Source organism: Mustela lutreola, chromosome 1 (assembly GCF_030435805.1).
Source record: "Mustela lutreola isolate mMusLut2 chromosome 1, mMusLut2.pri, whole genome shotgun sequence".
Lineage (NCBI taxonomy): Eukaryota > Metazoa > Chordata > Mammalia > Carnivora > Mustelidae > Mustela > Mustela lutreola.
In genome coordinates, this window is record NC_081290.1 from 147,899,462 (window position 1) to 148,187,819 (window position 288,358).

Genomic DNA, 288,358 nt, shown 5'->3' on the forward strand with positions numbered 1-288,358 from the left:
ATTTGTGTTTTTATGAAAATGTGCTACATAGTCTAAGAGAAAGAAACTCAGATGTTTATTTTATATGGAAATTCATTCACTGGAATAGGAGGCTTTATCAGTGGTTATAGGTGCAGGCAGGTTGAAAAACAAGTATGACATGCTCAAACTGAGATGAATTAAAAATTTTTAATTAAGAAGATAGTAAGGGTTGCTCTTTTTCGTGGCGCCTCAGAAGCGGTAGACTGCTTCAGGATGAAGCTGAACATCTCTTTCCCAGCTACTGGCTGCCAGAAACTCATTGAAGTGGACGATGAACGCAAACTTCGTACCTTTTATGAGAAGCCTATGGCCACAGAAGTTGCTGCGGACGCCCTCGGTGAAGAATGGAAGGGTTATGTGGTCCCAATCAGTGGTGGCAATGACAAACAAGGCTTCCCCATGAAGCAAGGTGTCTTGACCCATGGCCGTGTCCACCTGCTGCTGAATAAGGGGTATTCCTGCTACAGACCAAGGAGGACGGGAGAGAGAAAGTGCAAATCTGTTCGAGTTGCATCATGGATGCCAATCTCAGTGTTCTCAACTTGGTCATTGTAAAGAAAGGGGAGAAGGATATTCCTGGACTCACTGATACTACTGTGCCTCAACACCTGGGGCCCAAAAGAGCCAGCAGAATCCGCAAACTCTTCAATCTCTCTAAAGAAGATGATGTCCGCCGGTATGTTGTGAGAAAGCCCTTAAACAAAGAAGGTAAGAAACCTAGAACCAAAGCGCCCAAGATACAGCGTCTTGTTACTCCACGTGTCCTCCAACACAAACGTCGGCGTATTGCTCTGAAGAAACAGCGCACTAAGAAAAACAAGGAAGAGGCTGCAGGATATGCTAAACTTTTGACCAAGAGAATGAAGGAGGCCAAAGAAAAACGCCAGGAACAGATTGCCAAGAGACGGAGGCTGTCCTCGCTGAGAGCTTCTACCTCTAAGTCTGAGTCCAGTCAAAAATGAGATTTTCTAAGAGTGACAAATAAATAAGATCAGACATTAAATCCACCCCCCCCCCCAAAAAAAAGAAGATAGTAAGGGGTTGAACTGAGGAGCAAAACTTAGCAATTTTTTTTTCCTTTTTGGTTCAGTCTTCTGTTCAGAAGTAGATGCCCCTCCATGTTACAACTATCAGAGCACAGTATTGTCTCCATCAGAGTCCAATGCGGGGGCGGGGGGCAGACAAAAGATGAAGAAAAACAGGGAGTATGTTAACAGGGAGATTTTACAGAGAGAACTGGTTACTCGAGGCTTGTAGAACTGAACACAAGAGTGGAATAAGAAGACCATCCAGAGCTGAAGGCAGAAGCAGCAGCTACACCTAGGTCTGGGGAAACAGAAGAGAAGATCTCGGGATTACCATTCACTCCGAGGAGGAAGGGAACCTTTGGATCAGGCCTCTGAGAAGTGTCTGTGGCCTGGGCTACCTCTGAGGGGCTGATCAAGCTGAAGCAATTGACAGAAGCTTGGCCAACACGGTTAGAAACAGCTCCAAATTGAGAAAGAAGTCTTCTTCCTCCACCCATCTTCTACTCTGGCTCTGGGACCGGCAGAATTTAACACCAGCTGGCAAAGGAGTCTGCGAAAGGTAATCAGCACAGTCCCAGCGGCAGCATCAATACAGAAGCTTTGAAAGGGTGCATTTGGGGCTGAGATAAATAATCAGTCCGGTGAGCTATCTAGCTAAAGGACATCGTTTAAGAATTTTTTTCCTTGGGGACTCCTGGTTGGCTCAGTTGGTTAAGCACCTGACTTGGGCTCAGGTCATGATCTCCAGGTCCTGGGATCAAGCCCAGTGTAGGGTCCCTTCTCAGTGGTGAGTCTGCTTGCCCCTCTCCCTCTGCCCCTACTCCACTCATGCTCTCTCTCAAATAAATAAATAAAATCCTTAAAAAAAGAATTTTTTCTTGGGGCACCTGAGTGGCTCAGTTGGTTGAGCAGCTGACTCTCAGTTTCTGCTCAGGTCATGGGTCATGAGATCAAGTCCCATGTCACCCCATGCTCAGTGCGGCGTCAGCTTGAAGATTCTCTCCCTCTACCCCTCCCCCCACACACGAGTGGGCTCGCTCACCCTCTCTAGCTCTCTCTCTCTCTCTCTCTCAAATAAATAAACAAATCTTAAAAAAAGAAAGAAAACAGTAAATTTGGGCGCAGGAAACCCAGGAATAAAAGTTAGTCATAAAATTTAGCGCAGGAATAAAATTTAGTCATTTTATAAAGCTGAACCTTGTGGTAGCCCTGAAAGCAAATCATAGTAAAATGCATTCATTTTTGGCTTTTAAAGTTTATTTTAAATACTTATACTCCATTTTATTTATTTGTTTGTAATAGCTCTATTAAAGTGTAATTCATATGCCATAAAATTCACCCCTTAAAAGAGCATAATTTCAAGGTTTTTACTATAGTCATAGAGACGTGCAAACTTTACCATGATCTAATTTTATTTGTTTTTTATTTTTTTATGATCTAATTTTAGAACACTTTCATCTCCCCTCCAAAACCATACCTATTAGCACTCACTCCCCATTCTTTGCATCCTGCAAAGAAAACTACTTTCTGTCTCTATGGATTTGCCTATTCTGAACATTTCAAGTGAATGGAACTCTCTACATGTGGACTTTTGTAACAGGCTTACTTCACTTCACATAATGTTTCCAAGGTCCATTCATCTTGTGGCATACATCAGAACTTTCATTTTTATTACTAAAATAGAATTGCATTAAAGGGCTATCTCATATTTTGTTTACTCATTCATCATTTGATGGACATTTGCATTGTTTCTAGTTTTGGCTATGATGAATAATGTCTGTATGAACATTAGAGTACAAGTTTAGTGAGGACATGCGTTTTTAATTTTCTTGAATATACCTTACTTAAATAGAATTGCGAAGTGGTGTGGTAGTTTCTGTTTTCTAATGTCTTCAGCAGTGTATGAGGGATCCAGTTTCTCTACATTCTTACCAAAACTTGTGACTGGCTGTCTTTTTGATTGTAACCAAATCTAGTGGATGTGAAGTAGTATTCCACTGTGGTTTTGATCTACATATCCATAATGAATAAAGAGTATCTTTTCATGTGCTTATTGGTTATTTATATGGCTTTTGGAGAAACAAATAGGGATTGTGTTGAGTCAGTAGATGAATTTGTGGAGTATTACCACCTTAGCAATATATATATATAATATAATATATACAATATAATATAATATATATTATAATATAGCAATATAATATGTCTTTTGACCCATGAATATGTGATATCTTTTGATGCATTTGTGTTTTCTTTTGTTTCTTTTTATACTTTTTTTTTAAGTAGGCCCCACATCCAGCATGAGATTTGAACTCATGGTTCTGAGATCAAAAGAGTTGCTCTAGGGGACCCTGGGTGACTCAGTCTTTAAGCAACTGCCCTTGGCTCAGGTCATGATCCCAAGGTCCTAGGATCGAGCCCCGCATCAGGCTCTCTGCTCAGTGGGAAGCCTGCTTCTCCCTCTCCCACTTCCCCTGCTTGTGCTCCCTTTCTCAATGTGTTTCTCTCTGTCAAATAAATTAAAAAGAAATCTTTAAAAGAAAAATGAGGAACTGAGGTTTAGAAAAGTTAAAAAAAAAAAAAAAAAAAAGAATTGCTCTACTGACTGAGCCAGTCAGGTACTCCATTCTTTAATTTCTTCTAAAAAAATTTTTTTAAACAACTTTATAATCCACATATTACATAACTCACAACTTAAATTGTACAATTTAATGATTTTTTTAAAAGATTTTAATTATTTGACAGAGAGAGATCACAAGTGGGCAGAGAGGCAGAGAGAGAGAGGAGGAAGCAGGCTCCCTGCAGAGCAGAGAGCCCGATGCAGGACTTGATCCCAGGACCCTGAGATCATGACCTGAGCTGAAGGCAGAGGCTTAACCCACTGAGCCACCCAGGCGCCCTACAATTTAATGATTTTTAATACAAAGCTATGACACTATCACCACAATTAATTAATATTCATCATCCTTGGGATACCTGGGTGTCTCAGTCATTAAGTGTCTGCCTTGACTCTGGTCTTGATTCCAGGGTCCTGGGATTGAGTCCCTTACCAGGCTCCCACTGCTTCTCCCTCTCCCATTCCCCCTATTTGTATTCCTTCTCTCACTGTCTCTCTCTCTCTCTCTCTGTCGAATAAATAAAATCTTTAAAAGAAAAAAATTAATATTCATCACCCTCAAAGAAACCCTGCATGCATTAGTACTTCCTTCACACTTTTTCCTAACCTCTCACTTGTAGCCTGAGGCAAACATTTATCTTTCTGTCCCTATGGCTTGACCTCTTTTGGAGATTTCCTATAAATCATACAATATGTAGTCTTTTGTTACTGACTTCTTTTTTTTTTTTTTTTTAAGATTTTATTTATTTATTCGACAGAGAGAAATCACAAGTAGGCAGAGAGGCAGGCAGAGAGAGAGAGAGGAGGAAGCAGGCTCCCTGCTGAGCAGAGAGCCCGATGCGGGACTCGATCCCAGGACCCCGAGATCATGACCTGAGCCGAAGGCAGCGGCTTAACCACTGAGCCACCCAGGCGCCCTTGTTACTGACTTCTTTCACTTAACACAATGTTTTTAACATGTATCATTACCTCTCTATTTTTTATTGCCGAATAATAGGCCATTATATGGATATGACACATTTTACCTATTTATCCATCAGTCGATGATGGACATTGGGATTTCTCTCACTTTTTGGCTATTATGAATAATGCTGCTTCGAATACTCATATATAGGTTTTGATACAGATATCTGTGCCTCCTTTAGTTTCTTTTAGCAATGTTTGTAGTTTGAGTGTCTTAAACTTCTTTTCTTAATTTCTAAGATTTTATTATTTTTGATGTTGTAAATAGAATTGTTTTCTTAATGTCATTTTTAGATTGTTTATTGCTAATGTATAGAAATAAAATTAATTTCTGTATTGGTCTTGTATCCTGCAACCTTGCTGAACTTGTTTATTAAATCTTAGAATTTTCTGAAGGATTCCATTTTTTTCTGTTTTCTTTTTTTTCCCATTTTATTTTTTCAAAGTAAAAATGTGTCTTTGGTATGTATCCCATATATACACTTCCTCTATTTTGAGGAAAACTTTTCTCTCCATTTACAACTCTATTGGTCAACCTTTGTTTAAACCCTTGTTCCTCTTACACTACCATTATTTTTGTGTATATTGTGAATTGGTCACTGCAAGATTTGCTGAACAAATCTTCAAGTAAAAGTATATTCATGCAAACTGATGAACAAATGTGGATCAAAATATAAAAGTAATGAGGCAGTTTCTCAAAATTAGAAGTTTGTGAAGAATGATTTTTTTTTTGTTTTTGTTTTTTTTAAACATTTTATTTATTTGACACAGAGAGAGAGAGACAGTGAGAGAGGAAACACAAGCAGGGAGAGTGGAAGAGAGAGAAGAAGGCTTCTCGCTGAGCAGGGAGCCCAATGCAGGGCTCGATCCCAGGACCCCAGGATTATGACTTGAGCCAAAGGCAGATATCTAACGACTGAGCCACCTAGGTGCTCCAAGAATGATCTTTGTATACACTAATTTGTGATAGTCCATTGCCACATGGTGGAAAGAAAGCTAAGGGCATTTCTAAAAGATAGGCTGGATGCCTCAAGAAGACATGACAGAAAAAGATGCAGAGATGATTAGGATCAGCCAACATTGTACAGCACTCTTGGAGTTAAAATCAGGAAAATCTGGACTTATTTGGTGACCCAAACTGAAGAATCTATTTAAAAAAATAGAAATACTCACTGTGTTGTTCTGTATTTGTTTTCAAATTATTACTTTGGATGTCAGATGGAATCACAAAGAATTTTATTTACCTTTTCTCCTAAAATGACCAAAAATCCAGACAAAGCATATGAAACCATGGACATTAAACGAAGACACTGGACATTAGACAACAAACGACAATAGTCACTAAAAGATGGGAAATAGATTATCTGAGTTCAATGATTATCCTAGCTTAATGTTTTCAGAGAGGTTTCAGGCTATGGTATAAGGACAGAGAACTCAAGCAAAGCCCAGGGACTCCCCAAGCTGAGGAGATGGGGCACAGAGTCCGGAAAGACCAAGGCTGCTACAATTCACTGGACAGTTTACAAGAGAGGAGAGAGCTACACAGAGAAAGAACTATGGCAGATTTATGGAGTCCCATCTTACCAATGCATGGATAGGAGGAAACTATCCAAGATCAAGGAAAGAACTACCTGAAAAGATTAGAGAGAATAATGCCCAGTGTAAACAGAGGACATGGAAGAGTCCTGTATCCCACCAGTCAGACTGGAAAACTTTAAAATTCTTGGGACACAGGGTACAATACTCAGAAAGGTTTTGCCTTGGAGTGGGGATCTGAAGCTAAATGCTGCTTTGATCCCATCTAACAAACTTTAAAAGACCCCCCCAATATTTGAATAAATATTCAACCATAGAAGATACACAGACAATATAAAAGCATACTGAGGACACTCAATATTATTTATCATTAGGGAAATCCATGTTAAAATCACAATGAGGTGTGCCTGGCTGGCTCAGTCTGAAGAGTATTTCATCCTCAGTCTTGGGGTCTATATTCTAGCCCTACATTGGGTGTAGAAATTATTAAAACAAAAAGTAAAACTTAAAAAAAATCATGATGAGATGTAACTTTACCTATTAGAATAACTAAAATTAAAATGTATGACCATACCAAGTGTTGGTGAGAATGTAGAGGAAATGGAACTTTTATAAACTGCTGGTGGGAATGTAAAATGAAACAACCTACTTAGAAGACAGGTTGGCAGTGTGATTCTGGCACCAAGTCCAATGTGTGCTTTTTTCACATCACCAAGCAATTTTCTGATACCAGCTAAATGTCATGTAATTCAACTGAATTCAGGTACTATCTACCCAAAGATAATATCAATCCCAGAGGGTGAGGGCACAGTCCTACAAGACTGTCACTCACCTGCTCACCCACTTCTGACACAGTCACAAGACCAGGTGTCACTGGTACTTCTGACCAATCTGCTACAGACCGGAGGTTCTAAAGACTCTTCTCCCTGAGTTTGACTAATATGCTAGAGCTGCTCCAAGAATTCAGGAAACATTTTAATTAGTAGATAATCAGTTTATTATAAAAGGTTAACTAGGGGGGGTGCCTGGGTGGCTTAGTTCGTTGAGTGCCTGACTCTTGGTTTCAGCTCAGGTCATGATCTCAGGGTCCTGGGATTGAGCCCTGAATCAGGCTCCATGCTCAGCGTAGGGTCTGCTTGAGATTCTCTCTCTCCCTCTCCCTCAAACCCTCTCTGCTCTCTCCCTCAAATAAATAAATAAATAAACCTTAAAAAAAATTTTAAATAAAATAAAATAAAATGGTAACAAGGAACAGCCAGATGCAGGAGATGTGTAAAGCAAAGTATAGGAAGAAAGGCATGAAGCTTCCATGCTCTTGAGAGTTCTCTCCCTGAGTCTACATGTGCTCACCAACAAAGAAGCTTTCCAAACATCCTTTGGTCTTTTAAATGGAGATTTCATTATCTGGTATGATTGATTAAATCATTAGCCATTGGTGATTAAGCTCAATCTTCAACCTGTGCCTACTCCCCAGAGGCGGGGGTGGAATTAAAAGTTCTAACCTTCCATTTTTTATTGTTTCTTCCTTAGGTTACCCAGGGACTGCCCAAAAGCCACCTCATTAACATAACAAAGACACCTTTATCCCTTTTTTCACTTAGGAAATTCTAACGGTTTTAGAATCTCTTTGCCAGGTACTGAGAGGGACAAAGACCAAATGTGTATTTCTTATAATAAATCACCATATAACAGGCAATTTCTTAAAAAAGTTTATGCACACATCTACCATATGACCTAGCTATTATACTCCTCAGTAATTTGCCTCAGAGAAATGTGGAGTTCACAGCAGCTTTCTTTTTAACTGCCCAAACTGGAAATAACCCAAATGTCCAACAACAGGGAAATGGATGAACAATGTGTAGTGGGTCCAGACAGTGAAATAAACTCAGGAATAAAAAGACACGAACTACTGGCACAAGAAAGGATCAATCTCAAAGTAATTATGCTGACTAAATGAAGTCAGGCAAAAAAGAGTTCATATTGAAAGAGTTCCACTCATTTAAGCCTCTAAAATGCAAACTTACATACAGCGACTGTTTTAAGCTGTGAAGTTCTAATCCTCATTACCTCAGAATGTAACTGTACTTGGAGATAGGGTCTTTAAAGAGGCAATAAGTTAAAACGAAGTCAGCAGTGTGAACCCCAATCCAATCTGATTAATAATTTCCTAGAAGGAAATTTCTACTCAGATGGGTACAGAGTGAAAAACTTGCGAAGTCATAGGGAGAAGATAACTGTCTATAAATCACGGGAAAAGGCCTCAAAAGAAATGAACTCTAAGCATACTTTGATCTCGGACTTCTAGGCTCCACAATCGTGAAAAAATAAATTTCTGTTGTTTAAGCCACCAGTCTGTGGTATTTTATTATTAGCCCTAGTAGACTAATGCAGTAGCAGAAAGCGCATCAGTAGTTACATGGAGAGTTGAGGGTTAGGAGGGATGGGGGTAAAGGGTTACAAAGGGCAAGAGGGAACTTAGAGGAATAATTGTTATGTTCACTGTTTTGACTGTGGTTATGGTTTCATGGCCATATACATACAGTACACCAAAGAGTTACTGTACACTTTAAATACATACAGTATGGGGCGCCTGGGTGGCTCAGTTGGTTAAGCGTCTGCCTTCAACTCAACTGGGATTGAGCCCTGCATCGGGCTCCCTGCTTAGCAGAGAGCCTGCTTCTCTCTCTCCCTCTGCCTGCCTCTCTGCTTACTTGTGCTCTTTATCTCTCTGTCAAATAAATTAAAAAAATTTTTTAAAAATTTAAAAAAATGTTTAAATACATACAATTTATTGTGTGTCAATTGCATCCGCCATAAAGCCATTAAAATTTATTTTTACTTAACTTTTATACCAGTTTTAAGAGTAGAATTTTCTATATCAATATTGGTTGGTTTATTGAACATTTTTGTATTTTTTATGAATGATGTCTTATTATATATTCCTTTTTTTTGCCTTATTATATATTATTTTAATTCAAAAATATTGATCCTGCATTTTGCAACCGTCTTAAGAAACGTAACTTGAGGGGCACCTGGGTGGCTCAGTGAATTAAAGCCTTTGCCTTCGGCTTGGGTCATGATCCTAGGATACTGGGGTCGAGCCCCACATTGGGCTCTCTGCTCAGCAGGGAGCCTCCGCCCCCCCCAGCCCCCTGCCCCTGCCTCTCTGCCTACTTGTGATCTCTGTCAAATAACTAAAATCTTTAAAAAAAAAAAAAAAGAAAAGAAAAGAAATGTAACTTGACCTTTAGATATCTTTGTCTGATAGTATTCCGTATAAAATAATGAGCACAACATTAAAATTGGAGTCTTTTAAGAATTCTTCATGATGATCTAGGAATTATAAACTTGGGAGTTTATTTCCTCCTCTCACATTAATTTAAAAGTCCATGATTTCCTTTTCTTGAATGGCGTACACTGTCCCCTGCCACCATCCCAATTTTCAGATGTTCCCAGACCTGCTGGCTGATCTTTAGAATCACCTGGGGAAAATGATAAAAGAGATTCCTGTGTCCTATCCCTTGTGACTCTAGCTCAAGAAACCTGGGATGAAGTTCAAAATCCTTGTTTTTAAACTTTTTAATTTTTTTTAAAAGATTTTATTTATTTATTTGAGAGAGAAAGTGGGAAACAGAGAGAGAGAGAACTCACAAGAACCATGGAGAGGGGTAGTGGGAGAGAGAAAAGCAGACTCCCCACTGAGTAGGGGGCCTGACTCTGGGCTCAGTCTCAGCATCCTGGTATCATGACCTGAGTCTAATAACTAAGGCAGATGCTTATTCACCCAGCAAACTATAGTTTGCATAATTATAAAATTTCATTCTAAATATTTTCCTCATTAAGAGATTAATTGGAAATACATAAAAATATTTAATGAATATTTGTTGAAATATTCATCCAAATATGCAAAGAAAACGTTCTTAGATAGTTGGGAAATGCAAAATAATCTTAAATTCTACAAAGCTACAAAGAATTTATAATCCCACTGGAGATCTAAAGTTAATTCTCTGCAATGTGACTTTATGAGTTTGCTTTGGTGAGGATGGGAACTGAGAGGTGGTAATGGAAGGAGAGGTAAATAAAAAGACTGGATATGTGTGGAGGTTTATCTAGAGAGATGAAGGACTCTGATTAGCTGTTTGTACAAGAGCCTCAGGCTACTGTGAGATGGCATAGTCTTTCCAGCTTGGGCAATGCCGTGTGCTCACCTCACAAGGAAGTGACAGTTATGATAGGAAACTAAACCATCATTTGACCCTTTTTTAAAATTTTTCAAAATTAAGATATTTTACTTTATTTTATTTTATTTTTATTAACATACAATGTATTATTTGCTTCAGAGTTCAGGTCTGTGAATCATTAGTCTTACATAAGTCACAGCACTCACCACAGCACATACCCTCCCCAATGTCCATCACCCAGACACCTTATCCCCCCACCCCCAAACCCCAGCAACCCTCAGTTTGTTTCCTGAGATTAAGAGTCTCTTATGGTTTGTCTCCCTCCCTGGTCCCATTTTGTTTCACTTTTTCCTTCCCTATCCCCTATGACGCCCCGCCCTGTCTCTCAAATTCCATCATTTGACTTTTCCAATCATAGTGATAATAAGGTTTCAGGACTACAGTCCAAGCACTGTGGTTTGGAACTCAGTGTTATTCCGTGAAGCACAGATGGGCATTCCCTCTCGTCTCCTCCAGGTATTCATACCAGGCCTGGGCAAGGGTCTCGTGGCATATACCTGCTTTAGTCTGACAGAGCAGTCAAGCAGCAAAGCACCTGGGTAGTTAGCTAAAATGGCCAGAGGGAGATGTTCCGCCCTATGGAGCCTGAGGGTGGGATGGAAAGGACGTAGCCACCTTAGCTGTTGGGATCTCCAACCAAACTTCTTGCAAGATCTTTCTCTAGGTTTGCTCACCTGGCACTTGCTTGTCAGTTGGCACCAGGGACACACCCATTTGTCCTCCTTCTCTCCCTTCCTCCCTCCTTTTTTCTTTATCTCTCTCTCTCTCTCTCTTTTATAAGTTCTTGAATTAAGCTTGAGAGATAATAAGCCAAAACAAACAAACAAAAAAATTATTTTATTTAACTATAGGAAAGTGTCTGCCTTTTTCTGTCAGGGCTAGTGGAGCATGACCTTGAAACACTTTCCAGTGGTAAGAAGAAATATTTGCTGTCTTGGGAGAAGGTGTCCCACCTCCACTATTCATTTGATCCTTTTCATGGAGGTAAGAAAATGTAGAATAACTGAATAATTTGTGCTGTATTAAAATATTTTGGGGGGGTGCCTGGGTGGCTTAGTGGGTTAAAGCCACTGTCTTTGGCTCAGGTCATGATCCCAGGATCCTGGAATCGAGCCCCTCATCGGGCTCTCTGTTTCGTGGGGAGCCTGCTTCCCCCACTCTCTCTGCCTGCCTCTCTGCCTACTTGTGATCTCTCTCTGTCAAATAAATAAATAAAATCTTTAAAAAAAAGTTTCAGAAATTAATGTTAACAAGTTCCTTTGAAAGTGAATTTCTGTAAATAAGGGTCTGGTTTAAAGTCATAGGATCCTTTAACCTCATTTGAACATTGAGCTATATTTGGGGATTTGGCCTACAGAGGGTCTGTCTTGGATTAGGTCTCTAAATACCTAAAGGATTTCCTTTAACAGGCCCAGGGTCAGATACAACAGGTGTTTCACTTCTAATTTTGGAAACAGAAGCAGCCAAACCATAGTGACGCTGTTCTTCACTCATTCAGCAGGAGTGAGAACAGTAATTTTGCCAAGATGTCAAATGTAGGAAACACTGGAGATGTATTACTCTTCTAATACTTCTGATAACAAACCAAAATTTTAGAAGACAACATAGAATTTTGATGATTTCTGATACAAGCTTCTGTTTTCTTAGTATTTAATGAATTTGTTTTAAAATGTTGAAAGTACACTTTAGTGTCAGGTTCTATACTAGAATGTTTATTTAAATGATCATGTTCATTCTTATTTTGATTATACTATTGTCAGTGAATTAAATTTTTATAATGGAAAATAAAGACATGGTAGGTACAATAAAGAATATATCTGGTTTCCTTTTCTTTTCAAAGTATTCACAGGAATTTTGGGGCTTTAGAAGATGGTGATATTACTTTATTAAAAATACATATGTAAGTACATTTAAATAAGATTAAAATCAGATGGGCTTTAAAATAAAAAATATGCTTTGAAATACAGCCACCCAAAATGAAATTATTAAGCATATAAATGTGAGCAAAACTTTGTATTTGAATGCTGTTTTAAAAATTAAAGCAATGTAGAGGCATCTAGGTGGCTCAGTTGGTTAGGTCTCTGCCTTCAGCTCAGGTCATGATCCCAGGGTCCTGGGATGGAATCTCACATCGGGCTCTCTGCTGGGTGGGGAGTACTGCTTCCCCCCCCCCCTCTGCCTACTTGTGATCTCTCTCTCTCTGTCAAATAAATAAGTAAAATCTTAAAAAAAAAGTTAAAGCAATGTAGAGGCGCCTGGGTGGCTCAGTCGGTTAAGTGGCTGCCTTCAGCTCAGGTCATAATCCCAGGGTCCTGGGATCTAGTTCAGCAAAGTGCTTGCTGCTTGGCGGGGAGTCTGCTTCTCCCTCTTCCTCCGACTGCTGCTCTGCATACTGGTACTCTCTATCTCTCTGTCAAATAAATAAACAAAATCTTTACAAAAAGATCAAAGCAATGTAATTATGAACTTTTCCTTTTTTAAAAAAGATTTATTTATTTATTTTAGAGAAAGAGTATGTACACAGGGGAAGGGGCAGTTGGAAAGAATCTCAAGCAGATTCCCCCTTTCCCTTGGAGCATAGAGCCGAACACAGGGCTCAGTCTCAGGACCCTGAGGTCATGCCCCCAGAGGAAATCAAGAGTGAGATGCTCAAGTACTGAGCCACCACGTGTCTGAAACATTTCAACTACAAAACAAGGTTGATAAATTTTCAAACCTGAAGTTCCTGCAGATATACATTTCTAATATGGCCTAAAGATATGCACCAATGCAATCTTAACATGATATATACAGTAGATTCCCCATGAATACATACTGAACATGAGGTTAGCTTTAGAAATTTTTTTTTTTAAAGATTTTATTTATTTACTTGACAAACAGAGATCACAAGTAGGCAGAAAGGCAGGCAGAGAGAGAGGAGGACGCAGGATCCCCGCCAAGCAGCGAGCACTATGCTGAACTAGATCCCAAGACCCTGGGATCATGACCTGAGCCGAAGGCAGAGGATTTAACCCACTGAGCCACCCAGGCGCCCCTAGAAATTCTTATTGAAGAAATAATAAAATATATATTAGAAAAGACATAGTTTTCTTTTGACATATTAGAAAGTCTGCTGCTTGTAATACTAATACTATAGAACCTACTCATTTCAGGAAGCCAATATTTAAGCTCTACAGTTTGGATTTTACTTTGAATTCCTCTGTATGTTTAAAAGGCAAAACATGTTAAGTTTTTTTTTTTTTTATTTTTTTGACAGAGAGCGAAAGAATGAGAAGGGTGGGTAAGGGCAGGGGGAGAGGAGAAGCAGACTCCCCGCTGAGCAAGAAGCCCCATTAAAGGGCAAAACGTTTAAAAAAAAACCAAACAAGCCCTGTTGTAAGTAGTGGCAAACTTGGTGTAATTCTTTCTGAGTGAAATAAGAAATATATATATGCAAAATAATTATTTTTAAGGAAAGAGAAGCAGTAGATTTGATTTGAAACTAGATTTTTCTAAAGAATGATTCTGAAGTCGTTTTCTACAAAATGTACAAAATTTAATATTAGGGGAAGAAATTCATTTAGGTCACAGTAACTTTTGTGTTCTTGAAAAACAGCACAATTAGACATAGACTCTAAACACTGAGGATTCAAAATTAGAAATACCCAGGAAACCAATGCAGGTGTCATTAACTGCTTGCACCCAAAGTACTGAAAACAAATTTCTTTCTTTTTTTTTTTTTTTTTTAAAGGTTTTATATATTTGAGAAGAGAGAATGAGAGAGAGAGAGAGAGGAGGGGGAGGGTCAAAGGGAGAAGCAGACTCCCTACCAAGCAGGGAGCCTGATGGAATCATCCTCGTCCCATCCCGGGACTCCAGGATCATGACCTGAGCGGAAGGAAGTCGCTTAACCAACTGAGCCACCCAGGCGCCCCTGAAAACAAATTTCCAAGACAGAAATGTCAGTAGTTTGCGATGGATTCTTAACATCTGGCCTGCTTTGCTCCCATTACTTAACTTCATGTCTAAACCTATGGTAACCCTACACTTTTCCTCTCTTGCCCCACAAGGCCTCAAGACAGGAGTTCAGTTGATGATTAACCATGTATTTTGATAATTAGGACACCTGACATGGTCGTATTGTAGCAAATGGGTTCTGGTGCCACAGAAACACGCTGAATGAATTCTGGGTTCTAAAGCGTAACGTGTCATTCCACTTTGATGGGTAGAAAGTTGAGTTGGAAGCCTCCAACACCACTGGAACCCATGGCAAATCCAGCATGTTATCCAGCAATTACAACACGAATTTTTCAGAAAAGATATTTTTCAGAAAAGATATTCTGAATATCTGAAAAGATATTCTAATTTTTTCCGACCCGTGATATCACTTTGTGCTGGGGTGGCGCAGCTACAAGGGCGGGGGTGAACAAAGTCTGTGGCAAAGGTATCATCTTGCCCTAGTGAGGGAGCTGTACTTCTAATTTTTCATAGGAATCAGCAGTCCACGGTCGATTTACGGACAGCCTGTGTCGTCCTGCACTGTGCCAGTTCCCTGAGACTTCGTCAATTAGCTCTATTTTCTGCTTAAGCCGTTAAAGCCACCTCCATGGAAACGCCTGAAGAGGCCCGGGCGCGGGGTGGGGGATGGGGGGGGAGGGGAGCAGACAGGTGCGCCCTCTGTTTGGGAATACACACAAAGGGCCGACCTAGCCGCCGCTGTGTCCCTGGCAACTCCACGCACGCAAGGCGCGCGCACTTCTCGCGGCGCCGCGGCGCAGTGGGCGGCCCTCCGGGCGGGCGGGGTAGCGCGCGCAGGTCGCCGCGCGTCGGCTCGCGGACACCCTCGGCCTGCTCGCGGACGCGGTGCCCGGGAAGCGCGAAGCCGGCTCCCGGCGACGGCGGCCGCGGCGCCCGCGCTGTAGGGACTTGTAGTCCGCGTGCCTCCCCGGCACCTCCCCCGGGTAGGTCGGTCCGCGCGTCCCCGCCCGCCGCAAGCCGACTTCCTGCCGCCGCCAAAACTACACCTCCCGGCGTCCTCTCCGCCGTGCGGCCGAAAGTGAAAACAAATTCTGGGCTGCGAGGGTGCTGCCCTCCGCCGGGCGCCCCCATCCGCTCCCCGCCCCTCCGGCGCCCTCCTGAGAGGTGGAGAAACGAGAGGCCGCGTCTTTCTCTCTCGACTTCTTCGGCTCCCAGGGTGGGGAGAGCGCGGGGGACGCAGGCCTCGCTTCCCCTGAGCCGGCCCCGCGCACGCGGGAGGCGGGGGTTTCCTCGCCTCACCCGAGTCGGGACGAGGAAACTTGTGGGGGCGGCGACCCCCGGCAGTGTTCCTGAGCCGGGCAGCGAGGCCGCCGGGAAGTGACTTCTCACGCTTGGGGTTTCTTTAGTTTGCCCCCCGTTACCGCCGGGCGCGTGGTCCCCCGGGAGGCGGCCGCGTGCGCACAGCCATGCATTAGGCAGGGCTGCCCTATGCGCGCGGGGAGCGCCGCCCGCTGCCTCGGGCCGCCGCTGTCTGCCGCCGCCCGCGGAGCCCGAGCCCGAGCCGCCGCCCGTCCTAGGCCGGGGCGTCAAGGAGCCGGGGGCGCGGCCATGTGGGGCTAGTCCGCGCCGCGCCTGGCCTGCACAAGGACCGGCAACATGGAGGCGGCCGTCGGCGCTTCCGACGGCGGGGACCAGGGCGGCGCGGGGCCCCGCGAGGACGCGACGCCTATGGACGCCTATCTGCGGAAACTGGGCTTGTATCGGAAACTGGTCGCCAAGGACGGGTCGTGCCTATTCCGGGCCGTGGCGGAGCAGGTAATGGAGTGGGGAACGGGAGGAAGCTGGGTGGGAAAGCGACGGCGGGCAGCTGTGCGGGCCGCCCACGTCCGGGGCAGCGCGTGGCCCGGCTGGCGTCACAGCGGCCCATTGTAACGCAGGAATGGGATGCTGCCCTGGGTTTGGAAGCTGTAAATCGAAACTTAAAAACCCGTAAATTAACTGGGTGTCGTCCCTCCCGGTGAAGAGGTAATGAGGACAACCTGTGAGGCCTGTTGAGCGCGTGTACGGTTGATTGATTGCTGGGGACTTGGCGAAATGATATTTTTCCATTCTGGTCCGCGTTCACCTCGGTTTTATAAGCACAGCGTTCACGCCAGTAAACCAGGTGTTTACTAGAGGAGGTGGTGCACCAGGCGGTACTCGCAGAGCATTGTTTTTTCTGCTGCTGGACTTTGGAATGTCGGGGAGTCGGCCCGTCGATGTCCACTTGAATTAAGAGCGGAAAAATGCAGTTTGGGGACGTCAGCTTTTTAAGAATATAGAATGTTTTAAAAGAATTGTCTTTGAGTAGATTCCACTCATTGTTATGCTCTGCAAGGTATGCTGAAAATAATTTACTTCTTAAAAATCTGATGTTAGGGATTCTCTAGGCTTTTGACTGAATTATTCCTTGCTAATGGTCAACATGACTTTCTAACAAGGAAGACTTTTTCTTTTAAGAGATTTTCCGCGTTATATAACACCGTGTAGTTGGTATGCAGTCACCGAAATCCATCCTATATTTGAAAAATAGCTGCTGAAATAGTTGGATAAAAGTCTCATATTACTGTGCTGGTGTGTATTTCATACCTTTCACAGTTTCCTTTTCTTCAGCTTAAGATCTCTTCCTATCATCTTTTTCCCTCCCGTGGAGTTTTTATGATTTTTTTTCCCCCTCTCACCTTTTTTTGAATGCTAAGTAGTTTTTCAGAATTTTTGTAAGTCAGTGTTTTACTTAACATCTGTAGTCTGGTCTATTCTTACTTTTTTCAACTTCTAAAGGCGAGCCATTTATTTTTCAGGGCCCTTGCTTTCACATCAATATCAGAAAATCTGTTTTTCATCGAGAAATTGATTTAACTGCTTCAGCTTTGCATTATGTTGCAGGCGTTGTCATTCATACATTCTGTGTATAACTCCCCAAATCCAGCCCTGTCTTTTTCAGTTCATTAGATTTCTCTCATTTTTAGAAATTTAGGATGTTCCAATGTTGTTGTGGGATATGTTCACACACTCCCACCCCAGTCTTTACTATTAGTAGATAAACAATCTGTCCCATTTGTGAATTTTCTGGATCTCCATCTGTCCTGGTGTTTCTGCCTCAGCCTCCCCGGACTCCTCAGCACCTCCGGAAGTGGAACGAAGAGGTGGAAGTGAATTTAGCCCTTATTTACACATAGTGTTAGCTCTAGCAAGAATTTGGTTAGGAAGAAGGGAGAAACGAATGAAAATAAGGGAAGTTTGATGCTTATTTGGCATTGGATTATCCCGATCCTGGTTCATAGTGAAGTATAAAAGTGTGTCTCGTTTCCATATCCTGTGCCATAACTGACAAACTTGGTTATACAGAAATCTCTCTTAGGGAGGATGTCTATTTTTAAGTAGAAGGGGGCAAAGTTAGTGTCACTAAGAACTAACTCATTGTTCACGTCATATTGTATCTCAGGATTTAAATCAGGCATAAAGAAAATGTCTTCTTCAATTATGCGACTGTGATTTTTAGTATACTGAGCTTAGAAAGCTTAATACCATGAATTTTGAGGGAAACTCCTTTCTTTAGCAGACATGAATTAAGGATATAGCCTTCATGGCTAAAGGCACAGTTTGTGTATTGGGGTGGAGAGGGAAGTAACACCAACCTCAGACTTAAAGGGTGTGCTCTATAAAAATAATGTACAAAGGATTTACTTTTTTGCCAACAGTTTTTCCAATAATATCAAAATAATTTATCATTTCTAAGAAGGAGCCAGAGTAAATAATCTAAATGGCAATTTTGGGGAGGTAGGTTGGGAGGTACTTGAATTAGGAGTCTCCTTTTCCTCCAAATTACCTGGTTTAGATAGGCCCTTCCCTTTTTACACTTCTGGACTTGGGCCTGCAGGAGGCCTGACCTGAATCAGCTCTGTGGCCATGGAGCTAAAAATAGGGCGCTCTTAGAGGATTTGCTAAAGCAGTGTGTCTCCGCCTTTCCTAGTGTTTATCACTATCTTGTCCCAAGTAAAGATTGGAAAGTCTCCTATTTTCTAGGTTATTTTCTGGCATATAATAATTTGCAGAGATACTTGTCTTAATATTCACATTCTTCCTGTCCTTGAACTTGCACAAAGTTGTACTTTTTAAACAGTTGTCATTTAACCTTCCTTCTCTTGCAGTGCTTGGCTTTGTAAAGCTCCAGTACTCTACAAGTTATGAAAGTTGCTGAGAATTTTGCTTCTGAGTGACAGGTTCAGATTTCATGTGTTAATAAGACCTTTTTAAGAGGAGAAAAAACAGATATGCTTGTCATTGTTTTTAATGGGAGGTAGGCTTTAATCAGTTATGCCTGCCACCTGTTGCTAGGTAAATGGCTCTAACACTGTCTTCAGTTTGCCAATGGCAAGAAAGCCCCATCGGACAACATTGGTTTACTCAAATAATATCTTTATTCATATTTACTCAAATAATATCTTTATTCAGTAGTGTCTTAGGTAGCTTCTGTGGAAGAAGAGTTGCTAAATGTCACTTGTTGAATTGGCAAAAATATTGTGTGGTGGTTTATTTTTCTATATGGACATTTCTTCTAGGGCTGGAAGCTTAGAATGTGTAAAGATGCTTTTCAGTAGTTTCCAAGATAGCAATATAGGAGTACTTCCTTAAGCTGAAAACCAGCAGTATGCTGAAAACAAACATTGCTAACCTCAGCTAGTACATCTTCAGTGTACCTTAGTGTAAAGACATAACTAGCTCTCTCCAGACAGTCATGACTCTCTGGTTCTGTGAGTATACAGATTTTATTTATTTATTTATTTATTTATTTATTTATTTATTTTAGAGGTACAGAGAGATGGAGAGAGTGCGTGCTAGTGATTGCAAGTGCATGTGGGGGGAGAGACAGAAGGGGAAGGAGATGGGGGAGAATCTCAAGCAGACTACACGGATTGAGAAGTCCAGTGTGGGGCATGACGCGGGGCTCACTTTCACGACCCTGAGATCACAGATCATGACCTGAGCTGAAACCAAGAGTTGGACATTTAACTGAGCCACCCAGGTGCCCCTCAGGTTCTGTTTGTATAAATGAACCTTGAGTGTTATCTAGCGACCTGTAAAATGCAGTTGGATCCTCCCTTTTCCTGAATTCACTGCTCATCTGAGCGTGAGGAAGAATCTCTCATTTGGACCTGTAACTCCTTTTTTTTTTTTTTTTTTAAGTTTATTTATTTATTTATTTGACAGAGAAATCACAAGTAGGCAGAGAGGGAGAAGCAGGCTCCCTGCTGAGCAGAGAGCCTGATGCCAGGCTCATTCCTAGGACCCTGGGATCATGACCTGAGCTGAAGGCAGAGGCTTAACCCACTGAGCCACCCAGGTGCCCCTGGACCTGTAACTCTTTTTTTTTAAATTTATTTATCAGAGAGAGATTGGGGGAGAGAGCGAGCACAGGCAGACAGAATGGCAGGCAGAGGCAGAGGGAGAAGCAGGCTCCCTGCTGAGCAAGGAGCCCGATGTGGGACTCCATCCCAGAACGCCGGGATCATGACCTGAGCCGAAGGCAGCTGCTTAACCAACTGAGCCACCCAGGCGTCCCTGGACCTGTAACTCTTAAAGCTACTTTATATTAATATAAATTCTCTTTTCAGGAGCCTTATTAGTAGTGGGACATGTGGTTATTTTAAATGGTTCAGGGTCTCCCCCCGTCCCCCAACCCTTTAGGGTACTAGGAACACTTTGATTTGAGACACTCAGTAATAGAAAATAATTTAAATCTTTTCTTTTAAGCATGATAGTTAAAGTATTGGAGGCTAGCCAAAAGGGTTCCTAAGTATTTGATTATACTAGTTTCTTTCAAATCAAAGCTTTAGCATTTCAGTAATAGACAAAATGCCCGTTAAGTTATCCTTTCATTGAACTAGTTTAACAGAAGAATACAGAGGCTACAAAGTGAGAGGATTTTGATCATCTTTGTAGTGTGGCTTATTTCAGTTGGTGCTTTAAGATTTTGGGCTGAGGCTCTTGACTGGCTCAGTTGGTAGAGCACGTGACTCTTGATCTCAGCGTTGGTGAGTTCAAGCTCCATGTTGAGCATGGAGCCCACTGAAAATAAAAACAAACACAAAAAGATTTTGGGCCTAAGAGCAAGTTTCAAGGCCCTTGGGATGGTAGAACTTAGCAGCATGTTTGCATCTTGTGTGCTGCTCACTTGGATATTCCTTCAAGAATTGTGGAAGGGGCGCCTGGGTGGCTCAGTGGTTTAAAGCCTCTGCCTTTGGCTCAGCTCATGATCCCAGAGTCCTGGGATCGAGCCCCACATCAGGCTCTCTGCTCAGCGGGGAGCCTGCTTCCTCCTCTCTGCCTGCCTCTCTGCCTACTTGTGATCTCTCTCTGTCATATAAATAAATAAAATTCTTAAAAAAAAAAAAGAAAGAATTGTGGAAGGGGCGCCTGGGTGGCTCAGTGGGTTAAGCCTCTGCCTTCAACTCAGGTCATGATCCCAGGGTCCTGGAATCCAGCCCCTCATTGGGCTCTCTGCTCAGCAGGGAGCCTGCCCCCCCCCCCCCCCCGCCTCTCTGCCTACTTGTGATCTCTGTCTGTCAAATAAATAAACAAAATCTTAAAAAACAAAACAAAACAAAAAACACTAGAAAAAAAAAAGGAATTGTGGAAGCCTGACAACTAAGGATTTGGGAATGAGTACCTTAATTTTTCTGAAACCACAGGGGAATTATATCTCTACATAACATGTAATTCCAAATTATTGGAAAAAAGAAATCTAATTCTTACAAGCTTAAAGGGTCCTGTTGAAGTTGCCTATTCTTGTTTCCAGCAAGTATAGGATGAAGCTAAGCACTATGTGGCAGAGGTTCTGTTAGCCCTGCATTGTGAAGAGCAAAGCTATAGGAAGGCTGGTCAAGAAAGTAAAAAGTATGTTACGTTTACAGTGGTTTCCTCACATGAATGACTTAAAGGAGAAATGGTAGTAAGTACTTCATAGAACGACTTAAGAAGTAGCACTGACTATAGTTCACTTCACCTGTGGTTAGAGGAAGAGGTGGGAGTGAAAAAAGATTTAGAAATTACTAAATGGCAAACAGAGAGAAACTGATTTCTATTGCTTGTGAGGTTATTTAGGGTGTGAAAGAAAGTTCTAGCATGCACCTTAAATTCTCTTAAAAAATGTGTAATAGTATGTTGCTTTTCTTTTTCAGGTGTTACACTCTCAGTCTCGCCATGTGGAAGTCAGAATGGCCTGTATTCACTATCTTCGAGAGAACAGAGAGAAATTTGAAGCGGTAATTTGTAATTTTAAACATGGAATGGTGTCTTGACTTGCATTTACATTTCAGCCTTTAGAAGTGGTCTGGTGGGAGTTTCACAGCCTGAATCTTAATGCAGGTTATGGGGAAAAAAAAACTGCTTTATTGAATTTAAATCCAGTTACATACAGTTGTGATTTTTTTAAAGCTGTTTTGTGGTTTTCATTTCTTTAGACATTTAGAAAGTTATGATAGGTAAGATACAGGCCTGTGGAAGATGAAAGGATGACTTGGACAGAATCCTTGAATATTAAGAGTGAGCTTTGTCTGTCATGGTCAGGAAATTGGGTGTTTTGGTTAATTAATAGTTTTCTATGATTTGTAACTCCCTATGAATTTAACAAATTTCAGACTTGGAGTATAAAAAATATGCTGAGCATAGCTAATACTCAGCCTTTAATTTTATCAGAAGGCATTTATAGATTTTTAATTTTCAGGGTTCATCATTATGAATCATATATCAGAACACTATAATTATGTAAATAATGATTAATAGTTGCTAGAATGTTGTATAACAACTTACTGTAATTTTCTGAGTAGTATGTAGTAGGCTGTGAAATAAGATGCTAGAGTGGCCTGTTTTCTTTTTACATTGAAAGCTTTATAGGATTTACTAGTACTGGTTTTATGACCTAGAATTAGGCCATTGGACTTTTAATGATACTTTTCCCCTTTGACTGCCAAAAAACCACTGACACCTTGCAAATATCTCAATTCTAAAACTTAATAGGTAAACAGTTCTTAATTTGGTTGTGCTTTTTGGTTGGTGTTCCTGTATTCAAGCCAGATGGTAATACTGGTGACATTCTAGATGTATTCTGGGTACCATGTTATAAGCAAGGCAGTAATATATTCCAGGAAGGAGAGTTAACCCACTTGATCAGGAGATTTGAGAACTTGTTTTACAAAAAGGAAACTGGTGATGTGGAGGATAGATAAGAGAGAGTATTAGGGTATAGTATAAAAGGGGGAGGGATGAGGTGAGTGGAGTGCTTTTTACATATTTTAAAGAAATTACAAGTGGTTAATCATTATTATTGGTCCCACAGAGTAAAACACTGTTGACAGTAATGGAAATTGCTGTCATTAGTTGAGCACTTCCTCTGTGCCAGGCATTGTTTAAGTTCTTTGCTTATATTTATTTAGCCCTCAACATTTTTAAGAGGTATGATCAGAGGTTGAAAGTTCCAAGGGGAAAAGTTTCACTTTCTTTTTATAATTTATACTAAGCACCTTCAAAGAATTCTTATTGGGCAAAACTGGAAAAGACTGTCATGGGAAGGAGGGTGAGGGTGTGTGCTTTGTTTACTGACTGTGTTTAGTCAGACACTTTCTAACTGATTAGAGAGGAGAATCTCAGATTGGATGCAGGCTTGTATCAGAACACTACATAGGTCTCTTCCAACTTTAAATGGCTCTGTGGGGTTTTTTCCCCCAAAAGTATAAATAATCACCTCATACAGAATTGTGTTGGTGGGATATTTAAAATATATGGCTGTTTTATTATAAGGATGTGTTGAAACTTAAGATACATTTTGGAAATTTGACAGCATATGATCTAGAAAAGAATCAATCTCAAAAAAAAAGCCATGGATGTTTAAAAGATTTTTATAGACTGGAACATGTACTTTAATGTTTTTATGTATATCAGTTTGCTAAGTTAACTGGGACTATACTTTAAATAGAATTTGGTGTTCAGATGAGTGTCTTTTATAGATTTTTTTTTTTTCAGTTAAATTAGTGTGATGGCTAACAGAAATCACATAGCTTGAATAAACTTTTTGAGTTAAACTGTGAAGCAAATTGTGGTAGAAAAATCTTGTTGGTTCTCCACAGTATCTTGCATTATTAGTTCTCATTTGTTGTTAGTGTGACCTAAGAGACATTATTCATATGTGTAATAGTAAATTAATATTTCTTAGTATATTATCTCTGCATTGGCCATTATAAAATACTCCTCTTAAGTGCTTGTTTCATATATTTGTCTGTTCGTGTCACCGACAATGACCTTGAATTGCCTTCTCCCTCAGTTTGCAAGTCTTTCCTGGGCCCACGGCCCTCTCTAAACAGGTGTCCAGTTGAGTGAGTTCCTCTCTTACTCTGTTCTCCCCAACCAGTTGTCCTGTTTCTGTTGGCTGGTTGGCTTCTATCTTCTCAACGTAGCTTTCATTGCCTTTTCACACCACATTGTGCCTGTCCACATCCTGTCCAGGAAATCTTTTCTGAAATGTTTCCTTTTTAAAATTCTTTTGTCTGTTTATAATCTTCACTTAATGATTTTTATGTATTTTAATAATTAGGTTGTTTACATGTATTACTATTACTGATGTATCCAAGGTTCATGTAAAAGCTTGGTAATTCACAGTGAAAAGATTTTTTGTTTTGATACATTTCTAATAGTTTTTTTTTTTTTTTTTTTTGCAGTTTATAGAAGGGTCATTTGAAGAGTATTTAAAACGTTTGGAAAATCCACAGGTATGCAGTGATTCTGTAATATATTTTTTCTATTTATTATGTATTGAAGTAATCAGCATTCATTAAAATGTGATGTAGTGTATGGAGGGGTTACAGCAAGTACTTTTTTTCATAAACATTTCTTAGTTGCACATTTTATGTAGCATTTAATTGGAAGACAGTTGGAGCTGTGTTTAAGATGTTGCCTCAGTAAGGACAGAGTAAGATTTTTAATCTTTGTCAAAATGGCATCTGAATATAGCATAAAAGACCTACAATAACAGTGGTGATGATTTTCGGGATTCTGTATTGGTATGGATATTGGTCTTGGTGGACAGAGTGCAAGGTTTGATTTCTTCTTTAGGCCTCTGGGATGGTAGGTTCTTTTATGGAGGTTTCATTTCCCATGATCAGCTTGAGAAGAGAGACTGTTGAGAGGAAAACGATGGCACTTCCCAAGTCCCACTGCCTTACTTTTCTCAGTCATGTTGAAGTTAAAAGAATTTTTGTTTTTTTCCTGTTTGAAAAACTAATACTCTTCTCTGTAAAAATCCAAAATCATGAAATGCCACACAGAACGCCTTGTAGAATGTTCTGTCATCCCTAGAGGTAATTTCTGTTGAGTTTACAATGACATTAGCCAAGGAAGAACCTAAGAAGAGGAGTCGGGTAGGGAGGAAGAGAAATAGTAACTTAGGAGCAGTTTATTTGATTAACAGTTGGTGTCTCCATTTGATTCTCTGAAACTAATTGAAGTCCTTGTTGAGTGCCAAGAATAGACAGGCACTCTGGGGATGCAGAGGTAACTGGGGTTTGGGTACTGTTCTCAGGAGTTGCCCTGTAGTGTGGAAAAATACCTAATACAGCTGAGAAAGCACATGTCATAAGTCTAGATAATGATGCTATAGGCATTCACAATTATATTTTTACCTAGGCAAGCAAAAGAAGAGATAGTAGGTTGGCATTTGAAGTCTGAATAGATTCGGAATGAGAAATGCCTAGTGTGAATGGTCTTTCTAGGTAGGGAAAATTGTGAGCAAGGCAGATTCAGAAAGCAGTTCAGTTTGTGTTCAGTCAGGGCAGGCTGTGGGACTGGTCATGGAAGAGCCTTCACTGCTAGGCTCAGTATGGAGCTTATCTTTAGGCTAGCATTTGAAGAGTGTCAGCCATTGACTTTCTGCATCAGAATTACTTAAGGTGGTTGTAAATTCCACTATTCCAGACCTGAATTAAAGTCTATGCCTAGGACCTGAGAATGTGGTATTGGGAAACCTTTCAACTTTTTTGAGGCAAGAAGTGAGTATGTCACTGCTGGGAATCAAAAATAGTGCTTGGCTTCCTTGTTGGCTATCTGAATAGATGGATAAAAGAATATCGGGCAGAGATAGTTTGGAAGTGGATGAGACTCGAGGTGGGAAGACCGTTGTATGGTTTAAAAAAAAAAGTTTAATACATGGAAAAATGTGCACATTATGTGCAGTGTTAAAAAAAAAAAAGGAGTATTGTGTTACTCCAGTTCTGGAGGCAGACATCTCTGAAGGTCTTTTCGCTAAATCCACTCCTGATTCCATTTTTATTTCAGTCATTTCAGTACGGAGTTTTGCCCACATATCATGGTCACAGATACCATTTTCCTGTAGCGCCCCCCCCCCCCCCCCCACTTACCTTAAAGCCTCTTTGATGACGAGGATTGTATATTTTTATTGCTTTTGGGATTTTCATAGTTACCTTTAGTTTGGGGTGCTGAACTGAATGTTAAATTCACATTGCATTCTATGTAACATACTGGAAAGATAAATACCAGAATGTTAACTTTAGTAATATTCTTGGTGATTTAAAAAAATTTTTTTTTATTTTTTTATAAACATATAATGTATTATTAGCCCCAGGGGTACAAGTCTGTGACTCGCCAGGTTTACATACTTCACTCACCATAGCATATACCCTCTCCAATGTCCATAACCCCACCACCCTTTCTCAATCCCCTTCTCCCCAGCAACCCTCCTTCTGGTGATTTTTGTTCCATTATGGAAAGTAAAGGAAGCAACAAAGTCTGTTTATTAACCCCCCCCCCACACACTTTTTTTTTTTTTAAAGTAAGTTCTACGGCCAACATGGGGCTTGAACTCATTACTTAGAGATCAAGAGTCACATGCCCTACTGACTGAGCCAGCTAGGTGCCCCCTGTTCGTTAACTTTTTAATCGAGGAAAATCCCACAATGTTGTTTATAGTAATTTTTGTGTAGCAGTTCAGGCTGTCAAGCTATGAGTTTCTGAGAAAGGGTGGGCATGGTGGGAATGGAGAGAAAAGGGATAGAGGGAGGAAATGAAGTAGTGTGAACCAGACTGACACTGATTTGGGCATCTACAGGAGGAAGAAGGGAAGTTGCTGCGGTTTTGAGTGTGTTCCGGGATATGGGGTCTCCTTCCCAGGGTGCTGGCTGGCCAGCCAGCTTTTTTATTTTTATGACACCTTGCCCCACCCCACCCCCCCCAAATCTAATCAGATTTCTTCTCCAGATGTTTCAGGTACCTTCTGAATAGTAGTTCGTGCTTCTTCTTCTTCTTCTTCTTCTTTTTTTTTAATTAGAGAAAGTGTGTGCGTGCATGTGCGTGGGCAAGAGGAGGGGCAAAGGGAGAGGGAAAAACACTCCCTGCTATGCATGGAGCCCAACTATGGGGGGGCTCCATCCCAAGACCCTGAGATCATGATCTGAGCCTAAGTCAGACGCCTAACTGACTGAGCCACCCAGGCACCCCTGTGCTTCTTTATTAGCAACAGATATGTCTTTTTTCGTTTTTCTTTTTCCCTGATATATGGAATGTATGAAATGAGAAGAGAGATAGTTGATAGATAAACTCTTATGTTTTTCCTAGTTCTCAGAGAAAGCATCTTTATTTTTTACTTAAAATGCCAGTGGAGCATTTTGAAAAATGCCTCAAACTTTTTGCAGGAATATATTTTTGTCAGCTTTATGGAGGTAAAATTGACACATAGTTAAAATCAGAGTTTTTTTACACCTAAAATTCACCTATTTTAAGTGTATAATTTGATGAGATTTGACAGATGTATACAGTTGCATAACCACCACTACAAACACACAGGGACGTTTCCATCACTTCACAAAGTTCCCTGCGCTCTTTTGCTCTTAATCCCTTTCCCCCCTTCTGGCTGTTGGCAACCATTGCTTTTTAAGTTTTGTCTTTTTTAGACTACATAAATGGAATGATACAGTTTGTAGTCTTACGTATCTGGCTTCTTTTACTTAGCTTAATGGAAACACTTGGAGATCCATCCATGTTGTTGTTGGGTTTATCAGTGGTTTGGTCCTTTTTGTTGATGAGCTTATTATACGGATGCTGCAGTTTGCTCGTCTATTTATCATTTCATGAATATTTGGGTTCTTTCTAGCTTGAGACCGTTTTATGATTAAAGCTGCTAAGAATATTTGCCAGTAAGTGTTCCTGTGGACATATGTTTTCTTTTCTCTTGGATTAACACTTAGGAGTGGAATTTCTCTGTCATATGGTAAATGTATGTTTAACTTAATGAGAAACTGCCAGACTTTCAAAATGGCTCTGTGTTTTGCTTTCTCATTGGCAATACATGAAAATTCCAAATGCTCTTGGTCTTTGTTAACATTCAATCTTGTCAGCTTTGAAATTGTAACTTTTCTAGTGGTTGTGTAGTGGCATGTCATGGTGATCTTAACTTGTATTTATTTCTCTAATGTTGAACATCCTTTCATGTTCTTGTTTGCCATCCATATATCTTTGTTGGTGAAATGTCCGTTCATAGATTTTGCCCATCTTTTGTTATGTTGCTAGTTTTATTGAATAGTTAGAGTGCTTTATACTGGATATAAGTTCTGTATTGATATGTAATTTTCAGATACTTTCTTCCAACTTGTTACTTTATCTTTTCATTTTCTTGATAGCATCCTTAGTAACAAAAGTTTATTTTTAGTGACTGTTGAAAAACATTTAAATTACACTTTTTTTATATAGCTCATTAGTTTAAACAGATTTTGCAGAAATGTTTAACTGTCACCCAAAATAAAGAAGTATATTAAACATCTTAAGAAGCGATAAGTAAATAAGATTATAGCCTTAAGGTGGAAGACAGTGGTAGAACATAGGTATTTTTTATAATTTAAAATTGACCCTGGTTAAAGAAGACAAGGTATTATGATAGCCATTGTTTATTTAACCAGACTACAACAGAATTTATTCTCAGGATTAAGGGCTTATAAAGTGGTACATTATTTGAGAGAGAGTATTTTGTTGAAACGAGTAGAATAATTTTCCATTTTTTAAAAGTGATTTAACATCTTTTGCATGAAGTAGATGTAGCTTATGTTTGTGATTTAAGCAAACTGGTTTGAGTGAAGGATATCTTCTACACCGGAATGTCACTTGTAGCACTTTGTTAGAAGCCATGATTGTTAGGCTGAGGCCTATTTTAAGAAATCTATTTTAATATATGGTACGCATTTCATTTTGAAAACCAGAGCCAACTTTTAAGAACTATTGAAATGAAAAATCTTCTGAGGGAAGGAAGGATTATCCTTGTCTGAGATACACGTTGTTTAAAATCTTTTCCTTATCTCAAATTTCTTTAAAGGAAAAAGTGGCAACATTGACTTACCATAGCTCATTTTTGTTAGTCTTGGTATTAAGTCTTTACTAATTTCACAAGTAGCATAGGAATGCATTCTTATGGAAAAAGATGTAATACAGAATGAAGAGTGAAGGGGCACCTGGGTGGTTAAGTGTCTGCCTTCAGCTAAGTCAGGACCCCGCGGTCCTGGGATCGAGCCCCACATCAAGCTCCCTGCTAGGCAGGAAGCCTGCTTCTCCCTCTCCCACTCGCCTGCTTATGTTCTCTCTCACACTGTCTCTCTCTCTCTGTGTCAATTAAATAAATAGTCTTTAAAAAAAAAAATGAAGAGCGAAAATCCTTCTTTTTCCCTGATCTTGAATTCCTGTCTCCACTGTCAGTTTAGGATGTATCTTTCTAGTTCTCATACACCTGCACATACATATACTGAGCATAACTTTTTGTTTCTTTTACCCAATAAGGTATTTTTGGTTTTGTTTTAAGATTTAATTAATTCATTTTAGAGGGCAAGTAAAACAGCATGCCTGTGTGAATGAGCAGGGAGAGGAGCAGAGGGAGAGGGAGAGAGAATTTCAAGCCGACTCCACGCTGAGCATGGAGCCTGACCTGGGGCTCGATCTCGTGATGCTGAGATCATGAGGTCGAGTTGGATGCTTAAGTGACTGAGCCACCCAGGCGCCCCATGACTGACTGACTTCTTATACTTGATAGTCTCATCTTTCCAAGTCAGTTCATATAGGTATACCTCATTCTTTAGATGATTGTGTGGTGTTCCATACATGGTGTGGATGAACCATAAATTATTTGGTTACTCCTTTCCTATTACTGGAATATCCAGATTTTCTTTAAAAAATTTTTCTTTAAACTATTACAGATAGCTACAGTGAACATCCTTGTTTTTGTATACTTGTGTGGACATATGAAATAACTTGTTGAGGATAGGTTTACAGAATTTGAATTGCGGGGGAAAGAGTATGTATGGATATTTAAAATTTTGATATATACTGGCCATTTCCTCTAATAGGCTTAAAGACATAAAGTGACTCCTTTAGGGCTGTAGAATTTCTGTCTCATTTCAGAAAGATTGCTAGGACACTGATCTCTTTGTACTTTCAATCACCCTGAAAATAAGAGTCCTACTCCTTTTATATCTTTTCTAATACCTGTATTCTCCTACTCACATCTCATTTTCTGGGCATGTACATGTTCCAAGCTATGTCCTGGGTTCTTGGTTAAAGATCAGAGTCCTTGCCTTCAGCAGGTTCTCCACTTAGAGATACCACTCCGTGGTCTTTCCATAGCAATAGGAACTATCATATCTATAACTATATCTATATCTATATCATAACTATATCATATCACCCTGTGTTACTAAGGATTTTTACAACAGAGACTTGGGCTAATTATTTAAGTTGATTTTTTTTTTTTAAGATTTTATTTATTTATTTGACAGATCACAAGTAGGCAGAGAGGCAGGCAGAGAGAAGAGAGAGGAGGAAGCAGGCTCCCTCCTGAGCAGAGAGCCTGATGTGGGGCTCGATCCCAGGACCCTGGGATCATGACCTGAGTTGAAGGCAGAGGCTTTAACCCACTGAGCCACCCAGGCGCCCCTCGATATTTAGTTACATATTAATGTCTGTTTTATATAAATGTTTTAATAATACTAATATATTACATTATATATAGTACAAAATATAAACAATATACATAATTATACAGATATTATACATAAATAAAATACATATACATAATTATATATAATACATAATATATTAATAATAATGAGCTTTTTCTAGCTCATGAGGTATAGTCATAAAGGTATGTGTTAAGGTATTCTATAGAGGTATATGTATTATGAAATATGAAAACTTAAGTGCCAACTTTTTTTCTTTTTTTTTAATTTAATTTTTTTTAATTAATTTTTTTTTTCTTTAATACAGGAATGGGTTGGACAAGTGGAAATAAGTGCCCTTTCTCTTATGTACAGGTAAACACTGTAGTAACATTAGGAAATGAAAAGTGAGTGGGAAATTAGTATATATTCCATTCCATTACTAAATTGTTAGAATAGCAAAGCAGTTTTATGCCTTAATTGTGAAGCATCTTTTCTAAGATTTTTTAAATTAAATCAGTTAGGTTTCGATGTTAAATATGTCAACGTTTAGAAATTGTAATTCTCAAAATACCTTTGGGAAGCAATACAGACATTTTTCCAGGCCTGTAAACAATATTACTTATCAACTTGATAGAGGAATGATTTCCTGCTTTCTCAGGGATGGTAGCTTCAGATAGATGGCCACTAGAACAGAGGCAAAACACCATGTTATATTTATAATTACTTTTGTCTAGGAGAAGAATAGGTGACTGCTTTATTTTTTTCTTCTTGAAATGTCTGTATAAAATTTCATCTTCACAATTTCTGTAAATTTGAAGTCTCCTCTTAGAATTGTATCTGAAGTTAACATATATGCAAATTATATTTGAAGTTCTACTTTTTAAAAAGGTACTTTCATACAGGTGTTTACAATGTTTTACAATTAAGTTATGGTATTGCTGTCTTTGTTTACTGCTCTCTCTACCACCTGAGACATTGCTCGGCACATATTAGGCTCTTAATGAATGCATGAATGAACGAATAATGGTTAAGTCATGAAATACATTTTCCCAGAAGTAATTGCTCAATTTTATTTTCAGGAAAGATTTTATAATTTACCGGGAACCAAATGTTTCTCCTTCACAAGTAACTGAAAATAATTTTCCGGAGAAGGTAAGAATTTTTCTAAGTGTTTCTGAAGGATTTAAGTAAAAGAACCACTTGCCACCTTGACCTTCTAAGCTATAGTTTTAAGGTGACCTTTTGAAATATTTTTGTATGAGGGTTATGATAATTTTTTTAAACTTCCTGTTAATCATTATTGAGTCATATTTTGTATTTGTTTTTTTCCACAAATCTCAGTGTTGAACACTATCAGAACATTACACTAGAGGAAAAAACCTCAGATACTAGTGTATATAATTAACTAGACTGTTTTGTATCACTATAAACATTAAGTAGTAAAATTACTTGTGAAAGTAGGTTCTGCCATTGTATCCAAAAATACTTGGGTAATGGTGATATATTTCTCCTTATAAAGATAATTTACTGGCTGAGATGTTATTATCTAGTCCCAAACTGGAAACAACTGAAAAATTATGTAAAGTCTAGAAAGAAAAAAAAAAAACAAAAACCCTCAGTTGGTTCATTGTTATAAGAGAACTTTATTTTAATTAGCTGTTTTGGAATCGTCCAGGCCAAGTTGAAGTGTTTTGTCATCATGCTAATGGTGATAAGAGGGAGGGGAATTGAGTGAAATACTACCTTATAAAAAGGACTTTGGGGGCGCCTGGGTGGCTCAGTGGGTTAAAGCCCCTGCCTTCAGCTCAGGTTATGATCCTGGGATTCTGGGATTGAGCCCCGCATCGGGCTATCTGCTCAGCAGGGAGCCTGATTCCTCCTCTCTCTCTGCCTGCCTCTCTGCCTACTTGTGATCTGTCTGTCAAATAAATAAATAAAATCTTTAAAAAAAAAAAAAAAAAAGAGTGCTTGGCTCTGGATTTGGCCTATCCAATACAGGTTTTGGAATACACCATAATTCAAACAAAATCAGTGTGTCTTTCTCATTGCATAAGCAATTGACTATTTAGAAAGTACTTAAAACTAAAATAGCAGAAAAAAATTTACTTTTGATCGTGCCTCTTAGAGGTCAGCATCTTCATAAGGTTTTGGAGTATTTAGTATTTTATTGTTTTTTAACTGTCTTGTTTTTTTAAATAGTGGAAATTCTATTGTTTTCATGTACGCTGTATATTTTTTGGGATCCCGTAAGCGTTTCCCCAGATCATTGAGAACTTTTTGATTTAATGACATTTCAGCATTGGATATACCATAGTTGACGACACTGAAGCTTTAGGTTGCTTCTAAAATAATTTTTTTTTTTTTTTTTTTTTTTTTTTAAGTAAGCTCCATGCCTAGCATGGAGCCCAGTGTGGGGCTTGAACTCACCACCCTGAGATCAAGATCTGGGCTGAAATCAAGAGTTGGGCACTTAACCAACTGAGTCACCAGGTGCCCCTAAAATAATCATTTTTTTAAAAAATCTTATTTGTGAGAGTATGTGCAAGAGAGAGAGAAGGAGAGAGGGAGGGGTGGGGGAGAGATAGAGGGACAGGGAGAGAGCAAGGGAGAAGAAAGTATGAGCCAGGGTGGGGAGAGGAAGAGGGAGAAGCAGACTCCCACTGAACAGGGAGTCCAGTGCAGGGTTCATTCCAGGACCTTGAGATAATGACCCGAGCCAAAGGCAGATGCTTAACGGAGCCACCCAGGTGCCCCTAAAATAATCATTTTCTATTTGGATATTATTTATTAGTAATTCTGAGAAGTTGGAGGTAAAAGTTGCTTGTAAGTGTCATAAGTGAAGGACTGAAAGGTGTCTTTAATTTTTCTCTTTCAGGTATTACTGTGTTTTTCAAATGGAAATCATTATGATATTGTCTATCCCATAAAGTATAAAGAGAACTCTGCAATGTGTCAGTGTGAGTATCACCGTCGTGTATGTGTAGGAAGTTATATTCCTAAGCTATACATTCCTAATGCAAACAAGTCTGTTTTGTTGCATACAAAGATATGCAGAGAATCTTGGGTTAGCAGAAGTATTAATACTGTAATGAAAACTTGTTTGACTAGGAAAAAATGGAGCTAGTAACTTGAATTTGACTTCTAAATACAGTTATTTTCTGCAGTAATTCATTTTGGTAATAAGCATTTGTATGTGTTTTTAAAGTTGTTGGTGTAGAGCTTGAAAATCTAAATGAGCAAACCAAGCATTTGATTGTTTTGACACTAGAACAGGGTTTCTTAAACTTTGACACTACTGCCATTTTGGGCCAGATAATTCTTTGGAGTTGTTCTGTGCATTATGGAACATTAAGTATAGCGTCCCTGGCATGTACCATGTAGAGCTCTCTTTTTCATTGCAACAAGTAAAAAGCTCTCCAAATTTTGCCAGGTGTTTCTTAGAAGGATAAAATCCCCTCTCCTTCCCCAGTTGAGAATTACCACTTTAGTAGTCCTTTCTACCTTACTCTCCTTTATCATCTGTCTGATGAAGTGCACATCACTCAAACAGAGCATCAGTGCTGGGCATGTAACAGCTTTTTCCTTTGTTCTTAAGCTAGTGGTGACAGTAAAGATATGGGTAATGCAATTTTTAGAATTGAGGGATCTGTTTTAAAATAAAAAAGTGTAGCTGTCTGTATCCTAGTCTGTGTCCTCCTCTTCTAGCTGGTTAAAATCTAAACATTTCAGCTTCGGGAAGGATAGCTCCTGGAGCCTACCTTACCCATACTTCTCTCATGCCTATGTTTTAGATGTTATCAGGGGTGGCAGAAAGGTGATCTGTGAGAAGGTGGTCTCTTTGGGGACTCATTTAGAGGGTGGGTACCTATTGTTGATGAATTTTTAGTTTCAAAAAGATTGCTGCAGTATAATTAAATCAGAGTCCTAAATGCCATCTGTAATGTGTTTTTGAGTATTTGGTAATCTATATTTTTGTGTTTTCTAGAGGTTTTTTGGTTTTGTTTTGTTTTGTTTTTAAAGCAAAAAAGTTGTTTAAATATGCTTCTTTCAGTGGGTGCTCAGAATACATTTTAAAACAGTTGTTTTTGGAGTCGCTTATGAAAAGCTGTCTCTTCTAGGAATCTTAAAGTTTCTTAATGTTTTCTTTCCACATCTCTTAAGGTTGGGCAGATTATGTGACCTTTTTAATTCTCAAGTTTCCTCATCTGTACTGTTAGAATAGTAATACTTTGCTGTGCGTGGAATTTAATATGAACATATGTAAAGGGTATGCATAGTGCCTGGAATGCAGTAATTGTATGCATGTTTAGCCTTTACTGTTATCATACTTGTTTCACGGTTGTGGTACCTTTTTGTGTTTTAAAAATGGCAGTAGCTTATGTAATGGTTTCCAATTAATTACAGAGACAGAAATTCTAGTTGTTTTCTATCTAGATAACTTTTTGATTAAATTGTATTATTGAGCAGAAGATGTCAAAAGTGCCCTAGTTAGGATTTTAGAAACCTGGGCAATAGACATTGTCAATTTTGTGTTAAAACATAACATTAGTTAATGTTGCATAACATTTCTCTTATTAATTGCAGCTCTCCTTTATGAATTGCTATATGAGAAGGTATTTAAAACTGATGTTAGTAAAATATTGATGGGACTAGACACTTCTGAAGTAGCTGATGAAAACAACAGCGAAATATCAGATTCAGAGGATGACAGTTGCAAGTAAGAATGAATTTAAGTCCTAAAATATCTTTATAGTGCCCTGTAAAGAAGTAATTCAATAAGAAATGTGAGGCATGGAGTTGCCTCACATATTGAGGTATTATATACCTCATTGTGTACCTAAAATATAGCAGTCTGCAGTCCAAGATTCTTTTTGCCTGCCTCTGATTTTTATTTAATTTTTATTACGGGACTGTTTTTGAAAGTTGATGTTTTTGGTTGATAGGCTCTATTTCTGTAGAATCTACAAGTATATGTGTATAATAGGCTTAGTCCTGCCTATATGTGTGTGTGTATTGTAAAATTTTAAGGCTAACCTGTCATTTGTTTACATATCCAATGATGAAAAAATGACCATTTTATTTCTGCGACTTACTTTTATTGTTTCCTTACTCAGATAATGCCTTCCTTTTTCTTTTTATATAATAATAATCCCAAATTGGGGTACAAGTATGAGAACAGTTCTGGGTAATGTCTCTGTTTAGGATTGTGAATAAACATCTTTTAACTTAGAATCTCTGAGGCCTTTTCCACACAGGATAATGTAGGATAGTGGTTAAGAGCTTGGGGCCATAGACAGCCAAATCTGGTTTCAATCCCGGCTTCCTGCTAAAGTGACTAGACTTGGGGCAACTTACTAAGTTTACTAGCATGCCCCAATTCTATATAAAATTAGGATATATTAGTATTTCCTCGGAGGAAAATTTGTAAGAATTAAAATAAATAATGTATAATGTGTATAGCCTAGTTTCTAGATACGGCGTCTGACATTTTTTAGTTTTTATTAATAATGTTAAAACCTTTACTCTGTGTTTCGTAAGAGCTCTACCCAATTCCATTCCCAGTCAGGATAATACTACATTATTCCTAGTGTGTGAGAGTATGAAAGCCTACTTGGTGTTCTATAGTGAAACTAGAGAAATAAATGAAATTAAACCTTAGGATATCTAATTCTTTATTGAATATATCTCCTTTTATCAGAAATGCCAGGCATTTGTTGAGTTACATTTTTCTGATCCTTACTGAAAAAGTGATTGACTACCATTTCTTTGTAAGAGAGAGATGAGTCAGGTTAGAATCTGGATCTGCTATTGCACATTTAATTCTAGGATAGACTAACTTTAAACAGAAGTTCTGCTCTATCATTTAATCTAGGCTCCTATCTGATTAGAATGTGTCATTGAGCTTAGAGGAAGTTGAGAGAGCGAGTGATTATCTTGTTATAGCTTATTACCTATTATGGTGTGGAGGGACTTGAGCACATGCCCTTTGGTCCCTGCTCATCATTTTAGCAATAGTTGGGTCTGGCATAGCAGTTGACTGATGAAATAGGTATGAAGTTAAGGCTAGTAAGCTGGAGAAGTTTATGAGGAAAGGTGTGTTCATTGTAAAGTGTAATCTTTCTAAACTGCTAATTTGTAGCCCTTGGAACATGGAAGCCATTTTTTTCCTCCAAAGATTGATTTACTTGAGAGCAAGAGAGCATGCACCCACAGCACACGCAGAGGTGTGCACGAGTGGAAGGGGCAGAGGGAGAGGAAGAATCTCAAGCAGACTCCCCGCTGAGCACAGTGTTTGACAAGGGTCTTGATCTCATGACCCTGAGATAACAACTGGAGCCTAACAGTTGCCCCACTGCCTGCACCACCCAGGCTTCCCAACATGGAAGCTTTTTAAAATTTTTTTATTCTTAAATTTATTTTAATTAATTTACTTATTTTTTTTTTTTAAAGTCTTACTTATTTGTCAGAGAGAGAGAAGGGAGAGAGTGTGCACACAAGCAGGGGGAGCACAGGCAGAGGGAAAAATAGGCTCCCTGCCAAGGAGGGAGCCTGGTGTGGGGCTAGATTCTAGGACCCTGGAATCATGACCTGAGCCTAAGGCAGATGCTTAACCAACTGAGCCGCCCAGAGGTCCCTGAAGCATTTTTTAAATTAACTTTTTGTTGAATTAATAACATTTCTCTTCACTTGTATCATGTCTGGCCTAAGGAGGCTAAGGCTTTAGTTAGGGAAGAATGCTGCATAATTATGGTATGATAGTTAGGCATAGTTTGGGTAATAAGGAGGATGTCACTCTACTCTTGTGCCTAGATTCTTTTTACTTTCATATTGGTCAGTCCTGAAGTGGTGGGAATTATGGGTGATTTAGACTGTAGGTTGCGGTCTCTTAAACATTGCCACATTTAAGGACACAGATTTGAAGATTGTCCTGAAGACTGAGATTGATTAATTAAGGAGGAGCTGTAGGACAGAAGACTACAGTCCCTGACTTGTTTGTCCTGCCATCACTATGTTTCCACTTTTCCAATCTCTTGGCCACTCCAGGGTCTTTCCACTTGCTGCTCTCTGCCTGGAATACTGAATAGCCATATGATTTGCTGTCTCATCACCTTTAATTCTTTATTCAAAAAGGCATCTTAGCAAGTCCTTTCCTCATCTCACTTGTTATTTCAGGCCTATGTCTCAGCGCTATCACTTCTGCTAACTGGCTACCTGGATGCCACCCTACTCTGTAGATAGTACTTACCATCATTTTAGCATACTGATGACTTAGTTTGTGTTTGCGCTCATTTGTTGTGGAATATTTTGTTTAATGGAGCCTCATCAATATACTGAAAGAAAATGTTTACATTAAATGTTTTATAAATTTTTTTCCACCCACCCAAATTTCATAGTTCTTTTCGTTTCTGTGTTTTTGATGATTGAGCCTTACATAAAGGATTACTCATAAAAGTTTTTTATCTATATCTTAATATGGATACATATGTGTGTGTGTGTGTGTGTGTCTGTGTATGGGCGTTTGTATAAATACATCCTTATAATAAATCTTATGTGAACTCCACTGGAATATAGCTTTGACTTTTTGAAACATAATTATGACGGGAGATCTTTATGTGAGGTTAAGATAAGTTAATTGCATAAACACATTTTTGTACTTTTAATTATGGTTATATTTCTTTTGTAGGAGTAAAACTACCACTACTAATGATGTGAATGGAGTTAAAGCTTTGTCAAGTGATCAGGTATTTTTTTTTAATGGTTTTAACTAGTTCTTCCACTTAAGAAAGCACATTAATTTAGTCTTAATTTTTACTTGTACATTTTCTTTTTTTTTTTTTTTTAAAGATTTTATTTATTTGATAGGGAGAGAGAGAGATCACACATAGCCAGAGAGGCAGGCTGAGGGAGTGGGGGAAGCAGGCCCCCTGCTGAGCAGAGAGCCAGATGCAGGACTTGATCCCAGGACCCTGAGGTCATGACCTGAGCCAAAGTAGAGGCTTAACCCACTGAGCCACCCAGGCATCCCTTTACTTGTACGTTTTCAATGGAGTCAGGATCATCTGACTCTGAGAAAATTATTGTTGACTTCCTAATTTTTAAAGTTTTCTTCTTCATTTGATTTTACTCTTACACGTATCTCAAACAAAAATGTTTTTTGTTTTTTTTTTTTTAATTTATTTACTTATTTATTTGACAGAGGGAGATCACAACTAGGCAGAGAGGCAGGCAGAGAGAGAGAGGAGGAAGCAGGCTCCCTGCTGAGCAGAGAGTGTGATGCGGCACTCGATCCCAGGACCCTGGGATCATGACCCGAGTTGAAGGCAGGGGCTTAACCCACTGAGCCACCCAGGTGCCCCCAAACAAAAATGTTTTAAAAGCATTTCTGTTCTGTGTTGATTGGACTTCCTGACTTTGTTTGTTTAGAACCCGAAAAACAATGGGAACTCTCCTAGCCTCCCTTTGTCTAGAAAGGTTCTTAAGTCACTCAATCCAGCAGTCTATAGAAATGTGGAATATGAAATCTGGCTGAAGTCTAAGCAAGGTAAGTTAATCTGTATTTTCCATAAATTTGCTTTGTGACACTTGAAAGTAATTATGTCAACTTGATATTTATACTCATACTGTTTACAGCTCAACAGAAACGTGATTATTCCATTGCTGCTGGCTTACAGTATGAAGTTGGAGATAAATGTCAAGTAAGTGATTATATAGAGGAAGAAAAAATTTTACTTGCAATCTTAATTTACTGTAATAGGAATTAAGACAGTTCAAGTTTGAATGTGTTGTTAATTTGAGATTTCAGAATATATTTTATCACATATGCATTTTAATAGTTGTGAAAGTTTAGTTTTTTGATCCATTAGAGTACATTACCAAAATTTGTATATATATAAAAGCCATGGCATCCCATCATGTGATCTTTGAGTACAATGTCAGTCTTTGAAAAACTTGTTTGAAAGAAGTAACAATAACAAAGTAGATTTTTAGGTATTTTCATTACAGTTGGCAGATTGCTGAAATTGATTCAGACTTGACATTATAGGCCAGTTTGTTTTATGAAAGTCCTCCTAGAAGATTTTGATGGGTACATAATGGTTTTCTGTTGGATTGAGAAAGAGTGAATAGTAATGAAGGGAGTTGTGCCATTCATTTTGAGTAAACTGTTGCTCTGGATTTAAGTAGCTGATTGTTAAAGGGGAAAGTTGGGTTAGATCACTTCTCAACTTGGAGTGATTTTGCAATCCTCACTCCCTATTTGGCAGTGTGTGCAGACAACTTTTGTTGTCACAGCACAGCCGGGGAGGTGCTATTGACATCCACTGGGTAGAGGCCAGGAATACTGCTAAACATCCTGCAGTGCACAGGACACCCCCTCTTACTGCTAACAAAGACTTGTCCAGTCTAGTGTTGATACTCCAAAGCTGGAGAAGCTGGATAATTTTTAAGGTTCCCTGTGGTTTTTTTTTTTTTTTTTAAGATTTTATTTATTTATTTGACAGAGACGAGAAGCAGAGAGAGAGAGAGAGAGAGAGGGAAGCAGGCTCCCCGCTGAGCAGAGAGCCCAATGCGGAGCTCGATCCCAGGACCCTGCGGTCATGACCTGAGCTGAAGGCAGAGGCTTTAACCCACTAAGCCACCCAGGCGCCCCATCTGTTTTTTTTTTTTTTTTAATGGAAAAATTGTTCTCTGTTTCCAAAACAAATAACCTAGGGACATAAAAATTTTATTTGGAGATAATTTTCACAAAAAATGGTTTTCATTGAGAAGTGTTGCCTTTTAAAAATTACTTTAAAATAGCCATTGACAAACATTTTTGCTTGACTTGTGGTAACACTCAGTTTCCTGTGTGGTAGAGTGGTTTGTGGAAAGTATCTGATTGATGAGGATTATATTAGCATCAATGATAGCCTAAAGTATCTGATTGATGAGGATTATATTAGCATCAATGATAGCCTATCTTAAGAACTTTTAATAAAAGTGTTCTGATTCTGAGGTATTTGAAAGGAAAGGAAGAAGAGGATATGATTTATTTATGTTCTTCCTTACGGAATTGTCAGAAATGTGCTGTAATCACAGAACAGAATTCTGGAATCTTTCGTTACAGTGATTTGGAAAACTTGGAAAAAAACAGAAGTGAATCTCGGGCTTATTAGGGCCCCCCTCCTTCTCACTCCCCCTTAACAGAGAAGATTGCTTACGCTGCATCACTAAAACTTGCTTGTTATTTTAAGTCAAGTATGTTTCCTTTGAGGTTGCAGTGCTTTTGGTAAAGTAGATGCTCTTGATAAAGTAGATGGTAAAGCAGATACTTGTTTTAATTTTTTCCTTTTTAAAGTATTTTGTTTCTATACCTACTAGATTATCTCACTTGGGTAAAATTTAATTGATATTTTATTACAGAAACTGCTGTGACTCAAAGGTGATTTTACTCAAGCATTTAAGATGTAGTTTAAACTTTTCACAGATTAACTTCAGAAAGATCTGTTTTATTGCTAGACTGTTGAAGGGAGGGAAGGTTCACTATCCTTTTGTGAGTAATGAAGAATGAAACCTTAGCTTTAGGACTAAATCTAGAAATAGGAAGTTAACTTGAAGGAGTGCTGCGTACCTTGGGCTTATGTGCAGTGATCAGCAGGTACCCTGTTCATTAAGTACTGTTTGACTCTAGGAAGAAACCTAAAGGCTTACTGTTGTCACAGTTTGCTGTTGGGTAGTAACAGTTGTGTATTAGAGAACACGTCATGGATCTAGTTTTAGGGGAAAAAAAAGGTCACAGTTACTCATTTTAAAAATTGAGAAAGTGGGGGTGCCTGGGTGGCTCAGTGGGTTAAAGCCTCTGCTTTCGGCTCGGGTCATGGTCCCAGGGTCCTGGGATCAAGCCCCACATCGGGCTCTCTGCTCAGCAGGGAGCCTGCTTCCTCCTCTCTCTCTGCCTGCCTCTCTGCCTGCCTCTCTGCCTACTTGTGATCTCTGTCTGTCAAATAAATAAATAAAATCTTAAAAAAAAATAAAATAAAAATTGAGAAAGTGAAAAGATAATAGTAATTATAATATGAGGTTCTCTCATTTATAGAGTGGTTGCTGTGTGTTAGTGCCCTTTCTGTATATCATATGTTCCTCATTCCATCTCCATGAGTCCTATGATGTAGGTACTATTATTAGCTCTATTTTGCATGTGAGGACACTGAAGCATGAAACAAGTAACTTGCCAAAGGTCATATTGCTGGTAAGTAGAAAAGATGGGCCTAGAATCCCGGTATGCAGTGCTAGCACCCTTTGTTTGGAACTGGGGCATGCTGCCTCTCTTGTTGGGAGCCTGATAGATTGTGGTCCTGCATCTCTGTAAATTACTTATAGAAACGGTTTATAAAATTTTGGAAGTGTGAACAAAAAAAGGCTTTTTTTTAATGCTAGAGGTCTGGGGGGGTCAGAAAAGTATGTTATACCATTTTGAGCTTGGTTTTGTTTTTAACAGTATACAGTCCTTTTCTCTTTAATTAAAAATAAGATAAAAATTTAAAAGGTGATCATTAATGCAAAGGAAGCAGGTGACTGATTTTTCTTTCTGGAATTGTTCAGCAGGTTAGGTTGGATCACAATGGAAAATTTTCTAATGCAGACTTTCCAGGGATTCACTCAGAGAATGGACCAGTTTTGGTCGAAGAACTTGGAAAGAAGTATGTACTGCTCTTCAACTGAGGCATTTACTGTCTCTTCCATTTAGCCTATTGTAATCATGAGGATTTCTAAATTACCCTATGTATTTGTAAATTAATCAAAGGTATTGCCTTTGTGTAGAAAATGAATTCATTTAGATCTCTTGAAAGAGCAGTTTGAGTTCAGATTTTGTGTTTTGTGTGTTAATGCATTTTAAAAACTTGTTTTATTGCTTACAGTTTAAAATGTGCCATTCTTTGTAAAGGCAGTTTGGTAAATTGACTCTTTTGTAACTGTAAAGTGGGGAACATTGGAGGACAGGGACCATATTCATTTCTAATTTTCACTTAGTACGACATTGCATGTAGTTAATTTTCACTAAATGTTTGTTTGTCACATAGGGTAGTAAAATACTATGGTTGACTTGCTGTTACACAGTCTTTGTAGCACCTTTTGTTTCAGTTCCTGTTGTCTTTGTTAGAAAAAAGGGTAGTGAGTCACACCTAAACTTTACTAGGGAAAATATCAAACATATGCAAATGTAAACATAGTACATTGAACTCCACTGATAGTACATGTAACCCCACTGTAAGCATCACCCTGTTGGAGCAACTGTGTTTGACAGCCTTTTCTAATCAGTTCTCCCTAATCCCCTTTTTAAAAAATGGGTATGGAATTGAATAAAGCAAATGCCAGACAACACATCATTTAATAGACACTTAGCTGCTTATGTATGCCTCTAACATAATATGGACGCCTCCCTGCCTTAGCTGTAGTACCATCAGCACATCTAACAGAATTAAAGTCATTCCTTTTTTATCCAATATTTTCCTTAGATTGTGTTTAAGTCTTTTAGTCTTCCATTTTTTTAGGTTAGGAAATATGCTTTTGATTTATGTCATCTGACTTGATTAGAATTATATCTGGAATTAGAATTAGGATTATACAATGCTTTGTATTTTAATTTAAGAACTAAAACTAAATTCTTTTGTAAGTTAAAAATCCTCATGCAGAATACTTAAGTAGATACTCTTACTAGGAATATTTTTTTTTTATAAATGTTTTTCTCTTGAAGACACTCCTCGAAGAACTTCAAACCACCTCCCTCTGAAAGCTGGAACACTGTATCAGGGAAGAAGATGAGAAAACCTTCCACTTCTGGACAAAATTTCCACTCTGGTTAGGATTATATCAAATTAATCTTTCTTTGGGGGAGGGATATTGGTACTTGGGATTGTTTGTTTATTTTTAAATAGGAAAGTTATGTGATTTTTTTGGCTTTTTGTCACAGACATGGATTACAGAGGGCCAAAGAATCCAAGCAAGCCAATAAAAGCTCCCTCAGCACTACCTCCTCGACTCCAGCATCCTTCGGGAGTAAGACAACATGCATTCTCTAGTCATTCTGCAGGGTCACAGTCTCAGAAACCCTCCAGTGAGCACAAAAATCTTAATAGGACACCTTCACAGATCATAAGGTAACCTTCCTGAATGCAAAGGAAATAGAAATGGAGCAGTATTTCTTTTATCTGCCATGGTACATGCATGCAAATAGTTATAATTTTTTGTTCATTTGTCTGTAGTATAATATTAAAAGTATTGTTGATAAAATACCATGTAAGGATTTTAGTATTTTATAATTAAATGCATAATTCTCATTAAATCAAAGTAATTTTTAGGGTAAGGCATCTTTAGTTTTGAGTAATTTTTTCAAATGATCTGGGAGACCTTATCCTAGCCAAGTCTAGATCCTAGCCAAGTCTATTCTTGCACTTAATAGTTTTCTGGTAGCTTGTGATTTGTTAAATGCTCCCTTTATATAGGAACTTAACCAAAATGGTCCGTTGTCTTTGTTCTGTTAAGTTTGGGTTGTTTGTGACATGTGCCTAATATTGAATTGGGGCTACAGAGTGTATAAGTTACTGTAATCATGTATATTAGCAATCTGACTGAATATCCAAAGACAGATGAACTTTAGGATCATAATTTTTCTGTATAGTAGATTTTATTTTTTCCCTAATCTTTTTGTGGAGTAGTTTATAGCCCTTAGGGTGTGTCTTAAGTTGAGGCTGTCCTTTCCATGCAAACTTAGCCATGTCTCTTCGGCACTGGAGCCCTGTGACCATTGCCTTTCCCATTCCAAGCTTCGTCTCCCCAAGGGCCTGAGCAGCTGTAGCATCAGCTTATGTGTTGGCCAAACTCTGGTCTTCATTTCCTTTATTTCCAGCTTTTGGGCATTCCCCTTTCTTGGGTATGTCCTTAAACTTTTTCTTTCTTTCTTTTTTTAAAATTTTTATTTATTTTAGAGAGAGAGTGTGGGAGTTGGGGAAGGGCAGGAGGAGAAGGAGAGAGGGAGAGAATACCAAGCAAACTTCTGAGTGGGGAACCGAATATGGGGCTTAATCTCACGACCCTGAGATCATGACCTGAGCCAAAATCAGGAGTCCTAAGCCTAACTGACTGAGCCATCCAGGTGCCTGACACATCCAGGTGTCAGTAAAGATAGTTTATACAATGAAGATCTTCAAGACAGGGTTGTAGCTTCCTAGGCTGTCATATGCCAAATACTGTTTTAGTTTTCTGGGGCTTTTTTAGCAAGGTACCACAGACTTCTGGCTTAAAACAGCAGAAATTTATTCTTAACGGGTCTGGAGGCTAGCAGTCTGAAATCAAGTTGGCAGTAAGGCCATACTCTTTCTGAATGCTCTAGGGGCGAGTCTGTTTCCTGTCTCTCCTTTGGTGTTCCCTGGCTTGTGGGTGCATCACCCTGGTCTCTGCCTCAATCATCACATGGTGTTTTCCCTGTGTCTCTCCTAATAAAGATAGAGAAGTCATATTGGGTTTAGGGCCTACCCTCCCCCGATATGATCTTGTCTTAACTTAAAGTCATATGCACAGGTACCAGTGGTTAGGACTTGAATATATCTCTTTGGAAAGTACACTTCAATCATAGAAACACCAGGACCCTCAAGTTCATTACATTTTTCTTTTAGTTTAACAAACTATTAAGGATAGGTAATTATTTTGTGTTCAAAATCCAAAGCTTTGAGAAGTTTATTTATTTTGATAATTCTTCCTATCCCAATTTTCCGAGAAATCTAGTTTCCTTCTGCAGAGGCATCCAGTACTCAGATTCTTGTGTTTCCCTCCTGGGATACTTCACATATGTATGAAAATTACATATATATCCACAAACCAACTTTTCAAAAGTTCTAATAAGAATAAATGATTAAAAATCAGTCAGAAGAAAGATGTTCCCTCATTCCCGGTTAGTGAAACAAATACAGTCCTGAGAATTGGCCTGGGTAAAGAGTGGTCAGGGCCGTGCTTTCTTGGCATGCCCAGCAACAGTGTGCAGTGACACTGAGGGATCATGTGGGTTATCGTTCCTAACAGATAGAATTGGAGCCATTAATCAACTGCTTGTGGCTAAGGTCTGTTGTTTGGGCATTAGACTCCCCTAACATCTGGTGGCATCTTTTTTAAAGCAGGCAAAGGACCTAAGAGTATTAACTTATTTTGAATATTAACTTTGGAAGCCTAAAAATATGAAGTAGATATATGAAGGTCATGGGCAGAATTAAGATTTTTCTTAAATAAAATTCACTTTTTTTTTTTTTTTTTAAGATTTTATTTATTAACTTGACAGAGATCACAAGTAGGTAGAGAGGCAGGCAGGGGGTGGGGGCGGGAAGCAGGCTCCCTGCTGAGCAGAGAGCCTGATGTGGGGCTCTATCCCAGGACTCTGGGATCATGACCTGAGCCAAAGGCAGAGGCTTTAATCCACTGAGCCACCCAGGCACCCCAAGTTCTCAGTTTTTTAATAGATTAAAAAAGAAACATTTTGGGGCACCTGGGTGGCTCAGTGGGTTAAGCCTGTGCCTTCGGCTCAGGTCATGATCCAAGTCCCGGGATTGAGCCCACGGGCTCTCTGCTCAGTACGGAGCCTGCTTCCCCCTCTCTCTCTGCCTGCTTCTCTGCCTACTTGTGATCTCACTCTAATAAATAAAGAATCTTTAAAAAAAAATGTTTTTTTTTCCCCTTGAACACAAAGATCCTCTAAAGAAAATACACATAGACTAGGAAGGGGCGGATTTTATACTTTTTTTTTTTTTTTTAAGATTTTATTTATTTACTTGAGAGAGAGACAGTGAGAGAGAGCATGAATGAGGAGAAGGTCAGAGAGAGAAGCAGACTCGCCATGGAGCTGGGAGTCCGATGCGGGACTCGATCCCGGGACTCCAGGATCATGACCTGAGCCGAAGGCAGTCGTCCAACCAACTGAGCCACCCAGGCGTCCCGGATTTTATACTTTTATTTACCACAAACTCAACTTATGGCAAGTGTTTTGTGGTGTTGTAGCCAGTCTCCTAGGAATAGGTAAAATAATCAGACAGTTGTGAAATGTCATTGTCTTCCTAGGATTTTTTTATGTGTTAGCTATATACTGGATGTATAAAAACACTGGAGAGCAGAAGGCAGTGGATAATATATAGACACTAAGCTTCAAAGAATTTTTTTTTTTTTTTAAGATTTTATTTATTTATTTGACAGACAGAGATCACAAGTAGGCAGAGAGGCAGGCAGAGAGGGAGAGAGAGAGGGAAGCAGGCTCCCTGCGGAGCAGAGAGCCCGATGCGGGGCTCGATCCCAGGACCCTGAGATCATGACCCGAGCCGAAGGCAGCAGCCCAACCCACTGAGCCACCCAGGCGCCCCAGCTTCAAAGAATTTTTGACATTGTAATTGATAACATGGGAACCCACTTGGATTTGCAGTTAAGTGTGCCTTCTCCACTGTTGTTGTGAGAGTGAATTTTACTAGCATATGGAAACAAATTTAGAGATTCCTGATGACTAAATATTTGGAATAAGAGTTTCAAAAAAATCTAAAGTACGGAATTTTATAGCTAATAGTGTAATTAATTTAAGCCCACTACTTTATCTTGACTTTATTTCTTATATTTAACACATCAGTTTTAAAATCTTTTAGTTATAGAATAAAAGAACTGGGGTGCCTGGATGACTCAGTGGGTTAAAGCCTCTGCCTTTGGCTCAGTTCATGATCCCAGGGTCCTGGGATCGAGCCCCGAATCAGGCTCTCTGCTTGGCAGGGGGCCTGCTTTCCCACTTCTCTCTGCCTGCCTCTCTGCCTACATGTGATCTCTGTCAAATAAGTAAATAAAGTCTTAAAAAAAAAAGAATAAAAGTATTGTAATGTTGGGTCTGATGACTTTACCTCTCACTTTTTTTCATTTCTTAATGGTATTGGTCTCTGTCTTTGGAGATAATAAAATATATCAGTAACCAGTGCAGGATTGTCATGTATGCTTTCACTGCACAAGTGCTGAGAAAGAGTAATGTTGTTGTTGAATGTCTCTGCTCCAGCTGACTGCACATAGGAAAGATTTGGTTCTTGCTGTCTGATGGGTTAGGGTGAGGTAGACAGTTGGGGTGATGGGAGATGGTGGTGAGGTAGTGTTAGCTTACCAGGAATGCTGGTCTAAGATTGTGAGGGTCCAGATTTGCTCCTCTCCTTTTTTTTCCCAACTGGGCTTGACATCTGCCCTGTTGGAGTTAGGGTGTGATTTTAAGTGGGACTACATGAGGACATGAAGTGGCTATTCTTTATTTTGGAGGTTTAAAAAAAAAAAATCAGATGGTATCACTGTATCCTCACTTGTTTATTTTTAAAAAGACTTATTGATTTAGCTTTGTGGGGGGTGGGGCAGAGGGAGGAGAGAATCTCAGGCAGATTCCCCATTAAACTTGGAGCCTGCCTCTGGCTTGATCTCATGGCCCTGAGTTCTTGACCTGAGCTGAAATCAAGAATCTGATGCTTAACTGACTCTGCCACCTAGGTGGCCCCAGGTATTTTTCCTGTACATTTGGATTTTCATTTTCCACTGTTGTGGAACTGTTAGACATTATAGAAGTATTATTCATACTGCCTGTAATAGTTACAAGCCATATAAGCATTAGGGTTTTGGTATAGGCTGGTAAACTATTCATGAATTTCTTGTCATCCTTCTCAGACCAAAATTATATTGAGATGATGATGGCAGACTTATCTGCATGCAGTTCTTATCTAGTCTGGCGTATTTTAATTTTTATTCTTTCTAGCTTTCTATCTCTCTCGGCGGTATCAAAAAGCAGCACTGTCTGCTTTGAATGTTGCCCTGAAGTATACAGAAAATGAGAGTGCTCTTGAGATCTAATCTAATAACTTTTCTTTTGAAAGTGAGTTATATGACAGTATTGGACTATGGCATAAAGAATATATATAGTACTTAAGTTTCTGCTCTAATGAAAAGGAAAAACATCTCAGTTACTTCTGTACCACTTGAAAGTGAGTTATATTTTCCTTTTCTTCTTTTTTTCTTGTCTTCCCCTATTGACTCTCATGTTGCCATAAGCTATAGGATCTTCCATTTACCGAACATGTATTAGGCCACCAAAAGTTCTATAATGTCACAGTGCAGCTAAATTAGTCAAATATTTGTATTGCAAAAAAAAAGTTCTTTTATTTTAGGTACTCCATACATTATGTCTTTTTTTTTTTTTTTTCATGACGACAATGTTTTATTTGACAGAAAACCTGATCGTGAGAGAGCTGAGGATTTTGATCACACGAGTCGAGAATCTAACTATTTTGGCCTCTCCCCAGAAGAGCGCAGAGAGAAGCAAGCTATAGAAGAATCTCGTTTACTCTATGAGATTCAGAACAGAGATGAACAGGCCTTCCCAGCCCTTTCCGTATGTATAAGAAGAGATTTTGAATGTTGTTCACAAACCTTTCCTTAATATAGTGTTTATATTAAACTATAGTTTCTAATGATAGACTGGTAATTTTTTTTTAAAAGATTTTATTTATTTATTTATTTGTCAGAGAGAGAGAGAGAGAGGGAGGGAGAACACAAGCAGGCAGAGCAGCAGGCAGAGGCAGAGAGAGAAGCAGGCTCCCTGCTGAGCAAGGAGCCTGATGCGGGACTTGATCCCAGGACCCTGGGATCATGACCTGAGCCGAAGGCAGCAGCTTAACCAACTGAGCCACCCAGGCATCCCTAGACTGGTAATTTTTAAACTGAAAGGTACTTTAAAGATCATGTAGTTGCCCCTCATTTTCATGTTTTTCATGAGGACGATGAGGTTTGAAGATAGTACTTGTTGGCAGAGTTGAGGCAAGTAAATTGGTTAGCTTACTAGTTTAGTATTTTCTCTTGAGCCAAAAAAAATACATATATTTTGTTAGCTAAAGTTATGCAATAGAGGTTCATATTCAGTAACAGGATACGTCTATAAAATCAGGAAACTCTTTTTAGTGTCCTTTACTAAACCCACTAGGACCCAGTTTATAGATCTAGAAAGAATTGTCATTCAGGATGTTTGCTGTGAGAGGTGGTAATCCATGTAATCCTGTGGCTTTGCCCTTGCTCTGTGTGTCAGATGGCAGGCTATGATGGATACTTCTCTGATGAAAGAAATGGTGTCTACCCTTGGGTCTCTTAATTCTATGGGGGGAGTCAGAAGGGAAAACTATTCTCATGTAAAATGAGGTAACTAACTCAGTTTGGGGCACTGAGGGCCCCTGTGCCTGCGATCTTTCAAATATTGGTAAGTGTACCAAGTACCACGTGATTCAGAGTGGTGGACACGTTTTCTTAACAGTGGATTAAACAAAATGTAATGCTACCAGGTATACCAGTATAAAATATTAAAGCACTATGTACTCAATTCTCTATCCTCTTACCTCTGTGGAATCCTTTAGAGGTGTGAGATGTTCAGTTGAAACCACTGATCTGGAATAGTAGTTCAGTCTGGCCACAGAGGTTGGAGCTTATGAATTATTGGAAGATGTGCCCAAATCCATGTGCATTATGCTAAGTATATTTGTCTCTATATGATAGATGTTATTTTCCCATAACATAATGTTTAGATAATAAAAAAGTACAAATCATTTACACTTGTATCCTAGCTTTTGTCCTTTTGTTGTTGTTATTGTAAAATATAACTAGTGTATGTGAATGGTAAAAGTGGTAGTGAATGGTAAAAATACCACTAGTGTAATGTGGGAATAAATTGAGATTTTTTGATGGTTATCACACATAACATTTTTAGACCTGTCTTGGACTTGGTAGTGACTTAGGTCTGTCTTCTAGCAAATTCCTGTCACAGAGGGCTGAGTTCTTGCTCTCAGCTGTGTGCAACTCATAGAGAGCTAGAGAAGGAAAGGACTTTTAGAGATAGTTTAACTTAGAAACCTGACTTGGTCCCTTTGTTTCACCAGTTAGAAGGTTAGATCTCATGCAGAGCTTAAGGGTTTGCTGATGGTCAGCATTTCAGTGAGAAGAATCCTGGTACACTCTATCTGCTAATTTGACTTTGGGTATTTTTTCCAATCACAAAGGTCTAGCCCTATAATGGGCTTTTGAAGATTTGTGTGAAGTGTGGTGTCCTTGGTGCAAAGAACACAAGTGTAATAAGTTGGAAGGTGAAGGTTTAGTCAGGGTGGCTTCCTGAAGAAGGGTTATGAAGAAGTCACTCTACTAATTTAGGCTAAACGTCTGATTGCCTAATATTTTTGACTTATTAATAAGCATATTGCTATAGACTATATAATTAAACAGGAACCCTATGTCCAATTTTTTATAGTTCTGGAAGTATAAAGACATCAGGCTATGAATTTTGATATTTTTAATCAGATATGTGAAAAATAAGATGAATTTTAGGACTTTTGTTCATAACATTTGTGGGTAGATCTTTAAAACAAAGTATTGGATTTTTGTTCATTTTAAGAGCTCGTCAGTCAGTCAGTCAACTTCTCAGAGTAGCAACCCATGTGTCCAGAGAAAATCATCACACGTAAGTGACAGAAAAGGAAGCAGGCGGAGAATGGATACTGAAGAACGGAAAGATAAAGGTATGTTATTTCAGCATTTGAAAGCAGATGCTAGAGCTCTGTGTCTGGTTTAAAGTCATAGGCTGGGAAAGAACCCTTTCTAAATCATTAAGTAGTGTAACAGGCACATATCTCACTTGCAGAGAAACATTGACACAGGCTAAAAGCATGTTAAATGTTACCCTGAAAACTACATTTTTCATTGACTAAACACAGTTCAAATAGTACTTTAGCCTTTGTCTTCATATTTTGTTGTTCTAGCCTCAGACCTATCTACTGGCTGATACTGTCTTTTTTTTTTTAATCTTGACCTGTTACAGACTCTGTTCATGGGCATATTCATTTGGATAAAAAACCTGAGCCAAGCACACTGGAGGTAAATGTTTTAAATAATAATTATATCTCCCTCCCGCCCTAAACATGATAAAATAGCAGGAAGGAGGAGAAGCTGGAGATTATTTCATCATTTCATAACTAAGTATTACAGAAGTAGAAAAGCAGAAAAGTGGGAAAAGATGATGGTACTTGAGAATTCACTCACAAATTATAACCCATATCTTTGTGATGACCTATCTGAATCAGTGGGAAGTAGCTTTTACTTTCCATTATTCTATAGTAGATTGAGATTTTTAAAGATTTTTGAAACCACATTCCCAGTAAAAACTTCCCAGCAGTTTGGTATGATCAAGATGTGCAGGCCATCTTACCTGTTGAAGACCAGATATAATTGAAAAAAATACTTAGTCCTGAGAGGGTTCAGTCAGGTACAGGTGGGGTGTATAGGCAACTACGTATACCACTGTATAGGCAACCTTGATTATTCTAGAATGTGGGTTTTGGGTTTTTTTTTAAGATTTTATTTATTTATTTGATAGAGATCACAAGTAAGCAGAGCAGCCTCTAGAGAGAGAGAGGGGGAAGGAGGCTCCCTACTGAGCAGAGAGCCTGATGCAGGGCTTGATTCCAGGAACCTGTGATGATGGATTGAGCTGAAGGCAGAGGCTTAACCCACTGAGCCATCCAGGTGCTGCCTAGAATGTGGTCTTTGAAATATAAAATTTCATTTTTTTTGTTTCCAAAGAATGTTAGTGATGATAAATGTGCAAGAGTTTCATCACCATCAAAGTCAAAGAAATTAGAGTGCCCACCTGTAGAGCAAGTAAGTGCATTGTTATATTTGACATCTAATGCTTCATTCTCTGGGTTTCTTTCTTTCTTTCTTTTTTTTTAAGATTTTATTTATTTATTTGTCAGAGAGAGAGAGCAAGAGTGAGCACAGGCAGACAGAGTGGCAGGCAGAGTCAGAGGGAGAAGCAGGCTCCCTGCGGAGCAAGGAGCCCGATGTGGGACTCGATCCCAGGACGCTGGGATCATGACCTGAGCCGAAGGCAGCTGCTTAACCAACTGAGCCACCCAGGTGTCCCCATTCTCTGGGTTTCTTATGTTTTTAAAAAATGATCTAAAAACAAAATGGAAAGTAGCTTCATAATTTGGGTGTGGTTGTGATTAGTCTATAATTTTTTGTTGTGTATTTAGAATGTTTGCAGTTTCTGTGGATTTTTTGTTGTTGTTTCTAAATAATCCTAAGCCCAGTGTGGGTTTCATACTCAGAACCCTGACATCAACCCCTCATGCTCTACTGACTGAGCCAGCCAGGTGCTTCTGTGGAATGTTAATTTTTATAACCCCATTTTTTGGATCTGGAAGCCATACTTCTGAATTGATCTCGAATAAGTTTGTATTTGGTATCTTGTGTTACCTTTGTGGTGGGTTGGCTTGGCTTGAAAATCAGGTTTTTGAAGGGAAATTACAAATTTCTGCTTTATTTCAAAACTTTAAAGAGTTGTTTGAATCTTTAACAGTTATTTCGTAGAAGGGAGGGAATGATTTTAGAGGTTAGAAAAATAGACACTTAGAAATCAGTACCATCAATTTACAGATATAATGAAGAAGGAACTTGAGTTCTCTTAGATGTTTTGGTTCTCAGTCTAATATAGGAGTACAATTCTTAGTCTTTCCTTGCTTTTCAGTTAACATCCTTCATGTCATTTGGAGACCAGTTTAGGGTATGTCTTTGTATGAGGAGCAATTGAAAATAACTCATGAATTTCAAAATGATTTCAGTGGCTTTTGCATTCTTTCCTTAAAAGCATAATGTTCAGGTTGTTTTAGAGTTTGTTTTTATCTCTTTCACTGTCTTTTGTGACTTGGTAGGTAATCCCTGGTTAGGATCAAATTTGTTTGTGTGGAATTTTTAGCTACTGTTTTTCTTTCATTTCTAGGATCAGAAAGAACGTTTATATAGAAACTATCGTTATGTAAAAGGTGACTGAGGATACATTTGGTTTTAAAATTAGTGTTAAGCAAAATGAATTCTTGTCTTTTTCCACCCCACCCCCCACTCCCCAAAGAAGCCAGCAGAGCACGTGTCTTTGTCAAATCCAGCTCCCCTTCTAGTTTCTCCAGAGGTACATCTTACTCCTGCGGTGCCTTCTTTACCAGCCACTGTGCCAGCCTGGCCAAGTGAACCTACAACTTTTGGACCAACAGGTTAGATAAGAATTAAAAAATTCCTTGAATCAACCAACAAAAGCCTTCCAAGTCAGTGACTTCAAGTTTTTTAAAATTATTATTATTATTTAATGTTTTATTTTACTTTTTAAAGTGATCTCTACACCCAGCATGGGTTTGAACTCCCAACCTGAAGATCAAGAATTGCATGCTCTATTACCGACTGAGACTGAGCCAGCCAGTCGCCCCAGGGATTTCAAATTCTTCATAGCTTGAACTCAGAGCAGGGGTAGTTGTGCAGAGCCTCACAGGTTTTTTGTGATCCTCTGCTCTGCTTCCAGTGTGAGAGGGCCAGTTTTAGTTTGGTATTCATTTGAGATATACCCTCCAGAATCTCAGGAGGGAGATGTTTGAGCTGGTTGTCTCATTGGTTGCTTTTGTCACCCAGCACTGACACCACAGTTTGCATTTCCCATCCACCGGCTCTGTATACCTCCCCCTGCCTCAGCCATTGGACCTTTTGTCTGGCTCTGTCTTGTTCATGTTTGTAAGAGCTATGAGTAGAAGATAGTGATTCCAAGCTTGTTTCCTGAGCTCATTTCCTTCTTATGTGTCTAAGAAGGTTCTTAGTTGTTAAAAGGTACTTCTTTAGGTTTTTTTTTATATACTGTTTTATCAGCTATATCAGTTGTACAGCATTTTTTTTTAACCTCTTAGCTTAATGAAACCTTAACATTTGTGAGGAGAAATGGTTTCACCTTTTTATAGTTTGTGCTTCCTTTCTCTCTTTTGTAGGTGTCCCTGCTCAAATTCCTGTTTTGTCAGTGACACAGACTCTGACCACTGGACCTGATTCTGCTGTGTCCCAAGCTCATTTAACACCCTCCCCAGTTCCTGTGTCAATACAGGCAGTTAACCAGCCCTTGATGCCTTTGCCTCAGACATTGAGCCTTTACCAAGACCCACTCTACCCTGGGTTTCCTTACAATGAAAAGGGAGATCGAGCCATTGCACCACCTTATTCACTGTGTCACACTGGGGAGGACCTGCCTAAAGGTGAGATCCTTCTCTAAGTTCCGCTTGATTTTATTTATCAAATACTGATGGGGTTTCAGGGAGAAATATGAATAGAAGTCAGAGGTCATATTACTGAGTAAGCCGAAGAACTGACTTCGAGAAGAAAAGAGATTTGGCTGTCATTTACTTTCTTGTTTCAGCTTTTGTTTGATTAGAATATGTTTTTTCTCTGTTTAGTAACTGTCCCTCCCTTGTGTCTTTTTTTTTTTTTTTTTCCAAAACAGCCTAAAACCATTTTGAATTAAATCTTAATGATGTCACTAAGTAGGTAACCTCAACATTCCTGAGTTTTCTCATCACTGGACTGGGTTTTGAAACTAGTACTGTTCATTCATGAAAAAATGATAAGAAAAGAATTACATAACTATATATACATATATATTTTTTAAGAGATACTATTATTTGACACAATGAGAGAGGGAACATAAGTAGAGGGAGTGGGAGAGGGAGAAGTAGACTTTCCGCTGAGCAAGGAGCCTGACGTGGGGCTCAATCCCAGGATACTAGGATCCTGACCTGAGCTGAATGCAGATGCTTGATAACTGAGCCACCCAGGCACCCAACAATATATATTTAATAAGAATTTTTTTTTAATTTGCTTTTTTTTTTTTCTTAAAGGAATTTCAGTTTGCAAAGTTTGCTAGCTGTAGAAAAATTGAAGAATGTGCTCTGACTGTATGCTCTTTACCTGGATTTTTGTGGCTAATTTTGTTAGTGATTTGATGCTTGAGTCTGTGGATAACTGGTTAATGTCCAATGAATACCTACTAATCTTTTGTTACTAATAAGTTAGATGTATGTTGATTTTACCCATAAGGCCCAACATTTTTATTTCATAATTTTTAAAACCCCACAGAGTTAAAAATAAGATGAACACCTGAGCTTCCTTCACACAAAAAAATTAACAGATAAAAATCTCAGTTTAAGCCATTTTCGGACTTAGATATTAGCATAGAGAAAGCCTGTTGAGCCTGGAATTCCTCAATAGTAACAGCTTGGTTTTGGTTATATTACAGTTTTTCGTCTATGTTTTATATCACCGGCTACAGAAAACATTTCAGTAGGCAAAATTGTGTTTAGAGCTATATATTGTTTAAGGATAGTGGGCCAGGGGAACCTTTTTGAATGTATAATTTTAATGAGTGATTATTATGTTATTTATTTTTAGATAAGAACATTCTTCGATTCTTCTTTAATCTTGGTGTAAAGGTATTTATATTTTATCATTTTAAAGTTATCTTTAAGTTAATACTGTTTTAAATTGTCAATATTTAAATCTTAACTCTTATCTTGTCAGTGAATAACCTAAGGTTTACCAAAACACATTTTAAGAACTAGGATTTTTCAGTACTGTACAGTTTCTTTTTAGTGGGGGTTGAGGCTCCAGTATTTGCCTGCTTTTCCTTTTAACTGGCAGTGGTTAACTTTGTGAGTATATTCAGGAAATAGTCCCCGTCCCCTGGGCATCTTGGTGAAAAAGCCTTCATTGAGGAATTCTGTGAAAGATCTGGGTTTGAAATTCTGTTCCATCACTGTTTTAGGTGTATATCCCTGGGCAAGTCATTTAATGTATCTTAGCCTAGTGTTTTTCATTTGTGTTATGTGGATAATATTCTTCCATCTGCCTCATTTATTGAGAGGATCAAAGGGAAGAACTTAGGAAAGTTCTGCAGTGGAAGGTGGTGTGTTCACTAGCAGAGCAGAGGTATCCTTTGGGAAGTGGTCAGCCTAGGCTGGAGAACTCTATGTCCTTGTCAGTGGTGGATTATCTCCTGTTTTGGATTAATTTCTATGGGTTTTAGACCATTAAAATATCAAGTGAAGTGCCCTACTGTAGTCTACTGGTAATTTCATCAAAGGTCATTCGGTTAATTTTATTATCTACAGTATTCATTGTTTGTTTTATATTTAACTAGTTAATGTTGACTTTAGCCAATTGGTTAGTTTGCCAATTAACTGGTAAATTTTTCTTTTTGTTTGGAGTTTAGCTGGCCCTTTGTAGGGGGTAAGATTTGCTTTATTTTCAGTATTTCCCTTCTGACTGGAGGTATAACTTTATTTTTTATCTTATTTTTTTTTAAGATTTTATTTATTTATTTGACACACAGCAAGAGAGGGAACACAAGCAGGGGAGAGAGAGAAGCAGGCTTCCTGCTGAACAGGGAGCCTGACACGGGGCTTTTTCCTGGGACTCGGGGATCATGACCTGAGCCACCCAGGCGCCCCTGGAGGTCTAACTTTCGTCTGTGCAGTTGGAATGCTCTTAGGGCTCCTGAACCTGTAGAGGCCTGACATTGGGATCATCTACTTCTATACCATTGTTTTTTTGGTAGAACAGAAAGGTCCAGACCAATTAACTAGTTGACTTGGGGTCATGTAATGAGTTAGTGGTAGAGCCAGAACATGAATGTAGGTTAAGCTAGAGAGCCAGTGATTGAGATGTTTATTCAAAGCTGGAGGCTCAAGTACTTGATGGTGGTTGTTTCTGGGACCTGTATCATCCAGAATTGTTTCCATGCAATTATATCCAAAGGATGGAATTAGTGATCTTGATAATCATTGTTTTAGTTCATCATATTGTCTCCTGTCACCTTAATACCAGGACCTTTGGTTGGTTTCAGGATAGGAAAAAAGAATGGAATCTTAGAGCAGTGACTTAATTTTGTAATTCCTTTTCATGTTACATATCACAGTGATGATACAGTTTTGTCAGGTATGGGGAACTTGAAGCACACGTCTGAACTTCTTCCCCTCCCCCCTCTTTTGCTAATGTAACTGTTTTTTGTGTCTTTTAGGCATATAGTTGTCCTATGTGGGCCCCGCATTCTTATCTGTACCCTTTGCACCAGGCCTACCTGGCAGCCTGCAGGATGTACCCAAAAGTCTCTGTCCCTGTGTATCCTCCAAATCCTTGGTTCCAGGAAGCTCCTTCTGCTCAAAATGAAAGTGATTGTACCTGTACCGATGCACACTTTCCTATGCAGACTGAGGCCAGTGTTAATGGTCAGATGCCACAGGCAGAGATTGGACCGCCAACATTTTCTTCACCTCTGGTTATCCCTCCATCTCAGGTGTCTGAAAGTCAAGGACCGTTGTCTTACCAGGCTGATATTGAATCTGAAAACCCTGGGCAGCTTCTTCATGCTGAATACGAAGAGTCACTAGGTGGCAAGAACATGTTCCCGCAACCGTCCTTTGGACCGAATCCATTCTTAGGCCCAGTTCCCATTGCACCTCCTTTCTTTCCTCACGTTTGGTATGGGTACCCTTTCCAGGGATTTATAGAAAATCCAGTAATGCGGCAGAATATTGTTCTGCCCTCTGATGAGAAAGAATTGGATCTGCCCCTGGAAAATCTGGATCTGTCTAAAGAATGTGGTTCAGTTTCCACAGTGGATGAGTTTCAGGAGGCCAGAGGTGAAGGTGCACATTCTCTCCCTGAAACAAGTGTGAGTAAGCATGAAGGCCGGGCAGAGCAGGCGTCCCAGACACCCAAGGCAGATATGGCATTGGCTTCCATCCCTCCTGTAGTAGAGGAAAAGGCCCATCTTCCCACTCAGATTCTAAATAGAGAGCGAGAAACTGTGCCTGTTGAACTTGAGCCTAAAAAGACCATTCCAAGTCTGAAAGAAAAATCAGAAAAAGTCAAAGATCCTAAGACTGCTGCTGATGTGGTCAGTGGGGCCAACTCTGTAGACAGCAGAGTGCAAAGACCAAAAGAAGAGAGTTCGGAAGATGAAAACGAAGTGTCTAATATTCTGAGAAGCGGTCGATCCAAGCAGTTTTATAATCAGACTTACGGAGGCAGGAAGTACAAAAGTGATTGGGGCTCTTCTGGTAGAGGAGGATATCAGCATGCAAGAGGTGAGGAGTCCTGGAAAGGGCAGCCAAGCAGAAGCCGAGATGAAGGATATCAGTACCATCGAAATGCCCGAGGACGGCCTTACCGCGGGGATAGGAGGAGATCGGGGATGGGAGATGGCCATCGTGGGCAAAACACTTGATGGTTGTCGCTGTGGTATTTTAGAGCAGAAACCTCTTCTTAAGTGGAATGTTTCTGAAGGCTTTAAGAAAATACATTAAAATAAAACCCAAATTCGAACTATCTCCTCCCCTCCCCCTTGACCCTCACTCCCATCCTGGACAACAGATTTTGGATATGTGTTCAAGGGGCAAGTGAATTCCTGGCATTGCCATTTTTCTTTATTCACAATCTGTTTATCAGGTAACTGCCCCCATAAAAAGTAGAAAATAAGTTTGTTAAAGTATTTTTTATAAACAGCTTAATATAAAACTTAGATTTAGTGTTTGGTTTTTTTCCTTATATAAGTTTAATTTTAAATGTTGGAAATGTGTGCTTTATAGTGTTTACTAAAGGTGACAAGAAAAATACCATTTGACACACTATAGATTCCAAAACATAACATTGCACCAAATAGAAACATATATTTTATTATGCAATGCCTTAGTCATAAACTGGGCTCAAATAATTCTTAGCCTAAAACACTGTTGTCTTTTGAAATGCTTCCAACCCAAAGGCCTTTCATCTCAATATCTGTCAAACTTGAATAATGTCTTCTCTTTAATATTACACATAAGGCAGCCTATTAACCTGTGTCTTAGAAATGTTGTATATAGTTCTTTTAATATTCATAGGGTATATTTTTGAATTTTGGTGAGTATTTGTTGAACTTGAGATCGCATACAAGACAAGACGTTTAAGAAATAATAGGAAATCTAATGAAATGGCTGTTTCCACCAAGAATTCCTAGCACTGGTGTAAATATCATGGTGCCTACTTGAAAGAAATGTAGATGCTATGCATTTTGAAAATAATCTGCATCTGTTAAAACTGCAGAAGTTTTTTAATGCCACTTTAACACTAATGCACTGACAGATTTAAATATTTTGAGAAGAAATGTTAAAAATTTTTAGCTTGACAGGTTTCTATGGAGTTACTGTGTTTTGTTTTTCTCTTTGCACCATTGGTTATGTGTATCACTTTACATTTGCATGTTCAACTTGTCACTCGCCTGGAACTATTGTACAAAAACAGGATGATTGTGATTTCTAGTTCTTTTCTAGAGGATGCTGCTAGAAACAGGTTGCTTTGCAGTTTATGGCTTGTTTACCCTTTCGGTAACCTAGCTCTTCTGATCCTGCTTCTTTTCCGTCTTTGCAGTATTCACAGAAATTCCCTTTGCATGTTGCACTCTCAGTTGGAGATTTAACTCTGAAGCAGCACAGTATTCACGCCTCTGTGTTACTCTATAAAAATAACTGTTGCTTATGGTTCTTATTTGTACATACCAATGTGAAAAATCTACCCTTTTTCTTATGTTCTCTTTTGATCAGGAAGTTTGAGTGCTATGCAAAATAATGTAGTAATTTCTCTTTGCATGCCATGTGTAATATACCTAGCCAAAAATAGATTTTGTTTTTTAAAGGCAAATACAATTCACTTGAATTTGACAAACTGAAGCAGATGAGTTTTCTGGGTTCTTTGATTACCCACAGGAATGTTTGGATGCCAGCTAGGCTCAGTTGAATCTCCACTGTACTGTAATAATGATTATTTACCTCTGTGTTGTTTTAATTACCTAATGTCTGTGTAACTGCTGATTTAGAAGTGATTAGCATTTAGATGTTTTGTAACATAGGATTTTAGAGAGCACTTTGAAAGATAACATTTTTATTATGATGGTGCTAGGTAAAAATTTGTAAAGATGGATGGGTGTGTAGAAAAAAAATTTGAGGGTACTTGTTGAAGTTTCTTTTGTCACCTTCTAAGCAAGAACAATTGGGGAAGGTACTGCTGTAGCCATTTTGTTTTCTTAGTTAACATCAACAGTTGTTAATGGAATGAGAAGATTGCATAGGGTCCCTCCACTTTCAGCTAATGCTTTTTAGTGTCACATTAGCTTATCTGATAATTTTTATGAAAACACATTTAGATACAATGATCAGATTTAAAAGTTCAATAGAAGTTTGATCTCAGGAGTCCAAAAAAAATTGCTCTTTCCAGTGTCTTTCATTTTATTGACTGAGATTTGAATCTCACTTCCTTCTGGAAATGTCTAAAATGTGGGTAGGGAAGAATACTGTTCATTTCTTCACTGTCACTCTGTCTTACCTCAGTTGAGTAGCAGAATACTCTCTAGTTCCTGCAGGAAATACTGATTTGCTTCCTGTTTCCCAAATCTTACCTCCAGGACATGATGGAAACAGTGCTGAAAGAGAACGTTAGCAGATTATACTTTACACAGTGACCTCTGGAATAAAAGAACTCTGACTTTTGATAATTAGTTTTAAAATTATTAGTTTTTCATTAAGGTCAGTTTTATTTTTTTTTTTCCTTTAGTTTTGTTTTAAATGTATTATTATTAGTGCAGGGGATTTTGCCTTATGCTGAGGTCAAACTAGGGCCAAGCAAGCTTTTGTCCTTCATTTTAACTGAGTCATAAGGTATGTTGACATGAGATATAATGTTTCTATATAAGAGAAAAACAGAAGCTTAGAAGTGAGAATCATTTGTCTTTTGAGTTAGAAATTATGGAAATTCACTGTAATAAGATTACTCACATTTTGAAGAACACAGATGTTAAGAACGACCAAAGCTCACCTGTTCATTTTTGTTAGTTGTTTTTGCTGAACTTGGTCCCTGTCCCTTCCTTTTTAGTATCGTGTGCATTTCTCTTCAAGTCTAGTTTCCTCTCAGTTACATCTTCGGCTCTTGTTCCATGTACTCATTGGCAGTAGGACGCTAGCATCTGTGCAGTCCTCATCTTGTTTCCTGTTAACCCGTATGTTCATTTTCATGGCTGACCTAAATTCAGACCCTGTCTCGACCTGGCAGGAGTAGGTCTTCCCAAACCACGATGTTGATAACAGCTTATTTGATGCAAACTATGTATATTCTTGCAGTGTGTTTCCTTTGTGACTCAAGGTTGAATTAAAATGCCTGTGAACTGCAAACTTGCTTATGATTGACTTGGTGCAATAAAGTTCCTTTCTAACCATTTCTGGTTTAGAAAACATTCAGCCATCCTAGAAACTAGCAATATTTATTTATGCCTCATTTATTTTACCTTTGGTTTTAGATGAGGTAACCTTAGACTTTCACTTATGGGTACTAAGCAAGGTCCATTTTAGTGTAGCTGAAGAGAATGCATATTTGGCTACACAATTTCTGTTTACTGTATTTTGCTTCCTATTTAATGTCTAAATGCTATTGTGTTTTTGTTTAAAATCTTAGTAATGGCTCAGTTCCAGTATGTCAGTTTCAGAAAACTAAGGTTTTGCTACAAGTATCAGCCATTTACTTTCCCACTAATTGGGATTTCCCACTAACTGGGAATTTTTTTCCCCCCTGAGATGTAAGTTTTAGAAAAATCTTAGAAGAGGGGTGGGTGCATGTCTTAATGCTGGGAAACAGCAACTTTGGGGTTGAATTTACTTGAATGGATTAAAAAATTGCATTGTTACAGACCTAGAAGAAAATTTATGTATGAAAAATGATAATAGCCTTACACTGAGTACAAATAATACTTAAAAGCATGTGAAGATGTGATCATTTGTGATGTTACTTGTAAAAAAAAGTATATATACATATCTTTTGAAGTGTTGAAAGGAAAATAGTACTTTATATTCTTTATCATATCACTTTTTGTAAGTGTTGAATATATTCCTGTTTATTTTTCTATGTTCTGTTTTGTAGCCTTAAGAAGTGTTTCAAACATATCTGAATGTATAAAATAAGAGTAAATGCCCTACATGGTGTGATGCTGCATTATATATAAAACTGTGTGCATATATTAAATTTTGTCTCTTGATTCTGCTTGTGATTCTTTGGTTTCAGGGCTAACCGAGTAATATAGCATATTAATCTTAAGAGGAGTTTTAGTAAGCATCTAAGAACAAGAGATGATTTCCATGGTTTCTATTCAGTCAGAAGACAATTCTAGTATATGCAGCTAAAAATTATGTGGGATGATTTGTAATCTATAGGGTAGGTACGGTTATTTTCCCTACTGAATATATATAAAACTGAGATAGGCCAAGTAGTTTAATTTAACTAAGGGGGTAGCTAATAAGTGGTAGCTCTCAGTGGTTTTAGAACTAGTGCTCTCTACCATTTTTCCAGCATTCACAAAATGAAATGGGATGTGTAGACTAAGAATAATTTACAGATTAAATGATGTTTTTTAAAGTTAGTATTCAGTACAGGCATATTTTATGCTGCTTTGCTTTATTGTCCTTTGCAGATACTAATTTTACAAATACAACATTTGTGACTTGCACTGAGCAAGTCTCTTGATGCCATTTTTTCCAGCATTTGCTCACTCTGTCACATTTTTGGTAATTCTTGCAATATTTCAAGCTGTTTCATTATAATTGTTGGGGTGAACTGATGGTTAGTATCTTTTAGCAATAAAATATATATACATTTTTTTAAAATTGTTATTTATTTATTTGACAGGCAGAGATCACAAGTAGGCAGAGAGGCAGGCAGAGAGAGAGAGGAGGAAGCAGGCACCCCGCTGAGCAGAGAGCCCGATGCGGGGCTCAATCCCAGGACCCCGGGATCATGACCCAAGCCAAAGGCAGAGGCTTTAACCCACTGAGCCACCCAGGAGCCCCTATATACATTTTTAAAAAAGATTTTATTTGAGAGAGAGCACAAGCAGAATGAAGGTCAGAGGGAGAAATAGACTCCTGCTGAACAGGGAGCCCAATGTGGGACTCGATCCTGGCACTCCAGGATCATGACCTGAGCAGATGCTTAATGACTGAGCCACCCAGGCGCCCAGCAATAAAATATTTTTAAGTTAAGGTTACGTGTATTGTCTTTAGACATAATGCTATTACTGCACACTTGTAGTGTAAACATTTATATGCAATGGGAAACCAAAGAAATTGATTACCTTAAGATCCACAGTATTGCTGAGGTTTATTTACCTCTATTACTTGTCTAATGAAGAAGATAAATCATTCAAAAGTTTTACTTGAAAACTGAAGTAGCAGGTACATTTTAGCACTTTGAAAATCCAAGTTCCTTAATGCTGTGTAATCTTATTATATGGACTTTGTCTTAAGAATGGCTTACCCGGGAAGGAGAGCCTGAAAGAAAGGCTTTCTTTTCAGTACAAGTGTTTGGCGGAGGTGATGTGGGAACAGGCGGCAAGCTGGGAATGTTAAGTTGGTGTTAGACATGGAAGCTAGTTGTTTGGGATTGCCCAAGTAGGTGAGTGAAGTATCGCAGAACCTTGGAATGTAGGGAAAGGAAGAGACGGGAAGCATTTCGTTAGGGATGGGAGTGCCACGGTCTTCCCCACGTAGTCAGTAGAGAAGCTGTGGAGTATGAGAAAAGAAGGGTGTCTTGGTAGAGCCCTTTCACGATAGGTCACTTGAAGTGGATGGGATAAAAGGTGAAACCAAGTGACAGAAGTGTTCTGTATAGTTTCCCTTAAAGCTTTCTATAATTAGGGCTTGCTTTCCACTTTGAGTATTTGTTTGTCTAGGGAATAGTATGAGACTACTACAGCAGGAGGTTAAATAGCTTCCTTGCATAAACCTTAAATTTATAAAGCTCTTAAAGTGTGAATCATGCATTCATCAGAATGGTGAAGCTACAAACATTGGTTATAAAAAAGCATTTTTTAGATCTGACTTTATTAGAAGTTGGAGCTTCACATCCCATCTTTTTTTTTTTTTTTTTTTTTTTTTTTTTTTTTTTTTTTTTTTTAAGATTTTACTTATTTATTTGACAGAGGATCACAAGCAGTCAGAGAGGCAGGCAGAGAGAGAGGGGGAAGCAGGCTCCCTGCCCAGCAGAGAGCCTGATGTGGGGCTCAATCCCAGGACCTTGGGATCATGACCTGAGCCAAAGGCAGAGGCTTACCCCACTGAGCCACCCAGGGGCCCCACAAAGCCCATCCTTTTTAAATACATACCATACCTGTGATTTTATTTCCCACTTAAGGAAAAAAAAAAAAAAAACCCTAGATCAAAGATGTAAATACAGATGAACAGTGTGATTCTCATGACCTCCTAGCCCTTTTAATATTTTACTTAACTGTCAGCAAAAATTCTGTGTAGTAAGCTAATTTTTTTTTTTTTTAAATGAAGACTGGCTTTGGACTAACCACCTACTTATGGAGTAGAAAACAACTAGTACACCTAGGGATGTACATATTACTATGTAACTTCTTGCGTTATTTCTTGTGAATTCTGAATTAGAAGTCAGTAAAAGCATTTAAGTCCTTCGTAATTTTATAAGGCATATGTAATTGTTTGGTATATTCACATATTAGGGCCAAAAATGGAGACCAGAAACTGGAGGTACAGACTCTTAAAAGTGGCACAAGACTGCAGCCCGTGAAAAGGGATGGATGGACATGGTTGACAGTCTGATTAGCTGAGAACTGTGTAGGTCTGAGCGAGACTAGGGCACATGCAAGGTTGGAGGCTGGAACTAACACATTTGTATTAAAGCTAGGAGCATCCCACTAAATAGGGCAGTCAAAAGAGTGAAAAGTCCCTATACCTAAAAATCCCAAACACTGAGCATGTTACTCTGCAAGCTAAGATGCAAAGTGGCTCCCAGCTGGTGGTAATACACTTGGGTCACCTGGCAGAAGCTCATGTAGAACCTTTGGAGACAGACCTCAGCCTAGGAGGCAAGATTACGTGAACAGGAAACCAGTTTGACTTATGGTAGCCTAAATAAACAGATGCACTTCCCTCTCATGTAAGTCTGAAGGGAAGGGCAGTTGGCAATTAAGCAGTTTTTTTTTTTTTAAGATTTTATTTATTTATTTGACAGATCACAAGTAGGCAGAGAGAGAAAGGAGGGAGCAGGCTCCCTGTTGAGCAGAGAGCCCGATGTGGGACTCGATCCCAGGACCCCGAGACCATGACCTGAGCCGAAGGCAGCGGCCTAACCCACTGAGCCACCCAGGCACCCGGCAATTAAGCAGTTTTAATGCGAAGACTAGCAACCTTAGTTGCTTACTTTGAATTTACTAGCTAGATCTGGGTCAACATGGCCATGCCTAGCTGCAAGAGAGATTAGGAAAATACTGTCATGACTAGCTTAGCCCATTTATGATTCACCATCTGGGGCTGGGCACATGCGACCCAGTCAAACTGCAAGGAGGGAGGTGCTGGTGAGTAGGACACAGGGTGGGAAAGAAAACGGGAGTGTTTGGCACACCAAACCTCAGAACTTTCAGAGATAGAACCTCACTAGACATCAATTCACAGACCAAATTATAAACAATTACAGGTTAAGTGGTAGTTCAAAATACTAAAACAGGGGTGTGTGGGTGGCTCAGTCAGATAAACATCTGTCTTCAGCTCATGATCCCAGTCCTGGGATAGAGCCCTACATAGGGCCCTCTCTCTGCCCACCACCCCCTCTGCTTGCGCTGTCAAATCTTAAAACACTAAGACAACAGAATAAAAATTATAAGCTCCTGTATAACTATCTTGATAATTCTACCTGCTCCAGTAAGTGTGGTTTTTGCTTTCTCTGATCCCTACCATGAGTATGTAAAAACCTCAAATTTCTATCTTGAAGGCACAGAAAATTTCCAAGTGCCTGTAGTCATCCTTTTCTATTAATCTCCATGCCCATGCTGATTTTTGCCTCTGACCTTTCATTTATTCTGCCTTTACATTGCAAATTTATCATTTGTTGTTATAGGTACTATTTTTCCTGAGAGCTACCTACTCCTTCACTTAGCCCTTTATGGCTCTCCAATCCAGAAGTTTCTCTTCTGAACCCCTAGGTGTGCATCATATGCCAGACACTGGGTTGAGAGCTTGACATAAATGTATCTAAATGTTAATGGATACCAAAGAAACCATAGAACCAAATGAGTAGTTTATCCAATCTTCCTACTTTCTCTCTAGCAAATAGTTTCATTCTTTACACACAGGAGGCAAACTACATGCCGGATGCCAAAATAGCAGTTATAATAAGCAAGAGATTGGAGACTGGGCTTCAAGATGCTAGAATCTAAAATTATGTTAATATTGCCGTACGTACACTGGTTGAACATAGTACAGATTATCTCTTTATTGAAGATGTAAAAACATAAATGATCTCTAAACAGCTGATACATATAGCATCCAATTCAAAAGGTAATGGTTCTATGTGTAGATCTCAATTTCTTATCTGTTCTTTAACAAAGTTGTTATTCCCCAAAGGCTTATTGTCTTGAGTATCCTTTTGGTATTTTAATATTTTGTATATTTTCATATAAATGATGTGTTAGACTATTTAGAGATACTTATCAATTAGGACATACTGAGCATTCTTTCTAAATGTAATAGCTAACATCTGCACTGTTGGTGTATTTGAGATGGTATTACTGATTTTTATAGAAAACCTTTTTTGTTAGCACAACTGTAAATTCTTATTGTTATTTAAAAATTTAAATCCATATTTTAAAATTTTTCATTTACATGAACAATATCACAACTAATACATATTCTGTCATCAGCAGTTAAGTAGAGCTGTGTTCTTATCACAAGTGTTTTCTCTAGGACAGAATACGGAATCAGTAAGTAAAAACTTTTGTCTTATTTTATTCAATATACTTGAAATAATCATTCACAAATTTAACCTATCTTTAAAAATAGGCCCTACTTATTTTAGTATAATCCCACTTATGTACAAAAGAAACCCTTTACATATTCACACTTAGGTAAGTGCACAGAAAAAAACCATAAAAGGATATATATTATTAAATGCAAACACTGATAACCTTTGGGAGGGTAATGTGAGGAGAGATTGTAACTTTTTATTACATGTATTTCAGTAGGTTTGAGTTTTTCACACAAACATGTATTTATGGATTACTTCTAAAATTATTTTTTTAAAAGGCCTAATGGGGACCAGTTAAACCATATTTTCTGTTCACCGTCTGCATATTAACGCTTGTTTCAAGGAGCTCTAAAGTCTTCAGTAATTTCCAATTCTATTTTGCTTGCCCCATTTACTTAGTAAACTCTTTTCCTCACTTGTAGTATAAGTTAGTTCCAGTTCAGTGCATTAGAAGTGTAAATGAAAGTGGTGTCACACTACAACCCACTGTTCAAACTCAGGAACTCAAAAGATATGGGTAAGTTTTTAGAGCTCTTGCTACATATAGTATCCAAAATTGCCCCCCGCCCCCAATCAAATAGGTTTAGATCATGTCCTCTACATTCAAACATGGAGGTGAGTATATTTGGTACCAAGAGGTACTTTACATTGCTATCTGGGGACTTGTTTGCATTAATGTTGCCTGTAGGAAAGTGGCTTACTCTCCTTGGCTGCCCATTAGAAATCTGTGGAAGTTTAAAATTACATAGATGCTTAGGGCATCAACTCTAAAGATTTTGAGCCTATACTTTTTAAAGGAAGCAAATATTCTTTAAAATCCTTTTCCTAAATCTTGATCAGTGATTGTACAATTGTGTAAAGAATGTTACTTTGAGAATTATAGAATATAGAATTTTATGGAATACTAAAACTGAGTAATTCATAGTAAAGTTAGGGTTTTTTCTGGTGGAGGGGGGGAAGGGTGTTGAAATGACTTTTGATATTCAAAAGATATTCAAAAGCACCAAAAACACTGTAAACAATGCTTAAGTTGGGAACATGGCCATTTTCCAAACAGTGGTGTTTTATAGTAGTAGATCCTCTTCCTTTGAAAGTCTCAACACCCTGAAAACCTAGTGCAAAGACTGAAAACAAATAACAAATATAATCCTGATGTTTATTTATCAAATTTCTTTAGTGGAATCTTCGACCGGCTTTTAAAATAAGGGCAGTTTCATTATAGAGGAATATTTGGCAAACACTAAGTATAGAAAGCTTTTTCAAGATTTTTAAAAGGGGGTAACACTGGTCAGCATTTGGTACATGAATTTGATAACACCTACTGAAAATCTTCCCATACATCATGAAAACTTGGGAGGTAATTTGTGTAGCTTGAAATGTCTTCATTTTAGAATGTTATACATAAAAAGGGCCTTATCAAGAACAGAAAAATGCATTTTCTGTGTTCAGACTGTAATTTACAACACAACTGGCTTTTGATGTTACATTAAGTAAATTATACTTCAAGCTCCAGAGTATGTGGGGCATAAAACCTGATTAAAGTTTTATATGACAAAAATCCCAATAAATGTTTCCTTTAAGAAATGGCTTTTCAATATTCTGATTCGGCTTTTCAATATTCTGATTCAGTCTAGTCATCCAAGAAAAAGTAGTTTCCACTCTTCTTTTGTTCTACATCCTAAAAAATAGAGAACAACAAAATCAACACCATTCTCCTGTATGCTGAGGGTAGACGTTCACCCACAGTATTGGTTAGTAGTGTTTACAACAGCACCTCTACAACCACCTCTGCACTCACTGTCTGCATCTGGATATTCCTGGATCCACTAAATCAAAGACAAAACTAGGACCTCTGTTACTTATCCTTACCACCAGAAAACTTCCCTTAGTCCACCTCAAGCAAAGCCCCTTTATATAAAATGCCTTACTTATGTAATATTTTGCTATATAAAATACTATTTTCAGCTAAACTATTAAATTCCATTTTCATCATTTTGACTTTATTTACTTATTTTTTAAAGATTTTATTTGACAGAGATCACAAATAGGCAGAGAGGCAGGCAGAGAGAGGAGGAAGCAGGCTCCCCACTGAGCAGAGAGCCCGACTCGGGGCTTAATCCCAGGACCCCGGGATCATGAACTGACCCGAAGGTCAGAGGCTTTAACCCACTGAGCCACCCAGGCGCCCCTCATCATTTTGACTTTAACAAGCCTCTTGTCCAGAAGGTTAACACTGTCAGTTTGAGAACTATTACACCAAGTGCATATAAAAGTATTTTTTCCCAGTACTGTTCATAGTCTGGCCAGTAATGATCCATCTACCTATCTGCCTAGAGTTTCCTATTTAGGATCAAGTTATGACGACTAAGATGAGTGGGCACAGAGAAATGATGACTAGGTATATCTGGGGCCAGAACCATGGGTTTCTACACAAGAAAAAGACAAATATAACATTTTAACACTTTGGAAGGAATTCTTAGGAAAATTAAGCTGTGCATAAGTGTTGTAGAATTTAATTCCTCTTTTCTACTTAATACGATTTTTAAAACAAAACTTTTCAAGTCAGAACTTGTAACTTCATTATCCTGACCAGACAGTAAAACAATTTTTAAACAAAATACACAGCAAAGTCTAAAGACATCAATACACTGTGTCAGCCTTTTAAGAATACATGATGTGGGGCACCTGGGTGGCTCTGCGGGTTAAAGCCTTTGCCTTCGGCTCAGGTCATGATCTCAGTGTCCTGGGATGGAGCCCTGAATCAGGCTCTCTGCTCAGCAGGGAGCCTGCTTCCCCCTCTCTCTCTGCCGGCCTCTCTGCCTACTTATGATCTCTGTCAAGTAAATAAATAAAATTAAAAAAAAAAAAAATACATGATGTATACTGATTGACCTGGTCTCTGCTTTCTCTAAGGTTATAGTTTACTAGCAAAGCTAGAGTACAAGTATGAAAATAATAAAATCTAGTAAATGCTAGTATTAAGGACAAGAGCTAGAGGGCCATGAAACATAAGCATTTTACATAGGCACCACAGGAGACAAAAATACAGAAATTTTTTTTATAGTTAATTCACTTTTTTTTCCTGAGTGGCCAACAAATTACTGCTTTCTTAAAAAACTATTGCACACACTCCATTAATTGTAGGGGGCATAATAATTTTATATACAACAAAGAAAGGAAAATATTGCCAATTAAACTGACAAAATGTTTTTCCATTGTGTAGAAGTTTATGCTCATTGAAAGAGCGTATTTGGATTTGTAAAATATTTTAATCAGGTGTTGGCTGCTCTGTGTGCAATAGAAGAAAAACAGATAAGAGAAAGTGGTCATGGTTTTCTGTAAAAACTTCCTGGTTATTTTTATTTATTTATTTTTTTAAAAAAGATTTTATTTATTTATTTGACAGAGAGAGATCACAAGTAGGCAGAGAGGCAGGCAGAGAGAGAGAGAGAGGAGGAAACAGGCTCCCTGCTGAGCAGAGAGCCCGATGCAGGACTCCATCCCAGGACCCTGAGATCATGACCTGAGCCGAAGGCAGCGGCTTAACCCACTGAGCCACCCAGGCGCCCTTTCTGAAGATATTTAAAATGGCAATTAAACTCAACACAGGCAGTACAGTAGTGGGGGTACAGCTCCAAGATAACATCAACAGGTCGGAGTTTGTGTAGCAAAAGCAACTGCATCATTATTGCCTACCAGATTGAAGGATACCATCAGATATTCAGGTGAAAAATATGAATCTTAGAATTAACGAAGTGACAATTTTTTTTTTAATGAAACAGCTTTCCAATATGAAACATTCCTTCCGATTATTTATTGTAAGAAATTATCCATGATTTAAGAGTTTTCCTACCTACCTTAATTGAATTGAGTTTGTTTATTCTTGGCCTATAGTTGTTTGGATCTCTTCTGAATGTAATTTCAAGCTGAGACAAAAATTTATTCATGCCAGCCAAAAGGGTTTGAGGACTAGAGGAAAAATAAGACATCAATTGTGATTAAAATTAATCCCACAAATTTCACTACATTTTGGGATGAAGAGCAGCATGGTTCCCTCATAGTTCCCCAATCATAAGTTCTCTATGTAATAGTATAATCATAGCATATTTTAAATTCTATGCTCAGAAGGGTCTTTGCTTGGACTGTTTAGTTTATTTGGCTATATTTGTGTGTAAAACAAACCCAGTTTAAACTATGTTTCTGATCTGGAAAAAGAAACATTTAAGAAATACTACTTTAGAAAAACAAAACTACTGTAGAAAAACAGTAGATTTTTTAGGATTTAAGATTAATTAGGAGATTACAGAATTTCCAATCTGACATTTTCAGGGGAGTAGAGAATCTAACAGAAAAGGTAATATGAACATCAGAAATTGGGCACTGGAGGGAATTTGTACAGCACAAAGGATTATACTTTGTAACTCCTTTTTCAATTTCTATGCTTTATTCATTTTTTTTACCCAAACTAATTCTTAAATCATACTAAACTGCATCATACTTGTGGAACATTTTAAACGTTTTTGTAAATATAAAGGATTGTTGTTTGAATTCAATAAGCTTTCTATAGTCTATGAAACTTCCCTCTCAAAGAAATATGTTAATTCTCAATTGGTAAAAACTTTTAAATGAAAACAAAGGAATTTGGGGAAGTTAAGTTCTTTAATTTTTTGGATGAATTATTCAAATAGCAACTCCATTCCTCCCTCTTTAATATCAGAAACATGTTGCAATCACATGAAATTGCTACTTTCATAGGAAAAAGATGGGGGCATATCAGTAATTCCGTATGTTTCAAACTAACATAAGGTTGTAGTATTAAAAAGTATAAAAAAATTCTCATTACACTGATTTGAATGTTAGACTTCTCTATATGACAAATGCTCTCATTTAAGCCAATAAAGAAAAAGAAAAAAGGGGAAATGGTAAAATCATTCATTTTGTCTCTGTTGTAGATCAGTACCAGATATTTGGGATCCACTGTGAGCATTACCACCAGCAGCGTAAGTTGGGCAAATCAAGTAACCTATGAGCATCCTGTTTTCCTTATCTGCTGTATAGCACATCAATGGTTTTCAGGGAATCAAAATCCTAATCTGTTTTGAAAATCCAAATAATGAAGTAGACAGAAATTAACTTGCAGGAAAAAGTGAGCAGCCCAGAGCTCTGCATGCTTATCTCCCTGGGTCAGGAGTTCTAAGGTCTGAACACTAGTTTTTCCAGTCCCAACCAGTATATATTCAACATGAATAATCATGCAAGTCACAATCATTCCTAGAATTACTGGCTACCTCTTTAAAAATTAAAATGGTATGGTAAGTGTTTATAAGCTTAAAGGAAAATTTTGAGTAATAACTTTAAGAGCTTACAAATAGGATTGAATGTTTCAGAAAATAATTTTACCTGTTTGCGACTGTGTTCTTAGATGGAATGCCATCAAAAACGATGACTCGATCTGCTAGATAGGTTGCCATAATGAAGTCATGTTCTACAACAAAGGCTGTCTTCTTAGCATGGAGTATGAAACTAAAATACATGAATTTGAAAATGTTTCCAGTTTTCTGTTACCAACTATTCAAATGCTGTAGTAAGCACTGTTGTATGCCAGTGCACATAATTAAAACTAATACTCTTACTGGCAGGACATTACCGTTTGACAACTCGAGCTGCCATCAATCTTTGCTCAGAATCCAAATACGCAGATGGTTCATCAATTAAATAGACATCAGCAGGCTTGCCCAGACAAAGTGCCAATGCCACTCGCTGCAGTTCACCACCAGATAACGTCTGCACCTATTTGGAGAAGAAGTTTAGCAAACTATGTAGAGACATACAAAGTTTAAAATACAATAAAAATCAGAGTATGTACTTCTTGATCGATGATGTTTTCAATCTGCAGAGGCTTCATCACATCGGTCACGAATTGTGGATGAGTGTAAGCATCTCTTATCTTCTCATGTAGCAACTGTCGAACACTTCCCTGTTTTTAGTGAGAAAAGTATTGAACTTTTATTTCAGTACAGAACTCCTCTGATGATCAATCTAAGCTCCAGAGCCAAAAAAATATATCAATTTGCCACCCACAGATATATTTTTATGCTTATTCATCATCTATAGCATGTTCTGAAATTTTTATGTTAAAAACCCATCATGTCCAATAATTTAAAAAAGCATCTTAAAATCTGAAAGTAGAAAATGATGACTGTTTCAAGAAAGATTATCATTTGAGAATAGGAATAATTCTCAAGGTCAGCATGGGTATCAAGTACCCTCTGGCAATCAGAAAGATAACACAAAATGCCTAACATGATGGGGATGAATCTTAAGATGTCCTGTGCTTGTTGTTTTAGAAGAGGGCTGAGTCTGAGAACTTAGAAGCTAAGCTTATACAAAGTATCAAAAATAAAATTCTTATTGTAAGCTATCTCAAATAGGCCTGACAAAGTGGTACTGAGTACAAGTACCATAGTTCCAATTTCATGGATATACCACACTGTTTACCCATTCATCAGTTAATAGACATTGAGATGGTTTTCCACTTTCTGACTATTACGAATAATGCATTTGTGTGCAAATTTTTGTGTTGAGAAAGGTCTTCATTTCTCCTGGGTATGTGTAATTAGGAGTGGAAATGCTGGTTCATATGTAACTCTATGCTAATCATATGAGGAACTGTCAAGTTTTTTTTAAAGTGGCTCTTATACCATAACATCTTGCATTCCCATCAGCAATGCATGAGGTTTCAGTTTATCCATACTTTTACCAATACTTATTACTGTCTTTTTAAGTCATCCTAGGGGGTATGTAGTATCTCACTGTAGTTTTACTTGCACTTTCCTAATAACTGATGGTGCTGAGCATCTTTACATGCTTATTTGGACATTTGTACATTTTCTTTGAAAAAAATGACTATTCATTTTTTGATCCAATTTTAAACTGAGTTCTAACAGTTCTTTATATATTCTGGATTTAAGTACCTTATTATTCAATAATTTGCAAGAGTATTCTCTTATCTTGTAGGTGGCCTTTTAGTTTTTTGCTCATGTTATATGCAGCATAAAACACATATTAAATGTCAGGTTTTTTGTCTGTTTGTTTTTTTCTTAAGTAAGCTCTACACCCAACAAGAGGCTTGAAATCATGGCCTCAAGATAAAGACTAACATGTTCTACTGACTGAGCCAGCCAGATGCCCCCACATTAGTAGGTTTTTATTTTGGAAAAAGATGTCAAAGAGTTTTAGAAGCATTTCCTAACACTGGAATCAAGGACTGACATCTTGATGCTACTCTTTAGCCACTTTTGGTAAAACTATACAGAAAATCTAAAAAATTTTGATACAGTGAAAGATTAAAACTCTGTGTGTGTGTGTGTGTGTGTGTATGTATAAACTTTCCTTTAATAATCAAATAACAGAATTGTTACTCACAGTTGATTTGGGACTGATTTTCTGTGGCTTATAACTGACATTTAGAACCGGCACTTCTCCTGTAAAATAATGCAAATAAAGAAGACACTAAGAATTACCCATATCTTCAAAGTTTCCGATGTGTATGACAGAGTAAAAACAGTCAACAATATACAACAGTACCTCCTTCATCAGGCTTAAGTCTTCCAGCAAGCATTCTGATAAATGTTGTTTTACCAGTACCTGCCAACACAACATACAACAAATAGACTTGAAAAATGGTTCCCATTTATAGTAAGTCACTATGTACACTCTTGGGTTTTAATAAGAAATTAGTTTTAAAGATATATAATAACATTACCAAATTCTGAAGGTTATACAGAAAAATACTCAAAACTTTCACGAATCACTTTGAATGTATCAACTGAAACTAAATGGGAAGATATAATAGACTAATAAATCTTATTAATAACCATTTTAATAAATGGTAGATCTATGAAATACAAGTCTTGGGTTAGTTTTTGAAATAATTCTTTAACTAAAATACCAACACACTTTATTGTTAAGGGGTATAGTATTGTTATGATTGAGTTATCCTTTTAAGTCCGTTATATGAAATACTTAGTCAAATGCAAGCCAGTTCAAATTTCCTCCATCAGTTAATGACTGATACATTGCAAAATCCTCCCAGGGAATTTCTAGAGATTTACAAGCTCTAAGTATACAATTAAAATCTTGTGGGTTTTTTTTTTTTTAAACTCCTTCGAATCTTGAAAGCAATACAAGACTTTTTGTACTCAAATTCAACTCACAGCTCTATTTATGACAGCAATGTAATACTGAGAATTTAGGTCATAAAACTATTTACAAAGATGAGCCTGAATTTAAAATGAGAGCTCAAATGGAGAAATGTCAAGAAAAAACTAGATTGTTTTTGGATTATCTATTTTGTCCTATCAATTTATACAGAGAAAAACTAGCTTGGTAAAAAAAAAAATCTTATTTTCACCACAGGTTATGAAACAAAATACGTAAAATATAAACTTGATTGAATGACAATATTAAATCGTACAAAATCACAAAATGTGAACTACACTGAAAAATGTATGGGTTGAGCGTAGATCCCAGACCTACAATTGAGTCAGTTTTTCATGAAGTAGCTAAAACTAAGTTACTGGATAAACAGAATAGACTTTCTTTCCTTTTTTTTACTTCTTTTAAAGATTTTATTTATTTGATAGAGATCATAAGCAGGCAGACAGAGAGAGGGAAGCAGGCTCCCTGCTGAGCAGAGAGCCTGATGCAGGGTTCAATTCCAGGACCCCGAGATCACGACCCAAGCCAAAGGCAGAGGCTTAACCCACTGAACCCCCCCAGGCTCCCCACAGAACAGACTTTCAAATAAAGTGAGTTAAGAAAAACTTACCATTTTCCCCCAACATCACCATGATTTCAGAATCTGTAAACTCTCCGGCTACAATTGCTAGCTCAAACTCTCCCATCTTTTTCTTCATTCCAGGATATTTATACATACACATCTTTTTAACTTCTTCTTCATTTGCTGTCTCGGCCACTTTAAAAACAAGTGATGCATCTCTGAATCTCAAGTTTTCTGTCGGAACGTAGCCATCCAAAAAAATGTTTATGCCTGTTGGAGTCAATGACAACAGATTAGTAAAGATTAGTAAAGATCAAGTAAAGACTAGTTTTTCTCCACAGCAAGAAATTATCACATAAAAGCAAAACCCTAGGTTCTCTTGGGAGCAATCTAAGCACAGATTTCAAAATTTTGTGGATTTGTGGTAACATGCAGTGATACCATGGTGTTTTATGTATCTAATGCAAGTTGAAATAACCTATGCATATATATTTGTCTATATACACAAAGCATATCTCTTATGATGTGACTTATGTAAGGTTTTTTTTTCCATTAGGTTTTATGCAAAAGAATATGGTGGCATTTCTGCTGTATTTTTAAATCACAACTTCTAATTTCTCTGAAAAAAAAAAAAAAAAGACAGTTAAAAATGGAATATTTTCAGATATAAAATGATATAATTTGGGGAATAATTCTTTAAATAAAGTTATGAGTATGCATTTTCACATGAGATCTAGATACCACAAACAGAAGTTATAATATATACTGCATTTTTTCAAATTAATTTTGCAGGTTTGTAATATATTTACAAGCTTCATTTAACGAACAGACTTCATTTAACCTTTTTTTTTGGCTTCACTGTACAAAAATAAACACTTTTTTTTCCTAAAGCTTTTATTTATTTATTTGACAAAGAGATCACAAGTAGGCAGAGAGAGAGAGGGGGGAGCAGGCTCCCTGCTGATCCCAGGGCCCTGAGATCATGACCTGAGCCAAAGGCAGAAGCTCAACCCACTGAGCCACCTAGGCACCCCAACACTATTATTTAAACATCTTTTAGTAAAAGAAAGAAAACATACTATACATGAGGATCCCTCCAAACTGTTAAGATCCACAACGGCAGACACAGAAATGTAAAAGTGGGTTATTTGGGAAAATGAAAAGATCTGTTTTCACTGTTTCCTATATTTAAGATAATAAGAGAAAGACAGTAGCTCAAGCCTGGAAGATCTTGAAAGAAAGCCTAAGGCGGTTACTCATATCCTCTAGAATTGAGAGCCATTATCAGGGGGGTCTACAGCCTCAGCCTAGAACACAGGTATTCCAGTATTTGCTGAAAGAACGAATGAAAGATCTTGCCAAAAGTCAGAGTGGTTTTTTTTTTATCTTAAAACTAAAGATTATAAATGTGAGGATAAAAAAATTAAAACCAAAAATTAAATAGGAATATAAATTTGAAGGAAATCTTAGTGGCCACTTAATCCAGATACTTAATTTATCAGATAAGGGAACAGAGGCTCAGAAAAGTGTGACTGTGCAAAAAAACATCAACAAACCAGCCTTTCCATTTCCACTGCAATGTCTATCTTGTCAATTTAAGACAGTTCAAGCTATAACTGCCTTTACAGTTATACAGTTCAGAGAAAGCTTTTACACACATATATATGGCATCAATTTCAGTATTCACAGAAAGCAGAAAATAAGTTCTAAATTTACTTGGATTGTTTTAACAGATGGGGAACTTCAAAAACTTCACCAGAAACCATTTCCTAAAATGGTATAGCTTTTAGACATGGCATTTATAACCAGAATTGTGAAGAGTGAATGCCACCTGCTTATGTCATTATCAACACAATTCTAGACCTACTCCATGGTGTAGAGTCGGTACTCAATAAGTACTTGCTAAATTGAGCAGAATAAAAAATTAATAACTTTTTAATATCAGTTGTGAGATTGCCCAGTTTTCTTTCCAGTAGTCTGTCTTAAGAGACAGACTACTGGAAAGAAAACTGGGCAATCTCACAACTTTTTCCTTAACATATGCATATATTTATATCAAATGTACACATAGATAAGTGACAGCAATTCCTTCATCTTATCTTAATCTAAAAACTTTATGTACTTTTTATAAACTAAAAAGCTACCACTACCTTTTTATGCAAAGTGCATGTTATAATATAAATTCCTTTTTTCCAAAGTTTCTTAGGTATCTCAAAAGTTATCTCTTTGAAGAGATCACTTTAAAAAAAAAAAGAGCCTGCTCAACCTAAAGACTACATGAGTAATTCCTCTTGTAAAATATGGTATTTTTTCGAAGTATGACATAGGTAGTCCATTTGGGTGTTCCTAATTATTCTAGACTGACAGCTGAAGGCACACCTAAGAAAGATGAAATATAAAGTAAAAGAGGAAGAAGAAATCAGTGGAAGGAAATGGCAAAGAAATTAAAAGGAAAAAGGCATACTAGGTAGAGAATGCACTGACATTTGTTTCAGGGGATACTGAGTAGTAGGTTAGTTTTTACTTTTGCCTAACTTGATTAGGTAGAGAAGAGATATGGAAAAGAGAGGCCAGACAGTCCCTCTTTCTTGAAAGTAGAAAGAATAAATAAAACTATACTTACGAAGCTATTTTACTATCTTATTTTAAGAATACTTACTAAACTACCTTATTAGGCCTTTTACAAACTTAAGATACAGATTACAGATAAATTTGAAACATGAAAACAAGATGAGCACTAAATAAATTTTAAGAGTTTCACTACTGGTATCGGGCTTTTGAAGATAAAGATGACAAATACCACAATGAAGCTGTAGAAGCCAAAATATAATAACTTTTAAGACTGCAAAGAGTGAAACTGAGAAAACATTTCTACCCCCTGACAGAAAATTCTCCAAAATGAAATGTTGTGAATAATAACTAATGGCTACAACCTCATATATATACATTCTGTTGAGTGATTAAATTCCATTAAGACTGAAGTCTGGGATAAATATTAGAGTAACATATAACTACTTAATATCAACAATAATACATTTTCTAAGCATTAGAGTTAAAGAATACAGCATTGTGGAAATAGTTTTTCAAGTTACCTTCTCTTACACTAAAAGGCATAGTGACAACACCATAAGCACTTGGTACGCCATATAAACAGCAGATGAAGTCAGAGAGATAGTCTAATACACTTAGATCATGCTCCACCACAATGATATATCTGCAAATCAATATAGATTTTTATTTTTAAATGTAACATAACATGTAATGAAATTAAAATTATATTTAATTACATTTAAATTCTTAGAACAGTATAAATGTCAGGAAAACAGACATGTTAAAAAAAAATTAAATGCAGAGACCATATTAAGTAAAGCCTTAAAACATTTTCTTTAAAATAAGACTCATTATCAGTCTTCTGTTTTAAATTATTTTCCTAAACTAAAAGGAAGGGGAAAAAAAATAATAGGAAACAATTTATGGATACATGAAATAAATGTGTTTCGCCAATAAAGAACACATTTTTAAATAAACTTTAGCAAGCCGAAACAATTACAATAGACTTAAATCTGATGTAGCCTAAACTCTTGACTATGCTATTCGTCTTACCGATTAAGCCCTTCTAGTTGTCCTGTCCCACATGCTAGCTGCATTAGGAGATGCAGAGAACAGGATGACAGAAAGCTTAACTGGAGAATTTTCAAATTAGTTGGGAAAAACAAGGGATAGACACAAAACATTACCAAAAAAAGTATACACCCAAGCATATTCTCTAGATACAAAGTCTAGTGAAGGTCGGAAAGGAAAAAGGTGTATACTGCAGGCCTATGTAAGTGGGATGCGATAGGATGTGACTTTTGAACTGCTAGTGTACAAACTATCAGGCAAATAAAAGTCATGACACTTTTATGCAGCATTTTATTCCTATTTGAGTTAGTTTAAAATGTTAAAAAAGCAATGTCCTACATACATCTCAAATTCCAACTTGTTTCCTACACAAGTAAAAATTTTCCACATTTGCATTAATTGAGTCATTACTCCTGTTTTTTAAAAAAAGCACTAATTTTATTCCCAATGATAAACTGTTTAAATTCTCAAGTCTGTCAACTCTTTCTCAACAATGTCTCATGTATTATGTATTCATTTTGTTCCTTTCTTTTTCTGCCTAAACCCTTGCTCAGGCTCTCAAATCAATATTGCTATAGACTTTTAACAAACCTCATTTTTTTCAGGTTCCCAGATATGGCTCTCAGTTGCAAATAAAACAAATTAACATACTAAGACTTTCTTTCAAGAGTTTCCAAAACTTCAGGTACTACTTCTTAGTATTAGGCACACTAAAAAATGGATCTTTGTTTACGGAATAATCTACTTTTCCATTTCTGTGTGTCTAAGGACTGTTTCTTATCGTAAATGGTCTTCTGTTTAAATCTTCACCTGCTGAAATCTTACTCAACCCTGTAAGGTCCATCACAATTCTACCTACTGTATAACCTCCTAATATGCAAATGAGCTTTCCGCAACTCTTGAAACTTTCTCACTCTGAACTGTTATTTGGATTTTACTATTTTTGAGTATTTCTACAACTTGTTCCTAAATTTTATGAAGTGAGACTACATAGTATATTTTAGTACCTCTATGATTTTTAGTCTTGTGATATGTACCAAAGTGATGTTTAATAAAGTTACTGAATGACGAAGAACTTGGATTTATGCTAAATTGGCAATGGGGGAAAATGTTCAGTTCTTTTTTTTTTTTTTTTTAAGATTTTATGTATTTATTTGTCAGAAAAAGAGAGGGAGAGCGAGCGAGAAAGAGCGTGAGAGTGCATAAGCAGGCAGAGGGGCAGGCAGAGGAGGAGAGAAGCAGGCTTCCTGCTGGGCAAGGAGCCCGATGAGGGACTTGATCCTGGTACCCTGGGATCATGACCTGAGCCAAAGGCAGCGGCTTAACCAACTGAGCCACCCAGGCATCCCAAATGTTCAGTTCTTAAATAGAATTGTCCAGTAGAACTTCCTATGGTTATGAAATGTTCTAGTGTTGTTTGACTGAGGGAATGAATTTTTAATTTCAATTAAAATTAAAATGGCAACATATGGCTAGAAGATGCAGCATAGGTGTAGAATAAGAGAATAAGAAAAAAGCATCATTTTAGATTAATATGGCAAGAAGAAAGAACCACAGACTTTTTAAAGGAAGCTATCATAGCAATTTAGGTATCAGGTGGTAAAAAGAATGAAAAAAAATGGACAAATTTAATTATGAAAAGAAAATATTAAAAGGAAATGTCTTCGGGGCGCTGGGTGGCTCAGTTGGTTAAGCGTCAGCCTTCAGCTCATGTCATGATCCCAGGGTCCTGGGACCGAGCCTGGCAGCTGACTCCCAGCTCAGCGGAGAGTCTACTTCCTTTCCCACTCCCCACTCGCCCTGCTTGTACTCTCTTTCTCTCTGTCAAATAAATAGGTAAGTAAAAATCAAAAAAAAAAAAAAAAAAAAAAAGGAAAGAAATCGTTCCTACCACACTGGTAAGAAGCATCAATAAAAAGGGCAAATCACACAAGTGAGCCAATACTCACCCTAGTTTGGTATCTTTGTTGGCAATGTTGGCAATGTTCCGTTATTTGGAATAACTGTCTACATTTTACCATTAAAATTTCACAACTCAGTTTAAGGCAGCGTAGTATTGTATAGAGGCTTTTAATTTGCATTGAAAAGAAAAAAACTAGGTCAAAGCTTCTGATATCGCTACCTTTAAGTGGAACTTACAGAGAGGTCCAAAATGTAAAAAAGATTTAAGTGAGCCACTCCATTTTCTGAGGGTTTGGAAAGAAAACAAATCTGCAGCATAGAGAATCTAAGCTGTGAAATTCCTACAATTAATTTTGGGTCACCTGTTGGTTTTTAATTTTACCAAAGATGTTCTCGGAGGTCAAATGCTAAAAAATCCTGTGTAGTAGTGTCCTTTCTCCAATTTCTCCAATCCATGCTCTATTTCTTGTTTTAAGGATATGATCTCTGAAATCTTTTTATAGCATTAAGACTTTGCCTTGACATGTCAAAGAATTTCAGGATGCATATACTTGTCATTTTTTTTTTCATGAATCTATCACGAAGAGATTTTTTTTTTTTTAAAGATTTTATTTATTTGTCAGAGAGAGCGAGCGAGAGCGAGCACAGGCAGACAGAGTAGAAGGCAGAGTCAGACGGAGAAGCAGGCTCCCTGCGGAGCAAGGAGCCCGATATGGGACTCGATCCCAGGACGCTGGGATCATGACCTGAGCCGAAGGCAGCTGCTTAACCAACTGAGCCACCCAGGCGTCCCACGAAGAGATGATTTTAACCCTTTATCTATAAATAACATCCAAGACAGCTGTGAAAAAAAATGTTTAACTCAATCATTCTCTTCACTTAGTCAATCTAATTTGTTTTGACATGTTAGCCTATTACAATTATGGCTAGCACCCTCTAAAAATACAGCACTGAAAATGCCTTAACACATATTTTTTTAAGATTTTATTAATTTATTTGAGAGACAGAACACATATGAGCAGGGATAGGGACAGAGGGGGAGAATCCCAAGCAGACTCTGCTAAGCATGGAGCCTGATGCAGTCCCACGAACCTGAGATCATGACCTGAGCCAAAACCAAGAGTCAGACGTTTAATCGACTGAGCCACCCAGCTGCTCCCTGAACATTTACATATTAAGATATATGTCACCTGGATGTAAATCACTTTCCTTTCAGTTCTTTTTATTATGGTTAGGATGTTATGTGATATTTAAAAGAAAATTATGTGTGAAAAGAGGTATTATTCAAGATTTTCATAATAAAGGGACATAAAAGTATTTTATAAAAAGGGGCTAGGGTTGAGAATCACTGATTTTACTGCCTGTATATTCTTTTTTCTTTTTTAAAGATTTTATTTATTTATCTGACAGAGATCACAGGTAGGCAGAGAGAGAGAGGAAGGGAAGCAGGCTCCCCACTGAGCAGAGAGCCCAATGTGGGGCTCGATCCAAGGACCCTGGGATCATGACCCGAGCCGAAGGTAGAAGCTTTAACCCACTGAGCCACCCAGGTGCCCCTGTATATTCTTTTCTTTATCAATTGTTAAGTGTTTGAATACTAGGACTTACATGTTATATTCTTATATTCCTCAAAGAATCTACCATAATGTCCAGGCCTACATATAAAGTATAAATTACAGCTACTATTTGGCACAACTAACACTCTCTTTATCACTGATAAATTTTAAGTTTCATTTCAAAGTATGTATGGGGATCATTTGTACCTTTAGCCATGACCTTGCTATGGCTTAATTTTTCAGACTCCTATTAAAATATATGTAAACAGTCTTCTCATTCCATTCTCTAAACCTCCCTTCTGAACTACATCAGAGTTCAATCCCATTCTCAATCTGCTGCATTCTGAACTTGCACAGATCAACTTTTTAGTTTCTAATGATCTTTTCTGCTGTTCCTAACCTGTCTGAGCTGTCCAATGAGTTGTCTTTTTTTTTTAAGATTTTATTTATTTGAGAGAAAGACACACACAGGGAGAGCAGAACATAAGCAGAGGGAGAAGCAGGCTTCCTGTCAAGCAGGGAGCCCAATGTGGGGCTTGATCCTATGACCCTAGGATCATGGCCTGAGCTGAAGGCAGCTGCTTAACAACTGAGCCACCCAGGTACCCCTGTCCAGTGAGTTTTTAATATCACAGTTGTACTTCCAACTTCTAAATCTGTTTGAGTTTTTTGAACATTTACCTATTTCCTTTTTGTGATACCATATTTTAGTGATTTTATATCCTTTTATATTTTAAATACTGTTTTATAGTTTCTTTGAGAATATCACCTGAGACATTCCTGAAGGTCTAATCCTATTGTCTGTTTTGTCTACCAATTAATTTTCAGATGGTTTCCTATTATTAGGATCACAAGTCTTTTCTTGTAGAAACCCTGGATGACTAGGATTGAGGGCACATCCCTACAATGTGGTTTTATACTTGCTTCTGCTAAGTATCCACAAGAGTAAAGATTCTAGGATGCTCTTTCTATGTTACTTTCTTACTATGAAGAATTTAAACTCCCCTGATTATATAAATTTTAATTCCATAACCATGTGAACTGCTGGTCAATGAATATATTTGAAGGGGAGACACCCCTCCACTCTCAATGAGCTCAGTGAGTGAGATAGGCTTCCGTGACATCTTCATGTGCTTGTGTTTTGCTGACAAAGCAGTTTTTTTTTTTTTAAAGATTTTATTTATTTATTTGACAGACAGAGATTACAAGTAGGCAAAGAGGCAGGCAGAGAGAGAGAGGAGGAAGAAGGCTTCCTGCTGAGCAGAGAGCCCAATGTGGGGCTCAATCCCAGGACCCTGGGATCATGACCTGAGCCAAAGGCAGAGGCTAACCCACTGAGCCACCCAGGCGCCCCGATAAAGCAGTTCTTCGAAAGTCCTGGCATTTTATATGTGACAATCTAATATACAAGGCTTTGTTTCCTATTCTTGAGTGGTTGCTAATTACATTAATTACAACAGAGGCTATTAATGTTATTACAGATAGGCAACATTCCTCAAGAAACCTATATCTTGGTCTCTTCTCTTTAACTTCATTCTCTCTTTGGTTTTGACCCTAGGGATTTCTCCTGCATTCTTATATTGGCTGTGTGTTACATCAGTCACTGAGAGAAAGAGGCATACATTCTTTTTCTACACAGAAAAAGATCTGTGAGTTTTGTCAACAGCTTTGCCATGTTGTAAATCTGTAAACCTACAACAGATAACTACCATTTCTGACATTAAACTTCTTCATTTACAAAATGGGAATACCACCTAAGAGTCTAACACACAAGACTACTATGAGGCTCAAAGGAGAGAATGCATTTCTCTCTGCAGAAATTCTGCAGTTTACAGAAATACCCCATAAACCAAAGGTGTTGTGATTATTTAACAGGTTAAGAACCCTTTGGAGTTCAGTAAGACCTAAAACAACCAGAGTTACTCTGGTGATCCTTATAATGTTCTAAATTTTGTGTGTTTGAGTGACTTAATCCATGTGAGGATCTGGTAAAAGCTAATGATTTGCCTCCTAGAAATACATACATGGACACCAGAACTTTCATACCATTTCAGTGTATCCCTAGGCTACCTAGAGACAGGCATAGTAGTAAATAAATCTAGCATTAAGACCCTCTGTTCTAGATAGAAGGTAATTTCAAGTGGTAGCTCTAAATAACTGAAAGAGAAAACATACAAATGTATATGACACTGATGATCTCACTGATGATCTTCAGAAAACTGTATAACTCCCTAATTAAAATAATATAGACATATATCAAATCTGTACTTACCTATCTGGATTTATTAGTGATCGTATAGTGATAGCAGCCTTTAAACGCTGCTTGACATCTAGGTAACTAGAAGGTTCATCAAACATGAAACTATGGAAAAGAAAAGCAAATATAGTAATTTGCAAGACAAATATAATGCTCTCTTACATGCTATTTTAAATCCCTGTAATATAGTTTCTGATTAACAACAATCCCCTCTTACACTAATGAGGAGTCCACTGCATAAGGGTAAGAACTTCTGTACTCTGTTCAGAAGTAAAAAGATGAAAAAAAATTATGAAAGCAGGGCTGCATATCAAGCTGAGGAGAGTGCTTAGGATAACTTAAAAATTATTATCTCTTCATGAAAAATATTCTGATATAGTCTGAAGTAATTCAGACAGGTTTCTCTTGATGAGCTGAAGTCAGATGCATTAAAAAAAAGTAAAAGTTTTTGAAAAGCAGGGCACCACAGAGAATTATAGAATACTCTGGGGAAAAGAAGGACTCTGCATTGGATGCCAGAGCAGAAATGTGGAAAAAGATGGGAGCAAAAAATATCTCGGAGAAGAGGCGTACCGGAAAGTAGGAAGGAAACGTCTTCCTTTTATTCTCTCACATGGCATTCCACTCTTTTAGGGTAACTTAAAAGACCTCATATTCTACTTGAGATTATTAAAAAAAAAAAAAAAAATCCTTTCATGTATAGAGTTTAAATAATAAGCAACTAGTTATATTTAAAAAGTGCTGCAATCCATAAGTTGTAAAGTACTCATCTTAAATAAATGAGTTATTGTCCCCTTGCGGGAAAAACAGGAATGGGCGGGCAACTGATGCATTAACTGTTACAATATCCTATCTCAAAAGGAGAACCTGAAATACTATTCTGTTAATTTCTCTCAAAAGCACTGTTTTATTAGCAGTATCACAAATAAAAACTCTAAAATAAGGATTAAGATATACAAAAGGTATAAAGCAACCTACATATCAGCTTTCTGTATGCAAACGACAGCACACGCAAATCTCTGCAACTCTCCTCCTGAAAGGTCTTCAACATTTCGTTCTTTTAGATGGGTTAAATCTACAAAGAACATAGCATTGTGTTCAATGTTGAAGTTTTATTTTACCTCTTCTTGGCAAAACGTATACTATACATCATTCTGGGTGTGAATGATGTCTCAGTTGTAAACTGCGTTAACACAGAATGTAAATATGAAAATTACTAAAAAATTTTCCCATTAATTTCAGCAATCCATATAAAAGATATCTGTCTTTATGAGGTAAGTTCAGGGCCTATTAAAACATATACACAAAATAAACACTTACCAAGCTGCTGACATACAATTGCTTGTGTCTTTGTTTCATCCTTTCGGTCCAAAATAGACCCCACTGTCCCCTGTCACAATATACCGGAAATAGTTAACTATTTTTCTTCAATATTCAAATGAGTTACTAAGTAAAACAAGTTTAGTCTAAGACATTTTTGATACGTCTACAAATATGCATAATACATAAATTCCTCTAAAAGTAACTGACCTTTGCAGCCTTGGGTATCTGGTCTACATACTGAGGTTTGATAATGGCTTTTAAGTCATCTTCTAGAATCTTGGTAAAGTAATTTTGCAATTCAGATCCACGGAAGTAAGTCAAAATTTCTTGCCAATCAGGGGGATCCTAGAAATATAATTATCTGAATTTAGTAATACACAATAATGCAAAAAGGATGACTTTACAGTTGACTTCTGAACAATATGTGTGAATTTTTTTGATAATTACAGTAAAGTACTGTAAATGTTTCTTCTCTTCCTTATGATTTACTCAATAACATCTTTTCTCTAGCAGACTTTACCATAAGGATACAATAATAATACATATGTGAAATAAGTAATTAATTGTTCTTGCTAAGGCTTCTGGTTGACAGCAGGCTCTTAATAGTTAAGTTTTTGGGAAGTCAAAAGTTAAATACAGACTTTTGAATCTTTGTGTGGGGGTCAACACACGTTAACACCTGCATTGTTCAAGGATCAGCTCTATATTCAAAGAGAACCCTCAGGCATCTTAAGTTTAGATGGCTAAGAGTTTAAGGAAACTCAGATTTGTCAATTAAGTAGCATTAACAGATCTTAATTAAAAAGGAGTTTCATCCATATACATATTTTATCCATATATAGTTTCTCAGCATTAATTAATAATGTTGAAAATAACATTTAAAAAAATATATACTCTCCTTCAAAGTCTCAAAAAACTGACCTACGTACTCATTTTCATAAGGTGGTATACATACATCATACTTTCCAAGGTTTGGCTTTTGCTTTCCTGCTAAAATTTTTAAAGCAGTTGACTTTCCAATTCCATTAGTTCCAACTAATCCCAAAACTTCACCTGGACGAGGGATAGGCAACCTGTTGTAAGTATGTAAGAAAATAATAAAACAACTTGGACTTAGGTAGAAAAAAATACATATTAGGATTATGTATTTTAATGCACATGCACTCCACACACATCCATTAATAAGCTAAGAGATGTATGCCAGATATTATTGGCTATTAGAAAAAAAAAAAAAAACAGCCAAGATTAACTTAAACCGTTAATTGTTAGAAATACATCCATGACCAATATTATTCCAAATTTTATTTTTCAGTTTTCATTCAAGTCCACTCTAAAGTAATTCTCCTTTACATATAAGGCTGAGTTTTAAGGTATAACCAAATGCTTTGGTACAAAATTACATAGCAGGTGCAACCTCACATTGTCGTCTTTTTTTTTTTTGGCCTGCCATTTACTTACAAGGAGAAAAGTGCCACATCAACCAGAAATATTCCACTTCATTCTCCCTGTTGCAGTAGGCTCTTTAAAGCTGGCAGGTTGAGAAATACCTTTTTATTAGTAAATCTAGACTCCCAGATTCAAAATATCAGTGTTTAGCAGATTAAAAGCCTCAAAGAACTCCTGTGATTTAACAATATATGTCCAAGTTCAGAGTAATATCCTCTGTATGTGAAATTAATGGATAAATAGAGAACAAGTTGCCTTAAAAGTTATTTTGGGGATAAGGGTATTATTAATAAGTGATTCTCAACCTCACTTGTATATCTGAATTCCCTCGGAGATTTTACAACTTACTGAGGTCTAGATTCTGTAACTGGAGATATGATGTAATTGTAATTCAACTGGGCTGAAACCAAGGTATTAGTTTAAAAAAAAAAAAAATCCCAGGTAATTCTAATGTTAGCCAGAATGAACTACTGACATAGACAGTTTGATTCTATATGAGTTATAGTTTTGCATTTCTCTTTAGTGGATGGTTAATACCTTTTCCCATTTTTATACTTCACTGAAAATTCCAAATGTATTTTATTTTTGACCGAAGTAAAGAGATATGTTGACTTGAAGACATACCTGTGAAGTTTGAAGGCATTGGCACAATATCGATGTGTTGTTTCTTTTTCCAAGTTGCTTGGTAAATTGACAATTGATAAGGCGCCAAAGGGGCATTTCTGTTATTTAAAGTAAAGAATTTTGTGTTAATTTTTAGAAGTATACCATATGACTGGAGCGCCTGGATGGCTCAGTTGGTTAAGCATCTGACTCTTGATTTTAGCTCAGGTCATGATCTCAGAGTTGCGGTTCAGAGCCCCATGTCAGGTTCTGCACTAAGTGGGGAGTCTGCTTGAGATTTTCTTCCTCTGCTCTCCCCACCACGCATGTGCTCTAAAATAACTGAATACATCTTTAAAGAAAAAATACATACATACATACATACATATATTTATGACTAAAACGGATATATTAAGAATTTTTTTATAAGCAATCTTCCAAATGTGGTAATTATGGGGTGCCTGCTGGTTCAGCTGGGAGAGCATGTGACTCTTGATCTTGGGGTCTTGAGTTCAAGCCCCACACTCGGTATAGGTATTAAAAAAAATAATAAACTTAACAAAAAAACCCACCCAAATTTGGGAATTTCACAAAGATATCATATTGCTTCACTTTCTTTTCTTATTTACTTTAACAATAAAAGTTCAGTTCCTTGAAGGCAAGAATCACAATAAAATATTTTCTTCTTAGTGACTAGCATATTTTCAGACTTTAATATGTTTTTAATACTTATTAAAAAACCTTACAAAAATTGAGGGTTTTATTTTCTCTTTTTTAACATTATCTTGCTAAGAGGCAAGATAAACCATGGTTACTGAGTATATCATTCCATATGCAGTTATGACAGATGACTTATCACTACTTCCTTCTTCCTGTTTTTGTATGCTTTCTTCCCCTACTTTGTAGAGTCCCTTAAGGTCTTTTGGTTAAGGTTTAGTTTTACGGTGGGGCACCTGGGTGGCTCAGTGGGTTAAGCCTCTGCCTTCGGCTCAGGTCTTGATCTCAGGATCGAGCCTCACATCGGGCTCTCTGCTCAGCAGGAAGCCTGCTTCCTCCTCTCTCTCTGCCTGCCTCTCTGCCTACTTGTGATCTCTGTCTGTCAAATAAATAAATAAAATCTTAAAAAAAAAAAAAAAAGGTTTAGTTTTACGGTTAGTACTTTATGGACTGCACTTTTTTGGGGTCTATTTATATACCATCAACAGCTAGAGTAATATTTGCACAGAGCAAGGATTAATGTCTTTTCATCACAGTTTTTAATAATCTCCTGTGAAATTGATATTCTGTATTCCAATTGAGTAAATTCACATTAAAAAAATTAATTCATTACTTAACTCAAAAAACAACTGATTATCAATCAGATAAATGTCCAAGGAACAAGAATGGCAAGAACTGGAAGGTTATTTAAGAGCATAAATGTGACTAGAAAAATTTCTCAGAAATTTATAAAGGCACATCCAAAGAGTATAACCCTAGATTAGAGATCTGTTTAGCAGAACTGTTCAAAGACCTGAGACAATCAATTAAAAAGTCTCTAAAGGTAAAGATTTCAGTGAATTCCCATGTTGTAAGAACACAGAGAATTAAAAAACAAAAACAAAACTCCTGTATTCTATTAATTCTTTACACAAGATAGTTTTCTGCCAATGAAGTTACCTCCATTTACAGAAATTTCCTATTATTCTATCAATGTACAAAAAATGTGTATAGGCTGCAAAGGAATCTAAGCTTCTTTAAATCTACAAGAAAAAAAAATCCATACTGATTATCTGTGCGGTACATTTTGTACAAATCTTAGTGTTCAGAGGGTATTAACTCCTACCCCCAGATTCATCACATGGGTATCTTTTCAGCCACTGAAGTATACCCCAAATTTTGGAATCTCATTTTTCTACAGCAGTGAAGAAGAAAAGAGAGAAGATAATATATTGTTCAAAATCAAATCTCCAGCACCCACAACACTGACAGGCATATAATTAGAAATTAGTAAATGTTTGCTGGCAGGAATGTTTCCTGATTACACTTTCAAAACAAGGGAAAAAATTTTTAGATACCAAGGAAATCTTTCTGGATACTTAACTAAGGAATCAGAAACCAATGTGAAACATAAGCCTTACAGACTCAGTTAACAGGGTGGTACCCATACTCTGGTAATGTCCCTTTCTAAAAATATTATCTACAAGGAAAAATACGTAAATTAAGAATTTAATGTACTGGTTATTAAATATTGTTTATGAGCTGAATTTGGAAATCTACCATTTTAAAGTTATAAACTCTAACCAAACTATTCAATGCAACAAAAACTGAGGTATTCTGAAAAATAACACTATTGTGGTAACTCCAACAGAAGAATGGATAATATAGCAGAAGCACTAAGGAATTAGGTTAAATTTTTTTTTTAAAAGATTTTATTTATTTATTTGACAGACAGAGATTACGGTAAGCAGAGAGACAGAGAGAGGAGGAAGCAGGCTCCCCGCTGAGCAGAGAGCCCGATGTGGGGCTTGATCCCAGGACCCTGGGATCATGACCTGAGCCGAAGGCAGAGGCTTTAACCCACTGAGCCACCCAGGCGCCCCGGAATTAGGTTAAATTAAAACAATTTTGGCTGTATGCATTTCTGTTTAAAAGGTGTGATTTAAAATTAAATACAGACCTGAAAGAATTATATATAACATGACTCACGCTTTTTGTGTTTACATTTCCAAGAAGTACTTGTAAAGACATGGGAAAGAATGTCCTTCTCATAAAAAGGTGAGGGAAAAAAGGGGTGAAAAAAAGAAATTAATTTTGGTTGGAAATGGCTTTCCAAAGTTGAGTAAGGCAAGGATAACTTTTACATAGGGTGGTTTAATTAATTCAAAAGCAACAATATTAAATATTAGATTATTGATAATTTTCTTAAATTTACATTTTTAATTCATTGCTTTATATTTTGCCTCTTTAAAAATAGCTATAATGTATTTAGAATTTTCTGACTACTCAGGTTCCAAATTTGATCCCAAAAATAAAATATCACTTACCTTAATACAAATACCACAACCAATACAAAGGGTTTCAGAAATCCATGCTATTTTGCTCTGGGGTGTAACCTCTATGCATAATTTTCCTGGCAAAAGAAAAATAGAGTTTGGTTATTTTCCCTGTCATTCTAATTTTCTTAACATTGTTACTTAGGTAATTCTGGTTCCAAAGCTCCATAGAGAAGCAGATTTTCAAAAACAGAGGCCACACAAAGAAATACAATTGAGACAATATCCTAAAAACCAGTGCTGGGGCGCCTGGGTGGCTCAGTTGTCGGGCATCTGCCTTCAGCTCAGGTCATGATCCCAGGGTGCTGGGATCAAGCCCCATGTCAGGCTCCTTACTTGGCGGGAAGTCTGATTCTCCCTCTCCCACTCCCCCTGCTTGTGTTCCCTTTCTCACTGTGTCTTTCTCTCTCAAATAAATAAATAAAATCTAAAAACAAAAACAAAACCCAGTGCTTTGCAGGGATTAATTATAAAATAATTAGTATATATTACTATTGGGGAAGAAAATTTAGAACTACGGCAGATCCTGAAAGCTTTATTTTTTTTTTTAAGTTTATTTATTTAGGTAGTCTCTACTCTCATGGTGGGGCTCAAACCTATGACCCCAAGATCAAGCACTGCATGCTCTTCTGACTGAGCCAGATAGGTGCTCCCCCCAACAGTTTTATTTTTAAGCTGTCTGACCTGAATATCTAATTCACAAAATATGCCTTGGAAATGGTATTGCAGAAAAAGGCATATAATACATAGCTAAATCAGTGAAATTCCAAAAAGGTATGTAGTCATCCAACATACACACGAAATTAAACTTGACATTAAGGATATTAATAATGGAATTTCTAAACAGCATGGTAGAATATAATGGATGGCATCTAAAGTTTCTTTTAAGATTCAAAAAGCTTGTACCTCACTAATACAGTAAAAGTAACAATTACCTTAACATAACCCTTAAAGACTACCAATACTTCTGGACTATTTTTAAATTTATTTAATCTTGAAAATATAGCTGCTCATTCTTGCTTTTTAAAATGAGAATACTATCAAAAACAAGTATTTTGGTATTCCTTTCTCCATGACTTAGAGTAATGATAGAACTTTTCTAGAACAGCAAGAATCTCAGTAACTGATTTTATAGCCAAAATTAACTTTAAAAAATATTGATAATAACACATTATTCTACCATTAACAAAACAGGATCATTTAGTCACAAAACAGTAAGAAAAATTAAGAGTAAAATCTGGTCTTATCTCGGGGCGCTTGGGTAGCTCAGTGGGTTAAAGCCTCTGCCTTCGGCTCAGGTCATAATCCCAGGGTCCTGGGATCGAGCCCCACATCGTGCTCTCTGTTCCTCGGAGAGCCTGCTTCCTTCTCTCTTTCTCTCTGCCTACTTGTAATCTCTGTCTGTCAAATAAATAAATAAAGCCTTGAAAAAAAGAAATCTGGTCTTATCTCTATACTTTAAAGAAACTAATAGGAAAAAAAGTACATGCCTAGAGAACTATGAAGCCAATTTATTTCTTTTAAAACCTTCTTTTATCTTTAAACAGCTTACCCATTCGAACCACAGGGCAACTCTTTTTGCACTCCTGCCGACATTTCTTAGGCTTACATTTGTCATGGTTGACAATAGCAATTCTTGTTAATTTATCCGCCATAATTCTAAGAAAGTAAGAATATCCAGCTCTTCTATTAAAGAAAAATTAACAAAATTATGCACAGTCAATGCAATTAGTTAAGAGAATTGAATCACAGGCATAGAAGTTAGAGAGGAGAACATAATTTATCACTATATTCAGATATAACTCTCTGGAACTACTAAAAAAACTAGTAAAAGCAATAAAGTCATTTTGTAGGGCTGAGAAAACAATATCTTACATATATACTACTAATCAGAAGATTTATATAAAAAAAGAAAAAACACTATTTTCAATGGTCACAAAAAAGAAAAGATCTAGGAATCAAGTTAACAAAAATATATACATGTGAGGAAACTTTCAAACCATAACTGAGAAACATAAAAGACCTGAATAAATAGAATGACATACTCTCAGTTTTTATAATATAGAATAATCAATACCAGAGATTTCAACCTTTCCTAAATTTATATTCAATCCAATTTCAAAGAAAAATAAAACAAAACAGACAAACTAAACGGGAAAGCTTGTATGCAAAAAAAAAAAAAAAAAAAAAAAAAAAAGCTAGGAAAAGGATAAAGAACAAAGGGGATGGGGAAACTATACTTGATAGATGGACAAAAATGATATAATGTCTCCGTAATTAATACTGATACTAGTGTCTGATATAGTCCAATAAAACAGAATAGGAGCTGATGTGAAAAATACATAATAAAGATGTTTATTCCCTCCCTCAAATTAAGTATTACTTCATGTCTTATTTGATTATTAATGATGCTACTAATGGAAGTTATTATTAAGGCTGTGACCATGATGTTCATCAAGGGGAAAAAATAAAACTGCATTTCTCTGGGAATTTGTAATATGGCCATGGTGAATTTTATGCTAACAACATTAAAAGGAAAAGAGGACGAAGGAACCATAAGTATAGACTGCACTCACTTTTAAAGCTTTTATAAATCTTGATAATTCACAGTGCCATCAATTATGCAACTAAGGTCAAAATGAACTTAAAAATCTTCTACAATACTGGGCTTTGTGACAGACATCAGATTTCTTAGCGTAGTGATTCAAATAAGTAATTTCAAAAACTATCTTGAAATTCCAGGTTATTCCAGGATGTAATTAATGGTAGACCCTGAAGCCAAAAGACTACCTTTTGGTAGTTAGTCTGTTGGCTTTTTCTGTCAAGGGCTGTGATAATTCTGATTTCTTTTCTTTCTTTCTTTCTTTTTTTTTTTGACTGACTGCTTCCCTTTGTAGACCTTTCTCACATGCTGTAATAACATTAGGCTTAAAGAGGGATAAAACAGCATGTTCCTCAACGCTGCTCCCAGACTATCTTCTATTTCTCTCCTCCCTACAAAGTCAGCTTTTGCTTCTCGTATCATCAAACTACTTTAGTCATTCACTGACCATCAAATCTCTCCCTTCCATTTAAGGACTACTCTGGGCCATTTTCCACTCTCTTTTACTGCTCCTGTCATAATTTTTGATTTCAGCATGTTCATAGATGATCTTTGTATTAATAGCTTGTCTTCTTATCAGTAACCTCTCTCCTCCAGTGAACTTTCTTTTACCCTCCCTCAACCTTCTCATTCCTTTGGTGAAATCCTTGACCTTGTTATTACCAATAACTGCAATCCTTCTATAACCTCCATTTCAAATACCCCATTTTTCAACCACCACTCCCTATCTTTTCAGTTGTACCCAACAGTCCAACAACCCTTTGAACTCCCCCATTCCTTACACTTACTGTATCTTTTGATTCTATCACATTTTCACTATCCCTCAGCTTTTGTATCTTCATGTCCCTCTGAACTTGGCTAAATATCCCTCTCAGTCATTTATACCCTTACTACAATCCTGGTTACATACCACTCTTCATCTGCACACATAAAGCTGAAAATGGGTAGACAAAAAGTCAAGCCTGCTGACTAGGGAGCCCTTATGCCAAACAGCAATCACATTATATGTATTTGGTGGACAGTGAAGTCTACTTGCACACTTGCTAAGGGGAATATTCTAACAATTCTCTCCCGTCTTCAACATCATAAATTACTCTTTCCACTGACTCGTTCCTATTAGCACTCAAACATTCTATTATCTGACTCTATCTTTTCCCATTTCTTTACTTCTCCTTCCTTTTATATCAAGACTACTTCAAAGAGTTGCCTATAGTCAGTGCTCCAAATTCCTATGTATTTTTTCTGGACTCCATTTCAGACTTTAATGCCCATTATTCTATCAAAACACCTTATCAGGTCATCGCTACTCTACATACAGGTAAAACAAATAGCTAATTAATGGTTCTTAACTTAGTTTAACACTTACTGCATCTGACACAATTTATGACGTTTTCCTAAAGATAGAAAATCTTTCTTAACTTGGTTCTGGGACACAGCACTAATCTGATTTTCCTCCTATTTTCTTGGTCATTTTTCCTTACCTTCTAGGCTACTGAAAGTTGAGAGGTGCGCTAATAGTCACATTTTTCAATCTCTATTCATTCTTTAAGGTATTCTATTCTGATCTCATGGCTTTAAATACTATTTATATGCTGTTAACTCCTCAATTTCTATCTCTAGCCAGGATACCTCTCCTAACCCTAAAATTACATACCCATTTACCTGACTACCCAACATCTCTTCCTGAAGGTCTAACATGCATCTCCCAAATTAAAGTCCTTAAGTCCTCACCAAAATTTGCTTCTCTAGCAGTCTTGCCCATTCTGTTAAATGACAACTCCAGTCTTCCATTTACTCTAGCCAAAATTCTTGAAGTTATCTTTTACATGCCACAATAGCAAATTCTGTTCAATTTACCTTCATGAATCTGACCACTTCCCATCACTGTGGTCTAAGCCACTACTATTTCTCATATGCATTACTCTAATAGCTTCCTATCAGGTCTTTCTGCTTTACTCTTACCTCCTTCTACTTCAACTCTTGATGGTTCCTTCTCACTACACAAGCCAGGATGGATCCTTTTTAAGTAAAAGTCAGATCTGGATGTGAGGGCGATCTGGCTGTGACATCTATAACCCCACTGATCGCCAGGGTTGATTCGGATGATCTGGCTGGCTAGGTGGGTGTCCCCTTCCTCCCTCACCGCTCCATGTGCGTCCCACCCGAAGCTGCGCGCTCGGTCGAAGAGGTCGACCTTCCCCGATAGAGGAGAGGACCGTTCTTCGGTCAAGGGTATACAAGTAGCTGCGCTCCCCTGCCAGAACCTCCAAACAAGCTCTCAAGTATAAGTCAGATCATGTCACTTCGATCATGTCACTCCTCTCAATACCTGCAGTGGCTTCCCTACTCATTCTGAATAAAAGCCAAAGTCCTTAAAATAACTAATGAGGTACTGATCAGCCTCTATTACCTCCTGATGTCATCTCCACCTACTCTAGCTCTTGTTCATTCTGCTGCAGCCACACTGGCTCCCTGCTGTTCTTAGCACACATCAGACATGTTCTTGCTTCAGGGCTCTAACATTTTCTATTCCCTCTGCTTCTAATGCTATTCCCCCTAGTGAGTTACAAGACTCACTACTTCAAGTCTTTAATGTTTATTTCTAACTACAATACCTATAATATAGGTATAGTATAGAATAGTATAGTATAGAGTATAGTATAATATAGTATAAACTATAGTTTATTTCTAACTATATTAATGTTTATTTTCTAACTGTACTACCAAAAAATATACCCTAATGATTGTTTTTTCTTCCCTGATTTACTTCTTTAGCGCTTTCTACTATACCACACAGTATGTATTTCATATATACGGGTACACATGGTTTATGTACATATTTATTGTGGGTATATACATGTATTTATATACTCCTCCTCTCTACACAATATTTTTCCCACCCCAACTAAAAGATACTCAAGAGGGCAAGGATTTCTTGTATGTTCAGCCCAATGGCCAAACCAGTGCCCAGCACATCATAAAAGCTCAAATATTTCTGTTGAATAAACGAGAAAATGAATTTGGATATAGTAAATAATTTCTGATAGGTTAAACTGAATCAGAAATATTGTCAATATTTCATAGTGACAGTTATCCACTAAAGTATATACTGGAAAAGAAATTACCCAAGAGGAGACTAAGTATTTATGTAATAAAGAGAATTACGGTAACTAAAAGATCCACCCTACCCCCTTAAAACCTGTAAAAACTGGTCCAGTTTTCATAATGACTAGAAGAGAAAGAAATTAAATGACTTTTGAATTGCTACAAAAAAGCTTTCACTCTAAGTGATCCCTAACTGAAGAGTTTTTAGTTATTAAAATAAAGCTGGACACCATACAAATTACCTGGTGAATGAATGTCATGAAGTTCCTTCTACAGGAACTTTTATCACACAAAACTTTTATCACACAATTGCTGATGCTAAACTTTATTTCTGCCAAACTACTAAAGTGTTTCATCTGTTATTTCAAACCATTTTAAAAACCAAGTGACTGAAAGTGATGATGTATAGAAAAATAAAAACATACCAGAGATGATTAATAAGCTGATTTGTATAAGAAACAGAGATAAATTATAATCCATTTAAGACTAAGGAATATAAATTCTTTGTAGAACTCTTACTTGTGTCAACAATAATGACTAAATTTGTATATTATTTTCAAGAACTGGGGAGGAGGGATCCCTACTTTCTTTTTCAGTGACATACAGCACAGTGAAGCCGCAGGGGTGGGGGTAGTAACAGACTGCTGGAGACAAGAGAAACTTGAAGATATTTCAGATCTGAAAACAAACTGCTCAAAACAGGTACTCAAATAATGACCCTCACTGTCATTCTTCCAGTTGGGAGGAAAAAAAGGAAGTGAGAGGCATTATGGAAAGCATTTTTGGTCTAAGACCAAAATTATCATAACATCATGTGAAAGCATTTAAAAGACTGCTGTGCACAAATGACGCCTGGTATCACATAAAATATTCCAGCCCATGGTTACTCTAAGTTATTAGTCTTATAAAACATGTAAGTTGGGAGTGGTGTACAATTCTTGATTTCAGAGTCTTAAACTGAACAGGTTTCTAAGAAGGGACACCCAATTAATACTTTTTTACTCTTTCAGAAATTTATTAAATGTTCTTAAAATGTTTTTGAGGGGCATAACAAGATTTTAAACACGAAAAAAAAAATACCCTTTTGGTACAAATACAGGTCAGAACCCTTGGTTAACACTGACGAAACATTACTGTCAGGTAGCTGATACGGTACGAATATTTTCAGTATATGAGACAAATGTACTGATAAATGCAACACAACTACCACTATCATAAATGCCTAGCTAGCAGTCCCTGTGGGAGAGAGGGTAAAACAACAACAAAAACCCCCCAGCATAACCCCTCCCACACTCCTCCCCATGTTTTTGACAGTTATTTCTCACTCTTATGGACTTTACTACAAAAAAAAAAAAAAAAAAAAAAAGAGGGAGGGAGAAAATAGGTTTTCGTATTTTATGGGATGTGGGAGTTGGCTTTAGCCATCATGTCTAATAAAGCAGGCGCCTTCGCGCTCCTGATCTCCTGCAGTTTGTATAAAAACAGGGAACACAAGTCACCAAGAAGAAAGTGCCAAGTGCTTTAAAAGCGCACTAAAAAAGATACAGACGCTGAACCGGGAGGTTACTTGGGATAACCGAATACACGTTACTCTAAGAGAAAAGCAGAGCGACAACTGCCCATTATTGCTATAAAGACCGGGAACGGAGGATTCGACTCCATGGCGGCAAAATGCCATGACTCATTCCATAATTACCAAAGCAGCCGTAGAAAAAAAGGCTACGACTTCCTAGAATCAAATAGACACGTGTGACAATTTATCCATTTTACTGTGTCAGGGTAAGGATGGGGGAAAAAAGGGATGTTTTAAGTTCTGAAGTTGCCTTCTCTGGAAGGTTCAGCTTTCGGGCAAGAGTGTAGTCAAGGGGGAGTGGAGACGGTCGTATCTGGATCTCTGAGATGGCATCTAAGTCCATTCTGGTAGCCCCTGAGCGGGTGGCCAGCAACAGTGGCCGAGGTCCAGGTCAGCTGGAGGTGAGGAGTGACGTGCCTCCAAGCCCTCGGCCGTGCCCCCGCTCTGGTGGTTCCAGCTGTCCCTTCCCAGCCGGCTGCCGCGCGCCGCAGCGTTCGCCGCCGCCGACACCAGAGGCCTCGCCAAAGGCTCTCAGAGAATGTCCCTATAGTCTTTAAACCGTGTCACGCCGCAGTCAACAGACAAACCCTCCCGGGCTACTCACGTACCTGGAGAAAACGATCCCCTCGCAGAGGGGAGCTCAGAGGCCAAATCAGTTCTTCCTCTCACTTCTCCCTCATACGGCACGTTCCTACGGCCACCGGCCAAAATGGCGGTCCTTAGCCACCGCCTCGCGCATGCTTTAGGAACGTAGTGCGCGCGCGCGACAGAGAGCGACTGGCGGAGCCCGGGACTTGGTCCGGCCGGCGAGAACTGACGTCATTGAGCTGCGACTCCAACTTAACGTCGTCGGGAAAGCCGGGCTGTCCTGAGTGGGAGTGGCACGGAGCTGCTGGGCATCCGAAAAAGTTGTGTTGCTGCAAGCCGGGTCTGTAAGCTGTAAGTGCGTGGACTCCTCTCACCCCCCACCATGTGGAGACTGGTTCTAGCGCAAGCAGACGCGTTCTTATCCCAGTTTTCAATCCCCCTTTTTCCCTCCCGATCTCGAGGCCGCTGGAAAGCCATTGCCCATTCTAGCATTTTCATAACAGAGGTGTCAAGCGGGACCAGTAGAATCTGGCCCAAATACTGCTGGTGATGGCGATCTCTCCTTGGCCTCAGCCCATTCTTAAGTGTGTGGCCAGGAACCCAGGCTTTCCGAGCTCCGTGTTTTATCCACTTGGTGGCGTCCAGTACCACGTCGGGCAGTTGAATTCTGTTCCAGTGAGATGAGTCCCTCCCTCCCTTCCTTCCTTCTCTCTTTCTCTCTTTCTCCCTTCCTCCCTCCCTTCCTTCCTTCCTTCCTTTCTATACATATATATATATATATATATATATATATATATATTTTTTTTTTTTTTTTTTTTTTTTTTTTGGTCCAGTTTGACGTTTTGGAACGTTTGACAGCGACAGGATATTCAGCTTCTAGTGATAGTCACAGGTTTCCTTGTCTCATCCTAGTCTTTCCTTAGCTTGTAGAAGGTGACTACTTTGGCTTAGGACTGCACTTATTCATTCAGTAAATTGCTAATTGAGCATTTAAGTCTCAGGCCTTTCTGAATTTTACTTTCTAGGGATTTCACTCTTATTTAATGAGTATCATGTGCTGTGTTGAGATTAGGAAACAACAGATCTAAAAGGTGTCAAGGAGATGGTATGTTGAGTTCCTGGGTGAGGTTTCCAATAGCGGATATAACCATGTTCAGTGTCTGTAACTGCACTATGTAAACTGTTTTACATATTGCTCACTACTGGAGATTTTTTTTTTCATGTCTGCATAGATTTACCAGGATAACAAAAGAAGTAAAATTTGAGGTTTAGAATGGGTCGTTTATTCACTTCTATGCTTTGGAACCATTTTTCTGACATCTTCTATGTCATGTAAATGGAACTTTTGGCAACTTGGGAGAAGTGATTTTTCTCTGTATCACTTAATGGATTATTTAAAGTGGAGACCTGTATCTCATTGTGGTTTTGTTTGTATTTCTCTGATGATTAGTTGAGTATCTTTTCATGTTTCTGTTGTGAGATAATCACGTAATGCCTGTCAGAATGGCTAGAATAAAAAAGACATGAAATAAGAAGCGTTAGGAAGGCTGTTGGAGGAAAAGGAACCCTTCTGCACTGTTGGAGAGAACGTGAATTGGGCACTATGGAAAACAGTGTTTTAATTAATTACTTTTTCAAAAAATTAAGAATAGAATTACCATATAATCCAGTTACTCCACTACTGGGTAACTTACCCAAAGAAAGCAAAAACACTAGTACGAAAAGATATATGCACCCCTGCATTCACTGCAGCATTATTTACCAGAGGCAATATGTGGAAGCAACACAAATGTCCATCAGTAGATAAATAGATAAGGAAGATGTGGTATACACACACACACACACACACACACACGATGAAATATTAGTCATAAAAAAGAATGAGATCTTGCCATTTGCAACAACATGGGTGGACCTAGAAGGTATAAGACTAAGTGAAATAAATCTGATAGAGAAAGACAAATATCACATGATTTCACTCATGTGAAATTTAAGAAACAAAACAAAAAAATAAACAGACTCTTAAATACGGAGAACAAACTGGTAGTTCCTGAAGGGTAGGTGGGTAGGACAATGGGCGAAACAGATAAAGGGGATTGCGAGTAGACTTATTGTGGGGCACCTGGATGGCTCAGTTGGTGGAAGGTGGGACTCTTTTTTTTTTCTTATTAACATATAATGTATTATTTACTTCAGGGTACAGGTCTGTGAATCATCAGTCTTACACAGTTCACAGCACTCACCATAGCACATACCCTCCCCAGTGTCCAAAACCAAGCCACCCTATCTCTCCCACCCTGACCCCCCAGTAACCTCAGCTTGTTTTCTGAGATTAAGAGTCTCTTTTGGTTTGTCTTCCTCCCCGGTCCCATCTTGTTGCATTTTTTTCCCTCCCTACCCCCCCCATAACCTCCACCCCCCTACCTCAAATATCTCATATCAGAGAGATCATATAATAATTGTCTTTCTCTGATTGACTTATTTTGCTTTGCATAATACCCTCTAGTTCCATCCACATAGTTGCAAATGGCAAGATTTCATTTTTTGATGGCTACTTAGTATTCCATTATATATAACCCACATCTTTTTTTTTTTAAGATATTTTATTTTATTTTTTAAATTTATTTACTTGACAAACAGATCACAAGTAGACAGAGAGGCAGGCAGAGAGAGAGAGAGAGAGAGAGAGCGCGAGCGCAGAGAGCCTGATTCAGGGCTCGATCAGGACCCTGGGATCGTGACCTGAGGCAAAGGCAGAGGCTTTAACCCACTGAGCCTCCCAGGCACCCCACCCCACAATATCTTTATCCATTCATCTGTTGATGGATATTTAGGTTCTTTCCATAGTTTGGCTATTGTGGACATTGCTGCTATAAACATTCAGATGCACATGTGCCTTCGGATCCCTACATTTGTATCTTAAGGTAAATACTCAGTAGTGTGATTGCTGGGTCATAGGGTAGCTCTATTTTTAACTTTTTGAGGAACCTCCATACTGTTTCCTAGAGTGGCTACACAAGTTTGCATTTGGAAGGTGTGACTCTTGATCTTGGGGTTGTGGGTTTGAGCCCCACGTTAGGTGTAGAGATTACTTAAAAATAAAAATTAGGGGTGGCTGGGTAGCTCAGTTGGTTAAGTGACTGCCTTCAGCTCAGGTCATGATCCTGGAGTCCCAGGATCGAGTACCACATCGGGCTCTTAGCTCCATGGGGAGTCTGCTTCTCCCTCTGACCTTCTCCCCCTCCTGCTTTCTCTCTCTCTCAAATAAATAAATAAAATCTTAAAAAAAATTAAAATAAAAAAAAAGAGAAGACTTATTGTGAGGACTGAGAAATGTATAGAATTGCTGAATCATTATACTGTACACCTGAAATTAATATAACACTGTATGTTATTTATACTTTAATAAAATAAGTTATCAAAGTAAATTTACATTCAAAATAAATAAACTGGAAACTAATATTTACATATTCTTGGAATATAAGTATTTCTAAGAAAAAAGTCATTTGAATAAAGAATTTTTACTCAGAGGGGAGCCTGAGTGGCTCAGCTGATGGTGCATGCAACTCTGGATCTCAGGGTTGTGAGTTCGAGCGCCATGTTGCATATAAGAATTACTTAAAAATCTTCATTATTATTTCTGATGATTTATTTATGTATTTGACAGAGAGAGAGAGAGAGAGAGAGAGCACAAGCGGGGGAGGAGCAAAGGAAAAGGGAAAAGCAGGTTCATCACTGAGCAGGGAGTCCCATATGGGGCTTGATCCCAGGACTCTCACCCAAGGGGAGCTGCTTAACTGACTGAGACACCCAGGTGCCCCTTAAAAATAAAATATTTTAAAAAAAGGATTTTTTACTCAGGTATAGATTATATAGCATCATAGAATTATAGATCAAGTTGACCCCTATTACAGGTAAGGAAATAAAGCCCAGACCTGCCCAAAGTCTAGGCTAGTTAAAGGAGAGGCTGAAGTTAAAACCCTGATCCCATGCCCTTTGGCTACTGTACTCTACTGTTGTGCACATCTTGTAAGTCATAATACATTTTATTTTATTTTATTTAAGATTTTATTTATTTATTTGACAGAGAGAGAACACAAGCAGGCGGAGAGGCAGGCAGAGAGAGAGGGGGAAGTAGGCTCCCTGATGAGCAGAGAGCCCAATGCGAGGCTTGATCCCAGAACCCTGAGATCATGACCTGAGCCGAAGGCAGAGGTTTAACCGACTGAGCCACCCAGGCGCCCCCATAATACATTTTAGAAACAAAAACTGAATTCCCAAGATTTTTTTTTTTAAAGATTTTATCTATTTATTTGAGAGAGATTTATTGAGAGAGATCACAAGCAGGCAGAGAGGCAGGCAGAGAGAGAGGAGGAAGCAGGCTCCCCGCTGAGAAGAGAGCCAGACACGGGGCTCGATCCGAGGACACGGAGTTCATGACCTGAGCCACCCAGGCGCCCCCATAATACATTTTAGAAACAAAAACTGAATTCCCAAGATTTTTAATTACAGTAATTGAGTCATGTTACTTACATTTGAGAAATAGATGATTAATATCAAGGGTATATAAGTGATATATTTTGCTATTAGATTTTAATTTTTAGCCTTTGTAGAAGATGCTCAGATCCTGGTATAATGTGGGTATTTTTGTTTTCTATGTAGAATATCTAAAAAATGACCACACCAAACAAGACACCTCCTGGTGCTGACCCTAAGCAGTTGGAAAGGACTGGAACAGTGCGGGAAATTGGGTCACAAGCTGTTTGGTCACTCTCATCTTGCAAACCAGGTAAATCAAAACAAAACAAAAAAAGTTGTTTGTAATAACAACTTATAGTTTCCTCATATGCTGGATGCTAGACTTTAATATTCTTTTTTGTTTAGATGCTTTAATTCTAAGGTAAATTTAATTGAGTTTTTATTTGTTATATATCTGTTCCCATTTGCTTTACTAATATCCACTTCAATTTAACTGCATATTTCATAAGGTTTCTTCTTACCCTGTTCTATCTCTGCAATGATTTAGTTATTTGGTGAGCATTTTTTGTTGGCTCTTTCTCTAGATGAGATAAGTGGGTGATACACTTTTTGAGTGATTGTGTATTCCTAAATATTTTTTTAAAATCTTGGTTAGTATAGAATTTTGGGGTGTTAGTCCTTTTCTCAAAAATTTGTGGATACTATTTCACCATTTCCTTTTTGTTACGAATAAAAAGGCCTAAGCTTGTCTCTCTTTTTTTCTAGGTGATTTGTTCTTTCTTTCTGGAAAGCATTTAAACTTTTTCTGTTCTTTTTTTTTTTTTTTTTTTTTTTAAATCTTCATGCATCTGGATTTTTTTTTTTTTAAAGATTTTATTTATTTGACAGGCAGATCAGAAGCAGGCAGAAAGGCAGGCAGAGAGAGGGAGGAGGAAGCAGGCTCCCCACTGAGCAGAGAGCCTGATGTGGGGCTCGATCCCAGGAGCCTGGAATCATGACCTGAGCTGAAAGTAGAGGCTTTAACCCACTAAGCCACCCAGGCGTCCCTAAACTTTTTCTGTTCTTAGAGTTTAAGACTCTTGCCAGGATATGCCAAGATACTTGTGTATCTTTTTCATCTGTCTGACTTTTAATTTGATGGGCACTTTCAATTTGTAGACTAAAGCTCATAGAAAGTTTTCTAGCTTGAGGAACTTTATAATGTTATTGGTTTAATAGTCACTTTTCCTTTGGAAATTTGTTATTTATACGTTAAGACTCCTATAGCAGTATTCCCAACCAGACCTCTTTTTTCCTCTTAAGATTTCTTTCTCTTTCTTTTTATAAGTAATTTTTGAGGTATAATTTATGTTCAATAAAAGTTATCCTTTTAAGGTGTATAGTTGTATGAATTCTAACGAACACATACCATCACAATCAAATATAGACTATTTCCATTATCCAAAGAAATTCCCTCATGCCCCTTTCTGGTCAGTCTTCTGCCCCCTTACCAGCTCCCGACAACCTTTGATCTGTTTTATATCCTTTTAGTTATGTCTTTCCCTGTACATAGCTTTTCAGGTCTGGCTCTTTCACTTAGTATTTGTGATTTTTTTCCATGCTGTTACATGTATCAATAGTTTATTCCTTTTTATTGATAATTACTATTCCACTGTATGGATGTACTGTAGTTTATTTACTCACCAGTTAATGGACATTAGGTTTGTGGTAACCGCCTTCCAGGATGGTCCTGGTGATCCTTATCTCCTGATATTTGTGCCCTTCTGTTGACCTCTGCTGCACTGTCAGGATTGATCTCTGGAACTAGTAGGATATGCAGAAGTGATATTGTGTGATTTCTGAGATTAGATTGATCAAATACATTGTGACTGTGCCGTGTTCTCATTTGGATCACTCCTTCGGGAAAGCCAGCTGCCATTTTGTGAGGAAATAGTGGACCCTGTGGAGATGTTTGTGTGACAAGGAGCTCTGGCCTCCTGACAATAGCCTCTGAGGAACTGAGGCCTCTTGTCAGTAGCATATGAACAAGCCATCTTAGAATGGATCCTTCAGCCCCTGTCAAGATTTCAGATTAATTCCTTCAGATAACTTGACTGCAAATTCCTAAACATCCTGGAGCCAAAGTGCTCAATCAAGTTTCTCCCAAATTTCTATCTCATAGAAGTTGTGAAATAATGCATGTTTGGTGTTTTAAACTGCTGAGTTTTGGGGTAATTGTAATGCAGCAATGGTTAACCAAGATTGCTTCCCATACTAGGTGATTATGGATAGAGCTGCTGTAAGCATTCATGTACATATTTTTGTGTGGATATATGTTTTCTTTTTTTGGGTAAATACTCAGGAGTAAAATTCTGTAGGAGTAGAATTTGTTTTTATTTCTTCATTCCCAGTCTATACCTTTTATTTCCTTTTCCTGTCTTACTGTGTTAGGTAAGACTTCCAATATGATACTGCAGGGGAATGGTGAAAAGGGACATCCTTCTAATTCTTGATCTCAGAGGGAAGGCTCTTAGGTTCTCACCGTTAAGTATGGTTGGTTAGCTGTTGGTTTTTTCATTTGTATATAAAGTTGAGGAGGTTCCTTTCTATTCTTAGTTTTCTGGTAGATATCATGTTGAATGGATGTTGGATGTTGTCAAATGCTATCTCTATTGATATGATCTTTTTTTTTTCTTCTTTAGCCTGTTGATATGATGGATTACATTAATTAATTTTGGAATGTTGAACTAGCTTTGCATGCCTGGAATAAATCCTACTTAGTTGTGATATAAAATTCTTTTTATACATGGTTTTTATTTGCTAGTATTTCTTGAGGATTTTGTATTTGTGTTCATGAGAGATACTGTTCTTTCAGTATCTTCTGTTTTTTGTAGTGTCTTTGTTTGGTTTTGGTATTAGGTAATGCTGCCCTCATGGAACGAGTTAGCAAATATTTTCTCTGCTTCTGTTTTCTGGAAGAGACTGTAGAGAATTTGTATTATTTCTTTGTTACATAATTGATAGACGTCTATTGAAACCACCTAGCCCTGGTGATTTCTTTTGGAAGGTTATTAATTTTTTATTCAATTTCTGTATTATATGTAGGATTATTCAGATTATCTATTTCTCCTTGTCTGAATTTTGTTGTATTGTGTCTTTCAGGGAATTGATCCATTTTATTGAAGATATTAAATTTGTGGGCATAAAATTGTTTATAATACTCTTTTATTTTCCTTTCAGTTATCCATGAGATTAGTAGGGATGGCCCCTCTTTTGTTTCTGATATCAGTAATTTGTGTCTTCTATCTTTTTTTCTTGGTGAACCATGGTAGAGGTATATTAATTTTGTTGACCTTTCAAAAAATAGCTTGTGGTAACTTCTCTTTTAATTTACCTGTTTTCAGTTTCATTCATTTCTGTTCCGATTATCATTATTTCTTCTCCTTATTTTGGGTTTAATTTACTCTTCTTTTCCTTGTTTTTAAGGTGAAAACTTAGATTACTGACTCTAACTGATTCTAAGTTTCTCTTCTTGTCTAACATACATACTCCATATTATAAATTTCTCTGTAAGCACTGTTCTCACTGATTCTACCGTTTTTGGTAATTTTTATTTTTTCAATCAGTTTCAAATATTTTACAGTTTCTTTTGATACTTCTTCCTTGATTCATCTGTAAATGTCAATTTGATCAAGCTAGTTGATGGTGCTATTCAGTTCAACTAATTTACTAATTTTCTATCTGGGATAAAGGCTAAGATTCAGAATTTAAAATTATTTAGATATCCTTGTTTTTGTTTGCCTTGGTATTTTTGCATTTCCTTAGAGACTCATTAAAGGGAGTCTAAGTTTATAGTTCTTTTTTTTTTTTTAAGATTTTATTTATTTATTTGATATACACAGAATTCACAAGTAGGCAGAGAGGCAGGCAGAAGTGGGGGGGAAGCAGGTTCCTGCTGAGCAGAGAGCTGGATGTGGGGCTCGATCCCTAGACCCTGAGATCATGACCCGAGCGGAAGGCAGAGGCTTAACTCACTGAGCCGCCCAGGCACCCCAGTGCTTTGAATTGTAATCTCATGGTATTAATATAGGAGCCCTATTGATACAGTGGTAAGTTGTAGGGGTAACAGAAGTATTCTATAATCCTGTGACTAGATCTTAGTCTTTTAGTGGGTGTATATCCATGGCTGTGACCTTTACAGGTGCTTCTCACTCCCCCGCCCCCCAACTTATGTGGGAGACAGGAAAGCTAGAGGAGTCTGAAGTTGAGTGTTTTTCTTTCCCCATGTCAGTTAGGCTCTAGTACAACCCATGTTAGTTATACTCTAAAACAGTTTTCGTAGAAGTCAGGTCTTTGTTGAAGAGAGCACAATGCTCTGAGTGTATTTCACAGTGATTACTTTCCCCCTCCCTCTGCAGGAAGCACTGGAGAATTTTCTTTCGTCTTTATCCTGAAGGGAACCTGGTGGGGCTCCTAGGTAAAATTCAGGAAAAGGTAGATCTCTTCCTAAGGCTGGGCTTTTAGGAGTTTTTCTCTCTCAACATCATCCATACTCAGTCTCCAGCCATTAGTCAGTTAGCAGTTACTCTAATAAAGTTTTCAAACCAGTTGCTGATTCTAGCAGCAGTTGCTGCTTCTGGTAAGCTGTGATTCTCTGTATTCACCTGTTTCTTCAGTTTCCTGTGTGGTGGTGGTTTGCCCTGTGACCTCAGTTCTCTGTTGGACTTAAGAAGTATGACTGGTTTTCAGTTAATTCAGCTTTGTTGCTGTTGTTATGAGGATGAGTGACATTTTCTAAGCCCTTTGCATATCAGACTGGAAGCTGGAAGTTTTTCCTTTCCTTTTAAACTATATATATCTTTATATTTGAAGTGAGTTTCTTATAGACAGCATTGGGTCTTGGTTTCTAATTTAATCCAATATTCTTTATCTTTTCATTGGGAATGTTTAGATCATTTATTGATATCATTAGATTTGAAACTACTGTCTTGAAATTTGTTTTCTTTTTTCTTGTTTTTTTTTTCTTTCTTTCTTTTTCTATCTGTTTTTGGATATATTCAGTATGTTTTATCTCCACTGTTGACTTACTGGTTATACATCATTTTTTTTTTTTAAAGATTTTATTTATTTATTTGACAGACAGAGATCACAAGTAGGCAGAGAGGCAGACAGAGAGAGAGGAGGAAGCAGGCTCCCCACTGAGCAGAGAGCCCAATATAGGGCTTGATCCCAGGACCCTGGGATCATGGCCTGAGCCGAAAGCAGTGGCTTTAACCCACTGAGCTCCCCGGGCACCCCAGTTATACATCATTTTTGAAATTTTTGAGTGGTGGCCTAAGGTTTACAATATATATCTTTAATTATCACAGTTTACCTTCAAGTAGTAGTATACCACCATAGATAATGGTGTATGAATCCTTCAGCAGTGTACTTCCAGTTTCTCTCCTCAGTCTTTTATGCCATTTGTGTTATACATTTTATTTTTAGATATTTTAAGCTTCAGGATATATTATTGCTATTTTTGTTTTAAATGGTAAATTATCGTTTAGAGCAATTAAAAATTAAAAAAATTTTTATGTTTACATTAATTTTTTAAAATTTTTGGAACTTAATTTCTTTGAATAAATCAAATTCTATCTGGTATCATAATCCTCCTACCTGAAGAACTTTCTCTTTTTTTTTTTTTTTTTTTAAGTCTTTTAAAAAAATATTTATTTGTCAGAGAGTAGAGAGAGAGCAGAGCAGGGAGAACGGCAGGCAGAGAGAAAACCAGGTTCCCTGCTGAATAAGAACCCTGATGCGGGACTTGATCCCAGGACCCCGGGATCATGACCTGAGCTGAAGGCAGACTTTTTTTTTTTAAAGATTTTATTTATTTATTTGACAGAGAGAGAGAGACAGCAGAAGAGGGAACACAAGCAGGGGGAGTGGGGGAGGGAGAAGCAGGCTTCCCACTGAGCAGAGAGCCTGATGTGGGGCTCGATCCCAGGACCCTGGGATCAGGACCTGAGCAGAAGGCAGACACTTAATGATGAGCCACCCAAGCGCCCCTGAAGGCAGACGTTTAACCACCTGAGTTTTTTGTATTGCAGGTCCGCTAGGATTGTTTGTTTGAAGAATTTTTCATTTTGCTTTTATTACTGTGGTATATTTTCTCTGAATGGGATTCTAGCTTGGCAGATTTTTCATTTTTTTTTTAAATAGGATAATGCCTTTATATTTTTTAAAAAAGATTTTATTTATTTATTTGACAGAGAGAGATCACAAGTAGACGGAGAGGCAGGCAGAGAGAGAAAGAGGAGGAAGCAGGCTCCTTGCTAAGAAGAGAGCCTGATGTGGGGCTCGATCCCAGGACCCTGAGATCATGACCTGCACCGAAGGCAGAGGCTTAACCCACTGAGCCACCCAGGTGCCCCTGGATTTTTCATTTTTTTACTTTAAAGATGTCATTCCATTATTTCCTGGCTTGCATGGTTTTGTTTTTTTTTTTTTTTTTTAAGAGAAATCTGCTCTAGTCAATGTAGCTTTTGTTCCTAGCTGCCTTTAAGATTTTATCTTTGATTTTCAGTAGAATAAGTATGATGTGTCGGAGTAAGTACTTGGGTATTTAATATGGCTTGAGATTCACTGAGATTCTTGGATATTCTGGTCTGATGTTTTGCTTTATTTAATGAAAATTCTTGGCCATTATTTCTTCAAGTATTTCTTTTGCCCCATTCCTTCTCTGTTGTCCTTCTGAGAATTCAGTTATACATATGCTAGACCATTTGATTTTTCTAGGCCATTTTTTATTCATAGCTTTTAGATGCTTTATTTTTCCCTCATTTTGTTTTGCTGTGGATTTTTTTAAATTGATCTAGCTTCAAGTCTACAGGTTCTTTCTTTGGCTTTGTTGAGTTTCATGTCTGATATGATGGTTTTTTTTTATTTTTTTATTTTATTTATTTTTTTTTTTTTAAGATTTTATTTATTCATTTGACAGACAGAGATCACAAGGAGGCAGAGAAGCAGGCAGAGAGAGAGAGAAGGAAGCAAGCTCCCCGCTGAGCAGAGAGCCCGATGCGGGGCTCGATTCCAGGACCCTAGGATCATGACCTGAGCTGAAGGCAGAGGCTTTAACCCACTGAGCCACCCAGGCGCCCCTGATATGGTGGTTTTTTATTTATAGCTTTTCCATTGACTTTTTTTTTTAAGATTTTATTTATTTATTTGACACAGAGAGAGAGAGAGATTGAGATCACAAGTAGGCAGAGCAGCAGGCAGAGGGAGAGGGGGAGGCAGGCTCTCTGCTGAGCAGAGAGCCTGATGCGGGGCTCGATCCCAGGACCCTGAGGCAAAGGCAAAGGCTTTAACCCACTGAGCCACCCAGGCGCCCCTCCATTGACTCTTAAAAGAGTTTTCATCTCTGTTGAAAGAAATTCCCTATCTGTTCCAGCATATCCTCCATCGTTCACTATAGATTCTTTAACATGTCAATCATAATTTTTTATTTTTAATTTAATTTTATTTTTTCTTAAAGATTTGGTGGAGAGGCTTGTGCCAGAGGAGGTGTTTTGTTTTGTTTTGTTTTGTTTTCTTTTTGTTTTAATTCTAGTGAGTTAACATACAGTGCAATATTAGTTAGAGGTGTACAGTATAGTGATTCAACACTTCCATACCACACCGGTGCTCATCATAACAAGTACACTCCTTAATCCCCATCAGTTATTTCACCCATCCCCCCACCCTCTCCCTTCTGATAACCATCAGTTTGGCCTTTATAGTTAAGACTGTTTCTTGGTTGCCTTTCTCTTTTTTACCCCCCTTTGCTTGTTTGTATTTTTTCTTAAATTCCACATATGAGTGAATTTATATGGTATTTGTCTTTCTCTGACTGACATGTCATTTAGCATAATACTCTGTAGCTCTATCCATGATAGTTGGAAATATCAAGATTTCATTTTTTATGGCTGAATGATATTCCATTGTGTGTGCGCGTGCGCACATGCACGCACACACATACAGACACCACATCTTCTTTTATTTATTTATTTATTTGAGAGAGAGAGATTGAGCGCACATGTACACAGGCAGGGGGAGCCGTGAGAGGGAGAAGCAGACTCCCCGCTGAGCGGGGAGCCCAAGATGAGACTTGATCCCTGGACTTTGGGATCATGATCTGAGCTGAAGGCAGATGCTTAACAACTGAGTCACTCAGGTGCTTCGACACCACCTTTTCTTTAGCCATTCATCAGCTGATAGACACTTGGGCTATTTCCATAATTTGGCTATTGTAGTTAATGCCGCTATAAACATTGGAGTGCATGTATCCCTTTGAATTAGTATTTTTTTCTTTGGGGAAATACCTAGTAGGGCAATTGCTGGATCAAAGGGTAGTTCTATTTTTAGCTTTTTGAGGAACCTTCATACTGTTTTCCACAGTGGCTGCATCAGTTTGCATTCCTGCCAGCAATGCAGGAGGGTTCCCCTTTTTCCACATCCTTGCCAATACCTTATTTCTTGTGTTGTTGATTTTAGTTATTTTTATAGGAGTGAGGTAATACGTCATTGTAGTTTCGATTTGTATTTCCCTGATGATCAGTGTTGTTGAACACCTTTCATGTGTCTGTTGGCTATCTATATGTGTTTGTTTTTTTGGGTGTTGAGTTTTACAAGTTCTTTACATATTTTGGATACTAACCATTTATCAGATATGTCATTTGCAAATATCTTCTCCCATTCTGTTAGTTGCCTTTTAGTTGTGTTGAATGTCTCCTTCACTGTGCAGAAGCTTTTTATTTTGATGAAGTCCCAATAATTTACTTTTGCTTTTGTTTACCTTGCCTCAAGAGACATATCTAGAATGAAGTTGCTATGGTTGATGTCAAAGAGGTTACTGCCTGAGTTCTTCAGGCACGGGAGTTTTTTTTAATGTTTCTCCATTATTAGTTTTCAACTATCTCTGTACTCCTGTGCTTCAGAGTGTGTCTCTTTCCATGTTCTTGCCTTGTCTTCAGTAGTGGATTGCTGTGTCTTGTCACTCAGTGCAGGCTTCTCTGTTTTCCTGGTCCAGCTATTATTTTAGCCCTTGTGTGCCTGGCCTCTAAAGTAGGGCTTTCTCAGTATTTTGGTCCCCCATACCTATGATAGCCAAACTCTGCCTTGGATCTGTGGCTAGTCTTTTGTGGGAGAGTTTTCTGCACCCCCCCATCCCCCACCTGAGGAAGGGTTGTTCCCTGCATCTACCCCAGGTATAGAGCGTTTTTTCTTTTAATCTTCTCCCAGTAGAGAAGGGTCTGTCCTGGAGTCAGTAGGTTTGATGCTCATCCTCCAGCAGCTTAAGTCCTTTGTTCTGTTGGAGAGAAGGGTTTGGGAAGAACAGTAGGTCTTTTGGCTTTTCCTGCAGTGGTGGTCAGTTCTTTTCTTCACGCATCTACCATTGAAGTATGTTTTCTGGTCTCCTCTAAATCTTTCTGTTACATAGACAGTGAAGGCCCTTGGAAAAGATTCTGAGAGTCAGTGTGCATTCCCCTTAGATTCGGGACTACCAGGGTTGCTGTCCTTTTATGCTAGCCCACACTTGGCCTTTAACAGGTTGTTTAGCAGGGTCTGCCTAATGTCTTATGTGTCTGTTTGGCCACTGTTCCTTCCTCCCATGCTCTACCACAATTGGGACAGGCTATATATCATTTTTCTCCTGAGGTTGAGAGGTGCTCCTTCTTGGGTTTTAGACTTTTTGGTTGCTGCATTTTTTTCAAGCTCTTATGTTTTCAAGAAAAATGATGAGTTTGTAGTTTATCTAGCCTCTTCTTGTTTGAATGGAAGTGATGCATTTTTTCCCAGCTTTCTACATCCTGGGCTGCTGCAGAAGTTTCTAACATTCTTTATAGTATAAAATAGTTCTATGAATTTGCTCAAATTGAATACCTACCTTTGCTTGATCTAGTAGCATAATTTAGCTGGTGCCTTATTGTATCAATAATGGGGTGTAAGTCAGTGTCAGTTCATATCCCTTGATGCAATGAAGTTTGCAGAGGGCAATGTATAATTGGCTCCCTGAAGATGCCCCACAGCTCTGACAGCTTGGAGGTACAGAATAGAACAGTAGTTCTACTGCCAGGAGAGTGGTGGGATCACTACAAAATGTGTTAAGTATGAAAGTCATGTAGTTTATCAGTGTTGTGTCAAACGTTGTACTTGCATCACCTTTGGGTCCCTCAGTGAACTATCATTAGGTGATTATTTTCTACATAGAGTGAATGACTGCTCTTTATTAATGAGAAGCAGAATGAGAAGGTTGTTTAACCTTTGCTTCTCTATGGTTAGATATTTTTCATTTCTAGGCAGCAGATAATTGCTGAAGTCTGTTAACTCTTTAATAGAGCAAAAGTTATAAAAGACAGAATCCTTGCTATCAAGGAGTTCACAATTTAGTGGAGGGATTAAAACTTTAAACAAGTCATTATAATGCAGTGTAATAATTTATAACTCTTTTTTAGTGCTTACTAAATGACAGGTCCTGTTCTAAGTACTTTACATGTGTATGCAGTACGTATTGTTATTGTTATCATTTTCTAAATGAGCAAACTATAGTACAGAAAGTTAAGTAATTTGGCAGTGATCACATAATTAATGGGAATGCTATGACTCAAGGCAGTCAGGTTCCACAGTGTCATATTGCTTTCCACAAAGTATGGGTTCAATATTGACCCAGAGGAAGAAGTGATTGATCCTGCTTAACAGATCAGGGAAGGCTTCATGGAGATGCTTGTTCTTCATGATGGAACAAGAAGAGGATTTCACTGAATAAAAACATAAAGGGAAGGGGGCGCCTGGGTGGCTCAGATGGTTAAGCATCTGCCTTCGGCTCAGGTCATGATCTTTAGGTCCTAGGGTCAAGCCCCATTTCGGGCTCCTGGCTCAGGAGGAGCCTGCTTCTCCTTGCCCTCTGCCTCTCCCCCTGTTTATGTTCTCTCTCTCTCTCTTTCTGTCTCAAATTAGTAAATAAGATCTTAAAAACAAACAAACAAAAAGGACATAAAGGCAAGAGGAACAGTAGGCACAAAGGTGTAGAGCTTAGACAAAACACAGCTCATTCAACAGTTTTAAGTAAAACTAGAATAAAAGGAAGTGGCGTAGGTAAATCTAGCTAGTTAGGTAGAGGGCTGATCATAGAGGGCTTTGTTAAATAGTTGGTACTTTATTGTACAGAGCTCTTAAAAAGTTTTAGGTAGCAGAGTAAAACATTCAGTATTTTTTCACATTTGAGAAGTTTAGAGGATGGATTGAAGTGAAGCAAAGTTAGAGGTAAAGAAATCATTTAGAAGACAAGGAATAATTTAGGGGAGAAGTGATATAAGGAAGACTTTAAATAAACTTTCTAAATCTTTTTTAAGTTATTTTTTTTTTTAAGATTTTTATTTATTTATTTGACAGAGAGAGGCACAGCTCATGACCTGAGCTGAAGGCAGACGCTTAACAGACTGAGCCACCCAGGTGCCCCAAACTTTCAAAATGTAAAATAACAGTTTGTGGGAGGTACAAATTTACTTGCCTGCTACAGTGTGGTAGGTGGTATAGAGCTTTGCAAAATTACTCTGTCTTTGGAAATAGTGGTCCATTATTTCACTCAGATTGAAGTTGGAATGTATTTAGTAGATTCAGCCTAGTTGAAGACGCATCACAAACAGTTCCACAATTCAGCACAATTGTCAGTCTCTGTCCAAGAGACTAGAAAAACTAAAGGTCAGATTTGTGTGACTGCTAGCATTATAACAGAGTCTTATTACAATAAATTAATCATTTAATTTCATAAGCCCTAAATTCTTATCATGTTGGGCAACAAAATTAGGGGATAAATAGGTACATCTTCTGTGTTTGACTCTATATTTGATGCTTTATAAGCCAACAAAAATAAGTATTTCATGAGGTTGTGTTTTGTGGACATCTGATCCATGACATATTTTCCACTCGATTCATATATTTTACCAAGACATTTCTTTTATGAGTTAATTTTGAGAGGCATAATTGGATGATGTAAGTTGTTTTTCTTAAAAAAATAACTGAATTTTAATTTTTTTAACGTTATGCCATAACTGACAATTGTGATCAGTGAGTCACTTTCTGGTTGAATAGCAATATGTGCTTTGGAGAAAATAAAGCAACAATATAATAAATAGACCAAGAAAGGCTTTTCTTGGAAAATGAAATTTGTGCTGAGATGTAAATGTTAGAAGAATCCATTGTGCAGAGATTTCACAGAAGAACCTTGCTGACAGAGGAAATAGCTACTTCAAAGGCCCTAAGCTAAATGGTTTGGAATGCTTGAGTTTCAGAAAGAAGTCTAGTGGGCCAGTGGATGGTGGGTAAGGAGGAGAAGTGGTAGAAGATTAGGCTGGAGACATAATTAGACAGAGGCAGGTTGAATTCTGGTAGAATTTGGATTTGAAGTACAATTTGGATCTGAAGTACAAGCAGGTGCCTTTGGAGATGTTAAGCAGGAAAGAGAGATGATCTGATACAGGTTTTTTTTTTTAAATTTCTATGGCAGAATTAATTAATTAATTGATTTTTTTGAGGGGGGAGGGGCAGAGGGAAAGGGAGAATCTTTTTGTTGTTCTCAAAAAATTCACTACGGCCATTGAGAATAACGGCTGGTAGGAGAATAATGGTGTAGACTGGTGGAAGAATGACTAATACAATAATTTGTGTCAGATGATGTTGAATTGGAATAGGCTCATGGTGGATGATAGGGAGAGAGATGATGGCTTTGGGATGTATTTTTAGAGGTGGAAAAATTATGACTTACTAAAGGAAAGGAGAAATTCAAGACTGACTCTTAGGCGTCTGGCTGAATAACTCATTATTATTACTTCTTAAGTTGAGAAAGTGAGGTGGGAGGAAATACATAGGTTTTGGTTCAAAAAAGTTATGATTCAGACACATTAGTTTTGAGATCAGCATTCTAGTGAGATATTTATTAGGCAATTGAGTGTAGAAGTTTGGAGCTCTGGGGAGAGGTCTGGGTGGAGACACAAAGTTGAGTTATCAATATATTGATGATATTGTAAGCTTGGGACTGGATTGACTCCCCTAAGGAGAGATTGTTTTTAGAAAAAAGAGTAAAGTCTCAGGGCTCCTTCAAGATGTAGAGATCTGGAAAACAGTAAGAATAAGAATCAGCAAAGGGAACTAAGGAGAAGTAACTGCTGAACTAGTTGGTAAACTAGGAGAGTGGGAGATCATGGATAGAAGCCAAGAGAAGACAGTGTAATCAAGAAGTTAATTAATTCTTCATATCTTTATTTTCTTTCTTTTTTCTTAAATTGAAGTATTCTGGACATGCAATATTGTATTAGTTTCAGGTATACACCATAATGTTTTGACAATTCTGTATATTACACGATGCTTACACCTTGGTGAGTATAGTAATCATCACCATACGTTATTATAGTATTATTGACTACATTCTCTATGCTTTACTTTAATTTTACCCATAAAATCATGACCTGAGCTGAAATCACAAGTCAGATGCTTAACTGACTGAGCCATTTAGATGCGCCCTTCCCCTGTCTTCCCTACACTTTTTTTTTTGACAGGTCTTGCTAAACATTTGTCAATTTTATCTTTTCAAAGAACCAGCTCTCATTATGTATTTTTTTTTAGCCTATTTCATTTATTTCTGCTCTGCCCTTTATTATTTCTTTCCTTCTACTAACTTTGGGCTTTGTTTCTTGTTCTTTTTTTAGTTCCTTTAAGTTTAAGATTAGATTGTTTATTTGAGACTTTTCTTGTTTCTTGAGGCAGGCCTGTATCTCTGTAAAGTTCCCTTTTAGATCTGCTCTTACCTGGTCACAAATATTTTGAACTGCTATGTTTCTATGTTTTTTTGTTCCCAGGTATTTTTCCATTTCCTTTTTGCTTTCTTTGTTGATCTGTTGGGGTATGTGTGTGTTTAAGATTTTATTCATTTATTTGACAGACAGAGATCACAAGCAGGCAGAGAGGCAGACAGAGAGAGAGGAGGAAGCAGGCTCCCTGCTGAGCAGAGAGTCCGATGCGGGGCTGGATCTCAGGACCCTGGGATCATGACCTGAGTGGAAGGCAGAGGCTTTAACCCACTGAGCCACCCTGGCACCCTGATCTGTTGGTGTTTTAATAGCATGTTGTTTAGCCTTCATGCGTTTGTGTTTGTTTCTTCATTTCTTTATTATAGCACTTAACACTTTATATTGTAATTTATCTGCTTAAGTCCCTTAGTGCTGGCCAGTAGAAGGTATTGGACTGTACAGTGAGATAGCTGCTAGCTATGTGTGAGTACTTTAAATGTGACTAGTATTCCTGAGAAATAAGATTTTAAATTTTACTTTTTTTTTTTAAAGATTTTATTTATTTATTTGACAGAGAGAGATCACAAGTAGGCAGAGAGGCAGGCAGAGAGAGAGAGAGGAGGAAACAGGCTTCCCGCTGAGCAGAGAGCCCGATGCGGGACTCGATCCCAGGACTCTGAGATCATGACCTGAGCCGAAGGCAGCGGCTTAACCCACTGAGCCACCCAGGTGCCCAATTTTACTTATTTTTAATTAGTTTAAATGTAAATAGTTATAGCATAGATAGTGCATTAAATAGATGAACTCTTCCACAGAGACCTCACGTAATCTATCTTTGTGTCTTCAGAGTAAAGATAATACCCTAGTTATAATAGCGCCTTAGCAAATATGAAGATATTTGAGTTAAAAGATATGTTTTAGGTGGCAATGGCTGTTTTATTCCTAAAGGTAATCTAAGCTAGGCTAGTCAGATGTATCTCATCTATTGATGTTGTGTTAGTTAGCTCTTGCTGCACTAATGGTGTTTAACAAACCCTAATCTCTCAGTGCTGTATTATAACAACAAAACTTATTTCTTGCTTGGTTATGACCTGGCTCTAGGTTGTGAATTCGGTCCAGGCATGATGTCTTAGTGGGGTGCCAAAATTCAAAAGGCCAAGCCAGACCTTGCAAGCACATTTAAAACCTCTGTTTGGGGGTGCCTAGATGGCTTGGTTGGTTGAATGTTCAGCTTTTGATTTCAGCTCAGGTCATGATCTCGGGGATCCTGGGATGAGCCCTGCATCAGGCTGTAAGCCTGGTTCAGAGTCTGCTTGTCCCTGTCTTTCCCTCTGCTCCTCCCCCAACTCATGCACTCCCTCTCCGTCTCTCTCAGGTTCTCTCTCTCTCAAATAAATAAATAAAATCTTTATAAATAAATTAAATTAGACCACTGTTTGTGTCACATCCACCCACATTGTGTTGACCAAAACAAGTCATGATTAAGCTCCAATATGACGAGTACAGAATGATTTTCTTCCCATGGAGGATGGCTAGAGAAGAGTGGCTATTTACTAAGCAGCAACAGTAACCATAGGTTAGTGCTGGTTTTCTTTTCCTTAGAGATGTGGTTCTCATCTGGGGATGATTTTGCCCCATAGGAGACATTTAGTAATGTCTGCAGTTGTTTTTGATTGATACAACTATCTGCATGGGGAGGACAGTGACTGACAGCTAGTGGATAGAGGCCAGAGATGCTGCTAAATATCTTATAATGCTCAGGACACCCTGCCCCTGAAGGAATTATCCAGTGCACAGCATCACTAGTGCCCAGGTTGAGATGACTTGCCATAAAACAGTAGTTCTAAAATTTTAGCATGTATCAGAATCACCTGTAGGATTTATTAAAATACAGACTCTCAAAGGAGTTAACTCTGAAAGTTTCTGATGTAGATCTGGAATTCCTAACAAGTTCCCAAATGACAATGATGCTGCTGATCAAGGGACCATACTGTAAGAACCACGGCTTTTTTAAGAATCAGTACATCGTGTAAAAGTTTTTTTCTGGATGATATCATTTGTGTGCATTATCATAGTACCTGTTAAAGCACTTATCGCAAATTTGTCTTTTAGTTCTTTTATTTGGACTAAAAGAATAGAGATATACTCAGTGGGGCAGCTTTGGAAAAGAAGTTTACTCTCTCAGTCATGGCATTGGTACAAACAGATATTTATAAAATGTTCTATTTGTGAGACATGTTTTGAACAAGTAGAAGCTGATAATCTTGCTTAGTACTCCAGAGGAGAAGATTTAGGCTGATTGGTTCTTGATGAGATTGCAGAGATTGTACTTAACTTAATTGTACTGTTGTAGTTTTATAACCAGTATCTTAAAAACAAATTTAAAATGATTAGTCTTGAGTTACAGGACATCTCTTATTCTGGATATGTTATTTAATTTTTTTGTTTAATGTTTATTTTGCTTGATAAGAACAAGCACCATTTTATGAAAGTCTTTGAGCTCACACAGATAAAATTGTGAAATGAAGAGAAAGAAAAACTAGCCAAATAGCTAAAACAAAGTTAGTGACAAAGGTCTTTTTATCATAGAACATTTAATGGTGGAGCTCTTAATGAAGAGTCATATAATTGAGTTATTTTCTGTTAGGGAATTCACAAGCTGGAAGAAGAAAAAGGTATTTAAAACTTAAGAACTCTTTAATTGATAGCAAAATAACTTGAAGAAATAAATGTTCTGGATTAGCCCTAAAAATAATATATGAAGAAAGAACAGAAGCATGGTCTAACATAGCACTGTCCAATAGAAGTATAATGCAAGTTGCATGTGTAATTTAAATTTTTCTAATAGCTACATTAAAAAGGATAAATTGGTGAAATTAGTTATAACAATGTTTTTAATCCAATATAAGTAGACTTATTATTAATGAGATATTTTGTATTTCTTACTAGTCTTCAAAAACCAATGTATATAGCAAATCTAAAGTTGAACTAGCTATATTTCAAGTGTTCAGTAGCCACATGTAGCTAGTGGCTACCATATTGTACAACACAGATATAAGAGTTACAGAGTTGAGTAATGGAGAGCTCAGTATTTAAATTTTAAGATTTTCTTTGGGACAATAGAAAGCTATTTTTCGAACATTTGCCTGGGTCATTGAAGAATCTATCTAAAGATACTGATCTGATTATTTCCTGATCATATGACTTACCTACTAAAAATTCTTCAGTAGATTGGCATATTTTTCAAGATAATTTATACTTCATCTCTTAGTGCATGAAAGTCTTTATGATCTGGTTCCTTTCATATGTCTCTGGCTCATTTCCTGATTCAATCCAATGTGTGTTGCCTTAGCTCCCAAAAGGACCTGCCTTTGTTTCCTGTAGATTTTACTTTTCTTTTCTTGTGCTATTAAGTGTTTTCCTCTTTACTGAATGCTAACCTTGCTCTTTTACCTCTTTACGTAACTAACTTCTATTAGTATTTCAGAATTAGATGCAAAGATTATTTTCTCTGGGAAAAATCTCTGTTATTCACGAGTATATACTGTAAAGGCAGCATGTGCAAATTTAAGATACAAATTACAGACTGAGGAGAGTATATTTGGATCACATGGAACAGCCATAGGGTTAATATCTACAATAGCAGAAGAGTTATAAATCAGTTAAAGACCAAAGTACAGTGAAAATGTAGGCAATCTTGAATAGGTATTTTCTATGAGAAGAAATAGAAATTATTAGTGAAAGTTTGAAATATAATTTTTAACCTATCAAGGTAGTAAATACGTGAAAGAATGATTGCATTTTAGCATAAGTACAGAGCAGAGCTGTCGAAAAGAAATTAATAACAAACCATATATGTAATTTAAAATTATCTAGTACCATATTAAAATTTAAAAATTTACAACGAGGGAGGAGTCAAAATGGCAGAGAAATAGCAGGCTGAGACTACTTCAGGTATCAGGAGATCAGCTAGATAGCTTATCTAAACATTGCAAACATCTACAAATCCAACTGGGGATCGAAGAGAAGAAGAACAGCAATTATAGAAACAGAAAATCAACCACTTTCTGGAAGGTAGGACTGGTGGAGAAGTGAATCCAAAGCGACGGGAAGATAGACCGTGGGGGGGAGGAGCCGGCTCCTGGCAAGCGGCGGAGCAACAGAGCACAAAATTGGGACTTTTAAAAGTCTGTTCCACTGAGGGACATCGCTCGAGAGACTAAACCGGGGTGAAGCCCACACAGGGTCATTGTGGCCCTAGGTCCCGCGGGGTCATGGAAGGATCGGGGGTGTCTGAGTGTCGCAGAGCTTACAGGTATTAAAATGGGGAGGCCGGCTACAGAGACAAAGCCGAGGAGTGAGCTCCCAGCTCGGGGTAACCTTGAACTGGTCGCAGGCTCGTTGAGCTTGGAGCGCGGCCGGAGGCCAGGGAGACGGGAATAATTGGGCGCTGTTCTCTGAGGGTGCACTGAGTGGGGCCCCGAGCTCTTGGCACCTCCGGGCTGGAGACTGGTAGGCCACCATATTCATTCCCATCCTCCAGAACTCTATGGAAAAGCGTTCAGGGAACAAAAGCTCCTGAAAGCAAACCAGAGATGATTACTCAGCCCGGATCCTGGTAAGGGCAGTGCAGTTCTACCTGGAGCAAGGACACTTGAGAATCAATACAACGGGCCCCTCCCCCAGAAGATGAACAAGAAATCCAGCCAAGACCAAGTTCACCTACCAAGGAGTGCAGGTTCAATACTGAGGAGAGCAGCGGAATTCCAGAGGAGGAGAAAGCAAAGCACAGAACTCATGGCTTTCTCCTCATGATTCTTTAGTCTTGCAGTTAATTTTTTTTTAATTTTTTTTTTCTTCTTCTGCTAATTTTTTTTAACCTTTGCCCTTTTCTTTTTTAACGGTTTTTAACTAGTTTAATATATATATATATATTTCTTTTTAATATGTTTTCCTTGTTTTAATTGTTTCTTTTTTTTTTTTTCCTGAACCTCGTTTTATCCCATTTCTCCCCAAGTGACCAAATCAGAAGTGCTTTGGGGTCACTTCTGATTTGGTTAAAGTGTATTTTTCCTGGAGTCTTTGCCACTTTTTAGTATCTTACTTGCTCCATCATATACTCTTATCTGGGACAAAATGACAAGGTGGAAATATTCACCACAAAAAAAAAGAAAAAGAGGCAGTACCAAAGGCTTGGGACCTAATCAATACAGACATTGGTAATATGTCAGATCTAGACTTCAGAATGACGATTCTCAAGGTTCTAGTTGGACTTGAAAAAGGCATGGAAGATATTAGAAAAACCCTCTCCGGAGAGATAAAAGCCCTTTCTGGGGAAATAAAAGAACTAAAATCTAACCAAGTTGAAATAAAACAAGCTATTAATGAGGTGCAGTCAAAAATGGAGGCTCTCACTGCTAGGAGAAATGAGGCAGAAAAAGAATTAGTGATATAGAAGACCAAAGGACAGAGAATAAAGAAGCTGAGCAAAAGAGAGACACACAAATACTGGACGATGAGGGGAGAATTTGAGAGATAAGTGATACCATAAGACGGAAAAAAATTAGAATAACTGGGATTCCAGAAGAAGAAAGAGAGAGGGGAGCAGAAGGTATATTGGAGAGAATTATTGGAGAGAATTTCCCTAATATGGCAACGGAAAAAAGCATCAAAATCCAGCAGGTGCAGAGAACCGCCCTCAAAATCAGTAAGAATAGGTCCACACCTCGTCACCTAATAGTAAAATTCACAAGTCTTAGCAACAAAAAGAAAATCCTGAAAGCAGCCTGGGAAAAGAAGTCTGTAACATACAATGGTAAAAATATTAGATTGGCAGCAGACTAATCCAGAGTCCTGCAGGCCAGAAAGACCTGGTGTGATATATTCAGAGCACTAAATAAGAAAAACATGCAGCCAAGAATATCCAGGTAGGCTATCATTGAAAATAGGAGAGATAAAACGTTCCAGGACAAACAAAAACTGAAAGAATTTGTAAACCAGCAAACCAGCTCTACAGGAAATCTTGAAAGGTGTCCTCTCAGCAAAGAGAGACTCTAAAAGTAGTAGATCAGAAGGAACAGAGACAATATACAATAAGTCACCTTACAGGTAATACAATGGCACTAAATTAATATCTCTCAATAGTTACCCTGAATGTTAAGGGACTAAATGCCCCAATCAAAAGACACAGGGTATCAGAATGGATAAAAAAACAAAACCCATCTATATGTTGCCTACAAGAAACTCATTTTAGACCCGAAGACACCTCCAGATTTAAAGTGAGGGGGTGGAAAACGATTCACCATGCTAACGGACCTCAGAAGAAAGCTGGGGTGGCAATCCTTACATCAGATCCATTAGATTTTAAGCCAAAGACTATATTAAGAGATGAGGGTCTGTCCAACAAGAAAATCTAACAATTTTAAATATCTATGCCCTAACATGGGAGCAGCCAACTATATAAACCAATTAATAACAAAATCAAAGAAACACATCAACAATAGTACAGTAATAGTAGGGGACTTTAACACTCCCCTCACTGAAATGGACAGATCATCTAAGCAAAAGATCAACAAGGAAGTAAAGGCCTTAAATGACACACTGGACCAGATGGACATCACAGATATATTCAGAACATTCCATCCCAAAGCAACAGAATGCACATTCTTCTCTAGTGCACGTGGAACATTCTCCAGAAAAGATCACATCCTGGGTCACAAATCAGGTCTCAGCCAGTATCAAAAGACGGAGAGCATTCCCTGTATATTTTCAGACCACAATGCTCTGAAGCTAGAACTCAATCACAAGAGGAAATTTGGAAAGAACCCAAATACATGGAGACTAAACAGCATCCTTCTAAAGAATGAATGGGTCAACCAGGAAATTAAAGAAGAATTGAAAAAAATTCATGGAAACAAATGATAATGAAAACACAGTGGTTCAAAATCTGTGGGACACAGCAAAGGCAGTCCTGAGAGGAAAATATATAGCAATACAAGCCTTTCTCAAGAAACAAGAAAGGTCTCAAGTACACAACCTAAGCCTACACCTAAAGGAGCTGGAGAAAGAACAAAGAAAGCCGAAACCCAGCAGGAGAAGAGAAATCATAAAGGTCAGAGCAGAAATCAATGAAATAGAAACCAAGAAAACAATAGAACAAATCAACGAAACTAGGAGCTGGTTCTTTGAAAGAATTAATAAGATTGATAAACCCCTGGCCAGACTTCTCAAAAAGAAAAGAGAAGGACCCAAATAAATAAAATCATAAATGAAGGGGGAGAGATCACAACCGGCACCAAAGAAATACAGACCATTATAAGAACATACTATGAGCAACTCTACGCCAACAAATTTGACAATCTGGAAGAAATGGGTGCATTCCTAGAGACATATAAACTACCAAAACTGAAGTGGGAAGAAATAGAAAGCCTGAACAGACCCATAACCAGTAAGGACATCGAAACAGTCATCAAAAATCTCCAAACAAACAAAAGCCCAGGGCCAGACGGCCTCCCGGGGGAATTCTACCAAACGTTTAAAGAAGAACTAATTCCTATTCTCCTGAAACTGTTCCAAAAAATAGAAATGGAAGGAATGGAAGGAAAACTTCCAAGCTCATTTTATGAGGCCAGCATCACCTTGATCCCAAAACCAGACAAGGATCCCATCAAAAAAGAGAACTACAGACCAATATCCTTGATGAACACAGATGCGAAAATTCTTACCAAAATACTAGCCAATAGGATTCAGCAGTACATTTAGAGGGTTATTCACCACGACCAAGTGGGATTTATTCCAGGGCTGCAAGGTTGGTTCAACATCCACAAATCAATCAATGTGATACAACACATTAATAAAAGAAAGAACAAGAACCATATGATACTATCAATAGATGCTGAAAAAGCATTTGACAAAGTACAGCATCCCTTCCTGACCAAAACTCTTCAAAGTGCAGGGATAGAGGGCACATACCTCAATATCATCAAAGCCATCTATGAAAAAACCCACCGCAAATATCATTCTCAATGGAGAAAAACTGAAAGCTTTTCCGCTAAGGTCAGGAACACCACAGGGATGTCCATTATCGCCACTGCTATTCAACATAGTACTAGAAGTCCTAGCCTCAGCAATCAGACAACAAAAGGAAATTAAAGGCATCCAAATTGGCAAAGAAGAAGTCAACCTATCACTCTTTGCAGATGATATGACACTCTATGTGGAAAACCCAAAAGGCTCCACTCCCAAACTGCTAGAACTTGTACAGGAATACAGTAAAGTGTCAGGATATAAAATCAATGCACAGAAATCAGTTGCATTTCTCTACACCAACAACAAGACAGAAGAAAGAGAAATTAAGGAGTCAATCCCATTTACAATTGCATCCAAAACTGTAAGATATCTAGGAATAAACCTAACCAAAGAGGCTAAGAATCTATACTCAGAAAACTATAAAGTACTCATGAAAGAAACGGAGGAAGACACAAAGAAATGGAAAAATGTTCCATGCTCCTGGAGTGGAAGAAAAAATATTGTGAAAATGTCTGTGCTACCTAAAGCAATCTACACATTTAATGCAATTCCTATCAAAATACCATCCTTTTTTTTTTTTTTTTCCAAAGAAATGGAACAAATAATCCTAAAATTTATATGGAACCAGAAATGACCTTGAATAGCCAAAGGAATATTGAAAAAGAAAGCCAAAGTTGGTGGCATCACAATTCCAGACTTCAAGCTCTATTACAAAGCTGTCATTATCAAGACAGTATGGTACTGACACAAAAACAGACACATACATCAATAAACAGAATAGAGAGCCCAGAAATAGACCCTCAACTCTATGGTCAACTAATCTTCGACAAAGCAGGAAAGAATGTTCAATGGAAAAAGGCAGCCTCTTCAGTAAATGGTGTTGGGAAAATTGGACAGCCACATACAGAAAAATGAAACTGGATCATTTCCTTAAGCCACACACGAAAATAGACTCAAAATGGATGAAGGACCTCAATGTGAGAAAGGAATCCATCAAAATCCTTGAGGAGAACATAGGCAGCAACCTCTTTGACTTCAGTCACAGCAATTTCTTCCTAGGGACATCGCCAAAGGCAAGGGAAACAAGGGCAAAAATGAACTATTGGGATTTCAAGATCAAAAGCTTTCGCACAGCAAAGGAAACAGTTAACAAAACCGAAAGACAACTGACAGAATGGGAGAAGATATTTGCAAACGACATATCAGATAAAGGGCTAGTGTCCAAAATCTATACAGAGCTTAGCAAACTCAACACCCAAAGAACAAATAATCCAATCAAGAAATGGGCAGAGGACATGAACAGACATTTCTGCAAAGAAGACATCCAGATGGCCAACAGACACATGAAAAAATGTTCCACATCACTCAGCATCAGAGAAATACAAATCAAAACCACAATGAGGGGCGCCTGGGTGGCTCAGTGGGTTAAGCCGCTGCCTTCGGCTCAGGTCATGATCTCAGGGTCCTGGGATCGAGTCCCCCATCGGGCTCTCTGCTCAGCAGGGAGCCTGCTTCCTCCTCTCTCTCTCTGCCTGCCTCTCTGCCTACTTGTAATCTCTCTCTCTGTCAAATAAATAAATAAATCTTTAAAAAAAAAAAAAAAAAACAACCACAATGAGATACCACCTCACACATTCAGTCAGAATGGCTAAAATTAACAAGTCAGGAAATGACAGATGCTGGCAGGGGTGTGGAGAAAGGCGAACCTTCCTACACTGTTGGTGGGAATGCAAGCTGGTGCAACCTCTCTGGAAAACAGCATGGAGGTTCCTCAAAAAGTTGGAAATAGAGCTACCCTATGACCCAGCAGTTGCACTACTGGGTATTTACCCTAAAGATACAAAAGTGATCCGAAGGGGCATGTGCACCCAAATGTTTATAGCAGCAATGTCCACAATAGTTAGACTATGGAAAGAACCTAGATGTCCATTAACAGATAAATGGATAAAGAAGTGGTGGTATATATACACAATGGAATACTACGCAGCCATCCAAAGAAATGAAATCTTGCCATTTGCGATGACTTGGATGGATCTAGAGGGTATCATGCTTATTAGCAAAATAAGTCAATTGGAGAACGACAACTATCATATGATCTCCCTGATAGGAGGAAGTGGGGAGGCAACATGGGGGGTAAAGGGGGTAGGAGAAGAATAAATGAAACAAGATGAGATTGGGAGAGAGAGACAAACCATAAGTGAATCTTAATCTCACAAAACAGAGGGTTACTGGGGGGAAGGGGGTTGGGAGAGGGGAGTGGGGATATGGACATTGGGGATGGTATGTGCTGGGGTGAGTGTTGTGAAGTGTGTAAACCTGGCGATTCACAGACCTGTACCCCCTGGGGATAAAAATAAATTATATTTTTATAAAAAAACATTTACAATTAAATTCCATTATTTATTTTGTCTGAACATGTCCAAAATGATTTTAATATCTAATCAATATAAAAACTTACTAAAGAAACTTTTAATGTCTTTATACTAAGTCTTCAAAATCTAGTGTAAAGGTTTTAGAATACCCTAATTTTTACTAGTTATGTAGAGGAATAGGTGTTTTTTTTTTTTTTTTTTCAAATATTTTATTTATTTATTTGACAGACAGAGATCACAAGTAGGCAGAGAGGCAGGCAGAGAGAGAGAGAGGAGGAAGCAGGCTCCCCGCCGAACAGAGAGCCCGATGCGGGGCTCGATCCCAGAACCCTGGGACCATGACCCGAGCCAAAGGCAGAGGCCTTAACCCACTGAGCCACCCAGGCGCCCTGGTGTTTTTGAACATTATTAATGAAGATGCATTTTGGAGAAGAATTTGACAATATTTATCAAATTAAAAATATAAATGATTCAGGGTTCTATTCCTAAAAATCTATCCTTCAAAAATACTAATATCCTTTTAAATATTACGGATATGTAGACATAGATGTTTACTGCAGTGTTGTTTGTAACAGGAAAACATTGGAAACAGCCTAAATGTCCTTGTCTTATAGAGGTTTCATTAAATAATTATGGTATTTCCAGACAGCAAGGTACTCTATAACCTTTAAAAATGTGGGGACTCTTTAGGTTAACTGAGTTTTTATAATGAGTTGAGTAAATTTTAACATGATATAATCATGTAAAATACTTAGACTGTGTCTGGCACATAATGTTATATATTATTTGCAATTATTATGATTAATCATTATTATTACTGATATGGAAAAATCTCCAGATATGTTAAGTGAAAAAGAAATTCAAAGTGTAGAACTATGTGTTACCATTAGTTTTGTAGAGGGGAAAAAAGAATATATATGTATTTGCTTGTATAGTTGTACAGTATCTGCGAAAGAATATGTGAAAAACTGATAACATTGATCATATTCGATGAGGTAAACTAGACTGTGGGGGTGGGGATAGAGACTTTCCACAATGTTCTTTTTTCTACCTTTTGAATTTGATCCATGATGAATATCTTTGTGAAAAAATTAAAATGTAAATCAAATTTATTTCTCTTAAATATTTTTGAGAAATCCACACCTTACCATTAAATTATTTCTATAATTAATATGTATTATTATGATTTTAATCAAGAAAAATAATACAGGATATTTTTATTTCAGTTCTGTAGATTGGCTAGATGATATGAGATTCTGGGCATATTTAATTTTTAATTTTTGATTAATCAGAAACACTTGGTTTCCAAATGTATATGACTTTTGGAAATATTTCTAAGTTGCCTTTATGTTGTCACAAGAAAGTTATACTTAATAAAATTTGGTTTTGCAGGACATTATGTTAGTGCCCTAATATAAATGAAATGAAATCTGTGTGCAAGTGATACTCTGAGAGTTGAGGTCTTGTGAAGAGGATGGAAGAATTCTAGTTTATTCATATTTTACAGTATTGACCATCTTGTTTATCATATTTTCTGGATAATATGAATGATAATTTTATATTTGAAATATATTGCTCTTTCTTATTCATGAGAACTTACTGTCACTTGTGTTTTAGGATTTGGAGTGGATCAGTTACGAGATGACAATCTTGAGACTTATTGGCAATCAGATGGCTCCCAGCCTCATTTAGTAAACATCCAATTCAGGTAAAACATTTTTGGATTTTTCAATTTGTGTAGGTTAAATGGACAAAGCAATCTATTTTATTTACATAAAATTGAAAGGCATAGAAATAGTAGTGAAATGCACTTAGCTCTGATTTATTTATAAGCCTTGAGATTATTTTTCTATGCCTCTAAATTGTGTTTTAAGTTTACTCAGTCTTGTCTTTTGTGAATTTTTTTAAAGTACTTTACACGGTCCTTTTACATAGAGATTTCTTTTTTTTTTTTTTTTTCTAAAGATTTTATTTATTTATTTGCCAGAGACAGAGGGAGAGAGAGAGAGCGAGCACAGGCAGACAAAGAGGTAGGCAGAGGCAGAGGGAGAAGCAGGCTCCCTGCTGAGCAAGGAGCCCAATGTGGGACTCCATCCCAGGACGCTGGGATCATGACCTGAGCCGAAGGCAGCTGCTTAACCAACTGAGCCACCCAGGCGTCCCTACATAGAGATTTCTTAAATATACTTTTCAATATGATTTATTTTGGAAAAATATGCTTTGCTTATGACCCAAAGCAATGAATGCCTTAATGCATCTCATTAACTACATCTGAAGTGATAATAGTAAGTTCATTAGGTATAGTCTATTCACATAATTCTCAAATTTGTATTTCCATTTGGGAAAAATAAAATGTTTTGACCTAGGACCTCTAAGGATATTTTGAGTTTTGAAATGCTTACTTTCTCAGGGAAAGGAAAATGACCGTGTTTTTCAATTGCTTTGAATTTATTGATATAAATGGAAACCAGCTAACTTGATTATTTTGCCCATTTATATAATCTTTTTTTTTTTAAAGATTTTATTTATTTATTTGACAGAGAGAAATCACAAGTAGATGGAGAGGCAGGCAGAGAGAGGGAAGCAGGCTCTCCGCTGAGCAGAGAGCCCGATGCGGGACTCGATCCCAGGACTCTGAGATCATGACCTGAGCTGAAGGCAGCGGCTTAACCCACTGAGCCACCCAGGCGCCCCCATTTATATAATCTATTTTGACATTTTATAGCATTGTATTTTTAATTTTTCTATTCTTTTTAAAAGTTTATTCTTTTTTTTCCTTTTTATATTCTTTTTAAAAAGATTTTAAAGTAATCTCTACACCCAATGTAGGGCTTGAACCACAACCCCGAGATCAAGAGTCACATGCTAAGTTGCATAATTAAGCCAGCCAGGTGCCCCTTTAGTTTGTTTTTCTCACTGAGGGTACAGATCAGCAAATTTCTTTTTCTTTCTTTCTTTTTAAGATTGAGTTATTTATTTGAGAGAGAGAGAGGGTATGAGCGATCACACAGCGGGAGAGGGAGAGACAGACTCCCAGCTGATCAGGGAGTCCGTTGTGGTGCTTGATTCAGGGACCCTGGGATCATGATCTGAGCTGAAGGCAGATGTTTAACTGACTGAGCCATCCAGGTGCCCCAGATCAGCAAAGTTCTTATGCAAAAGCCAGATAATAAGCATTTTACGCCTTCTGGGCTATCGGGTCTCTGTTGCAACTACTCAGGCCATTATTGTATGAGAGCAGCATAAGCAATGCATACTGGCTGAATTTAGCTATTCTCATTAAACTTTATCTTAAAAAAGTAGGTGGTGGGCAGAGTTCACCCGATGGGTTATAGTAAGCCAACTCCTGTCCTTATGTATTAAATATGTATACACCAGAAATAAAAACAGCACCTAATATTTTTTAGAGACCTGAAATACCAAATGCTTTACTAAAATGTGTTACCCATTCATTTCATTTAACCTTTACAGCTATTTTTTTTTTTTTAAGAATTTACTTATTTATTTGACAGATCACAAGAAGGCAGAGAGGCAGGCGGGGGTGGGGGGAGGCAGGTTCCCTGCTGAGCAGAGAACCTGATGTGGGGCTTGATCCCAGGACTCTGAGATCATGACCTGAAGCGGAAGGCAGATGCTTAACCCACTGAGCCAACCAGGTGCCCCCCACCCTTTACAGCTATTTTTATTCTTATTTTATAGTCTCAGAAGCAGGCTTAGATAAATTAAGTAACTTGCCCAAGCGGTGCCCAAGGGGTGGCTCAGTGGGTTAAAGCCTCTGTGTTCGGCTCCCTGGGATCGATCCCTGCATTGCGCTCTCTGCTCCACGGAGAGCCTGCTTCCTCCTCTCTCTCTGCCTGCCTCTCTGCCTACATGTGATCTCTGTCTGTCAAATAAATAAATAAATAATCTTTAATTAAAAAAAAATCAACTTGGCCAAAGTTACACAGCAAATGAGTGGCAGAATTGCAACTGAACACAAGTACTCTGACCCCAGAGCCTACGCTTTTAGCCATTATACTATATAGCCTAGGGTAAATTTCTTTTCCATGACAACAAAGGCTATCCATCACTTAAAACTGGTATAATCGGTGTCCTAATTTAATTGTATTATTAGAATAGCAGATTTTTTTTTTTTAGCAAATACAATTTTACACAGGAGAGTGTATTGAAGAAATAATAATTTTAAAAAATCTGTTAAATTATTAAGCATTAAAAGTTCCAGGTATTATATCATCTCATTAAAAGTTTAATATTTAATAGTTGTTAATGTGTATCATTTTAAAATGGTCATCAAGACTAAGATGTGGGTACTATAATTTGTTTTCATTTTACAATGAAAAAACCAAAACTTAGAAAAATTAGCTAACTTATTCAGGTCACACCCCGTGCAGTTATAGAGCCTGGATGTGATCTAGCAGTCTTGACTTCAAAAACAGTTTATAGTTAGTATTCAGCTCCTTCTCAACCAAGCTTATCAAAATAGTCAGGAACTCAAGGCCCTCCCTTCTTAACTCAGCCCTTGCCCTGGCTAGGGAAGCCTCAGGCTTTGAGGCTATTTATTTTTTTTTTAATTTTTAAAAATTTTATTTTATTTTTTTAAAAGATTTTATTTATTTATTTGACAGACAGAGATCACAAGTAGGCAGAGAGACAGACAGAGAGAGAGAGAGGGGGAAGCAGGCTCCCCACTGAGCAGAGAGCCCAATGAGGGGCTCGATCCCAGGACCCTGAGATCATGACCTGAGCCGAAGGCAGAGGCTTTAACCCATTGAGCCACCCAGGCGCCCAAGGTACACTATTTTAAAGAAGTGTTTTAGGAAAAGGGAAATTGATTAAGAATTTTGGAACAATCTCATCCTTAAAGAAAAGTTGCAAGTATAGCACAATTTTTTTCCCCTGAATTATTTCAGAGTAAGTTCCAATATTTTTCTCAGTTCTCCAGAAAGCCTTTTATATGTCATTCCAAAGAAAGACATTATCCTCCATAACCACAATACATCCTTAGGAAATTAACATTGACACATTTAATTCTACAACCCTATTCTTATTCTACCAATGGTGCCAGTAAAGTTGAATTACAGGTTGAATTTTGTTGTCCCTTCTCTTTACTCTCCTTTAATCTGGAATATTTCTTCACTCTTTGACTCGGCACTTTCGAAGATTACAGTCCAGTTATTTTAAAGAATGTTCCTTAATTTCATTTTCTTTGATCTTTACAAGTAACTTCAGGTTATGCTTCTTTAGGAAAATAGCACAGAAGTTATGTTCTGTGCTCGTTATTGCATCTTACTACTTGGGGTACATGATTTGCATTTTGTCCCATTACCGATGATGTTTACTTCCATTATATGATTAAGATAGTATCTACCAAACTTCTCCACTGAAAAGTTTCTTTCGTGTTAATCAAAATTATTACTATCAGTATGGACACAGAATTTACTGTTTTATTCATCTGCTCTAAATCTATTTTTTTTTTGAAGATTTTATTTTTTTTATTTGACAGAGAGATACACAGTGTGAGAGGGAACACAAGCAGGAGGGGTAGGAGAGGGAGATGCAGGCTTCCTGCTGAGCAGGGAGCCCAATGTGGGGTGCAGTCCCAGGACCTTGGGATCATGACCTGAGCCAAAGGCAGATGCTTAACAACTGAGCCACCCAGGTGCCCCATAAATCTATTACTGCCATCATTTGTGTCAGCACTCAAATTTCCTCAGATTTAGATAGTGGGAGTCCCCTACAGTTGACTATTACCTTTTGACAGTGTCTTGATTATTCGAGCACTTTCTTTTGTTCTGGCAGAAGATTCTGTGCTCCATTTCCCCAAGATCAGGTGTATTGTAGTAGACAATAGTAGTTAGAAACCAGATCTTGTGGGGTGTCTGGGTGGCTTGGTCGGTGAAGCTTCTGACTCTTGATTTTGGCTGAGGTTGTAGTCTTAGGGTTATGAGATCAAGCCCCACATTGTGCTCTCTGCTCAGCAGGGAGTCTGCTTGATTTTCTCTCCCTCTCATTCTGCACCTCCTCCCCATATGCACCCCCCCAAAACCAGGTCTGGTATATTAAGCACACCCAGTGCACCAGATCTTGTATTGGGTGTGCCCATTGCTCTGGGATGTTGCTATTTCTAAGCTTTCTCAGTGAGGGGGTATATGTACATAACACATACATGCATACATAAACATATTTACATTTGTATTTATTTCTCTGTCTTCACACATACGGAAATCATAGATTCATATCGACACTTCCAGTTCTAATCTAGAGTGAACAGGGTTTATTCTAGTTTTTTCTCTTTCTATTCTTAAGCCCTTTCTTCATGAATGAGAACCTGGTTCCTTCTCTCTTATCTTTCCTTACTTCTCTCATTAATCCACCTGTATGCAGTCTTCCATTTCTCTCATTGCCGCCTCTCCAACAAAGATGCCCCTTCACCCCACCTAGGCTCTCAACCTGTCCTGTGCTGTTGTCTTTTCACTCTGTCTGTACTTTCCTATTTGCAGATAACTTTTTTTCCTGGTCTGGGCCCTGGCATCTTACATCAGTCACTCCCTTTGGGATGGTGGGGGTGTTCTCTTCAGCTCATTTGGGGTTTGGTGTTGCATGTTAGGCCACTTTTCTAACCCTTCTTGGCTCCAGAACCTCACTGCATGGTATGAATGCCCTCTTTTATCTCCCTTTGGGCTTGACACTCCATTATAGGCTACCTTACAATGTAGATGTCTTCTCACTCCACAAAGGCTCTTATATCTACATTGGGCCACCTTGTGGTATGGATGTCTTCATCACCCCACTCATGCTCTGACACCCCAAACCTGGTTGCTTTCCTCTTCAGAAGTTCTGCTCACTTCCATATGGGCTCCGACATTGTCCTACACTTGCTTCCCTCCCCTGTGTGAATGCACTCCTTACTTTGAACAGGCTCCAGTAGCCCATTTTTGTGTATGTGCCTGTCTTTCTAGATCCTTTCTAATAGCTTTAGGACTAAATCATTCAGAAAGGGGAAGTTCTTTTTATTAGTTTTATATTTCTTAAATTGTTTTTTAAAATCAAAATGACATTGGACACTTGTCCCTGTATTAGTGGATAATAAACTATTATATTTCAAATAGATGAAATAATAGTAAACTATAATTCTACACTTAATCTGCCTTTTTGCCCCCCTTTTCAAAAAAAAAATTAAAAATCCTTAAAAAACCCATCAAAAAAAAATCCTCAAAGGAGAGCAAAACAAGAAGGCAAAAGATCTTTAGTAATTTTGGTTGACAGTAAGTTTAATCTTAGTTAACAGTGTGACGTGGCTGCTGGAAGAACTAATATGATCTTAGGATGCAGTAATGGAAGCATAAAGCCTTGGAAGACCTCCTGTGTATCATGTTCCATTTTGGCTTTCTCTCTGTGACTGATAAAGCTAGAGTGTGCTCAGAACAAAGTGGATAGAGTAATTAGGGAATTGAAAACAAACCATGTAGGGGCGCCTGGGTGGCTCAGTGGGTTAAAGCCCCTGCCTTCGGCTCAGGTCATGATCCCAGGGTTCTGGGATCAAGCCCCGCATCGGGCTCTCTGCTCAGCGGGGAGCCTGCTTCCTCCTCTCTCTCTCTCTGCCTGCCTCTCTGCCTACTTGTGATTTCTGTCTGTCAAATAAATGAATAAAATCTTAAAAAACAAAAAAACAAAAAAAACAAACCATGTAATAAAAAAATTGAGAACATATAGTCTGCTGAAGACTTTGGGAGACATGGTAGTTTTCTTTACATAATTGGAGGCCTTTATACTTTGTGGAGGATTAGACTTCTTTTGTGTGACCTCATAAGGGAAGACTGTCCAAAAGATGGGAGTTACACAGAGACCAATCATGACTTTATAGGAAAAACTTTAAAAAATCAGAACTGATCAAAGATAATGTAGTGAGTTTCCTATTAGAAAAATTTTGAAACTGGTTATTTATCTGATGCAGATGATTATATCATTTGACCCTCTGAGCTCATTTTTAGCCCTATGGACACTTGATTCTGATTATATCTAATTAAATATTAAAAATATAATAATTATATTTAATATAATTAAAATATAATTAAATATAATTAAAATATTCTGATTATATCTAAATTATATCTAATTAAAATACCTAATTTTTTACTTTGGTATTTGTTTACTGTGCTACCTTGTGTAATAGCTTAGAATGTTAGAATACCTCTAAATTTAGCAATAGACACACTAGCAACTGAAGTGTCATGTAGGGCTCATGCATTCAACATCTACTATTTTTTTTTAAAAGATTTTATTTATTAGAGAGAGATCAAGAGAGAGTGAGAGCATGAGCAGGGGGTGGGGAGGAGCAGAGGGAGAGGGAGAAGTAACAACCCACTGAGCAGGGAGCCTGACATAGAACTCGATCCCAGGATTCTGGGTTCATGATCTGAGCTAAAGTCGGATGCTTAACCCACTGAGCCACTCAGGGGCCTCTCAACACCCACTTTTATTTGGAAAACTTTCATATTTCTCTGCTTTTCTTTAGAGGAATGTACTGTTCGACAGCCATGCAGAAATTTACAAAGAAATAATCTTTTGAATAAGATTTAAAACTGTTATCTGTTAAATAAATCAAGAGGAAAGACTCATCCCCCAAAAGAAAGTCTCGGCAGTTAGGGAGAAAAATGCTAAGGCAAGGAGGGGGAAAGGTCATATATCCTAAGAAAATGAAATATTGTTTAAGTGAATAATGCTGTAATTAAATGGAAAATATGGAAGTGTTTTGCCTTTTCTGTTTGTAAAAGCAATACTCTTGGGAAGAATTTCCAAATTTATTAAAAATTGTCAAAGAAAACTTAGAGTGTAGTTTAATATGGAACATTTAAAGTACATACCAGTTTTAAAGGGTAACTACTAAAATACTAAGCCGAGCAGGAACAAAATAAAATTTCTGCTTGTGTTTGGTCTTCCTTCACAAAATTTCTCCAGATTTTATTAATGTGACCTTGTCATTTTTATCATGATGATAAAAAATATATGCCACTCGTAATTATACACCATTTATAATAATTTTCATCATGAAGAAATTTTTTGAAATAGTGAAGAACAGAAGAATGTTAAGTAAAATACTGAAAGTTATACTGACTTGTTTTGTTTTGAAGAGAAAGATTGATAGTTTAACAGTGAGATAAATGATAAATTCTAAAAAAAAAGATCAGCATTTCTTAGAATCTAGTTGAAGATGAACATTGATAGTCATAAATTTCATTATTATTTAAAATACTAAACAAAAATAACTTTATAAATTTAATAATACCATTCACACACATATATATCAACACATGTATGGCTATAAATTGGTTAAGTCAAATCATGCAAATTAGTTTCCTCATTCCCCATATTGCTGACTGTTCATAACTTTTATGTTTTAGAAAGTTTTATAAAGTCTGTACTTTTTGCTCCATCATCTCTGTTGATTAGTTTAGGTTTGTAAACCATACCCATTAACAGGTGAACACAGAACCTAGCTCATGGCAGCGCCCTAGTTTCAGGGCTTAGACGTCTTTGTTAAAAAGCATTTGTACATAGGTCCTGAGATTGAGCCCCACATGGGGCTCTCTGTTCAGCAGGGAACCAGTTTCATCCTCTCTCTGCCTGCCTCTCTGCCTACTTGTGATCTTTGTCTGTCAAATAAATAAATAAGATCTTAAAAAAAAAAAGATAAAAAGCATTTGTACAGGGGCAGGGGTGCCTGGGTGGCTCAGTAGGTTGGGCCTCTGCCTTCGGCTTGGGTTGTGGTCTTGGGGTCCTGGGATGGAGCCCTGTGTTGGGCTCTCTGCTCGGTGGGGAACCTCTGTCCCACTCTCTCTCTTTCTGTCAGATGGATAAATAAAATCTTAAAAAAAAAAAAGGCAGAGAACAAACTGATGGTTATCGGAGGGAAAGTGGGGGTGGGTGCATGAAATAGGTGATGGGGATTAAAGAGTAAGTACATTTATCATCATGAGCACTGCTTAATGTAAAGAATTTTTGAATCACTGCGTTGTACACCCAAAACCAATATAACACTGTATGTTAAGTATACTGGCAGTAAAATAAAAGGTTAAGGGGCAAAAAAAAAAAGGCATTTGTATGGCGGCACGTTGGTGGCTCAGTGGGTTAAACCTCTGCCTTTGGCTCAGGTCATGATCTCAGGGCCCTGGGATTGAGCCCTGCATCCTGCTCTCTACTCGGCAGAGAGCCTGCTTCCCCTTCTCTCTCTGCCTGCTGCTCTGCCTACTTGTGGTCTCTCTCTCTGTCAAATAAAGAAAATTAAAAAAAAAAAATTTGTACAGTTATTGAATACAATAGTATTTCTTCCTTCTTCCTACAATAGTATTTCCAAAAGTAGAGTAAATGGAAAAATCAAAGTGCTGATGCCATTAAAACAATAATCGGTCTTTTATCCATTTTGAGTTTATCTTTGTGTACGGTGTAAGAGAATGGTCGAGTTTCATTCTTCTACATATAGCTGTCTAGTTTTCCCAGCACCATTTATTGAAGAGACTGTTTTTTTCCCACTGTATATTTTTACCTGTTTTGTCGAAGATTATTGAGGGTCCATATCTGGGCTCTCTACTCTGTTCCACTGATCTATGTGTCTGTTTTAATGCCAGTACCATGCTGTCTTGGTGATCATGGTTTTGTAGTAAAGCTTGAAATCAGGTAACGTGATGCCCCCAGTTTTGTTTTTCTTTTTCAACATTTCCTTAGAAATTCTGGGTCTCTTCTGATTCCATACAAATTTTAGGATTATTTGTTCCAGCTCTTTGAAAAATGCCAGTGGAGTTTTGATCAGAATGGTATTAAAGGTATAGATTGCTCTAGGCAGTATAGACATTTTAACAATGTTTATTCTTCCGATCCAAGAGCCTGGAATGGTCTTCCATCTTTTTGTGTCTTCTTCAATTTCTTTCATGAGTGTTCTCATGTTCTTTCATGAGTACAGAACTTTACCTCTTTGGTTAGGTTTATACCCAGGTATCAAACTCGAAATGGATAAAAGACCTCAACATGAGACAGGAATCTATTAGAATTCTAGAGGAGAACATAGGCAGTAACCTTTTCGATATCAGCCACAGCAACTTCTTTCAAGATATGCCTCCAAAGGCTAAGGAAACAAAAGCGAAAATGAACTTTTGGGACTTCATCAAGATCAAAAGCTTCTGCACAGCAAAGGAAACAGTCAACAAAACAATGGGACAACCCACGGAATGGGAGAAGATACTTGCAAATGGCAGCAGAGACAAAAGGTTGATATCCAGGATCTATAAAGAACTCCTCAAACTCAACACACACAGAACAGACAATCATATCAAAAAATGGGCAGAAGATATGAACAGACACTTCTCCAATGAAGACATACAAATGGCTATCAGACACATGAAAAAATATTCATCATCACTAGCCATCAGGGAGATTCAAATTAAAACCACAAACCACATTGAGATATCACCTTACACCAGTTAGAATAGCCAAAATTAGCAAGACAGGAAACAACATGTGTTGGAGAGGATGTGGTGAAAGGGGAACCCTCTTACACTTGGTGGCAATGCAAGTTGGTGCAGCACTTTGGAGAACAGTGTGGAGATTCCTTAAGAAATTAAAAATAGAGCTTCCCTATGACCCTGCCATTGCACTCCTGGGTATTTACCCCAAAGATACAGGGCCATCTGTACCCCAATGTTTATAGCAGCAATGGCCACGGTCGCCAATCTGTGGAAAGAATCAAGATGCCCTTCAACGGATGAATGGATAAGGAAGATGTGGTCCATATACACCATGGAGTATTATGCCTCCATCAGAAAGGATGAATACCCAACGTTTGTAATAACATGGACGGGACTGGAAGAGATTATGCTGAGTGAAATAAGTCAAGCAGTGAGAGTCAATTATCATGGTTTCACTTATTTGTGGAGCATAACAAATAACATGGAGGACATGGGGAGATAGAGAGGAGAAGGGAGTTGAGGGAAATTGGAAGGGGAGGTGAACCATGAGAGACTATGGACTCTGAAAAATAACCTGGGGGTTTTAAAGGGGTGGGCACTGGGAGGTTAGGGGAACCAGGTGGTTGGTATTGGGGAGGGTACGTATTGCATGGAGTACTGGGTGTGGTGCAAAAACAATGAATACTGTTGTGCTGATAAGAAATTTTAAAAAAATTAAAAAAACAATAATAGGTACTAAGCTTATCAATAATTTAAGACAATTGCAAGTACATTAGAAATTATTAACCTCAACCAGACATTTATTGGACTTCACCAGTCAACTACACATTGAATTATGAATGAAAAAAAAATTAAAGGAGATGTTAGGAAATTATTGTCAAAGATTATGACTAAAACATGTGATGTAATTTAGGATTAGATAATTTTTTTTGGCTCTTAGGAACTGACTTTCACATACTGCCATTATGTAAGCCCTGTGTTCAACTTTTTTCCATTTGCTTTCCATATGTGTGTTCATGAGTACATTATGTACTAAAGAAAGGACTTTGTGTATTGAAAAAAGATTAGATTACAAATAAGCTTGAAAAGGTTCAGTGTGGACTTATGCAGTTGACCCTTGAACAACACAAGGGCTTAAGGGCTCCCCCGCAAAGTTAAAAATCCACCTGTAACTTTTCAATCCTTCAAAACTTATTACTACTCTACTGTTGACTGGAATCCATACCAATAGTATAGATGACTAAACATATTATTATGTGTGTTGTACACTGTATTCTTACAATTAAGTAGACTAGATAAAAGAAAGTGTTATTAAGAAAATCATAAGGAAGAGAAAATACATTTATAGTGCTATACTGTATTTACTGAAAAAAATCTGAGAATGAGTGGACCTGCACAGTTTAAACTCATGTTGTTAATGGGTCAGCTGTGTTTTGTTAAGATGAAACAGAATAGAATACTCTTCCCTTCACAGAGAAAATAAGCAACTTGTAATTTTTGTAGCAGTTTCTTGGCTAGTTAAGCATGTAAATTTTAGGAATAATTGGTATGTATTATTGACCTGTGCCAAGATGGACTTGAAGTATATAATAACAAAGTTCCATTTACTTTTATACCTCATTGTTCTTTTTATTAGGGGCAAGTTCTTTCTTTGCCCTGGATGAGAATTTTGTAGGAATAGATATGACATTTTTAGGTAATATATACAGTTCTGTTAATTTCAAATAGCAAAACAGACTAGAAATTAAAACATTCATCCTAGCTGTAATGAAATAAGCTAGTATTCCTAGCTAATAGTGAAAGCCCCAGACTTGCTTGTTTCTTTTAAGGGTTGTTCCTCTCCTTAAGCTTCAGTCTGTTGTAAATGGAATGATAAGATGTGGTTTGCTTCTCTTTCCATACCTAGGTTTTATTTTGTCTTCTTCCATATTTTTAACTAATTCTGAACTCTCCAGGCTGGCTAGGATGGGAATGGAGAAGGAAAACTTAAAGTTGCCAGCTCTGTCTTGGTCCATAGCTAGTTTTTCATATATGGCTTTTATGATATTGAGAAATGTTCCCTCTATCCCTATGCTGCAGAGAGTTTTAATCAAGGAAGGATGCTGTATTTGTGAAATACTTCTTTGCATCTGTTGTGAGGATCGTACGTTCTTGTCCGTCCTTTTATTAATGTAGTGTATCACATTGATTTGCAGTTGTTGAACTACCCTTGCATCCCAGGAATCAATTCCACTTGGTCATGGTGAATCATCCTTTGATGTACTATTGAATGCTATTAGCTAGTATCTTGGGGAGAAGTTTTACATCCATGTTCATCAGGGTTATTCATCTGTAATTCTCCTTTTTGGTAGGTCTTTGTCTGGTTTGGGGATCATGGTAATGCTCACCTAGTAGAATGTGTTTGGAAGTTTTCTGTGTGCCAAATTTTCTCTATCCATTTATCAGTTGATGGACATTTGGGGCTCTTTCCATAATTTGGCTATTGTTGATATCAATTTCATTGCTCTTTACTATTAGCTTACTAAGTACAGGTCTTTATTTTATTTAATGTTGTTTTAAAATGTCAGTGGTTCTACAAGTTACAATATGCATCTTTAAAGTATCACAGTCTACCTTCAAATAATGTAACATTTCACATACAATATCAGAGTCTTAAACTCTTTACTCTCATTTCTCCATTTTACTTTATGCTGCTGTTGTATGTACTTTTATTTCTCCATTTCTTATAAAGCCCATAACATACTGCTTGAAATAGTTATCTTTAAATTTTTTTTTATTTATTTATTTGACAGACAGAGATCACAAGTAGGCAGAGAGGCAGGCAGAGAGAGAGGAAGGAAAGCAGGCTCCCTGCTGAGCAGAGAGCCTGATGCAGGGCTCAATCCCAGGACCCTGGGATCATGACCTGAGCCGAAAGCAGAGGCCTTAACCCACTGAATCACCCAGGCGTCCCTAAATAGTTATCTTTAGAAAATTTTTTTATTTTTTATTTTTATATTTTAAAATATTTATTTATCAGAGAGAGCACGCACACAAATGGGTGGTGGCAGGTAGAGAGAGAAGCGGGCTCCCCACTGAGCAAGGAGCCCAGTGCTGGACTTACCCCAGGACCTTGGGATAATGATCTGAGCCTAAAGCAGAGCTTAATTGACTGAGCTGCCCAGACGTGCCTTTATAAAAATTATTAAATGTGAAAAATGTTTTCTATTCACTTACATGTTTATTATTTTCAGTACTCTTTATTACTTTTCATAGATTCACATTTCTATTTGGTATTTTCCTTCCTTCTGAAGAAATTTCTTTAACATTACTCATTGTGCACATTTGTTGGCGATCAATTCTCACAGCTTTTGCTTGTTTGAAAATGTCTCTGTTTGTCTTTATTTTATACATTTATTTTTTATAAAGATTTCTTATTTTGGGGGAAAGTGCGAAAGAGATGAAGAGTGCTACCCAGGCGCCCCTATTTTGTCTTTATTTTTATTTTTGTATTTTATATTTTTTATTTATTTTTAATTTTTAAAAAATTTTTATATAAACATATAATGTATTGTTAGCCCCAGGGGCACAGGTCTATGAATCGCCAGGTTTACACACTTCACAACACTCACCATAGCACATACCCTGCCCAATGTCCATAACCCTACCACCCTCTCCCAACCCCCCTCCTCTCAGAAACCCTCAGTTTATTTTGTGAGATTAAGAGTCCCTTATGGTTTGTCTCTCTCCCGATCCCATCTTGTTTCATTTATTCTTTCCCTACCCCCCAAATCCCCCACGTTCCATCTCCACTTCCTCATATCAGGGAGATCATATGATAGTTGTCGTTCTCCGATTGACTTATTTTGCTAATAAGCATGATACCCTCTAGTTCATCCATGTCGTCGCAAATGGCAAGATTTCATTTCTTTGGTGGTTGCGTAGTATTCCATTGTATATATATATACACCACATCTTCTTTATCCATTCATCTGTTGATGGACATCTAGGTTCTTTCCATAGTCTAACTATTATGGACATTGCTGCTATAAACATTCGGGTGCACATGCCCCTTCGGATCACTTTTGTATCTTTTTAAGGTAAATACCCAGTAGTGCAATTGCTGGGTCATAGGATAGCTCTATTTCCAACTTTTTGAGGAACCTCCATGCTGTTTTCCAGAGAGGTTGCACCAGCTTGCATTCCCACCAACAGTGTAGGAGGGTTCCCCTTTCTCAACATCCTCGCCAGCATCTGTCATTTCCTGACTTGTTAATTTTAGCCATTCTGACTGAATGTGTGAGGTGGTATCTCATTGTGGTTTTGATTTGTATTTCTCTGATGCTGAGTGATGTGGAACATTTTTTCATGTGTCTGTTGGCCATCTGGATGTCTTCTTTGCAGAAATGTCTGTTCATGTCCTCTGCCCATTTCTTTTTTTTTTCTTTTTCTTTCTTTTTTATTTTTTTAAAGATTTTATTTATTTTATTTGACAGAGAGAGAGATCACAAGTAGGCAGAGAGGCAGGCAGAGACAGAGGGGGAAGCGGACTCCCTTCCGAGCAGAGAGCCCGATGCGGGGCTCGATCCCAGGACACTGAGATGGTGACCTGAGCCGAAGGCAGCGGCTTAATCCACTAAGCCACCCAGGCGCCCCCTTCTGCCCATTTCTTGATTGGATTATTTGTTCTTTGGGTGTTGAGTTTGCTAAGCTCTGTATAGATTTTGGACACTAGCCCTTTATCTGATATGTCGTTTGCAAATATCTTCTCCCATTCTGTCAGTTGTCTTTCGGTTTTGTTAACTGTTTCCTTTGCTGTGCGAAAGCTTTTGATCTTGAAATCCCAATAGTTCATTTTTGCCCTTGTTTCCCTTGCCTTTGGCGATGTCCCTAGGAAGAAATTGCTGTGACTGAAGTCAAAGAGGTTGCTGCCTATGTTCTCCTCAAGGATTTTGATGGATTCCTTTCTCACATTGAGGTCCTTCATCCATTTTGAGTCTATTTTCGTGTGTGGCTTAAGGAAATGATCCAGTTTCATTTTTCTGTATGTGGCTGTCCAATTTTCCCAACACCATTTACTGAAGAGGCTGCCTTTTTCCATTGAACATTCTTTCCTGCTTTGTCGAAGATTAGTTGACCATAGAGTTGAGGGTCTATTTCTGGGCTCTCTATTCTGTTTATTGATGTATGTGTCTGTTTTTGTGTCAGTACCATACTGTCTTGATAATGACAGCTTTGTAATAGAGCTTGAAGTCTGGAATTGTGATGCCACCAACTTTGGCTTTCTTTTTCAATATTCCTTTGGCTATTCAAGGTCATTTCTGGTTCCATATAAATTTTAGGATTATTTGTTCCATTTCTTTGGAAAAAAAAAAAAAAAGGATGGTATTTTGATAGGAATTGCATTAAATGTGTAGATTGCTTTAGGTAGCACAGACATTTTCACAATATTTTTTCTTCCACTCCAGGAGCATGGAACATTTTTCCATTTCTTTGTGTCTTCCTCCGTTTCTTTCATGAGTACTTTATAGTTTTCTGAGTATAGATTCTTAGCCTCTTTGGTTAGGTTTATTCCTAGATATCTTACAGTTTTGGATGCAATTGTAAATGGGATTGACTCCTTAATTTCTCTTTCTTCTGTCTTGTTGTTGGTGTAGAGAAATGCAACTGATTTCTGTGCATTGATTTTATATCCTGACACTTTACTGTATTCCTGTACAAGTTCTAGCAGTTTGGGAGTGGAGCCTTTTGGGTTTTCCACATAGAGTGTCATATCATCTGCAAAGAGTGATAGGTTGACTTCTTCTTTGCCAATTTGGATGCCTTTAATTTCCTTTTGTTGTCTGATTGCTGAGGCTAGGACTTCTAGTACTATGTTGAATAGCAGTGGCGATAATGGACATCCCTGTGGTGTTCCTGACCTTAGCGGAAAAGCTTTCAGTTTTTCTCCATTGAGAATGATATTTGCGGTGGGTTTTTTCATAGATGGCTTTGATGATATTGAGGTATGTGCCCTCTATCCCTGCACTTTGAAGAGTTTTGGTCAGGAAGGGATGCTGTACTTTGTCAAATGCTTTTTCAGCATCTATTGATAGTATCATATGGTTCTTGTTCTTTCTTTTATTAATGTGTTGTATCACATTGATTGATTTGTGGATGTTGAACCAACCTTGCAGCCCTGGAATAAATCCCACTTGGTCGTGGTGAATAACCCTCTAAATGTACTGCTGAATCCTATTGGCTAGTATTTTGGTAAGAATTTTCGCATCTGTGTTCATCAAGGATATTGGTCTGTAGTTCTCTTTTTTGATGGGATCCTTGTCTGGTTTTGGGATCAAGGTGATGCTGGCCTCATAAAATGAGCTTGGAAGTTTTCCTTCCATTCCTTCCATTTCTATTTTTTGGAACAGTTTCAGGAGAATAGGAATTAGTTCTTCTTTAAACGTTTGGTAGAATTCCCCCGGGAGGCCGTCTGGCCCTGGGCTTTTGTTTGTTTGGAGATTTTTGATGACTGTTTCGATGTCCTTACTGGTTATGGGTCTGTTCAGGCTTTCTATTTCTTCCCACTTCAGTTTTGGTAGTTTATATGTCTCTAGGAATGCACCCATTTCTTCCAGATTGTCAAATTTGTTGGCGTAGAGTTGCTCATAGTATGTTCTTATAATGGTCTGTATTTCTTTGGTGCCGGTTGTGATCTCTCCCCCTTCATTTATGATTTTATTTATTTGGGTCCTTCTCTTTTCTTTTTGAGAAGTCTGGCCAGGGGTTTATCAATCTTATTAATTCTTTCAAAGAACCAGCTCCTAGTTTCGTTGATTTGTTCTATTGTTTTCTTGGTTTCTATTTCATTGATTTCTGCTCTGACCTTTATGATTTCTCTTCTCCTGCTGGGTTTCGGCTTTCTTTGTTCTTTCTCCAGCTCCTTTAGGTGTAGGCTTAGGTTGTGTACTTGAGACCTTTCTTGTTTCTTGAGAAAGGCTTGTATTGCTATATATTTTCCTCTCAGGACTGCCTTTGCTGTGTCCCACAGATTTTGAACCACTGTGTTTTCATTATCATTTGTTTCCATGAATTTTTTTCAATTCTTCTTTAATTTCCTGGTTGACCCATTCATTCTTTAGAAGGATGCTGTTTAGTCTCCATGTATTTGGGTTCTTTCCAAATTTCCTCTTGTGATTGAGTTCTAGCTTCAGAGCATTGTGGTCTGAAAATATACAGGGAATGCTCTCCGTCTTTTGATACTGGCTGAGACCTGATTTGTGACCCAGGATGTGATCTTTTCTGGAGAATGTTCCACGTGCACTAGAGAAGAATGTGCATTCTGTTGCTTTGGGATGGAATGTTCTGAATATATCTGTGATGTCCATCTGGTCCAGTGTGTCATTTAAGGCCTTTACTTCCTTGTTGATCTTTTGCTTAGATGATCTGTCCATTTCAGTGAGGGGAGTGTTAAAGTCCCCTACTATTACTGTACTATTGTTGATGTGTTTCTTTGATTTTGTTATTAATTGGTTTATATAGTTGGCTGCTCCCATGTTAGGGCATAGATATTTAAAATTGTTAGATTTTCTTGTTGGACAGACCCTCATCTCTTAATATAGTCTTTGGCTTAAAATCTAATGGATCTGATGTAAGGATTGCCACCCCAGCTTTCTTCTGAGGTCCGTTAGCATGGTGAATCGTTTTCCACCCCCTCACTTTAAATCTGGAGGTGTCTTCGGGTCTAAAATGAGTTTCTTGTAGGCAACATATAGATGGGTTTTGTTTTTTTATCCATTCTGATACCCTGTGTCTTTTGATTGGGGCATTTAGTCCCTTAACATTCAGGGTAACTATTGAGAGATATTAATTTAGTGCCATTGTATTACCTGTAAGGTGACTTATTGTATATTGTCTCTGTTCCTTCTGATCTACTACTTTTAGAGTCTCTCTTTGCTGAGAGGACACCTTTCAAGATTTCCTGTAGAGCTGGTTTGCTGGTTTACAAATTCTTTCAGTTTTTGTTTGTCCTGGAACGTTTTATCTCTCCTATTTTCAATGATAGCCTACCTGGATATTCTTGGCTGCATGTTTTTCTTATTTAGTGCTCTGAATATATCACACCAGGTCTTTCTGGCCTGCAGGACTCTGGATTAGTCTGCTGCCAATCTAATATTTTTACCATTGTATGTTACAGACTTCTTTTCCCAGGCTACTTTCAGGATTTTCTTTTTGTTGCTAAGACTTGTGAATTTTACTATTAGGTGACGAGGTGTGGACCTATTCTTACTGATTTTGAGGGCGGTTCTCTGCACCTGCTGGATTTTGATGCTTTTTTCCGTTGCCATATTAGGGAAATTCTCTCCAATAATTCTCTCCAATATACCTTCTGCTCCCCTCTCTCTTTCTTCTTCTGGAATCCCAGTTATTCTAATTTTTTTCCGTCTTATGGTATCACTTATCTCTCAAATTCTCCCCTCATCGTCCAGTATTTGTGTGTCTCTCTTTTGCTCAGCTTCTTTATTCTCTGTCCTTTGGTCTTCTATATCACTAATTCTTTTTCTGCCTCATTTCTCCTAGCAGTGAGAGCCTCCATTTTTGACTGCACCTCATTAATAGCTTGTTTTATTTCAACTTGGTTAGATTTTAGTTCTTTTATTTCCCCAGAAAGGGCTTTTATCTCTCCGGAGAGGGTTTTTCTAATATCTTCCATGCCTTTTTCATGCCCGGCTAGAGCTTTGAGAATCGTCACTCTGAACTCTAGATGTGACATATAACCCATTTCCATATTGATTAGGTCTCCAGCCTTTGGTACTGCTTCTAGTTCTTTTTCATTGTGGTGATTTTTTCTGCCTTTTCATTTTGTCCAGGTAAGAATATGTGAAGGAGCAAATAAAATACTGAAAGGGTGGAAACGACCCCAGGAAAATGTGCTTTAACCAAATCAGAAGTGTCCCCAAATTGTGGGTGGGAGAAAGGGGATAAAAAGAAGTTCAGGGAAAGAAAAAAAAGAATATAAAAAAAGAAAACAAATAAAGAAAAAAGTATATATATATATTAGAGTGGTGACTAGAACAAGGTCACCCACTTAATTTTGTGAGTATTTTGGTTTCTTAGAAGAAACTACCTCCCAAAATTTTAAAGAATGAAAACATATATAAGGGCAATTTCAGTGAAGGGATGGAATATCCCTATAAAGATGAAAAAGAAAAAAATTTTTTTTTTAATTTTTAAAAAGGAGTTGATAAAGTAAGTCGGTTGGGGGAATAAAGAAAAAGAAAGTGGAGAGAATTTGCTCAGGTGGAGACTAGAACAAGCCCGGAGCTAGATTTAGGGTATATTTTGTCCTATTAGAAGAAGTTGTACCCCAAATTTTTTTAGAGGAAAATACCCTATGTGTATACAAAAAATAAAGTTAGATACAAAGAAGGATAAAATATGACTATAATAATGAAGGTTCAAAAATGGTTATAATTATTTTTTTATTAAAGGTATTGTTAAGATAAACTAGTTTAAAAACGTTTAAAGAGGAAAAGGTAAAAGTTAAGAAAAATTAGCAGAAGGAAAAAAAATTTTTAAATTCAATTAACTGCAAGACTAAAAAATCATGGGGAGAAAGCCATGAATTCCATGCTTTGCTTTCTCCTCCTCTGGAATTCCACTGTTCTCCCTGATAAGTGAACTTGGTGTTGGCTGGATTTCTTGCTGATATTCTGGGGAGGGGCCTGTTGTAGTGATTCTCAAGTGCCTTTTCCCGAGGTGGAATTGCACCACCCTTACCAGGGGCCAGGCTAAGTAATCTGCTTGGGTTCGCTTTCGGGAGCTTTTGTTCCCTGAATGCTTTCTGTAGAGTTCTGGAGTACGGCAGTAAAGATAGTGACCTCCCAGTCTCTGATCTGGAGCAGCCGAGAGTTTGGGGCCCCAATCCTCAGTGGGCCCACAATTCTGCCTGCAGTCTCCGAAACCTGCAAATTCCTGAGCTCCTCCAGGGGGTGTCTCCCCGATCTTGTGGGGACCCCACTCACAGAGCAATGGCCTGTGCCACGGATTATGGTTCAAGGTAACCCCGAGTTGAGACTCCTTATTGGCTCTGTCTCTGTAGCCGGCTTCTCTGGTCTAACACCCGTGAACTATGCGACACTCAGACACCCCCGATCCTTCTGTGACCCCGCGGGACCTAGGGCCACGTTGATCCCGCATGGGCTTCACCCCCGTTTAGCATCTGGAGTGATGTCCCTCTGTGGAACAGACTTAAAAGTCCTGATTTTGTGCTGCGTTGCTCTGCCACTTGCCGGGAGCCGGCCCCTCCCCCCGCAGTCTATCTTCCCGTTGCTTTGGATTCACTTCTCCACCGGTTTTACCTTTGAAAAAGTGGTCGATTTTCTGTTTCTAGAATTGTTGCTCTTCTTCTCTTTAATCTCCTGTTGGATTTGTAGATGTTCGCAATGGTTTGATAAGCTATCTAGCTGATCTCCTGCTACCTGATGTCCTCTCAGCCTGCTACTGCTCTGCCATCTTGACTCCTCCCTCCCTATTTTTTTTTTAAGATTTTATTTGTTTATTTGACAGACAGATCACAAGTAGGCAGAGAGGCAGGCAGAGAGAGAGGAGGAAGCAGCCTCCCTGCCAAGCAGAGAGCCTGATGGCGGGGCTCAATATCAGTACCCTGAGATCCTGACCTGAGCCGAAGGCAGAGGCTTTAACCCACTGAGCCACCCAGGAACCCCTTGTCTTTATTTTTAAAATGTATTTCACCAGATACTTAATTATAGGTTGTTTGTTTTCTTTAACATTTTAAAGACGCTGTTCCATTATTTTTTCTGATATGAAGTTTGTTGTCTTTCTTATCTTTGTTTCTCTATATTTAATGTGTCTCCTCATCCCCCCTGCCTGCTGCTTTTAAGACTTTTTTTTTTCTTTATCACTATTTTTTTTTTTTAAAGCAGTGTAATTATGACTTATCCTGATGTGGATTTCTTTGTGTTTATCTTTCTTATAGTTCATTGACCTTCATGAATCATTGGGTACTTTTCATTGAATATTGAAAAATTTTTTCTATAATTTCTTCAAATGCTTTCTATCTAACCCCCTTTTTTCCTGAGACTTGAATGACATGTTTGTCTGCTTTATACTGTCTCACAGATCACTGACATTCTATTTATTTTAATGATGGATGAGACGTTTTTGTTTTCTATCGTTAATTCTGGAGAGTTTCTGTAGTTATATCATTATGTTCACAGTCTTCTGCAATATTTAAACTGTTAATTACATCCAGTGAATTTTTTATTTCAGATTTTTTTCTATGTCTACAAATTCCATTTTTAAAAAATATTTTTCATCTCTCCATATTGTGCTCATGTTTTCTTTTAATTCTTGGAGCATCTTTATAACAGACTATATTTTTCACATTCTTTTCTTTTTTTTAAGAGATTTTATTTATTTGAGAGAACGCATGAGAGAGCACCAGAGAGAGCATGAGGTTTGGGAGAAGGTTTGGAGAAGCAGGACACCCACTGAGCAGGGAGCCTGATGATGTGGGGCTCAATTCTAGGACCCCGGGACTATCACCTGAGCCAAAGACAGATGCTTCACTGACTGAGCCACCCAGGTGTCCCACAACATGATTTTCTATTGCACATGCCCTTCTACAACTTCTCTACTGCCTAATCAAGAGATGGCATCTATGTCTCCTCGCTTGAAACTGTTCAGGCCCTTATGGATTTGTTGCCTGAGAATATGGATATTATGACACTGTTATTTCTAAGCCTGGGTCATAGAAAGTATACAACTTCTACCTTGTTTTCTATTTTTTGCGATTCTCTCCCTGATACTCCTCTACCATGCTGTGAGAAACCCACATCAAATGGGGAAGCTCATGAGGAAATGAACCAAAGGCCAAAGCCTTAGCTAATAAGCTCCCAGCCAATAACCAGTACCAGCTTTCCAACCATATTAGTGAGCTCTTGGAAGCAGATCCTTTAGCTCCCAAGTCAAGTTGCCACACCTGATGCTGTGTAGAACTTCCCTTCTGAGCCCTGCCTGAATTCCAGATTCACAAACAAAATAATTTTTTTAAGTCACAAGTTTTGAATGGTTCGTTATATACCTGTAGGTATTTTTATTTTCTCTTTTAATTTCTTATCTTTTGATTCTGTCATCTCTGTCTTTTCCATATCTTTATTGACTGATTTTTTCATTATGGGTTACATTTTTCTGATTCTTTATAGTAATTTTTAAAAATTTTATTTATTTATTTGAGAGAGAGAGTGTGAGAGAGAGCATGAGAGGGAAGACGGTCAGAGGGAGAAGCAGACTCCCTGTGGAGCTGGGAGCCAGATGCGGGACTCATGGGACTCTGGGATCATGACCTTAGCCAAAGGCAGTGACTTAACTAACTGAGCCACCCAGGTGCTCTCTTTATAGTAATTTTTGGTTGGATGCAGGATTTAGTAAATTTTGTTGAGTGCAATCTATTGTTTTGTTTTAAAAGAGAATTGGATTTTGTTCTGGCAGGCTGTTAAGTTACTTAAGAATCAAGTTGATCTTTTTTGAGGGTTGATCTCTTTACAGTGGGACTACAGTACCTTTTACTGTCAGGTGGGGTTCAGAAAACTTTTTTGTAGTAAGATAGGTAGTAAATATTTTAGGTCATGCAAACCATGTTGTATGCTGCTGCAGCTGCTCAAATTTGCTGTGCAAAGCAGCTGTGGACAGTGGGTAAATGAATGGGTGCTTCTTTGTTTAAATAAGACTTTATTCACTGGAGTAAGTGGTGGGCCACATTTGGCCTGTGAGCACTGTTTTGCTGATCCCTGCTCTGGGGCAGTAGTTCTTTTAAGTTTTTTGGTTTTACAAACTTTTCTGTGGGTCTCTTTTGCTTATTTTTTGCATCTGTCAGCATTTACCATATTAGAGATTGTAGCTGAAGTATTTTAGAGCCTTTATTCATCCAAAATTAAATAATGATTAACCTATTATATGTTTGCATGAATAACATTTTTTTAGTGAAAAATAACTATCTCTTAGAAAACAATAGCAAGAATAATGTTATCCATTTATTTTTTTTGGTCTGAATGTCTTTTGTGTCTGGCTTAAGAGAGAAGAGCTGGAGTCTCATATGTGCTTTTTCGTTAAATCTCTTACAATATCCCATTTCAGATAGCATTTGAAATACTCTACTATGTACTCATAGGAGAATGATTCTAAAAATGGCAAGTAACATCTTGGGATTATTAGAAAAACAGTTGAGACCTTGTTGATCCCTGAAAAGGTCTTCCAAGTCCTCCACAGGTCCCCAGACTACACTTCAAGATCACTTACATTGGGCAAGATTAACCTGAGGTATGCTAGGGCTTGACCCTTCTGGGGTTTCAAACGAATATGCTAGATATTTGAAGAGGTATTCATACTCTCCACTTTGGTTTTTGGGAACTCCAGTGATTCCCTACCCTTTGTGACCTCTGGGAATTGTTAGCTGTTTTCCTGTAATGTTTCTTTCCCAGCAATGCTGTTCTTTGCTTGTCTTTGTAGAGTTTCACCCTATGCATGTGCAGAATACTCCATGCAGACTTATGGAGTTTTTCTGTAGGATAGCTCCTTCCTCAACTTAATGAGACTGAAAGATTCTATTAGACTGTGCCCTCCCTGCATTGCAGTCTAGAAATTGCCTTCAGTCAGAAAGCACAGTTGTACATAGTGCTCACCTCATTCATATCCATTCTCTCTCGGGATTCTTAATGCTGCCTATTGTTTAGTGTCTGGAGATAGTCCTTTCATTTGTGGTTGCATTTAGTTGTTTATGTTGGGGGTAGGGCTAAGTCCTGTAACAGTTATTTCTTCATGTGGAGACATCCCTGACCGCTTGGGTTTTGTTTTTAATCATATCTGTTGAATCATATCTGAATCATATCTCAATCACACTGAGGTCTTATGTTCCTATTAAAACATGATATTTGTTGTCTTAACCTTCAGTAAAAGCTTTCCTTTTAGTATTCTGTTTATATTGGTAAAAAAATAACTTTTACACAAAGGGGACATTTTCCACTATGGTATGAGGAACACAGGGGAATGTAGTCACTTATTATATATGTAAACCATTTGTTTGCCTTTTGTATTAGGCAAGTATGTGGGCGCTTTATGTCTCAGTTTCTTAGTTTTAATGTATCTAGAATGTTAACTGGGAATGATAAACAGAATATTATAACTATTTTGGTTTTTAGTTTTAAGTCTTGTCCCTCAGGAGTTAGTAACTACTCTTATATACAGTAGTCATACAGACATAGATTCAAATTCTGAGTCTGTGCTTTACTAGATGTGTCAGTGAGACTGTTTGCTTACCCTGAATCTGAGCCTCTATTTCCTTATCTGTAATGTGGGCATGATAATGCTGTATTAAATAGAAATAAGAACGTTTAGTAACACAGCTGCTGCTGCTGCTGCTGGGGTTTTTGTTTTGTTTTGTTTTTGTTTTTGTTTTTGGTAATAGAGCTTCTAATAACAGTGCTTTAAACAAGTGGAAATTTATTTTCTCTTTCTCTTCAATAAGAAGAACCTGGCAGTTTAGAAGTGGTATGACAGCCCATAGTGTATGTATTGTGGACCCAGATTACTTCTCTTTCCATTCTACCATTCTTAGCTTAAGAGTTCTATCCTCAAGTTCACCTCATAAGTGATTGCTGGAATGTTACTCATCATGTCCATGTGCCAGGCAGCAGGAAGGAGTAGGTGGGGAAGGAAAAAGGGGACATTTCTTCCTTTAAAGAAACCTTATAAAATATAGTCATTTGATTCAAATCTTACTGGCCATAACTTAGTCATATGGTTGTATCTAGCTTTAAAGGAAGCTGGGGAATATAGTCTTTTAGCAGGAGGCTATGAAGAAGGAAGGGAAAAGGGGCTGTTAGGTTGGCATCCAGGAGCATCTGTCACTAATGTCGTCTCTTTCAATTTTATGGGTTCCCAATGAATTGAGAAATTATCTAGGAGTTAGTGGGTGGAGTCCAAGATACTCTTTTAGAACTGACAAAGCTGATTCTTGAGAAAGGGGATTATATTTGCAGTTAAGTATGTTTCCTAATATTAAACCCTAGCATTAAACAGACTTGTCCATCCAGTCATGAAAGTGCTGGCCAGGTAGAGCCTGCCTCTATTAACTTTGTGGCATGAAGAAACAAAGTCGTGTGTTCTGCCAGCAGCTGTTTCTCAGCAGAAAGGGAGGGGTGGGTGAGGACTAGAGAGGCTGAGAGTGTTACATATGGCATCAGAAATGGGGAAGTGTTACCCTCTCTGTTCTCCCTTCCTACAGTACTTTATCCTAAGCGTTTAGCGTGGTGCTTGGCATTGAGGAAGCGTACAGTATGATGCTTATTATTATAATGATGATTTGAGCAATTCGAGTAGCCACCACGATGTCTCAGGAACCTGTGCATTTAATCTTCCCACATGTGTTGCTATTTGACACGTAGCTTGGTTTCTATGACTATTATTTTTTTTATTTCACCGTGAGATAAAATTGGTAAACAATTTTAAAATTGATAAACAATTTAGAATAACAGTGTTTAAACTTTCATTGAGGTCATAGTTCCCTTTACAAATGTAAAGCAAATTATACATTACGCTTTCCGGGAATACATGGGTTTTAAGAACTTATGGCAGCTGAAATTCAGATACTGCCATATTACTGTAAACTGGTATCAGTGACTGTTGAATAAGTACAATTAATTAATAGGAATGCGAGAGTGGTTAAGATCATGTGAGGCAGATGGACAGTCAACATGTTTCAACTTCAACTGTGCCTATCTCCTAGCTTTTACCTTAAGCCAGTTAGTATTAACCTGGGTGTTACTGTTTTTCTTGTTTAAATCAATAAAATGAAGTTGATAATAGCATCTATATCCAAGGTAGAGGAGTAAATAGAAGCCTTACTTCTGGGCCAGAGTATCTACTTGCTCTTTTCTTTTGTTGCTGTTGTTTTTATAGTCATTATTGTTGTTGCCTTCTTGGCCTTTCTCACCTCACCCTGATTGTCTTGCAGGTTCCAGTGATTTAAGTGCTCTTGAATTTCATAACTTGGAGATAAAATTATTCTGAGCAAACAGCTTGGCCCTTTAGATCTGTTTTTGTTAAAAAAGGAAAAGCAAAAGTCCTCAAGGGTAATCTTCATGATCTTTGATCTTTCCACAATAAGAAAAACCTTTCACAGTCTGCTTCTGGCTCATCAGGGAAAAAGATCTTTTGGATGCCCTTCAAAATTTTCCCTTCTTTCTTTGCTTCCTCTCATGTCTCCTTCCTGGCCCGCAAGAAAGAAAATATGTCAATTTGATATCGCTGGCCCCTTCTGAAAACCTGGTAATGGTATTTATCCTGTCAGCAGTTCCTGGGTATTTAGTGTTTTATATCTTGATCTTGATTCCTTATTATTTGAGGAAAAGTCCTTAACTTTCCCCATTCCTTTCTGATGAATAGCTTGGGTTATAGAAGTTTGGTCCCCTCACTAAGAGCCACAGATCCCCTGCTGTTTTTATAGGTTGACTTTTGACACAGACTACTTCTGTTCAAGGAGCTCATTGTTATTAAGTTAGTGCCATTTTATACCAGAACTTAACTTTTAAAGCACATTGAAATAGACTTCTTATTGGTTTTTTGGTTGATGTTTAAAATTGGTGTTTTTTTTTTTCCTAATGGCCCAAATAGCACATGCTCAGTATAAAAAAAATTATTCAGAAAATATATAAATCATAAAGAAGAAAAAAGAGCTCTCCCATAGTTCTACTCCACCAAACTAGTCACTTTTAATTTTTTATATGATTCTATCTACATCTATCTATATTGTATTTATATAAATACATATATAAAACATATATACCTATACATATATAGAGATTTATATGCTATTCAAGGTTTTTTTTTTGTTTTCTCCAGAATGTAGTCCTTCTATGTATACTGTTTTGTAATCTCCTTTTTTCCCTAACCTATATAATGTGTTAGATTGTTTTAAATAGTTGTATAGGATTTCATAGAATGAATATAATTTACTTAGCTAATTCCCTATTGAGGTGTGGATACTTAGGTTGCTTATGATTTTTTAGTAATTTAACCTCAGGATGGTAAACATTCTTCTGCATCCATTTTTGAGTAGTTGTGTTATTTTGGTTTTCTGATGTATTCATAGAGTTTAATTCATGTATCAAAGGTTGTATACCTACTAACTGATTATGAAAGTGCCTTTTTCTAATCAAATTTGGGTATTATCAGTCATTTTAATATTTTTCAGTGTGATAACAAAACTAATGTCTGAATGATTAATTCCTATTTCTTTGATTATTAGAGATTAAACAATTTTCATGTTTTTTGGCCACTTGGATTTTTTTCTGAGATTAATTTTGTGTTATATAGTCTTGCTTATGTTCCAAAGGTATGTATATTTTGAAAACAGTAGAACTTTATTTCTTGAGATATTTTAAAATTATACTATTATATATTCTATAATATATATTTACATATTATAAAATTATATTATAAGTGATATTGTTTTTGCTGGACTTAATTTCTTACTTAGCTAGTTATTTTCAAGTATTGACATAGGAAAGAAATTAGTAAAGAAAACCAAGCTTGTTAGAATAATTTGTCTAAAATACAAATGAAGAGAATTGAAATTCTTAATGCTTATTTGCACTTTAAGATACCTAGTTTGGTTTAAATGTTTTTAATTTGCTCACATCTGGTTCTTAACCATGTTCTAGATAAGAGATGCCTATATAAATGTGTATCGTATTTTTACTTCTTCATTTTCATCATTGTTAAAATGAAAGGAATTGGGAACTGTTAATTGAAGTACTCATTTTAGCAAACTATGATCAGAAGATTCTTGGATATAATCTTTCCACATGATAAGGAGCATGTTTTTATTTTATTGCTTTTAGAAGAAAAACAACGGTGAAGACATTATGTATTTATGCAGACTACAAATCTGATGAAAGCTATACTCCAAGCAAGATCTCAGTCAGAGTAGGAAATAATTTTCACAATCTTCAAGAAATTCGGGTATGTTTTTCACATTTTAAAAGATATGTTCTCCTGTGACTCTTGCTCACAGGAGAACTATTAGAAAATAGTTACATTTGACATTAGATTAGACCGATTTAAATGTTAATACAAAAAAAATAAATGTTAATACATAAAAGGAATATTGTTAATATTTAAGAAAGCATTTTTAATTTTTTATATTAAAAATTTTTTTTGATTCATTTGTCATCTTCGTTTTTTCCTAGTGTTTTATTACAGAAATTTTCAGATGTATAGAAAAGCTGAATTGTATAGTAAACCACAGTATACTCACCTCCTAGAATCTATAATTATCAGTGTTTTGCTATATTTGTTTTATTATTAACTGTCCATCAATTCATCTAATTTTCATATGCATTTCAAAATAACTTGCAGATATTTGTACTTATCACCCCAAATACCTCAGTGTAATATATGATAACCAGAGTTTTGCTTCAGGTTCATTTTTTTACAATTTATATGCAGTTTCCGCATATCTTAAATATATTTATTTGTGAGTTTTCACAAATGCAAAAACATATCTGTAACCCTGACTCCTATTAACATATAGAACATTTTCACTACCCCATTAAATTTCCTCATATCTCTTCCCAACCAATCTCCTTCTCTATCCTACTCTCAGAGGTAAGTGTTGTTGTAATTTTTTTGTTTGTTCATTCATTCATTTATTATATAGATCATTTTACTTTGTTCTAGCTTGTCATATAAATGGAATCACAGATGGTATAACTTATTGTGAAGCTTTTTTCACTCAGCCTAATTTTTTGACAGTCCATCCATGTGGATAGCAGTACTTCATTTTTCTATATTCCTGAGTTATACTCAGGAATTGTTTGAATATACCCCAATTTATTTATCTGCTTTATAACTTTTCGAAGCTATCAGGATAATGCTTTTGTGACCTGACTGTTACTAGTGCTAAAATACTTACGTTTCAGAGATACTTTCAGTGAGTTTGAACTTTGTACTTGAAAAGTTCTGGCCCTTTGCATCTTTTCTTGTCAGAAAGTCATTGAGTTCAAACAATCATTAAAATCTTTTGAATTAGGTGATTCTGAGAGATCTGGGAAGCACCTGTGGTTTTTGAAAAGACTTTCAGCCAATTTGTGGCCTGGACTCTTATTTGAGTTCGTGTTTATAAGACCCTGTATCTACATTTATATTTCTTCCCTGAGTTAGTAATAAGCTTAATAAGAATCACATATACTTTCATTACTTACTCATTAAATGCAGTGTTGTTTCTTTGTGAAATTTGTTTATGTGTTTACAAATAAGGACATTGTCTCCCACAGATTTTTTTTTTTTTCATCCTTTGAGGTAAGTTTGCAACTTTTTTGAGATGACCACCTGGTCTTATTCCAGTTATCTTCCTTACTTTTAAGGAATGTGAAATAAGTCAAGCAGAAAACAGAATTATCATATGGTTTCACTCACACATTAAATATAAGGAATAGCACAGAGAACCATAGGGGAAGGGATGGAAAACTGAAGGGGGAGAAAATCAGAGAGGGAGATGACCCATGAGAGACTATGGACTTTGGGAAACAAACTGAGGGTTTCAGGGGTGGGGGGTGATGGGGTTGGCCAGGTGATGGGTATTGAGGAGCACACGTGTTGTGATAAGCACTGGGTGTTATATGAAACTAATGAATCATTGAACAGTACATCTAAAACTACTATAGAGTGGCTAACTGAACATATAAAAAAAAGGAATGATCCTATAAATTTTCTTGACTATGAATTTGTCTTTAAAAAATCACTCTAAGTAAGATATTCTTTTTTCGTTTAAAAATATTTATTTTGTGTGACCATACTGGTTAATATGTACTTTCCATGCTTGAATAAATTCATAAATAGATCAGTTGTTCATTTTTCTTTGTCAGTTTCTTCATTTTACCCAGGGCTTTTTTCATTCAGAATATTTTAGATTCTTTTTATTACCATAATTACATTGGGCTTTTTGCTAGCCCTTTTAGTCATACGATACATTTAATCTGTTTTACTGTTTTAAGGACTTGAGATATACTTTGCTAAATATTTTGTATTTATCACATGATTGGGCTAATCATATTGAGCAACCTTTTGGGAACAGAGCTGGCTTTTTTTGGTGTAAAATTAAAGGTTTATCGTATAATCCCTCTGGCAGGTTGAATTATGTGACATATATTTGAAATGTCCACTAGATGTCACTGTTGTCCTTTAATTGCTAGTCTCCTAATCTAGATGTTAATAAGACCTTAAGTAGTCTTCTTTGTAACTCGATTTTCTCAGAGTATATATATTCAAATATTCTTTGATGCATTTTGGGAAATGTACATCTTCATACATGACTTCCAGGTTTAAGTGTTAAATATATATTTTGTATTCTTTTGTAAACTGGACAAACTTGAAATATTTGGATCATCGCAGAATATTTTTAATCTAGTTTTTGCTTCTTTTATATCATTTAAGTACTGAAACATTAGTCACATAGAATAAGGGCTCTTTTAGGTAGTCTCTTAATTTTATTCCAAGTGTGTTTATATTTCTGTGTAGTGACCACATAGCCTCATGAGACCAGTAATACTAAATATTACCAGGTGATAATGTAAGTTGTTTTCCTGAAAAACTTAATGAACATACTGCTTTTCTGCCACAGTTCTCACTAAGGAACCATAATTTTTGGATTTTGCTTTAAAATATTAGTGCCGCCTTTGCAGCTCATGATATAAAGTATACTTTATCTTTTAATTATACATCTTTATATGTGATTTATTCTGTTTACCTTTTTTCTAAGTTAAATATTCTGGTATTATTTTGTTTTTTAAGGGAAGATAAGCAGATCATAATTGTATTTTCTTATATCTATAGGATGTAAATTGTTATTTTTAAAAAATCTTCTAACTCCGATACTAAGACAAATGATTAAAGTAGTGTTAACTTTTATGAGGCTTTTAGAGCCATCATTTCATTAGTTATAGGACTGATTTAACTGAGTGGAAAATCCAACTAAATCTTTTTATATTTTTCCATGGAGGGTTGCCCAAGGGAAGGTGTAGTATGTATTGAAGTGTTTAATGGGTTTTCCTTTTTTACTAGAAATTATGGATTTGTTTACTTGAAACACTCTAAAAACCTATTTTCTGTCATTTTATTATTTATTTGAGTTGGTAACTTTACAAATATTTAGTTCAGGGCAAGAAAAGCTAATGGCTACCCTATCTATCAAAAAATTATTCTTTTTCTATCATGTTTTCCTTCATTTCAGTTATAAAGCACACTATTCTATCTTGATCTTTGTTACCTCTGTTGAAAAATCTCTGAGAAGAGATTAAGCCTTCCCTTTACTCTTCGAGGATGCATATTTTAACCTCTATACCTGAGGAGGGACTTACAATGGAAATAAAGTTTAGGCTTTCTACTTAATGGTTATAAGATACTCAAACTAGGTTTGTTTGGATAGAATGCTTTTGATGCCAAAACTGTTGAATAACTTCCTTGATAACATGATGAATTAATTTATGCCACTAATTCTACTTTTTCGCTTTTAAAATTGTCCACTCTACAGTAATTGGGAACCAACAACCTAAGAACGTTTCATGAGGTGTTTGTGACTTACTGCTTCCACACAAACTACTTTTTTTTTTTTTTAAACACAAACTACTTCTATGTAGAAGTGAGGACTTAGCATTTCAGAGTCTTTATGGCACTATCTTCTCAAAACACATCATCTCAGTTGTGTAATTTTGTGCAAGAAGTCATGTTCATCATATTATTGAAATTACTCCACAGAAATTTTCAAATAAAGATAAATGCTTTTAAAATTTTTATTTAGCTATCTACCTATTTATTTATTTATATTTATTTTTTTCAAGTAGACTCCATTCCCAGTGTGGGGCTTGAACTCATGACCCAGGAGATTGAGATTCCTGAGCTTTATGGACTGAGTCAGTCAGCGCCCTGTTTTTGAATATTTTTAAACTATTTGCCTTTTAGCATTATGTTTTGGTTTAGTGCTGTTTTTTTTCCCTCTGCCCTCAGAAGGAAAAATACGTGCAAAGATAATATTTTGTCATTTAGAGTGAGAGATGAAAGAATAGTCTATCTTAGATGTAACCATTTTATTTTTAAAGATTTTTATTTATTTATTTGACAGAGATCACAAGTAGAGAGAGAGGCAGGCAGAGTGAGAGAGGGGAAGCAGGCTCCCTGCTAAGCAGGAAGCTGGATGCGGGGCTCGATTCCAGGACCCTAAGATCATGACCCGAGCCAAAGGCAAAGGCTTAACTCACTGAGCCACCCAGGCGCCCACATGCAACCATTTTAATATTGTAGAAAACATCTCCAGCTAAGATTCAAGAAAACAGTCCTTTTCAGTTTGCCTACTATTTACCTTTTAAAAAATGATTATAGAAATTTTTGTATTTAAATATGAAACTAAAATGAGTTAGATATAAAATGACAGCTCTCAAAATTATTTCTATACAGTTCTGTAAAAAACAACTTGTTAACTGAAAGTTAAAGAGGTATTTTCAGCATAGGGTGAAAATTGTCCTTTGATTCATTGTTAGCATTCTGCTTCTAAAATTTGTGGCTGCAAAAGGATAGAATATTAATGGAGCACAAGATTATGCACTTAAGTGAATTTTAAGTTTTGTTTTTGTCTTCAGATAATAAAGCTGTTACCAAAGTTGTTTTTTTTTTTTTTAAATTTTTTTTAAGAGGATGCTTGAAACAAGTCTTCAGTGTTAAGAGAGCAGAAATATTTTTCTTTTCTTCCGTGTGGGCAAGACTTTTGGCTCTCTTCCTTGTGTCTTGAATCAGTAGCATGGCTATGGGAGTCCATATGTGGTACTTTGACAAAAGTGGTTAAAAAGTCAGCTCTTCTGTTAGCATAAAATTTGCTATTATAATTTGATTTCTGTTAATATGTTTGGTAGAGTAAGAAGATGCAGACAAAAGTCTCTGACTCTATCCATCGATCTTAAAATCTACTTATATTTACTTTCTGATGAGGGTTCTGTTTTAGACAACTTGATATAAAGTAGAATGATTTAGGTGGTACCTATAAACATAAATTGATTTGATAAGACAGTGTTTAATTTATTGAGCCTTTGAAAAAAATAGTTTTTGCTGAATTTAGCTAGTTTAAAAGAAAATGTTTTCAAAAATTAGCTTTTATAACTGACCCTGGGACATCTTCGACATGAATGTGGAATACTTTGTTGGGATACAGATAATTTTTAGGCCAGAAATGTTATCTTCTCTTTTCCCTCTCAAAAAGTAACATATGCAATTTTTATAAAGTTATTCATGATTATATACATTACTTATTTCCAAAATGGAGTTAAGATGACTATGCACTTGGGGTTATTTACTTTTGAATCTAAAATGTTACACAGTGGAATATTATATATATTTTTAAAGATCTTATTTATTTATTTTGGGGGGGGGACATAGAAGGAGAGAGAGAATCTCAAGCTGACTCCACAGCAAGTGTGGGGACCCATGCGGGGCTTGATCTCTTGACTGAGATCATGACCAGAACCAAAACCAAGAGTGGGATGCTTAACTCACTGAGTCACCCAGGCAACCCTATATATATTTTTAAGAGATTAATACTCTTGTAACTTTCGGTTTTTTGTTTGACCACAAACTTAGACTGCAGGGGCATTCCCATTACAAAACAGACTTGTGCTTTATTCATTAGATATTTATTTATGGCCTTTTAAGTGCCAGGCACTGTATTAGATACTGGGGATACAGTTAAAGAGAGTCACTGTTTCTGCCCTTAAGCCCTTATTAGTTTGGTGGAAACAATAGGCAAATAAATAATTACAATATAGTCTAGTAAATAAACACACAGGACCATGTGAATGCATTGGAATATTAGGAGCAATGTTTTTAAATTTTTTTCTAAAAGAGGTGATGGTTCACCTGAATCTTAAGGATAAATATAAAGCCTTCTCAGTTGGGGAATCAAGTGGAGGCATTTTACAGGGGGCACAGCATATATAAAAGTAGAGAAACAGGAGCACATGGCCTAATGGCAGAACTGCAAGTAATTTGGTATTTCTGATAACGAGGTAGGTATGGGGGAGTGGCAAGAAAGACTGAAGTGTTTATCCATTCTACACATTTATTGTTATGATCATGGTAATATGGCATCTCTACATAAGGACTTTACATTCATTCAGGGAACAAATGTGTAATTGTTACATGAAAATACATAGACCAAAATCAGATTGTGCTTACTCTAAGACTTCTAGGGATTTTAGACTTTAAATGAGGAGACACTGATAAAATTTAATCTTGGGAATGTTGGGGCTGGACAATGTGAAGACTGAATAGGTAGTATCCAGGTGAAAATTATGAGGATTTAACCAAAAGGCCATGGGAATTGTATTCAGACGAAAGGGGATGTATTTAAAGTAGAATCAACAGAATTTGTGACTGATTATTACCTAGGGTATAGTGGAAGTACGGGGTTGGGGTTCAAGTAGTTAGAAGAGGGCATCTAGAATTCTTCTCATGTTTGGCACCTGGTTGAATGCTGTGTTAATCAGAAATGGAGTACAGAGGTAAGGAACATTGGGGATGGAGAGAAAGGTTAAGCTAATGAGATTAGTTTTTGTCACTGATTTCTGGTAGATGGAGGGCTTTTCAGGGGGTAGTCAGGTAATTGGATCTGAACTGGGGGGAAAAATCTAGGTTAGAGGTGCAGATTTGAGAATTATTAGTGTGTAAGTAGAAGCTTAGGTGTGAGTTCTGATTCATTCAGGGAACATGTATAGTAGAAAAGAAGACTGCTGGGGCTCAAACTGTGGAAATGCCAGTATTCAAGGGTTGGGAAGAAAAAGATGATTTAATGAGACTCCTCTCAAGCTGCCAGTGATGAGAAGAAAATTGATAGTTGTCACAGAAGCTAGGAATGGTCAGGAATATCCAGTCAGATAGGGACTGAAAGCTTCCTGCCTAAGCTTGTGTTACATGTTTTAATAGGCAATTTAATGCAATTCTGTACTAAGGCATCTTCTGCAAGTAGTTTAATCACTCTTTGGAGCTATAGTTTCTGCATTTATAGATTGGAGACTAATGAAATTATTTAATAGCAGGAATTCAGCTTTTCCTACCCTAGTATTTGGGCCCAGTAAGAAGATTCTGAAGGGAATTCTTGTTTTGTTTCATAACGCTTTGAATGGGAAGGTTTTATACTGTGGATGCATACTTCAGCTTTGAAGTTGATGAGGTTTCTTTGAAGAGCATTGTGCTCTAGAGTCGCTTTTCTCAAGTGCTCTTTCACAGTGGTTATGGAAGAACTGCACTGTTTCTTGTAGGCAGAGTGACAGCGGTAACAGCCAAGGGCAAAGAAAACAAAAAACAAAATTAAAAACCTTTATTTAATTGCATGGCAAGATACAATACAATAAAAATTTGTGCTTATGAAAATGAAAATGCTGTGGTTTCAGAGATGCAGATTATCAATCCCTTTTATGTAAGGAAAGCCCACTGAGTGAGTGTGACCAGCTCAACAGGGGAGGGAGGAAAGGTTGCCTGGCTAAGGACTTAGCACAGTGTCAAAAACAGTAGGCCTTTAATAAAAGTTGTCAAATAAGTAAGTATACTAGCAGTCGGTCCCTATGCTTGCCACTGATCCATGCTTGTGTAGTCTGCTTCAAAAAAGATTATTTGGGCAAGTCTGATTCCTTCTCTCAAAAATAAAAATTTATTTATTTTTGTTATTTTTTAAATTTATTTTTTATTTTTATTTATTTGTATTTATTCCTTCTCTCAAAAAACATAAAATTTACCATCTTCACATTTTTAAGTGTATAGTTCAATAGTATTAAGTGTATTCACATTGTTGCACAACAGATATCCAAATTTTTTTTCATCTTGCAAAACTGAAAATCTATATCCATTAAGCACCTCCTCCTCATTTTCCCTCACCTTAGCCCTTGATAACCACCTTTCTGCTGTCTGATCCTATGCATTTGACCACTTTAGATACCTCATGTAAGTGGGCTCTTAGTATTTGTCTTACTGTGGCTGGCTTATTTCACTTAGCACAATGGCATCAAGATTCATCCAGGTTGTAGTAGGATATGTTCCCTTTTTAAGGATAAATAATCCACATTATGTGTATCCATCCATCTGCTGATGGACCTTCCACAAGAGGTGTGAATAATGCTGCTGTGAACATGAGTGTGCAAACATAAATGTTTCTTTGAGATCCTGCTTTCAGTTCTTTTGGGTATATACCCAGAAGTGGGCTTGCAGGATGAGATGATAGTTCTATTTGTAATTTTTTGTCCCTCTCAGAAATTGGCAAGTTAGCAGCAAGACTTGATACAGAGTTAGTAATATGGAGATGGTGGGAAGGTGGAGGACCATGCACATTCTAAATTTTTAAAGTTAGAAGGATAAAGACTATGAGATATGTGAGGAAGTAGGATGATGTAGGATGAATAGAGTGGATGCCCGGACACAGTCAGATTGACCAGCAGAGAAAAAAATAAGAGTTGAACGAATAACTGGTGCTGCCAGTGTTCATTTGCTGACCACTGTGGTACCTGGTTATTTACTTTCTCTGGGGTATATAAACTTTTTAGTAAGCCCCCTTTCCCTGGAGAAACTTTTGAACACAAATTCCTTTATTCTTGGCCATTAAAAATGGCCCTGATTAGAATAGAAGGAGCTGCAGTAAATTTTGCTGAAATCTGCCTGCTGAAAAATTTTATTTTAATTTTAAAGTGTATTTTAATTGAGGTCAGCCCACTCAGGACCTTCATTTTTTCCCTCAGCATCTTATTTTATGCATGGGGAATGAAGAATTAATCTCTAAAAATTAGAGGCCAGTAGCAGATTTTTGATGAGATCAGTGCTACGTTTGAAAGAGAAGAATCTGTACATGAATTTTGATTTAGATTGGATTGACCATCACAGAACTGGTTTTTGAGTCCTCTTGTTCACTGTTACTTGTATTTGTCACCTCTACTGTTGATTCAGCACTCTCAACACGCATGTCACTGTGCTAAGCAGTCACCACTCACTATTTCATTCTGTCTCCAAAGCTCAAGTGGTGATCAGATGTTGTTGTTATCCCTATTCAGAGAAAGTTGAGACTTAGGTTACATGGACCTTTTGCTATGTGGCTCACTCTAAATGTGAGAATATTAGAGCTGAAAGAAACTTTAGAGGTAAACTATTTCATCAAAAAATTAGATGCTAAGCAGTCAGGCAGGTAATATAACAGCAAGATTCCATGCCTTTATGCAAAGGGGGCAGCTTCTATGTGGTTTCAGCCTTTATAGCCACATAGGAATGTAGGCCCAGTGTTGTTTTTTTTTTTAAGATTTTATTTATTTTATTTGACAGACAGAGATTACAAGTGGGCATAGAGGCAGACAGAGAGAGGGGGGAGGAAGCAGGCTCCCTGCTGAGCAAAGAGCCCGATGCGGGGCTCGATGGGATCATGACCTGAGCCGAAGGCAGAGGCTTTAACCCACTGAGCCACCCAGGTGCCCCCCCTTTTTTTGTAAATAAAGTTTTATTGGAACACAGGAACATCCATTCACATGTAAGATATATACATTTCAAGTAAATATATCTCCACCATTTTTTGAAAGTTGGGTTATTTTCCCTTGCTCATACTTAATTTAAGAAAAATGAACACTACTAAGTTAAAATGATATTCTTAGCTTTACAAAACATCTATTGATGACAGAGTAGTCTAAATTGTGAAAGCAATTAATTGTTCCTTGTCACCAGAAAGAACTGGGCTCCCAAAACTAGATTAAAAACCCAATGAAATAATGACTAACAATAGTAATAGCTGTACTATTTAATATTTACTTTTTCTTTTCTATCTCTTGCTCATCAACCATTAGTAGACTCTAACAAATAAATAGATACATACTACAGAAACACCAATATTTGTCAACCTTAAAGATACATACTACCTATAAATAGATACATACTACAGAAACACCAATATTTGTCAACCTTAAAGTTTTTAAAGAGAAATCTGGATTTGAGTGTAAAGTTTCCCAATTTTTAAAATACACTGGGCAAACAGGGTAGGTCCACAGGTTAGCAGCTTCCAATAAAGTACAATCCCATTATTTTACAAACGAGACCTAGAGATGGAGTGAACTCCCCGATGTTCCACAGCAAGTCAGTGGTATAGCTGGGAATCAACATGCATTACATATTCCTTTCATTTTTTTCTTAAAATCACATTAGATTATAAATTACCATAATATTTCCTTAAATTTTTCAGAATAATTGAAGTGTGGAGTCGAGGAAATGAGCTAATGACAGGGGATAGGTTGACTGTAGAATTTTGAAGTGTATCTAAAAATTTTTTCTTCCTCAATATATTCTATTGAAAATTGATACTGTAATGCTAATGCTTTTGGCATAAACATTTGTAAATATTTGCTTTTCTTTCTGTTGATTGCTTTCCTTAATGATTGCATAAAGAGCATTAAACAGTATAATTTGGAGCAAAAAATTTCTAAGAATAAAAGAAAAAAATCTCCAAGCCTCTGAGTAAAAGAGGGAGAATATTGGAGTTGAAACTGTGGGAATATAAGCCAATTCATTCTTTCTTTTCTGGTCATTTTACCTTCATAAGGGAGTTAAAAAAAATCATCATTCTGGGGTTTGCACATTTGGGGGTGGGGTGGGTGGTTTTTCGTCTTGCGTTTGCAATTACAATTGATGGTAGAAAACAAACAGTAGCTCAGCAATCTCAGTGACATTTTCAGAACAAATTGTCTACTTTGTAATTAGCTTAGAATGATAATTAGCTAATTGAATGGTCCACAGCTAGTCTTGATCTTGGTGCTTAATTAAGTAGGACAGAGGCACTAGGCAGAGGCGATCCCTAAGGAACTTTGATGAGAAAAGATCTAGATTCAAACTAAGTGGTACCATAACTTTAAGACAGTAGTAGGGAAATTGTCCAGATAATGTGTTAGCTCAGTTTTTATTTAGCCTGAAGTCTTTTATCTCATTCCAAATTAATATGGTGTTTACTAAATAGCTGTGTGAATTTTTTCTTATTTTTTATAATGAAGAGTATAAGTTCTTGCTGTGGAGGGCACCTGGGTGATTCATTCAGTTAGGGGTCCAACTCTTGCTTTCTGCTCTGGTCATGATTTCAGGGTCGTGAGATTGAGCCCCACATCAGGCTCTGCACTCAGTGGGGAGTCTTGCTTGAGATTTTCTCTCTCCCTTTCCTCCTATCTGCTGTGTTGCTCTCTCTCTCTCTCTCCAAATAAATAAATAAATAAATAAATCTTAAAATAAGTTCTCACTCTGGGTCCTATATATCCAATAGGGTCCCATCCTTTGCTACCAAATAAATAAAATTATCACATGGTAACAGGTACCTCAGGTTAAAAATATATAATATCAAGAGAATGAGAAGATAAGCTACAGACTGGGAGAAAATATTTGCAAAAGGCACATCTGATAAAAGACTGTTATCCAAAATATATAAGATACTTCTAAAACTCAACAATAAGAAAGCAAACAAGAGGCCAAAGGCTTTAATAGACACCTCACAGAAGAAGATTTGCAGATGGCAGATAAGCATATGAAAATCTGCTTCACATCATGTCTTCAGGGAAATGCAAATTAAAATGAGATACCACTACAAACCTATTAGAACGGCCCAAATTGAAACACTTACCACCCCCAATGCCAGCAAGGAAGGGGAGCAGCATGGGCTTTCCTTCATTGCTGACAAGTATACAAAATGGTCCAGCCACTTTGGAAGACAGTTTGGTGGTTTCTTTCATGACTAAACATACCAGCCATATAATTCAGCAGTAGTGCTCCTTGAAAACTTACATCCACCCAGAATCCTGCATGTGCATGTTTTATAGAGTTTTACTAATTGCAAAAACTTAGAGACAACCAGGATGTTCTTCAGTAAATAAATAGATTAATAAACTGGGGTACATCCAGACAATGGAATGTTACTCAGCACAAAAAAGAAATGATCTGTCAAGCCATGAAAATACATATTCCTAAACAGTGAAAACAAGAGTTTGTATAATTCCAACTATATGGGATGATTTGTATAATTTCAACTATATGATGTTCTGAAAAAGGCAAAACTATGGAGACAGTAGGAAGATTAGGAGCTAGGAGTTGGGGGGTGGTAGGAGGGATGAATAGGCAGAGCACAGAGGATTTTTAGGGCACTGGAAATACTCTGTAGGATACTATAATGATGGATACCTGTCATTATACATTTGTCCAAACCCATAGACTGCACAACACCAAGAATAAACCCTTATGTTGATAATGAGGGAGACTCTGCATGAGGTGGGGGTGGGCAAGAGACTTATGAGAAATCTCTGTACCTTCCTCTCAATTTTGCTGTGTATCAAATTGCTCTAAAAATTGTTTTTTTCTAAATAATTTTGTATGTACACTCTAGGCGCCCCTAGAGTGTGTTTTGCTTTTTCTCTCATCTATCTCTTTTCCCACCTCTCAGGGAAACAAGTTTTCATAGGGTTTGACTGGCAGGCATGTTGAGTTAACCTGAAATAATTACAACACGCTGGCAACTTCTGATTTCCCTACTTCTTCCCTAAGACTAAATACTTGCTGCAAAGCAAGTGAGATTTCATAATAATGAGTACCCTAATATTTTTTCTATAAGATAGGAAAAATCTCCAATTTTAAAATAGAAATCAATAAAATAATTAACAACGAACTTATAGCCAGCTACTACTAATATGCCATTTTAGTGTATTTATATCTATTTTATCTGTATTTAGAAAGCAACTTTGAAAATACACAGATTCTAATTCTGTAAAATGTTAAGACTAAATAGTGGGTTTTTTTAAAGATTTTATTTATTTATTTGATAGCGAGAGAGAACACAAGCAGGGGGAGTGGGAGAATGAGAAGCAGGCTCTCCATGAGCTCTCAATCCCAGAACCCCAGGATTATGACCTGAGCCAAAGGCAGATGTTTAACGACTGAGTCACCAGGTGCGCCTAAATAATTTTATTTTTCTCTAATTTTAAAAGAAGAATCCCTGTTAACATAATCTTATATTCTTTAACTTAACTGAATTTCAGTTTTGTATGAGTTAACCTAAGTATTCAGATTCAGTAAACTCCTCTGAAGTTATGGAAAAGGTACTGTTTAGTACCTTTTAGTACCTGTTCAGTAGTAGATAGTATATAGATAGTAGTAGTAGTAGATAGTGTGTTTAGAGTGTGTGTGTGTGTTTAAAGATTTTATTTATTTATTTGACAGAGAGAGGGAACACAATCAGAGAGAGAAGGAAAGGCAGGTTTCAACACCAGCAGAGAAGAGGGAGAAGCAGACTTCCCTGCTGAACAGAGAGCCCGATGTGGGGCTCGATCCCAGGACTCTGAGATCAGATCTGAGCCGAAGGCAGAGTCTTAACCCACTGAGCCATCCAGGCGCCCCTAGAGTGTGTTTTGCTTTTTCTCTCATTTCACTTAATTGTAGTGAATCTAGCCAATCAAAAATATTGTTTACATAGTTTGTTTCTTTTTATAATAGTCATATACAGTAATAAATGTGGCCTTTGACTTATTCCTCTAATTGCTGTTTCTTTGAGATTCATGAATAGCCCTTTTTTAAAAAATATTTTTTAAAGGTTTTAGTTTTTATTTGTCAGAGAGAGAGAGAGAGAGAGCACAAGCAGAGGGTCGGCAGGCAGAGGGAGAAGCAGACTCCCTGCTGAACAAGGAGCCCAGTGTGGGATTCGATCCCTGGGATGGTGACCTGAACCAAAGCAGACGCTTAACTGACTGAGCCAACCAGGCATCCCATGAATAGCCCTTATAAAAAATACTGCCTCTGTTTTTGTTGTTCACTAAGTACTCATTTTAGATATAATACTCATTTTAGATATAATTGCTAAAACCTCAAAACTTAATCTGAAAGCTCTATTTTACTATGTTTTATTAATTACAGTTAAGAGTTGTTATACACAAATCTTGGTAAGCAATGACTGTGATGCCAGTAGTCTTAAAAGCTTATTATTCCAAGAGTTGAATTTCCTATTTTTTTTTCCTTTTTCCTTTTCTGTTTTTTAAATTGGGAACTGCTTGAAAGACATCATGTTCCTGACCTATTATAAATGCTATATTTTGGCTACATTGTTTTGTAAAATTGCTTTTAAAGAAGTTCTCTGCAGGGCGCCTGCGTGGCTCAGTTGGTTAAGCGATTGCCTTCGGCTCAGGTCACGAGGCCGGGGATCCAGTCCCACATCTGGCTCCTGCTCAGCCGGGAGTCTGCTTCTCCTACTGACCCCTCTCCTCTCGTTCTCTCTCTCTCTCCCTCTCGAAGAAATAAATAAAATCTTAAAAAAAAAAAAAAAAAAAGTTCTCTTCATTGGTATTCCATAGACCTACATTGAGGCATATAGGAAATTATAAAATGTATTATTCCAATTCTGTTAGGAATATTGTTGAGGATGTAGTCCGTATCACAAAGTGGTCTTTTAATACAGATCCAGAATAAAAATACCCTTCCAGTCTGGATTCAGGAAAGAACGTTTTAGTTATGATAATAGATACACACACCCACACCCACGTTCCTCTACTCAAGACCTTTTAGCTTAGGGACTTTGGTAGATATGAAAAACCTCCTGTTGAGAGGGGATAGTGGTTGGGTGGGAGGAATATGGCAACTGTGTTAGTCACTGGTAGGTCATATTAGCAATTGTTTCTGTAGTTAAAAATTTGCACATGTGATAAAATGGACTTAATGATAGCTCTTTGGAAACTAATATGTTTATAAGTAGAAGAACCTCTGTGCTGTGTCAGAACCAATAATGATATCCACTTTGCTTTGACTGCCAGGAACCAGGGAACCAAATTTGTGACCTGCTTAATAATTGTATATATGTTTTTGTGTAGTAATTATATCCTTCTGTCATTTGTTTAGTAATTTTATGGAATATTTCTTTTTCTTTCTTTTTTTTTTAAGTTTTTAAGTTATATTTAACAGACAATGTTTTATTAGTTTCAGGTTTATAATGTTGTGATTCAACACTTCTGTATATCACCTGGTGCTCAGCATAGCGAGTGCACTCCTTAGTCCCATTCACTTATTTCACCCCTCCCCCATCCATCTCCCCTCTGGTAAGCATCAGTTTCTGCTCTGTAGTTAAGAGTCTGTTTCTTTGCCTCTCTGTTTTCTCCCTTTGCTCATTTGTTTCTTAAATTCCCCATAAGCATGAACTCATGGTATTTGTCTTTTTCTGACCAACTTATTTTGCTTAGCATAATACTCTCTTGCTCCATCTATAGTAGTTGCAAATGGCAAGATTTCGTTCTTTTTTATGGCTGTAATATTTCATTGTGTGTGTATATTCACATATATGTGTATTTATACCATGTCTTCTTTATCCATTCTCAGTCAATGGACACTTGGGCTTCCATAATTTGGCTACTGTAAATAATGCTGCTGTATACATCAGAGTTGCATGTATCCTTTTAAATTAGTATTTTTGTATTCTTTAGAGAAATACCTAATAGTACAATTGCTGGATCATAGGGTAGTTCTGTTTTTAACTTTTTCTTTCTTCTGGCAAGTAATAATCATTTTTCATTTTTAAGTTTTTATTTAAATTCCATTGAATTAACATACACTGAAATATTAGTTTCAGGCATACATTTTAGTGATCTAGTACTTCCGTACAACACCTGGTACTCATCACTTACTTTTAACTTTTTGAGGAACCTCCATACTGTTTTTTCAGAGTGGCTGTACCAGTCTTCATTCCCACCAACAGTGCAAGAGGTTTCACTTTTCTCCGCATCCTTGCCAACACCTGTTATTTCTTGGGTTCTTGACTGTAGTATGCCATATTTCTTATCCAGCTGCCACAGATCTCTGATGGCTTACACCAGCACAGGGGTAGTATCTGTCTTGATCATCCTCGTGCCTAAGTACTTGGCACATAGGTATTCAGTTAATAATTTTGCTTTTTTTTTTTTTTTTTTTTTTGTCTATGTAATGGCCCTTGTATTTCCTTTAAAAATAGTGGAGGGACATTTGTTTTAGCTTTATTGAAGAAAAGGGCCCAAAGAAGATTATTTTTTAAACCTATTCTACCCTTGCAGCCCCATTTTATGGTATAAGCTTGTGATCTTAGAGATAATGACTGAAGGGAAATTAATTTACTGGGAAGAATCCAGGAGACTCATAACTACCTCTTATCATGGCCCAAACATGATGAGCTCAGGTTAAGTATTTTAAGGAAGGCACTTCAGAGAATGAGAACAAACTGAGGAATGAAAAGAAATCTCTGTCTTCACTCATATAACTTAGTATTTTAGGTAGCTGCTTCACATTTAACATAATAAAAGCATAAAGAAATCAAATCAGCTAGTTTGTAAAATCTAGTTGTTAAGTCTTAGCTTTATCTGTTTAAACATTTTACTGTTTCTCTGAGGGGGATTAGTGAACGAGATTGAGAAGTGTTCTTTGCTTTCAAATACTTATTTTCTATGAAGAGTTGCCTTGTGTTGAGGGAGAATTATCTAAGGCAAATGTGGGATTCAAATTTGAAAATTTTCTGTTGACTGAGATCAGGATTATCAGTGGCATGGAATTATCATGACTCATTGAACTCCATTTAACCTGAATTTGTAGTCATTTGAAACTTGCTGCTATTCCCCTGGAGTCCTGTTGTACTTGCCATTGAACGCAGAGTTCTCTAACCTTGGCTTACAGGGGCAAAAACCCAGTCTGTTTCATAATCTGCAATCTGGGTTTTAAATATTGTATTCAAAGTGGGACAGAAGGATAAGACCTAAGCCAGAGGAAGGAACATGTTTCTAGATTGTCTTTGCCACATGCTGCTTTAATCACAGGTTTTGTAGTCAGCTCAGAGTTGCAGTTTTGTTACTATTATTTCTTTATTTGTGATTTAGGGCAGTTTCTCTGTTCTTTCTGAGCCTCTGTTTACTTTAAAAAATGAGACTCACAGTACCTGTTTTGTTTGGGTGGTTGTGAAGATGAAATGAGATTAAGCTGTGTAAAAACATCTGCAACATATACCAGACACAAGGGAGGTTTCTCAGTCAATATAAATTTACATCCTTCCATATGTCTTTTTTCTTTAGTTTTGTAATGGTTACTTTATCCTTACTCATTCATGACTGCACAAGGTTGGAAAGTGCTAGATAAATGTGTCTTCTCTTAATATTATTAAGGGATGCTCCTAGTAATAGAGAGTAAATAGGTTGTCTTAGATTCAATTTCTTACTACCAGGTCTGCATGTGAGGTTTTTTTTTTTTTTTTTTTTTTTTTTTTTTTTTTTCATTAATGTTGATATTTTACATTGCAATATCAATTGTCCAGAGTTGGACAGAGCATATATCCCATGCAGGTTTTCTAGTTCTTGGTTTTTATTCTAATGGAGTTTCCATTGGCAGTGGATTAAATATTATAGATTCAGTTCTTTGAAACTACAACATCAGTGACATTAGTATTATGTGGCTTTTTTAAAAAGGAATACATAGTTTTAGCAATTTTAATTTTTCTGATATGATCCAGGTAATAGCACAAGATCTGTTGGATCACATGTGGATCCATTGTGTCAATATACTAGATCTTTCTTTACAAGTTAAGGCAGTAGTTTGCTAACTTGGATATGTCCTTTGATTTTATACTCTTGTTATTGAAATCTTTTGTGCTTATGGGATTTATTTTTATTTGATTTCTTTAAAAAGTAAACAAAGCTGACCTAATATTGATGACTCTGAATTCTGCTTCTCAGCCCTTCTACTTCTTTGAGGAATACATTCTTTTAAATTGATACAGTATTTATAGTAATAAACTTATAGAGTAGAGGGATAAATGAACATTTTAAAAAATGTCATTTATGCACATCTTAACTGTCATTTTTAGTCAAGCCAATATTTTCATAAAAGCTCTGTTTATCCTAATTGCACAAATATTTTTACAAATATTTCCACTAAGTAGTGAATTAAACGCTGAAAGTCACTCTAGCCAATCTGAAGGCTTCCATAGCAGGGAGGTTGAGAGTAGTAATTGAATTTTGGGAATGCAGACAGGCTTGTTCCTGTTACTAGGCATTTGCTTTGAGGGCAGTTTGGCCTAATGATTGAACATACTGTTTCCGTTTGAAATTGGTAAAGCAAAAACAGAGGTAAACACAAAACAATTTTTGCTAGCATGTTAAGTAGGCTTGCTTACTTGATCAAATAGTTTTAAAGAACATTACCGTATGAAAAAGTTTTTCAGTTTAAATCCTTCTTTGCAAAGAAATTTGATAACTTGATACCTGCAGTATTAAGGGAGCTTTTCACTTCTTTGTGGCCTGGTATACAAAGGATACTTTTGGCTTAGAGATCAGGAGTATTAGGTGTGACAGTTTGGATGACTCTGTGTGTGTGTATGTGGGCAGGTTGTTGTACAGGCCTGTGCTTGGAAGATCACATTGAGAGTGCATTTGGGTTGGAAGTGATATGAAGAAAAATAAATACTGTCTTACCGTTAATAAAACTTCAGTGTTGATACGATTATATGGATATCAAAACACCCTTATTCATTCACTCATTCATTCATTCATTCATCTCTTTCTCATTGCTCAGTAATAATTGGATATCATTCTTTTATACAATGGTTTGAAGCTTGGCAGTATAAGTGATACTGGTTATAGCTGGATCTCATAGTTTCAGGCCAAGTGATGTTGAAAGACACAATTCAGCAAACTTGACAGATCTAGTTTTACATCTCTTATTTTTGCCATTTATTAGCTGTGTGAAACTGGGGACATATTTAACCCCTCTGAAACCTCAGGTTCCTCATATATAGGATAGGGATAACAGTGCCTTTTTCATTGGATTCCTGAGATGATTAAAATAAAGTTTGCAAAGTACTTTTTCACATTGCCTGCCACATGGTAAACACTCACACAGTATAAATTCTGTTTTCCTTTGTGTTTTAAAAATTAAATAATATTTGACAACTTAAAGATTTTTGGATATTTGAAGTATAATGCAAACTAATTTCCACATAATTTAGTGCTTTTTGTACTTTCGGAGAAAGCTTGTTAAGAGCACTGGATAGTAAAGGATTCTCATACTCTTTATTTAGTTGTATAAACCATATACATATAAACCATAGGCATAATAGCTGATCATTGTTTTTTAAAAGCTTCAGTGTCTTTGTGGTGAACTTCCTTGAAATAGAAATTATGTAATTTGTGTACCATAATTTACAAATTAATTTAATTTGGGGAAAATATAATAGAGTTTCTATCAAATAATTTTCCACCAGTTTAGGAAAAATGATATTACTGTGATATGTTATTAAGATAAACTTAAAATCCCATTAAATACTAGTATTGTTATGTTTCTGAGGTTAATTGGCTGCATTCAGTTATGGGTTATGTACAGTCCCACTTGAATAATCCACCAAGCTATCAGGCAGAAAGACCAAGAGTTCATAGGACTAATTGACCTTGTCAGTATAATAGGAACACTTAACAAATAAAATTCTCTTTGCCAACAACATTGCAAATGAAAACCCCGGAAGAAACTGTTATGTCCTGAAACTGTCCTGGAATGCTGTGATTCAGTTAGCAGACTGTGGTTGGAGGTGGGTCATGGTGGGCAGGATTTGGGGAAGGGAAATGTAAAGGATAGGAAGGAGAATTTTGGAGAAAGGTAAATCAGGCAAAACTTTAGAAAGACACAGTTTTAGAAATGATTTTAGCCATCTTCGATCTCTACAAAGTAGTGTCTTTGAATCTCTGTAAGAGTAGTGTCTAAGCAGACCTGTACTCCTGGGGATAAAAATATATTATATGTTTATAAAAAATTAGAAATTAAAAAAAAAGAGTAGTGTCTAAGTTTTTTTAAATTTTTTCATCCTTCCTGGTCTGTAAATCAAGCCCTTTTGTACAAATTTGATAGTTATTGTTGCAGTGAGCTCTTTTCTGAAAGGTAAGAACACATCTTTAACAAAGCACAGCACTGTTATGAGGATGAAGCGTGTTTGTCATCCTGCAGTCGTGCTTCATTCATGTGTTTTACCAACATAAGACAAGTATTGTGAGGGCACCATTATATCCTTGACTCTAAAATGGATTTTTGTTTTTGTTTGTTTTTTGGTATAGGTTTGGATTTATGCCAAAGTGGGGAAAGGGAGGAATGTTGGGAAGAGACATAGAATTTACACTCATTTCATGACAAATTTTGACAATTTGTTTCTTTCTCTGTCTTTTTTGGTAATGGTGAAAATCATGTATTTTGTTAAAAAAAAAACAAAGTTATAGATCAGTCTTTCTAAAGGCAAATAATTTCAAATATTCTAAGAAACGTAGTGAACCAATATCAAGACTTGGTCTTTAAAGGAAACATAAAAAGAACATTAGCTCAAAGTGCATTTTAGGTAAATAGATTCCCAGAATAAGCTATGAAAATTGTGCAGCAGATACTAGTCTTCATTGTAATACTGTAGTAGGGTGATAATATTCCTGTTGCATTTTCTTTTTTAAAAAAGGCATCTTTTACATTGTAAGGCAAAGACAGATTGTTAAATGGGCTTCAAAAATAGTAATAAAAAAAAAGATTTATAATGGAAAGAATTGATGGTATATTTCACCTAGAGTAAGAAACAATGTGTAATAAGGGATTTTGTGGTTTTACAGCTCAGTGCATGTGTTTGAAAGCTGTTCTCTCAGCAACGTGGGTGGCAGGTTATGCTACCATATAATGTATTGTAGTTGGCTCTCCACACTTGTCAGGGTTAGTGTTCAACCATTCGGAAAATTTTCCCATTGTTCTATCATGTGAACTAAGACTAGTGTTGAATTCCCAATAACTTACAGAAAAAAGGTTTAATTAGAAAGTTTGAAATTTGATTACATCTTTTTGTTTTAATACAGTGCTATATGTTGTAGTATTTTATCTCTTACTGCAGTTATTTTTCAGTCAAAAAGATACCAAAATCAGAAGTTTATCTTTTTCTTTTTTTAAATAGGTTTTACAGAAATTTGTATACTGAATCTTGCTTTTTTTTTTTTTTTTCTGTATTAACACTCTGTTTCCATCTTAAGCATTTTGCTTTAGATGGACCATGGCTCTTGGCAGCTAGTGCATTTTTAGCAAATAATACTGTTTCTAGTAAGAGTTGCAGAGAGAGAGAGAAAAAAAAAACTTAGTGTGAGGTCCTTGTAAACTGAACCTTTGGAACATTACTTTATTTCTCCCCCCCCCCCTTTTGTGCTTCTTCTCTATTTGTGTAATGGTTATAAATTACATCCTTTGAAAAGAAGAATTAAAAACATTTTGTTTTGTTATTTTTGTAGTTGATTTTTTTTTTACCTGTTATTTTAAAAATACACAGAGAAATAAGCAATTATAGTATTGAAATTCCATTGTGCCAGCACCTCCAGAGCATAATCCAAAAAAAACAGAAAACCGCCTGCTGGGTTGTCTGCAGTATGCTTGTGTGAACATCAGTGTCTGCTGTTCACACATCATTTTTTTACCAAAAGTTCCTCTTGGAATAAAGACTCTGTGTTTTCTGAGTGTAGTGAAACATTTGTTGATCCTTACATTTTAAATTTGTGAGGATTTCTGTTTATAGAATAAGTTGTTATAGATGTATATTATATGCTTGTCACTGGCACATCACAAAGTAGAGAAAAGCCTTGTATGTTTATGTACAACAAATTATGAAAACCTTTAAATGAAATTCTATTGAAGGTGAGAAATAATGAGCTTTTAATATAAAGAAGAATTAATTTAAGTACTGACTTTTGCCCTTTAAGATCTGTTTTATTTATAGGGAGACAAACCATGAGAGACTGTGGACTCTGACAAGATCTATTTTATTTATAAAGTGAAGTGTGTGTTGGCTAGAGGGATAGAAAAATATCGTAAATTTGTCCTGTATTCCACTTGAAATTCGGGTACTTAAATATGGTGGCTTCTTGACAATATTAGTAAAATTTTTCAAATTACCCTACAAAATTATCCTAATCAAGAAGTGTATTAGAAAGTATATTTATGGATCCTTAGATTGAATTTTGTTTCTAATTATAATCACTTCATTCATTTTTATTCTTACAGTGAGGCCGGGTATCGTTTTAGACAGCAAACTTGCAAAATGTGGCCCCAGTATATTTACAGTCTCTGCCTTCATTCAGACTCATAAAATATCAAAAAGAAAAGGCATTTACTGGATGATAGGGAACTTCAGGTTTAAATTTGGTTAAATGAAAGTCAATGCCCACAATTTCCCGTAAGGCTTCTTTGACTCATTCAACATCATTTGTTTATTTCTTTGAAACTTTTTGTGTAGAGGTTAATAAGAGTAAATACACACATGTCTTTGCTGATACTGGGTTTTTAACCCATTTCAGCTATCTTTCATCAAGAGATAATTTCAGGTTTCTTTGCCTCTGAATTCTGTTCTGAATTTCTTGGCCAATTAAAATGTACTTTTACATTTCAGAACAATTGCATGAATCTTTTAATTGTCATTTCTTCTGATGATTGGGATGAGATTATTGTCTACTGGGACCAGTTAGTGCATTTAGGCATTAGGTCCCATAGACAATGATGCTTGCTAACCTCTCAAATGTTCTCACTAATTTGCTTCTTACAAGTTGTCTTAACCTTTCAGTCCCATAGTTAGAAGAGATTGTCACCTCTACAAGACATATCTCACATATTGCCTCCTGGAAAGGAGGTAAAAGTACCAAGTCTTTAACATGGTAGTTTTCTAAGGGCCTAAGACTCCTGAATCTCCTGATTGCCATGAAGCCTAATTGCTCACAAGGCAACCTGGCACACTGCCATTTCCCTACTGAGCTGTTTGTTGGTGGTTGTGAATAGAACAAAAATGTCTTTGCTTTTTCTATTCAGTTGCCACTGATTGCAGTTTTAGGAAACAAGTTAACATTTTTCTTAAAATTATAGTAATTCACATCAAGATGAAGTCAAAGCATAGTGTCTAAGCAATAAGTTTATAGTTAGTTCAGTGCTTTTAAAATCTATATAAAATAAAATTCATTACTTCTTACTCCATAATATTCATTTTGTATAATTTCACCTGAACTATTCTACATGGTTCTAGATTTGGATAAACACTTTTGAAAATAGATTATGAGTTTTTTCAGTTCTTTGGGTACTTTCATAAACAAAATCTGTCATATATGTGAATTATGAGACCAGTGGAAATCACAAATCTGGCAAAGTGTGTGTGTATGGCCGAATGACTTCAGCTGTTTTGAAACCTGTTATTGAGAATACTAGAGATGTTTGCATTTTAATTTTCAATATAACTGGAGGTGTATCGTGGGTTTTGACCTCTGCTCAGACCTATAACAAGAATTTCATTTGTTCCCATTGTCATGCTTTACTTCTAGGTACCATAACTAATAGGAAAAAATGGGTATTGTTGGACTTTAACACCGTTGAAGTACTTTCTTATATTCTTCGCAGTTCCCTTCAGAGTTCTATATCTCTTTAAGGCATGTATAGTATTATAACTTTTGAATTGTCAATATTTACTCACTTGTACTCATCTCAGAATATATTCTTGTTCTTTTCAAGACGGATAGACAGACAATTCCAGACAGACATATTTTAAGACTGCTTTATTACTTTGATGTTTACAGTTTTGGCAGAAAATTACTTTCAAATCCTGGCTTCATCCTTTACCAGCTAGGTGACCCTCAGCAAACTACATAATCTCTCTATGACCCTCAGGTTCATCAGCTATAAGTTAGGAATATGGTGTTCAGATGATTAAAACAAATGTATGTTAAATGCCTGGTATGTGGTAGCAGCTCAATAAATGGTAGTTAAAGGGAGCAAGCCTGGAAAACTGATAATGTTTCTATATAAAAGCATCCACTACTATGCCATTCCATATAGTCCTTTGAAATTGGGTTTAACTACATAACTATAACATAACATAATATAACATAACATAACTATTGTATATACAGTTATATCTTTCAATTGATAAAGATTCAAGAGCATGGGCTTTGGAGTCATCTGCTAGGGTTGTGTTCCTATTCTCCCACTTCACTTTGAACCTTGGACAGTTAGCTTTCTCTGTGCCTCAGATTTCTTGTGTATAAAATGAAGATGAAAATAGGGCTGTTGGAAGGCTGGAATACACCAGTACATGTAAAACTCTTAATGCTTGACAGAGAGTAAGTGCTCCAAACATGTTAGTTTTTGTTAGCTATTATTATCTCCTAGAAAAAGAAAAGTCATAAAGCCAGAAAACATGGAATCAGCCCTAATTAATGAGAGTCTTTTTCATCCACTCCTAAATACTTCCCATTACCTTTCTTTCTGGTTGCCTCAGAGCTCTACATTTCCTTAAAGTACATTTAGGATATATATAGCAGTTAGAATTCTGCTTTTTATCCATTGCTGTCATAGAATGTGATATCCTTACAGTAAAAATTTTTAGATGTCTCTTAATCAAATGTAGCTGTTGAGTTTGTCACCTGCTTCTTCTAGGTCTTGCCCTAGTTAGCTTTTTACCAGTCCTTTTGAAGGCAGCTCGATTGCAAAAAGACCTTTTAAAGGATTCATTGCTATATTGAACATTCTTTTTTTTTTTCTTTTTAAGATTTTATTTATTTATTTGACAGACAGAGAGAGGTGACAAGTAGGCAGAGAGGCAGGCAGAGAGAGAGGGGGAAGCAGGCTCCCCACTGAGCAGAGAGCCCGATGTGGGGCTTGATCCCAGGACCTTGAGATCATGAACTGAGCCGAAGGCAAAGGCTTAGCCCACTGAGCCACCCAGGCGCCCCTTGAATGTTGTTTTTAAAAAGTAATTGCATAGTATTCCATTGTGTATATATACCACATCTTCTTGATCCATTCATCTGTTGATGGACATCTAGGTTCTTTCCATAGTTTGGCTATTGTGGACATTGCTGCTATAAACATTCGGGTGCATGTGTCCCTTTGGATCACTACATTTGTATCTTTAGGGTAAATACCCAATAGTGCAATTGCTGGGTCATAGGGCAGTTCTATTTTCAACCATCAAAAGAAATGAAATCTTGCCATTTGCGACAACATGGATGGAACTAGAGCGTATCATGCTTAGCGAAATAAGTCAAGCAGAGAAAGACAACTATCATATGATCTCCCTGATATGAGGAAGTGGTGATGCAACATGGAGGCTTAAGTGGGTAGAAGAATAAATGAAACAAGATGGGATTGGGAGGGAGACAAACCATAAGTGACTCTTAATCTCACAAGACAAACTGAGGGTTGCCGGGGGGAGGGGGTTGGGGAGAAGGGGGTGGGATTATGGACATTGGGGAGGGTATGTGATTTGGTGAGTGCTGTGAAGTGTGTAAACCTGGTGATTCACAGACCTGGGGATAAAAATATATGTTTATAAAAAAATATATGTTTATAAAAAATAAAAAATTAAAAAAAAAAAAAAAGTAATTGCGTCTCCATGTATCCTTCTTCTTAAACTGGATTTTGCACATAAGTAGTTCCTTACTTAGTGGTTAAATGATATATGTAAAAAGTATTTTATAGTGTTTCTTTGGAATCTTAAATTTCTGATTCTCCCATTGTTTCCCTACCCAAGTGGTAGGCCATCAAACATCCTGTTTCCTTAGATACATTACTGATATGTGTGTGAAGCCTATTTCTAATCTTTCCTTGTTTTGAGTGTTTATTTACTATTAAGATTTAGGGTGACAGAATGACAGTGTACCTTTTTTTTTTTTTTAAGATTTTATTTATTTATTTGACAGATAGAGATCCCAAGTAGGCAGAGAAGCAGGCAAGAGGGAGGAGGAAGCAGGCTCCCTGCTGAGCAGAGAGCCCAATGTAGGGTTTGATCCCAGGACGCTGGGATCATGACCCAAGCCGAAGGCAGAGGCCTTAAACCACTGAGCCACCCAGGCGCCCCTATAGTGTACCTTTTAATTTACTTAGAAATTACTCATATATGGGAGAAGCCCAAATTTGTATATATTTGCCTAAGATTTTCTTGCATCTGCTGTACATACAAATTCTCTTTCATTTTGTTCTGGGATAAAAGATAATTTACCACATAAATAACATTCAAATATTTTTTTTTTAAGATTTTATTTATTTATTTGACAGAGAGAGATCACAAGTAGGCAGAGAGGCAGGCAGAGAGAGAGGAAGGGAAACAGGCTCTCCGCTGAGCAGAGAGCCCGATGCGGGACTTGATCCCAGGACCCTGAGATCATGACCTGAGCCGAAGGAAGCGGCTTAACCCACTGAGCCACCCAGGCGCCCCCATATTCAAATATTTTTAAGCTCATTTAACAGCATATTATGATTCACTTGGAATATCAAGGACAAGGAAAAAAGCTTAACTTTATATATAGCATTAGAAGTTATACAGATGTGTGCTGTAGTTTCATTTGTGTGCTCAGGACTCCCTCATCCCCAGAGTTTATAAAATGTTTATAGAGTTTACATGTATAGATAGCCTATTTAATGTAAGAAATAGAACTTTGTGAGCATCCCGGAAGCTGGGAGTGTACCCTCTTCCCTTCCCTATCACAATCCTTTCTCTACTCTTCAGAGGTAACCTTTACTTTTTATGGTAATTCCTTAGCTTTCTTTATAGTTTTACACCTGTGTATGCATCCCTAAGCAATTAGTGCCTGTTTTTGAACTCTAAATGGCTTAGACTTGGTTTTGCCCTCTCACTTTGAGTTTGCCCTCTAACTTGATGAGTCTTAGTCTTTAACTTTCAGTTATACTAACTTTGAATTTTGTAAGCTTACCTTTTTAAGTTTAATTTGTAAGCTTAAGTGCATTTTTACTGCAGTAAAACATGTACATAGGTTAAAAGTCTAGAAGGACTGCGATAGCATTTATAGCAACAGCATATCCTACACTGTCATCCCACTCCTTCAGAAAATCCTCTTAGTTACTTTAGCCTTTTTTCTTGTATGTGCTTTTATATTTCTAAATAATATATGTACACAGAATTCTATAATAGAAATGTACAACTCTAAACGTGCGGGTACCTATCTATGTTTAAAGACATGATGTCTTAACTATGAAACATTGGGATTTAGCTATATAATCCCATTTCTTCTTTCATAGACTGCCCTTCTCTTCATCTTCCTAGTACGACTTTTCATGGTATTTGCTGAAATTTTGCATTTTCATTATTATGACCACATAAATATCGTTCATACCTGATTCATGTCATGTCCTGTTCTTCAATTTCCTTTTCAGATTTTATTTTATTTTTCTGGAACTAATAGTTGCCTCATTTTTCTTAATGTTTAAAATGTTATTAGGTATCAGTACATCTCAGAATTCTCTTATAGACCTTTAAAATACCTTTTGAGGGGCGCCTGGGTGGATCAATGGGTTAAGGCCTCTGCCTTCAGCTTGGGTCATGATTCCAGGATCCTGGGATTGGGCCCCAAATCGGGCTCTCTGCTTGGCGGGGAGCCTGCTTCCTCCTCTCTTTCTCTGCCTGCCTCTCTGCCTACTTGTAATCTCTGTCAAATAAATAAATAAAATTTTCTTTAAAAATCTTAAAAAAATAGATAAATAAAATACCTTTTGAAAGGGTCATATGTACTCTCTCAGTTCCATGTTTTTCTTGAAGATCTTACTCCTGGGCCTCCAGCTCAGTCACTGAGGGTCAGTGTTGCCATTATGTCAGTGGAAGTTCAGTTAGAGAAGCAGGGCACGAGGGGTGTGTGTGTGTATGTGCACGTGTGCATACATGCTCATGTATGTGTATGTATGTATATACTTGTGGGCAGGATGGGTGGTAGTATGTAATAAGGGGTTTGGTATAGGGATTTTGCCTTACCCAAGTAGGAGGTGGTTAAATTTTGAGGCCATTGCTTTCATGTCTGATGCTGGAGTTTGAAATTCACAGAGCAGGGAGTCAAAAGTGAACACAAATGTAAAGTGGTGGAGAGCAAAGATAAGCTGGAACCCATGAACACAAACTAGGTGAAGTAGAATCCTCTTCAGTTCTCACTGCCTCCAACTTCATGATGTCGGTGTTCTGCAGGTGAAGCTGCTGCCTTTTGTCATGGAGTTAACACATCTGTCCCAGAAATCAAAGAATTGAAGGAGGAAAGTGGAGTAATTGTGTGCCTGGCTGCTGCCCCATGACAGCAAGGGAAACCAGCAGATACCATGCGTGATCTACAAGAGCACCTACCTCAGTTCGAGTGTAAAGAACAAAATGGCTGCTGCTTCACTTCAGCCCTCCAAATCATGCATGAAAATATTCCTGTGTCTCATTTAACCAGAAAACTTGTGAGGAAGAGAATTCTGGGAAATGTAGTTTAGGCCAGCCATGGTGGCACATAACAAAGCCACCACAGGTGGCCATTAGAATGTTCCTCTCAGATCTTTGACTGTGGAGAGTAACTGACTGGTGGCCCCAGCTGCTGCTTTCTGAAATCCATCACCACGTTTCTACTAAGGCCATGCCTACCACAGGCTGCCCCCAGCCAGTGACCAAGACAGCAGGGGTATGAAAACAGCTCATTCCTGGGGACTCTGGAGTCCTCTGACAGGCAGCCTTGGCTCAAGGAATCCCCGATGGCCTCACTGAGCTTTCCCTAGAACTGCACTGCAGTCTAACCCGTGTCCCTGCAACCATCCAGCCTTCCTTTCCTCCCTGTCTCCTTCTCTTGGGGTCGACCTGCATCACTGTCTGACAGCTCTTCCAGCCTCCCTGTCTCCCTCCCCATGTTCTCTCACAGATGTTTCCCATAATACATTTCTGGCATTTCTAATGTCTAATTTCTATGCCTGTCTTTGGTGTCTGTTTCTCAGAAGACCCAGTCTGACAGCTATCTTCTTAAGATGTCCCTTTAACATCATCCTGGGAATTCCCTTCACCTTCTCTTTTGGTAGATCACTTGTTTCTTGGATCCCAGATCTTCATCTTTTTTGATTTACTTCCTTTTTTGGTGGAATGTATCCTCCACATGGGAGGTAAAATTGTTGAAACCTTGCATGACTGAAAAGTTTGTTTTAATCTCACCCTTGAGGGATGATTTGGCTGGGTATGGAATTCTGGTTTGAAAATAATTTTTCATTAGAATTTTAAGCACATTCTCCATTGCCTCATAGTTTGTAAAAGTCGAGAAACATAATACCACTTTCCTGATGCTTTGCATATGATCAGTTTTTCTCTATAGAAGGTTTTATGATCTTACCCTTGATGTTCAGAAATTCCATGCTACTATGTCATGCGTGTGTGTGTGTGTGTGTGTGTGTGTGTGTTTGTGTGTGTGTGTTTCCTTTATTGTGCTGGGTGCTCAGTGGATCCCATCAGTAGGAGGCACTTACTTGTCCATTAGTTCTTGGAAGTGCTTATCTTCTTTCATATTTTTCCTCTCTGTTTTCTCTGTTCTTTCTGAGTTCACATTTGTTGCCTGTGATACCTCCTTGCATTGAGCCACTGATTTTCTTTCTTTTTTTCCCTAAGATTTTATTTATTTATTTGACAGACAGAGATCATAAGTAGGCAGAGAGGCAGGCAGAGAGAGAGAGGGAGGCAGGCTCCCTGCTGAGCAGAGAGCCCGATGTGGGGCTCGATCCCAGGACTCGGATCATGACCTGAGCTGAAGGCGGAGGCTTTAATCCACTGAGCCACCCAGGTGCCCGGAGCCACTGATTTTCTATCTCTTTTGTTTTCTTGTCTTCCAAGCAGATCGTTAATCATTAAAAATTTAAAAAAACTTTTGCTCCCATATATACAACCATAGATATCCATGATGGTATATATCCATGACAGTTGACCCATTTTAAATGACATACAATTAATATCTGTCATCTCTCCATGTTTGGAATATTTTCAGAGGCAGTTTCCTGTACAGTGTAAATTTGTTTTTGGATTACTCTAGGTTATATGGCTAAAATATAGATGAGAGACCATTCAGGATAGGGCTGAAGAGGTAAGCAGAGACCAGATCACGCAGGGCCTTATCAACTGTATTAAGGATTGTGTATTTATTCTCACTGAAATAAGAAGTTAATGAAAGGTTTTCATCTTTAATTTTTATGAAATGACTCTTCTGCTAATCTTAGACTGGAGGATAACAAGTGACTCTGGCAAGACTAGTTAAAAGGCCATTAATAATAATCCTGAGTGGCAGATAGTGTTGATTACCTATGCAGCATTCCTCCATCTTCTTCTCTGCCAGTGGAGATCACTTTCCACTGTAAAAATAGAAAATGCCTGATTCTCCGTTTCCACTTTCCTTTCAGTTAGTACTTAGACATGTGATCCAGACATGGCCAATGGGAAATCTGATAGCTTCTGGAAAATATTTTCCTTCATAATTAAAAGAGGAGAAAGCCTTTTTGGACATTGTTGTGTGAGAACATGATGCAGCTGCTGCAGACATCACGGACGCTCTGAACATGACAGAGCAGAAAGGCCTGGGTCTTTTTTTTAAACTTTAAATTTTTATATTGAAACAGTAAACCCCAATATCATAAGTGAAAAACTCCCTGAATTTACACTAACAGAGCATACCATATAACCAGCAGCCAAATAAAAATCCAGAAACCCTCCTTGTTTCCTTATGTTCCTTCAAGGCTAATCACTATTCTGACTTCTAACAGTATAGATTACTTTCATCTGCATTTTTTAAATCTTTTTTTGTTTTTATTTTGTGATGTTTTACTTTATAAAGATGGAATCATATTGTGCCTACATACACACACACACACACACACACACACACACACACATATATATATATATATATATATATATTTTTTTTTTTTTTTTTTTTTAAGTGAGCTCTACATCCAACATGGGGCTTGAACTCATGACCGTGAGGTCAGGAGTGGCATGCTCTTCAGACCAGGCCAGCCAGTCACCCTGTGCCTATACTTTTTTGGGTCTGGTTTCTTTTATCCAACATGCTTGTGAGAGTCATGCATATAATATAGTTGAGTAGTTATAGATTATTTCTTCTCATTGGCTAAGAATATTCCATTTGGTGACTTCATTCCAGTTTATCTATTTGACTGTTGGTCTATATTTGGATAGTCTGGCTATTACAGTTGGTGCTTCTGTGAACATTTGAGTGTATACTCTTGAACATCTATATGCATTTCTGTTGGGTATATACCTCTTTGATTTGTAGTGGTTCTTTTATATGTATTTTCAAGATAGGTGTCCCTTGCTGATATAGGCATAATATTTCCCAGTCTGTGGCATGTTTTTTGCACTTTCTTTATTGTGTCTTACACAATAAAGCTATCTTAATTTTAAGATAGCTGATCAATATTTATTGATTAGTGCATTTTATGTCCTGTTTAAGAAAATTTTATCTCCTTTAAGGTTACATGTTATGTTCTTCTGGAAGAAGAAATAATGTCCTTCTGACATTTTACCTTTGACATTTAGATCAAAATCCATCTGGAGCTCATGTTTGTTTATGGTGAAAAATATAAGCATCAAGATTATTATGGGTTTTTTACCCCTTCAAATGGAAGCCCTAATTAGCCAGCATCATTGAAGAGAGCATCTTTCCTCTGTTGCACCAGAGTGCCATCTCTAACAGTAATCAAATGACTGTAAATGTGTAAGTCTGTTTCTAAAGTCTCGAAGCTGTTCCATTGGGTCTATTACTCTATCTTTCCATGTTCTTTTAGTTACAACTTTATATTGACCTTATATCCAGATCTTGTTAAATTTTCTTATTAATCCTAATCGTTTATAGATTCTTTTGGATTTCTAGATATGCAATCATATATAATTTCCAAATGTTATTTTTTTTCTTCACTTATCCTTTTCATCCTATCTCCTTCCTCCTACTCCTCTTGCCTTCATTTCCTTCCATTTTCCTTCCAGTATTTCCCTGCTTGACACCTCCAGTACAGTGTTAAATAGAAGTGGTGAGGGGCACCTGGGTGGCTCAGGGTCACCTGAGAGAGAGAGAGAGAAATGGTGATAATCTTGTTTTGTTTCTTTTCTTTTCTTTCTTTCTTTCTTTTTTTTTTTTTTTTAAGATTTTTATTTATTTATTTATTTATTTGACAGACAGAGATCACAAGCAGGCAGAGAGGCGGGCAGAGAAGGGGGAAGCAGGCTCCCTGCTGAGCAGAGAGCCTGATGTGGGGCTTGATCTCAGGACCCTGAGATCACAACCCTAGCCAAAGGCAGAAGCTTAACCCACTGAGCCACCCAGGTACCCCTTGTTTTGTTTATTTTCATCGGAAAAGTTTTCAGGGTTTCACCATTGTATATGAATGCTGTAGGTTATTTGTTCAAAAGATGCTATTTTTCATATTAAGGAGATTGCATTCTGTTCTTATTTGCTAAGAATTTTAAAATTAAAAATGGGTATTGAATTTTTCTAATGTTTTTTGCATTTGAAATATAATTTTATGATTTTTCTCCCTTCTATTAGCAAAGTCAACTATATTAATTTTTAAATAACAATCTAAAATATTATTTTGCATATACTAAATATAAAATTGACCTATTTCTTTTTACTTTCTAAAAATGTGGTTATTAGAAATTTTTAAATTATGTATGTGGGTCACATTTGTGGCCCACACTAATTTTCTGCTGGGCAGTATTGCTCTTGATATTTTCTCTCTCTAGAAAAGAGTTTGCTTTTTCCTGGGCTAGATAGATAGAGCAGCTTTACTCCTTTCAGTCTCCAAGTTGAGTTGAGGCTTTGTTGCAATTTGGGTAAGGTTCTGTCTACCTCTGTTCTTTAATACCCTTACATCACAGCTGTGCCTGAAACTCTTTAAGTTTCTTATTTTGTCTTTTCTGAAAGACTACTAATAATAGCTCTGCATGTTTCTCTGACTTCAAGAAGCAGCTCTCTGCCTGGACAAAACCACAGTTCTCAGCATCTTGCTCATCCCAGAATCTATAAATACCCCCCCCCCCCATGATTGAAATGGGTGCAGAGAGACAGGAACCTCTCAGGTTCTCTCTTCCCCAGGATCCTGGCCTCCTCTAGTCCTCTTTGCTTCAGCAGCTCTCTGGTAACTCTAAAATAATGACTGTATTTTACCTATATAGTTATTTTCAGCAGGAACATTGATCTGCTACAAACTGCCATTCTCTTCTATCTAAAAGAGGCACTTCTAAAGCCCAGACCTTTCTCATGTGGCTTCTATAGTGGAATCTTTCTGTTTTGCCTTGCTTTCTGTAGGTCCTTCACCGATCCCTTCAGAAGTTGCCTCTTAAAAAGGAACTATAAAATTTTGAGTCATCAGCGTATAGCCACTTTAGGTATCTGAAGTCATAGGTCTTGATATGATTATGTTGGACAGTTTTTGATGTTTTATGAGTCTGATTGAAAGGCAGAGACTGTGAATACACTGGACCTCATTTTGTAAGTGCTGTCTGTGTAATATGATACCCGGCCACCTAATAAGAATAAAAATGAAGTCAATATAATTAGAAGCAAAAATCAATAAGGATCCATAAATATACTTTCTATTACATTTATTGATTAGAATAATTTGAGTCATCAGCATATAGCCACTTGAGGTATCTGAAGTCATAGGTCTGGATATGATTTTGTTGAACAATTATGGACTCTGTTGTGAGACTAGCTTTAGGACTGAGCTATGAGGAATATAACAGTTAAGGAACAGACAAGGAATCGCCACAAAGACCAAAAAAAAAAAAAAAAAAAAAAAAGAGAGAGAGAGAGAAAGGTAGTAGGAATATCTGAAGAAGAGGAAATCACAGAGGCCATGAGAACATTTCAACAAGGAGGTTGCAACAAGTTATATAGAAAGGATAAAAAAAACTTTTCAAATAAAAAACTTTTCAAATTGAAAAGTGTCCTATGGATTGAGCAATAATGACACTTATTAAATATTGTAACACTCCTCTGGGATAACTTAAAAATTATACAGTAATAAAGTTATCCTGCTTTTATTTTTTAACTTCAAAAAATTTTTAAAAATTTTATTTATTTGTGTGTGTGACAGAGAGAGAGAGAGCACAAGCAGGATGAACAGCAGGCAGAGGGAGAAGCAGGCTCCCTGCTGAGCAAGGAGTCCAATTCAGGGACCCAGGATCCCAGGATCCCAGGATCATGACCTGAGCTGAAAGCAGATGCTTAACCGACTGAGCCACCCAGCCATCCCTATCCTACTTTTATTTTTGATCTCCAAAAAGACACTATACTACATACTTTTATCTATTGCTATCATTTCTTGATAATTCGTTAGAGAAGACTTCTAGCCTTTCTTTACAACTGAAACATAAACTAAAATGGAAGCATAATTTTAGTATGTATATATGCATATATTTATATTTACTGGTTTTCTTTTTAATGTTAGTTAAGTCTGGATAACTTGGCTTCTCAAGTTCTGTTGTTGTCCAGAAATTTTCTGCAGTTTCTTCTTAACATTTCTTTACCATTTTGGGCTTTTGATGAAATTACTGCTTTTAAATGACATTAATTTCAAATTTATTTAGAATTATTTATGTAGATTAGTAGAACACTGCTAGTTCTTTTGTTTTCATTAAGCTCTTCTCTCTCTCTCTCTCTTTTTAAACAGGGCACTTTAAGACCAATTAAGCAATTTAAGCTTAACTCTCTAGGAACTCATTCTGGGGTAAATTTGTCTGTGTAGAAACTTTTTCTGACTTAGGATACAAAATGAATGTCTTGACAATCTGTAGCAAGGTGACTGGTTTTAACCTCAAAATCACCTTCTTACGTAGCTGCCGTCTTCACTAGCGCAAAAAGCTTGCTTTACATACTGAGCTTTTCCAGTCAGATTCTTTCTTTCTTGTTAGGCTGCTTTTGTGGTATTCTTACTTTTAGCACATTTGGAACTTCTGAAGTTTCTTTTGGGTTATATTAGACTTTTTTTTTTCTCTACAAGTAGGTCATCATTGCTGTTAACTGGGTCTATTCCTTCATAAGTGAAAGGATGGTTAAAATTCCAGAATCTGCTGCTTTGTGTGTTGACAGTTCTTGTTGAAATTCTATAGAATTTTATCAAGTCACAGCCGTGGTTAATGAAGGAGGAAAAGATAGTGAGAGTGGAGAGTAGAGGACAACTTTATCAAAATTACTATCGAGTAGTTATTCCTTATTTCATTAATTTTCCATGGATATGTGATTATCAATAGCAAAGGACAGATAAACAATTTGTATTTAATATTTCATATGATTTTTATTGATAAATGACTTTTTTTTTTTTTTAAATGTAAGCATTGTTTATGGTGGAGTTAAGCAGTGTATCCTTGGAGGGGTACATCTGCTCTTAAAACAAATTGTAGCCAGAGTAGAGGAAATAAATGACTTAGACTGGTGATCAGAAGCAGAAGATCCCAGAGCCAGGCCAAGAGATACCTTCGTAGAGAATCTCTAATGGATTGTATTAGCACATAGTTTTTACCATTGTAGACTTTGCACCATAGCAGCTAGTATTAAGGAAAGATGGTGGCTCCTGGTCAGAGGTAACTTAGTAGGCTCTGGGCTGGCAGTAGAGCTGATGTTGTGGTCCATTACATGGCTCATCCTGCCACTAGGTGGAATACCTACCTACTATAGTTGCCTCTAACACATATTTAAGAAGTAACTAATTAACTAAAGATCATGGTCAAATAATGAAATGAAGTGTGGTTTTAAAAAATATTTATATATTTGTTTAACGCCTGGGTGGCTCAGTCAGTTAAGTGTCTGCCTTCAGCTCAGGTCATGGTCCCAGGGTCCTGGAATCAAGCCCTGCATTGGGGCCCCTACTCAGTCAGGAATCAGCTTCTCCCTCTCCTGCTGTCACTCCTCTTGCTTGTGTTCTCTCATTTTCTCTCTGTCAAATAAATAAATAAAATCTCTAAGAAAATATTTATTTATTTGAGAGAGCATGGGCAAAGAGCAGGATGGGAGGAAGAGGGACAAGCAGACCCTATATGAGCGCAGAGCCCGATATGGGGCTCAATTCCAGGACCCTGAGCTGAAACCAAGAGTCGGATGCTTAACGGACTGAGCCACCCAGGTGCCCCAAAATGAAATGTTGAAGAAATATTTATTTCAAATTAACATTAGGAATTGTCTCAGTTTGTTATATCTATTTGGGTTAGTTATAAACTCGTAAAACCCTAGACATTTTTTAACGTGGAATTTTCACTAGTCATATAAATTTTCAATATTCATTATTCATCTGATGCCCATATGTATTAGTTTTCTGCTTCTGTGTAACACATTGCCACAAAATTAGTGGGTTAAAACACATATACTTATTATCTCACGGTTTCTCTGAATCAGGAATCTAGGCATATCATAGCTGCATCGTCTGCCCAGGATCTTTCAAGGGCTGTAGTTAAGATGTACCAGGGTTGTGGTCTTATCACAGGCTTGACTTGGGAAGGATCTCTTTCCAAGTTCACTCAGGTAGATGTATTTTTAAGCACATAACTTCAAGTATTTAACTTTGCATTAGTAAGTCTTAACTGTATTAATCTTTAAGTTTATCTATACCAAGTTACTGCTTATTTTCTCTGTAATTTAGAACTTTTAACTATCTTTAGTAAACCATTTTATGTATTTTGTGTACAAAACTGTATATAAACTACAATATTACGTAAAGTTTAAAAGTCTTAAAACGTTAAATATAAATAGATATTGTTGTTAGGATCATTAGGTAAAATCATTAGATAAAACCCAGAATTCAATAATAAACTTTATCAAAGAACTGTTTTGAGCGGAAATTGATTTGGCAAGTTGGGGGTCCCTGGTGACCTTGACCAGACTGGTCAAAGATTGGTTTCAGTGGTGGGGACAAAATTCATGTTGGAGGGGGATAAAAATAACTAGCAGGTAAAAAAATAAACAAATAAACTTTTTAAAGGAGTTTTGCAATAAAAGGGAACAGAGAATTGTTCTGCTAAGTGGAGGAAGACATAGGATTAAGAAAGGGTTTTATTTTTAATTTTTAAAATGACAAATATTATGGCCTGTTCAAATGCTGCTGACAGTGATCCAGTGGAGAAGAGAAAATGATTTGGAGAGAGAATGTTTATTAGGAAGCAGAATCTTTGGTTGGGAAAATCTTTGCAAAAGGATCTTTTGGCAAATGGAAGAACTGGCCTCAGGAAAGTCGGGGAGCATTTTTTTTTTTTTTTTAAACTTTTTACTGTGTAACAGCTGATGGGAAGATGCAATTTTTTTTTCTGATTGTCTCTGTTTTCTTAATGAAATAAGATATTAGCTCAGAGAGAGAAGATTAGAGGAGGTGTTAGGATTTGAGGAGAAAATCCCAGAGACAGTGAAACCAAATTTTCTGAAGGGATATGTAGTAGGAATTTTGCATGGTGCTAAATAGATACTTGAATGGACACTTGTCGTCTTGAATTAAAGTGAGAACCAGTTAGCACGGTTGATTATTTTTCTTCAATAGGAATAGAATAAGCAGAGAGTTGAATTTAACCAGGATTGTTATTTTCCTTTAAAAAAAAAAAAAAGAAGAAAAAATAGTGAGAGAGGGACATGTAATTTAAGTGTGTAAAGAAATTGATTATTATGATGAGCTATTGGATGTCATTGAGATAAAGTGGGAACTAAGATTGAATGGATTAATGGACAGTTAAAAAAGTAGGTGGAATCAATAGTATAGCGATTTTGCTGGGGGTAATATTATTGCCATGGAGATCACTAGAGAAAGGCAGTAACTTAGGAGCCTGGAGCTGGGGATATTTTAAGTCAACATTTCAGTTATATTGCAGCCATTGCTCACGATATCAAGTACAGAATATGACTGTGGAGGCATAACTAAGGCAGAAATCAAAATTATTGGAAGTGAAGAAATTGAGGAAAGGAGAATCCAGATTGTTAAATGGATTATCTCTATGGGTGTAAAAATCACCAAGAAAGATGAATCTATTAGTGGAGGAAAGGAGTACTACCAATGAGATACTAAATTCAGGTACTAAAACTTTCTGAAAATTTTTCCTCCCCCAGCCACCATCAAATTAAAAATAGCTTTTTAAATAAGATAAATACATGTTTATTACGAAAAACATAGGTAAGGGGTACCTGGGTGGCTCAGTCAGTTAAGCAACTGCCTTCAGCTCAGGTCATGATCCCATGGTCCTGGGATCAAGCCCCATGTTGGGCTCCCTTCCAGCAGGGACTCTGCTTCTCCTTTTCCCTCTGCCTGCCGCTCCCCGTCCTTGTGCGCTCGCTCGCTCTCTCTCTGTCAAATAAATAAAATCTTTTTTAAAAAATTGAAAAAAGAAAGAAAATAGTCTGTATTCTCACCATTATATATATATTGTCTATTTGTATTTTGGTGAATATCCTTAGACTTTTCTCTATCCATACAGAAATAATGTATAAAAAATATGTAAGATCATAGAAGAGTTATTTAGTACTTTGGTTTTTAAAATTAACCAGAGATAGCTGCAAATAACTGCAAATACGTTTAGAGATACAGCATTTTTACTTGTTGCTATAAGATATTCCAGGATATCGACCATTTTTTTATTTAACTACTCTGTTTTACTAGTGCTGTATAACAAATAACCTAAAACTTAGCGGTATTAAACAATAGTAATCATTTGTATTTTTCGTGATTTCCATTCAGGAATTTGGAAAGATCTTGGCTGGCCATTTCTCTCTAACAGTTTCTCATGCAGCATAATCTTATGTCAGTTAGGCTGACCGAGACTAGAGAATCAATCCACTTCTAAAGTGGTTCACTCATGTGGCTGGTAGGTTGGGTCTAGGTTTGTCTACACATGGATCTCTCCTGGGATCTTCTTGAGTGTATTCATGTTATGGTAGCTGTTTCTCCCAGAAGGAATGGCACAAGAGAAGCTGTAGTGCCTTTTATGATATACCTGCAAAGTCTCTCATTGTCACTTGTAACATACTCTGTTGGTTGCAAAAGCGAATCCTAACCCGTTGTAGGAAGAGACTAGTCAAGAGCATAAGTCACCAGGGTAGTTAAATGGTAGTGATTTAACTTATTTGCAATTATGAATATTATTATATATATATATAATCCTTGTGCCATTAAGTTTTTCCCTATAGTTCCAGAAGTGAAGTTACTCTGTTAAGGAATAGTTATATTTAAAATTTTGAGAGGTATTACCAAATTTCTCTTCAGAAAGGTTATACCTATTTAATTTCCATATAACTCCATGAGAGTACATTTCCCCTACCCTCACCAGTAATTGGTGTTCTTAATTATTTTAATCTTTACCAATATGATAGATTATTTTTAACTTAAATTCAAAGCCAACATATAGTACATCATTAGTTTCAGATGTAATGTTCAGTGATTCATCAGTTGTGTCTAACACCCATGCTCATTACATCACCTTCCCTCTTTAATGCCCAATACCCAGTTACCCCATCCCTCCACCCACCTCCCCTTCCACAACCCCCCATTTGTTTCCCAGAGTCAGGAATTTCTCGTGGTTCTTCTTCCTCTCAGATTTCTTCTCATTCGGTTTTCCCTCCTTTCCCTATGAGCCTCTGTGCTATTTCTTATATTCCACGTATAAGTGAAACTCCATGATAATTGTCTTTCTCTAATCGACTTATTTCACTTAGCATAATACCCTCCATTTCCATCCACTTGAGTGTAAATGGTAGGTGTTCATCCTTTCTGATAGCTGAATAATATTCCATTTTATATATGAGCCACATTTTCTTTATCTATTCATCTGTTGAGGGACATCTTGGCTCTTTCCACAGTTTGGCTATTGTGGACATTGATGCTATGAATGTTGGGGTGCAGGTGTCCCTTCTTTTCACTACATGTGTATCTTCAGGGTAAATAACCCAATAGTGCAATTGCTAAGTCATAGCTTAGCTCTGTCTTCTTGAGAAACCTCCATACTATTTTCCAGAGTGGCTGTACCAGCTTATATTCCTACCAACAGTGTAAGATGTTTTATTTATATATTTAACTTGTATCTATTTAATTATTGAGATTGAACAATTTCCTTGTTTGTTGGCCCATTGCCTTTCTCCTTTTTTGTGTTTATAGACTGTGCATGGTGTATGTCAATTTTGTTGTTTTTTTTTCCTTAAGATTATTTATCTATTCCTTTAAGAGAGGGAGAGAATTGGGGAGGAGAGACAGAGGGAGAGAAAGAGACAGAATCTTAAGTAGCTTCCATACCCAGCATGGAGCCCAGTGTAGGACTCAAGTCTCATAACCTGAGCTGAAATCAGGAGTTGGGTGCTGGTAAGCACTGGATGACTGAACTACCTAAGCACCCCTCAAAATTATTTCTAAGATATCATTCCTTTGTTGTGAAATTTAGATGTTTTTCTCCCAGCTAACTTTTTATTCTTTATTTTTAGCCTTACAGAAGTCTTTGATGTTCATTGTAGTTAAATTTATATTCTTCCTTCATCATTGGTTTAGAAGGTGAACCCTACCAGAAGATTATAAACATGATCTTATATATTTTTCCTAATACTACTTGTATAGATACTTAATTCTTTAATAACTTACTTTTGACTTTAGTATAAAGTTGAAATCTAAACTTTTTATTAAATAATAAGTTGTTGCCATACAAGTTTTTGAAAGCCATCTTTTCTTCACTGTGGCTGTTAGTTTTTCTACTCAATATACATTCTCCCTAACCTTTATTCTGATAGAACTCCAATTTTATTCAACTCCCTACCTTCCAGAAAGTGGCCATGTACTGTCACTATCCCCGTACCCAGGGGGTGAGTACTAATTGAGCCAAACCAATCATGGTGGTCCCATTCCTCTTCTGATGATTAAGTGAAGGATGAATATTTAACAAGAGCTTCTGAGAAGGTGTGCTTTATTCTTAAAAAAAAAAAAAAGATCCAAGAGGTGAGTAGTATTTTACTTTCTGCCTCTGCTGGAGTGCTACAGCCATCAAGTGACTACTACAAGGGAAGCCAGTTTGGGAATAATGCTAATCCACCTGGAAGAATGAAAAGATGAAAGGACCAATTAGAGAGCATCCTTGAAATTTTAAATGAACATACCCCATGACCTTGTTAACTCAGACATTCCTGTTGCATGAGATGCTGAAATTCCTCATTGTTTAAGTGTCATTGAGTTAGATTTTATGCTCCCTGCAGCCAAAAGCATCCTGACTGGTCCACCTATTGATAATTAAATGCAGTACCATACCATTTATTTAATAACACTTTATACTAGATTTCACTATCTAGAATTATCAGCTGTACTCCTGCCCCCATTTTTCTCTTTCAGATTCTAACTTTTCCTATCCTCGTGTTTTTCCCCAGAAAAACCTAAGAATTGATTTAATATTTACAGCTTTACTTTTGGGTTTTGTTTTGTTTTGTTTAAAATATGTGGAGCCCAACATGGGTCTTGAATTCAAGACCTTGAGATCAAGACCTGAGCTGAGATCAAGAGTCAGACACTTAACTGACTGAGCCACCAGGCGCCCCCCTCTGTTTTTTCTTTGATTTCATCTGTCAAGTATATTTTTACCACTTGCTTGTATTTAGAATATTTCTTAATCACTGTGTTAAAACACAGATTTGCCTATTATAGATGATATGTATATCTTTTTGATATATAATTTACATACTATACAGCTAATCAATTTAAGATGTATAACCATTGGTTTTTAGTGCGTTCATGGAGTTGTACAACCATCACCAGTTTTAGAACATTTTTATTACCCCAAAGGCGGTAAGTAGTCACTTCCAACACCCCCCCGCCACTACTTAGCCCCTAAGCAGTTGTCAATCTACTTTCTGTCTGTATGGATGTACTTACTTTGGGCATTCATATAAATGGAATCATACAATGTAGTCCTTTGTGACCAGTTTATTTCACTTATTTTCATGGTTCATCTGTGTTATGCATATATCAGTGCTTCACTTCTTTCTATTGCCAAATTACATTCCATTGTATGGGTATATCCTGTTTTGTTTATCCATTCATCAACTTCAGGCCTTTTAGGTTGTTTACATCTTTTGACTATTATGAATCATGCTATTGTAAACATTTGTGTACATACTTTTGGGTGAACATATGTTTCCATTTCTTTGGGGTATATATCCGAAGGTAGAGTGGCTGGGTCATATGGTAACTATGTTTAATCACTTGAGGAGCTGTGAAATGATTTTCCAAAGTGGTGGCACCATTTTACACTCCCATCAGGAGTGTTTTAGGCTTTCGATATCACTACATGATTTGGGGTTTTTTTTTTGAGCTGGAGTTTTTGTGTGGTAAAATTAAAAAAAAAATTACTATTTTAATCATTCATAAGTACAGTTTTGTAGCATTAAGTGCATTGTTGTGCAACCATCACCACCATCATCCACCTCCACAAGTTTTTTTTTTTATCTTCCCAAACTGAAACTCCATACCCATTAAACACTAACACTCCATTCCCCTCTCTCTGCAGCCCCTGGCAACTGTCATTCTACTCTCAGTATCTGAGTTAGACTACACTAGCTAGGTCCCTTTTGCGAGAGGAATCATGCAGTATTTGTTTCTTTGTGACTGGTACATTTCACTGGTAATAATATCTTCAAGAGAACCCCTTTTTTTAAAAAAGAGGTTATTGTTAAGTAGTCTCCATACCAAACATGCAGCTCAAACTCACATTCCTGAGATCAGGAGTTTCATGCTCCACCAACTGCGCCAGCCAGGTGCCCCGAGAACCTGGCTGTTTGTTTGTTTTAAGAGTTTATTTATGTATTTGACAGACTGACATCACAAGCAGGCAGAGAGAGAGGAGGAAGCAGGCTCCCTGCTGAGCAAAGAGCCCAATGCGGGGCTCAATCCCAGGACCCTGGGATCATGACCTGAGCCGAAGGCAGAGGCTTTAACCCACTGAGCCACCCAGGTGCCCCAAGAACCTGAGTTTTTTTAAAGGCAGTGTTTGATGCATGTATACATCTTTTATGAACTTATTTTATATTTTCTGTATACCATCCTGCCATGTCCTTTTTAAAAACTTTGTTTTAGTATATATAATACTATTTACCTTTTTCCTCTCTAAAGATTTTGAAATTGAAATTCTGTTTTTAATTATGTTATTGTTCTTTTTATAATTCCCTTCATGTCCTATGCGTCTATGTTTATTTATGTGTAGGATATAAAGGAAATTGTATGGTTAGTGGGGAATTCTCTCCTACGCATGTTTTATTTAATTCATGTTTTATTTGTATAAGATGGGATTTCAGATAAAATTATTACTCCTAAGTTATTATCTTTATATAATATAAAACACAGTATGTTTTTAAAAGCACAGTCCCTGGGATCACGCTACCTGTTTGAATCTCAGCTCTGCCACTTACCAGCTGTGTGACTTCACGGAAATTACTTAATCTTTCTGAGTCTCGATTGTTTCATTTGTGACATCAGGATAATCACATTACCCTCCTCATTGCTAGGATTAAGTAATTAATATACTTATTGGACTTAGAACATTACCTGGCACATAATAGTGCTAGGTAAGAGCTTGCTGCTATTTACTATCATTAGCATTCTTTTTGAGAAATTATTATTGACATTTACATTTTATTTTATAAACATGTTGATTTATTCTTTTTGACTATTTTTGTTGTTGTTTCTTCCTCACTACCAGTATTTTTATTATAGTTTCTTTCTTGAAGTCTTACAGTCATGTTTAAATCCTATTTTTTTCAGGTGTTGTTCTGTCTTATTTGCCACTGTATTTTTTGTTTCTTTGTTTTCAGTACCTAGAACATTGTTTGGCACCTAACAGTTGCTCAGTAAAGATTTGATGTGTGTAGAGCCCTTGCATATCTGTTAAGCTCTGGTAAAAAGGTGGGCTAGAGAGAGACTGCATGGCAAGAAGAGGAAAAAGAGACTTACTTCCTTGTCTTTGTGTCCTGTTTGCTTTCCATTATCTCAGCAGTGTTTCTTCACAGCAGCACTTCTTTCCCATAGCTACACCTAAGTCCATTTTGCAGTTTTTCTAACACTCAGTACCAGCTTAGTGAAGCCTATGTCAGAAAAGTCAGCACCATAAGCCACTTGGCTCCCATTCCTCAAGAGTTCTGTATACCAGCCCCTTGGGGCACTTCCTTCAGGGACACCAGCATCAGCCAGACAGCTCCCTCCTGCTGCAAAATCTTGGTATAACTTTCAGTACAGTGAGCACTGAAGATATGCTAGGAAAATAACATTGAGTCTACCAGAAATAATGGTTACATTTGTCAAAAGCATTTTGTTATTAAGGAGTTGAATTTAGAATCTTAGTTTTACTTTTTGTTCATTGTTGAAGTTCATTATAGTACATTTACCTTGAGAATAGTTTCTTCTTTCACCCAGAAGATCTTTCTTCCTTCTCTGAACTCCTGTAGTTCTCTGAACTACAAATATCTATTATAATAGTTTACTTTATCTGCTGTAACAAATTACCACACAGGTAGTAGCTTAAAACAACATAGATTTGTTACATTACAGTTCTAGAGGACATTAAATCCAAAAATGGGTCTTACAAATTAAAATCAAAGTGTCAGCCAGCTGGCTTCTTTCACGGGGATTTTTTGAGGGAAACTCTTCCTTGCCGTATCCAATTTCTAGAGGCTGCCTACTTTTCTTGACTTATGGTCACATCACTCCAGCCTGTGCTTCCACCATCACATCTCCTCTTGTCTCTCCTGCCTTCCTTTTATAAGGGGCCTTGTGATTACATTAGGCCCACCTGGGAAGTCCAGGATAATCTTATCTAAGGATTGTTAACTTAATTACATCTGCAAAGCCCTGTTTGCCATGGAAGTTAAGGTAACCGCAGGTTTTGGGGGAAGGACAGGGACATCTTTGAGGTTCCATTATTCTGCTTATCATATCTTTCTTTTATTTAGAATCATTAAATGCCAGAGCTGGCATTTGGGACAGCTTGGATGATAACTTGGATGGAAGGGACACTTGGAGGATAACTTTTGCAATTATTTTATACTTGAGCAAACTGACTGAAACAAATGAAGGTTGTTTGTCCACCTCTGAGCATGTTTTAAGGTTAGGAAGAAGGCCTTATTCATGTTTTGTATGCTTAAATATACTTAGAAAAATACCTTGAACATTTTAAGTACTCAATAACTATTTGTTACCTAGTTGAGTAAAAGGCTAGTGATGGAAACCAGATATATCTGGTCCAATTTAAGTTAGTGCTAATGCAAATTTAATAACAACAACAACAAAAACCACTGACTAAAAATACCACAAGGAGTAAAGATTTATTCATTCTTACATTCTGTAGTTAAAAGGAGATATCATTCAGTCTTAAAAATAATTACCCTTTTTAGGATTCCTTTTCTCTTTATCTTGTCCACATCTCTACTTTTGTCAACCCACCCTTCTCTATAAAAAAGAGAATGTAAGAATGAAGAAAGAAGGAGGGAAGGAGGTGGTGGGGGGAAGAAGAGAAAAATGAAGAAGAATGAAAGAAAGAAAAAGAAGAGGGAGAAAGGGAAGGAAAAGAGGAAGACAGTGGTGTTCACTTAATTGTTTTGTAGAATAATGCGTGGAATCCAGATTTAGATTCTTTGATACTGCTATTTGGCTGTGTTGATAGGTAAACCTAGATGTTTGGTGGTGTGTATAGTTTATATGTGTTCAACAATTAAGGTTATTTAGAAATCAATATTTATCTTTTAAAAACTATTTCATAACTTTAGAAGAACTTTTAGAAACTTAGGTTTACCTTTTGACTTTTGATTTTTTTCCCCTTGTTAAAGGATTGTTTGATTAAAATAAAATTAAGAATTAAAAAAATTTATCTGGCATTTCTTATTAAAAATCTAGGTTTTAGATTTAGAGTATCATGCAGACTAGATAAATCACTTACTGTTGTTCAAGAAACAAAGCTTTGGTTTTTTTTAATGGTTGTGTTTTTTGTTAATATTCTTATAGTTTTTATAGAATCTAATTTATTATTAAGTGTGTTCAGGTATGGTCCTTGAAATAAAGTATACCTGAAGCATAATGTTAGATTCTTTTCCTACTTACATCAACATGGTCTTCCATTGGCTGTATACATGTATACGTGTCTGATTTGAAACTTGTATGTTATACAAGTTTCTATAAACACTAAGACTGCATACATCTATTTTTATTTTGTCTCCTAATGTGGTACATGCAGAGTGCTTATTAGCAAATGTAAAAATGGACCATGATGTAAAAGTGCCAAATAAGTGGTAATGGGTTTTTATCATATTGTCATTCTCTCGATGAGCAAATGGTTAATTATAAGTCAACTTTAGAATGCATTTATTATAGTATCCTTAATTGGGTGAAAACATAATCTGACTTCTGTTTTCTTGGCAGCAACTTGAATTGGTGGAACCAAGTGGCTGGATTCATGTACCCTTAACTGATAATCATAAGCCAACTCGCACATTCATGATACAGATTGCAGTTCTAGCCAATCATCAAAATGGAAGAGACACCCACATGAGACAAATTAAAATATACACACCAGTGGAAGAGAGCTCCATTGGTAAATTTCCTAGATGTACAACTATCGATTTCATGATGTATCGTTCAATAAGGTGACCTTAATACAGAACAAAAGTCATTAAAAATATCTTTGTTTTATCTCGTCAGTAAATATTATATCTGGAATCTTTATTTTGCAGTTTTGTATGCATTAAAGAGTATTTTATTGTAACTTTAATAAATGGATTTTGGGTCATATGATTTTTATTTTCTTTAACATATAATGAAGCTCACATATTTTACATTATTAAAAAAGGATTTAAAGCCAATCATTAAATTTTTCATTATATCAAAAGAAAAACAATTGAACTGAAAATTTTAAGAGGTAACATAGCTTACCAACTAAGTGATTATTGTGAACGTCCATTAGAGTAATGGTTTATTTCATGTTTGGAAACAATACTATGTTTTATCAATAAATACTATCTTTAATAGGCCAAAATTCTTCTTCTTCTTCTTTTTTTTTTTTTCTTTCTAGAGGAAGCTTATTCTTTTAATACTGGGCCTTTTAAAAAACAATGTCAAAATAGGCTTAGCATTAGGTGTCTTATGAGAACCATTCTGATTTGGAGAACATAGTTAATTGTGTTGTAATTACTTCCATGAAATACTTTTAATCCCAGGGTTCTCTGTATCCTGATACTGGGTCAGAGATTGCCAGTATCATCTGCTATTTATCCCAGTTCTAGTGCTGCTTATAGAACAGTTCAATTCAAATTTGTGTCTGACACTAAAGCATTCCTTGAGGGATAATGTGTCTCATAAAAATTTTTAAAATGTATGAGATTGTTCTTTGTATACAAAAATATTTTAAAGGGGCTTAAATGTGTTTTCTTTCCATGGTTTAAAATGAGTAGATTTGGGACGCCTGGGTGGCTCAGTTGGTTGGACGACTGCCTTTGGCTCAGGTCATGATCCCGGAGTCCCGGGATCGAGTCCCGCATCGGGCTCCCAGCTCCACGGGGAGTCTGCTTCTCTCTCTGACCTTCTCCTCGCTCATGTTCTCTCTCACTGTCTCTCTCTCAAATAAATAAATAAAATCTTAGAAAAAAATTTTAAAATGAGTAGATTTGATTCTCTATGGTTTTTTCCCCCTTGTATCTATTAATTTTTAGGAGGATGGTTATTTAGCCACAGAACTTGTCCAGATTAGTTCTTATTTGGGAAAGATACCTTGGTAGTTTTTGTATTGCTGAAGCCTGAAGTCTTCAGACTGAAGTCTTAATAGTAAAGTTTTCATTCTTCTTCTTTTAATTGAAGTATAGTTAACATACAATGTTATATTTGTTTCAGGTATGTAACAAAGTGATTTAACAATTCTATATGTTGCTCAGTGCTCACCATACAAAGTTATTGCAATGTTATTGACTGTATTTTCTATGCTGCACTTTTTATCTCCAGGACTTATTTTATATCTGAAAGTCTGGATCTCTTAATCCCTTTTACCTATTTCACCCATCCCCCTAATCCCCTCCCCTCTGGCAACCACCAGTTTGTTCTCTGAATTTAAGAGTTTTGTTTTGTTTTGTAGACTACACCTGTAAGTGGAAATCAGATGGTCTTTGTCTTTCTCTGTTTGACTTACTTCACTTAGCATAATACTCTCTAGGTCCCTACATATTGTGAATGGCAAGATCTCATTCTTTTTTATGGCTGAGTAACATTCCTGTGTATTTATATAGCACATCTTCTTTATTCATCTGCTGATGCACACTTGGAATGCTTCCATATCTTGGCTATTGTTAATAAGTCTGCTTTAAAACATAGAGATGTATATATCTTTTTGAATTTAATATTTTTCTTTTCTTCGAGTAAATACCCAGTAGTGAAATTGCTGGATCATATGGTAGTTCTTCTTCTTTTTTTTTTTTTTTTTTTTTTTTTTTTTTTTTTGGTAAAGATTTTATCTATTTATTTGATATAGAGAGTGAGAGAGAGAGCATGAGTGTGGGGTAGGGACAGAAGGACAGGGAGAAACAGAGTCCCCACTGAGTAAGAAGCCTGATACGGGGCCCAATCCCAGGACCCCAAGATTATGATCTGAGCAGAAGGCAGATGCTTAACAGACTGAGCCACCCAGGCACCCCATGTTAGTTCCATTTTTAATTTTTTGAGGATTCTTGATATTGTTTTCTACAGTGGTTGTATCAATTTACATTCCTACCAACAATGCATAAGGGTTCCCTTTTCTCCACATTCTTGTCAACACTAGTTACTTCTTGTCTTTTTGATAATAGCCATTCTGACAGAAATGAAGTGATATCTCATTGTGGTTTTGATTTGCATTTCCTGGGTGATTAATGATGTCTAGCATCTATTCTGTTGGTTATCTGTATGTCTTCTTTGGAAACATGTCTAGTCAGGTCCCTTTTTTAAAATTATTTAAAAAAAATTTTTTTAATTAACATTATTTGCCCCAAGGGTACAGGTCTGTGATTCATCAGGCTTACACATTTCACAGCACTCACCATAGCACGTACCCTCCTCAATGTCCATCACTCAGCTACCCTATCCCTAACCCCACCCCCAGCAGCCCTCAGTTTGTTTTGTGAGATTGAGTCTTTTTTGGTTTGTCTGCTTCCTGATTCCATCTTGTTTCATTTTTTCCTTCCTCCTTTTTTTTTTTTTTTAAAGATTTTATTTACTTAGAGCATGAGAGAGAGCAAGAGCACAGGCAGAGGGAAGGGGTAGAGGGAGACACAGACTCCCTGCTGAACAGGGAGCCCAACGTGTGCCTCGATCCCAGGGCTCTGGGATCATGACCTGAGGCAAGGTGGATGCTTAACCGACTGAGCCACCCAGGTGCCCCTTTGCCCATTTTTTAATTGTATTGTGTGTTTTTTGGCATTGGTTATATAAGTTCTTTATATATTTTGGATATTAGCTCCTTATTGGATATATCATGTGCAAATACCTTCTTTCATTCCATAGATTGCCTATTTGCTTTATTGCTGGTTTCCTTATCTGTATAAAAGCTTTTTATTTTTGATGTAGTCCTAATATTTTATTTTTGCTTTTGTTTTCCTTGCCTGAAGAGAAAAATCCATAAATATATTGCTAAGGCCAGTGTCCTACGTTGATCCCACAGATTACTGCCTATGTTTTCTTTTAGGAATTTTATGGTTTCAGGTCTCACATTTAGGTCTTTAATCCATTAAACAGTAAAGTTCAGAAAATAATTATTTGTATGCTTTATTCTGGCAAGAAGTACTAATTTACATGGATAATCTAAAAAAGGTTTTCACTTTTTCACTCAGTAGAATGTTCTTTCTATGAGTTCCACAAAGAGTTTTATTGTTATTTTCATTTTGTTTCTTTGAAGTATGCATGGTAAGTGATCCGTAGGGCCACCAAAAAGTCTGTAACCAAGACTTCATTTGAGATCAGCAAATTAATCCAAACATAGATGTGGGATGCTGGAAATGGTGGGAGAGAGGAAAACACATGGATAGAAATTAGAAGAAAAGGAGGAAGGGGAACCTGGGTGACTCATTCAGTTAAGCTAACTCTTGATCTCAGCTCAGGTCTTGATCTCAGGGCTTCATGCTGGGTGTGGAACCTACTTAAAAACAACAACAACAAAAGAGAAAAGGAGAGAATTAAGAAAATAATAGCAGTATTCACTAAGTACTGTACTAAATGTTTTGCTTTAGTCTGATAAGGAAAACATTAATGTAAACATAAGGTCTTAGTGTCAGAAATCTAATAAGTAGTACAGAAGGCTTGATTAGTAATAATGTTACTACTTGCTAAATGCTTTTTAAATTTTTGCTTAAAAGAAACAAGGAAGTTGACTAATTATCATTACATGATCCACTCTGTTATCTCCTACTAATAGTTTCTTAAGAGCCTCTTTTTTTTTTTTTTTTTATTTTATTTATTTGACAGAGAGAGAGATCACATGTAGGCAGAGAGGCAGGCAGAGAGAGGGGGAAGCAGGCTCCCTGCCAAGCAATGAGTCCAATGTGGGACTCGATCCCAGGACACTGGGATCATGACCTGAGCTGAAGGTAGCCGCTTAACCTATTGAGCCACCCAGGCGTCCCAGTTCAGTGATTTCTTAACAAGTTAAACATATACCTATTATATGATCCAGTCATTTTACTTTTTGATATTTACCCAACAGAAAAGAAAGCATATGTCTATACAAAGAATATATACATAGCTTTTTTTTATAATACCTGAAAACTGGAAACAACCCAAATATTGATCAGTAGAAGCATATATGAACAAATAGTCATATATCCATATAATAGAATACTGTACTCAGCAATAAAAATGAACAGTTAGTACATGCAACAACATGGATAAATTTTCATAAAAATTATGGAGAGAGAAAGAAGCCATACAAAAGAGAGTACATACTATTTGATTCTTTTTTTTTTTTTTTTTTCTAGAAAATACAAACAAATCAAATGACAGCAGATCCATGGTTGTGTGGAGGGGAGTAGAGAGAAGTAAGGAGTCAGGGACTATTTGGGGAAATGATAGAAATGTTCATTAATCTGATTGTAGTACTGGTTTCACAGGTGTATACATGTGCCAAAATTTATCAAATTATACACTTTAAATATGTGCAGTTTATTGCATGTCATTTATACCTCAATAAAGCTGATTTAAAAATAGCATATTCTGCCTGTTTCACATAGTAATCATTCAGAGGTGCTAGATTTGAAATAGTTCTGTCTTATTGAAAGGATCTGAAAATAAAAAACTAAGATTGAAGAGCCATATTTATAGTTAATGAAATAGTGACAGCATATTAATTCACTCATTCATAATCAGTATATGTTTTTGAGTATTGGACAAATTGTGCAATTATAAGATTTAATTTTTAAATTTTACATGTAATCTAAATATAAGATACTTTCAGTATCAGTTTAGTAGCCTGGGAAATATTGTCATAAGAAATTGTATGAAATTGGAATTTTAAAATACAGTGTTTCCAAATCACTAAGATGTACAGCTGAAACTAAATGTAACATTGTGTGCCAGCTACACTCACATTAAAAAAATTAATTTTAAAAATTAAAAAATAATAAAATACAGCAGTTCATTGAACACTAATAAATACAGAACTCTAAAAAAGACTAGTAGATATTGGGCATTAAATTAGATTTAATAAGGAGATCAAAATAAATCTGATGCAGACCTTGTTTTCCAGTTGCTTATATCATCTGTTATGGGGAAATAATAGATCTCTCATGAGCCAAATCAGAAATTAGAGTGGTAAAATCTCTAACTGATGGGTAAGTATGTAGAGGAAGCGAAAGTTGACTTCTGTTCAAGAAGACAGAGGTGAAGCTAAAGAAGTCATTGTGGAGAAAGTGGAGTTTTTTTTTTTAAAGAAAGACTATTTGTAATATCTAGTTATTTACTTCTCACGCCTGTTCTTGCATCCAGACTAACATTGTTTTTATGAGTAACAATTAATTTGAAACAGATGATTTGTGTGTTCAGAATTAAGTGATGTTTTGTACATTTACTCTTGTTTGAAAGTTTGCAACAATTAAAACACTGACAATCTTGAAAAGTAATTTTAGTTACCGTGCCTTCTGTTCTTTTAGCCATTATGACTACTAACTTAGTAATTAATTGATGTAATACACTAGATTAATACACCACAGTATAAATTTTTATGAGTGTAAACTTCTAGTGTTCTAGAAACTTGTTATTGCTCTAAAATTCTTAATAAAATCTGGCTTATTATAATATTTAATTGAATTCTTGGTTACTAGTTTATTTTGTCAATTACCTTTTAAAAATGATAAATTTTGTAAAATGTGTTATATTAAAGTGTTAGGGAAATAATACTTTGTATTAGTAGTTATGTGCAGACATTTTTGCCTTGAGCATCTTTTAAACCAAGATTATCTTCTTTTGCCCAGATTGTTTTGGCTTTTCCCACTTCTACTGTGACTCCCTAGGTGAAAGTACACTCTGTTTCTTCTGTTGCTGATTCCATTACCATCATTTGTCTTCTTTTGTCCTTTCTGATGACTGGAACCAGCTTACTATTTTGCACATAAAGGCGAAATTACAGTTGGACCAATTTAAAAGTGTTCTACTTATGAAACCTTTTTCTGGGTGAATTTTTATTTTAGGAAATGGTATTTCACCTCATGTATTATTGAAGCTCTATCTCAGTTGTTGTAATTACTGTGTTTGTGGCCATTAGCTTTCCACTGACGCAGTTCAGTGATCATCATAAAATATTCTTCCACTTTGCATTTGTTTTTCTGATGTTGAGAGTAGATTATGACTCTCTCCCTGTGGTCCTAGAAATAATTTCCCAAACTGTTTTTATAGACTTTATTCTGAGACTACCTCTCCTCTTTACCCTGGCATTCATCTATAGCTGGAGATCCAGATTTTAACAGATCATTTCCTGTTATTACTACAGCAGTATCAAAATACTGATCATTTACCAAGAAGCAAAGTTTCCAAAAGACTGAAACAGAGAGTTCAGCCAGCTGTTTGTTTTTCAACTGTTAAAATTTGTAAGAATCACATGTTAAATAGATATAGCTACAAAATGAACCAAGGGTAGCCTAGGTGAAAAGAGTATGGTAGGAAGCCATCCAGCTCTTAAGTTATAACACACTCAGGTGTTTACTAAAGACAAAAGGAATTTTGCTACTTTTAAAGTGTGCTTATTTAGGTAGCATTCAGTAACTACTAGGAGGTGCAGGTAACCTGTTCTTTGGAAGTTTTATTTTATTTTTTTCTAAGTCATTAGGGCTGTTTAGTAAAAAACCTATTTTTTCCCCTTGAAATTTTCAATTATTAGACTGGCATTCGGGTATACTTTTGATCCTTCTCCTTCATCTTCCCATACTCAGTAATACAAATTCTGCAGATTCTTTCTCCATATTAATTATCACTTTTAGTTTCGCTCCATTTATATCACTCTAGGCCAATTGCTGGACCATTGGTCTTTAGTTTATGCTAAGATAAAATAATCCAAACAGTATTCCATCATATGGCTTTCTATAAAACCCATACTAATTCCACATTACCTATATAAATTTACCTATGTAAATAAACCCAAAGACCTCTGGCATCCCTTCAAGGCCATACATCTTCCATTCCTCTTTTATAACCTTTTCATATTCTCAGACTTTGTGCTCTAGCCTAGCAAATATGCTTGTCTGTTTTATGCACACTCCCTTATTCTTGTTTTTACTATTTTATAGGTAATGTCTAATGGCCTTTAATGTCACTGTTCTAACAATTGATACCACTTTCCTAAACAAATGGGCTCAAAAGTCACTCTCTCGAATGCCTTTACTTATCTGATTTTAATCCTGTGTATTTTGGTAATTCTTTTGTTCTAAATCCTCTTAGCACTTTTGCATTCTGCGAGTACTATATTAACATATGAATGTCATATTGTGTATGTTGCTAACTCTTGAAGACAGACTCAGACAATAAATGCAATGATTTGCATTATTACAATTCTCAACATATAGTAGGCATGAAGTAAATACACATTGTTTTTCTAAGATCTTGTATTGATGTGGTTTTTATACCATAAAAAAAAATCACTATGCCAGGGCTACGTTTAATTATGAATAACAAATCCCTGCTACAGTGATTTAAATCAGTTTTTATATTTTTTGTATATTAAAAAGTCTGGAGATCGATGTTTGTTTCATTAGCGCAACAGCTTAATAACACTGGCTTTCTGAGAATTCTTAGGTCATTTTCATGGTCAAAAAACAGTTGCTGTCATCTTAACTCTCACAGTGGAACTTGAGAGAGAAGGGACAAGAGTGGTACTGGCCGTATCTCTCTTCCATTATCCCCAGGAATCTCCTGCATGTTTCTTATGTCTTGTTGGTCAGAACTGGGGCACAGGGCTGTCTCTAACTTAGAGGCAAGCTTGCCTGGGAAGGCAGGGAGTGTGATTGTCATTGTTGCCTTAGGCAAACAGCTATTTTCTAGGGCAAAACACATCATCTCCCTAAAAAAAACCCCTAGACTACGAACAGTATTCTTTCTTTGAGGAATAGGGGAGAATAGATATGAGGTAGGCAGTAAGCAGTATCTGCCACACACAGGCTTTCTAAGACTCAGCATCCTCATCTGCAAACTGGAAATCATAGCAGCACTCACCTCAGAGGATTAAGTGAGATAATGAATGGAAGCACTTAGCACAGGGTGTGGCAAATAGTGGTATTCAACAAGAGTAGCTGGTTTTGTTATTTTGTCTTTGGTTCATGTCCTTTGATCAGAGAAATCTGTGGGGAAGAAATGGCTGTTTTTCCCTCTTTCCTCGAGACGTCTGCTGGACTTTGGAAGATAACCACTAGTTCTGCAACACTGCCTGTGTGGTACCCTGAGAACCCCTTTTTAGCATCTGCTTTTTATTATCTACCATATACTTATACCTTGCCATGATAGCATTTATGTAGAATTTTCCCACACAAAGCAGCAGGACTCTCTAAATTCTGTAAATTCTGTTATAGTGGGTGGGGGCTAAGACAACCTTTTTAGTTATTAACTACATTGTCCTTTTGAGCCCATGCAAGATATCAAGACTCTTATTTCTTGCATTTTTCAACCTTAGCAAAAAAAGAAAACATACTCGATAGAACTTTCCAGTGTTGCAAGCTGGAGTAGATGAACAGCCCTGTAAATTCTTTTAAGACACACATTTCCAGAAGCAGGAAGTGAGTATCAAGCTAGAAGAGAAGCTCCAGCGCATTTACCATGTTTAACTAGTTCTAAGCCAGTCTACTAGATCCTTTATTACTCCTGACCTAGGTTTGAATCCCTTAGCTGCTGATAGCTGCTGCTTCTTGTTGGTGTCCTGTCTTGCCCCCTCAGAATTTTATGATAAGCACTATTTTGCTAGCTCCAAACTTGTCTCTTTTCAATGTTGTTCTCACAGGCCACTATGAGTAAGCTTTCTCTGTTTTGATCCGCTGAGTAGAAGTTCCTGTTCTAGACTATCTCTAATGACAACTGATCAAGTTAGTAATACTGTGCCAATTGGCTTGGGATATATACTAACGCCGGAAAGCACACATTTTATAAAGATTTACTTAGAATAATCCACAGTGTCATTTTTAAATTATTATGGATACTTGATTGCTCATTCCTATCAAACAAACAAAAAAGATGTTTACAATGCTGTGATCAATTATATTACTTATAGTTCCCAGGAGAAAAATTTTGCATCTTTTTTCCAACAGTCAACATGTACTATTGACTGCTTTAAATCTTGCATAGAATACAAAGGAGAAAACATGTTTCTTATTCAGAAGAAACTTATGGTCTAGCTGATGATGGCTAGGGATACACAGAGACATTGACACATCCTCAGTATGAAGTAGTATTGAGTAAACCAGGTATCACCAATTTCTAGTGTACTTGTAAGGTTCTAATAGAAGAGATAGACACTCATGTATAGGAGTTTGTCTGAAGAGGCTTCCTTCCTTGATTCTGTACAAGCTGAGAAACAGATAGTGAAGATGAAAGCTGAAATAATTACCTTCTTTCCTGAAGGCTGGTGGATGTCTTTTGTAGTCTTAGCTAGTTTGGGTTTCTAATAATGAATCCCTAAGATTCATGTCATGGCTGGCTGCACACTGAATGGGGCAGGATGCTTTCTAAAAGGAGGAGGATGGAACAAAACTGTATATTCTCAATTGTTCTTTGTATATTTACAGATAAGCTGTTAACCTCTTTGGGGCCAGTGTGACAGGCTGGAGAGAGGTCCAGAGTAAAGGAATTGAACTTCTACTTGGGAATCATCAGGAGTGGGGAAAGAGTATTCCTAAATTTACACTTCATTCCAAAACATGCAGATTTAAGTAGAGAGAGATGAAATAGGGAGGCATTTTAGGCATGGAAAATTACAAATTTGTGGAGGAGTCAGAAGGTTATTTTCATGCTGTAGTACAGTGGGGTGCTAACCTGAGTAATCTGTAACATCTTTAAGTTACAAGATGGAAAAAAGTTAGGGTAGGATGTGGTTGAAGTTTAATCTTACTCTTACAGTTTTCTATCCATACCCTTATATAATTCTTAACATTTAATACTATATTAAAACTTCAGAGAAGAAAAAAGGCAATATGGTTAGCCCAACACCCACTACCATTATAAATTGTAAAGAATACCGTAGATTAAGAACCCTAGTTTTTGAAAGAGTTTCATATAAATCGAAATGCTCAATATCTCTCTTAAGATATCTAATATTATCTAAAATCGAACCATGGAGAAGGTTATCAGAAGTTTGCCTGGGGTAAAAAAAAAAAAAAAAAAAAAATTGGGTGGAAATCTGTGTTTTTCCAAAGGGCATTCCTTAGAGATTGATACTTGTGGAATCATTGAAATGGCCACCCAATTTGGATCCATTGTTCCAGGTTCCCTCTTCCATTCCAGAGATTTAGTTAATAAACAAAATTCTTAGATAATACACTTGTAAGCAAGACCGTCAGAAATCATACACAGCTCCAAATAAGGCTCTCAAGTGGCCATTACAAAAATATTTGAGTTCTTGGAATATGGCATGTTGTGTTTTTAAAAAGAGTCATCATCAGTAGGAACACAACTTCATTCCTTTGGGTCCAATTTGTGCTTGTCTTCTAATTACTTTTGGGTTCAAAATAAGAAAGCCTTATTTAAAACTAAAGAAGGCTTTGAAATAGTATTATTCACAGTATAATTCTTTTTAAAAATATGTCAGCTGAAGCATGAGATATACTAGTGATATGAAGAAACAATGTAAGCAGTGTCTTATTTTAAATAATAGTAATCATTTTGCATGTACTCTGTAGCTAGAAATATAATAAGAGGAAATATTATTATTTTTAAAGATTTTGTTCATTTATTTGACAGAGATCCCAAGTAGGCAGAGAGGCAGGCAGAGGGGGAGAGGGTAGCAGGCTCCCCGCCAAGAAGAGAACTTGATGCGGGGCTCTATCCCAGGAGCCTGAGACCATGACCTGAGCAGAAGAAAGAGGCTCAACCCACTGAGCCACCCAGGCGCCCCAGGAAATATTATTATTATTATTATTTTTTAAAGATTTATTTATTTTATTTATTTGACAGAGGGAGAGATCACAAGTAGGCAGAGAGGCAGGCAGAGAGAGAGAGGAAGGGAAGCAGGCTCCCTGCTGAGCAGAGAGCCGGATGCGGAACTCGATCCCAGGACCCTGAGATCATGACCTGAGCCGAAGGCAGCGGCTTAATCCATTGAGCCACCCAGGCGCCCCAGGAAATATTATTTTAATGGAGATGTTCTGCATTTGAAAAATTTTCTTTGTTATTTGTAAGCTAGAAGGAAGTAACTTGGTTGCATAGGAATTAGATGAGCACCCAAGTTCTATCTACAATAATCTTTGGCTGATTTTTGTCAGTTTTTTTTTTTTTTAAAGACTTTTTCCTTTTAAATTGTGTGTATGAAGCATAATGTATATACAGTAAAGTGCACCAAACAACAGCTCAGTGAATTAAATCAAGGTGGACACCTGTGTACATGCCTAAGATTAAAAACACCTCAGTACCCTGGAAGCTCTCCCTGTGTCCCCTCTCTACCACTCTTCTCCTCCTCTCCAAGATTAGTCTCTACCCTGGGTTAAATGCTACAGCTGAGTTTCACCTATGTTAAATGTAATATAAAGTATGTATATATGTATATATAAAGGTAAAATATCTTTTGTGTTGGTTTTCTTTTACCCAGCATGATTTTTGTAGTGTATATCCATGTTACTGCTTGTAGCTATAGTTTATTCATTTTTCCTGCTATATATATAGTATTTTATTATAGAAATACACCATAATTTATTTATCCACCCTACTGTTGGTTATTGAAATTTTCAGTTTCAGACTGTTATGATAATACTGTGTTGGAATTCGAATGCTTGTGTTTTGACTCATATTGCATGTGTGTTTCTTTTAGATGCATGTATAGGAGTCGAATATCTCTCTCAAAGGGTACATGTATGCTCACTTTTTGTAGATAATGCCAAATCGGTTTCCAAAGTAGATGTACCCGTTCATGTTTTGAAAGCAGGGCATCTGAATCGCTGTTACTCCATGTACTCACCAAACTTGAATATTGTTGGCATTTTAATTTTAGTCACTTTGCTGAGTATAATGTTATAGTTTTGATTTTCCTGTCCATTAAAACTAATGATGTCAAGCTACTTTTCATGTTTGTTGACATTTGGATAGTCTCTTTTGTGAAGTATTCTCTTCTTTTGTTCATTTTTTAAAAATTGTCTTAATTTTTCTTAGTGATTTATAAATGTTCTTCATACATTCTGGATATAAACCCTTTGATAGTTACCAGTGATGTAACTGCCTTCTCCCACGCTGTGGTTTGCCTTTCCATTCTCTTAAGAGTTGGATCTTTTAATGAATAGAAATTCTTATTGTAAATGTAAACCAATTATCTTTTCCATGGTGTTTAGTGTCTTTTGTGTGCTGAGAAATCTTTTCTTTTCTTTTTTAAGATTTTATTTATTTATTTGACAGAGAGAGATCACAAGTAGGCAGAGAGGCAGGCAGAGAGAGAAGAAGGGAAGCAGGCTCCCTGCTGAGCAGAGAGCCTGATGGGGGGCTGGATCCCAGGACCCTGGAATCATGACCTGAGCCAAAGGCAGAGGCTTTAACCCACTGAGCCACCCAAGTGCCCCTAAGAAATCTTTTCTGACTTGAATATCATGAAGATGTTCTCTTACATTATCTTTTAAAAGCTTTACTTGCTTTGTTGTGCAGATTAGATCTGCAATTCACCTTAGAAATGACAGGAGTTAAATATATTTTTTTATTCCCTATGCAGATATCCAAATGACTCAGTATTTTTTGAAGACTATCTTTTCCCATTGCTCTGCAATGCCACCTTTGCATTAACTCAAGTATCCATTTGTGTGTAGCAGGTTTTTGAGCTGCCTGTTCTTTTCAGTTTGTCTGTTCTTGTATCAGGATAACACTGTCTATATTACTGTTGATTTGTAATAATGTTTTGACATCAAGTAGGTTAGATTCTTCTGACTTGTTCTTTTTTAACTGTTTCAACTGTTCTTGGCCTTTTTCATTGCTGTATACATTTTATATTCAGCTTATCAGCTTACACATACACACACTATAGAATTTTTATTGGGATTGTTTTGAATCTATAGAACAATGAGAACACTTTTCAATATTGAATCTTCTAATTTACAGAAGACTCCATTTGTTTGAGACTTTAATGTCTTTCAGTAGTGTTTTATAGTTTTCTTGGGAAACATCTTGTATATTTTTTATAGAGTTATTCCTAGGAATTTGATATTTTTGATGCTATTCTAATTGATACTTAAGTTTATTTTGATAAATTGAAGTAAAATTGATTTTTTAAAAGATTTTATTTATTTATTTGACAGACAGAGATCACAAGTAGGCAGAGAGGCAGGCAGAGAGAGATGAGGAAGCAGGCTCCCTGCTGAGCAGAGAGCCCACCGCGGACTCGATCCTAGGACCCTGGGATCATGACCGAAGGCAGAGGTTTAAACCACTGAGTCACCCAGGCGCCCCAAAGTAAAATTGATTTTTATAAATTTATTTTATAATCAGCAACTTTCTAACTTCCCTCTTAGTTAAAATCATTTTTCTGTAGATTCTTTTGGATTTTTTTATATCTCTAAATGATGCGGATTTCTTTTCTTTTCCTTATATTTTTAATTTATATTTCTTATTATAGTAATTATGCCTCCAGTAATGTATGAAATAGAAGTCTGAGGTGTTTCACTGTTTTGTATGATATTTGCTTAGTTTTTAGGTTTTTTTCAAGAAACCCTTAATAAAATTAATGCTAGTCCTTTCTATTTCTAGTTTACCAAAATCATTTGTTTGTTTTATAATCATGAATGAATACCGAGGATATTAAAAGTTTTCTTGCATTTATTGAAATAACCATATGATTTTTTTTCTTTTTTCTTTTTATGTTGAATTATATTGGTTGATTTTTACATGTTGAATAACCATCTTTCTGGAGTAAATCCAGCTTCACTATAGGCATTGTCTTTTGTTATGAATTACTAAACTTGGTTTGGTAAAAATTAGTTTAGAAGTTTTTCATCCATGTGCACCAATGGTTTTTGCATCATGAGTGAGATTAGCCTATAATATCCCTTTTTGTATTATCCTTTTCATGTTTTGGTATTGGAATTATTTTGGCGACATAAAATTGAAAGTTTTTGTTTATTTGTTTTCTTGAAGAATGTATGAGCTTAGAATAATTCCTTAAATGATGCAAAATTCATTGTGAAGACATAATTATAGGTTTGATTTCTAATTCTAAATAGATGAATTATGTAGATTTTTGTACTTCCTCTTGTGTGAGTTTTGGTGATTTGTATTTTTCTAGCACTTTATCCATTTCATCTACATTTCAGATTTATTGGCATAGAGTTATTCATATTATCATTTTATGATTTGTTATAGTGTCTGTAGGATCTGTATTATTAGATCTCTCACTATTCCTGATATTGGTGTTTTGTAATGGTTTTTTTTTTCTTTTTTATTAGTCTCAGCAAAAATGTGTCAATTCTCTTCGTATTTTCTAAGAAACAGCTTTGGCTTTATCCTTTGTAATGCATGTATTCTATTTCATTACTTTCTGTTCTTTATTATTTTCTTTGGGCTTAATTTGCCGCCTTTTTCTGTTTTTGAGATGCATAGTTAGATTACTGAATTCCAGCGTTTTTCTTAAATATGCACTTAGAGCAGTAAATCACCCTTTAAGTACAGATCTGGTTGATCTTATATGTGTTGATATGTAATTCCACTAGCATCCAGTTAGAGTGATATCTGTTATCTATTAGAGTGTTTCTCTTTGACCCCTGGGTTATTTAGAAGTACATTTCATAATTCTTTCCAAATATATGGGGATTTTCCAAGTATCTTTTAAAAAAGATTTATTTATTTATTTTAGTGGGTGAGGGCAAGTGGAAGAGCGAGAATCTCAAGCAGACTCCCTGCAGAATGTGGAGGCTGACGAGGGGTTTAATCCCATGACTGAGATCATGACCTGAGCTAAAATCAGGAGTTTGATGCTCAGCCGACTGAGCCACGCTCAGTATGTATTCCATAGTTTTTGGTTGCAGTGCTCCATATATGTTAGTTAGATCAGGTTTATTAATTATATTGTCTAATATTTTATAGTCAACTGATTTTTTTTTGTCTTTTCATTCTGTCAGTTAATAAGAAAGTTGTATGAGAATCTTCCACATGATTGTGGCTTTGTCTCCTTTTCCTTATAATTTTGTCAATTTTCTCTTTATATATATTGAAGCTACTATGTTATAAAGTCCATACACACTTAGAATTGTTGTATCTTTCTGATGAATCAAACCATTTATAATGAATGTACTTCTTTGTCTTTAGTAATTTATTTTTTGCCATAAATACTACTTTCTGATTTAATAAAGCTATACCAGTTTTCTTTTGATTAGTGTTGAATGTGACATCTTTTTCCGTTCTTTTATTTTTGACCATTGGGGTGCCTGGGTGGCTTAGTCGGTTAAGCATCTGCCTTTGGCTCAGGTCATGATCCCAGGGTCCTGGGATCGAGCCCTGCATCAGGCTCCCTGCTCAGCAGAAAGCCTGCTTCTCCTTCTCCCTCTGCCTGCTGCTCTGCTTACTTGTGCTCTCTGTCAAAAAAATAAAATCTTTAAAAAAAAATTTACAAATAAAATTTATTTTTGACCATTTCATATCCTTATATTTCTTATATGTTTTGTGTAAATAGACTATAGCTGGGTTTTGTTTTTTTACTCAGTTTGGCTTTCTGGAAGGAAGAAATCTCTATGGCTTATTTGGAAGATATTGCTTCTCAGGGTACCTGGCTGGCTCAGTTGGAAGAGCATGTGACTGTTGATCACAGGGCTGTGAGTTCGAGCCCCACGTAAAAAAAGGATACTGCTTCCCACTTACTCTTAGTCAAAAGGCCAAGAAGCAGTGAAAGAACCAGTGGAAGATATTGCTTCTCAAACCAATGCAAGTAAACATCCAGGAGAGAGGTGAGAGAAAACTTTATTTATTTTAAGATTTTATTTATTTATTTATTTGACAGAGAGAGAGATCACAAGTAGACTGAGAGGCAGGCGGGGGTTGGGGGAGAAACCGGCTCCCTGCTGAGCAGAGAGCCGATGTGGGGCTCAATCCCAGGACCTTGAGATCATGACCTGAGCTGAAGACAGAAGCTTTAGCCCACTGAGCCACCACCCAGGCACTCCAAGAGAAAACTTTAGAAAGGTAATTTTGGGCCAGATTTTGGAGGGCCTTTTTATGTCCAGGTAAAAAGTTTGGCCTGCATCTTCTTTCAGGGAATTCTTGAAGAGTTTTGAATATATAGGTGAGTGATATATGTTTTAAGGTTAAATCAGTAAAATTTAAGCATTGGAGGCAATAATGATAGATTCTGAAATCATCTTAGTAATACAGCATCTGGAACAACAGTGCTTGATGCATAGTAAGCTTGCAATGAAATATTTGATGACCAAATGAAAAGCTCAGGTGAAATATGATGAGGGACCAGATAGGAATATGACAGTAGAAGTGGCAAGAAATGACTAGAAATATAAAATAGGCAGAATTCTTTGTTTGGTTACATGTGTCTGGGAGGAAACTTAGGTAAAAGATAATGAACAAACATAATCATGCTGAGATGTTTTTATAGGTATCTATTATATGGAGCCTCAGAATAATAAATTAGGTAAGGAGACATGGTGACTATATTGATTATTAATTTGTAAAGTTAAATTTTTATATGAATTTATAAAGTTAAATTACAAAGGGTTAAATATAGGAGAAAATTTAAAGATGAGTATGACATTTTTCTTCACCACCACCTTGTCCAACTTTTCAAACTACTGTGTTTACTTTGAGTGTAGCCCAGGATCCTCCAGATCAGATCCTATATAAGTGCTTGCCCCATATCAATGTTTTTGCGGATACCTTTCTTTTTTAAAAGATTTTATTTATTTATTTGACAGACAGAGATCACAAGTAGGCAGAGAGGCAGGCAGAGAGAGAGGAAGGGAAGCAGGCTCCCCACTGAGCAGAGAGCCCAATGCTGGGCTTGATCCCAGGACCCTGGGATCATGACCTGAGCCAAAGGCAGAGGCTTAACCCACTGAGCCACCCAGGCACCCCTTTGCAGATTTTGACCAAAGAGCCTGAGTTTGCACATTTCCAAAAGGAGGCCATGTTACCCTACAATAGCTAAACTAACTATTAAGTGCATTTACAACTTTATATTCCTACGCGGTGCCAAAGTAATCCAGTGACAAATATTTCCTGTTTCTGAGTTTGCCCTGATCTTCCCCCATAATGCAATTAATCTTTCCTGAATGGCTACTCATCCATTTTTCATTTTTGTATATGTTAAGAAATGCAGATTTGTATTAGTTATTAGAGTTTTAGGGAATTTTAGACTAATTAGTTAAAATATACGATAATTCTTCTAGTCATGATTATCTAGTAGTCTCTAGCAGACATTTCTATTGTGTTAATTTCTTGGGTTTTTAATCTATTATTTTTATTTTCTCTTCTGCCTTAAATCTTGGGTTATGAATTTATCTATAAAGTTCCTGTGCAACTTGAGTTAGAGTGTTCTAAAATAGTTTTGGATTTACTTCTGTGTGTACTCATTGGAGATCCTTGGCGTAGGACTTAGTTCTTCATAATTTTTTGACTTGCGGCTTTCTAGACCAAATGTGACATAAATTCAGTTTTCTTTTTGTTGTGCAGGCCCAGATTATACATTCCCAAGGGGTTTATTTTACTCTAGCACAGACAAACTAGTTTCCCTATTGTCTATTGTCTTCTTTTGCTTTGGTAGGTAGATTTTTTTTTTGCTCCAACTATGATTTTAGCCCTTCTAGTTTTATGCAGGGATCTTCATTTCAATTTTCCACATTGTAAGAGCCAAGTTCTCATCTCCTGTCCTTTGCATTACCTTAAAAGCCAAATTCCCAAGTTGTAACTATTACTCACCACCTATCATTAAGGCAAATGCAGAGTAGCCTACTCATTTGTACTGAGTAGCCTACTCAGTCCTGTTTTTAGTTGCTTCAATATTCCTCAATCTTGAATTCTTTCTTCAATTGAGGAATTCTTCAATATTCCTCAAAACTTGAATTCTTTCCACATCTATAGAGTTTTTTCTCCATATATTTCCAGATATCTTTGATTTTATTTTTTTAAGGACATTGCATTTCATAGTTGGAGTGGCCTTAAAATGGGGATGTATTTTCCCTTTTTTTTTTTTTTAAAAGATGTTATTTATTTATTTGACAGACAGAGATCACAAGTAGGCAGAGAGGCAGGCAGAGAGAGAGAGAGGAGGAAGCAGGCTCCCCGCTGAGCAGAGAGCCCAATGCTGGGCTCGATCCCAGGACCCTGGGATCATGACCTGAGCCGAAGGCAGAGACTTTAACCCACTGAGTCACCCAGGCACCCCTATTTTCCCTTTTTTAAAAATTTAATTTAAAATTATGATGTTGCTAAAACTTGACACATTATAAATTCTACTCAGAGGCGCAAGGGGAATAATTAACTCTAAATATTGGTAGAAGACTAGCCTTTTATCTTGGTCTGAGAAAGCAACCTTGAGAATGCATCCCGTGTAACTAAATAACACCAAATTCAGTATGGTGAGTACCTTAGGGTCTAGGGGAAAGAGGAATTAGGAATGAGATCATTAGGAGAGGTTTTAATTACATTCATAATGTTTTATTTCTTAAGCTGAGTTGTATATACCCAGAAGTTTATTATATTCTCTACATTTTAAAAACATGAAATGCTTCATAGTAAAAATGATTGTAAAGGGAATTATCATCATAATGAAATTGTACCGTATCCTTAATTTCACATGACAGAAGCTACATGGGGCATTTGTCATTGCATATGTATTTGTCAAGTGAAAAAATTATTATTAAAGAATAATTTCCCTATTAACAATAAGGAACTAACAATTTCCTTATTAAAGAAATTGTTACTTCAACTACTGTTCACATTTAGTTATTTCCACATTAGACTTTGTTTCCCCACACCTGTCAAGAGTGTTATATGATGGTCTGAGTCCAGTCTATCCAGTGATTATGCTGCTTCCAACTTGGGGAGTAATTCTAGCATTATCCAGAATAGCCGCAGGTTAAATACGAATCATCTATGCTAAAAAAAGGCCCTTTTAAGTATTTTCACAGTCAAAATCGCCACTCGTTTTCTTTGTTCACATTCACAGCAAGCATTGCTATTGAGTGATCTTGTTCACTCACATCTTTAGTACTGAAATATGAAAGGAAGGCTGGCATGCAGAAGCGTCCGGATTCTTTCAGAGGTTTCCTGAGGCCTGGTGTTCTCCTTGCTGCCTTGCACAGACTCCCTCCTGTCCTCACAGCGAGGAAAAACAATGAACACTTACCGAGTGCTCTCTTTGTGCCAGTCATTCGGAGGCATTCTTTATGTATTATCATATTCAACCCTTGTAATAATCTCATAGTTCTTATTCTCCCCTTCTTAGAATGAAGGAAACTGATTGCTTTGACTAAATCACAAGGCAACAAAATGACAAAGTTGAAAGTTTGCTGAAGTAACTTTTCTTCCTTTCTCTGTCTCTGTCCATACAATATTATCTAGTGTTGATACCACCTTGCGGTAATCAATAATTTAATATTACTTAAGCATCAGAAACTTTCATGTGGCTGTGATGAAATGTAGGGTTTAGCTGATTTATATTTAGAAACGGTAGAGAAGAGGGAAGTAGAAGGAATGGATGAGCAGTCGAAGGCCAGCTGGGTCATCAGGATGCAGGAGTGGTTAGAGGGTAGAATGCCTCTTAGAATCAGCTGCCTGAGGCTGTAGTGGAGTACCTATTGATGTTGATGGTATGTGTGGATAAGGGAGGTATGCAGCCTCTGGTTTTACGTTTTCTGTCATACCAAAGACTATTAAAAGGACAGTATTGTCCTTGGAGTTTCACCTTTGACCTAAACAAATAAAACCTTCCCTCTCACATCACTACTGTGAGAAGAAGGGGCGGAGCAGGATGGGGACACAAGGGTAAAGAAATATGGAAAGGTGACTGGGCTGTATTGCTTCCTCTCTCTTTATAGACCAAGGCCATTGCTTTTTAGAAAAAGAGAAAGAAGGAAGAATGGAGGGGAGGGCTGGGGGGACAGAGAGATGGAAAGCAGGAGAGATTGACTCAATAGAGAGAAAAGTATTCACTTACATTTTTGTCTATGACTTCTTACAAAATAAGGGGCTTGCATTATAATGTTGCGACTTTACAACTTTGAGAATAAATCAATGTGATTTAATTTAAACTGAGCCATGTAAAGAGCAAGGGATCTCTTTCCCCCAGTTTTTCTTAGAGAAACTCACATATCTCCAAACTTTGTCTTGAATTACTGTTTCTAGGTCACACTGAGGCTTGTGTTTAATTATTGTGCCCTCGTTTAAGGAATTCTGGACCTGAGACATGTAGACCTTTAGGGCCCTTCATTGGATTCACAATAAATCATAAGGAAGTTAGTATAATCTCAATTAAAATAATACTTCATATATCCATTGTCATCTAAATGTGGTCTACTCTCTAAATCCCACTATGAATATAAGAATTATTAAGAAGTTAATAATTATTAATAAATTAATAATAACATTAGGTCATAGGACCCCGAGGCATGAACAGAGATATGAGCAGACATTTTCTTTTGCCTTCAGAATTTCACAGGTGTCCAAAAACGTTGTAAAGATGTGAGAAGGGGCCAATCCAAGGATAAGTGCCCCGAGGTGGCCAATAAATAGCTCTGCTTGTGTGACTATTTTGCTGCTTTGTAGTTAAAAATTCAGTAATTAAATTGAAATCAGGTCTTGTGGAAAACTGTGAATCTATTTTCTTCAAACTTTCTTAGGAAGATTCAAGTATTTTCAGTGCTCTTCCTCATGTCAGATTTTGAGCTCTCTGTTCTCTGATCCCTTGGGCAATGGCTACCTTGCTACCCCTTCCCTTATGTTTCTGATAAGAACAGCAGAAAATTTTACTGGGAATCTTTTACAGTCCTTTTGAAACTTTTTGATAAAAGTTTCTTTTAAAAATGTATTTCATTCTCTGAATACATAAGAGGGAAGTGAATTGGGCGCCTGGGTGGCTCAGTGGGTTAAGCCGCTTCCTTCGGCTCAGGTCATGAGATCGGGGTCCTGGGATCGAGTCCCGCATCGGGCTCTCTGCTCAGCGGGGAGCCTGCTTCCTCTTCTCTCTCTGCCTACTTGTGATATCTCTCTGTCAAATAAATAAATAAAATCTTAAAAAAAAAAAAAAGAGGGAAGTGAATTATTCAAATATTTTCTAAAGCACTTTATTGTTTATAAGGGTCATTCATGGCCAGTGCCTCATTTAAATGCTTAAAGCAACCTTGGCAGGCAGGTAAGGCAGGTGGCACCCCGTGACCCAGATCTTCTGACTCTTAATCTAGTGCTCTTGCCTTATTTCAAATCATTCCTTAACCAAATGCCAATGAAAAGGTTCTATTTAATGTGCATTTTTAGGTTATAATATTATTGATATTAACTTTTTGAACGTTTATGGAATCATTAGGATTATCATTGTCCATCAAACAGACAAATTAGTAGTTAATAAATGCTCAGTCTGCTTCCGTTAACTGACTTCCTCCTCCTGTGTATGTTCTGGGTCTCAGAAGGGCAGGATCGAGTGTGAATGGAGTTGGGGGAAGCCTTATCACTAAACACGCATTTAACTTAATGCCACTGGGTGGTAAGAATGTAATAAATGCCAACATCAAAGAACATTTCAACATGATACAGAATTCTAAGATTTAAACACCTTCTTCATTTAGTGAGAACAAGGTGTGGCTGCACACAATTCAAGTCACTTCTTCCTAGAACTCGGTTTCTCTGCAGGAGCAGCGTTAACCCCAGGAATGTGACTGTGATTCCCAGAGGTTATGAACTCTAACATCACTGCATTTATTTTTATAAGAATTAGGTCAAGATTAGCCTAAACAGAGGCACCAAATAACTTAGGATCACAAGCAGAATGGGAAATAAAATGCGTTTTATACTGAATCTTTACAGATGGATTTTGCAAAGAACAGTTAATTAACTGTGGGACCAACTGGGGATACATTTTTAATGATTTGCAGGTAGTCCAGAGAAAAGCTAAGTAAAAAAATTCCAGCCCTAACTGCTCTTTTAAAATGGGCTGAGAACGAACGATAGCAGTGAATTAAAATAACTTGTGAATTTTTCTAACCAAAATAAAAATACCAGTTATGAAATATTTCTTTTACTCTTTGCCAATTCTTTAATAGTCCATTAGGTATTTCTAGAAGGTGGAGTAGTTGAGATGAAAATTTGAGCTCAGAAACCTGAAAGGCCAGAATCTTGAATAAACTGATTGAGGTGAGATGGAACTGTGGGTGACGGGAGGCTTTTTCTGTGGTGGAGTTGCCCTCAGACTGGGCATGTGTTTCATTTGGATAAGTCTTTGAAAGTTCCAGGAATCAGTGAAAAAAGAGACTTGAAGGAATGTAGAAATAACGAGTCTAATCCTACTATAGCCTAAGAGTAGGCCACTTCCTGGAGGAGGGATTCAGTTCCTTCTGTGTGACTTAGCTAAAGTATTCTGTCCGTTTCAGACGAAGAGGTGAGTCACTCAACTTGGTTCCAGAATCTCCTCTTTCAACACCACACCCCCTGCAACATCATACCCTCCTTACAAAACCAGATGTCTTATATACTGCCCCTTCTTTCCCTGATCTAGAAATTATTGGCTGAATGTGTTATTTTTTTATGTCATTGTTTATAGAGAAAACTGGAATGAGTATCTGGCCTTTATATTGGATTTCTTTTCAGCTCCGTAGGCCCACATTTAAGAACATTGTAATCTTCTTTCTGCTGCTTGCACTGGACATGCTGGGAATTACATGGTTAGTAATTATATGATTAGCAATTAGGTGTCCAACAGTGAAACTGAATATAGTTTTAATCTTACATATTTTCCCTTAGGTAGTAACAGGAGTGATTTTCAGCTCCTAGATCCTTTCCACAGCTGTTTTTTTTTTTTTTTTTTCTTTTGAACTCCGTAACTGCAATAAAAATAGTTCATTTACAGGGCCCTTCTTTTGTGAGCTGGTTTATAACACAGGGATGCTAGCATGGTATTTATACCTAAATAGATAGCTTTAAAAAGAAGATACACTCATATGGGACATTATTTCATTGAAGACAATTTTCTTCTAAATCATAGCTTTTATCTTCTTTTCTTTTTATGACTGCTTCTTTAAATAGCAGCCATTCCTGGTTTCATTCTTTAAATACTACCCTAAAGGAGTAAAGCTAAAATAGATGCCTTCAGCTTTTCTTGTATCACAGAGATTTTATTTTAGAAAAAAAAGGAAAAAATCAAATTTCCTCAAGGCAAAAATTAGAAATTTGGCTTTACTCGGAGTTCCTTAAACTATAAGTCACTGAAAGCCAAAGTGAGATAAGATTATGGAATGTTAGCTCTCAAAATTACTTTGTTAAATGTCTTTATTTAACAGACAAATAAGCCAAAGCCGTATGGGCTTGCCAGTTCTCTCCCAGGTTATACAGATGGGTGGTGGGGAAGTCTGTGGGGATTTCTTTCAGCTCAGAGTCATTCTGTTTAACCCCGAGTATTTGGTGGGCTTTGGCTTGGAAAGCAGCAAAAGAAGGAAAACTAAGTAAAAACAACCCATGACAGGTTTATGGCCAGCTTGTTAAGTGAGATCCTTGGCTTGACACTATTGCTTTCTTTGCTGGGTGTGGATTGACAGGTATTGATGAAATGTCTTGGGTTCTAATTCAAAATGCCTGGTGATAAATTATAGAGGTTATCAGGAAACCACAGGGTGAATCTGTGGACTGTAGCCTGCAACAGTCATTATACTGTCTCTAGCAAGCTTCTGTGCTTTAACAGGGATGTACTTGATCTCTTCACGCCCCAAGAGTAGATTAAGTGTTTCAGTAAATATGCCATTAAGATACTTCATTGTATGAAGCCATTAGTACACACCTCAACTACACTGGAAGCAGGGGGCCTTCAGCCACCCAAGAAGCATTATAAATGGCCGAGAGGGGTGCCTACTTCTGTGTTTGCTTGGGTATTGCGTTATTAAGTACAGTTTTTCTGTTGGTTTGAATAAAACCAGAATGGAGGAAATAGCAAATTCCTTTCCAGTCTATTCTGAATGAGTCCCTCTGCCATCATGTCCACTTTGTTGTGGTTCTACTTGCATTAATCCCTTGACTTTGTGCCTGAGTCAGAAGGTAGGTTTCAGAGCACCCTTTGACCACCAGCTAAACCCCCTTGGGATTTCATTTCCTTATGAAGAAGCTAAATTGGAAGTGTTTTAGAAATGTTTATCATGGTTATACTATTTACGTTGGTTATCTGCTGTTGTCTTTCTTACCTTTCTGGGCATAATTCTCATGATAATAGAAAAAACATGGTGATAGAATTTTGCCACTGTGTGAAACCCAAGATATTGTTTAACTCAATCCTTCATTTTAGAGGTGAAGAAATTACAGGTCAAAGATGTGAAGGGACAGTCATTTATGATGCCTTTGCTACCTTAAAGGAATTCGGTATCCGTAGCTTTTTTTTCCCCTAAAAATTTAAACCTATCTATCCTCTTAAATCCTTAGTTATGATTCGGTTTTCATCACCTTCTAGTGGTTGGTATGATTTGTGTAAGAAAACTTAGGTACAAAGAGATGACTTGGCCAAAGTCAGAGATTGAGGTAAACTAGAGAAAAACCTGGTGTTAAATTTTGGGGTGCTAATCCAGAGAAGAAGCTCTTTTTAAAGAAGCTTGTACTCATTCTCATGATATTGGGGGGGGAAAAAAAAAGAAATTAATCTGCATTTTTCATTTTTTTGGCATAGATTTTAAAAAATTTTTATCCTAATTTTTTTTGCTTATGTTTAACTGACACACAATGTTACACTAGTTTCAGATGTACAACATAGTGGTTCAGTAAGCTTGTGCATTATGCTGTGCTCATCACCAGTATAGCTACCGTCTGTCACAGGCTATTACAATATCATGGACTATGTTCCTTATACTGTCTGTACCTTCTATTCCTGTGACTTCTTCATTCCATAACTGGGAGTCTGTACTCCCACTCCCCTTCACCCATTTTGCCCAACCCCCCACCCCTCTTCCCTTTGCCAACCATCAGTTTGTTCTCTGTGTTTACAGGTCTGATTCTACTTTTCATTTGTTTATTTGTTTTTTAAAAATTCTAGTTATGAGTGAAATTATATGATATTTGTCTTTCTTCAGTCTGACTTATTTCACTTAGCATAATACCTCTAGGTCTGTCTGTATTGTTGCAAATGGCAAGATCTCATCTTGATTTATGGCTGCATAATATTCCATATATTTATGTAAATATATATTTTATAAATATGAATAAACAAATTATATAAATATATTTATCATATAAAGATTTATGCAATAATTCATATAATAAATTATAATATATAATATGTATTGATTATATATTACAATCAATATATATTTATATATAAATATATTTATATATACTATGTATTAGATATTATTAATATATAATTATAAAATAAAATTTATAAAATAATATATAACATATATACTATATTAATATAGTATTAATTATACTATATTAATCTAAGTATAATTAATATAAGTATATTAATATAGTATATAATATTTATACACACACATATGTGTGTATATATATATATATATAAAACACCTCCCTTACCCATCTATCAATGGATTCTTAGATAGCTTCCGTGTCTTGGTTATTGTAAATAATGCTGCAATAAACATAAGGGTACATATGTCCTTTCAAATTAAGGTTTTCATTTTTTTGGGTAAATACATAATAGTGGAATTATTATATAATATGGTATTTCTGTTTTTAATTTTTTGAGGAAACTCCACATTGTTTTCCAAAGTGGCTGCACCAGTTTGCATTCCCACCAACAGCATATAAGGATTCCTTTATTAAACATCTTCATCAACACTTATTTCTTGTCTTTTTAATTTTAGCCATCTTGACAGGTATAAGGTGATATCTCCTGATAGTTTAGATTTGTATTTCCATGATCATTGGTGATGTTGAGCACCTGTATGTCTTCTTTGGGAAAAATGTCTATTTATGTCCTCTGCCCATTTTTTAATCAGGTTAGGTGTTTTTTTTTGGTGTTGAGAGTATAATTTCTTTATATATGTTGGATATTAACTCCTTATTTGATATATGATTTGCAAATATCTTCAGTAGGTTGCCTTTTGGTTTATCGATGATTTCTATCCTGTGCAAAAGCTTTTTATTTTGATGTAATCCCAATGGTTTATTTTTGCTTTTGTTTCCCTTGCCTGAACAGCTATCTAGAAAAATGTTACTACAGCCAGTATCAGAGAAACTACTGCCTTTGTTCTCTTCTAGTTTTTTTATGGTTTCAGGTTGCATATTTAGGTCTTTAATTGATGTTAGGTTTATTTTTGTTTATGGTTTGGAAAATGGTCCTGTTTCATTCTTTTACATGAAGTTATCCAGTTCTCCCAGCACCTTTTATTGAAGAGACTGTCTTTTCCGTGTTGCATATTATTGCCTCCTTTGTCATAGATTAACTAACCATAAAGCCTGAGTATATTTCTGGGCTCTCTGATCTATGTGTCTGTTTTTGTGCCAGTCCCATACTGTTGTAATTGCTATAGCTTTGTAGTATATCTTGAGATCAGAACTTGTGATACCTCCAGCTTTGTTCTTTCTGAGGATTGCTGTGGCTATTCCAGATCTTTTGTGGTTCCATACAAATTTTAATATTATTACTTCTGGTTTTTGAAAAATGGTGTTGATATTTTTATCGGAATTGCACTGTATCTGTGGATTGCTTTGGGTAATATGGGTGTTTTAACAATATTAAATCTTCCAATCCAATTCCAGCGTGGAATAATTTTCCATTTATTTGTATCATCTTCAATTTCTTTCATCAATATTTTATAGTTTTCAGAGTACCGGTCTTTTACCTCTTTGGTTAAGTGTATTCCTAGGTATTTTATTATTTTTGACAAAATTGTAAATGGGATTGTTCTAATTTCCCTTTTTGTAACTTCATTACTGGTATATAGAGATACTACTGATTTCTGGTTATTAATTTCGTATCCTGCAACTGTAATGAATTTATTTATTTCGGTTAGTTTTTTGGTGGAGTCTTTAGAGTTTTCTGTGTATAATATCATGTCATCTGCAGATAGTGATATTTTAACTTTTTCTTCACAAATATGGATGCCTCTGATTTCATTTTGTTGTCTGATTGCTGTGGCTACGACTTCCAGTACTGTGTTGAATAAAAGTAAAAAAAAGTGCATGTAAAAAAATAAGAGTGGACATTTTTGTCTTGTTCCAGATTTTAGAGAAAAACCTCTCAGTTTTTCTTCACTGAATAAGATATCAACTGTGGGTTTTTCGTACGTGGCTTTTATTATGCTGAGGTATGTTCCCTCCAAGCCCACTTTTTATCATGAATGAGTTTTTATCATGAATGCATGTTGAATTTTGTCAGATGTTTTTTCTGCATCTCTCTGGATGATCATGTGATTTTTATCTTTCATTTTGTTGATATGGTGTATGATGTTGCTTGATTTGGAAATACTGGACTATCCTTACATCCCTGGGATAAGTCCCACTTGATTATGGTGAATGATCTTTTAATATATTTTTGAATGTACTTTGATCATATTTTGTTGAGGATTTTTGCATTTGTGTTCATCAAGGATACTGGGCTGTAGTTCTCTTTTTTGTGTGTAGTTTCCTTATCTGGTTTTGGTATCAAGGTAATGATGGAGTTGTAGAATGCATTTGGAAGCTTTCCTTCCTTTTTTTGTTTTAATAGTTTGAGCAGAATAGGTATTAACTCTTCTTTAAATGTTTGGTAGAATTTACCTGTGAAGCCATCAGTCTTGGACTTTTGTTTTTTGGTAATTATTGATTTGTGATTCAATTTTGATATCAGTAATTGGTCTGTTCAGATTTCACATTGATCTTTAGTATTTCATCAGGTTCGAGAAATACTCTGAGAAGTCAATACATCCTGCTAATTTTGCAAAAGAACTTTCCAAATGGCTTATCTGGAATGAGTCATTGACTTAACTAAGTTCAGATAATTTTATGACCTGTTTGTCTTTGGGGAAAAAGAGGTTATGATTGATTTCAGTGAAAGACTTCAGATTGAATTGATGAACCAATGATGAATATGAATACAGTAAAGTGTTGTTTATGGAAGGCTTCTCTAAAAGGAACCATAGTGGAACTAATCTCCAATAGTGTAAGAGTTTGTCTCCCTCAGCTCTAGAGTCATATGATGATCTCTTAGTGTAGCTGCTCCTTGAACAACATGGGGATGAGGGGTGCTGACCTCCCACATAATTGAAAATCTATGTATAACTTTTGACTCTTCAAAACTTACTATTGACCAGAAGCTTTACCAATAACATAAAAGTTGATGCATATTTTGTACGTTATATGTATTACATACTAGCTTACGGTAAAGAAAGCTAGAGGTAAGGGTCCTCTGGGTGGCTCAGTCGGTTGAGCGGCTGCCTTTGGCTCAGGTCATGATCCCAGTGTCCTCGAATTGAGCCCCGCATCGGGCTCCCTGCTCGGCAGGGAGCCTGCTTCTCCCTCTCCCTCTGCCTGCTGCTTTGCCTACTTGTACTCCCTATCTCTCTGTCAAATAAATAAGTAAGATCTTAAAAAAAAAAAAAAAAAAAAGTAAGCTAGAGGGAAGAAAATGTTATTTAGAAAGTCGTAAGAGAAAATACATTTACAGAACTGTACTGTATTTATTAAAAAAAGATTGGTATAAGTGGCTCTGTGCAGTTCAAACCCATGTTGCTCAAGGGTTTGAGCCATTTACTAAATTGGGACCTAATAACTCTTTTATTATCACTTAAAGCTTAAAAAAGGAAATGAAACGAAGACCATTGTTCTGAGTTAGCTCTAAGGAAATAATATCTCTTACATGAGGAATGAACAGGTTTTAGGAGTGATGTACTACTGACCAGTATTACTCTCTTTATTTAGAAAAAAAAATAGTTAAAAATAATAAGGTGATGGGCTTGTGGGTGATTTTTTACAATATGCATGTTACTTTTATTATTTTATTTAAAAATGTTGCAATTAAAATAATATGGCTTTTTATGGTAATTTTGTTTTCTGGTCAGATCACATATGGTGCTCCCATAAGACCATGTATCATTATACCACCACTGAATTTAATTTCTATTTAAGTTAATAAAATTTCAGATATCCTTGACACCAGGAATAAAGCAGTGCCTGACAGCCATCTTCTAACCTTGTGAAAATGTTGTAATACGTCTTTGTACTCTCTTCTCCACAGACAATGTCTTATTTATCTTTGTATCTCCAGTTCATCGAATAATAATGCACTTGGTTATCTTTTGAGTGAATCTATTTATTAAATTCTATAATCCTGGTGTACCTTCTGATTTCCTTATGGGTAGGACAAAATGTATATAATTCTAAATGTATATAAAACAAGAGTAGTATCCTAATTTGGCATTATTGCTCCATCATATATAACTTGTACAGCTGTTAAGTAAATGGGAGGACGCTGCAAGGCATAGTAACTGGTAGAGAATGCTCCCTTCTCGACACTGATGACATGGTTTTATTAATACGAACCACGATTTTCCTTTAGAAGCTGCTGAACCTATTGCCTACTCACTGTCAGAACAGTTTAGCATCAACTGTGCTACGACGAAAACCATTGTATCTGACAGACATTCTCCAGTATTTAAATGAACAATACTAAGTAACCCCATACAACAGGTCAGCTCATTCAGCTATTGGAATGTATATTTTGCAGCTGACTTACGGTGGTGGGTCCAAGGGAGATATAATTCTACTTAAAAACAAAACAAAACAAAACCCAAAAAAGAAAACAGAAAAAAAACCAACAACAAAAAAACCACCCCACCAAGACATTCACCAAAGGCCAGGCTGAACTGCTTTTTATGGTCAAAGCAGCTCATTGGTAGTTTATAGAGTGCCTGGCTCTCTAGGAACCACCCTCTTCCCTGCTTAGAGAAGGGAATCCTAATCCCTCCTTCCAGCTACCTGGCTCAAGATTACGTGAGTCTTTAGATTCTGAGTAAATCTGCCAGCTGCCTTGTCTGGAAAACAGATAAGAGAAACATTCCTGAGAGTAAGGAGTGGTGCAAGCTAGGAGGGCGTTGAGCAGAGCTCCTGGAGGGAGCTGAGGGGATGAAGTCCAAAGAACAGATACACCCACAAAACCACTTCGGATAGTGAACAAAGGCTCCTCTGTGCCTGGGTTGAGGTAGGATGAGAAGGGGAGACCCCCATGGTAGTGTGGGAGGAGGAAGGCAGAGGGTTGAGGTCACTGCCTGCCAGGACATGGTGGCCCATCTTCCAAATCTGTTCCTGTCTTTCCCTCTATCCGCCTCCTTGCAAGGGCTGTACCTCTATTTCTGCCAGTTGGGCGGCTGACATATAGGAGCAGGGACACCAGTGAGAACAGTTCTAAAGTTGTGGAAATACTGTGGGCCCATTAGGGGGACGCTACTCCTGAAGCCGTTGTTGCAAGTATGAACAAAGCCCAGTAATAGAGAACACCAGCCTTCAGACCTTCTCCGGCCCAGATTGTCTTCCATAGTTCATGCACAGGACCCTAGGGTGTCAACTGAATACACACCTGACTCTTTGAGCAGAGTCAGTATCATGTTTTGAGAAAATCACATGGCCTTGTTTATTAGGACAACCCTGTGTCCTGTTTCTGCACAGAGGTAGAGAATACCTAGTCGAGAATGTCAGTTTCCCAGGAATTTTAAAAACATAAGGCTTGTTCTGCTACATGTGTGGCATTGTTTTAATAAACACTATGAAATACTGGCATCTCAGATACCAGTAGAGAATCCAGTCATGAAACTACAGCAATTTGCTTGCCAAGAGCGGCTGAAACATCTGCTAGTTTAAAGAAAGCTGTTAGGGCCAAAGGTCAAGTCAACGCTGTAGAAAAACTTTTATGTTTCGGTAGAAAACTAACCTTATCCAGAGAGTACCCCTCCAGATGATCAGATTCCAGTGCAGTGCATTGTCTTTGAGCTATTCTGCCATTCTGTAAGTCGTAGGTAACTAATGGATACATATATTATGTAGGATCCAGCAGCAATTTTAATTTACTTCCTCTGCCACGTGGAAAAACTAGTTTGGGCCTATTTGCAATGTTCCTTTAATCCTTATGAATTTGTGCTGTTTTGACTTTTCCTTTGAACTAGTTTATAACATCTTCCTGGTTTCTCATATCATATGATTAAAAAAAATTCTTTAATTCATGTTCGTTTTAATAGCTGTATGGGAGCCATGATTTTACCTTTTCCTGAAATTTATTTTTTAACAATTCCCTGTTCTGCTAGGCTCTCAAAGCACTTTTTCTCTACTAGAGGTAGAAGAAAAACTAATATTTACATATTTTACCAAGTGTTCTTCAAGTGACCCAAGGAATGTTTAAGGTCAATTCATCAGGAAGAAAATTACTACAGCCTCGCTCAAACTCCCTCACTAGCTTGATCATTTGTCTTGACATTCTGGTGCTTGCTGTGGTGCCTCTGTTCTTACTCAAATTCATGTGGGGATTTCTGCCTCTGGGGAGGTAGCTGCAGGGCTTCTGAGCCTCGGTCAGGTCAGGTGAAGTTTGCCAGTTCCACCTCTTCTGGTACGTGGGACATTGTAAACTGCCCTAAGTTCCTTTTGAGGAAGGTAAACTATATTAATTCTTCAAATAACTGCCCTGCCCCTCCATTTTCCTACTATCAAATAGCCAAAAAGATTGTAAGGTTGCTCTGATGAAATTCAACATGACGAATTTTATCTAAAATGACTTTTTCAGGATGTAAGGAACTGTTAAGAACTACAAAGAAAACTTTTTTCACAAATTTTGCTCATGTGTGAGCTATTTTGGGTGTTGTTTTGTAACTTAGTTATTCATGTTTCAGTTCACTCGGTGTTTACTGAAGCCTACTGTGAGCTAATAACCGTGTAAGAAACTCAGCTACAAGGACTGAGTAAAACAAAACCTCTGTGTTCAAGGAAGTCATAGGAAAAAAACTCACATGTAGAACTACCTATAGAATAGTGTGAGAGGGGCGCCTTGGTGGCTCAGTGGGTTAAAGCCTCTGCCTTTGTTCAGCTTGGGTCATGATGCCAGGGTCCTGGGATCAAGCCCCACATCGGGCTCTCTGCTCAGTGGGGAGCCTGCTTCCTTCTCTCTCTGCCTGCCTCTCTGCCTACTTGTGATCTCTGTCTGTCAAATAAATAAAATCTTAAAAAAAAAAAAAAAAAAAAAAAGAATAGTGTGAGAGATCATCCAGTAGCAGTGGCCAGTGAGGAGATATGGGCACCATCGTGGGCTGCAATACCTTTCTTTGATGTGCAGAAAAGCCTGGGCCTTAACTTAGATCATTGGATGACAGTTCAAGGTGCTGAGCAGTCTAACCAAATCCCAGGTCAGTGCCATGCTTTTGGGGGAGAAAAAAAAAAAAGTGGATAGAATGTGCACCTGGAATTGGTGGTATCCATGCAGTGAAAACGCAAGATAGAATTTGATGATTTCCGGGGCGCCTGGGTGGCTCAGTGGGTTAAGCCGCTGCCTTCGGCTCAGGTCATGATCCCAGGGTCCTGGGATCGAGACCCACATCGGGCTCTCTGCTCAGCAGGGAGCCTGCTTCCCTTCCTCTCCCTCTGCCTGTCTCTCTGCCTACTTGTGATCTCTGTCTTTCAAATAAATAAATAAAATCTTTAAAAAAAAAAAAAAAAAAAAGAATTTGATGATTTCCTAGAATGTCTCCTTTGGCAGCAACGATGAAATGCCTGAGTGACATCAGAAGGCAGTAGGATAAGTTAATAAAGGAAGGGAAATACACACTCTAACTTCACCACTTGGCCAAGGAGGATGCTAGGGCCTAAGCAGAGCTGATGGCTGGAGGCTGATTTTCATGTTCTCTCTTCCATTGGAAAGTTCACTTACTGAAAGCTTCTTTGTGAAAATGTCTAAAAATAAAGGATTGCCCTATCCTATTTAGAAAAAAAAAAAGTCTTGTGAGTTCATGGCTATATTTAGCAGCAACAACACTATAGGAGAAACAGAATTGGTCCAAAAAGAGAATATAATTGTTTGGTAAAGAAATTTATCTAGAGTTTTCATTGAACACACTTGGGAGTTGCCCAATTAATTTACAGATGAGTAGACCAAGTCCCAAAGATGTTATCACAAATCATCCAATAATGCAAGCGTGGATATAAATATTAAAGTGTGTGCTCCTACCAAGATTGAATAGCAAATACATTTTACCTCGTAAGCTATAACTGCTATTTTTGTCAGTACAGTGAATTAGCCTACAAGACATCTTGCTGTATTTCTAGTCCGTCTACTTGTGAATGTAAAGAAGTCATTTTTTTTTTTTAAGATTTTATTCATTCATTTGACAGAGAGACAGGGAGAGAGGGAACACAAGCAGGAGGAGTGGGAGAGGGAGAAGCAGGCATCCTGCTGTGCAGGAAGCCTGATGAGGGGCTTGATCCAAGGACCCTGGGATTACTACCGGAGCTGAAGGCAGAGGCTTAATGACTGAGCCACCCAGGCCCCCCTAAAGAAGGCATTTGTAAAGGCTTTTGGCAGGCTAATGTGTTAGGCCTGGGGGAGAATTTCTCCTGTTTTGCTGGATATCCCATTATCTGAGTTGTTATCTGAGCTGCAATTCTGGGAGGTCTCCCTGGGCTAAAGCAGACAATCTAGCAACTGGGGAAGCTGGGATGGTAGTGGTGGTGGTGTCCCTAGAATGGTTTGTCTCCTTCCTGGGTTGGCAAGAATTAAGTGGAGCAAGGGCTACAGCTTTTTTGGCTGGGGTTCAGGGCTGGGCTCCTCTCCCAACAGGGAGCTAGGGTGAAAACCAGAAGCTGGGCAGGTGGCCAGTCAGATGAAATGGTAGCTCAATTCCCGGGGGTCTCAATTTACCTCCAGGAACACTGGACAAACTAATTCCAGATTCTGCTCAGTCATGAGCAGAAACGTATTGTCAAACGTATTGACAGCCTGAGCCATTCCTACCTCAGGGTTCAAGTGGGGAGCAGTTGGGTAGGTTGGGACAGTCAGGGATTGACAAGGATGGGCACTAACTTTTATAGATTTGAGGTTTCTTATAAAAATAAACCCACTGATAGTAGAAATCACAGATAAGGAAGAAAAAGTTAGAATTAACCATGAATTCAAAGACAATTTGAAATCAGACAATATTATATATACTATTAATTAAACTGATTTTCCACTCAATATTTTATGTACATTTTAAAAATCATTAAATGTATATTTTTATTAGAAATAACCCTTTTCTCATTACACACAAATAATGGATAATTATCTAAGTTGGTATTATCTCTGTTTGTGAAATTAGTCTTAATTTTAATCACAGATTGAATTTAACAGTTGAGAAGGACACGATAGTCATCTTGTCTATCTCATTTTACAGATGCAGAAACTGAGGTCCAGTTTGATTCAGTGTCTTGCAAGTTTAAACACAGTTTAAACAGACCCAAGTCTCAAATCACTCCAGCGTACTTTATGCTGCACAGTGATACGGTGAATTATTCATTTCATGGACATATGGCTTGTCTGCCTTGCCAGACTATGCGTTCCTTGAGGACAGAGCTAGTTGTCATGTGGTGCCTTGCTACTTCAAGATCAGCAGTAATGGCATCATCTGGAAGCTGGTTAGACAGACAGAATCGCAGACTCCACCCCAGGCCCAATGAATCAGAATATTTATTTAACAAGATGCCTTGGTAATTCATATCCACACTAAAGTTTGAGTTCCACCGTGAGAGTGGTCATTAAATATTTGTGGTTGTTACCGTGTTTGGTCCCCTTCTTCCCCCACCATTGGGGAAATTTGTATGTTGAAACCTAATCTTCAGTGTTCAGAGGAGGTTCTTTGAGGTCAGGAGGGCTGAACCCTTTGTCTGTGAACCAGGAAATGGGTTCTTACCAGGCACGAAATCTCCCAGGGTCTTTATCCTAGACTTCTTAGCCCCCAGATGTATATTTTGTTATAGCAGCCTGAATAGCTAAGACAAGGGCATTAATTGTTTTGTTCAAATCAATGGAAACTGATCTCAAGTATCTGAAAGGAAAAATGGGAGTGATGGCATTTGTTGGAAAGAGACTGGTGTGTTACAGAGAATTGAAAACCAAACCTTAGGGATGAAGCTTCAGAGTCCTTAGAGATAAGACTTGGTTGACTTTTTCTATAGGGCTTTACCATAAATGTGACTCCCAGTAGCATTTTCTTTCCATTCCAAGTTTTAAATGCCAGGGAGGGAGAAAGAGAGAGAGAGAATACCTTCCCTTGCACCAGATTTATATTTTCTTCATCAGTGCCCAAGGTGCAGGGCCATGACGTGGCATGGCCATTGGGCCATTGGATTCCACCCCTGTGGCCAAAAGCCATTCCCAGAGATGAAGGACCATTGAAAAGGCAGGTACCATCACACAAGCTGTTTGCCGTAATTTTAAAACTGACATTTTCTGGTGATAATTGGGCATAGAAGTTTGAGAAGAGCCCATTTTTAGTTTTTCCCCTCTGTAGCCCTTGTTTCTCTGATTTTCTTTTTTGCAGTTTTTCCATCGAAGAGATCATACATTCTAATGATTTCAGCAATTAACATTTTGCTGGTGACACCCAAATGTACTTCCAACTTGAATCTCTTTTCTGAGCTCTAGCCTCCTATCTCCAAATGTTCTGTCACTGCTTGAAGTTCAACATGGCCAAAATTGGGTTCATCATATGTCCCTCCCAATTTCTTTATTTCTATCAAGATGCTCCTGTTTTCCATGATAACTAGCATCTGTGGCTTCTTCCTTATTTTTCAAATTTCAAATCTTGAACTTTAAAATGTGAACGGCCCCCCTCCTATACTGACTGCTAATCAGAGTTCAAATCCTCCTCCACTCTCATTTAGATCGAAGTCTGTTACCAGGCCATGCCCCTCCTCCTTTCTAATCTTTCTCTCTTAGCATTACCGTGTAGATTGTTCTTAGATTCCACCTGTATTATACTATGCCCACCTCAAAACACACTGAATGCTATTTCAGGATATTTTATATATAGATCTGAGGTCGTCACCACAGGATAACATTGGTAACTCAGAGATACCCACTCAGTGATCTACTTAAAAATTATTTGAAAAAGTTTTTTTCTAGAAATATTCTGAGATAGCCAACTCTATTAGATATGAATAACATAGTGTTGACAGAAAGGATAATATATTAGCATAACCATTAACCTATTACAGGAAAAACTATTTCTTCTACTCACACCAGCATTTCTGATATGCAGCCTGTGGGTTTTGTACACCAAGAAATTCTCCAACTCTCTGGACACCAATTGGAGTCCTGTAATTCAATTATGACATTAACTACCTACATTAAGGGCTCTGGTCCACAAGACTGCACCCTACTTAAGATGCCAGTTGCAAGTCTAAGTGGTTATCTGTGCTTCTGACCATATGGCTATATATCAGAGGTCCCCATAATTCCTAACTCAGGTTTGATAGTTTGCCAGAATGGCTTGACAGAACTCAGGAAAAGTGCTTAATTTAGTAGATTATTGATTTATTATAAGAGGATACAACTCAGGAGCATCTAGTGGGAAACGATGTGTAAGACAAGGTATGTGATGCTTTCGTACCCTCTGAACAGGCCACCCTCCCCCCCGACATAGAAGAGTTCAGGAACCTGAAAGCTCTCTAAACCCTATGGTCAGTGTTTTTAATGGAGGCTTTATTAAGTAGGCATGATTGAGTAAATCATTGACCATTAGTGGTTAACTCCAGCACTCTGTTTTCCCCCCTCCCCAGAGAGAGGGGATGGGGCTAAAAGAACCAACCCTCTAATCATGTGGTTGCTTTTCCTGGCAACCAGCCCCCCATGCTGTGCTATCAAGAGCCCTCAGCCACCAATTATTTTGTTAGCATACAAAAAGACACATCATTTTGGAGATTCCAAGGAATATAGGTGCTGCAAACCAGAAAACAGGGACAAAGACCAAAATACGTACTTCTTTTTATATCTCAGTATCACACCTGTTATTTTTTTTTAACTTTTTTTTTTTTAAAGATTTTATTTATTTATTTGACAGACAGAGATCACAAGTAGGCAGAGAGGCAGGCAGAGAGAGAGAGGAGGAAGCAGGCTCCCCGCTGAGCAGAGAGCCAGATACAGGGCTCGATCCCAGGACCCTGGGATCATGACCCGAGCTGAAGGCAGAGGCTTTAACCCACTGAGCCACCCAGGTGCCCCTTTTTTTAACTTTTTATTTTGGAAATAATTTCAGAGTTTCCAAAAAGTTACAAAAATAGAGACTTTCCACATGCCCTTTATTTAGCTTCTCCAAATATTAATACGTTAGAGCCATGGTACAATAATCAAAACCAGTAAGTTAACATTGAAACAATATTATTAACTAATCTACAGACTTCATTCAAATCTTGCCATTTGTCCCATTCAAGCACTTTTTATGGTCCAGGATCCAATCCAAGATTCTGCATTGCATTTAACTGGCATGTCACTTTAGTTTCCTCTAATCTGGGACAGTTCTTCAGGTTTCATTTGAGGCTCGTGACTTTGACACTTTGGAGGAGTTCTGGCCAGTTATTTTTGTAGAATGCCTTTTGCATTTAGATTTGTCTGATGTTTCCTCATGTTGAAACAGGCATGTTGAATGTTGAATTATGCCTTCTTGGCAAGAATCCCACCAAACTGATGTAATATCCTTCTCAGGCATCGTATCAGGAGATACATGATGTTGATTTGTCTCATTATAGATGATATTAATTTTGATCACTTGGTTGAGAAGATGTCTGCAAGATTTCTGCACTTAAATTTACTATTTCCCCTTTGTAATTAGTAAGTATTTTGTGAAAGATATATTGAGACCATGTAATATCCTGCTTTTTACCATACTTTTTCTTACTAATTTTTCAATCCATTGATTATTCTAGCCTGCACTAATTATTAACTCAGGTATTACCAAATGGTAATTGTCTTATTTCCATTATTCAACCTCCATTTATTAGTTGGAATTGTGCTGTGAGAAAGAGCTATCTCAGGGTGTCTGGGTGGTTCAGTTGGTTAAGTGTCCAACTCTTGGTTTCTGTTCAAGTCGTGATCTCAGGGTGGTGAGATCAAGTCCCATCTCAGGCTCTGTGCTCAGCATGGAGTCTGCTGGATTTTCTCTCTCCCTCTCCCTATCTCCCTCTTTCCTGACCCACTCTCCCATTCTCTCTCTCTTTCCAAAATAAATAAATAAATCTTTTTTTGAAAAAGATCTGTCTCTTCTTCCACATTTCCTTGTTTATTCAATTATTTATATCAGTATGAATTTGTGAATGTTTATTCTGTGGGTTAGATCTGTTACTAGCATTACGTATTTTCTTGTTCAAATTGCCCCGTATTTAGCCATCAGATTGCCTCCAGAAATTGGCTCCTGTGTCCTTTCAACATGCCCACATCATTGTGTGATGGTTGTTGTTATTACTTCTTTACTTTCTGGCAGGAAAGTTCCAGCTCATCCTGTATTTTCCCTGCCTTAGTCCTGGAATCAGCTGTTTCTCTCCAAAGCCGTGGTTCTTTCTATTGCCAGGAGGAGAATGATCTTTGGAAACCAAGATCTGGGTACCTGGTGTGTTCATTACCTACAGTATCATTGCTTCTAGGCCTCTCAATGGTCAGATCTGGGAAATATATGCATATATATATATATATATATATATATATATATATATATAAAATACACACACATGCATATATGTCTACTTCTGTAACATTAACTTTTAATGTGCTTTCTGTGTCCCCAGCAAGGGGTCCTAAATAGGTGACTTGATAGCTGGATAGAGATCACAGATATCTTTTACTAGTTCACTTTATATTTAAAAAGAAAATATGAAATAATAGAATTTGTTTAGCTGCATAAAACAAACCCTCCTGCTCCAAAAACTATTTGAAACAAGATAAAAGTAGATTTTTTTCATTTTTCTATTATGTAAAAGAAGTTTGAAAGTAGGCAGTTAGGGTGGAATGAACATGTCACAGTCAACAAGGAACTAGACACCACCCATGTTTGTGCTCTATCATCCCTAACTCATAGTTTCTATTTTCAAAATCATGTCATGACCTCAGATCATGGTCTGATATGTCTGTCAGAGCTCCAGCCATCACATCCATATTTCAGGCCAATCTATTATATTTCACTAATCTAAAAGAATAAGGGCAGGGGCGCCTAGATGGCTCAGTCGTTAAGTGTCTGCCTTTGGCGCAGGTCATGATCTCAGGGTCCTGGGATTGAGCCCCGCATCAGGTTCCCTGCTCAGCAGGAAGCCTGCTTCTCCCTCTCACACTCCGCCTGCTTGTGTTCCCTCTCTCACTGTGTCTCTGTCAAATAAATAAATAAAATCTTAAAAAAAAAAAAAGAGGGGGGGGCAAGAGGAGCATCTGTCCCAAGTGACTCAACACTCTCTAGAAGTCACCTGACAACTCCACTGACATTTCACTGGCTAGCCCTTCAACAAATGAAGCCAGGAAGTGTCAACTTTTAATTGGGACATTTTGGCTAGGATAAAATTGCAGTTCTGTTAGTATGAAAGGCGGGGAGAATGGATGTTGGAGAGGCCTGGAAGAACCTCTTACACAACACCAACACTTAAAAACCAGAAGAATTCACATAACTTCTGGATTCATGACTTTTCTTGAAAAGTTTCAAAATCAGGCATTGCTGAACCCACATTTGGATGGTACCTGTCAGCTGAAGTGGTCTTCTATGGATAGAATATAACTTCTCCATAGAGTAGAAATTGTTCACCAACCCTTGAATCTTTTTTGTTGTTATTTCTAGTAATAATAAATCTTTTGCTTTTAAACATGGATTACAGCAAATCACTTTAAAAGAAAAAGACACAATGGAGAAGCTTAATTTCTTCTAGGCTTTAATCATTTTATATTCCCTAAAGAAATTCTCCAGATCAGACATTCTTGATTCATGATCTCCTAACATCATTTACAATATTGCTGTGAATATGTGTGTGTTTATGTTTTTGTGTACAGCTGTATGTTTAATATGTATGCATTTTTCTACAGAGAGAATTCATAATTTTATTTAGATACTCAAAGGAGTTTTTGACTAAGAAAGGGATGTCTTATTCATGTCCATATCCCAGCATCTAACACAGAGCCTATTACAGTATTAGGTCTGCAATAATGTTTTCTTAGATTAAAAACTTATTTTTTTATTTCTGAATTTCATTGCATTTATAGTGTTAAACTGTGAAATAATTAGTACTTAGGTATTGACTATTCTTATATCATCCATTAATGGTTATATAATTCATTAATCATTTGATTTCAGTTTGTGTTTTTCACTAATCTAAATTATAAGGGGAAAGATCATGCCTTATGTTTCTTCTCTCTGTCCCATAGCACCAAGCACAGTACAAGCATCTAGGAAATTTCGCAAAAGTCTGTTAAGTCATTAACAAAAATTTGATTTCTATATAATTAAACAGCAAATTTGAAGAGTAGGTCCACAAATGGCCTGGTGATTATGATGGAGATCTGAGCTATCCCTAAGCCACCTTCAGGTCTTTGCACTTATGGGGACACAGAAAAATAATAATTACTCTTATTCACGTTTTTTTCACTAATCACATGTCCACTTTCCCATTTATTTAATAAATATTTGTGGGGATTCTACTATGTATCTGGCACTGTGTAAGGCACTGGAGGAAATAAAAGGATGGTTGTTCCCTCCTGTTGAAAAGTTTATAGCCTAGTGTAGGACCAGACCTGTTAAGTGCTATTAGAGATAGAGCTACAAGGTGCTATAAAGGAGTGAATAAACAACTGTAGAAGTAGTCAGGTTAAGTGTTTGCAGAAGTGACATTTGAGCATGTTTTGATGGAAGGGCAAAGAATGACCGTAAGTCAATTTAGACAAACATAGAAACAAGAGAAAGATTTTTTATTCATTAAATAAAGGATTGTTAAGTGTGATTAAGAGGCCTGGGTTGGAGATATATTGTGGAAAGTGGGTGATGCAACAAACATTTATTAATTCAACAAATATATATGGCAGACACCATGCTAGACAATAGGGATGTCGTGGTAAATCAGATAAACATAGTATTTTCCTTGTGGAGCTTATAATGTAGCAGAGGGGACAGAAATAAGCACATGGTGAAATATAGGCATATAGTAGGGATAACAGAATAATATCTATTAAATATCTAAATAATAGAATAACATCTGAGAGGGAGGAAGCAGGTATACAAAGAAGGTAACATTTAAGCTGAGCCCTGAAAGATATATAGGCTCTGGAAAGAGGAGATGGGAAGAGATAGGGAAAAAGATAAGGGAGCATTCTGTTATAGTGCTGGACATCTGGATATCCACATGCAAAAGAAGTAAGTTGGAACTTTGTCTCACATCATATATAAAACTAACCTAAAATGGATCAATGATCATATGAATGCAAGAGCTAAAACCATTAAGCTCTTAGATATAAACATAGGGGCAAATCTTCATGACCATAGATTTGGCAATTGATTCTCATATATAAAACCAAAAGCATAAGCAACAAAAGAAGAATTAGATAAATTAGACTCCATTGAAGGGGCGCTTGTATGGCTCAGTTGGTTAAGCATCTAACTCTCGGTTTCCACTCAGGTCCTGAGTGGAACAATATGTGGGATCAAGCCCTGCATCAGTCTCCACGCTCAGCAGGAGTTGGCTTGGATATTCTCTCCCTCTGCCCCTTTCCCTGCTTGTGCTCTCTCTCTCAAAATACATAATTAAATAGATAGATAGATAGATAGATAGATATAAATATATACCTCATTAAAAAATTATTAAAATCAAAAGCTTTTGTGAAGCAAAGGAAATTATCAAGAAAGTGAAAAGACAGCTACGCAATGGAAGAAAATACCTGCAAATACATGTCTGACTAGGGGTTTGTACCCAAAATGTATAAACAACTCTTACAACTTAACAGCAACAAGACAAACAGCCCAGTTAAAAAATGGGTGAAGAATTTGAATAGACATTTTTCCAAAGCAGATATACAAATGGGCAAGAAGCTTAATATGTTCTCTCTCTGTGTACATACATGATGCTCAAAGCCATTAGTCATTGGGAAATGTAAATCAAAACCACGTGAGATACACCTCACACCCACTAGGATGGTTATAATCTAAGTGTCAGATAATAAGTGCTGATGAGGATGTAGAGAAATTTGAGTGCTTATACTTTGCTGATAGGAATGTGAAATGGTTCAGCTGCTATGGAAAACAGTTTAGAGGTTCTCTAAAAAGTTAAGGGTCAAGCTACAGAGTTACCATATGACTCATAGTTTCATGCTCAGATACATAGGCAAAAGAACTGAAAACATGTTTTCATGTTTTTAGCATGTTTTTAGCAGCACTATTCACAATAGCTAAAAGATGGAGATGGCCTAAAAGTCCAATCATAGAGGAATGGATAAACAAATAGTGGTACACTATACACACAATAGAATACTACTCAGCCACAAAAAGTAATGAAGAACTGATACATGCCGTAACATGAATGACCCCCACCCCCCGCCGCCAAACATAATGCTAAGTGAGAGAAGCCAGACACAAGAGATCACATATTATATGGTTCCATTTATATGAAATATTTAGAATATTCAAGTCCATGGAGACAGAGAGCAGTTGGTGGGTGCCAGGAGCTAAGGAAAGGTAGAAATGGGGAGAAACTGCTTAATGAGTAAAAGGCTTTACTGTGGAGTGATAGAAATGTTTTGCAATAGTAGGGAGGTTGCACAATGTTATGACTGTACTAAATTCCACTGAATTGTTCACTTTACAATGGTTAAATTTCTTTTATGTGAATTTCATCTCAATACATTACAAATCCTATCAGCGGTCTGTAAATTCCAGGGCAGTGGAAAGAGTGGTATGTGTGAAGGCAGATGGGCTCTAGAAGGATTTGAAGAATTGAAATAAAAGATAATTGTGGCCAAAACACAATAAACTAAATTGAATCACTAAAATGTATGTTGGAGACGTAGGCAGAGGCCAGCATTGAGGTGGTAACAGTAAGGGATTTGCTTATGGGAAATAAGAAGATGAGTATCATGATAGAATTCATGTTTGCTTTTTTTCCAATTCAGTTTCTATTTCCAATTCATTTTTTTTAAAGATCACTCTGTTTGCTATGTAGAATTTTAAGGGGTCATGGAGCATTCAAGGAGTCTGATTGGAAGGCTATTTTAGCTATCTAAGCAATAGACCATGATGGGTAGGTCTATGGAAAATAAAGGGACATGAAGAGATTTGAGAAATATTTAAGAGCTCGATGTTTGATTAGATGTAGGCATAGAATTGCGAATACAGTGTGCTCAGTTACGATTCGGTATTTGGGAAATATTAATACTAAAAAATAATTCATTGTTTATTTGAAATTAAAACTTAGTTGAAGGTCCTATATTTTTAATCACTAAATCTGATAACCCTACATGAGAGATATAGGACATCTAGGTTTCTGGCACCAGCATCTGGCAGGTGATCTCTCTCTTTCCTGAAATGTGAACATCAAGGAAGGAATCTGTTTTTCTTGGAGGAGGGGACATCACATTCAATCTGAATCATAACCATACAGTCAGTAGATTAAGATCGATAGAATCACTCAAGGAGTGTTTGCAGAGTGAAAAGAGAAGAATGTAGAGGATGCTATAAGGTCATCTATAATTAACAGATGGTCAGAGGAAAAAAAAAAGCCAGTGTAGGAGCCTGAGGAGGAGTTCTCAGACTGGAGGATGGGAATGATGGTGGTGGTGTGAAAGGCCAGGTCAGAGAGAATTTCATGGTGGAAGAAGTACTCTATTAAGGTAGAAGTTACAGAGAAGTCAAATCAACTGAGGACTGAAAAAAGATCAGCAATGTTGGCAAGTAGGAGATTTCATGAGACTTAAACAAGAACTATTTTAGTGTTGTAGTGGGAGAATTGTGCATATATGAAGTTGATGGGCTATGGAATGACCAGGAAAAAAAAAATAGAAGGAACCACAAATTTGGTAATTAAGGGATTTGTGCTGGAATATCTAGTCAGACAGTGGTGGCAGTAAAGAACATAAATTCTAAATTCTATATGTTGCCCTTACCTATTAATTTTTTTTTTTTTTTTTTTTTTTGCAGAGCTCTGAAGCAAAGAATTAAGAATCCAATTTTTAGACTATAGACAAATACAAAATGAAGGAGTTTGGTTTTTTAAGATAGTTCCTTTTGTTTCAGAGGAAAGCCACAACTTTTTACATCTGATTCAACTTTGTTGTTACTAGTAGCACTACAGCTAGACTCTAGACAGATACAAAATTTGTTTTCTTTTTCTTTCTTTTCCAGATTTGCTTTTCAGCTCCAGTGATCTAATATAGTCATTCTTTCAAATACGTGGAGAGCTGATGGCTGTACTTATCACTTTGTGGGTATATGAACTAGAGATAGAAGAGTATGTCTAAATTCTAAGTCAATTAGTGTTGATTTGGTATATAGTGAAGCATACCATGTTATAAGAAAAATAAATATAACTTAAAGGCAAAGAAACACTAAACACCCAGTTAATTTATGGTTAAGCATACTTAGTTTATGATTTTGGTATATACTTTAACTGGAACACTGTTCTGTGCTCATTTTTATTAAATACTGTAGGTGTTTGCTGGGGCATGAGGTAATAACCTAAATACAATTAAAATGACCATAAAATTAGGGTCTCCACATAGGCTCCCAAGGATGGGTCTGTTTGAGTCTTCTAGTCATCAGCATTGGGTGGTCTGCTATTGGTGCATGATACTTAAATAGAGCTTTTTCCCCCTTAGGTCTGTAAGGTGTTAAGGTGTTTTTATAAAACCCCATAAACCCTTGTTAAACACTTTTTTTCCATAAAGAAAACTTAAATCTTTATTTCACATGTTTTCTGTGGCACTCTTTTGGCATTTTAACAAGTCCTTTAAAGAATCACTCTAATAATTGCATACACCTCTGGGGTGGGGTGGGGGGTAGTCAGGATTTTTTGCATCAAACTGCCTGATCCACTAAGCAATAAGCACAGCAGTTTGGTACATTTTAATTTAATAAGGAAAAAGATCAAAAGATTCTCCAGGTGGAGAAAGTTAGTCTGGGTATTGTATATTAACTGATTGAAAGGAAGGTTTAACTACTGCCTGAACTAATATTTTAGTTTTGATATTTGATTCAAATATCAAATATTTTAGTTTTGATATTTGATTCAAATATTTTAGATTATTTACTACAGTGAGGGTTTCCCTAAAGACTACAGAAGAAATAGCAGCACTTTTACCCAACCTGACACTCCTCATTCCCTTTTCCCACTTTATATTTTTTCCATAGCACTTATCACCTTTGAATGTAACATATAATTTATTTTTTGTGTCTACTATTTTTGGTCTATATAAATGTAAACTCTATTAAGAAGCGACTTTGTCTTTTTGTTTGTTGTATATTTAGTGTCTAAGACAGTGTTTGGGTCATGGTATACAATAACTTTGTTTAATGAAGGAGGAAAGGAAGGAGAGAAGGAAGGAAGGAAAGTAGGAAGGAAGGAAGGAAGGAAGGAGAAAGAAGGAACGAATTGCATTTCATTTGTATTCCAAGATACAGCATTAATTCAGCTGTCTCAGAGTCCAGATTTCACATGCATGTAAGTTTCTCTTAAAGATCTCATTTCTCTCCTTTAACTCCACATCTTGAATCACAAAATCTTGGCATCATTTAGAATAATATTTTTAAAAAGAATAATATTTGTATGTTATAGGAGTCATGTGATGTCAGACCATGATTTTTCTTATGATGTCATAGGCAGTATTCTATATAAATGCATTTGCACTCTAGAATTTCTTCCAAGTAGAAACAGGTGGTTATGTTAACTTTTTCTTTTTCTTTCTTTCTTTTTTTACTTCAAAAGAAAGAAAATACTTCAGTTCACAGCAATGTTAATAGCTGGAGGGGAGGATTCTGGGAAGATTGAGTAGGAAGCACCAGAAACCTCTCTTTTCACCAAGACAATAATCACACTGCAGAATCTATCTGATGTAACTATTTTGGAACCTTAGAATCTATTGAAGGCTTGCAGCTTCCAAAGGAAGGAGTAGACATTTCATTTCAATCAATTTCTACTCTTAGCACAGTGATAACTCCCTCATCTTCCACTCCTCAGGCCAAGGCAGACAGTTATGCACATGATCCTAGAGCAGCTTATGTGCAGCTTATAGGAGCCAGGGTGTGCATTAAGGGCCCTTTCCATTAAATATTGAAAATTTGATATTGAGTTCTGATTGCTGCTTCTAGTTATAGAAGTACAGACACAGAAGTGTCCCGCCATTGTTGCACCAGCCCCCCCTGTTGTTTTAAGCCTCTACCCGCCTCACTCAAGTGCCTTCCAGGGGATTGATGAGCTGGCACCCCCTTTCATTGATCTCCCATTTTTTTTAATTTATTTATTTGACAGAGAGAGATTACAAGTAGGCAGAGAGGCAGGCAGAGAGAGAGAGGAGGAAGCAGGCTCCCCGCCGAGCAGAGAGCCCGATGCGGGACTCAATCCCAGGACCCTGAGATCACGACCTGAGCCGAAGGCAGCGGCTTAACCCACTGAGCCACCCAGGCACCCTGATCTCCCATTTTTTAAAAACCTTTTCCCCCTTCACATTAAAGACTGGGATATTCAAAAGCAGCTGCATATTCAGAGGAAATTAGAAAGTAATTGCACATGCTAGGGAAAGGTGCAGGCTCAGAAAAGAACTGAAAAGACCTTGTTTATATCTCAGGGTAATCCTTAGCAAGGAGCTAACCTACAAAGATCAAAACAAAAACAAAATATAGCAAACCCTTGAAGAAGAAGAGAATCTGATCTCAAGAGATACCACAGTATTAGATTCAAATGCCCATTTTTCAACAAAAATACCTCAAGACATATAAAGAAACAAAGAAATATTCTGCATTCACAGGAAAGAAATCTACAAATAGAAACTATTCTTGAGGAAGACTGGAAGGCAGGCCTACTAAATAAAACAACTATCATAATGATGTTCAAAGAATTAAAGGATGTTGTGGGAAAAGTCCAGGAAAAAAAAAAAGTATGAACAAAATGGAAATGTCACTGAAGAGAGAGAAAGCCAAAGAGAAGCCAAAAAGAAATTCTATGGTTGAAAGTACGTGCGGGGGTCAGTCATTTAAGCGTCTGCCTTCAGCTCAGGCCATGATCCCAGGGTCCTGGGATCAAACCCCACATCAGACTCCCTGCTCAGCAGTGAACCTATTTCTCCCTCCCCCACTCCCCCTGCTTGTGCTCTCTTTCTCTATCAAATAAATAAGTAAAATTTTTAAAAAAAGAAATTCTATAGTTGAACAGTATAACAAGTAGAAAACTCACTAAAGGGATTCAAATACAGATTTGAACAGGCAGAAGATTCAGCAAATTTGAAGATAGGGCAGTTGAAATTATGGAGGGTAAAGAACAGGAAAAAAAAAAAAAGTGAAGAGAGCCTAAGAAACCTGTGGGACACCATCAAGCAGACCAACTTAACCATTGTGGAAGTCCTAGAAAGAAAAGAGAGGGTAGGAGAGATCATTTGAAAAAATAATGGCTGAAAACCTCAAAAATTTGATGAAAGACATGAAGATAAACATCCAAGAAGCTCAATGAATTCCAAGTAGGATGATCAAAGAGATCCACACCAAGACGCATTATAATCAAATTACCCAAAAGTCAAAGACAGAGAATCTTGAGAGCAGCAAGAGGAAAACAAATGGTCACACACAAGAGATCCTCAATAAGATTATTTGCAGATTTATCACTAGAAACTTTGGAAGCCAGATGGCAGTGGGCTAATATATTCTTAAAAGAAAGAAATTGTTGGGACACCTGGGTGGCTCAGTTGGTTAAGCATTTGCCTTCAGCTCATATCATGATCTCAGGGTCCTGGGATCGAGTCCCACATCTGTCTCCCTGCTCAGAGGGGAGCCTGCTTCTCCTTCTCCTTTTGCCTCTCTTCCTGCATGTGCTCTCTCTCATTATGTCTGTCACTGTCTGTCTCTCTGTCTCTCAAATAAATAAATAGAATCTTTAAAAAAAAAAAAAAAAGAAAGAAAGAAAGAAAGGAAATTGTTAACCGAGAATCTTCTATCCAACGGAACTGTTTCTCAGAAGTAAGGGAGAAATTCAGACGTTCCTAAGTAAACAAAATCTGGGAGAATTTTTTTTTTTAACCACTAGACCTGCCCTACAAGAAGTCTTATAGGGAGACCTGAAGATTGAAATGAAAGGATGTTAGATAATAACTTGAAGCCAAATGAAGAAATAAAGTTCTTAGTAGGCTATAACTCCACTTTTTATTTTCCACATGACTTAAGAGAGACTAATTTTTAAAATGTATTGGTCTAAAAACTAGTGTTACTATAACTTTTACTTGTAACTTCACATTTTGTTTTCTACATAATTTCAAGAGACTAGTGCATTTTTTAAAAAAACAATTATTAGTTTAAGTTCTTGGTTATATAATATACAAAGACATAATTTTGTGACATCATTAACCAAAGGGGTGGGGATAGAGCTATAAAAGGCAGAACTTTTGTACCTTTTTGGAATTAATCTGTTATAAATTCAAATTACAGTGTTATAACTTTGGGATGTTAAATGTAAGCTCCATGGTAACTGCAAGGAAAATAGTTATAGGATATACATTAAAAAAAATTAGAAGGGAATTAAAACATTTCAACCCCCCCAAATCAACTAAATAGAAAGAAGACCATATTCAACAAATGAAGAATAAGAAAGCTATAAGGCATATAGAAAACAAACAGCAAAATGACAGAAGTAAGTGCCTCTATATCAACAATTACTTTAAATGAAATAGATTAAACTCTCCAATAAAAAGACAGATATTGGTAGAATGGGTTAAAAAACAGGTCCAGGAGCCCCTTGGGTAGCTCAGTCAGTTAAGTGTCCAACTCTTGATTTTGGCTCAGGCTGTGATCTCAGGGTCATGAGATCAAGGCCTGAATTGGGCTCTTTGCCAAGTGAGGAGCCTGCTTGGGATTCTCTCTCTCTCTCTCCTCTGCATCCCTCCAACTTGCATTCTCTCTCTCTCAAAAATAAAACAAAACAGATCCAACTATATGCTTTCTACAAGAGACTTACTTTGGATCCAAAGACACAAACTGGTTGAAAGTGGAAGGATGGAAAAAGGCATTCCATATAAATAGTATCCAAAAGAGAGCAAAGGTAGCTATGCTAATATCAGACAAAATAGACTTTAAGTCAAAAAAGGTCACAAGAGACAAAGGATGGCATTATATATTAATAAAAGGTTTAATATAGTAAAGATTAAATCGTTATAAATATTTGTGCATCTAATAATAGACCATCAAAATATATAAAGCAAAAATTGACAGAATTGAAGGGAGCGATATTTCTACAATAATATTTGGAGACTTTAATACTCAACTCTCAATAATGGATAGAACAACCAGACAGAAGATAAGTGAGAAATTAGAGGACTTGAGCAACATCATAAACCAACTAGATCTAATAGGCATATATAGGATGTTCTACTCAATAACAACAGAACACACATTCTTCTCAAGTGAACATAGAATGGTCTCTGGGATCAACATATGTTAGGTCATGAACTTTAAACTTAAAATAGATTTTAAAATATAGACATCATACAAAGTATCTTCTTTGACCACAACAAGATGATGTTAGAATTCAATAACAGAAGGAAACTGGAGAATTCACAAATTTGTGAAAATTAAACAGCCAGTGGGCCAACCTCAAAGAAAAAAATCACAAAGGAATTAGAAAACAGAGAATGTTATAGACTGAATGTGTCCCCCTAAAATTCATATATTGAAAAGTTAATCCCAAGTATGGCTGTATTTGGAGAAGAGAACCCTAAGGAAGGAATTAAGGTTAAATGGTGTAAAAAGCTTGCGGCCCGAATCTACCAGGATTAGTCTCCTTATAAGAAGAAATACCAGAAAGGATACACAATCAATCTCTTCTCTTACTCTCTCTCTCCACACTCACCAAGGAAAGGCCATGTGAAGACACACTGAGAAGGTGAGCATCTATAAGCCAGAAAGAGAACTGAAGCCAGGGAACTGAACCCTGCTGGACCTTGATCATTCTAGTCTCCAGAATGTTGAGAAAATTAATTTCTGTTGTTTGAGTCACACAGTCTATGGTATTTTCTTACAGGACCTGAGCAGAGACATTTGGTACCATGAAGTAAGCATGCTGTGGTAACAAATACCTAAAGATATGGAAGTGGCTTTGGAAATGGGTACTGGGTGAAGGATGGAGGATTTGGGGGATATATGCTTAAAAATTCTAGATTTCCATGAAGGGACTATTGGTAGAAATATGGATCTCAATGGTGATTCTGGTCGGGTCTCTTAAGAAAGGAGGAGAGCTGAAGAGAAAGCCTCCATTTAAAAAAAAAATAAACATGAATAGAATGTTGGTAGAAATATTGATGTTAGAGGCGCCTGAGTGGCTCAGTGGGTTAAAGCCTCTGCCTTTGGCTCAGGTCGTGATCCCAGGGTCCTGGGATAGAGCCCCACATCAGGCTCTCTGCTCAGCGCAGAGCCTGCTTCCCCCTCTCTCTATGCCTGCCTCTCTTGCTTCCTTGTGATCTCTGTCTGTCAGATAAATAAATAAAATCTTAAAAAAAAAAAGAAATATGGATGTTAAAGATTATTCTCATGAGGTCTCAGATGGAAATGAATAGGTTATTGGAAACTGGAAGAAAGGTGATTCTTGTTATAAAGTGGCAAAGAAGTTAGCTGAATTGTGTTCTAGTATTTTGTGGAAATAGAATTTGTGAACAATGAAATTGGATATTTAGCTGAAGAGATTTCTAAGCAAAATGTTGAAGGTGCAAACTGGACCTGGAGCAAAATTTTACAGACTGAATGTTTGTGTCTCCCCAAGATTCATATGTTGAAGCCCTAATTCCCAGTGTGGCAGCATTTGGAGATGGGACCTTTAAGGAAGAAATTAAGGTTAAAAGAGGTAATAAGGATGGGATCCTGATCCGATAGGAGTAGTGTCCTTGTTAGAAGAGACACCAGAGAGCTCTGTCTGCTACCACCCCTCCCCACCACATGCACAAGAAGAGTTTTTGTGAGCACAAGGTGAGTTGGTGACAGTCTATAACTCAAGGGGCAAGTTCTTATCTGACACCAACTCTCAAAGTACTGGGAGGTACTTTGATCTTTGACTTCCAGTATCCAGAACTGTGACAAAAACAAATTTCTGTTAAGCCACCCAATCTGTGATATTTTGTTACAGCATCGCAAGCAGACTAAGACAGAGACAAATGAAAATTACAACATGCAAAAACTTATGGGATGTAGTGAAAACAGTGCTAATGGAGAATTTATAACTGTAATTACTTATACTAAAAAAAACAAAGAAGATCAAAAATCAGCTTTTACAACTTAAGGAACTAAAAAAAGAGCAAACTAAACTGAAAGTTAGTAGAAGGAAGGAAATAATAAAAATTAGAACAGAGATAAGTGAAATAGAGAATAGAAAAGCAATAGAGGAAATAGTGAAACCAAAAATTGTTCCTCAGAATAATCAACAAAACTGACAAACCTTTAACTAGATTGACTAAGAAAATAAGAGAAAGAAGATTCAAATTACTAAAAAATAGAAGTGGGAGCATTACTACTGATTCTATAAAACTAAAAGGATTATAAGAGAGTACTATGAATGATTGTATCCTAACAAATTGGATAACAGATGGAATGGACAAATTCTTAGAAACACAAAACCTATCAAGACTGAATAACAAAGAATTAGAAAATCTGAATAAACCTAAAACTAGTAATGAAGTTGAATCTGTAATCAAAGATCTGAAGAAAAGCTCTGGACCTGGTGGCTTCTCTGGTGAATTCTACCAAATATTTAAAGAACTAACACCAGTTCTTCTCAAATTTTCCCAAATATTGCAGAGGAAGAAACACTTCCAATCTATTTTGTAAGGCCATCACTATACTGATAATGAAGCCAGGTAAACAAACTATAAGAAAACACACACACACACACACACACACACACACACACACGACAGGAAAAAAAAAATTAGACACCAGTATCTCTTATGAACATTGATGCAAAAACTGTCAACAAAAACTAGCAAACTGAATTCAAACAGTGTATTGGAAGGATTATATACCATGACCAAGTGGGATTTATTCCTGGAATGAATTATAAATCATCCAAAGATGATTTAATATATGAAAATCAGCCAATGTAATATACAACATTAATAGAATGAAGGGGAAAAAATTTATGATCATCTCAATTGAGGCAGAAAAGGCATTTGATAAAACTCAACACCTTTTCATGATAAAAACTCTCAACAAACTAGGAACAGAAGGAAATTACCTCAGCATAATAAAAACGATGTATGAACAAGTCACAGTGAATATCATTCTCAATGGTTAAAGGCCGAATAGTTTTCCTGTAAGACTGGGGACAAACCAAGCATGCCTGCTTTTACCACTTCTATTCAACATAGTAATAGAAATCCCAGCCGGAGCAATTAAGCAAGAAAAAGATATGAAAGGCACCCAAATTTGAAAGGAAGTAGTAAAATTATCTCTGTTCATAGATGGTAAGATCTTTTATGTACTCTTTTTCTGCTCAAGGCTCTAGTAAATAGAATTTTTCTAGTCTCTTTTTACTTACAAAGAAGCCCTCCTAGATTCCTGGCCTTACACAACTAGCTCAGTTTTACCTTCCTGGGGAACAGGATCTATCCTTGAGTTTCCTTCACTTCCCAGGCTTAAAAGCCTAACTCATCACTGGCCCTAATTACCCAATAAGCCCCATATCTTTGGCTTCAGCTTACCCTTTGTATTAGTTTTCTGGGGTTCCTGTAATAGTACAAAAGACTGCATGGCTAAAACAACAAAAATTTAATTATCTTACTTTTTGGAGGTTAGAAATCAAAGATCAGGGTGTCCGCAGGGTTGGATCCTTCTGAGGGCTATGAGAAAGAATCTGTTTCATGCCTCTCACCAAATTTTTGGTGTTTTGCTGGCAACCTTTGGTATTCCTTGCTATGTAGGAGTATCCCACCAATCTCTGCCTTCCCTTTCACATGGTGTTCTTCTGCATGTGTGTGTCTGTGTCCAAAGTTTTCCTTCTTAGATTCCGGTCATGTTGGATTAGGGTCCCACCCTACTGTAGGATAACTTTATCCTAACTTAACTTAACTAATTACATCTGCAGTGAACCTATTTCCAAATCAGACCATATTCTGAGGTACTGGGGATTAAGTCTTCACTATATGTATTTATTTATTTATTTATTAATATTTTATTTATTTATTTGATAGAAAGAGATCACAAGTAGGCAGAGAGGCAGGCAGAGGGAGAGGAGGAAGCAGGCTCCCTGCTGAGCAGAGAGCCCGACACGGGGCTCGATCCCAGGATTTTGAGACCATGACCCGAGCTGAAAGCAGAGGCTTAACCCACTGAGTCACCCAGGCGCCCCTAGTCTTCACTATATGTATTTAGAGAAGGACATAATTCAACCCATACACACTTCTTTAAGTTTCTTCTTCATTTTTAGCACTTTTGGTAATTTTAGCATTTTAGTTAATTTATAACTCAAGTATTTGATTTTATTTCTGCTATTTTATTCAGCATAGGTGTGTATTTGAAATGAGAGGGTAAGGTCCCATGCCAGTGCAATCCACTCATCAGCTGGAATGTTGTTCTCCCATGATTTAAATGGTGAGAGAGAAAAAAAAAAAAAATCACCAACTAATATTCTAAAAGAAATTAATATAATTAAGGGCATAAAAGAAGAAATAAAACAAATTTAAAAGATGCTATTAATGAAGAAAAGGTAAATTTGAAAAATAACTGAAAAGAACTTTTAGAAATGAAAAATGTAGTTATTAGAAAAACAAAACACAATGGATAGGTTGAACAGAAGTTTATGTTATGTTAGGCGCAACAGAAGATGCAATAGTAAACTAAAAGAGAGCTAAAAACATACAAAGAATGCAGAAAATAAAAAATGAAAAAAGTAAGAAAAGAGGGATTTTAAAAACATGGATTTTAATTTACTCTCATTTTAATTTAAAAATTAAAACGAGATGTAATATTTGCTTCATGAGAAGGTGTGGAAGTGGAGATGGGAGGGACAGAGAGAATGGTAATTCTCACATATGAAGGGAAAATGCAGAGAGGTTTTCAGAAGTGAGAAAGGCATTGATATACAAAGATGTTGACGGTGGTTAATTCCTGATTATTCAAGAGTTGACACAATAGAGTCTTGCTTCTTCCTACTGCCTAGGGAGGGAAACTCTAAGGAGGATCCTTAATTTTGTGTTGTTATTTCTGGGAAAAGATTTGCTGGCCAAGATGTTGAGACTACTGGCTAGGAGGTAAAAAGACTTGTCTTAAGACTTCTTACATTTTTCTCCATTTCCAAATTACATTATGTTACAATAATATGAATTATGCCCTTTTAGTTGTTGGATGATGTATTATCAAAGTGAAATTTAGTGTATTTGTCATACTGAGCAGTTGAATGAATTAAATAATATTATAAATTCAACTATCTCATTAAAGAACATTTAGAAAATGTTTAAACTAAAGACATGACCATACGTACTTAGGGTGTGTTTTATAATGCTTAACTAGTATGTGGTGCTTATCCTGAATGTAATACTTGTTTTGAAATTTAAATAATAAACAATATTTTATACATATTTTTGCTTAAAGTCACATTTTGTCATATTTGGCTGCAAATCATATGGTGGAATCAGCACAGTGCCCATCCAATGGAAATATGAACAGGACCACACAAAATGGTTCCACTGTGTCATTTTGTTCAGTGTGGCTTCACGAAAATAAACTCTTCTCACCACAAAAACTTGCTTGTCGTTTCCCACTTTTTAAAATGATCTCTTCTAACTTCATTTCCAGCACCTTATCCCTTTTCTAACCGTTGTCTACTCTAAAGTGACTTGAAGATTTGTTTATTTTGATTTGGAATCCCTCATTCTTCATTTTTACCACATTTCTAGCTATAAAATGCATATTTTTAAAACATGTTGAGCCTTTGGGATAGTTTGATGTTGGTAATGTAAGATTTTTGGCTCATTCATTTAGAGTTCTGTGGTATTTGTATTTTTGGTGTATTTTATATTTTTCTATGTGTTTTTAGAGATTTTCTTTTTGCACACAATTGAGAACTGCTTTAATTTTCTAGAACATTCAATTTAAATTTTATTTAGATTTCTTTTTTAGTCTGTTTATCAGACAGTATATTTGTTAGTATTTTTTTTTATCCAGGAAACTTAGCTTTCTTGATACTAACCTAAGACATGGAATTCAGCTTCAAAACAGCTATTTCCACAGAATATTTCCACATCTTCTAGATAGGAGGGAGACAGACTAATAAAATAATATTCCTTGAATAAGCAGAAGTGTAAGACATGGGCAATTATATTGTAGAGTCTAGTTTTAATCATTCACAACCTACATTTTCTAAAGGGTAATAACCTAAACAGGATATGATGTTCTAATATGGATTTGGTACAGAATGTTGTTGTGGGGAAGCTTTAAATGCCTATCATTTATTTTAATTCTTTCTTGCATCATATAATTTTTAAAAAATTTGTTTCTCAACTTAAACATATTGAAAATTTGGACAGATAACTTTTTGTTGTGGTGGTGGTGAACTTTTGTTGTGTGTAGGATGTGTAGTATACCCCTGGCTTCTATCCACTAGAAGCTGGTAGCACCCTTCCCAGTCATGACAGTGAAGAATGTCTCCAGATGTTGCCAAATGTGTCCAATGGGCACAGTCATCCCTAGTTGAGAATGACTGGTTTAAGGCATTATTAGGTTACTAACCCATTCTGCTCATGGTTAAATCTAGCCCCTTATGTTCAGTTGTTTTCTTTTGTACTTAAGGCTTACCTGTCAATTATACTTTATTCTGCATATGGATTATTTATTTTGGTTTAAAAATATACAGTTTTGTGTCTTCTTTTTTTATCTCATTTTATAGGAAATTTCTCCGTTTCATCAGTCATCTAAATTAATCTTTTAAAGCTTTTAGTTATTTGAGAAAGAGAGAGAGTGTGGTAGGGCAGTAGTGGCATGGGGAGAGGGGGTAGTGGCAGAGGGACAAGCACACTCCTCGCTGAGCATGGAGCCCTATGCAGGGCTTGATCCCCGGACCCTGAAAACATGACCTGAGCCAAAATCAAGAGTCAGCAGCTTAACCGACTGAGCCACCCAGGTGTCCCTAAATTAATTTTTAACAGAGTAGGAACAACTGCATATTTTAAATTCCTTTATCCTGGACATTAGTGATGATAAGAAATGTAGGGCTTTTACCTGTGAAACACAGTGTGGAAGGTTTCTCCAAATATCACTGATAGTTGCCCTCTGAATATAATCCCCGTGTCAGTCATTCACTTGTTTAATATACACAGGACTCAAACCTCTTTTTCTAAATGTCTTTAACTTTGTTTTGTGAAACAATCAAAATGCCTTATTGACATCAGGACAGATTACATCTCTCTTTGGTAGAAGAATATTAATTGAGTCCCTCAAAGTTTATTTTTCGCAAGATCACATTGGTTGCTTGCTAGTGATTGAATGGAATCATTCTTGAATTATGCAGCAGAGCACTGTATAGTCTATGCTGTGCTGTGAAAATGGAGCATACTGAGAATGCCCAGGGTGTGTCGATAAATGCCCTTCTTATAATCATGGATGGTGGGAAAGTGGCATTTCTCTTATAGATGTAGAAAACCTTTATGGCTGTGCTTGTGAATAAGCATTATTAAGCACCTTTTTGCCTAGATTTCCCCCTCCCTTCCCCTCCCCTCCTCTTCCCTCTCCTCTCCTTTCCTTTCCTTCTTTCCCACTTACCTATTTATTCAACTAACTCATTGCATGTAAGACTTTGAGAGTGCAAGATAAAAACAGTAGGGACCTTGCTTTCAAGGAGCAGGAAAACTGATTTGAGGAGTAGAGTAGAGGAAGAAAAGTGAACACTTATTTATAATATGCCAAATATAGTGATAACAGGAGCAAGCCATTATAGGAATATCAAGAAAACATGGTGCCAGAGAATGCTTCTCAGAGTGATATCTAAACTCAGGATGAAAGGTGGAGTAGGAATTATTCCAAGGGAAAGTGGGAGAGATGTTCTAGATGAAAGGAGTGGAATGAAGAAAGACATGATTGGGGAAACTCAAACGGTTCAGTCTAGATGGAAAGTTCTCTATGGCCAGAACAAAATCAAGCTGAATATACGAGAAGACCACCCATGATTTATATAAAAATAGTAAGTGTCCATAGCTTATGACTATTTGTTTATTTCTCCCAGATTTATACTGGTAATGGGGATATCTAAAAATTGCCACATCATATTTTGAGTGAACATTTCTTAATGGAGACATAAGTAGTTTTTCTAATGAAATATTAGAAAAAAAAAAAAAAGCTGTTACCTCACATAATGACCCTACTGTCTGTCAAGTTGGCATTAATTTATTCTCATATTTCCTTATGCTTTCAATACCACATTATGCTATTTTATACCAATATTTCAAATTAAGTCATACCTAGTGAAAAAAGAAGGCAGCCACTATGTAACCACTGTTTAAATTCCAAGGAAATTAGTGCTCCCTCTCATTTTTTGTAATAGTTCCAGCCTCCTTTCTTCCTAGGTCTCTTTTTTCTTTTTTTTTGTACTTTAGAACTCCTGCCTTCATCCTATCATATCTTATATATAATTATATACTGGATTAGACTATGTTCACTTTTGTCTAAGAGGATAAAGAATTAGATCACAAGACATAAATAATCTTCATGTCTGCTTACAGATGGGCATGTCATTTTTGTGTCAGTTTTTTTTTAAGATTTTTATTTATTTATTTGACAGACATGTGTCAGTTTTATTATAAGTTGAAACCAAAGACAATTTATTATTCATCTTTATTTGGTAATTTGAAAAAATTAAACCAACTGATCACTGCCTCAAAATAAGCAGCAATTACTATCACACTCTTTGCAGATAAGGAAAGGGGTAGAAATAAGGACTTGCAGAGGGTTTGTAGTAAATCAAGGAATTTATCAATAATGAAGCATGATGCATTGAATTGACTCTGAGTGTAGCTTATCAATAATATATAAAATACCCCATTCTGTTTTCCCTCCTTTCCTCTACTGTCCTCTCTCCTGTTTCTCATGTTCAACATATGGTAATTGGATGATGGGCGTTAAAGAGGGCCCATGTTGTGATGAGCACTGGGTGTTATATGCAACTGATAAATTATTGAACACTACATCTGAAACTAATGATGTACTATAAGTTGGCTAATTGAATTTAAATTAAAAAATAATATATAAAACATTCTAATTATATTTCAAATGATCCTTCTTATTGTTGAAGAACTGTGATACATTCTTTTCCATTTCAATGATGATATGGTAGGTATTTATAGATTTTGCACTGGAAAGATGCAGTTTGTCATCTAAAGAAATTCTCCTTGGTATCATAAGCATGAGCAAAGTCTCTCTTGTAAAGAATTAGTTTACATCATTATGCATCAGTATCTAAAGTAGTCTGAGGAAAGAGGTAAGATGGCCTAGATTTTGTGATAGGCAGAATTATGGCCTCCCAAAGATGTCCACGTCCTAATCTTGGGAACCTGTGAATATGTTATGTTCCATGACAAAGAGGAATTAAGGTTCTTAATTAGAATTAAGAATTAAGGTTCTTAATCAGGTGACCTTAAAATAGGGAGATTATCCTGGATTTGGGTGAGTCTGATATAATCACAGTGGTCCTTAAAAGTGAAAGTGGGAGGTAGAAGAAGAATCAGTGTCAGAGTGATGTGATGTAAGAAAGATCCAACAGCCCCTGCTGCTTTGATTATGCAAAGAGGCCACAAGCCAAGGAAAGCAGGCAGCCTATACAAGCTCAAACAAGCAGGAAACAAGAGTCTCAGAGCCTCCAGAAGGGAATGCAGCCTGTTGACACCTTGGTTTTAACCCATTGAGACACATTTGAGACATTTCACCTCCAGAACTGTAAGACAATAAATCTGTATCATTTTAAGCCACTACATTTGTGGTAATTTGTTATAGCAGCAACAGGAAACCAATGCAGAATTATAGAGAGGAATTTGGGGTGAGATGGAGGATTCATCCCAGTGGAGTCAGTCATTACACCAATGCTCTTGTAATTTAGGGGAAAATATAAGAATAATTAAAGCATTGAAGTATCAAAGAATACTCCTCTATCTAGACACATATACCCTTTGGTAATGGCAAAGTTTACTAGATATAAACTAAACACGCCTGAATGAAGGACTTGTATTTTGCTAAATTCAGTCAACTATCGTCAGTTATTTGCTGAATTTCCTATAGTGAATTATTTTTTTGTTGTTCTTTCTAAGGGGAAGAAAAATATAACTATACTCAAACCTATTGATAACTGGTCTTTGGTGATGGCACACCAATCATGGGGGCCATCGTCACACACTCAGGGCACACTGTGAATTCAATATTTCCTGTTTAGAATTTTTGTCATCCTGAAGTTTTTCTGTGCTTTTGGAAATAGTGTTTTCTAGGATTCTGGTTTAGTGGGAAATGTTAGTGCTGTTTACTATAGAATCCCCAAGGAAAGACTTGAAGTCCCCTATTACTTAATAGAGTTGGACATAAAAATTGCCACTGACATTTAGAATATTGTGTCACTTGCCTCAACTTGTCCATCTTTATTGCTAATATGTGCAATCATGATGTCCTATTTCAATAACAAAATGAGAACTTCAAGTTATGTGGAGTGTATTTATTTCCTTAAATATTATCTTCCAGAAAAGAAAAGCATTGGAGATTTCATGCTTGCCACTAGGAAAAAGATATTCTGTTGGCTCTGAATCTGACATAAGAGCACTTTCTGGAATGTCAAGCAGTTATTGATTTCTGTGTTTACATATCACAGTAAAAAAAACTCCTGCTTTTTCTTTTAACCCCTATTACTTCATTTTCTTTGCAGAAAATTATTAACCTAGGTTCATGATAGATATGGTAAAATGATGGAAAAATTGGCCCTGATTCTCTATCCTTTCCTGTAATTATACCCTTTTCAATATAATTTCATAACAACTTACATTAAGAGGTAGAGTCTATTTCCAGCCCACTGAATCTGGGCTGGCGTTGTGACTTGCTTTAGTCAAAAGAATGAGACATAGCACCTGTTATGAGATTTGGCCTTAGGAAGCCTTGAGCATTTCAGCTGTCTTTCTTGAATACCTATCTCCACCATGAGCATAAGTTCAGACAAGTTGTTTGAAGATGATAGACCACATAGAACTGAGTCAGGGGTGTCCTGGCCTCCAGGACCCAGCACCCAGAAGCATAAACAACACCCATAATTGACCTATGGCTCACCAAAGGTGGTGGGGAGGGAACACAGACAAGACCAGAAGAACTGCTCAGCTGAGTCCAGCCTAAATTGTTGACGCAAGGAATCTTCAGATAAATAGTGTGTTTGAACACTATTACATTTGGGTTGGTTTGTGATGCAATCAGTAATAGCTAACTGCTGTAATAGGTTTTATGGTGGTCTGTGAACCCTCTGAAATTTTACATAAAATTGGTGTGTGCATATTTTTCTGGGAAGAACTTTCAGTGTTTATCAATATTCAGACAATTGTGGCCCAGAAAAGTTTTATAAATTGTTGCCCTGTTGGTTTATTGATAGGCTTAATCACATGCCAGATATCAGACCTATTCACCTATTGAATACATTGTGTGTGTGTGTGTGTGTGTGTGTGTGTGTGCATGCACATGTACCAGTGCACACTTTTGTCCATTGAACTAAGAATCTTTAGGTCTCTTCTCTAGATCTATTCTGGATACCTTGGTATCACCTTTTATGTAGTACTCAAGTCTTTTGTGCACTGTTTGTGATTAAATGCTAGAGTATTAAGTTGAAAGATCAATTTCAAATGTTAATGTCCCAATTAGATTGCTACTACAGATTACAAATATGTTCTTCCTTGAAGAATTTGCTGTGAAATACTTTCATAGTCCATGGCTTAGGATAGTTTCTTTCAATCCTTGCCAGTTCCATCCTCACTGTGAGCTAATAACCTCCCCTCCTGCTTTATAGAGGAAAGATAAATCATCAGAGGGGGACCTTCTCAAATCTCATTTAGGACAACAATTTAGGTGAATTAAATAAAACCTATAACATATGGCCAACTGCTTAGCTAACGTAGCTAATGGGACCTTTAGCAATGCTTTAATTGTTTTAATATTGAAAAGCTAATTTTTTTTTTTTTTACTGAATTTTTGTTCCGAAGGTTGTAGGATATGTCATTTTTGTCTAATGTCTATGGTGTCCTTTGGTGATGCGGCCAACATACAAGGCTTTGCTTGAATGTGAGTATTTGCTCTGCACTTATCTATCATGTGCCAAGGCTTGAGAGCTGTGGATTTTCCCCAAACTCAGATCTTCTGGCTCATTGTCAGTCAGGTCATGCCAGAGCTGCTAGCCAACAAAAGCATATAGGGAAAATAAATTTGTCATAGGAAAAGTACAGAAAAGTGATCACTTTCGGGCAGGACCACAGTAAGAACACTGTTAGGCTGAATTTCACTAATGTCAAAAACAAAATGCTTTGCCAAATATATTTTAAATTTTTTTTGGGGGGGGGCATATGTCAATTAAAGCACAAGTGTTTGGATACTTTCACCATATAGTTAGACCCAAATTTAGTTATACACATAATACCATAGACATTTGCAAGAGTTGTTTATCCAGAAACCATATTTTAACCCTTCCCCCACACCCTACCCAACTGTGGTTTTGCTAGCCAGCTCCCAGATGTGAGCAGTTGAGAGATGGGGGTCTGGGGGTGTGGGTGGTTTGAATTTCAGTAAGGCATAGCAGGTGTAATGGTGGTCTCAGAGAAACACCTTCTTTCTTTTGACAGAATAACAGGTCATTTCACTGAGAAAAGAGCTGGGTTTTCCCCAGCACTTACACCTTACGGCTTCAAATACATACCTCATGGAGAGGATTTCCAGAAGAGTACTGCATGGCTGCTATAAAGACGCAGTCGCTAAGCATGGAGGTTTCTATCAGTTCTTTGTCTTTTCTCTAAGGTAGGACATAATAGTAATAATGCCTGCTTTCTTTATCGCTCTGAAATTTCTTTGAAATGTGTATAAAAAGACAAAAAGGAGGTAAAACAATCTACAAAAGATGGATATCCTGAAGATTTAAATACTCTTTTTCAAAGATAACATTGGCTTCTCTGTATGCATCAGTCAGACTATGGTAGGTTTTGTCACCCAATGATGTACGGTGGAACAGGAACAGAAGTATGAGGTGTCTTCCACGTGCCATATTTGACACAAAAGTAATTTTCAATGTTGCTAAAACAGGGACTTGGCAATTTGGGGGGCTCAAATGCTGATGCCGTGAGAACCAGACATCTGAACTTCCTTAGGGACATAATCAGAGTGGACAAAGGAGTTAGTGCTTACCGCCAGTGAAAAAGACAACGAGCCACACATAAAGTCCATACAATTCACAAGGAGTAATGAGAACCTCTTCACTGCTTCCATATTCCCTAAGTCACACGTTCTTTTGTTATGTCTGCATCCTTTTTTGTCCCCAGCAAGGTGGCCATTAGTGTTCGTTTTCACTAGATAGTATCTGTATAAACATTTTGGATTGGCAGGCTGGGAGATACACACTGTGCTTTGCCCTGACCCACATGTTAAGGAAGGCTATGTTTATTACATATTATCCTCAAAAGATGAACATGATTTAGGGATTTCTGCTGTGCTTGTCCTGGGAGGTACGTGTTGGAATGAAAAAATCCCACACAAAGAGATTAGGCACAAGTTGAGCTCTGAAGTTGCATGCTCTGTTTCCTTTTATTATTATTATTATTTTTTAAAGAAAGTGTTCTCAGATTTTCCTCTTGCATCAACCCAAGATAGTCTTTTGAGCAACTTCTAAATTTTCAGCTGCCTCCACCCTCTGTTTTTGGATTGCTTTTGTTTTCTAACTCTTGTGGCCACTTTATTATTTACTAGTGGTTCAAGACGTGTCATAAAACAGCAGTTATTTTTTAGGCATATATAATTAGTGACACAAACACGTAAAATATGCACCACATAAACGTGTCTCTAAATGGATTCTAAGGTGGCAGGAAGATAATCTGTAATTGGTATAATATAGTTAAACTTGTTTTGACAATTTTTTTTGTTTAGTAAAGAGACTTTAAAATTCCTATAGTAGATGAATTTGGATAATTTTTCCTTCTTCCCTCTCTTTCTTTCTTTCTTTCTTTCTTTCTTTCTTTCTTTCTTTCTTTCTTTCTTTCCAGAGTACAGTTGATGCACAATGTTACATTAGTTTCTAGTATATAACATAGTGAACCAACAAGTTTATATATCATGCTATATTCACTACAGCTATAACTACCTTCCATCCTGTTACATAGCTATTACAATATCATTGGCTATATTCCTTATGCAGTGCTTTTATTTCCATGCCTTATTCATTCAATAGCTGGAAAACTGTCTCCCATTCCCCTTTACCCATTTTGCCCATCCCCCACCTCCTCCCCTCTGTCATTCATCAGTTTGTTCTCTGTATTTCTAAATCTAATTCTACTTTGTTTTAACTCATGAATGAAACCATATGGTATTTGTCTTTCTTTCTTTTTTTTTTTTTTTTTTTTAAGATTTTATTTATTTATTTGACAGAGAGAGAAATCACAAGTAGGTGGAGAGTCAGGCAGAAAGAGAGAGAGAAGCAGGCTCCCGCTGAGCAAAGAGCCCGATGTGGGGCTCGATCCCAGGACACTGAGATCATGACCCGAGCCGAAGGCAGCGGCTTAATCCACTGAGCCACCCAGGCGCCCCGGTATTTGTCTTTCTCAGGCCGACTTATTTCACTTAGTATAATATCCTCTACATCCTATCTTGTCTCAGGCACAGTCTCATTCTTTTTTATGGCTGAGAAATATTCCATTGTGTGTCTGTGTGTCTATATATACATTATATCTTCCTTATGCATTTGTCCATTGATGGACATTTAGGTTGTTTCCATATCTTAGCTATTATAAATAATGCTGCAATAAACATAGTGGTTTTAAGATTAGTGGTTTATTTTTCTTTGAGTAAATACCCAGTAGCAGAATTGTTGGATCATATGGTAGTTTTATTTTTAATTTTTTTGCGGAAAACATTCTGTTTTCCACAGTGGCTATACCAATTTGAATTTACACCAACAGTGCATGAAGGTTACTTTTTCTCCACATCCTTACCAATGCTTATTATTTCTTGTCTTTTTGATTTTTGCCATTATAATAGGTATAAGGTGATATCTCATTGTGGTTTTGATTTGCATGTCCCCAATGATGAGTGATGTTGAGCAGCTTTTCATGTGTCTGTTGGTCATCTGTAGATATTCTTTGGAAAAATGTCTTTTCAGGCTGTCTGCCCATTTTTTAATTGTTTTTTTTTTTTTTTAGTGTTGAATTGTATAAATTCTTTATATATCTTGCATATTAACCCCTTATTGGATATATCACTTGTGAATATCCTCTCCCATTCAGTACGTTGCCTTTTTGTTTTGCTAATGGTTTCCTTTGCTGTGCAAACACTTTTTATTTTGGTATAGTCCCTTGATAATTTTTTTTTAAAGTATTTTGTGCCATACGAATTCATTCAAGTGTGTGTGTGTGTGTGTGTGTATTATTTATATATATAAATATATAAATATGCATATTTATTTATTTATTTTTAAATATGCACATTTATATATATTTGAGAGAGATAGAGCGTGCAAGTGGAGGGTGAAGGAAGGGACAGGGGAGAGAGACTCTTAAGCAGGCTCTACACAGCGCTCCATCTCACAATCCTGAGATCATGACCTGAGCCTAAATCAAGAATCAGAAGCTTAACCTACAGAGCCACCCAGGCTCCCAAATACAGCCAACTATTTTTATTTTTATTTTATTTACTTTTAAAACATTTTATTTTATTTGAGGGAGAGAGTGAGTGAGAGAGAAAGAGAGCTGGGGAAGAGGCAGAGGGAGAGAGAGAAGCATGCTTGCTGCTGAGCAGGGAGCCCAATGTGGGACTTGATGCCAGGATCTTGGGACCATGACCTGAGCCTGAAAGTAGATGCTTAACCAACTGAGTCACCCAGGTGCCCCCATAGTCAACTATTTTTTAAAATTTACCTAATCTTTATCTCAACTCAAGAGTTATGGAAACTATGGATGGGGCTTAACTTTTTTCTTAATTTGTGTGACATTACCTACAGCTGAGAAGCAAGAGGGCAGGCAAAGCTCGAGTCCCCAGTACAAACTTAGGTCTCTGAATTGTCATAACTTACTCTAAACCTGATCTGAAATCCTGGGATATAAAAATGTTCATATTTATGAAAAGTTGGGAGAATCATATGTTTATAATTTGAGCTGTATTTTAAATGTCACAGAGTTTAAAGAGGTTTTTTTTTTTTTTTTAAAAGATTTTATTTATTTATTTGACAGAGAGAAATCACAAGTAGATGGAGAGGCAGGCAGAGAGAGAGAGAGGGAAGCAGGCTCCCCGCCAAGCAGAGAGCCCGATGTGGGACTCGATCCCAGGACCCTGAGATCATGACCTGAGCCGAAGGCAGCGGCTTAACCCACTGAGCCACCCAGGCGCCCCACAGAGTTTGATATTTAAAAGAATTCTATTGTGAATTTTGCTTTTCTGTTTGTTTATTTGTTTGTTGAGTTTTTTGGGGAAATAATTATCTTGGAATCTATTTTGGGTATAGAACCAGACCTTCCTGTACTTTTGCCTTAGATGATACATACCTCTTATGAAAACTCCCTTCATCCTTGCTATAATATCGTGAGTTCCATTTTATTACTTATAATAAACACTATACTCTAACATAACTTCTGAAACTTTTCTACTAAATCACCCTAAGTGGTAGAGAACATGAACGCTAAATTCTTCTGCCCTGGGGAAGTCTAGGCCTTAGTTCAAAATGTTCCAAATCATGTTTGAACTTCCTTTAAACACTTTACCTTCAGTATTAATTCTGTGTTTACACTATAATTCGTAATTAGTCCTTGCTTATTTTAATTTAAAGTATTTTAAATTACTTGCCATTGTTTAAGACTGGAGGACCAGGAAGAGGTGTCATGTTCATTCATGTTCCTCTCTAGCACCCACAGCATGGCTTTAAGGCAGTAAACTGGATTCACTTTCTTCATCCACTCATTCATTAACATATTTAGCAAGCTTTTTTTCTTTTCTTTTTTGAGTGTCTACTCTGTGCTCAGCACTGTGCAAGGTGTTAGAGATAAAGAAGGCAGATTCTTTCTTCAGTTATCTCACAATTTAGTGGGAATGCTAAACATGGAAACTCATAAGTGTAATAAAATCTATCAGTGCTATGATTGGACTGTGTACAGAATACAGTTAGAGCCCCAATGCACAGGGGAAACAGGATCAAGAAAATTTCACAGAGGAGGTCGTTTTTGAAGAATATTCTGAAGTTGAGTAAAATGTTCAGCAGGAGAAGAAGAAAGGGCATTTTAGAGGAAGCAGCATGAGCAAAGCCATGGAGGTATGAAAGAGCTTGGGTTTTGGAAATGTTTCGACATGACTGGTACTTGGGCATGCAGTATGAGGGGAGAGAGAGAAGGTTAGAGAAGGCGGTAGGAGCCAGATTGTGTTGGACCTTATATGCCATATTTCAAAGCAGAGTTTATCTTCGTAAACATTCAGAGTCTATTAAACTCCCCAAAGAGTTTTAGCAGCACAGTGGATAATGAGTTGGAGAAAGCAAGGATTGGGAAAAAGAGATGGGTTAGGTGACTGTAAGAAGAATCTAGGTGTAAAGTAATGAGAGCTTGAATGAAAGCCATTAAAGTGGGATGAAGATGAAGGGACATAAATGAGAGATGTTTTAGAGAGGGAATTGGCAGAACTTGGTTATCCATTTGATATGGAAGGTAGGAGAAAAGATAAAGGGAAGAGAAGAGTTTAAAGTGATTTTGGGTTTTGACTTGGGGGATGACAAATAGTGCCTTAACTTAATGCAAGGGAAAGATCACTTTTGTTTATTTGTTGATCGATCCTGGGTGTTTCCTTTTGCCCAGCACAAGTGACACACTTGCTCAACAGCAAGAGCCTGAACTGGGCAGCAGGAAGCAAGTTGGATGCACATCAGTCAGGCCTCTGTGGTTCACACATGAAAGACAGATTTCTGCTGTGTCTTTTCAGATAGAGAACTAGTGACTTCCTCAGTAAAGTGAAGTACCTGAAGATCTCTAGGGTCTGCTACCTCTGTTCTTTGCCAGCCTTCGGTTGAGGTCCTTCGTCTTTTGCTTTGCCCAAATGTCTCCAGCTTCAGCCTTTACTAACTCAATGCCAAACTTTTTAGGCAATCTTTTGACCATTTCCTCTCTCTCTCCCATCTAGGCATATAGCTGTCATATGGCCAAGCGACCTGTAAGTGGTGGTGACTACTGGCACTGCTAGGCTCAGCAGCCTCTGTAAACACACTGGATAAGGAAACAATGAGCCACACAGACTTAGACAGTTGCTTACTCATGGCACAGCACCAGTTCTTCTTATCTCCCAAGTCACGGAGACGATGTATAGTAGACCCAGTGAATGATAAGCATACTGTCATCTGTCAGAGCTGAGGAAAGTTCCTTTCTTTGCTCTGTGCAAAGGAACCTTCCAATCTTGTAAGGGGCTACTAGCAAAGCTCCCCAGTCTTGGTCCATAACAGAGAAATTACCTTTATCTTCCTGGTCAGGAAATGTATCTTCATTTTCCTGACTCAGACAAAAACACTGAGTCAGGATGTTGCTCTACTAACATCCTTGAGAAGATGATCTGAGATGTGTAGCTAAAAGTGCCATAAAGAATTGCCTCCTATGAATGACTCCTATTTTCACCAGTTTCTGATGGTGGAATCAGTGAGTTTCATTTTGGGAATATTAAGTTTGAGGTGTTGAGGTCGGTACTCCTTAATATAGAACCAGTAAGCAGTTGGCTGTCTGTACTTGGAATTTCAGGGAAGGGGTCATATAAAAAAATTGATTAGATTTTCATCCATATGTGTGATTCGGTAGAGCCATAGAAGAAGATGAGGTTCTTCAGAGAGCTGATAAAGGAGGGGAAGGAGTAGAAAGAATCTAGGGTTTTAGCAATGTTTACATGACTAGGAAAATAGGAACAGCTAGGAAATTTATGAAAACATGGGGCAGGAGAGAAAGAGAATTAGGAGAGAGTTGAACCTTAGAACTTAAGAAAAGGATACGTTCCAAGAGAGGAGGCAGGAATATCAAGTACAGCAAGGAGGTCAAATAAGATGAAAGTTGACAAGAGTTTGCTGGTTTCAGCAATTTTGAGAACACAGGTGACCTTTGCAAGAGCATCTCACTGGAGCAGTAGGTAGAGCAGTTTGACTGTAGCAGTATGCAGTGTGTGAGAGAGCAAATGGAGAGGGAATAAAGCATGCAGGCTATTTTTGAAGTGTTTACCTGAAAAGGAAACAGAAAGGGGAAGTAAAAACAAATAAAATATTATTTAAGACAGAAGAACATTGCAAGGATGTATGGCTAAGGGAAAAGAGGCAGTAGAAGGATTGAAAGTGGAGAGAGAGGAGCTAATTGATAATGGCAAGATCTTTCTCTTATAGATAAGGTATATTAGTTTCCTATGGTTGCTATAACAAATGACCAAGAACCTAGTGGCTTAAAACATCAGAATTTTTTTTTTTTTTTCACAGTTCTGAACGTCAGAAGTCTGAAATCGAAGTGTCAGCAGGGCCACCTCTGTCTGGACCCTGGGGTGTTGGAGAGACCCTACCTTGCCTTTTCTAGCTTCCGATGGCTGCTGGCTGTCCTTGCCATTCCTTGACTTGTGACCTCATCACTGCAATCTTTGTCACCGTAGTCACATCCACTTCCCCTGTGTGTTTTTGTCTTCTCTTCTTCTGTTTCAGGTCTCTCTTTGTCTGTCTCTGATAAGTACACTTGTTATTGAATTTAGGACCCACCTGGATAATCCAGGATGGTCTCCTCAGCTCAAGATCCTTAATCACATCCTCCAAACTTTTTTTTTTTTTTTTTCCAAATAAGGTAACATTCACAGTTCCAGAGAGTAAGCCATGGACATATATTTTTAGGGACTGCCATTCAACCTAGTATAGAAGGTATCAGGAATAGAAGTAAAGGGAGTCAGTCTGGAACTGGAAATATGAAAGGAAGAGCCTGGAGAAAGGAAGTTAAGATAAAGATGTATAGAAATTGGAGTTGGGGGGTGCTGAAGCCTGAAAAGTTCTTCTTACTGGAAAGCCTCAAAATTTTCTATGAAGCAGAAGGCGTGGTCATCTGTTCAGAGGAGAGGCAGTAGGGATAGGACTGAGTATAGGAGAAAAACGGAATATTACAAAAGCCATGGGTGTGGGAAGATAAGTTGACAAAGAGTAAGTAAAGGGCAACCAAGGGGGAGCAAAGGTGTTGGAAGCTAAATATTTATAGATCTTACATTTGTAGATTTGACTGTACCTTTATACATCTTCAGTTATATTTTTTTCAGTATTATGCAAAAACAACTCCAACAACAAACAAAGCAAAGGAAAACAAATATCCATGAAAATAAAGCAGCAGCCTGCTAACACAGTCTAGACTAGCCTAGCAAATTCACTGCGTTCTCATCATGAAACCTAGGGAAACACTGATGGTGACTAATGCACAGCCAGAATTAATGTGGGAGAGAAAGGAATGAAAGCCTTCAGTCATTGGGAGGTCTATGGGGAGCAGGGCAAATTGAGCTGAATTTTCTTTGGCTTCTGATCTGAAGTTTCTCCAGAAAAGGCTTTTTGAGGAAATGAGAGAAATGCCAAGAAGGAGAGTGTGCTAAATGTGGGGTAGATAAGCCTCTGAACATACTGTACTTGTCTAAATGATCAAACCATAGAAACAAACTTCAGTTTGTAACTTTAGTCTTATTATCACTTAAAAAATTTAATATGAGGGTATTTACTGGGCACCTGCCATGTGTTGGCCTCCATATTGCCCTCGGTCCGTACTTGGTGGAAATAGTGCTAGCATTTATCTAAATGACTCCAAGCAAGTTCTGATCTTTCGTCTTCCCACTGTGTACCATGAGACCCATGTCTAAATATCCAAACAGTTTTAATGGGGTCAGAAGAAGGGATCAGATATTTTTCTGGCATCCTTTGTATACAGATAAATGAGTTTAAATGAAATCTTCATATTTGGATTAATGGTACAGAGATAAGAGATGAGCAAGAATTTTATTTTTTAAGCCCATGATATTAATTTCTTGGTTCCTCAAGTTCCAAGCTCACATGATGTGGGTTATACAACACTGTAGTTGCTGGATTTCATATTAGGTATAGTAACCCGCAAGTAACGGGATCCTTGGGAGTGACTGTATATTCCTTGTAGTGGTGTTTCTCAAACTTTAATGTGCACGTTAATCTTTTGGAAACCTTGTTAAAATGCAGCTTCTGTAGGTTTGAGGTGGGCCTGAGATTTTGCATTTCAAGCAAGCTCTCACATGCTGCTGCTGCTGGTCCAAAAAAATATATTTTGAGTAGCATGATATTAAGCTATTTAAAAAACTTAGAGAATACTTACATGGGATCCCCAAATATGTGGATTAGTAGGAAAAAACATAGATCCCAACAAGCTGGAAATATTTCCCAGATCTTTTGGGAAGATCCATAATTTTTTAGCCTCTCAGCAAGTCTTCATATTGGCCATAAATCCATTCAGCTTTCTCTGTGGTGAGTATCCAGCAATTAAAAGGAGCCAAAATATCTACTTTAAAGATAGTGAGTGTGAAATTTCTTAATTTTGAAGTTGAAAAGGCACAGTAAATACATCTCTAAGAATATATAAGGTTTCTCTTTTCTCTTTTTCCTTTCCTTTTTAATATCAAACCTCATGAAGAAACTGGACAATCTCTTAAAAAGGAAGAGCCTTCTTTTTTTTTTTTTTTTTAAAGATTTTGTTTATTTATGTGACACAGAGAGAGAGAGAGAGATCACAAATAGGCAGAGAGGTAGGCAGAGAGAGAGGGAAGTAGGCTCACCACTGAGCAGAGAGCCCAAGGCGGGGCTCGATCCCAGGACCCCAAGATCATGACCCGAGCTGAAGGCAGAGGCCCAATCCACTGAGCCACCCAGGTGCCCCAAGCCTTCTGTTTTTACAATAAGGATTTCAGTTGTAGTTTGGAAACAGTAAAATTTATTTATTTATTTATTTATTTATTTATTTAAAAGATTTTATTTATTTATTTGGAGAGAAAGCATGAGTGAGAAGAGGAACAAAGACAGAGGGAGAAACAGACTCCCCACTAAAGCAGGGAGCCTGACTCGCAGCCAGTCCCAGGACCCTGAGATCATGACCCAAGCTGAAGACAGAAACTTAACTGTCTGAGCCACCCAGGCACCCTGAGGTACTAAAATTTATTAAACTATAGTCAGCCCTTGAATACTGTTGGGGTTAGGGGTACTGACCACCTGTACAGTTGAAAATCTCTGTGTAACTTTTGATTCCCCCCAAATTTAACTACTACAAGCATACTGTTGACTGGAAGTATACAGTCAGCACATATTTTGTGTATGTATTATATGCTATGTTCTTACAATACAGCTGGAGTAAAGAAAATGTTGGTAAGAGAATCATTAGGAAGAGAAAGTGGCTTTACAGTACCATACTGCATTCATCAAAAAAAATCCGTGTATAGATGGACCTGCAGTGCAAGCCCTTGTTGTTCAAGAACTTCCAGATTTAGCTATCAGAGAAGATTATACTGGTTCCTCATCTAACATCCATTTTCTCTTTTTTCTTTTCTACCAGAAACCCAATTTTGTGAAAGTGTTGCCCCCTCTCAAGTCCCCCAACAAGATGGAATCATGTACCTTAGGCTAACTGACATCTCCTCAGCTCCAGCACTAGGGCTGGTTTATTTAAGGATAATCTCATTCCTTTTACCAGTGGTGATTTCGGAATGAGATATAGAAGCTTCGAAGAGAGCTTCTAGGACACATTTTCTTGCTCCTAAGTGAGATCCATAGAAGAGAAAAATCTGTCATCTGTATTTTATCAAGATATGAGCTCTGGAACTACCAAAGTCATCTTGCAACCAGCCTGAGAATAAAGCCAACCTCCGTGGAGAGGAGGGTAGAGCTGATAACATTGTTAGCCACTGATTTAGACATCTCAAAGCCCTCCCTACTCCTGGACTTTTCATTACGTGAAATTGTTAGTATTCTGGCCAATTTGACTTGAGATTTCCATTACTAACTGAAAACATCCTTCTTTTTATCTTCACACTACATAAAGTTGAGGAGGACAACACTTGGAGACGAGTCATCTCTGGATAGTTGCTTTTGGAATCCCCAAGAAGATCCCAATGCAATGAAAATTTATAACCATCTTATCAAAACCATATAAACTCAGTTTGGTTCCATGGAAATAACCGACCACATCTATTCTCCTCGACTAGGTGAACAGATGAATTTCTTTAATTTTCACGAAGTTTTTCCAAAAAGTGTTATTTAAAAAGTTAACTTTAAATTTTTAAAGTTAACTTTAAAATTACAGTGAGCAAATCAGAACTGAGCAGGTTTTTTAAAGCCTTGATTTATTTTTATTTTCTATTTTATGTACTTTGTGTGGCTTCTGATGAGTGGTCCTAGATTATTCATGACTGCATCTACTGTGAGTAGATATATTTTAAGAAAAACAAGTCACTGGCCACTCTTTCTGCACTTTGAACACACACATTGCCAGAGTGGATACTGTACAAATGTGAAAAATTAGAACTCACATTACAGTTCAGGCTGCTGCAATGCTTTGACACTGGCTTCTCCCAAAAGTAAACAGTCTTAGTTTGTTGATCATTTTTTGTTAAAACTCCATTTGTGAGTGTTATGAAACATTAAATAATCCTTACGTTTGCACTGCTGAGTATGATGCTGTGCGAAGCAAAGGGGTTGAAGAATGACTTCTTTATAATAGCATATGGCAAGTCTCTTTAATGAGAGGCCATTACTGTACAAGTCTCCTAGATGTGGTTCCTGACAGCAGGTGTCTGGAGAAAACCCTGTGAACATTTTCAAGTATACTGTTACTGGAGATTGGCAAGAAAAGGTAAAGATCTGAACGTGGAAGACTGAACCAGAAAGGAGAACAAAATGCAAAACGATAATGAAAGAGCGAGAGAAAAAAAGAAAACCTAAAACCCCACCTCACCAGCTTGTTTCTGCATTAAGGAAGTGTATAAATAACTCCATTAGAGGGCACTAAACATGACATATTACCTACAGAGAAGAGAAAGGTCTTATTGTACTCAAACCACTATGTTACCTAAGGCTCCTTTCTCAATAGAGAATGGATGCTAGTGACTGGCTCACGTCAGTGTGGAGTTTAATTAAACCACTCAACGCTAGTCTGCAGAAGCTGAGAATGAATTTATTGGGGAAAAATATTCCTTTGGACAAGTTTTACATGAGATTTTTGCATCCCATGCTTAATGTCAAATGCAAGGCTGTCACTCGTAATTGTGTTTTTGTGCACTTGAACAAAGGCACCTGGTCCAAGAGGTGAGTGGAGGCTTCAGTCAAAGCCACATTGCACTTACCAAGCTGAAACCTTGGCTAATGACTACATTTGCTGGGAGCAAATTGCATTTTTTTTCATCCTAAAAAGCTACTTTCTTTAAGCCATGTGCTCTCCTTCACGGGACATCTTTTACTAATTCACCACATGGAAGGGAAGGGAGCTTTTTTTAAAATAGTATTTTAATATGTCCACCAAGGGGAGACACCTTTTTCGTCTTTGGCCCAAAAGCAGTATAAGTTAGCAGCTGCCCTGTTCAAGAAGAGGGAGTCTCTGCTCCTGACATTGGACCATACGAAAAGAATAACACAGAGTGCATTTTTGGGGCATGTAGCTACTGATCTGTAGCAGGTTATTCTTATACTTTGAGAAATTTTATTATTAAAGGCTAGATGTGGCCTTATGATGTGTGTACTATTCTAGGAACTGGCCTACTCTGTTGGCTGAATTTAGTAAGCTATAGGAGGGAGGAATAGATCTCTATCCCTGAAAAGTGGAATCTATAATTCTCCCCTTCCATTGCCACCCGTTGTCCCTGGTCTCAGCGGTCTTAGTAATGGAAAGTGAACAAAATCAGTGGGGACTGTTTTTTTCTTTTATTCCGGATGACATATTACACTTTATGTATCACTAGAGAGGGAGTGAAAGCAAAGCAATCAAGAGCAAAAGGAAATCACACACATAGTCTGTTTTTTCTTTTTCTTCTTATCAAAGTTTTAGTGGGAATTGTTGACTCATTTATTAATTCTCTTGCTTGTCAAGATCAAGAGAGAAAAATATCTTCCTCCAATAATTCTGTTCTTGACCAATGTGGTTGATTTTGTGATTTCTTTAATTATTTGCTTCCTATTCCTTGGGAGAAGATAATACATTTTCACCCTACTGTTCTCACCCATCAAAGAGTATGCTTTCTTGCCCCGTTTATACTGGGTTTCACCACGTGACTTCCTGTGGCCAGTCCTATTTGAGCAGATGTGTTAAGTACCATTAAGTGGTTGGCTCTAATACTGTCTTCTATGTGCCATGAGGACAGCATGTTCCAAATAGGGGCTCTTTCTCCAGCCTGGGTCTGAGAATGAGAAGCCACGTAGAATAGAGCTACAACCCGCCTCCTGTCTACATGTAACACAAGTGCTGAAGACCATGACTGCAAGATATAAAAGCAAACTTTTGGATTCCTGCATATCTAGAGGCAGAAAACAGGCTGAGGAAAATGCTGACCTTTAAGAGCCCTCCCTTCAACTAGTTCCCCTTACCCATACCATTCTAGAATTCCTTCCACCCTTGATATCTGGTCACCCTGGCTTATCTTGAGCAAGAATCCTGCTACATTGGTTTAACAGTTACCCTTCATGTGCTCCTCTTAGCAATTTTCCATCTACTCTCTCATTCTGCTCACTGACTCTACATCCCCACTTGTGTTTGCCGTATTCAGAATCGATCCCAACCCACCTCCCTATTGTGATAGTCTTGGCACCTATTGTGGAAGTCTTGGAAGTGGAATGTAATGGAAAGTCTTGTAAGACAGACGGTAAGTAAGATCCTTACTGTCTTAACAAGTGTCAGAATAATTTTTTCCTTAACAATGCTCAGCCATGAAGAAGGACACATTATTCAGTGGCCTCTGTAGATGCAGTCAAGGAGGATAATGAAAAAGGTAGAGTCTCTTAGAAGGTAGAATCAAGAACCATAGAGGGGCGCCTGGGTGGCTCAGTGGGTTAAGCCTCTAGCTTCAGCTCAGGTCATGATCTCAGGGTCCTGGGATCAAGCCCCGCATCAGGCTCTCTGCTCAGCGGGGAGCCTGCTTCCCCCTATCTCTCTGCCTGCCTCTCTGCCTACTTGTGATCTCTTTCTCTGTCAAATAAATAAATAAAATCTTTTAAAAAATAACAAAAAAGAGCCATAGAGAAAAGTGGACTGAAGAATTATTTCCAGGAAATATAACTAGAGCCAAATCTAGGAGCATCTCCTTCCCACAGAGGAGACCTTTGCAACATTTGCCCAGGGGGTTTTAGAATTGCTCTTGGTATATATATACCACATCTTTATCCATTCATCTGTTGATAGACATCTTGGCTCTGTCCATATTTTGGCTATTGTGGACATTGCTGCTGCTGCTGCTGCTGCTGCTGCTGCTGCTGTGTGTGTGTGTGTGTGTGTGTGTGTGTGTGTGTGTAATGGAATATTGCTCAGCCATCAGAAGAATGAAATCTTGCCATTTGCAATAATGTAGATGTAACTGGTGGGTATTATAAGTGAAATAAGTCAGTCAAAAAAAGACCATTGATTTCACTCATATGTGGAATTTAAGAAATAAAACAGATGAACACAAGGGAAAGGAAGGAAAAATAAAATAAGACAAAAACAGAGAGGGAGGCCGACTATAAGAAACTCTTAAATATAAAGAACAAACTGAGGGTTGCTGGAGGGGAGAGGAGTAGGGGAATGGGGTAACTGGGTGATGGGCATTAAAGAGGGCATGTGATGTCAAGAGCACTGAGTGTTATATGCCACTGATTAATCACTGAATTCTACCTCTGAAACTAATAATACCCTCTATGTTAACTAAATTGGATTTAAATGAAATATTAAAAAAGAGATTTGCTATTGGTATGTTACTGCTGTGCATCTCTCATTCTTCCCCTTTCTGAAGAGTGTTTGTTACTGTCATTCCTGAGCTACTATTATATCTTAAACATATAACTTGTGTTCTAGTCCATAGATCTCTGAAGAAAGGGTAGACACACTCAGATGTGACGTAGAGACTATCAGGAGACCCTGGACTTTAGATGTGCTTTCATAATTACATGAGATTTTGCATGTGGAGAGGATGAAAGCAATAATCCAGAGAGTAAAGTGTGGCAGATTGTGGATTGTCCCCCCTTTATTTACTCTCCTCTTCCCTCAAAGAGGATTATTCATACTCACCCATTGCCATATGATGTGCAGTAACCCTCCCAACCCGACCCTCCCACCATGGGAGGGGTGTATTTTGTGGAAACAAGCGAAGACCACCCAACGGAGAATAAACAGAGGCTATTTATTCAGGGTTTGCTATATAGCAAGGCAGTCAGCCTCCATCACTAGCATTTGGCAGAGACTCAAAGGCAGGCAGGGGAGTAGGAGAACGATTTTATAGAGAAAAAAAGGGAAGGCTTCAGGTATGCTGATTGGATGTTGTTGGCATGGGGAAGCTGGAGTCAGATCTAAACGGAAGTGGGGACTGTTGTATGATTGGTTTGAAAGCAGATTTGGCTATCTTTGGTTGATCCTGAGTTGGAAGCAGGGGCAAAAATTTCTGGCAGTTGTTGACTAAGTCCTGACAATTTGAGGCCAATTGCGGCAGATGTGGTTTGGCTTCCTGGGCTCGTTGCTGCCTAAGTTATGGGTCAAAGTCTTATTGCGTACGTCTGGTCCTTAGTCACTTGTGTATTCAGGCTCTCCACTTTGTCTCACTGATATTGAGCTTAGCACTGGACTTCTGTGGCCAGTAAGACGTGAGTGGGCATCATAAATGTCATGTTTGAGCAGGAGGTATGACAGCCATGGTGTGTTTGACTCGGTCCCTCTTTTCCATCTGCAGTGAGGATGGCATGTCCCACACAGGGGCTGCTTCTTTAGTGTATGTTCTAGAACATGAAGACTCACAGAGTAGAGCCACAGTGTGCACATTGTCAAAAACAGCAAGTGGACCTGAAGTCCAGATGAAATGCTGCTGTTTTATAAGCTGTTACCAATTGAGATTCACTGTTTGGGCAACACAGCTAACTAATACTGTCATCCTCTGGTTTGGATCAGAGACTTTGATAAGGAGATGGTTCTATAGAAAAACATATAGATGTTTTTCTATATATTGAGAAACAGTATGTCCGCATCAACAAATAATAATAACACTGATGGGGGTGCCTTGGTGGCTCAGCCCGTTAAGCCTCTGCCTTCTGCTCAGGACCCCTGCGTTGGGCTCCCTGCTCAGAGGGGAGCCTGCTTCTCCCTCTAATGCTGCTCCTGCTTATGCTTTCTCTCTCAAATAAATAAAATCTTCAAAAACTTACTAACACTGATAATAGCAGCTGATACAGGCTAGTTGGATCCAAGAACCCAGAGGGGTCCCGCAGGACCAGACAAGAGGGTCCTTGGCTTTGCGCAGGCTAGCAATCAAACGTTATCCAAGAGGAAGTGAGAGCAGAGTTTATTAGCGAGTGCAGATGCAGGCAAAGCATGTGGGAGACTTGGAAAGGAAAGAAGAATGAGTCTTGTCTTTGCTTGGGGCCTGGGGTTTTTTATTGAAGAGTATGGTCTGGTGCATATGTCTTCTCAGGCATCTGGGAACAAAGATGAGTGTTTGTTCTTAAGTCACTTATGCCCTGGAGCCGGGGGTCTTGGTGAGTCAGTGGTCTTGGAAAATGTTCATGACATGATGACCCTGCCTGGTCACTCCTTAGATGTTATCTGTTGTGCTGGAAGGCTCCAAAGAAATCATTAACTCCTTGACCTTTACCAGGAGGACATACATTATCTGTTCTATAAGCCACATGTAGGGTAGGGGTGCATGTCTTAGCAAGATTAGAAACAGGAAAAGGAGCAAAAAAAGCAGTCCTTTATGGGGTTCCTTCCATTTCCCTGTCTCACAGCTACCATCTATAGTTAGTGATTCTGAAATCTGCATGTAATGATATGAAGATAATGTTATGCACCAGAAAATTCCTCTTTCAAAAAGAGAGCTGTTTTTGCTAGGAAAATACTGTGATGACTGATGGGGAAAGAGGATGGAGGCTAAGCAGGGTCACTCTTAGTAAGTGAGGCAGTGTTTCGGTTGTCGCTGAGCCAGACAGAAAGGGAAGGAGAAAGAGAGGAAGACAGGAAATGGAACCAGTGAGGTGATGGGAGACTGCAGTATCCCACATCATCCTCCTTGGGCACCCTTTCCTCCACATCTCGAGTATATTTGTGCAATTTATGTAATATCTGGGTCTGGAAATTTGGTGAGACTGTGAAGGGGCCAGGCTTCCCTTCATATGGATATGCTGAGATAGCCTGGAGGGTGCAGAAATAGAGAAGTGGAAATCATTAAGACCCTGAGCCACCGGAAGTTATAGGAATTTGTAGGAAGGGCTTTTCATCAGGGGTTAGAGAGTTGGGCCAAATTCAACCAGATTTCAAAGTTTTAAAGGGCTTCTGCTGGTAGATAAGTGATAGTAAGAAGCACCCACAAGTAAATATTATTCCCATTTCACTGATGAGGAAGTTGAGACACATTAACAATGATATAACTTACTTAGAATCACACAGTAATTTGAGCGATTAGGACAAAAGTATAATATGAATTCTCCAAAGGCTATGCTCTTTGGTCTCTGTTATTTTGGTCCATGCTAAATTTAAGTTTTGATGATAAATTTATAACATTTCAGAAAATTTTTAATAAAGGTAATTATGGAAATACTTATGTAGATTTTCCTTTTATTAATGAAGTTCTAGCAATGTGCCATTTTTATTTTTATGAAAGATTTATTTATTTGAAAGATTGAGAGAGTATAAGCAGGGAGAGGGACAGAGGGAGAAAGGGAAGAGAGAATCTACACACAGACTCCCTGCTGAGCATGGAGCCCCAAGTGGGGCTTGATCCCAGATCCTGAGCTAAGACCTGAGCTGAAATCAAGAGTTGGCTGCCGAATCAACTGAACCACCCAGGTGCCCCAGCACTGTGCCTTTTTAAAAAATTGTTTAAATATGTTCAACACATCTTTTTTAAAACCTAAATTGTTCATGTTACTTCTGGCTTAAAACCCTTTGGAGGTAAAGGTTAAGTCCCAGTCCCTTGCCAGGGCACCCACCTGACCTGGGCCCCAGGCCCCAACTCCAGTTTCAGCTCACACCACTCTCTGCCTCTGTTTGAAGTCCAACTGCACTGGTTTCTTCAAAGGCAACACTGTACTCTTGCATTCACCTTCACCCACTGGTCAGAAAAGAGAAAAACAAAACAAAGCAAAAACAAACAAACAACACCTTTCACGGACCTAAACCCTGCTCATCTTTCAGATTTCAGTGTGAATATTTCTTCTTCATTGTAGCCTTTCCTAACTACCTGCCTGCTCCCTCCAGATTAGGTCCTGTTCTCTTGTTACTTATTCTCCTAGCTCCTCGTCCTACTCCTTTGTCAGTACTTGTCTTTGGCTATAGCTATAAATCTCTGTGTTAGTAATATAATCTCTTGTTGGTTTAATGAGAGGTAGTAGAGTTGTAGGGGTTATGAGGAAGAGTGATGGCAGCCTGGGTTCAAGCCTCAGTTCTGCCATTTATTAACAGAGAGGGCCAGGCCCAGTTACTTAAGATCTCTCTATCTTGCTTCCCTCTTCTGTATAATGGACATAATACTATAGGCCCTACTTCTGGGGAAAAGCTGTTTCTCTACACTCTTACACAGAGCACTTCTGACACCAGATGCATGTATGTGTGTGTGTGTTTCCACAACAGTACATTTCACTTCTCTGTAGAACATCGACTGGATGTCCTCCAGTTTAACTCAATTATGACACTAACTGCTCGCAGTTAGAACAAACCTCACACATTAAGGGTTCAGTCCCACAAGACTGTCCCATTTCAGACACCAATAAAAATGGTGGGTCCCTGGGATACCCACAACTTCTGTTAGACTTGGCTTTAAGCAGGGGTTCCCACAACACCCTCCTCCGGTTTGATATTTTACTAGAATGGCATACAAAACTCCAGGAAGTATTTACTTATTTTTTCCTGGTTTATTATAAAGGATATAGATGAAGAGGTACCTAAGGTGAAGAGATACATAGGGTGAGATCCAGAAGATTCCTTGAGTGCAGCTTCTGTCCCAGTGGACTTGGGTCTGTCATCCTCCCAGCAGATAAAAATGTTTTCACTAACCTGGAAGCTCATCAAATCTCATCTTTCAAAAGTTTTTATAGACCTTTATTATTCAGCTCCCCACACTAACCCTCTTCCTGAAGGTCAGTGGCTGAAATTTTCAACCCTTTAATCATTTGGTCTTTCTGGTGACCAGCCCTATCATAAGGCTATTTGGGACTTCACCCTAAGTCACCTCATTTGCATAAATCAGGTGTGATTAAAATGACTTATGGATAACAGAAGACACTTCTGTCACTTGGGGAATTCCAAGGATTTTAATGAATTCTTTGCAAAAACCAGGTATAACAAAAGATGCTCTTATTACCTGTATTACTCAGGATGTTACAAAGGTTGTAGGAGCTCTGTGACAGGAACCGGGAAGAAGACCAAATCTGTGTTACTTTTTAAAAAAAGTTTTTATTTTATTTATTTTTTAAAAAGATTTTATTTATTTATTTGCCAGAGAGATAGAGAGATTACAGGCGGGCAGAGTGGCAGGTAGAGGCAGAGGGAGAAGCAGGCTCCCTGTGGAGCAAGGAGCCCGATGCGGGACTCGATCCCAGGACCCTGGGATCATGACCTGAGCCAAAGGCAGCTGCTTAATCGACTGAGCCACCCAGGCATCCCCTAAAAAGTTTTTTTTTTTTTTTTTAAGATTTTATTTATTTATTTTACAGAGAGAGATCACAAGTAGGCAGAGAGGCAGGCAGAAAGAGAGAGGAGGAAGCAGGCTCCTGCTGAGCAGAGAGCCCGATGCGGGACCCGATCCCAGGACCCCGAGATCATGACCTGAGCCGAAGGCAGTGGCTCAACCCACTGAGCCACCCAGGCGCCCCAAAAGTTTTTATTTTAATCTCTCAATGCTCATTGAAAGTGCCATCCTTAATCCCAATCATCTATTTCATCGATCCCCACTCACCTCCCCTCTGGTGACCATCAGTTTGTTCTCTATAATTAAGAGTCTGTTTCTTGGTTTCTCTCTCTTCCCACTTTGCTTGTTTGTTTTGTGTCTTAAATTCCACATGTAAGTGAAATCATATGGTATCTGTCTTTCTTTGGCTGACTGACTTCACTTATTATTATAGCTCCATTGCAAATGGCAAGATTTCATTTTTTTATGGCTGAATAATATTTCATTTATTATTATAGCTCTGTTGCAAATGGCAAGACTTCATTCTTTTTTATGGCTGAATAATATTCCATTGTACTAAAAATTACATCTTCTTTATCCATTCATCAGTTGATGGATACTTTGGCTGCTCCCATATCATGGCTATTGTAAATAATGCTGCTATAGGGGTACATGTTCCCTTTGAATTTATATTTTTGTATTCTTTGGATAAATACCCAGTAGTACAATCGTTGGATTGTAGAGTAGTTCAATTTTTAACTTTTTGAGGAACCTCCATACTGTTTTCCAGAGTAGCTGCACCACTTGCATACCCACCAACAGTGTAAGAGGATTCCTTTTCCCCACATCCTGGCCAGTGCCTGTTGTTTCTTGTGTTTTTCAGTTTAGGCATTCTGAACAGAATGAGGTGGTCACTGTAGTTTTGATTGGCATTTTTCTGATGATAACTAAAGATAAGCAATTTTTCATGCATCTGTGGGCCATCTCTTTGTCTTCAGAGAAACCTCTGTTCATGATTTTGGTCCATTTTTGAAATGGATTATTTGGTTTTTGGGTGTTGAATTATTTAAGTTCTTTATATGTTTTGGATACTAAGCCTTTATTGGATATGTCATTTGCAAGTATCTTCTCCCATTCAGTAGGTTCCTTTGAGTTTTATTGATTGATTCTTTCTCTGTTCAGAAACTGTTCATTTTGATGTAGTCCAGTAGTTTATTCTTGCGTTTGTTTCCCTTTCCTCAGGAGACCTATGTAGAAAAAAGTTGCTATGGCCAAAGTCAGAGAAATTATTCTTGTGCTCTTTTCTAGGATTCTTATGGTTTCAGGTCACACATTTAGGTATTTTGAATTTGTGTGTGGTGTAAGAAACTGGTCCAGTTTCTTTCTTTTGCATGTTGCTGTCCAGTTTTTCCAGTATTATTTGTTGAAGAGACTATCTTTTTCCCATTGGATATTCTTTCCAGCCTTGTTGAAGATTGACTATATGATTGTAGGTTTATTTATGGATCTTCTATTCTGTTCCATTGATTTATGTGTCTATATTTGTGCCAGTACCATACTGTTTTGATTACTGTAGCTTTGTAATATAACTTGAAGTCCAGAATTGTGATGCCTTAAGTTTTGTTTTTCTTTTTCACAATTGCTTTGGATATTCAGGTTCTTTTGTGGTTCCATACAGAGTTAGAATTGTTTGTTCTAGTTTTGTGAAAAATACTGTTGATATTTTGGTATTGCATTAAATGTGTAGATTGCTTTGGGTAGTATAGACATTTTTAACAATATTTGTTCTTTCAACCCATTAGCATGGAATGTCTTTCCATTTCTGTGTCATCTTTAATTTCCTTTATCAGTGTTTTATAGTTTTCACAGTGCAGGTCTTTCACCTCTTTGGTTAAATTTATGCCCAAGTGTTTTATTATTTTTGGTGTAATGGTAAATAGGATTGTTTTCTTAATTTCTTTTTCTGCTGCTTCATTATTATTGTATAGAAATGCAATTGATTTTTGTACATTGATTTTGTATCCTGTGACTTTACTGAATTCATTGGAGTTCTAGTAGTTTTTTTTTTTTTTCATTTTATTTTATTTTATTTCTTTTCAGTGTTCCAAAGTTCATTTGGATCAGTATGTGCCCTCCTAAATACCTACCACCAGGCTCACCCAACCCCCCACCCTCATCCCCTCAAAAACCCTCAGTTTGTTTCTCAGAGTCTCAGGGGGTTTGTCTCCCCCTCCAATTTCCCCCAACTCACTTCTCCACTCCATCTCCCATGTCCTTCATGTTATTTCTTTCTCTGCTTGACTTATTTAACTCAGCATAATCTCTTCCAGTCCCGTCCATGTCTATATAGAAGTTGGGTATTCATCCTTTCTGATGGAGGCATAATACTCCATTGTGTAAATGCGCCATATCTTCTTTATCCATTTGTCCTTTGAAGGGCATCTCGGTTCTTTCCACAGTTTGGCGACTGTGGCCATTGCTGCTATGGACATTGGGGTAAGGTGGCCTTCTTTTCACTATGTCTGTATCTTAGGAGTAAATATCAAGTAGTAAAATTGCAGGTTCATAGGGTAGCTCTATTTTTTAATTTTTTTGAGGAATCTCCACACTGTTCTCCAAAGTGGCTGTACCAACTTGCATTCCCACCAACAGTGTAAGAGGGTTCCCCTTTCTCCACATCCTCTCCAACACATGTTGTTTACTGTCTTGTTTATTTTGGCCTTTCTAACTGATATAAGGTGATAATCTCAATGTGGTTTTGATTTGAATTTCCCTGATGGCTAATGATGATG

General features: G+C 37.2%; 3 protein-coding genes and 1 pseudogene across 9 annotated transcripts; 3 read left to right on the top strand and 1 right to left on the bottom strand.

Annotated features, from left to right (window-relative positions):
• Nucleotides 1–219: 219 nt before the first annotated feature.
• On the top strand, nt 220–1,024 carry LOC131819978 (small ribosomal subunit protein eS6-like; annotated as a pseudogene).
• Nucleotides 1,025–15,222: 14,198 nt separating this feature from the next.
• On the top strand, nt 15,223–62,357 carry OTUD4 (OTU deubiquitinase 4). Of its 5 annotated transcripts, none has more exons than XM_059176140.1 (21): nt 15,223–15,346; nt 21,584–21,667; nt 24,116–24,166; nt 30,708–30,754; nt 31,462–31,534; nt 33,258–33,339; nt 34,967–35,099; nt 38,067–38,124; nt 38,807–38,924; nt 39,014–39,078; nt 41,963–42,060; nt 43,116–43,219; nt 43,332–43,518; nt 48,632–48,794; nt 50,835–50,958; nt 51,258–51,313; nt 52,019–52,096; nt 53,349–53,487; nt 54,244–54,504; nt 55,694–55,734; nt 57,321–62,357. In XM_059176140.1, the coding sequence occupies exons 2-21, from the start codon at nt 21,620–21,622 to the stop codon at nt 58,527–58,529; spliced, it is 3,135 nt and encodes a 1,044-aa protein (XP_059032123.1). In that variant the 5' UTR covers nt 15,223–15,346; nt 21,584–21,619; the 3' UTR covers nt 58,530–62,357. The 5 variants fall into 5 exon arrangements, with proteins under 5 accessions (XP_059032123.1, XP_059032119.1, XP_059032120.1 ...); XM_059176136.1 differs by lacking the exon at nt 15,223–15,346 and adding an exon at nt 15,380–16,178; XM_059176137.1 differs by lacking the exon at nt 15,223–15,346 and adding an exon at nt 15,380–16,178 and having other exon boundaries at nt 41,966–42,060.
• Nucleotides 62,358–66,582: 4,225 nt separating this feature from the next.
• ABCE1 (ATP binding cassette subfamily E member 1) lies at nt 66,583–99,701 on the bottom strand. Its single transcript, XM_059176141.1, has 18 exons — nt 99,549–99,701; nt 93,213–93,346; nt 91,652–91,737; nt 88,650–88,747; nt 87,535–87,652; nt 86,787–86,924; nt 86,577–86,646; nt 86,235–86,331; nt 85,272–85,361; nt 79,013–79,134; nt 75,969–76,190; nt 74,726–74,785; nt 74,564–74,622; nt 73,005–73,115; nt 72,786–72,928; nt 72,539–72,661; nt 70,996–71,107; nt 66,583–68,816 (listed from the first exon to the last, which is right to left on the bottom strand). The coding sequence occupies exons 2-18, from the start codon at nt 93,313–93,315 to the stop codon at nt 68,769–68,771; spliced, it is 1,800 nt and encodes a 599-aa protein (XP_059032124.1). The 5' UTR covers nt 93,316–93,346; nt 99,549–99,701; the 3' UTR covers nt 66,583–68,768.
• A 51-nt stretch (nt 99,702–99,752) lies between these two features.
• On the top strand, nt 99,753–204,319 carry ANAPC10 (anaphase promoting complex subunit 10). Of its 3 annotated transcripts, none has more exons than XM_059176176.1 (5): nt 99,753–99,879; nt 104,191–104,317; nt 129,812–129,902; nt 157,533–157,653; nt 185,723–186,442. In XM_059176176.1, exons 2-5 carry the CDS (start codon nt 104,203–104,205, stop codon nt 185,780–185,782), a joined length of 387 nt encoding a protein of 128 aa, XP_059032159.1. In that variant the 5' UTR covers nt 99,753–99,879; nt 104,191–104,202; the 3' UTR covers nt 185,783–186,442. The 3 variants fall into 3 exon arrangements, with proteins under 3 accessions (XP_059032159.1, XP_059032138.1, XP_059032149.1); XM_059176155.1 differs by lacking the exon at nt 185,723–186,442 and adding an exon at nt 203,953–204,319 and having other exon boundaries at nt 99,754–99,879; XM_059176166.1 differs by lacking the exon at nt 185,723–186,442 and adding an exon at nt 203,953–204,319 and having other exon boundaries at nt 99,784–99,868.
• The last annotated feature ends 84,039 nt before the right edge of the window (nt 204,320–288,358 follow it).

Coding starts and splice junctions, on each gene's coding strand:
- OTUD4 (XM_059176136.1), top strand. CDS start 16,020: ATGGAGGCGGCCGTCGGCGCTTCCGACGGCGGGGACCAGGGCGGCGCG. Junction 21,668..24,115: donor ACAGAGAGAAATTTGAAGCG/GTAATTTGTAAT, acceptor TTTTTTTTGCAG/TTTATAGAAGGGTCATTTGA. Junction 31,535..33,257: donor AAAATAATTTTCCGGAGAAG/GTAAGAATTTTT, acceptor TTTCTCTTTCAG/GTATTACTGTGTTTTTCAAA.
- ABCE1 (XM_059176141.1), bottom strand. CDS start 93,315: ATGGCGGATAAATTAACAAGAATTGCTATTGTCAACCATGACAAATGT. Junction 86,647..86,786: donor AGATACCCAAGGCTGCAAAG/GTCAGTTACTTT, acceptor ATATTGTGACAG/GGGACAGTGGGGTCTATTTT. Junction 72,662..72,785: donor GCAGCTCGAGTTGTCAAACG/GTAATGTCCTGC, acceptor CATGTATTTTAG/TTTCATACTCCATGCTAAGA.
- ANAPC10 (XM_059176155.1), top strand. CDS start 104,203: ATGACCACACCAAACAAGACACCTCCTGGTGCTGACCCTAAGCAGTTG. Junction 104,318..129,811: donor ACTCTCATCTTGCAAACCAG/GTAAATCAAAAC, acceptor CTTGTGTTTTAG/GATTTGGAGTGGATCAGTTA. Junction 157,654..203,952: donor ACAATCTTCAAGAAATTCGG/GTATGTTTTTCA, acceptor TTTTCTTGGCAG/CAACTTGAATTGGTGGAACC.